This window comes from Mus caroli, unplaced genomic scaffold, assembly GCF_978045245.1.
Source record: "Mus caroli unplaced genomic scaffold, Mus_caroli_1 scaffold_17, whole genome shotgun sequence".
NCBI classification, from domain to species: Eukaryota; Metazoa; Chordata; class Mammalia; order Rodentia; family Muridae; genus Mus; species Mus caroli.
The window spans coordinates 49,252,060-49,540,417 of record NW_028227272.1 but is presented as its reverse complement, the minus strand read 5'-3'; the positions used below and the strand labels follow the sequence as shown (position 1 = coordinate 49,540,417).

General features: G+C 38.1%; 1 protein-coding gene and 1 non-coding gene across 3 annotated transcripts; one reads left to right on the top strand and one right to left on the bottom strand.

Annotated features, from left to right (window-relative positions):
* The first annotated feature begins 77,495 nt into the window (after window positions 1-77,495).
* On the top strand, window positions 77,496-278,735 carry Alcam (activated leukocyte cell adhesion molecule). 2 transcript variants are annotated; one of them, XM_021185108.3, is made up of 16 exons: window positions 77,497-78,249; window positions 219,816-219,916; window positions 223,379-223,598; window positions 231,883-231,947; window positions 233,127-233,214; window positions 233,673-233,855; window positions 237,890-238,017; window positions 239,849-239,981; window positions 247,926-248,038; window positions 250,561-250,696; window positions 250,800-250,933; window positions 254,142-254,274; window positions 256,138-256,176; window positions 256,467-256,584; window positions 274,376-274,487; window positions 275,993-278,735. In XM_021185108.3, exons 1-15 carry the CDS (start codon window positions 78,177-78,179, stop codon window positions 274,461-274,463), a joined length of 1,752 nt encoding a protein of 583 aa, XP_021040767.1. In that variant the 5' UTR covers window positions 77,497-78,176; the 3' UTR covers window positions 274,464-274,487; window positions 275,993-278,735. The 2 variants fall into 2 exon arrangements, with proteins under 2 accessions (XP_029326332.1, XP_021040767.1); XM_029470472.2 differs by lacking the exon at window positions 256,138-256,176 and having other exon boundaries at window positions 77,496-78,249.
* Window positions 246,479-246,586, bottom strand: LOC147000655 (U6 spliceosomal RNA). The gene has a single exon (XR_015045802.1). It is a non-coding gene; the product is annotated as a U6 spliceosomal RNA (small nuclear RNA).
* Window positions 278,736-288,358: the final 9,623 nt, after the last annotated feature.

Genomic DNA, 288,358 nt, shown 5'->3' with positions numbered 1-288,358 from the left:
ACACACACACACACACACACACACACACATACACACATACACAGAAGAATATTTGATCTCGTATTATGGAGTGAAGTTTGAGAAATTTAACTTTTTTTCTATTTCTACCACTGGAGCCAGATTAACTTTGTTGATGTAGATGGCCACCATTTTCTTTGAGAAAATTATGATGATGTTCATTCTTTGGTTATAAATAGTTTTAGAATGTATACTACATAGTTTAAATGTTATGGGACTATGATTGCTGTTTAAAATCCAGGGACATATTAACAATGTGTTTGTTTATATTTGTTTGTAATCAAACCGAGTTCGGTGAAGACCACAAATCCCAATTTGTCTTTAGTGGATTTGGCTCCAACATCTGTTTAATTTTCAAAGCCCACATTGCATGTGCCCACAGGAGAAAAATTTGAGGACCTGGCAATGGAGCCCACCAACATTCTGTTTTAGAGTCTTCACTACTGTGCTTTTGTTTCAATTCTTACTGATAATCTTTGGCCTACAGATTTCCTCTGAAGACTTGATTTCTCTAACTCTCTTCTTCCTATTCCATTTTCTATATTCATGGAGTTCCTTTCCAGGAACTTTGCCTATATAGACAAACATTTTCAACCTCCTTATTCCATCTATACAGTCCATAATTGGATGATCCTCTGAACAAAATATGAACCAAAAGAGAAGTAAGGTATAACCAAAAGAGAAGCTAGGTGAACAGAATGCACCCCTGTGTGACTGGCAAACTGTTCAACTTGGGAGTATTTGCTAAAGAGAGCACCATTGTTGTTATCCTTTGCCTATACTCTTAGAGAAGCCCTACATGGATTCTAGCATGAATGAGGGTGGTTTTCACTGAAACTTTTCTGTTGCGTGCAGGATTTAGGACTGGCAAGAAGTTATGGGAAAGAAGAGGGAAACAACAGAAATCACAACTGTGTTGCTCATTTTTTAAATTTGTATTTATTTTAAAGATTTGTTTGTTTGTTTGTTTGTTTAATGTGTATGAGTACACTGTAGCCATTGTCAGATACACCAGACCACTTTACAGATGGTTGTGAACCACCATGTAATTGCTGAGAATTGAACTCCCCATCTCTGGAAGAGCAGCTAGTATTCTTAACCACTGAGCCATCTCTCCAGCCCTGAAATTTGTGTTTCTGTTCTGAATCTTAGAACGCTAACTAAAAAAAAAAAAAAAAAAAAAGCAGAGCGTGGTGGTGAACACCTTTAATCCCAGCACTCTGGAGGCAGAGGCAGGCAGATTTCTGAGTTCCGGGCCAGCCCGGTCTACAAAATGAGTCCCAGGACAGCCAGGACTACACAGAGAAACCCTATCTCGAAAAACAAACAAACAAACAAACAAACAAACAAACAAACAAAAAACCAAACAAATAAACAAAAAGAACTCTAACTTATCTCAAAAGGACATTATGTAGTTATTTTTAAATATTTTCTTCAAGAGTTCTAGTTGTCAGTAGGAGAAATCAGGTAGCTATGTTTTTTTTCTTCTTAGCTGAAATGAGAAACTGCTATTTTGTGATGACTGTGTCCCAGAAATTTTCTTCTCTGTTATTAGTCTAAGTTCTTAATTATCAGTTGTATACTTTGTGTCTCACTACACTTCTCCCCAGTTAGAGAATCTATGAGAAAATATTTCACTTCAGGGATAATCTTGAGTAGATAGTAATAGATGCTCCTATGTTAAATATTTTTTTTTAAGTTCTATATTAATCCAGGTGTGGTGGCCTTTAATCCTAGAGCCAGAGGCAGGCAGATCTCTGAGTTTGATACCAGCCTGGTCTACAGAGTAAGTTTCAAGATAGAGAGGGCTACACAGAGAAACTTTGTCTTGAAAAGGGAAATGAAACAAAGCAAGAAAGGTGCTATACTAGTTAAACCTCGGTTGCTATGATAAACAGCATGAACAAAGGCAAAGTTTATTTAGGCTAAAGTGTTTCCTGGAAGAGTCCATGGTGGGGAAGACATGCCAGAAGGCACACAGAGCAGAAAGCCAGCAGATCACATCTCCAATCAAACACTCAAGTGGGGCAAGGCTTTGACATCTCAAAGCCTACACCTAATGACATGCTTTCCCTGTTAAGGTCACCTAAAGGTTTCACAACCAACTCTCTAAATACCTGAGCCCATTTTGGACAGTTCTCACTCAGGCCACCACCGGTGTTAGAGGTTCCAACCTGTCACCACTTCTGACACCATCCTATCCATTCTCATTAAAAAAAAACAAAAAAAAAAAAACAAAAAAAAAAACCCAACTACCTATTGAGATTTTAGAATTTCTCTAATTCATGAGATGTGATAAGTATATCAAGACATTCCAGTTATTGTATACTGTATCAAAAATACATGAATAATGATTATTTTAGAGATAATCATATACAGATACCTCAAACCTGGTGACTATCAGAACTAATTCTGACACTCCAAACAAAAGTCATCTCTCCTGCCTGAATCATTTAATATGCAGATATAAAGTCATAATCCATATGCTGATATTTTCCTCTTGTAAATAATTTAAAAAATAATCTAAAGCTTTTAAAAAGTCATGGAAACACATACACAAGTACTTGATCAAGTCATGCCTAACGGTTTTTTAAAAAAAATACTCTTCAGCAAGCGGTCACTACACTGGGGGACATCTTAGAAAAAAAATCACAATATGAGACATTATTTACAAAAGTCAGTTTAGGTTAGATGATTTGCTTCTTATAATGGAATCACACAATTTGGACCACACCTACATGGTCATTCTATCTTCATCTGGACAACACCTAGAGTACGATTATGCTTTTAACACATGTATCAATCAGGGTTCTGCAGAGAAAATGAGAAAACTGTAAGATTGACAGATGGGTGGAAGAATTGTTGAATTGATGGATGGATGAATGGATGAATAAACCAATACCTGCTACTGTATGTATATTGAACAGTAAAGAATACATGCAGAGGACAAAATAACAGAAAGGCAGCAAGGGTCATGCCTGAGTTCTGAATTTGAAATGTGTAGAATAGGCAAACATTTTAGATACAGAAGAGCTGATGGCATCATCACAAGCTTAAATTTTGGGACAGGCCAGGTCTGGCAGCTTGGGCAGGAGTTCCTCATTGTAGACACAAGGCATAATTCCATTTTTGGGAAACTATATATTCTCTCTAAAGGTTTGAAATTTATTAGATCTGAGTCATTCAGAGCGTCAAGTATATTCCATGTCAATGAGATATTATTCATATCTGAATCATGATATCACAGCACCATCTAACCTAGAACTATTTTTTTAATTCTGAGATTATAATATGATTGTAATATTTCTATCTTCCCTTTCCTCCCTCTGAAACCCCATATATCCTCTCCTTGATCTCTTTCAAATACATGAACTCTTTATTCATTAACTGTTATTGCTCTTATATGTAATTGTTAATAGTTCTCAAGTATATATTCCTATTACACACACACACATATACTCATATATACATATATAAACACTTTAGTGTAGAACATTATTCTACCAGGCCCAGCTTTCCTTATTCACCTGTAGTACTTTCTGTAAGTTTGAGACTTCATGGACTTTTCCACACTGACATGTCCACTGATGCATTTCTTGTTCAGTTCATATTTGGATAGTCATGTTAGTGATACTTTATAGGTATAGCTTCATACATTTCCAAAAGACACTATCTCACACCAAACTCCATGGTCCACTGTCTCTTACAGTCTTTCTGAGTCTCTTCTTTCAGAATGTAACGTGTACCTTAGGTGAAAGCATATTTGGAACGTGTATCTTTTGGGACTGAGCTTGAAAACTACATTTTGAAGTGTTATGGTTTTTAGTAATGGTCTCTGTCCATTGGAAAAAGGAATTTCCTTGACTAGGAGTAAACTCCACATATATCTATGGGTATAAGGATAAATGTTAGCAGGTTTTAAAGGGTTATGCTGGTTTAGTAAATTACTGCTTCTATATTCTTCTCCAACATACATGATTTCCCTAGCACTGAGTAGTGAGCTGTTCCTTTCTGCACCAAGTGTTGCTTCACTCTGGTTGAGTGGATCATGACTCCACTTAGAGAGCTATTGGCTAGAGCCAAGGCTGACAAGCCACAAGTACACTCTTAGATCTGTTATGCTGTGCTGCTCATTGATGTAGTATATAGGCATCATAGCCAACTAGGACTGTTGGTTGCCTCCCTCCTTTGGAAGCTTGCATGGTACCTTCTAGTGCTACAAAAGCTAGTCCTAAGGAGGAAAATTTCAAGTAAGTTCCAGCTTTGGCAGCCCAAATGTTCTTGAAGTTTTTGAGGGTTTTTTTGTTTGTTTTTTGGTTTTTTTGTTTTTGGTTTTTTTGGGGGGGTTTTGGGGTTTTTTTTGTCCTGAAAGTTTATTTTTCCTTAGCAAGTTTTACACAGTCCTGGGTATAAGTATATGTAAACTGAGTATATAAAACAATAAATCGCAAAAATGGATTAAAATTTACTTTTAGCAATTTTGACAATATACAGATGTGGACTCTGCATCCGCCGGGCTGTATTTAGAAAATAATTTTCTGGAACCGGGAGTGGTGGTGCACGCCTTTAATCCCAGCACTCGGGAGGCAGAGGCAGGCAGATTTCTGAGTTCGAGGCCAGCCTGGTCTACAGAGTGAGTTCCAGGACAGCCAGGACTATACAGAGAAACCCTGTCTCAAAAAAACAAAACAAAACAAAACAAAACAAAAAAATCAAAACAAAACGGAAAATAATTTTCCTTCTCAGATTCCCCCCGGGGGATGCAGAGTCCACATCTGTATATTGTCAAAATTGCTAAAAGTAAATTTTAATCCATTTTTGCGATTTATTGTTTTATATACTCAGTTTACATATACTTATACCCAGGACTGTGTAAAACTTGCTAAGGAAAAATAAATGTAGCCCCTCCTGCTACATAAATGTACATCCTATAACGTAGACACTGTCTTTCATTATGCCAGAGGGGCTCCACTGTCTTCGGGAATCTGCTAGAGTATGACCAGAAGAAAACACAAAAGAGGGAAATGAAATATTTACTCTTCTGATCTTTTACTGATGTTCTGCAGTGTGGTTATTTTTCCTTGAGACTTCATCATATGTGGACTTACAGAATGTCTTCCATTTTACCCCTTCATTCCACAAAACATCCCTGTGGAAAAGAAAGTTATCGTGCAAGAATTATTGCAATTGGCTCAAACTCACATCATGGTGCCTTAATTAGAAACATCTGGTATCTAAAAGTAGGGAAAGGCTTATCTGAAAGCTCACTAGTTATTCATTTGTTACTCCATCCTACATGTTTCAGTTGGATGTAGTCTGTGCATATATGGTATAAGTATTTGAACTGTGTAGTGAATATGAGATGCTAATGTAATCATAGGCCAATTTGAAAGAACACAGGCCTAGGTGACCGTCCTTTCTTGTGATTTTTATCTAGTAATTCATTTCAAGAGTATGTGCTTGTCCTGGAGATATGGAGCATGGGAAATTTAATAGTTCTCACCTGAGGAACAAATGGTTCTACCAAGGGATTGTGGATAGCATTCCATTAAGTGTTAGTAGGGGAATAAAAGATAGCTATTCTGTGCTATTCCCTGAACCACTGGGGACAGAGAGACTTCATCCTACTCAATTGGTAATTGATCTCAATTACCCAGTGGAAATGTCTTAGTTACCTGCAGTGATAGCAAAAGGGGCAGTGGCTGGAACTTGTGAGTTTGCAAAAAGCTCTGTTCTGTGTTCCTTTACACGTGGCTCTGATCAATGGAAACAATCCAGTGAAGACAAAGATCGATAGACATTTATAGTCTTGGCTGTGGGTGATATAGATCAATGGTGACAAGCATAGTATGCATGGCAAGAATCTGAGTTCAATCCTCGGTTCTGAACAATTCATGTGCTAGGGATTTAGTCCCACAGAAGGAGTAAATGTTAGTTAGGGAGTGAATGCAATGCGTAGTAAAGGATGTACAACTTCATATTAAACATATTAGCAAGGTTAGAGGTTTCCTTGTCTGCTACGTGTGTGGCTAAATTTATTCCATGGTGGCATAGTAGCTGACTAGGACATCTGTGTTCCCTGTGAAGAAGGAAATGGATTTCCCAGCAAAGGCAGTGTCAAGAATGAGTGTGCAGGTCCAAATGGCTTAGGGTGTGTCGAATATTCTGTCCATTAGATACACTCCATCACTTTTCATCTACTCTTTGTTCTGAGGTCCTCCCTTGCTTGTGGCTTCTGGTTAGTATCAGTTGATAGAAGGCTTTGTAAGGGGATCAAAGGTAGGAAGGAACACACTAGCAAATGCCATGGCCTCTACTACACATCACAGATTTTTGTGTCTTTGAGCACCAGTATAATCATTTCTTTCTTCTGTTTCTAGTCCTACAGTGCTTCATCAGCCTTCTCACTTTCCCTTAGTCCCCACCACAAATGTAAATGCTGCCTTCATTAAACTCTCTTCAGTCACCCTTTGAAGATACCATCTGTTTGTGACAGGAACATCATTCTAGAAAGTGACCTGCTACATTTTAATAAGGCTGATAATCATATTTACTCTACCAACTTATCATTTCTAAGACCTAAAGCCTCTTTATCTATTTGAACATGGTTAGCTTCTGACACAGTACTCTAGAATTTGGCTAGGTCAGGAAAGGAAAGAAGTAGTTATAGGTAATATTAGTATTTCAGAGGGTTTGGGGAGCTCTTTATACTCTCAAATTAGGCATGATTTCAAGTACCAAAAAACAAAGCCAAACATGTTGTAATTAAAATAATGGCAGAAGTTTTAAGCAAAGGGGATCTTAGGTTATCATACTAATGAAGAAATATTTGAATTTGTTACTTATAAACAGCCATGAAGTCTAAAACAATCCAGTTCTAAGAAAGTAGCAAACTAAACTGATAAGATAGATAACCCAAGAAACATTTAGCGTTCCTAAGAATTCCAGGCTAATTTAAAAATCTATTTAAGAGAAAATTAATTCCAGAGAAAGTTAATTCCAGGACTGTAGTGTGATGTTCTCAGTAAACAGCTGGGTGGAGCATGCATGCTGTGATGCAATGTGCCAAGTGGGACTTCCCAAGCCGTGCCTGCTCAGCCACTCGAACACGGTGGTATAAGTACTGAGGACACAGATGAAATCAGATAAAGATCTCTGACTGAAAACATGCTAAATATTTTAAATAATGCATCTCTTTTCTGAACACCAGAGAGCCTTGATCTTAGTGAGTGCCCAAATTTTCCCTACCTCCCACCCAAGCTAAACAGCAGGGAAAACCTGAGGGTCCTCATTAGTTTCCTCTAATCATGAATTTCTATGAAATCCAAAGCTGCAGAGGCATGAACTAAGCACCAGCATTGTGTTGGAGCATTTCTGAGACAAATCAAGCTGTAACTAGAGAGAATAATGATTCTTTCAGATAAGCAGATGGAAAAATAACTCATGATTAATTTAGAGTTTTGGGTTTTTGCATATAAATCCACACTTCAAATCTACCAGAAATGAACTTTGTCGAGAACTTACACTTGTTAAGTTTTGATAAAATGAGAATTTCTCTATACAGGTTCTTTAGTAGGGTTTCAAGTATAGAAAACACATGTGGAGAGATACATGTGCCAATGATACAAACCTTTGACACTGAAGAAGTGATTTTTAAAAATCATAACCAGGAACTGAGGAGATAGTTCAGTGATTAAAATAGCAATCATGCAACAGAGAGACCAGGAATACTGATTGTCTGAACCATAGTAAATGGCAAATGGGCAAGGGGACACTCAGGCCAGAATTTAGAACGTAGAAGCAGAGCATGCTTATAACAAGAAAGCCATACAAGTGAGCATGTTATTCTATTGAGAGACCCTGTATTAAAAGCAAGATGGAGAGTAATCAAGACTCCCAATGTCAACTTTAACACACACACACACATGCACTATGTGCTATTTTAGATAAATATAAAATAATGTGATTCTTTGAGGCTTTGTCGAACAATGTTGGTGTTATTTTCTCTCCTTCCTTCTTCAGAATTCACTTCCCTTCCCCCTCCCCAGTTAAACCTTTCCTCCTGATGTTCCACCCCACATATCCAGTCATTTGCCTCTAAAGCTTTTCCACCCTCCATTCCTGGCTTCTGCAATCCCTCCCTTTGTTCATACTTGCACCTGAGGGCTTGGGGCTAGACACTTCAGGTAGAAGATCATGTTGCATTTCTGTTTCTGGATCTGGGTTATCTCACCCAGCATAATCTTTTCTAGTTCCATCTTCTTACCTGCAATTTGCTTTATCGGTACAGATTTTCTACAATACATTCTTTGCTATTTTATGAGTATTTTATCAGTCTCAAGCATAATAATAGCGAGTATGAAAATTTGCCAAAGTTCTGTCTTGCAATTTTTATATTTGCAGAAATTAATGCTAATGTGACTAGCATCTCAGAGATTAGGAGACTCCTCAGAAGAGTGGCCCATGTAGTTTTTTGTTAGAAGAAAATTTATTAGTGTTATTCTTTGACCCTTCTTAAGAATTCAAAGATTTAAAAGTACAAAAAAAAGAGAGATAAAAGGAAGAAAACCATGAAGATGGATGATAAATTTAAGATTTTGTGGCATTGTGTCAAACTGCCTTTGGTGCCACAGCCATTTCTAAACAGAATATAAGAAGCATACAGAAAACTGGAGACTGACAGGCTGTGAGTGTGACTATGAATTAGCACTGCTAAGCTCCTCTGAATACTGGGATGTGGGATATCACATACATAGCCATTTTCTTTCTAAGAAATGACCAGAAATGGGAAGCAATTGAAGAAATTTCTTTACAATGCCAAATACAGTATAGTTATTTAAAAAATTAGACTCTAGATACTTTGAAATAACCAAACAATGACCAAACTGGTTTCTCCAGAAAGAAACCAAACCCTGAAAAATTCAAAGTCTATAATTTCCATTAAACTATAGCATTCGAAAATAGTATTTTAGCCCTTTATTCTACTGACAGGACCCTTATGTTGGGTGAAAACTTCTTGACTTAAACGTGAGAAGCATGAGAGCCAGATAGCATGATAACACAGCTAGATTTATTTTTTCTCTCCACTCAGCCAAATATCTAAATTGACTCTGGTCATCATGGTAATGTTGAGGGTAGGGAATTTGAGGACAAGCCAATCACTCCGGACTGTTTTCCCTTTTTGGCATTGGTATCAATCTCTAGTGTCACTAGACATTTTCATAGGACAGAAAGCAGTACCTAGAAGTCCGGGAAATAAGAGACTTGCACAATCTACCAGCAGATGAAATGTGTGAACACAGAATTCTTCTCCCTCTGTCAGGTTCAGTTCCTCTATTTAGCAGTTTCAGGTTTAAATTCCAAATTCTTTCAGAAAAACGGGATAAAAATTCCATAAGATGAATCAAATACTAATAGTTTCTTTTAACCTTTAAAAGGAAATATAGAGAGCCAGCAGAGCTAGTTAGTATGGTTGATGTGGTCTAATTTTAAGAAGAAAAACACCAGTATAAAATGATTTGAACAAAAGTCTCCATCAGTTGAAGTAATGGTCAAAACAATTCTGAAGTATGAAAAAAACAGAATAGTTTGAAACCTACACTCATTGAGTCCCCCTGCATTCCACATATACGCAGATCAATGGGATAAGCTTGTTAATTTTCAACTAAATGTTTAAACTCCCCAACATACAGCTTGATGTTAAATCACAGTGTGCAAGTGAGTATTATGGAACTCTATAGGTTCTATGCAAGATCCCCAGTCAGATATGCATGTCCATTCTATGCCAGGCACTGTGTTCATTGCTGCACTAAATTTAAGCTATGGCGCTACTTCTGTGTATTTGACCTGTGGTGGATCACTTTCAATGAATTTATCAGAATTCTGTGGCTAGAAAATGAAAAAAACAAATCATTCCTGACAGCAGTAAACCATGGCTGAGCCCTGATTGATTAGACTCACAGTCATCTTCAAGACAGGCTTTCCTTCAGTGTTCACTATGAGAACATTAATAAAAACATATCCCAGGAAGGGTCAACTCTAGACTACTGCCAAACCATACTGAAAAACACAGGTCATTCTTCTCCAGGTTTTTGCTAGCCACCATTAGTCATCTCTTTCTTCCTGAGCATGTAGTACATTTCTCCTACCCCCTAAGTTTGGTATTATTCTTCATAGTTGACATGTGCTCTTGGAATGACCAGGATTCAGGTTTGCTTGAACAAAACTTACACATTCTATAGTTTGAGTTTCTTATAATTCTCTTCTCCCCTGCTATGTGCCTTTGTCTACACAATACCCTCTAGTACACTACATATCGAGTCTATAGATATACATTAGAATCCATAGGAAAATTTGTCAAAGCAAGGATTTGGGAGTCTTTTTCACACACTTATTCATTAGCCAAGAACATAAATCTAGGAGAATCTTTTCTTACAATTGGTCTAGATGTTTTCAGTGTACATTGAACGTATAGTACTTGCTCTGATAGCTGGTATATCAAAGTGTACTCTCCAGATCAAGAAGAAAATCATCACTTTAATGTTCATTACCATACAGAATCTTGGGGTTCTGGAAAAATCTATAGAATGTTTATTCTCAAGCAGTGGCATAGTGCTACAGGTCCATTGGGTATAATTATGCATTACTAGAGGTCTTGTACCAAATGATCCTGAAACCTACAGAACCTACCCTGTTTACCTGCCTTTGTTTGGTCCCTCTGTTATTTCAGCTAGCACTTGGATACTTGTAATTTGCAGAATTAACAGCCACTGGTATTGCTTCTCTTATCAAAGGATGAAATCAATTTCCTCACTTCTTGAATCCAGCTTGTTTGTGTTTGCCTGGATTCCTAGAATTTAATAAATTAACATTGAAAAATACAAACCAAATCCTCACCAGTCCTAGTGACTGTTCTTGCTCTTCTAGGATCTTTTGCCACCAGTCCTGTCTGAAGGAGTTCATACTGACCTGTAGGGTGGTGAAAACATACAGCCATTGTAACTACAATGAGCAGACAGACAGCCCTCAGATACAAAGCTACCTGGATAACCAGAAATTGAGTGAATGAAAGAAAGAATAAGAGATCTGCAGAGCTGAAACTAAACCTTAGTATCTAAGCCCAGTAATTGTGGACTAAGAGACAGTGGATTTGAGTCACTAAAATTTCTACAGAGAAAAAGTATTGATCCCCCCCTTTTGTTAATAGTTTTCTTTGGGGCTTTTGAAAGAGAATTATGACAGAACAGCTCAAATATTGTTCCATTTTCAACATCTTGGCTTTAATAATGATGATAGTGGTGATGATGGTGCTAATGATGATGCTGACGATAAAGATAAAACAAATCTAATAGGTTGAGGAGGTTTGACATTTACTCTTCTTTGAAAGTCTGGTAGAAGTCTAGGCTAAAAATCATATGGCCTTGGGCATTCTTTTGTTTGTTTGTTTGTTTTGATGGTTGGCTGTTTTTGTTTTTAAATTACTGCTTCTATTTCTCTAATGATTAGGTGACTTTGAAATTGATTACTTGATTTTGGCTCTAGTTTTATGCACTTATCCATAAATATTTGCTGATAAAACATCAGACAGTCATTTCAGAAACCACCACCACCACCACATCATCATCACAGCCAATCACAGCCAATAATAGAAAGATATCCATGCTGAATATGTTCCCAAAGGATACAAACATATTAGCTCTGGTACTCTCAGATGTTCAGGTGAGTGGTCAGGAAGGACTATGGAGCTGTGTGGAGCCCTGAGAACATAGACTCCACAGCCTATCAGGCCCTTGCCTCTATGGTCTGTACCCTACCATGGCTTTCTTTATGTTTTCATGCTACATTCATATTCATTTTGGGAAGGTTAACCACAACAGCCAGATATGTTCTGTATACAACAGTAGTTTAAAAGGGTATGATTTTTTCCTTAAATAAATTTATTATATTAATAGGCTTATTACAAAATTTTATTATGATTTTACAACCACAAGAGCTCACATCTCAGCACAATTACAAAGCATATATGGCAAATGTGAACAAAATACAATGATATATGAAAACATAATATTGATTTATAAAATAAAAATATGTATGCTTTCAGGAATGAATAATTGGTTCTTGGATAACCAATTGGTGTGTTCTTCCTTGGGTAAGACTGTATATAGCAACAATTGGTGAATTTGAAAACCAGCAAGGAGACATATATAGAGTGTAACATGTGGCTGTTTAAATGAAAATGCCCACATGGGCTCTTATGCTTATGTATGTGGTCCTCACTTGGTGGAACTCTCGTAGGAAGGATTAAGAGGTGAGGCTTTGTTGGAGGAGGTATGCCACTGAAGGTGAACTTGGAGATTTCAAAAGTCCATGCCATTTCCTGTTAGCTTTGTTTGTTTGTTTGTTTGTTTTTTCCTGTGTCATGCTACTGGATCAGTTGTACACATTTCTTATCTAGGACTATAATGTCATGCCTGCCTGCCTGTTGCCATACATGACAATCATGAGCTCTGTCCTTCTGAAACAATGAATCCCCAAATGAATGTCCATGACCTCTTGGACTCTGCCTTCAACACTGAGAAAACTTCTGGTGAATAATTCCTAGGAACACTTAGAAAACCATAAACATGATGGGATTTCCAAACATGAGCTTGCAAAGAGGCCTGTGAATGGGAACAACATAATTTTGATTTATGGATGTCTGCCTTAGTGGGATAGCATGTTTTTATTATTAAGCACAGGATCATAAACAAATAAATATCTTTAAAATACCACTGTAGGACTACGTTTAAGTTCATCAATACCACTGTGGGACTAAGTCCACCCACACAGTATTTAAACAATTTGACTGCAAATAAATAATATGAATTTCCTATAGATAAATTATTACTGAGACTAAAATTAGCATTAAGACATAAAACAACCAAGGGCAGGCCAATATATCAGTCATGGGAATTTATGTCAGTATATATCATTTTGGGATCTATACCTAAAGGGATACTGCTGGAAGTGTCAACAGAATGGACTTTTGATCATAGCAATTTAAGATGGTTTCAGATAGGATGTTGGTTCTGGTACCTTCAGACAAGTGTGTACATTAAGTAAATAAATATGCTAAAATTGAACACTGTTGCTGATAGAAGAGAGCTCCAGCAGGCTTTTAAAGTCTTCCAGTACATTTTCTTGTGGGGGTGTGAGTGAACTACATATATGTATAATGTACAAGAGTTGTAGAAAATAATCTCACAGGCCTCCAGCTAGTGACCCTTTGTGGTGCATAGCTGGACTTCAGTCAGCATTCAACAGACTAACTTGTGAGATGGTTTGGTACAGGCATGTAGCAGCATAGTGAGCTAACAAGAAAATACACCCTCAAAACATATTCTAGCTGGGGTAGAATGAAGGGCGATCGAACCAAGTACTTTACAAGTTTAAACAGAGAAGGAGGTGCAGGGAAAACTTTGCAATAGTTGAAAATGAGCATAAGAGATTCCCAGTCCTTTCGACTACTCCAGTAATAAATGCTTTTCAAGTACTGACACGGAAAGAGAAATGTCACTGCTTCCTGCAGGACCACCTCATGTCCCGTCTCTTCCTAGAAAAGAAAAGTCATGTGTCAGACAAAATATATGGTCACCCTGGTGATTGAAAAAATTGCAAAAAAAAAATAAAAAAATGATTTCAAAAACAAGCAGACAGCTTGTGGCCAGAAAAATTTCTACACATAGAACACTGTTGCATGAATTCCTAACCAAGTCTTGCCTTTTATACATGATTTGAATCCAAGAAAAGAAAGCATATATCTCTAGACCTATTTTTGAATACAGTGTTTCTTAACTGGTGTTAGGCATGAGAATTACATAAACTGTCTTAAATTTGGAGGCTAATTTTAAAAGTCTAGGACAAAACACAGGCCTGCTTTTCTAGCAAATTCTTGCTCACATTGCTGCTGACCCGGAAATGTAGTTTGAAAAACCATGATGTGCTTGGCTGTCTGCATTCCATTAGAGTTAGTGGGTTATTATTTTTAGGAAAATACATTGTGCTTCCTTTTTTTCATGGAAAAGGAAACAATCAGCCTAATGAAGAGACCAACTGCAGAATATTTGCTAAGTTTACAGCAGACACCAGGGTGAACTTCAGAATATATGAGAAATAACTCAACATAAGAAAACAATTAAACAATAGGAAATGATACTAGACAATAGATAAAAATTGGGCATTTCACAAAGTCATGACCACTAATTTGGAAAAACATGAAAGTCTAAATACTGGTAAGACTTTTTTTGTTGTTGTTGGATTGGCTTGGTTTGGTTTAGGTTTTGTTTTGTTTTGTTTTGTTTTGTTTTGTTTTGTTTTGTTTTGTTTTGTTTTGTTTGAGACAGGGTTTCTCTGTATAGTCCTGGCTATCCTGGAACTCAATCTGTAGCCCAGGCTGGCCTTGAACTCAGAAATCCCTCTGCCTCTGTCTCCTCAGTGCTGGGATTAAAGGCATGCACCACCACTGTTTGGCATGATATTATTTTATACCAATGAAAATGGCAACTATCCAAAAGAATAAGGAAAACAAGTATGGGTGAAGAGGGGAAGAAAGGGTTCCCCATTCAAATTGTTGCTGGCCATATTAGTACCTGTGGTATGAAAGGCAGAGTTAAATCTCCTCCCCAAGTTATCCAGCTATCTTACTACAGCTTATATAGCCAAAGGAATTCAAAGCAGCATGTCACAGATATTTCCATTTTCCTTTTTATGACAGAAAATTCCAAAGCAGCCAAAAAGGTGAAGTGTTCATTAACTAATGAATAGACAAAGAAAATAGGACATGCATTCACGGTGCCTACATTTTTAGCCATATCAAGAAGATCCCCTCATTCTTAATAACAGGAATATCATTTATGCTAAATGAAGTAGGCCAGGTACAGAGTGATAGTCCCTGCATGATCTCCTTCACATGTGAGATATAAAAAGATCGATCTATAAACGTTAACAGTAGAATGCATCTGGTTGGGAAGGGTGTACAGAGCTCCGTTCACAGGTTAGTATCTGCTTGATAGAAGCAACATGTTCTACAATCCTCAGTAGACTGTAGGTGACTATAGCATCGTGTATAGTTGAAAAAAATACAACAAAAAATTGAAACCATTCAACATGAATAAGTAGAAAATGTTTGAATTAGCAGCCATTCTCCCCTCCAGTGCTGGGCATTTCTGACAAAAGCAGCAGCTCTGCTAACTAATGTCCGTGATGATCAGGAAAGGTTATTAGTTTTGTTGTCATCAACTTCAGGTAACTGGGTGCGTAACGTTAATCACCTTGGCATTAACACAACAGTGTTGTCACAAGGAAATTTGCTTATGAAATTGACTTCCGAGATAAACTAGTTACCTTGTTTATCAATAATTCAGTTTACTTGAAGGAAGCATAGATTTACAAATGGTAGTTATTGAGACTGGCATTTGGTAGACATAGTTTCCAAACTAAATAAAATGAGCCTGGTATCTCAATGAAACAACTGACAGTAGTTGTTGGCAAGGACACAATCCCAGCTTCCAAGCAAAAGCCAGAACTTTGGGAAATTTATATCTGTTACAATTTTGACAGCTTCTCAATACAGACTCCTCTAATGAGATTAACAAATGTTACTATTTAATAATGTATAATAAAACGTTTCAACATTTGGAGGCACTGCATAATTCAGTGGACCAACATTTTCCAAATGGCTGAGGCATGATGTTACAAAATTAAGCATCACTGGATAGACAGAGATGGTCTGAGGACTGTAATGTAGTGTTAATAGAGTGGAGTTTTCATCCATATGGTTTCAGTTTCTCCATTGTTACTGCTTTTGAGAAGTAGCTACAAGTAAGGCTCCCGAGTAGCCTGGAAGGGAATGTGTAAAGCCCGCTTGAAAGCTGCTAAAATCTGCCTCCCTTTTATTACTACTTCTGCTTGGAGCATTGCCACTTTATTGTTAGATTCAAGTGATACACCATGCACCACAAGCAGACAGAAAAACAGATTATGCACATTCAGCTGGCTTCTCCTGAGCCAGGCATTATCATTTTTTTTCTTAGATTAAAAAAATGGAAAGTACTATCATAGCTCATGACTTCTTCCTTCTTCCTTCTTCTTCTCACAAATGTATTTATATGTTAATATGCAATGTGTTAGTTATTACTGTTTTTAAATGTTAATAAGTAGTTTAAATTTCAACATTAATATCCAGTGCTGTTAGTATCAAGGATTAAAATTTAAATTTAAAGTCCTCTTTTTGACAGTCCATTTTTCCTTCAAGGGTCATGAGATCAAAATATCTAATAACAACTGCTCCAGGAGATACACAGTGTCCTCAACTGTCTATGAATTCTGCACAAGTCCTTATGTGGTCATCCATCCTTACAATGCCAGTAGACCATGCGTGAACTTCAAAGACTCCCTTCTATATTTCTTCCTCAAATGCTAAAATAGAACCTTATTCCTTTTATCCTCCAGATTAACCAGGACTTCTGCTTTCACAGGTAGCAAGAATCTCAAAGAAGAAAGCTTAATCTACTTGCCTTTTCATGGATTAGAGACTGAAAACATACAACATTTTAAACAACACCCTGAAAGCAAAGTCATAATCTGAAGACACTTTCAAACTGTTTGTCTAGTCCTATTTTGGCCATGAGTAAAATTGTTTCCTCAGCAGAAATGTAAACTCTTAGGCCCATGGTCTGAGCTACGAAGTCTGTGAACCAAAAGAGTTGTCTTCAGGTAGATACAGTATCATCAATATAATTATCATCATGCTTCCATAATTACCACCAGTATCACTGCCTAATGCTTTCATAAGTGCAGCATATATAGCACCTGAAGCTTAAGCCTTGTGTGTATAGAGGCATGTTAATATTTCCAGTAAATTACTTTATGTATAATAGGAAGATGCAAATGTGGTATTATTCCCATGTTAAATCAGAGAGAGAGAGAGAGAGAGAGAGAGAGAGAGAGAGAGAGAGAGAGAGAGAGAGAGAGACTGATTCATTTTAGGGCCCAAGTCAATACTTGATATGATGCATGGTTAATAGAATCCAAATCATCAGTTTTCAATGAGGGCATCTTTGTTCTTCACCAAGTTTATGTAAGGGGGGGGGGATTGATGGATACAAATCTGAGAGGACTTGCCATCCTTTTTGTTATCATCCACTTTCTACTTTCCTAAAGCATGGAGTAGGAGAGGGGCTTATATTCAAATCAGCATTATGACTTAAAGAACCTTACTGGTAGACATCTTGATAAGATGTGATACAGGGCCTTTCGTGGGAAATCATGCTGCTTTCTTCTCAAGCCCATTTCTTTGTATACTGTAATGTAAGTGAAATCAAAATCCTACCAAGATTTTAGAAACCAATTCATACAAGTTTGAATTGTAAGTCACTCTTATTCCCCACCCGCCAAAAACTTAAGGAGGTCTTTACTCTGTGAGTTTTGTACAGAGATTTTAGGTTGCATGACAGACTATGTCTTCAAATATTATATTTCAAGAATGAAGAAATGTTGTCCACATAGACATTTCTTTTATTGGCTCTCTATAAAGCCTCAGAGTATTAAGGTTAGATTATTTTTCTAAATACTGTTCCTGAAAGAAACTAAAGGTAATATCACTCAGGCATGTTATTCCGGCAGGTCTGGTTTGATACAGAGATTCTGTGAGTGACTTGAAGGACCCAGAGCAATGAATAGTTAATATATTCTTAGCCTCTGTTACCGGTACATCAGCAGAACTGATGGCAACTGCTGGCTCACAGTCAGCTCTTGATTAGACTTCCTGACATTGCCTGAAGAAGTGATATTATGTTTTGTTTATTAGAAAGAAATCCTAACATTGTAGATGCCAAACATGCAGGCAGCTGGCAAATCTGCTTTCAGAATTTTGAAGCCTGTCACATTCTTGGCAAAGGAAACATCCTGAACTATATCTGGGTGAATCGGAACTGTGCACACAGTCTGGACTCACTTTCCCCCTTGCTGAATCTATACAAATCCCTCAGTGGACAAGCATAAACTCTGTCTCTAAGCTGAAACTGGGTGATGGTGGTTCTGAAGAGACAGATTACAGAAGGAAAGGCTGGGCAGGTCGGTGATACCTTCGAGGAGTAAAACACAACCAAAACAAATACCATGAATAATTCAGTTCACAGTTTACACCGAGAGCAAATGGTTTCCTTATGCTGAGTACAGGGTATCTGGACCAATAGTTCATTTCGATATGCCTTCAAGCCTCTGCACCAGCACAAAGTCACTGTTACCCACAAGTCTGTTCAAAGCAAACATTGATAAAGGCCCGAGAGGAATATTTACCTAAAACTGCAACTGACATCATCAGAGCTACTCTTTTGTGCTTTCTTCTAAACTTGGGAGAGTAACAATAAATGCATCAGGGTTAGCTTTGGAGAGCTTTTATCTGAGCTTCTTTAAAATGGCGCCAGAAGCACAACTTAATGTAGACATGTGAAGAGATACAGAAAATGATTTGTTAATAATATGTTATTAATTCCTTGAGAATTTCATACAATTTATTTTAATCACATTCACCCCTCCTCTGACTTCTCCTTGTTCTACCCCACCTCCTTATGTACACAACTTCCCATCCTTTTTTCTTTTACCCAATAGAACTCAGTATATATTTTCCTTGTATTCTTAGATATGTGAACTTCCACCAAAGGTTGGTTAACTTAACAAAGTCACAGTCTTTAAAACAGTAGCCTCTCCTTCTCCAAGCAGCTATCCATTAGCAATAGCTCCTTAGCTAATTGTGGGATGTTTTGCCCAGCATCACATCCCCCAAGGCTGGTATTTTGCTTGGCTTGAGCTTGTGCGGGTCTTAATGCAGTTTTTCAACTGCTGTGGGTTCATATAAGTGTCTACTCTGTTGAGTCTGAGAAATACTGTTTTCTTATAGGCATCTACTACATCTGGCTCTTACAATCTTTCCACTTCCACTTCTGAGATCATCCCCGAGCCTTAAGAGAAAAGGGATGATATAGATGTCCCTTTATGGATGAACATTATACAATCTCATAGTCTGTGCTGGTTGACCAGATATTCCTATCTGTGTTAATCGCAATCTACTGTAAAAAGAATCTTCTCTGATGAGGACTAACAGATGCACAAATCTATGGGCATGAGGATAAATCATTAGAAGTCAGTTTAATGCTATATCCATTTATAAGGATAAATGGATATAGTTTGAGGCAATATATTTGTTATGTGAAGCATCTCTGTTTTTAGCAGCTAAACTAAAATTTTATGTTAATGTTTAAATTGGTGCTCATTCATTTTATGTGCATGGATGTTTTCTTCCCTGTGTGTGTGCATGCTGTGTGAAGGCCAGAAGAGGGAGTTAGATCCCCTAAGAGTGAAGTAACACATGATTGTGAGCTACTATGTGGGTACTGGGAATTGAACTTGGGTCTTCTGGAAGAACAGTCAATGTTTCTACCTGTTATGCCATCTCTCCAGCCCAAAATTTACATTAACTTTAAGAGCATAGATAACATATAAATTTAACTTAAAACAAACAGCTAAATCTCTGTCAAGACTGCATATACCAACTAATGGTTAGCCTAACTTTATAATGAATAAACTCTTACACTGATCAATTAATTTTAACTTTTTATAGTCCCCCATATAATTTTGAATACTTCTTGTATATATTTATGTAAAGTGTATCAAAAATTAATACTGGATTATACATCAGCACTATGGAAATGATATATTATTACTTAATTTTAAAATTTATTCACAAAGCTGTGAGCATTATATTTTGAGAAAATATCTAGAGTAAAATGCCTTCATATCTGAAAGTAGATAAAATATTTCTCAATATTACTAAGCATATTTTAGTCCGTAGGAAAGTATGTATTTGAAAAGTAAATTACAATAACAAAGATATGATCTTAAGAACATGTGTTAAGTTACAGAAATCCCTTTTTAAAATATTTATGTCTTTTTCAATTTTAATTTTATGGTTTTTTATGGCTTGAGAATTTTATCCATGCATATAATACTAGCAAAGTCCTACATTTATCTGAGAAACCACTGGCAATTGTTGAGTGCTGGGAGAGGAACAGACTGTTTTCTTGCGGGTGGTGTCCCCTGAAAAGCTATCTGTGTTCTAACTAGTAGATGGTACAACAACCATGTATATATTGGCAAAGCCAATATTATTTTTTTTAAAGTCAGTGAGATTATTTTAAAAGCAAGCAAGGAAGCCTAGAATTTAGAGAATGCAAATGAATATTTCATCAAACTTTTAAAACCTAGAGGAACAAGACGCAAGTCATCACTAGATGATTTTAATCAATCATTCATATTACATATGTACTTCCATGAGTCACAGCATTTTATATTTTGCTACTATTAATGAATTGGACCTGATGGCTAAGCCCATGCCTTTCCTTGATTAACTCAATTTATAAAGGAATATGTTATGTTTTAAAGGAATATAAACTAACATAGTTATGTGTGACTTCATCTGAGTTCCTATTAGGTGTTGTCTCCCAAGCTTTGCCAATTATTTTAATTACATTTTATACTATTTTTTTTTAGCTTCCTGTAAGTGTTGATTAAAATATGAGTCTGGGAATCCTGAGTTAGTACAGATTCATTGAATCTTCCTATCAACCTATCAACAACTATTTCTAAAAGACAGCTGAGAAGATTTCTCATAGCTGCTTGAACCTAGAACACTACTGACTGATGATATAAAAGCAAATCTGTCCATGTTTACCTTCATCCATCCTTCAGTGAGACCAAGAGAAAAATCAGAGAAAAAGTACATGTAAAGGGATTAGGATCGTTTGCAACAGTGATTACAATCATTTCTAAAATCATTGATCACATTGTAAATCAGTGATTACAATCGCATCCAAAATCATGCGATAGGTAGTTGGTACTAAGAAAAAATGTTAGGCCTTTGTTGGAGATAATCATTTAGACACATTTCCTACGTCATAAAATGGTGTTATAGCTAATCTTGCTTATCAATGTAATACAACTGCTAGAAGGAGCCTCACTCAAATGAAGAATTTCCTACATCATATTGACCTGTGGACATGTCTTTAGTTCTTTTTAAATAATTAAATTTCTTATTTACATCCCAAATTCTGCCCTATTCAAGTTGCCGCCCCCTCCCCCCCACACTCACACACATATTCTTCCTGCCCCCTCCCCTTTGCCTCTGAGAGGGTGCCCCTCCCCAGGTATCTTGCAACCCTGCCACATCAAGTTTCTGCAGGATTAGGCCCGTCCTCTCCCACTAAGGAGACAAGGCAGTTTTCTGTTACATATGTGCCAAGTGCCTAGGTCTACCCTATGTATATTCTTTTGTTGGTGACTCAGTCTCTGAGAGCTTCCAGGGGTCCAAGTTAGGTGATACTGTTGGCCTTGGTCACCCACATCTATTGGCCATTTTCTTAATTGTTAATTCACATAGGAGGGTCCAGCCCATTATAGGTGGTACCATCCCTAAGCAGGTAGGACTTGACTGTTTAGGAAAGATAGCTAAACTTGAGGATTAAATCAAGCCAGTAATCAGTGTGTCTCCATGGATTCTGTTTCAAGTTTCCGATTTGGATCCCCCTCAATGGTGGTCTGTTATTTAAAAGAAAATAAGCCACTTCCTGGTCAGCTTGTTTTCAGTCATATTGTTTTTTCACAGAAACAAATATCAAATAGACTAGATATTGATACCACTGGAGTAGATGAGGCTTTTACCGGGATGGACTTACATTTTTTTTTTTTTTTTGCAAGGATTGTGGAAACATTTGGAACTTTGGACTAGAAAACCATCCATTACTAGAACTTAATGGTCTGTTCTAGTGGGATCCTGGAGGATAAGAATGCTGAAAAGAATGAAGTGAGGCCTCTATGAGGTCTGTTTTTATGACATTTTAAATAAAGAATCTATGGAAGGAAAATCTTTGATTTCTTGGAAAATTGGAACTCAAGGCACAAATCTTGGAACAATGTTGCTGGTCAGCTGTGGTTAAAGAATAAGCCATGGGGCTGGAGAGATGGCTCAGTGGTTAAAAGTACTGACTGCATTTCCAAAGGCCCTGAGTTCAATTCCCAGCAACCACATGGTGGCTCACAACCATCTGTAAAGGGATCTGATGTCCTCTTCTGGTATGTCTGAAAATAGCTATAGTGTATTCATATAAATAAAATAAATCTTAAAAAAATTAAAAAAAGAATAAGCTGTGATTAAAGACCAGCACCACTGAGGCAATATCTGAGAACTATTTCTTCAAACCCAGCAGCTCTGTGGTCTAGGGGTCCAAGGCTGCACCTCTAACTGGCAGCTGGATATGGCGACATACAAATCTATGAAGTACATGTTTTGGAGAGAAGAAAGTTTAAGGATTTCATGGGGAACATCTGAGTTCTTACATTGTATGGCAGAACTGGAGGTCCTGAAGAGAAGATGTGGTTTCAGTTGCAATGGAGCTCCTAGCTTATTCAGGATGCCAGGGCTATGGGATGGCCATGAAGAGCAGAGGCGGTTGTGGAGTACAGACAATCTGAGCCTACTAGATAAATACTTTATGCAGCTGATAAAAGTATTAAAGGAGCTTCCCAAGCCCTGTGGAGCGGAGGAGATTTTGAGAATTTCCCAGATACAAGATACAGAAATATAGGGTTTGATTTACAGTGTTAGATTTAGGAGGTTGCATTTATCTGATTGTTTTCAGGCTCTGGCACATAATCTGATTTTTTTGTCTGTCTGTTTTGATTTGTTTTGTTTTGTTTTGTTTTGTTTTGTTTTGTTTTGTTTTGTTTTGTTTTACAAGACCACAAATATGGGACTTTAATTTTTGAACATAACTAGGACTTTTAAGTGAATGAATTTTTTTATTTTTCCTCGGATCCACCTGTCTGGTTTTAAAGCAACGCCATGGATCCATATGAGGAAGAAAGGCAGAAACGCCTTGTGTTAGATGAAGGATTGAGCCACATCAAGAATCAGCTCTCAATCCCTTGGACCAAAAATGTGCAAGTGACATTAGACTAGAAACCACAGCAGGAGGTTTGTTCTCTTTACCTTTCATTTTATTTGGTTTTTCTTCTTTAGTACACACTTCCTTATGGGAAAAATAAAGAAGAGCAAGGGTAAGCAAGACACATAAATGTGTCAGGGCACATGAGTAGTCTTCAAAATGCAGGTACAATGGTGCTAATAAAGACATTTGATTTCTTTTAAATTATTTATGTTTTGCTCATTATTTTTACATAGGCATCTAATCACCATCCCTGATTTAAAGCTGTACTACAGAGCAGTAGTAATGAAAACTACACGGTATTGGCAAAAACAAACAAACAAAAAATCAAACAGATGAATTGATGGAATCAAATTGAAGACGAAGACAAAAAATCCACACACCTATTTTTCCTGTTGACAACCTGATCATATTTGGAGGAGGAATGTGGAAGGACTTTGGAACGTTGGGCTAGATGAGCTATTGGGGGTTAAGAGCTTTGTAGGATGTTCTGTAGGAGCTTGGAAGATAATGTTAAGAATAGTAAATACCTAATAATAATAATAATAATAATAATAATAATAGTAAAGAATAGGGCAAACGATGGAGAACTGGATTGTGAAATTTCAGAGGAAAGATTAAAGACTTCTCTCAGGACCATTGCTGTTTTGATTGTGAAGATTCTGTGGTTTTCGTTAGCTGGGACTGAAGAATCAGCTGTGATTAACAAGATACCAGAACTACTAAAATGAAATCTTTGCCTTACTAGGACTATGGATGCAGGTAAGCCTGAACTAAGAAATTTGTGGTGATTAAGAAGAGACCAGCATCATTGACGTGAAATATTCTGGGAAGTGTTTTCTGATAGCACAAAAAGGCTGTGTTCCAGAGATAGCCAAGGTTGTACCTTGTGCTGTGGCTGGACTTGGTAATATGTAGGAGTCACACCAGTGGTACTGGTTTGAAGGCATAAGGGGTCATGAAAAGGAGCTGAGGTGTGGCACTGTGAGAGGCCAAGGAAGGCCATTGGCGAAGGTGCAGCCTCAGTTGCAATTGATGGCCCAGGACTGAAGGGGTCATGCAAAGGAGTTGAGGCTTGGCACCATGAAGAGAGCATATGGGAGGCTATCCTTGAAGTCTGGATACAACAGAAGACAGCGGTGTTTTGGAGATGTCAGGACCATGAAATGGCCACCGAGCAGCAGCCATGGAGTACAGGCAGCTGGAGCTTAGAAGACAAGGTATGTGCTACAAAGGGCAGAGCTAGAGAAGTGATCCAAGCTCTTGGAGGAGCCCAGAAGATCATAAGTGGATCCCAGACATTGGATGGTTAGAGTTTGATTTTGCTTTTGTGACTGTGCCCTGATATTTTTCCCTCTTGAAGGAAGAAAATATTTTAATGAAGAGTTAAGAGACTGAATTGTAAAGACTTTGAATTTAAAAAGAGATTGGACATTTTAAAGGAATTGAAATTTTAACATGTAAAAATTTTAATATGTAAAAATTGTAAAGCCTGTGGGATGAATAAGAATAAGAATGCAAGGGTTGAGGCTTATTAGTGATGTTTGTGTGTCAAGTTAACAAGGGGTCAATTGTACTGGCTGGTTTTGTGGGTCAACTTGACATGAGCTAGAGTTATCACAGAGAAAGGAGCCTCCCTTGGGGAAATGCCTCCTTGAGATCCAGCTGTAAGGCATTTTCTCAATTAGTGGTCAAGGGGGGAGGGTCCATTGTGAGTGGTGCCATTCCTGGGCTGGTAGTCCCAGAAAGGAAATAACATTTGAAATGTAAATAAAGAAATCATCCAATTTAAAAAAAAAAAAAAGCAAGCAAGCCATGGGAAGCAAGCCAGTAAAGTAACAAAGTAACATCTCTCCATGGCCTCTGCATAGGCTCCTGCTTCCTGACCTGCTTGAGTTCCAATCCTGATTTCCTTTGGTGATAAACAGCAATGTGGAAGTGTAAGCTGAATAAACCTTTCCTCCCCAACATGAGGTTTGTGTAGGAATAGAAACACTGAGTAAGGCACCTATGGATACATGATTTCTGACAAGAAAACCAAAATTATACAATGTACAAAGAAAACATGTTCAACAAATGGTGCTACTCTAACTTGATGCCGGCATGTAGAAGAATGCAAATGGATTCATATCTATCAACCCACACAAAACTCAAGTCCAAATGGATCAAAGACCTCAACATAAAAGTAGGAAAGAGCCTTGAATTCATTGGTTCAGGAGACATCTTCTTGAACAGAACACTAATAGCTTAGGCATTAAGATTGACTATTAATAATGGGATCTCATGTAACTGAAAAGCCTCTCTGAAAGTAAAGGATGCCATCAATAGGACAAAGTGGCAGCCTACAGAATAGGAGACGATCTTTCCCACATCTGGTGGAGGGCTATTTTCCAAAATATGTAAAGGACTCAAGAAACGAGATATCAACAAACCAAATGAGATGCAGATCTAAATAGAGAATTCTCAGCAAAGAAATAGCAACTGGGCAAGAAATACTTAAAGAAATGTTCAGCATCTTTAGCCATCAGGGAAATGCAAATAAAATGTTACTCTGAGATTTCATACCTGGTTAAGATCAAAAACACAAGTGAAAGCTCATGCTGATGATGTGGAGCCAGGGAAACAGCCCTCCATTGCTGGTAGGAATGCAAACATGTACAACCACTTTGGAAATCAATTTGGTGGTTTCTCAGAAAATTGACACTTTATCTTACTCAAGACCCAGTTATACCATTCCTGGTTATATACCCAAAGGACAATCCATTCTACCACAAGGGCACTTGCTCAATTATGTTCATAGCAGCTTTATTAGTAATAGCCAGAAACTGGAAACAACCTAGAAATCCCTCAAACAAAGAATGGGTAAAGAAAATGTGGTACATGTAGACAATGGAGTATTACAGAGGTGTTAAAAACAACGAAATCATGAAATTTGCAGGCAAATGGATGAAATTAGGAAAAAAAAAAAAAAGAATATCCTGAGTGAGGTAACCCAGACCCAGAAAGACACATATGGTAGAATTTTTTTTAAACCATGGAAATTTTAAAGTTTGACTGTGTCTGATAGAGTAATATTGTTATTAACATGAGATTTTTAGGGACAGGAGAAGGTAATAATTTAACAGTGATGTTTGTATGTCATCATGACAAGGGATAGACACCTATTGGCTAATCTTATTGTCATCTTTATTATCCTAGGAAGAGGGAGCCTCAAATGAAGAACTGTTTCCACTATATTGGCCTGCAACATATGACAGAGGCACTTTCTTAACTGTGAATTTTTGTAGGAGGGCTGTGGGTAATACCATCCCTAGGCAAGTAGATCTACATAAGAAAGAGAGCTGAAGCAGACAGAGCCTGAGAACAAGCCAAGAACCAAGGCCACGCACTCCATTGGTTGTTGCTTCAAACTTGCACCTTGCACTCCAGTCTTCACATTCCTTGATAATGGACTATAACCTGTAAGAATAAACCTTTTTCTCTACAAGTTGCTTTTGGTCATGTAGTTTATCACTTATCTGAGTAATACAACATTTAAGTGAACTTGAAGTACTTGCACAAATGGAAACCACAAGCAGATGTATATTCCCGACACACAATAAATCTTAACCAATGATGTCATTCCTATGTGTCACAGAAGAACCATGAAGGGCATATGCATTGAAATTGACCATAATATAAAGTGAGAATGCTGTCTCTCCATGAATCTCTCCTCGCGGATGTTTTACCAAATGTCTCTCCTATAAAGCTCTGGCGAGTGTCATTTATCTGAAAGCAAGTGCTGGCATACTCTTTACCACGTTGACTTATGCAATGAATGGGGTGAACATTAGCTACAGAATTAGAATGGAAACCATCCAGTCCAATGCCAGACGATTTCAGATAAGAGTGTTTCTGTTGCTCACAAGTTTCTCAACGTACTATGTCCTCCAGCATCTTCCCTCAAGTCCTCATGCCACTGTCAAAATAAAGTTCATTAGATTGGTCTGAATGAAATGCTTCCATTTGCATTAAACAGTTCTCATTTGTTTATTTTGGCTTGAGGTACTGTGATCATTGAAAAATGCTAATGTCACAGAGACCAGCCAAGTGCTCTCACTCATGCATATTGGATGTGCTAGAATTTTTGCTTATTTTTCACTTCTTTGGAGCTGTAACGCTTAACTGTGCATGGTATTATTTACTTATATTGTTCACTAAACCAGACACAAAGGTGAAAGGGGTGATCTTGTTACTGCCAAAGAACAATGTTATGTAGGAGTCAATAAGAAAAATATATAGTTCTCACTGTGCTCTAAGCAAGCAAGAGAGAGCTTGAAAATAAAATACATTGCACAGTGACATTTAATTTGTAAAAATGCAAGTTACTGTGCAAAGGATAGCATTGTTTACCATACTAAATATTCTCCTGTTTGTGGGACTGGAACAAGAACGTCTGGGTATTCCCTCCTTTTATAGCTTGGATTCGCTCCTTGTCTACATGGCATGTCCTTCACCCAGGTATGATATGACTAGATGCATATACTAGGCTTGGTAATCTTATGTGAATCTCCACTCATGCCAAGTGTCTCATAGAATCCTGTGTTTTCTGTTGGTGTTCCAATGTACAACTCACATTTCAAAACAAAATCTAAGCTGTGATGGTAAGACTTCACAAATATGGATTATGTTTATAATCTGACTATAACAAGTATGTTCTAGATGAATAAATGGGCATACATTACATCCTTTCATCCGGATTTCCAAACTGTTTTCCCTCTGATTCTACTTGTACATATTTTCCTTTGATTTCTGACTCACTATGAACTGAAGTCACTGCAGCGTAGTAACAGTAATGCAATGCCATATATTTGAATTCAGCCACCTGAGTCTTCATGGCAAATTATGTCACCTATATTTTTTACTTCTGGACAGCGGGGTTTTTTCAAATACTAGGGAATGCTTGGGAATGGGAAGTATATGTATTTAGCAACTGAGTGTAACTGTGAAGCTGCAGAGGGCAGTGGATCAGGATAAGTTCTAAATGCAAGTGCATGTGCTCATAGGCTCTTTTATATGTTCCATGTCTGCAAGCATATTCTGTAACCTCCCTGATAAGCAGTTTCTTCATCTCTAATAACAATAAACTAAAAAGTTAGCATATAATGAGAGCTTACTGATAAATGAAATAGAGAAATAGCCAAATCAGCAGTACAGTTTAAGGAAATGCCAGTCATTAGTAACAATGTTGTAACATTGTAACAAAATTTGGAGGTGTGTAAAGTAGTGTAAGCCATGAGTCTGAACTTCAAGTTGATAATCATCAGCTTGGAGACAGTTGACAGGTGTTTTTAAAATATGCACACATGTACTTTATTTTATGTTAAATAGACTAGTATGGTGTAGGGGGAAAGTCATTTTCAAAATCATAGGTTTGAATGCCCAATCTATCTTTTATGTTATGGTTTGGGAAAAGCAAATAGTTTCAGAAAAAATATATAATTATGAGATACTAATGGGGATGTTTGAGAACTAGAAGAATTTTTTTCTTATATGGTGAATACTACTACAAAATAGGATAAAAATGAGACAGAATAAATACATGGTGTTTGCCATGTAAGGAAGAACTACTAAAGAAAGTATCCTCCTAAAGGCAATGCCAATGCTTGATTGTGGCATAACAGGGTTTAACAAAAGGAAATGTGTGGCCAAAAAGTGGAGGACAATCAATTGAACTTAGATGTCAATGGTCCACCGAAGAAAGTGTATTCAAAGAGAAATGAATATGGTGGATAATTACTAGGAAAAGTAAGGTGAGAATTTTAGGTTAGTTGGTTTGCATGTGTGATGTGTTGTTCATTATCAGTGTACACAAAAGGAGCCTATGATGTATGTACGTGGTAACAGGGAGCAAATAGATGCAAGAAAAACTAGGAAGCAACAACAATTGCTGTTAAGGTGGAAAGATAAGTATCAGACAAGGGTAACAGCAGCATATCTGAGATACTCCTGGAAGCACATTAACCTAATGTGCTTGTTTTCTTCTCTACTTAGTTTGCAAAATTATTTTTATCTCAAAGTAGAATAAAAAGAGCTGTCAAGAGCTGACTGAGAACCTAATCAGAGACAGAGAATGATGGTAAGACTGAAGAGTGTGACATGGTCAGCATGGCTATACGTGACTTTTGAGCACATGTACATTGGTGTAATACAAGTTTAACTGGTCAATAGGATGATCATATAAGCATAGCAGTATGAACTGAAGGTACTTCATATGTATAAGTCACAGAAAGTCCACTAAAAGTGTTAGCTTAAAGGATTACTTTTGCATTGAAAAAATATACAACAAAGAATATGTTTCAGAATCATAGAGGTGATGAAACAGAAGGAGATTGAGGGAGAAAAAGAGAAGAGAGGAAAGATGGGAAGGATGAGGAGAGAAAGAAGCAAGAAGGAGAATAGAAGAAAGGAGGGGAGGGGAGGAGGGGAGTAATTGAGAGGAAGGAAGAATGGAAAGAAGGAAGAAGATAAGAAAGAGTGCTCTCACAGAAATGGAATGAAAGAAGCCCAGTTTGTGTGAGTTGAGCCTTTGTTTCCATCATTAACTTGAGTAAATGGATTAATTATCAAAAATGGATGTGGGACTGATACAATTTGCTGAGACTTACCGTCAGAAACATTACGAAGAGATCTCAGAGAAGACATACAGACACAATGAAAACAGAAAATACTTCTGGATTCTACAAGAAGGAGGCCACCACAGTCTCAGTGGATGGGGGAAGGCTGAAATCTCACTTAGAAACACTAAAGTGTAACTATATAATAAAGAGCCTGTTTCTAAGACAACCTGCCTCCATACATGAGAATGGTTCCAGATTGTCCATGAAGCAGAAAACACAACCTCAGGTAAGAACCCTACCACAGTTCTTCAGAATGCCTTACTAATATATTACTGCTACAGTCCTTACAGAATGACCAAACGTTCTTAGTATTAAAAAACAACTTTCATGCGGTTGCAGATAGTGGGAAAGATATCAATTGGTGTTGATTTTTTCCAGTTCTTCATTCAGAAGTTACTAATCACCCAGGTCTACCTTTGAAGGCTCCAGCTCTGAGCTGGTTTTACCCACCTCAGTAAGGCAGTTTCAAATGCCCTCAGGGTAAAGGCTAAAAGCCAATTGATGTCTGTACTTATACTTTCCCTAGTGAAAAAAGGTTGTATGATAATTTGGCATAATAAAATTCCACATGAAATAATATTTAGACAAAATTAATAGGTTAATTTAAAGAAAATAATTTTATGCTATGATTAAATCTTTTAGTTATAGGTGATTTCATTTATTTTGTTTAACATTAAATGAAACAGTTTTATCTTCTCCTTTTCATCTGTTTCTCCCTGTGAGGGATGATTGTTTTTGCACCTCTATGTCACAGGATTAAGTGATGGTCCCAGGCTAACCAATTAGAATATGTTCACCACATCAGAGTGAAATATCCATCAATCAACCTGTCCTTTACTGGTTCAGCACTGTAGACCCCTAGCAGAGATGGATCATTTAGAGAGCTATGAGTATTCTCCTTTTAGAGGAAAGAGATGGGCACTTTTATAACTTTTTAATATTATGTGAGCTATGTCAGCCTTATTACTGGAAGGAAATGGAAATTCAACTGTTAGTAGTGCAAAAAGTTATTTAGCAAAGTATATCATGTTTGTAACAGTCTCTGTCATCTTTGATGAGCTGGAAAGATGGCTCTGTGTTTAAGAGCTCTGGTTACTCTTGCAGAGGACCAGAGCTCTATTGCCAGCACCATATGGTGGATCACAACCGTCCACAATCCAGTTCTAGAAAATCCAACCCTCCATCCTCCACAGGCACAAGAATGCATGTGGTCCATATTCCTACTTGCAAACAAAACACATAAATAAATCTTTAAAAGTATTTAAATCATTTTACTCTCTCTGTGTTAGTCAGTGTTACTACTTCTGTGCCCAAACACCATGATCAAAAGCAACTTGGGGAAGAAAGGTTTTATTTGGCTTATACTTTGGCACCACTGTTTACCATCAAAGAAAATTCATTCAGAAATTCAAACAGGGCAGGAACCTATAGGCAAAAGCTGAGGTCATGGACAGATTGCTTACTGAATTGTTCCTCATGGATTGTCTAGCTTAATTTCTTATAAAACCCAGGACCAACAAGCCAGGAATGACACACACACAATGGGCTGGGTCCTCCCCATCAATCACTAATTAAGAAAATGGCCTACAGGCTTGCCTGCAGCCCAATCTATGGAGGCATTTTCTTAATTGAGTTCTCTCTTCTCAGATGACTTTAGCTTGTGCCCAGTTGACATGAAACTTTGTCACATTACCTAAGATTGACAAAATATTTGTACATGAAACTCATGATCTGGGCTGTTTTCCCCATTTCCAGTAACACACAGGCAACATTCTGCTTCAGAGAGCCATTAGGCTACTTGACAGTTACTACTTATGTCAAAGTCTAATGTCTTCAGTGTCAGCAAGATGTGGGATATATATATTTTTTCATTTCCAAGTCCAATCTAACAAGAGTGAACTGAATTGATATCTCTAGTGTATGATTTCTACTTTGTGAGTTTGGAAACTGCAAGGGAAAAAAATGCAAAATGCAATCCAAGAGTGTAATCCTCTTCTTCTTAGTCCTTCAGAACCTACAACATAGCTTCTAAGGTCCTTCCTCTGGGATAGCCCTTTAATTTCTTTTTTTATAAGCTGCTTAATGGTTTTGCATTAATAGTTTCTTAAGAATTGATCTTTTAAAAAGGAGTCTTTCAATGTTATGGTAAGATAACTGGGATTTAAATGAAAACGATGATGACATTTTCCTTAGTCTGAAAGTTTCTCAGACCCCATGCCATTACTGTACTGATGTTGAGAAGACTGGCCAGTGCTGTCCACAGGAGCATCATTGATCTTCTGGGTGTGTTCATCACAGACACAACTTCATTCATAGTACTGAAAATTAAGCTTAGAAGTTTTCCTGTAAATGATAGCATAGGGTGGGGCATGAAATAAATCAGAGCAGCCCAAAATATCACAATTAATTAACACTAGTTCCAATATAATTTCTATCACTAAAACATGACAGAATGTTCTGGCATAATATTACATATCCTGAGTATTTCCTTTAGAGTGTTTGAAATTAACATCAATTTCTGGTTGATGAAATTATCAATGCTTCATTCATTGTTATTTGCCATGTTATAATTGACATATGTGCTTTATTTTAAATTATAGTACAGTCTTTTAAAAAATCAAAAACTTTCAAGAGTTACAGAAACTTATTACATGAGGCATCTTTAATAGTATCAAAGATAGGATTCTAAAATCAATTAAACATCTATAGCAAAACAAAATTATAGAATTGTATCTATGGATTTCACTGAGACATTGTTTTAATGGGGAAATTTAGGATAATATATATTTTTATGTTTTGCTCTGGTTCCTAGAAATATGCATATGAAAACAGGGAATGATGTATGAGAGCTTCATTCATTTATTATGGTTAATCAAGGTAGATTATCATCAATATACAGAGAATTTTAAATAAATGAGAAAATATATGAGTGAGAGCTATACATTGTTTTGATAAAATAACTAGTGATTTATAACACAAAATAACTCATCAGAGTAAAATTAGAAAACATGAAACATACCCCGTTGTAGGAGACTGGCTATCCCAATGCCTGTCTCATCTTTCTTCTAAATGTATTTAATTCTTTCTCTCTGCAAATCGGGAAATGCCATTGCTGCTACTTTGCTGTCCCAGGTGAAGAAAACACCTATTATCTGATTTTGTTTGTGATTCAGGAAAAAAATGGACTCAATCTCTCACATCGATTATTTCATGCTTTTTTTGTTTTTTCCTAGCATAAGGAACTTGTTGGGTAGACCAGTTGGTGGTGGGCTTTCTCATTGGCTATCTTTCCAGAGCTACACATCTTTTGCTTTATTGTCTTAGAAAAAAAAAAGTGCATGGATAAATTTACTTTCTGAGTTGTGATGAATAATTAGTATCTTGGTTGATTTCCATTTGTATGATAAAGACATCATGACTGAAAGCAACTTGGGGGAGAAGAGAGTTTAGTTCACTTCACAGCATATACTCCATCCTGAAGGGAAGTTCGGGCATGGACTCGAGAGAGGAATCTTGGAGCAGGAAGTAAAGCAAAGGTCCTGAAGGAACACTGAAGACTGGTTTCTCCCCTTGGCTTCATCAGCCTACATTCTTACAAAAGCCAAGACTTCTCTCCCCAGAAGTTATATTTTCCATGGTGTGCTGAGTTCTCTGTCATTAGTCATTAATAAGGAAAATGCACTATAGGACTGTATAAAGGCCAAGCTTAGGGTTCCTCCTTTCCAGGTGTCTCTATTATATATAAAAGTGACAAAAAACTAAATAGCACCTTTGAAGATTTGGCAACTTGACTCACAAATGTAAACAGTATCAAACCAGTAACTTTTCTTTTCTGAATGATCCCCAAGATCTCATGTAATTATCAAGATCATTCCAAATTTTAAAAGTCCCATAATTTTTTAAAATGATCAATACTTTACCTGTTCATTCTCTTTAAAATATCCAAATTCTCTCTAAAAGTCCAAATCCCTCAACTATGGCTCCTTGTAAAACACAAAATAAGTTTAAATTTTCTTATTATAAATAAAGAACCAAGCATAACTTGTGAAATCAAAGCAAAGCAAAACCAAGCTCTAACTGAAATCTCACTGTCTGCCATCTTAGATTCTCCTATGATGCTCTCGGCTCCATAGGGCTTGGGAAGTTCCACCTCCTGGGCTGTGGTATTTGAAGCACACTCAGCTTGCCTCAGTTTCAAGCCAGCTCCACGCCATACCTCCTGTTGTCCTTGGTAGTCATCTCTTGGTCCTGGCATCCCCAGGATACTAGAGTCTCCACTGTACCTGGGCTGTACTTTGACCACCACCCCCTCCCGAGCTTTCCTCTAGGACTCTACCCCTGAAACATGTGCTTGCCTTCATCTCTTCAGCCCTAGAATTTTCTCCTGCAGTACAAGCTGCACCTTCACAATGAATGGCCTCTCCTGACTTCTCATAGTGCCAAATACAACTAATCCCCCATGACACCTTAAACCTACAGCTTCTTGCTGCCAAAACCAACAACATGTGAGGGATTCTGACATTACCAAGTTCAGCAACTAGCTTGAAATGCAGCCTTGTCTCAACTGTCCCATAGCTTCTGTTTGCTTACCCTGGGGAAAAACTTCCCAGAAGAATTTGCTTCAGCAATGCCAGTCTGTTCTCTACCACAGTTGGTTTTCCAACTCGAGTTAACCAGCATCAACTGTCCCAGCAAAGCAAAAGTTTCACTTCAATTGGTGCTGGACTCTTCTGAATTACATCTGATTCTTCAGCTCGAGCTGACCAGAAACCATATACTCTTAATTCAATACAAATGACTCTTATAGTACAGATTTGATTCTTCAGCTTGAGCTGACCAGAAACCGCATATCCTTAACTCAAAGTATCATAAAATAACTCTGATAGTCTTTGAGGGGCTTTCAAACTTCCCTCTGAAATATCACAAGCCAGGCCTGCATCAACTGTCCCTATCTCAGTATAATCTTTCCATGTTCCCAAGAGCTCTTGAAGCTCTGAACACTCAACCACTTTTCCAACCTAAAGTTTCAAACTTTTCTCACAATCTTCTCCCAAACATAGCCAGTTCTATCATAGCAACTCTCCACAAAACCTGTCTTGTTTTCTATTTTATTTTATTTTATTTTAATATATATATATATATTTTTTTTTTGGTTTTTTTTTTTTTTTCGAGACAGGGTTTCTCTGTATAGCTCTGGCTGTCCTGGAACTCACTTTGTAGACCAGGCTGGCCTCGAACTCAGAAATCCACCTGCCTCTGCCTCCCGAGTGCTGGGATTAAAGGCATGCGCCACCACACCCGGCTTTTATTTTAATATATTTTATTACGTATTTTCCTCAATTACATTTCCAATGCTATCCCAAAAGTCCCCCATACCCTCCCCCCTCACCCCCATTTCCCTACCCATTTTTTTTTTTTTTTGGCCCTGGCGTTCCCCTGTACTGGGGCATATAATGTTTGAGTGTCCAATGGGCCTCTCTTTCCAGTGATGGCCGACTAGGCCATCTTTTGATACATATGCAGCTAGAGTCAAGAGCTCTGGGGTACTGGTTAGTTCATATTGTTGTACCACCTATAGGGTTGCAGGTCCCTTTAGCTCCTTGGGTACTTTCTCCAGCTCCTCCATTGGGAGCCCTGTGATCCATCCACTTTATTTTTCATTAGATATTTTCTTTATTTACATTTAAAATGTTATCCCCTTTCCTAGTTTCCCCTCTGAAAGCTCCCATCACCTCCTGCCTCCTCCTGCTCATCAACCCACCCACTCCCACTTCCTGACCCTGGCCTTCCCCTATACTGAGGCATAGAACCTTCACAGGACCTAGGGCCTCTCCTCCCCTTGATAACAAACTAGGCCTTTCTCTGCTACATATGCAGCTGGAGCCATGAGTCCTACCATGTGTTTTCTTTGGTTGGTAGTTTAGTCTCAGGGAGCTCTGCAGATACTGGTTAGTTCGTATTGTTGTTCCTTGTACAGGGCTGCAAATACCTTCAGCTCCCTGGGCATCCATTGGATGGAGCACAGGGTCTCCAATTAACTTGATTTCTATTGCTGTAATAAAGACACTGAGGAGACACAATGTGGGGAAGGAAATTGATTACTTAACTTTACAGCTTAGTGCCCATCACAAGAAGTCAGAGAAGACACTCAAGTCAGGAACATGGAGACAGGAACTAAACAAGAGACCATAAGAAATTCTACTTACTGGCTTGTTGTCTGTGTTTTCCTTCTTATATAATCCAGGGCATTCTACCCAGGAAAGGTACAGTATGCCCCATCAATCATTGATCAAGAAAACTCTCAGAGGCCTGCCTGCTGGTCAATCTGATGGGCATTTTCTCAGTTGATTTCATTCGTCCAAGATAACCCTAGTTTGTGTCCATTGATAAAAAGCATAATTATCAATCATAGACATGCAGAATTATTGACTGGCCTTCAAATGTAATGAGCCAGAGACCTTAATTTACATGAGAGATTCTTTTTAATTTCATTACAATATACAGTTCATAGTTTTTTTGTTTAGACAATCTAAGGATTTTTTCTTTGGATATTTTTCAACACATCAACAATTCCAAATAATATCTACCTGCTCATGCTGAATTTCCTCTTAACATATGGTCTCAGTCACTCATTCAATTCTGCATCTGTTCTTTATCCAATATACCATGTCCTCAATACCTATACAGAACAACTGGGGCTTAGTTTTAGTAATTATGTGCTGCAGTAAAGAAGCAACTTCTGTTTCAAAATCCTTTTCTTTCTACAGAATTATAGTAATCTACTTTCTACAGTTGGGACTTAGACTTTATACAGTATTTCAACCAGCTCTGTGTAGCTGAAGGAATATTCAGAGATCATTAACCACAGGTTTTTTAGAGTATTATATCATTATCCACCTTGAAAGTAATAAATATTATATGATCATATTGTCTATGTATATGTTTTTTACATGAGGTCATGAGAAAATGTTCAATTGAAAATGAATAAATAGTTATAAATAGAAGAATGCAAGAAATAGTTAAACTAGTTTTGGCCAAACCACCCGAACACTCCTAAAATCTTTCTTTTGATCTCAGAATCTAAAAAAAATCAGCCTTGGTTAGCATATGGATGGGAGAAATACTTAAACCCTGTTGGTATGACCATCTCCCCCAATTCATGTTAAAACTTAGTTTTCACTATACTAGTATTAAGTATAAATGGCTTCAGAAGGTATACTATCTTCATGTTGAAATCTCCAACATCATGAATGGATTACTGCCCTATAAAAGAAGCTTTATATTGTGTTGGTCTGATTTTTGCCCCCTTTGCCATGTGATAACATGGTGATCAGATCCCATCCTGAACCAAAGATGATGCAATCCTCAGACTCTGGACCTGACATTGATATTGGAAGCCACAGCCTTCATACTATGAGCAATAACTATATTCTATGAGTTAAGACACAACAAAATATAATATACATTGTAAATTAAGGTCATAGCATATATAAAGATAAGTTGAAAGAGTAGCAAAAGCATCCTATTATTGTGCCTCTGAATATTGGTTTTGTTCAAAAAAATTGAAAGGTTAAGATAGAGTTTATAAATAAGACATGCCCATAGACATTGTTCTTGATATTCACCTATAAATCTGTAACTTTTGTGAAAGTAAATGACTTCTCATGGCATGTCAGCTTTCTGTTAAGTATAGTAGACATTTTTCAAATATTCTAATCACATGAAACAATACAACTCCTGGAAAAATAATTAAAAGGTATTACAGAAGATGTTTTATTATTATACCAATTTTACCCTGTTGCTTTTGGAGCCATCTGCTAAAACATTTACTGAAGCCAAGATGAGTGTTGATGGAGTGAGGGACTGGATGAATAAATGGATAAATGAAAATGGTTCAGTGTAGTAGGCTTGCTTTTCATCCTAGTGAGAGTTGATATTCTCATCAGGTGGGTGAAATGTAAATTTTCCTCTTCAAATGAGTTCTGGTACGAAGAATTCACCTGTGTGTCACTATAGACCAGCATAGCAAGTTTGGGATAGGGTAAGAAAGTAAGATCTTGTTTCAGTAACAGAACTTCTAAAATTACAAACCCTCAGTGATCACTAAAATGTACATCTTTAAAAGAATATTTTCAAAGTCCAAATTATATACTCAGTAATACAATTTAGTAAAAAAATTTAAGCAAAACATCAAAATGTTAAATAATGCTCTCTTCTACTACTTTGTGAACCAGAGGACATAGTGTACTGTGACTGGAGAAAAATCACAGGCAATGACTAAACTTAAGAAGAAGACAGAAGATTGGGAGAAACAAACTTCTGACTATTCTTATTTATATAATGACTTCTCTAAGGTGTACTTTTCCCACATAACTTTAATTTTGTGCAACTAAATTAGTTTTCTTGTGAAGCAGTAAACAATGTAGGGAAAAATACCCTTTTATGTCATTTTCCTTCTTCTCTTTCCCATTTGCCTTTCATTCAGTTCTGCCCTGCAATTATAGAAGTAAGGTTCTTAATGGATTTGGTGTGGTGGGAAATAACAACTCAGATCAAAGGTAAGAAACCAACCCTTGCCAACAGTTTAATAAGCAAGTGAAAGCTATGACACATAAGCTCAATATGTGAGTTAGGTCTGGAGAAGTCCACCCCTTGTGAGCATTCTCAGTGGAGAACTCCACACTAGGCGTGACCAACACCTTCTGAAGAAAGATATAAGGTTACGCACCATCAGCAGGTTAAACATATTTCAGAAGGAGAAATTGGGAGTAAGCTAAAGTATGGAGGCATTTGCAGGGGAAGTTAATTATCCCTTATACCTACAGTATGATGCTTGAAATATATTTTTCAGGGCCTCTGATGACTAAGTCTGTTTGTCAACTTGTTAGGATTTAGAATGATCACTGAAACAAATCTCTGAGCATTTCTATGCGGTATTATCCGGATTAGGCTAATTCAGGTTGGAAGATACATCCTAAATGAAGGCTGTATTGTCCCATGAGTTGGAGTCCTAGACTTAATAAACACAAGAGAGTTAGCTCTTCCTTACCCATGACTGGAAATATACAGTAAGACCAACTGCCTTAAGATTCTACTGCCATGACTTTCAAAGTGTGGTGAACTGTAAGTTCTAAGTCAAAACAAGCCCTTCCTTAACTTGATTTGATCTCAGCAATGAAAAAAAGTGACTAATACATGACTTTATTTTAGTTTTCTCTGAAATAAGAACACTACAGTTTCTATCCTGCAGTACCCTTAGGTGAAAGAAAGAACACATGAAGTATGCCCAGTTATGGAACTTAGTCTCAATGAATGCATCTACAAAACACCCTCACACTTAAGGCTCAGGGAATGTTGAGGAAGAGGGGGTGGAAAGATTGTAAAAGCCAGAGTATCAGTTAATTTGCTGTGAGATAGTATCTCCAATGTCAGAATTTATACCCACAAAGGTTCACCAACCAGACTGCTCAAATCGGATCTGAATAAGGATGAGACCATTGAACATGCCAAATGAGGTAGGGTAAAATGTGTGTCTTCAACCTTCCACAAGAGTTACAGGTAATTGAGTGGGTGGTAGAGGTGGCTTTCCTCAGGAAAAGCACACCAACTGGTTGTCCACTATCAGATGTTTTGTCCTGAAAACATACATGCAAGTAGCATTATATAAATTAAGTTGGTTATATTTTGGAATATATATGTATATACAAATTCATATATGCATGCAAAAAAGACTGATAAAATGGGGGCCACGAATTTTAAAGAGGACGTGTGGGAGAGTTTAAAGGGAGAAAAGGGAAGGTACAAGTGTTTTAATTAAAATACAATCTGAAAAAAAGTTAAAAGTACTTATATATCTGGCAGATAAGTAGACCTCCCTCTCAAACTTCTTGAATGCCTTAGACATTTTAACACCCTTATTTTCAAAGAAACTCACCCCATCTAGTTTTTTCCATATTCAAATAAAGTGTATTGCATATTAATAATTTAAAGTGCTTTAATATGCATCTCCATTTAAAACTGACTACTAAACATCTGTTGAACTGCTTGGGAAAGAGACTTTGAGAAATGAACTAATGACTTGATTTTTAAATGTGGAAAGTATCACACAGCTATCAAAATCATGTTTGACATATGTATTACTCCATTTTTACCTTTTAGTAAAGGGATCATTATTTGTGTTTTCTAAAATGCTAAAACAAAACAAAACAAAAAAAACAGAACAATGCAGTAAATTAGTTTGAAATTATTCTTACCATATACAATTCTTATTTATTTTATAAAATGAAAATGTCAAATTACTATCATTTTGAACTTAAATTTTCTATGTAAAATATTCTTAATGAATTATTATATGTGCATATTTTCTACTGCATTAAAATACATAGCATCAGCATGAATTAGGAAGATGCTATACTTTGTCTGTTTTTTTTAATCTTCATTACTTTATTCACCAAAATTAACTATGAAGATCAGAGAAAAATATTTTGCAAAAATATTCATTGCCCCATATAAATGTCCTGTAGTTTGAAGTATTATAGCCTTATTTAAGAATTTAAATGATATACAGTTGTCTATACAACAACGCAACTAATAATTAAGTAAAAAAAGGAATTAATTAAAGTTGATAATAAGATACAGCAATGGGATGAAGTAAAGAAAGATGAATTATATGTTACGAGCAGATAAATATAGTTATAAAATACTCTATTTGCAAATTAGAAATATGAATATCTATCAGAATTGACTCATTCGATCATATACGGATATATAGCCATGACTGAAGGTGAAACATAATGAAAATATGTACAGGCAAACTAGTAACATTATGCAATCAATCCAGCTTGCAATCCCACCAGCAATGGAGGAGTGTTCCTCTTTCTCCACATCCTAGCCAGCATCTGCTGTTACCTGAGTTTTTCATCTTAGCCATTCTGACTGGTGTGAGGTGGAATCTTAGGGTCCTTTTGATTTTCATTTTGCTGATGACTAAGGACATTGAGCATTTCTTTAGGTATTTCTGAGCCCTTCAAGTTTCCTCAGTTGAGAATTCTCTGTTTAGCTCTGTTCCCCAATTTTTAAAATTTTAAACAAAGTTTATTAGATATTTTCTTCATTTACATTTCAAATGCTATCCTGAAAGTCCCCTATACCCTCCCCGCGCCCTGCGCCCTGCTCCCCCACCCACCCACTCCCACTTCCCAGCCTTGGCATTCCCCTGTACTGTGGCATATAATCTTCACAAGACCAAGGGACTCTCCTCCCAATGATGGCCAACTAGGCCATCTTCTGCTACATATGCAGCTAGAGACATGAGCTCTGGGGGTACTGGTTAGTTCATATTGTTGTTCCTCCTCTAGGGTTACAGACCCCTTCAGCTCCTTGGCTACTTTCTCTAGCTCCTCCATTTGGGAGCCCTGTGTTCCATCCAATGGATGACTGTGAGCATCAACTTCTGTATTTGCCAGGCACTGGCATAGCCTCACAAGAGACAGCCATATCAGGGTCCTGTCAGCAAAATTTTGCTGGCATATGCAATAGTGTCTGCATTTGGTGGCTGATTATGGAATGGATCTCTGGGTGGGGCAGTACTGAGTGAGGTAACCCAATCACAAAGGAACTCATATGATATGCACTCACTGATAAGTGGATATTAGCCAAGAAACTTAGAATACCCAAGATACAATTTTCAAACCACCTGAAACTCAAGAAGAAGGAAGTCCAAAGTATGGATACTTTATTCCTCTTTAGAATGGGGAACCAAATACCCACGAAAGGAGTTACAGAGACAAAGTTTGAAGCTGAGACAGAAGGAAGGACCATCCAGAGACTGTTTTCCATTTTTAATAGGGTTATTTAGTTCTCTGGAGTCTAACTTGTTGAATCCTTTGTATAAATTGGATATTAGTCCTCTATCAGATGTAAGATTGGTAAAGATCTTTTCCCAATCTGTTGGTTGCTGTTTTGTCCTATTGACAATGTCCTTTGCCTTACAGAACCTTTACAAGTTTATGTGGTTCCATTTGTCAATTCTTGACCTTAGATCATAAGCTATTGGTGCTCCATTCAGAAACTTTTCTCCTATGCCCATGTGTTCAAGACTTTTCCCCACTTTCTCTTCTCTTAGATTCAGTGTATCTGGTTTTATATAGAGGTCCTTCATCCACTTTGACTTGAGCTTTGTACAGGGATATAAGAATGGATCAATTTGTATTCTTCTACATGTTGACCGCCTCTTGAACCAGCAGCATATGTTAAAAATGCTGTCTTTTTTCCACTGGATGGTTTTACCTCCTTTGTCAAAGATCAAGTGACTGTAGGTGTGTGGGTTCATTTCTGGGTCTTCAATTCTATTCCATTGATTTACCTGCCTGTCACCATACCAATACCATGCAGCTTTTATCACTATTGCTCTGTAGTACAGCTTGAGGTCCAAGATGCTGATTCTCCAAGAAGTTCTTTTATTGTTGAGAATATATGTGGCAGAAGATTGCCTTGTTAGACATCAGTGGGAGGGAAGACCCTGGGGCCTGCCCCAATATAGGGGAATGCCAGGGCAGGAAGATGGAAGTTGGTGGCTGGGTGGGGGAACACCCTCATAGAGGCAGGGGGAGGAGGGATGGGAAAGTGGGCTTCCTAAGGGGTGACCTGGAAAGGGGAAAACATTTGAAATGTAAATAAAGAAACTATCCAAGGATAAAAAGAAAACACTAAGCAATCCATGTCCCAAAAATACTTGAAAATCTTCTGTCTATAGACATTTTACTATTAGTATCTGAAGTTACAGAAAACGAACTAGCACCTACTTAAATAAATATCGCATTAGAGTTTGTGAGAAAGAATCTGATTTTATGAAATATGCTATGTGGTTTAGAATTCATCCTTCTTCTCTTCTTTCCCTCCTAATGATTATTTCTTATCACAATACTATAAATAAGAAAAATAAACAATCAATTCAAAATAACCTCTGCTCAATTTTTCAAAAATTAAAACACAGCAATGAATGTATGATATTTTTCTAATGTGCTTATCTTTACCAGTTATTATAATTAGTATTTCTAAACTAAGTTGCCACCCTTACTCCTAGTTCATAATAGTAGGCTTCTGTAATCATAGTTTGAAAGTTAGGAAAGGTGCTGGAGAGATGGCTTATCAGTTAAGAGCACGGGCTGCTCTTCCTAAGGTCCTGAGTTCAAAACCCAGCAACCACATGTTGGCTCACAACCATCTCTAATGAGATCTAATGTCCTCTTCTGGTGTGTCTGTAGACAGTTACAGTGTACTTAGATATAATAATAAATAAATCTCTTTTTTTAAAGGAAAGAAAGGGAAGGATTAATGGGATTTTAATTTCAATGAAAATTAATTTTAGAATATTCTAGTTATTAGCTATATTTGACTGGTCTTTATATATTTAGTTTTTGTTTCATTTTTCTTTTCTTCTTTTTTCTTTTCTTTAGATAGAATTGACTCCAATTGGTAGACTATATACAGACAGAGAAATTACTTTTTAATCAAGTAGCTCATCATTCCTGCTCCCTTACTGGCCAGCCTATCGATCAGGACTTGAAGAGTTGTTAAGAAAGATAATTAATGAAATCACGTTGGGATCCTGAATGACCTTGGTGAACTTTATTATTATTTGCTGAATGTTTACTGACTCCTTAGCCTCTTAGGTCTCATCTTCTTCATCAGCGAAATGGTCCATGAATTTATATAAAAATGCCATCACATCATGTGACACGAGGCCTAGCAAAAGTATAGCATCAATAAATTTTAAACACCATAACTTTCCCCCCAAGTATGATTATGCCAAATCTCCCTTTTATTATAGTGGTTACTTAAAGTAATAAACACCTCAAGCAATATAAAACAATTGTCTTTTATAAGATATTATGAAATATAGCTGAATACCATTAATTTAAGCCATGTTTTTAATATTAATAGAAGCACCATACATTATAAGATTGAAGCTGATATTTTTAAAACATTATTCAAGCATTACGTTCTGTTATATTGTAGTACAGAGTTGAAACCAGAGCATAGTAAACAATGTACAAAACACAGGTTGTCTACCATAATTTTTCCAGAGAGGAACAATGGGCGTATTCACATACATATTAATTTTGACACTGAAAAGGTTCCAGCTTATGGTGATTTGATTATGGTTTTACTGGCAAAAGTGAGACATATTTAGCATATCAAGATATTCATCATATTTTGAATTTTGACCTTTTTGCAGGCTAGGCAAATATACTCTTGAGACAGTATACCTAGGCAACAGCCCTGCCCTTAGTTCCCAATTGTCCATGTCCATGGGAATAAGCAAGTGGCACTCCAGAGTGCACTAGATTGCTACCGAGGGCCAATAGGTTAGAGGTAGGAAAGGCACTTTCAATTTACAATATTTGCAACTTATAGGAATTTTATTAGAAAGTAATCTCATTGTGAATAACAAAACATTTGTGGTTCCAGAAAATCTGCAAGAGGATGACCTGTCTTTCAAAATATTTTTGTTTTGTATTTTTACTAAATTATTTTATTTATTTACATTACAAAAGTTGCCTTTCTTTCTGGTTCCCCACCCCAAGTTCTTCACTCTATCCCCCTACCCCCACCCTGTCTCTGAAAGGGTGCTCCCACCTCTGTCAACCCCCCCACCTTACCCTCAGTATCATCCCTCTTCTCTAGGGCATAAGTTTCCACAGGATTAAGCAAGCTTATTCTCTCCTACTGAGGCAGTCCTCTGCTACAATGTGCCCAGTGCAAGCAAGCAGCCCATGTATGCTCCTTGGTTTTTAATTTAGTTTCTGGTAGCTCTAAGGCATCCGAGTTAGTTGACAGCCTTGTTATTCCTGTGAGGTTGCAATCCCCTTCAGCTCTTTCAGTCCTTCTTCTATTTCTTTCATATTGGTCCCTGACCTCAATCCAATGGTTGGCTGTAAGTATCTGCATTTCTCAGTCAGTTGCTGGTAGAGCCTCTCAGAGAACAGCCATGCCAGGCTCCTGTCTACACGCACAATATGGTCTGAATAATAGTGTCAGGATTTAGTGTGTGCACATGAGATGGATCCCAAGTTGGGTCAGTTATTGGGTGACCTTTCTTTCAGCCTCTGCTCCATTTTTGTCCTTGGATTTCCTTTAGACAGGAATAATTCTGGGTTAAAAATTTTGAAGATGGATGGGTGGCCACTGCCTTAACTAGGAGCCATGTCTATCTACTGGATGTGGTCTCTTCTGGTTCCATCTCCCCACAGGAGGCATTTAGGCATGTAGTGTCATCAGATTGAGTCCTGGTAGCCTCTCTGGGACTTTCTAGAGGTTCTAGAGATTCCCCCTCCCCCTTGACCCCTCTATTGAATATTCCAATTCATTCTTATGACCCTCATGGCTTCTTTTCTGTATTTCCCAATACCTGACCCTGCCCCTCTTCTCTCCCATCCTTCACCACCCAGTTTTCTCCCTCCCTCTGCCCTCCATGATTATTTTGTTCCCCTTATAAGTTGGTTTCAGGTAGTCACACTTGGGCCTTCCTTCTTGATAAGTTTCCTACAGTCTGTGAGTTGTATCATGGGTATTCTTAACTTTTGGCTAATATCTACTTATCTATGAGTACATAATATGCATGTCCTTTTGGGTCTGGGTTACCTCACTCAGGATAATATTTTCTAGTTCCATACATTTCCCTGCATATTTCATGATGTCTTCATTTATAATATCTGAATGAATAGTATTCCATTGTGTAAATGAACCACATTTTCTGTATCCATTCCTTGTTTGAGGGACATCTGGGTTGTTTCCAGTTTCTGGCTATTACAAATAAAGCTGCTATGGACATAGTGGAACATGTGTCCTTGGTTTATGGTGAAGTATCTTTTAGGTATTTTCCCAGGAATGATATAGCTGGGTCTTCCAGTAGAACTATTTACAATTTTCTGAGGTAGCACCAGATTGCTTTCCAGAGTGGTTGTAGCAATTTGCAATCCCACCAGCAATTGAGGAGTGTTGCTCCTTCTCCATAACCTCACCAACATGGACTGTCACTTGAGTTTTTTATCTTAGCCATTTGATTGATATAAGGTGGAATCCCAGGATTATTTCAATTGGCATTTCACTGATGATTAAGAATGTTGAACATTTCTTTAAGTGCTTCTCAGCCATTCGAGATTCCTCTGTTGAGAATTTACTGTTCAGTTATGTACCCCATTTTTAAAATTGGGTTATTTGGTTTTTTTACAGTCTAACTTTTTGAGCTCTTTGTATATTTTGGATATTACCCCTCTACCAGATATAGGGTTAGTGAAGATCTTGTCTTATTCCATAAGTCACCATTTTGTCTTATTGAGTCTTCTTTGCCTTACAGAAGTTTTTCAGTTTCATGAGGTCCTATTTGTCAATTGCTGATCTTAGAACATGAGCATTGCTGATCTATTTTTATAGATATTGTCAATACATGGTTTAAAAATACAGCCGCTACTTTGAGTAGTTAAACCAGTAATCAACTGTGAGTCCTCTTTCTACATATTTTCAAAGCACAAATATGACCAGTCAAAACACTACACTACACCCATTTGTGTGTAGGCACCACTGACTAGACTCTGTGGCTCATTACAAGGAAGAAGCAAAAAACAATACGGTGTGAAGTTGGGAAGAATATGTGGGGCGGGGGGAGGTTGGGGAGAGTTGGATGATAGTAGGGGATAAATATGCTCTAAATACAGTGTCAATCTGATACAAGTACAGAAGGTTAAGTGAGCACTAGGGTAGGATGAACATTTTGACTCTTTGAGCCAAACCAGATTCTGATGAGTACCTTACATGTCTACCACTCCAACCATCAGTTAGCGCAATTACACTCACTGGGCCAGGTCTGCACATCATTACAGAAGACAAGGCGGTATTTTAGGAGGCATGCATCCAAGATTTTGAAAGTAAGCATTTTTTGTAACAGAAATAGCAACTCAACACACCAAAGCTGTCATCTGAGAGATGCTCCCTAAAACCTGGCATCCATATTGATGAATGGTAGTATTACACCTTGATCACTGAAAACAAAACAGAATTTCTGCAAAGTGCATTGCCTATATCCATGGTTTCTGCTAAATTTGGTAGGCAAGCTCCCACATTACAACTAGATTCCAGTTTGTTTGAGAGGCAGCTAATCCCCTTTTATACAGTGGGATTCAAGAAGGCCTATGAGGTGAGGTTGCTGTTCAGTCAAGTCATCCTCTCCCACCTCTGCTCCTTGTCTACTGTGATGATTTGCTGTTACATATCTAACACTCCCAGTTCTCCTTGGAAGCCTAAACTGCACTATCCATTTTGAGGTTGTGCTGTGTTTCTTCCAAACTGAAGCTATAATCTACAGTGTGACTTAGAGTGATTTACCATATTTCCATTCCTATACCTGACATTAATTATAGCATAAGAGGGTGTGTTGTGAAGCTATGAAAACTTAAGCCTTGTGTCCCTCATTTGCAGAGGTCATCTCAAGACAACATTAAACATTTTATGTATAATCTTCTGTTTTATAATCTTCATAGAGCAGCCAATATTACATAAGCCTTAGGATCCACAAACTCTTCATGCACACCCTGGGAGCAAGTGACATCAGGGTGGTATCAGCCTTGACCTCTCTTCTAAACTGAAAGGAATTCTTTGCTTGGAAGAGTTATACATAGGCAAACAAAAATTAATCTTCCTGATTTCCAGACCCTGAAATGTGTTATTGCCAAATTGTTACCTCAAACAGTATAACTGACTCAATGACTTCCTATAGAGAGAGAATATTCTAGTCAGGTCAAAGCAAGAAATTAATTGGTCTCACAATTATATCTAACACATAAGCAAAGTGTCTAGAAATTGATTTTATCAATGCATTGTAAGCTTAAATAACAAATAAGTGACTTGGTGTTTAAGACCTTAAGAATTCAATCAAATTTGCAGCAAGCAAAGCCATGGCTTGATTGTTGGAAGCTATTCAAGCTCTGTGGTTAAGGGCTGGAACGTTGTCTTTGTCAGGAGCACAAAGGAGATCCATCTCGATCAGTATATTACTTATTAGAACAGATACTGTGTCTTTACCTCAAAATTTAAATAATTTTTATTACTTAAATGATAGCCAGGAGCCAATTTTCGGTGTGTGTGTGTGTGTGTGTGTGTGTGTGTGTGTGTGTGTGGTGTTTGACTGTTTCAAATGGAACCATATAGCACCAGTGGATTGAACTCCTAACTCAATGATTTCTTTATTGTGTAACCTAATCTAAATTACTTTAGTCTCTTTAAGCTTTCATTTATTTACCTACAAGTGAGAGGCATAATCTCCCAATTTTGTGGTTAGAATTAAATGTGATCCTTTTAGTAAATAAAATGAAGAGAACCTGTTTGAAAGACAAAGTGTAGTCACTGCTCTGCCCAGAAGCACGTACACTGAAGTTGTTGACATTTGTGTAGCCCACTCCCATGGTGATCTCCAAAGTATAATCGTTTCCTGATAATTCATACCTTTCTACACACATTTCTCTTCCCGACAACTGAGGCTTATCTGTCTGCCAATTCAGTGTTAAGGAAGCATTTTAATGATTTCTGCAGCTCTGTTACCAATAGCATCACAGCTACCGTCTCAAGCTCTCCAGTTTCTCACTGAGAAGACAGCCAGGTCATGAGGTTTGAGTGGCATGGAGAAAAGACCAAGAGAGGGAAGAACCCAGTGCTCCTCCCATCAACCACTGTGAAGCTGTCAATTATGTGTGTGAAGCACAGTTGAAGGGAAGCATCCAGACCTCAGAGAGAATGGGGAAACAGAAGTTGCTCACCTGTGCCACTCTAAAACCATGACCCACAAAAGTAGAGATAACAAATGTTTGCTTTCCTTTTAGGCAACAATAACAACTAGGGCAATTCTTGTGCACTGATAGGGAACTAACGCCTTTCTGCTTTGAGTTTTGTTCCACGGGATTGCTACTCCAAACCATCTGTTGACTAAGCACCAAATGTGTATCCTCAGACACAAGGTGACAACTTACACGGTCTTCTTACAACATTATCAATCTATATACAAGAGCAACACAATTGCCAAAGATAACAATTTAGTCAGCAATGAACCCTGTGATGAGAAATATGTTGGCCATGGAGCAAAGAAAGACAAAGGTCTTCCAGAGCCAGAAGAAAAGCTGTTTTGAAATAGTTACCTTTGGCTATGAGGATTGCTAACAAGTTTAATGTGAGTTAAAGGATGGATGGACTGCTGCTAGGCAGACACCTTGGCAAACATGATTTTTGTTCTGATTTTCCTAGTATTTACAGTGGCTTTTGTGACAGTTTATGGTTCTGGCAGAGCCTTCTGTGGTAATTTGTGGCACTGGGTACAGTTTCATGATATTCCTGTCCCTCAAAACCTCACACCTTTTTGCCTATGTTTGTTAGAGTCTGACAGACATCACTCTAAGTTTATTCTCACAACTTCCATAATGTCCATGCGCCATCCTCTTTAGAACAGCAAGCCAATGTTTCATCACAGTGTCATGCAAGGTTCTAATTTACTTCAATGTTGTCTATAAATGTAATATTATCTTTGTTTCCATTTCTTCCTCCTTGTCTACAATAACTTTGAAACCTAGCACTGTGGGATGTTATGGGTATGGTCTGTGGTCTCTCTGTTTTAATGTTCTCCCTCATAGCTTTATAAGGGGCTTTTTCTAGAACACGAGAAAGCTTTTAACAACAGAGCCCAGAGCTGCATATCGTTTACCATTCAGTTCTTGTAAGTTAAAAAGTGAGAATGCAGGAGAGATGGAGTCCTCCAGTCTCCAAACACCACTCTTGCCATGCTGCCATGAGGCCTCCAGCCAAGTGCTCCAAAATGGTGATGAGTACCCCAGGCCCTGAGTTCTATACTGAAACAACTCTCCCTTTATTTGTCATTGACAGGACACAATGCTGTGCCAAATCCTGTGTTAGGCTCATGAACACTGACAACACTTTGGCTTTCTTCTCCTTCCTTTTCTTTTCCTTTTTTCTCTTTCCTGAAAAGAACAAGAGATACAATTTCAGGTGTATGTAAAGAACAGATAGGGACAAGTGTCATGGCAACCACATATATACCAGTGTTTATGTTTCTGTGTGTTTTCTGACTCAACCTCAACATGTTACTACTTCACACCTATAGCTGCCCATCACACTTAGTGTGTAGCGAAACTCTAATGGGCAAGAGACACTAAGGTGGGAGTTTAGTGGCAGATATGAAACAAGCACTGCTATGTGACCAATAAAAATATCAATGAAATTAGTCTAAGTCAGAAAAGCTGAAAATTGTAAAGGTGAATGGACCATAAATACGTAAATGGATTTGAGAAGGTTTTTTTTCTTATTATTACATCTGTCGATTTGAATATTCTGTGCATTGCATCTTATAAACAGCTGGAGGTTTATTTTTCGAATTTTTATCAAACTAGGAAGACCATGTAATGTTCATTGGTGATGCTTTCATATCAATAAATGTGTTGTGATTACTCCACAATGCTTCAGGCTTTTTTCCCTCCCCATGCTGCAATAAAAAAGCATGTGGCTGTTGATAGGAGGCATATCTCAACTCTGTCCCATGGAGCATGTAAGGAGAGAAAGAGAGAGAGAAAGAGAGGGGGAGAGGGAGAGGGAGAGGGAGAGGGAGAGGGAGAGGGAGAGGGAGAGGGAGAGGGAGAGGGAGAGGGAGAGGGAGAGGGAGAGGGAGAGGGAGAGGGAGAGGGAGAGGGAGAGGGAGAGGGAGAGGGAGAGGGAGAGGGAGAGGGAGAGGGAGAGGGAGAGGGAGAGGGAGAGAGAAACTGCTGATCCTCAAAAAGCCCCTATCTATTTTAGCCATCTCAGACAGATAGACAGATATAATTGTTTATCTTGTCCAAACTACCAATGTGCTTAATGTCCAAATAAGCATTACCAGGACCATGAAATTGATTGTCATACAATATGCCAGCCTGTGAAGATGTTCAAAATAATTAACAAACTAAATGGCATTGGTATAGACAATCAGATTAGACACTAGCAATAGCACAAAGTATTACCTATGGATTAATCTGGAGCAAGTAGCTAGGTAATTTGGATGGAATTATTTAGGGGGATTGAAATGTGTGGCTATTAGTAATGGCCATGGAATTATTTCAATATTTTAGTAATTAAAATGAGTGTGCTACATAATACTGTTGTCAATAGAACTTGATGAAATGATATGAAGCTTTGGCCATTATTTCAAAGCATTTATTTTTATATATTTTTATTTTATGTTTATGAGTGTTTGCTTGAATATGTATCTGTCCACCACATATATGTAATGGCCATAAAGACCAGACAAGTGAGTCAGGTTGTCTGGCACAGGAATTATAGATAGTAATAAACTACCATATGGGTGCTGGGAATTGAACTCGATTCCTCTGGGAGAGCAGCTAGGGCTCTTAGCTGCTTTGACATCTCCTCAGCACCATCCCATTATTTAAGAGCTATCCATACTACCCCTATGATGTGTGGAACTCCGATCTGCAAATGCCTTCAGAGACACTTTACAAGCCAGGCAAGAAGTCTCATTAATTTCATCGCAATGTTTTCTTTACCAAAAATGGTCTTATGCAGCTTGCTCACATACATTATTCAACACTGTTGGCTCTGAGAGGTTTTCAGCTATTTCCAAATATCAGACTTAAGCTGCAAGACAAAGACATGTTAAGCATTTATTTTGTAGTCTGGTGCAGCATATAAACCAACTCCAAATGAAGAACAGAAAAGAAAGAGAAAAAAGATTATTGTTTCATTATACATCATTATAGTACTATAACTTTGTGTGTCCTTATTCCATGTAACTTATACTATTTTAATTTAAACCATTTACCACTTAAGAGTCTGAAATCCAGACAACATTTTCAGAAAAAAAAATATCCACAGTGCTATTGCGACTGACTATCTCTGTGAGGATAGCCCACCTCGTAATTACAAACCTCTGACTCTTAATTACTAGACTCATGGATAATAATACATCGAAAGAAAACAGGGGCAAAGTTTCCAAATACCTTAAAATAAAAGGAAGCTAAGATTTATTGCATGTCCATTGTAAGCCAAGGCCGCCACATGTTAGAACTAGCTTTTGCAAAAATGTAGCAAACTTTGAAAGACTATATTTGGACAGGCAATGTGTTACATTCCTACATATTTTACTCTTAACCAATTACTGACTGAAATTTTTCTATTAGTACATGTTTTAAGTTTTTAGAGTTTGTACTATTAAATAAGCATGTATGAAATGATTATGTATTATTTTGTTTAACTCCCACAATAACCCCATAAAGTCAATTCTGTTTAAATTTCCACTTTACAGATAAATATTTGGGGCCTCTATGGTCTTCAGAATCTTAATAATGACATGAAAGAAGTTAAGGCAGCCTTGCTATAGGGCTATACAACTATAGTATATTTAAGGGATTGATCATACTGACAAAGCTGGCATTGTTAGAGTTGCTCAATCTAAGTACACCACAGATGGGTGGTTTCAAACAATTGAAGTTTCTTATTTTCTGCAGAACTGGGAGCCTCGGTGAGGTGAACATGACCAGCCTTAGGATAAAGCTTCCTACTAGCTTCAGACAACATTATTATTATTTCCTCATATAACAAGAGACCTTTCCCATGTCCCCTCTTACAGAAACTCTAATCCCTCTTGAGATGGTTCTACCCCCATGAACTAATTAAGGCCTCTTTCTCAGATGTAATCCTATTGGGTTTAGATTTTCCTTATGTGAAATTTTGGAGAAAGAATATTTAGGCACCAAACATGCCATGCATGAATGCATAGAGATCAGAGGATATCTTGCAGGAGTCAGTTCTCTCCTTTCCTCATGTGGGTCCTGGTGATTGAACTCAGGTCATCAGGCTTGTCTACATGAACCTGTAACCACTGAGCCATCTCACCAGACCTTTCACCTAACTTTGACCCACTCAACAATAAACCAATGACAGTACAACTGAATTCTTTCCCCTGTGCCAGCCCCTCCTGTCTTCCTGAAAGTCTGCTCCTTATTATTTTGACTTGTGTGATTTTATTCCTTTATATCTCTTCAGTTTGCCATTCACACAGGTGTCTCTAAGTATTATATTTTAAGTATTACCCTTTTAAACTTTATGTAAATGGAGCCATAGGCCTGGTTTCTTTTAGAATATCTGTGCAAATTCAGCTGTGTTGATTATCATTGAGTTTTATTTTCAATTTGTAGTTATATAATACACACACATACATGCACACAAATCACTTATTCTTTTCATTTTTGATGAACTGAATTGCTTGCATTGTTCTTAGTAATTGTTGTTGTCCTAAAACCATGGTGCTATACATCACATGGTCCCCATAAGAAGCACTGGGTCCTCACTTGGAGTAAAGTCACTATGCTAGAGCTTCTGGTGGAGACTCTTCATTTCTGCTCATTCTTCTCGATAGATAGATAGATAGATAGATAGATAGATAGATAGATAGATAGATAGATAGATAGATAGATAGATAGATAGACAGACATCCCCCAGTCTTCTTGCAGCCACTTGTGACCTTATAGCTACGTCCTAGTTGATAAAGTAGAAATGCAAAGTGAATGGAAAAACATACTCTTCTAGCTCCTGATTTCCCAAACACCTGTGTTCTCTGTGTATTTGTTTGTCTTTCCATACTCTGTGACAGTGATGTGCCTACAGTTAGGCCTGAGGTTATTGTGGAATTAGAAGAATGCCTAAAATAAGAGACTGACCAAGTCATGAGACAGAACTGGTCCTTAGATGACCCTGGTGAAGAAGCCATTCACAAAACTGAAACCTTCCCACAACAGTGCATCTGTGAGGCAAATGCCACCCACCCACTGCCAGTGCGTTCAGTGTTTGGGCTTCTCTTCGGTAGTATGTTGGGCATGTGTGTGTTCCGTTTGAGTAGGTGATTCCAGAATGTACTCCAGAGGAGTTCCATCACTCTGCACTCCCACCACAAGGGCACAAAGTTACCATGACGGCACCTCTTAGCTCACTTTTGGTAATGTTAGTCATTTTATTTTTATAGCTCCTGTATGTGCCAAATGCTGTTTCAATGGGGTTCACTACTTTCCACGGCCTGGTTTCTTTTCATGTGATATTTGTTTGATCCAAGTTCTTCTGTGAAGTACATGCTTTAAGCCTTGTTGTCTAATCTTCTAATCTGATTGCTTCTTAACTCTTTCCAAGGGGTTTTTATGATTCTGGCAGGTAGACTAGCCTTTGATAAACCATATAGATTGCTAATAACTATAAATTTTCATTTTCCTCATGGCATCTTCATAAAGTTTCCATTTTAATGAAGTGCCTCTAATTCTTACTTTATTATTTGTGATTTCTTTCTTTCTGGGTACCAATAAGAAGGCCTTCTCCATCCTGATGTCATGGAGATGTTCATCCAGGCTGATATAAAAGCTTCACACTCTGTTGCCTCTTGGATTTAGTCAACCATTTACTTGCTCCCTTTTCTGATGTGCATTTTCATAGATGAGCAAAGAATAGAGGTACAACTGGCTGCTGTGACTCACAAGTCATCACAGGTGTGCCTCTGGGTAATTATACTCCAAATGCATATCATCACTCATGTGTACTGAGAGGGGAGAAAGGTTGAGACTGACTGGCTAAAGACATTGTCTCCAGAAGTTCCCTTGGCAGGATTTCAAAGAAAAAATAGTTAAACTTTGCTATTGAGTGCCCTCTTGTTTACTTATGTGCAGAACAGGTTGAACCTGATTCAAATCACTCATGAGCAAAAGACAAGGCTTTTTGATGAGTGGTTGGCAAGCTACACATAAACCCAAGTGTTTAAAAGGCTTGCTAAAGAATCTGAGATATTAGCTTCTGTTCATTTGCTAAAGATTGGAAGGGCCAGGTTTTAGGAAGCAAACCCTTTCTGGTTTGATCTCATTAAACAATAAGTGGGTTGTTGGAACTTATTTGGGAGATATCTTAAAGAGGTAATGGGTAAGGCAATGAGATGGGTGACTAGATGGGAAAATACCAAAATCCTTAAAAAACATTAAAGAATTTAAGAAACTTAGGTGGAATAGATAAGATATAGATGTTACACCAATATGTGTATTCATCAGAGACAATGACTAGATGCTGGAAAGAAGGTTTTGACTAATTACAAAGGGCCCTCCACCAGTTAGACCATATATCTTCCCAAGGAACTGTTTCACTAACAAATGCAGAAGTCTCCTTCCCCAGTATCGAGGACGCTGAGATGGAATCAGAAAGATCGTTTATCAGGGAAATTACCAGTAATGGCTAATATCTATTAATGCTACTACTGACAAGGAATTATTCAATGTGCTTTGTCTGCATTTTCCCACTTCATCCTCAAAAAGGCCCTACAAGATGGGAAAGACTTTGTCATTCTCTAATGAAAGGACTGGAGCGTGGAGAGGTTAAGTAATTTGCCCAAAGTCATACAATTTGTAAAAGGCAGAAATCACATCTGTCTTCTGTCCAAAGTCTGGATTTTCACCGGCCCAACTCCTCACTTGTCAGTGCTGTAAAAAGATTTCCTACACAAGCAAAGAAATTCTACTATGGGGCTTTCTAATTCTGAGTCTACTTGGTTCTAACAAGTTGAAAATGTATTCCCCCCAGATGCATAAACTAGTACAGGAAAGAAAAAAAAACAGAGGGAAAGCAAAAGGTGACAGGTGAAATTTCACGATGGAAGAAAATATCTGGAAAGATCTTAAATTAAGGGCAGGGCATTTATCCAGGAAAAATACATTGCTGACAGTTTGCAGGCAAAGGACACTTCCTGAAGGTTGTTCCTGTAGGAGGTGATGGGAGAGTAGGAAGTTGCAAAGACATAAAACATATAAAATGTTCCTGCCTAACAGTGGTTTCACTTGGTAATCTAAAATGAACTTCCAAGTGTCACATGTTTTGTTGCAAGAAAGAAGGAACTAGAGAAGAATACCATTTATCATCAAGTCTCAAAGGTCCTGCAATGGTTTTATCTCATGATTTCTATTTTTTTACTATTAATTAACCTGCCTTCCTTTTCGAAATTTAGTATCAAGAACATGGCAATTAAATCCAATGGAAAATTTTAGGCATTTGTTCATATGAGTGCACTCATGTAAGAAGCCATGACTGTGTTACTACGGTTTCACTTTTCTAAGAGTCAGAACTAGTAGGGTAAAGACTATTGACCCTCTTCCTCAGAAATCAGTTCTTAGAAGCATTGGTTTCTCTGCACCAGGCATTCTCTGCACCAGGAAGGCACACAGGACACATCGGTGTGTAAGATCTAAACTGTGCTAAGATAGTCACCAAAGGAGGAAACAAAGAAGAATGCCTAAGAGGTGAATGCAAATTTGAAACTGATGAACCTTCATAGAAGTTCCACTAAGCATCTGAAGAGGAAAGTAAAGAAAAAAAACCATCAAGAAAAGAGGACGTGTTCAAAGCCATGTGGGTGTACTTCATGCTCATGAGTCATAAGTCCCATGAAAGTCTCTCCACACTGTGAAGAGGATGCTGGGCGAGTCGCTGGGCGAGTCACTTCCTTTCCCTTGCCTTCATTTCCTCATCTCTGCAACATAAACCCTAATATTAGGTTAGCCCTCTTTGTCATCTGAGATAGGACTGGGTTTCAAATGAGTCACTAAACTTGAGCCTGGCCTTCAATAGGTAAAACATGGCATTTCGTTTTTACAATAAAACATGATTAATAGTCTCAAAACTCTCTCTAATTGTCTGGACCAATCATACCCATGGTCATACACACTGAAATAGACACATACACGAAAATGTAGAGAGAATTCTTCCACAGAGATAGAAGTCCACTAGGTGTAAGGACTTATATGTATTGGGTTCGATCCAACCCTCATTTTATAAAGCCCATCAAGAGAGACTATCAGGCTAAAAGAATAGTCCGTGGTTGAAATTTAAGAAGAGTGTACTTATTCAGAAGCTCCCAGGAGCCTGTGAGCAGACCTGGGCACACATTTCCTCTCCATTCAGTCTCCCTGGATTACCGAAGACAAAGGAAATTTTTCTCATTCACCTCTCCAAATGTGGGTTTTCCCTTCTATGTTCAGAAGACTCGCCAACATAGAACTTATCAACTCTACTTATGGTAATAAATCTTTTTTCCTGAAATTCTCCTGACATTCTAATGCCTTCCTGAACATAATAAAAAGGTCATTTTCTACCTGAATTCATCTCCTCCAAGCTGCCTTATATTTCTGCAAATCCAAGTTTCAACAAGTTAGATTTCATTCCTTCTCCAGTATTTTATTTGCTTTAACCAAGTCAAAATCCCAACTGCTCCCCGAAGCTCTATTCTAATAGCTGGAATGGGGATTATATTTTATTGTCTGACTGAATAATGCGGATACATTTTGAGAGCTGAACTGCTTCTTTTTTCTTGAGTGACAGAGAATTAAATGCTCCTTTTCAGAATTGCCCAAGGATTTCTTATGATTTTGTTTCCCACATCAGCTCAATAATTTTCTATGTATCAATTATGCCTCAACCCAACAGTTCTCGACTAAATATAAAACAATCCCCCAGAAGCCAGAAGACTGAACACATCTTTCACAAAGTCAGCTCAGCCATAGTGCCTTATGTTTTACAATCCCGTCTCTAGTTTCGCAGAGAGTGGATTCTTATAGCAGCCTTCCAAGAATTTCACATTTCTGCGTCATGAGAAATTCCTTCCAGTAAAAAGTAGGAATAAGTTCCTTCCTTTTTGTTTTTAAACTTCCTTTAGGTAAGTTTGGGAGTTGATTGAAATTTAATGGTCATTTCTAAAAAAGATTATTCAGATGATATGACATTTTTTTTTCTGTTTTGGTTTAGCCTTGTTTTTAATGTGAAGGGTATGACTAGCAAGGACATCTCCAGACAAAAACTTAAAATCTGGGAAAACCTTGAACTCACTGTCCATGGTGTAGGAAAGAAAAAAAGAAAGGGCCTCTACTTGCTTATTTTGATTTGTAGATATGTGAGATTGTTTAAGTAGGTAAATATTTCTACTTCCCTAAAATGATTGGTCAGAGTCCTGTGATCAGTGAAGCATGCTGTGGCCTTTTCCTTGAAAGAAGAAGTCCCAGCATAGGTTGGGTGGTTCATACTATATAACACACTGTCGTCTATACAAGGCACAAGTGATTGGCCCAGTATTCCAAGAAAAGTCATCATTGATAAAAGCAATGCTAAATGTTGCACTCCAGCAACTAGACACTGTGTGATTCAGCCCTGCCCATGACAGCAGCCAAACTCTGTGCTCTCTCTACTTCCTGGGTGAGGTTTAGTGGTCATGGTCATCAAGAAGAGGAAGAGGAAGGAGAGTTGAAGACACAGAAAACTACTCAGAAGTATTAGCTGCCTCTCCTCCTATTGTTGAGACAGCAAGTGACAGGCTGATGGAGAGGAGCCATGGGACCAAAGAAAGTCAAGAAAAGAAGAGAAGAGGAAGGCCAGTCAGTTTGTTTGCCTGTTTGTTAATCTGATCAAATATGACTCTGATCTGCTGAAGAGGAGCTAAGAGCTTCATGGTCCAGGGCTTTGGTAACAAAAGGAAATAAACATCAACAGTAACAAACTTTTGCTTGTAGACTCCCATGCTGAAAAAGGTTCCCATTAAGGGAGAGGGCTCAAGAAAGACCAGCAGGGAACTTGTTGTCATTTTGATTTTTTTGTCTGTTTGTTTTTGCTTTTGCTTTTGTTTTCTTTTTCCCTGTGCTAAGCTCCACAGGGAATCAGCCAGAACTGGACTAGAAAGCATCCAATATGTAATTTCTAAAAAGTTCTCCTTTGAAATTAATGCGACTGCTTTCTTTATCTGCCTGTTCTTGAGTCTGTTTTTCTCTATTTCCCTCTTAGTTCATTCATGGTCTCAACAGATAGAGAAAATTCACCTTAGTTGGTCTGGCTCAGTGACTCTCTTCTGCCCATTGAGTATTCATCTGCACAAATGCTTCATAGATAGGCTGGTCATGCGAACATCTATTCCCAAAGGCCCTAGTCCTTCTCTAGGCATCATGTGTGTCTCTTGTGAAGATTATGTCATTCCTCCTTCCCTCCTTCCATAGGATCACACATTGTCAAGGACCTATAGCTTCCATTCCTTGACATGACCTAGCTGCTGTTTTGCCTTCAGGCTGTGTTAGCACTTCAAAGGAGGCTAGCTTTGATTTTACTTGGACCTAAGTTATTACATATAGTGTGGCTACTCTCAAGACATGAAGCCATACACCAGGAAAAAGAATACTATGTTATTGCCTACTAATAAAAACAATAAAGAAACCCAGACGTTTATGCAAAACTGTGAAAAAGCAAATCATGGTCAGTCTTCTACAATCTAAATAACTCTTACCATTTCCCCTCCTCTTCCTGCCTTTCTTTCTCATTTACTTCCTTCTCTCAACCAGCACTTGAGATTCTGACATTCCAAAATGTAATTCAGTGCTGTTGACTTTGATATAGAAAAGGATCTAGTTTTAGTTATTTTGGCTTTGCTGTAAGGTCACTCAAGGTACTACCAAACACTCGTTCTATAAGCAACCATCAGACACTTCTTAGGTACCAGACACTGGGAATTGGTCCAGGAGCTAAAAATATAAATGAGGCTTCTTTGGCATCACCTTTCTCTTCCCACTGACCTGCTATATCTCCCACCAGTGTCATCATCATCACTTCTATTAATATTCATAAATATATGTCAGGCATTGGATGGGAGCCTTACGTGTGTGTTGCCATTTTTTGTTATTAGAAGCATCCCGTGAGAACAGTAGGATATTAGTTCCTTTTTATAGGTGAGAAAACTGGGGATTAAAGAAGCTGAGCAGCTGCCTCAAACTCATATATCTAATGTGTGTTGATGCAGGTGTTGGTAAACGAGACAGTCTGACTCCAGGCTCGCTGCACATCCCTTCTAAGGAGTCAGTGTTTCAGTGGAGGAGTCAGACATGTAAACAGATAAATATATCAAAGAGCTAAGTGCCAGAGCTGTAGAAATAAAGAGGCAGCAATGACTAACATCGCCGAAGGGAATCAGGAAGAGTTTAAAAGACAAATTGACATGGGAGGTGGGTTTTGAAATATGAGTAGGAACATTTCAAGCAAACAAAGGCATGAGAGTGGGAGGTATTTTCAGGTTGAGGGAATAATACACACAATGACACGGTTGAGAAACACCGCCATGGTATGTTTGGGAAACAGTGAGTTCATGAGAGAATGCTAAGATGCAAAAACAAATGGGGCAGAGATAAAACTATATATATACACGAATGTATGTAATGGTTATAGAGCTTGCTTGTGGGAATCCTAACAGTGAGAGCTAGGACTGCTTCTGACACTGTTGTCTACTTTGGGGAACCTTTTCTTCCAATTGGGTTGCCTCCTCCAGCTTTGCTATGAGGGGAGGTTCCTAGTTTTATTGGAACTTGTTAAGCCATGTTGGGTTAATATCCCTGGGTGGTCTGCTCTTTTCTGAAGGGAAACAGAGAAGGAGTGCATCTAGGGAAGAACATAGTTGGAAATGAGTGGCCACTAGGGGAGAGAAGAGATGGGAAAATGTGGTTGGGCAGTAGTATATGAGAGAAAAAAATTTTAAAGGATGGGGGAAAAAAACTAGATGCAGGCATCTAAAAACATTCACTATATTCACACACTTCCTTTCACTGGACTCTTTAGGGAAGGCACAGTTACTCCAGCATAGGTTTCTCCTGTTACAATGAAATGAGCATGTGTGTCTGTTTTTTGTTTTCCCTTTGTCTGCCCATCTGAAGATGAGTAGAATTCTAGAGGATGGAAAGAGCAATGCAATAGGATAATGATTCTAAGCATTTTGTACAAATGTAGGTAATGATGAAGGTCTAAGATGAAAACAAGGGAAATAAGGAGGATTTTGTTCCCTAAGAATATTGGCATTGAGGCTTCTATCTGTTTCTAAAAGAATGAAAAGCTGGAGTTAACCCCCAGAATTCCTGCAGATTAAGAAAGCATCTTAGGAACACCCAGTGATCCTCTAACTGTTGTTGCAGTGCTGGAGATCTTGCACAGGTTAACCCCTGAGCTACACCTCTAACCTGTGTCCTTTAACTTAAAAGGTATAATGTCTCTATGGGCTTTAGGCAAACTGAAGGCAGGCTCTTAACCACTGAAGAATTACTGAAGTCACCTTCTGTGCTGAGACTACTTGCCACTCATTAGCAGCTTTTAGTATTGTTTACCTTCATCATGACTTTGCAGTTGTCATACTATGTGCTATGCTTAGAACTTACACATTGGCCTGCTGGAACAACTTAGTAAGATATCTGTTTTGCAACCATAGAAGCTGGAGTTTAATTTTACCTGCATGTTGGTAAAAGTTGTAATCCCAGCAATGAGGAAGTATAGGCAGGAAGATCTAAAGGGCTCTCTGGCTAGTGAAGGAGACAATTCTCAAGCCACTGAGAGACTCTGTCTCAATAAACAAGGTAGATGGTGCATGAGAAAATTTGACACTTCATATTTTCCTCTGTCTTTACCTACACACACACACACACACACACACACACACACAATTTATTTAAAAATAAACATTTTTAAATTCCATGCCTAGACAAAGGCAGAAATTAGCATCCCTGGCTGCTATTTCAGAGGGCTCAGGTTTGATCACCAGTAACCATGTGGTGGCTTACAACCAACTGTAACGCCAGTTCAATGAGATCCAATGCCTTTTTCTGGTCTCTGAAGGCAATACATACAAAGGGTGCACAGATATACATGAAGACAAAGCATGCATATATATAAAATAAGAGTAAATAAATATATTTTTTTAAAGAAATTGAATACCTTAGGCCTTCCTATTCATTCATAGTCTAGTCTTGTCCTTACTAGCTTCTACTGTCCTTATCTTTGCTCAATACATTCCAACTACTGCTGGCCATGGATTCCTGACTGGTGGCCTACACTAATAAATGGATTTAATGTGGATCCACTAAGAAAGGTAGTATGATGATCATTTTGAAGAGCTAGAGTTTTATGAAAAAGAACAATAGAAAACATATGTGATAGCCACATGCAACAGATGGTGCAAACTTCCTCTGCAAGGTACAAAAGATCAGAAGGGGAACCTCCACTGTTGTGGGTTTTCTTGTACCATAGGATTCAAATGTTTTATATTACTGTAGAAGAGTGGCATGTGTAGGTTAAACCAGCCTCTCAGTGTTGCACAGATCCTAAATGGATAGGTGGAAATTTACCTGACACCTAACTGAGGCTCATAAGTACTGCACTACTGGTCAAAATATAGATCAGTTCCATGGGACCAGGAACAACAACAAACAAGGAACATTTTGTAATACATGGTAATTTCCATAGGAGAAATTTCCAAATTCTATAGGAGAACAAAAACACTGTACCGTGTTGGTCTCCAAGATGCCTGCATGTATGACTTGAAGCAAACCTCTAGCTCTGTGGAGCCACTATCATCTTACAAGATGGAGGAGGAAATACACGAGACTCGGATTTAGAGGCAAAGTGTCAGAGAACGGGCTTAATATTTATAGAAATAGAAGCACCAAGTGAATTCTGGACCAGGGATTCCTTTGTTATTTTAAGGAAGATAGGCAGGTAAGCCAACCAGTTGTGCTTACATGAAATAGAAAAGTGGGTTTAGAACGATCTAGCTGATACTTCCTCAAGATTACTGTTCTTGAAAGATCAACATTTCTCCAGTAAAAGAAGACAAATAATGACTTATATTAAGAAATTCTGCCAAGTTCTTCTTTTAATGACTATTAAAACTGACAGCATATGAAATTACTCTAATCACAAGTCAAAAAGCTTAGCTCAATGTGAATTTCTGTCAGGTTTTGTTTTTATTTTTCTGCTTTTCTCATCCCTTCTGGCAAGGGCAAGTACCACACTGTTGAAGGTAAAATATTGATTAAAACTGTGCCTTAAGAAAATATGAAGCAAATAAAGTTGAAAGGAGTTACTTGATTCTCAACCTTCCAAAGTTACTTTTTCTGTCAGGCTGAGTGTATTTAACATTGACCTTGCATGCAGGAGAAAGAACTAGATTTGCAAATATTTTTGTTTTGTCATTTCATTTCACACGTTGTAGAAAGAGTAACAACACATGTTTGATGCATATGACCGTGACAGGAGCAGACAATAGCTGGTACCTGCATATAATGCTTCTCCTCTGCACCATTAATTTAGTGGAAAGAATGTAAGGTAAAAGTAGATTTTCTAGTTGCATAGTGTTTCTGTTTTGTGTTTTGTATTGTGTGTGTGTGTGTGTTCTCGCTTTTTGGACTTCCTAATCAAAATGCTCTGTTGTACACAATCTGGATGAAGAGGTTTACTGAGCCTAATAATCACTGAAATATAAACAGGACATAAATTTAGTGTATATTATTTCTCCTGGCTGGCACACAGATTGCCATACACTTATTCTTGATACTGTCACATAAATTATTATGGCTTTCTTATTTAACCTGACATGCCACCTTCAGAGAACATTGAAAAAAATGGCTTTAAGTTGGAAGGAAAAAAGACAGAAGAGATGTTAATTGCTTTGAATTGAAAAGGGCAAATCAGCATAGGAATTTTTTTTTGAAATTTCATAGCAGGAATTGGTATGGATGGGAAATGATTGAATAAACTGCTAAGACTTTTCTATTCTGCTCTGAATATCCCGGAATCTACAGAACATAGGTAGTCCAGGAGAAATGAAAATATGTGGCTCAGTACTGAGTGTGGGAAGAAGATCTGAGTGACCCAAATCTATCTTCTTGTCATGCTGAATGGTATGATCTCTGCTACATACTTTTCTCAAGCTTCCCCTGGACAATTCTCTGTCATTACTGGGTGAATTGACGAAATGAATGCCTATTGAACTCAATATTTGCCTTAGCCTTAAAAATCTCAAGAAATAATAGGGACACTCATAAACACACACACACACACACACATACCTTTGAAATATCAAGTCTCAAGAATTTGAGAAGAATATTTTTGGAGATGTTCTAGTGTGTTAATTATTGGACAGAACTGTTCATTTTATTATTTGTGAGCTGTCTTTGCTTTGGTCAGAATGACACAAACAAAGACATTACTGGGAAGACAGACTCTCAGTGGGGAATTAGCTTTCTTCAAAGTATCTTCTGGATAGTCTAGTCGGCCATCATTGGGAAGAGAGGCCCCATGGTCTTGCAAACTTTATATGCCCCAGTACAGGTGAACGCCAGGGCCAAGAAGTGGGTGTGGGTGGGTAGGGGAGCAGTGCAGGGGAGGGTATAGGGGACTTTCGGGATAGCATTTGAAATGTAAATAAAGAAAATACCTAATAAAAAAGGAGTATTGGGAATGTAAATGAAGAAAATACCTAATTAGTAAAAAAAAAAGTTTTTTAAAAAAAGGAGTATCTTCTGGACATGTCTATGTAGGACATTTCTTTGGTTGATAATTGAAATAGAAGGACCCAGCCCACTGTGGGCAGTGCTATCACTGGGCATGGACCTAAGCTGTATCGGAAAGGTACCCAAGCAAATCAGAGAAGCAAGCCAGTAAGGATTATTTCTACCTGACCAGTGCTTTAAGTTTCTGAGCTCCTGCCTTGACTTTCCTTAATGGTAGACTGTAACCTTCAAGCCTATATAGTGTTTGCTCTTCAAGTGGCTTTTGTACAGTGTTTACCAAAGCATCAGAGAAGCAATGATAATAGATGCCATTTCTTATATAACAAGAGAAATCACTCTCAAGCCCAGAGATGTTTGCTATCTAATGAAAAAATAAAAAATAAAGCCATAATCATTGACCAAAGTTGCTCTATTCTGCTTTCTTTTAGTTAGGTAGACTGAGTAGCTAATTCTACTCATGTCAATGGAAATATGTTCATAATATTCACATCTTTGTCTCCACAGACCTTTTAATATTCACTACCTTTTCTCAAAGCTTCTCACCTTAAGGTACAATCATTAAGTGAATCCCCTGCCCTTACAAAGAAAAGTAAACAGATTAAGTACCTGCAAGAAATCTTGATATGCTGGACAATAAGTTAAATTAAATATTTGTCCAATAGCACTGTGAACCGAATAGGTTATGAGTCATCTATGTTTGTAGAATACATTGCTGAGAATTATAACTGTATCAAGTTTAACCCATATAAAGTAAAAAGAACACTGAGGCTTAGAATCTTTAATGCTGTACTGAGACTGTAGACCTTGCCATATTGGTACTGAATCCATAATCTTGCCTTAGTGAAATGTTATACTGAATGTTACGCAATGTTTGCTCAAAAAGAGTTTGGCTAAATGTGCTATATTTAAAATTGATAAAGCAGTCTGATATATATCCTGTTTTGTTTTGTTTTTTATTATCCCTGGAATTTTAACTTAAAAGTGACAGGGTGTCTTGTATATTTGCTGTTTCTGAAATAGTTTTACTTGCATTTAAACAGGGATACTCAAAACAATGGAATTTTTGTTATATCTTTGACTCTTGAGACATGTGTTACTTTCTCTGTCCTATGATGCAGGTAGAGCCTCTCAGTGCTTTTTCTAGCTATTCTGGAAAGCCTTGGAGTGTCTACAAAATGAAGTAAAGCTTTAGGTTGCCTATCAAAATTCAGCCAGAAGAGCCACCAGCCAACATTATCTGATTGTTAAGTACCTTGCACGATGATCTATTTGTTCATTCACATATTATTGAATTGATTAATCAAATAGTATCATTAACATACTCTATGTGATCTGTTTAAGACAATAAATGAAACAGAAGCAAACTTCTATCTTTGCTGAGCTTTTACTGCCATAGAAGAAAGGCAATAACAATGAAAATAGTGCTTAATATACAGATTATCCTGTATGATAACAGTCTGTGGGGAAACTCAAACCATGAAACACAGGAAATCAGTATAGATGGGTTGGGATTCAGTTTGGAAATGTTTATGGTTGTTGTAGGAAAGCTTAAATGAAATGGAAAAATATGAGCAAATTCCTTAAAGGTGGCAACAGAGTGATCTACATCATCATCTGGGGAAAAGATGTCCAAGGAATATAAACATTCAGTGCAAGGACCCTGGGGGATTATATGACTGGTATAATTAGGAGCAAGGAAGAAACCACTGTGGTTTGAATGGACATAAGGGGGGATAGGAATGTGGACTCCAAACAAAGTATATTAGGAAGAAAAGCTCTATTTTAAAATAACTTTAGAAGATTTAAAAATTTTTTGAATGACCCTAAACAGCATTAAAATGTCAAGGTTTTTACAAGGAACTCCATGATCAATGCTGCTGCTGACTATCAGGGAAAAAGCAGCTTATTATGCAGTGATATTGATGACTGTGGACCAAAGTAGAGAATAAGAGGCACAGAAGTCTTCTCCAACCTCTCTCCTCCAACCTCACCCTCCCCTGGACAAGGAGAAGGAGAAGGGAGAAGGGAGAAGCAAGAAGCGAGAAGCGAGAAGCGAGAATTGAGAAGAGAGAAGAAGGGAGAAGGGGAAGAAGAAAGAGGAGGAAGAGGTGAAGCAGAAGGAGAAGGAGGAGGGAATAAAGAAAGAAAGAAAGGGAAGGAAGGAAGAAAGGAAGGAAGGAAGGAAGGAAGGAAGGAAGGAAGGAAGGAAGGAAGGAAGGAAGGGGGAAGGAAGGAGAGAGAGACACACACACACACAGAGGCAGAGAGAGAGAGAGAGAGAGAGAGAGAGAGAGAGAGAGAGAGAGAGAGAGAGAGAGAGAAACCAAAGAAAGAATCTACAGTCCTGTTTGAAGAGAACTCTTCAAAATTATGATAGGAACTCTGAAGTGTAGCTCTTCACAGTTGAGGATTCTGGCTGGAGTAGGATGAGGTCAGATTCAGTTATCTTGAAGGAACTGACCACTGGAAGTATGACCATGCTCCAGTTGAGTATATGGGCAACAGAAATTGAACTTGTTTTTGTTGTTGTTGTTCAACCCCCTCCTTTTTATTTTGTTTTCGGGGAGGTCACAAAGGTGTAGGATGTACATGGGAGGACTGGGAAGTGAATGTGATCAGGAAGAATTATGTGACATTTCCAAATAATCAATGAAGATAGAATGTTAAAAATAAGAAAATATCACTTGAATTATGTGGCCACTGAGCCTTGATTCAGCATTATCAATCTTGTTTTGATACTTAAAAAGTCTTTACTATTCAGGAATTTTAAATTTTTCCAAGAATGGATTTTAATATTCGCATATAAATGCAAATATCTTACTTATTATAAGGAAAACAGAATGGATTACCAAAGCCTGGTGTTAATATGACTTTACAGAAGTCCATATGATTTGCTTGCTCTTTTAAAAAGTCCATAGGATTTGCTTGGTCTTCTAAAAAGAAATATAAATGATTATAATATACTTGTATTATCATTTGTCTAACTGATATCACCAAAGTAAGTGACTTTGTGTGATAAAGGAAGCTTTAGCATATGACAAAAATAGAGGTGACTCCAGTGAGCTTCTTGAACCGAGTTGAAATTTCTCATCAGGCTGTGGACTTCTGCACATGGGCGGAGTTACTTTCTGCAGTCTCAAGTCGAATCGCGCTGTTGATCTCAGTGGAAAGTCAAAGTCACCTAGGAACCTTTGAGGAGAAACTCTCACATTGTGTTAAAGTTTTTGAGTCAGTTCTATGCACTTCTTAAAAAACACTAATGAGTTATGAGTGTTTAACACACTGCAAGTTTCTGACATTCATTTTATATGGTGTACGTTCCATGGCCGAATGGCTCTGCAGGATTCTTTCCCCCATTCCTCATGTCTGAGGCAGGAATGAAAATGACTAAGTGGATTTGTAGTTGCACTGAAATAGCTATTCGTGTCCTTTTGTACCTAACATTGAGCACACTGCAGCCTGCAAAAAGAACTGAATGTTTACCAAAGATTTGAAAGCTTTTGCCTTCCTGTGCTGTTATGGTATCTTTATTAAGTACTGAGGCTGTGGACAGCTGTATCTTAGTTATTTAATGAACAGTGTTACTTTTAAAAAGTGAAACAAAGTAAGTAAGTCCATTAGAATATGTCACAGGAAGATAGATACCATTTAATTTCAGTACTTATCTGGAGAAATTTGAGAAACAAATTAAAATTACTTTTAAAAAACTTAGAGTCAGACCATCTAGAGACTGCCATATCCAGGGATCCACCCCATAATCAGCCTCCAAACGCTGACACCATTGCATACACTAGCAAGTGTTTGCTGAAAGGACCCTGATACAGCTATCTCTTATGAGACTAGGCCGGGGCCTAGCAAATACATAAGTGGATGCTCACAGTCAGCTATTGGATGGATCACAGGGCCCCCAATGGAGGAGCAAGAGAAAGTATCCAAGGAGCTAAAGAGATCTGCAACCCTGTAGGTGCAACAACATTATGAACTAACCAGTACCCCAGAGCTCTTGTCTCTAGCTGCATATGTATCAAAAGATGGCCTAGTTGGCCATCACTGGAAAGAGAGGCCCATTGTACATGCCAGTACAGGGGAACACCAGGGCCAAAAAGTGGGAGTGGGTGGGTAGGGGAGTTTGGGGGAGGGTATGGAGGACTTTTGGGATAGCATTGGAAATGTAATTGAGGAAAATACGTAATAACAAAAATTTAAAAAAAAAAAACCTTAGAGTCCAGAAACAAAGGAGATTTATGTTGTATGTATAGCCAGTCTTTGTGACTTTTTGAATTTTTATATCTCCTAATGGTTAATATAAACCCAACTTAGTCCTGTATTACAGTTTTTCACACAGTACATAGTAAGCTCAGTCTCTTTTCTCATCACTTAAAATAATGTACTAATCCAATATCTGGATTCTTTTGTTTTATTCTTCTGATAACAAACTTTTTTATATTATTATTGAATAGGTAAGATATCCTCATCCAAAGTGCTTAGGGCCAACAGGCTTGGATTTGGGAGCACTTTTGTTTGCTTATTTGGTTTTGGAATATTTACATATATAAAGAACTGTCCTGAAGGTCTCAACACAAAATTCATGAATTCATCAAAGTTGATTCAAACTTCACCCATAAGTTCCCACACACTTGGACCCATCCCAAATGCCCTGCACTCACAGCCTGAAAGAAAGTTTAGATAATATTTTTGGTGCTACTGTGTTTTGGCTTTGACTTGCCTTCTGAGGTAAGGTATACAATCTTCTGTATGTTGTTGCATCATTAGCACTTAATGCAGTTCAATGGTGAGGCAGGCATTTAGCATTTTAGATGTCAGGTTACGAATTATAAGCTTGTACTTCACTGGGCTTCCCTTTATGGTGAGAACTTAGAGCCATCCGTTGTCTGTATTCTGTAAAGAATTCTTCACCACCTGTCATTCATTCACAATTATTTATGGGATGTACAGTATATTTGTAAAATACAACTTGTCTTAGCTAAGGTTTCCATTGCTGTGATGAAATACCATGGCCAAAAGCTACTTGAGATGGAGGACGAATTGTTTATTTCTCTTACATTTCGATAGCACAGTTCATCAACCAAGGCAGTCAGGGCAAGAACTCAAACTGGGCAGGAGCATAAAGACAGGAACTGATGCAGAGGCCAGGGAGCAGTGCTGCCTATTGGCTTGCTCCTTGTGGCCTGCTCAATCTGATTTCTTATAACACACAGGGCCACTAGCTCAGGCAGGGGTGGCCCAACCCACAAGGGCCCTCCTACTGCAATCACTAATTAAGAAAATACCCTACAAGCTTGCATACAGCCTGGCCTTTGGGAAGCATTTTTTCTTCATTGGGTGTCTTTCTCTCAGATGATCCTAGCCTGTGTCAAGTTGACAAAAAAAAAAAAATCAGCCATCACACACATAAACACATGCATTCACAAATACGGTTTATGTGGATGAGTTTCAAATTTGTTGCCTCCTCTTGGGCTGCATACATCTTTGGTAAAAAAATAGAAAGACACCCAAACCACTCTGATATACTAGAGTAAGAAATACGTTTCTCCAGCTTTTAGATTATCTTTGGTGACATTTCATCTACAGTAAGAAGTTCTGATTAGTTCCAGAGAAAAGTCTCCTCTCTTCTTTAAATACACACATACTTATTGTGAGTGTTCTCTAATTCGCCCGCGAATAAGGACACCACACACAATAGGGTTCTTCTGCAGCAAGCTTTATGCGTCTTGAGAGGGAGAGCATAAGCTTCACAACCGGAGACCCCAGGCAATCCGAGCCCCTCCCTTTTATAAGAAATTCTCCCTGCCTCGGACGTGGCAAGCCATGATTGGCTCAACACTGATTGCCCCATCCCTGAGGCGGAGCTGCCCGGGGCGGGGATTTCCAGCACAGGATGTTTACGAGTTGTTATTGAGGAAATGACTCAGCACAGGATGTTTACGAGTTGTTATTGAGGAAATGACTCAGCACAGGATGTTTACGAGATAGTACTGAGGAAATGACTCAGCACAGGATGTTTACGAGATAGCGGCGCTCCACATCTCCCCCTTTTTTGTCTAATAAAACCAACTGGACACCCAGTATGAGAGGACGGGAACATTGGCCGAATCCTCTTACTCAGAGATGTAAGAACTATGTCCGCAAGCAACAACTAGGCTTGAGTGGGACCCGAAGTTGCTCCGACCTGTCCCTCTGCCATTTTTTCGAGGAGGGGAAGACTAGGGCAGGAAACCCCCACTAGACGGCATATTCCCCAGGTGGGACGGGGGGACCACCTGTGCGATGCATTGCTCTACAATCCTCTAGGGCTGCTGAAGCTCACCCGCTAAAGCGCGGGCAGCCAGCGACCAGTGGTGCAAATCGATTTTGTTTAAGCGCCGCCAACCATACCTGTGCAGATTGCCCCTGCTCCAAGGCAGCAAGCGCCTGGGATATCATGATTTTGTCTCTATTATTTTTCTTATATAATTTGCAAATTAACCATAAGCTAGATACCGATCCGAAGCAAAGGAGAATTCCAAACAAACCCACCCCCACCCATTCCTTAAAATAAGAAACAGCAGAAGAAATCCATGACGAAAAGCCTTCGGTCAAGGAGAGGTCAAGTCTGGTGGAATTGATTTAGACGATGGCCAATCTAAGTTTCTGGAGGGTTTGATCAAAATCAGACGTCCAATTATATAGCAGCTGTTGGGACAAACTCTTAGAAAGATTAGCGGCATATGTGAAATTATAGCATCATGTTTTTTGCCTTGTTCAACCCTTCCTCCGACACGATTTTTTCATTGGACAGGGTTAGGCCCAAATGTTGCATAATGTCTCTCCCCCAAAGGTTTACTGGGAGCGGGAGCACATAAGGTTCGAATTTACCCTTTTGTCCCTCAGGAGCCTTCCAGGTCAAACTCATTGAGCTTATGGCAGGGCATGAATGATATCCCAGACCTTGTAGAGAGTGGGACGATTTTGTAGTGGGCCAAGCTTTTGGCCACCAGTGCGTGGATATAATGCTTTTGTCTGCCCCGGTATCAAGAATACCTTCAAACGTTTTTCCATTTACTTCGAGGCAGAGTTTGGGCCTTTCATTCAGGGATACAACAAGGTAGGCTGAATCAGTTCCTGACGACCCCATCGTTTTGGGACTGGGGCCTGGGGAGCCCTCCCAGAGGGTGTCGGGGAGGAGCAGCAATTGAGCTATCCTATCTCCTGCACTGATGGAAAACACGCCCCTGGGGCTGGAACATAAGACCTGTATTTCGGGGGAGTGTAGATGGTCAACAACCCCAGGATGGACCACTAGGCCCCGTAAGGTGAGTGATCCTCGTCCGAGGATAAGGCCCATGGTCCCAGGGGGCAAAGGTGACATTGGCTCTATAGGTACTGGTTGGATACTCATTTGGGGCATTAGTAGGAGGTCGGAGGCGGCACGCAGGTCCACCCTTGTGGGTCTTCCTGGGTCGCTTCTTCCGCCATCCCGGATGTTCTGACAAACCGGTTCCCATATCTTTGAGGGCCCTGGGACCGTGGGCCCAGTGACCCGTTTTTTGACACATTGGGAGCAGGAACATTTAATGGAGGCAAAAGCCTTCCCTGTATATCTCGCACTGAGCGACATTGATCTGCTCTGTGGTACCCTTTACCACACCTCGTGCAGAGGGTCAAGACCCCCCCTTTCTTGTCTGGGGCTTTGCAATCTCTTTTGAAATGTCCAGGCTTACCACAATTAAAACAGGTCCGTTCACCGGTCTTCTTTTGTGGAGGATGCTTTTGTGCTAACATGATGGCGGCCGCGAGGCCAGTATTGCTAAGTGGACCTCCAAGCTCTCTACACACTCTTAGCCATTCTTGCAGCCCTTTTGATTTTCTAGGAGCAATGGCATTCCTGCATTCCTGGGTGGCTTGTTCAAAGATCAGCTGTTCAATAAAGGGTCCTATCCCCTCTGGGTCCCCAAAGATTTTTCCTGCCGCCTCCACCATGCGTGCGACGAAGTCGGCAAAGGGCTCCTGGGGCCCTTGAACAATTTTTGTAAGCTGATTGGTGGTTTCTCCCTTGTGATTAAGTGACTTCCAGGCCCGTATGGCTGTGCTGGAAATCTGGGCGTACGCCCCCCAATGGTAATTAATTTGATCTGCGGCCCACGGGCCTTGGCCTGTTAAAAGGTCAAATGTCCAATCCCGCTGCTCTTGCGTAAGGGCTATTGCGTTGGCCCTGGCCTGGGACTGGGCTGCCTCATGCCACAAGGCTTTCCATTCTATGTATTGTCCCATGGTAGGCAAGGCGGCCTTAACCACCATTTGCCAATCACTAGGTGTCATGGCAGTTTGTGCCATTCTTTCAAGAATCATAATAGTAAAATTAGCATTGGGACCATATTTTCTTACTGATTCTGCAAGATCTTTTATCTGACTATAGTCTACAGGAGCGTAGATTCTCCCCCCTTCCTGTTCATAAACAGGAAACGCTAAGTGTAGCTTGCGGAGGATCCTTTGGGGAAAAAAGGAAGTTGTGGATGACCGGGCCTCATAAGGTGGGGGAGCGGAGGGAATGGCGGCAGCCAACAATCTCCTATCCTTAGAGAAGACACCGGACGCGGGCTTACTTGACTCAGGTCGCCCGCCTTCATCTGGGTGATACCTTTCTCCTTTATATCTAACTGCTTCTTCTTCTAACTCGCCCTCTTCCTCCGAGGTCAGCTTACTATCCTCGGTTTCAGAAGAATCCGAGGTATCTCTTAGGTGGAGGGCAGCCAGTTCTCGGGTCGGATATAACCCGGGCCTGCTGCTCCCCTTCTCTCCCTTTCTATTTCTCCCGGGAGGTCCTTTTTCACTTCCCTCTTTTGCCTTTTTTACGGTTTTTGTGCGCACACCCATCCTCTCACTACGCTCGGATTCTGACATACCTTCCTGCATAGCTTCTAAAACCTTTTGCCCTTTCTTTCGGGCTAGGAACCATACAACCAAAGCCACGAAGACGATAATTAAAGCCTCGGGCAATCCCTCCCACGGCCCAGTTAGTTGAAGGGAGTGCGAAAGGGTCAGGTAAAATTCAGGCATACCTTTCCGAGACGTAGTTCCTGCAGTTCTGGACCCTCCCCATCACCGAGGGATCTCCGACGGTGCTCACGATGTTCTTTGTTTTCCCGGGTTTTCGGCACCAGATGTGAGTGTTCTCTAATTCGCCCGCGAATAAGGACACCACACACAATAGGGTTCTTCTGCAGCAAGCTTTATGCGTCTTGAGAGGGAGAGCATAAGCTTCACAACCGGAGACCCCAGGCAATCCGAGCCCCTCCCTTTTATAAGAAATTCTCCCTGCCTCGGACGTGGCAAGCCATGATTGGCTCAACACTGATTGCCCCATCCCTGAGGCGGAGCTGCCCGGGGCGGGGATTTCCAGCACAGGATGTTTACGAGTTGTTATTGAGGAAATGACTCAGCACAGGATGTTTACGAGATAGTACTGAGGAAATGACTCAGCACAGGATGTTTACGAGATAGCGGCGCTCCACAACTTATCAGAGAGTGTTGCCACATAGTGATGGGGTAGGTGGTTTTATAAAGGGAAAAGAGTCTTGGAAGTGGAATGCTGAGCTCTGATCTCAGTAGACCTTAAATAGGGAATGTCCTATTATCAGATCACTTCTTCGAACATACTATCCTGACTGGTGATAAATTATTTTATACCTTAAAATGGAAATTTCTTATGTTTTTTGGGCAATGTAAACTGTTTAGATCCTGGATAAGTATTATTCATTTTTACCTCATCCAATAAGGAATATCAATCAGGATACCCTGAGCCAAGACTAAACTCACAATTATCATTGGAATGTTATATATTTTTTGATCTTCACTAAAACATCCTTGATATTTAATCAGGTAACAGCTTCCCTCCTTTTAAGAACCAAGAAAACTGTGTATGTTCAGCCCCTGTTTTCTAGATTCTGAAAAACAAATTATCTCCTGTGATAGTACTAAATTTAATAAAATAATCTTAAAAGAATGTTAAAGAGGGATTTCAGGTAGGGTGGGATTGTCTAGATTAGGTTGCCCTGTGGGCTGTCTATGAGGGAAATGTTATCTTTGTTAATTGGTGTGGGAAAACCCAGGTTACTGTGGCCAGCCCTAATTCTTAGGCAGTGTTTCTGAATTATATAAAAAGAGAAGTCTAGCTGAGAAATTTTACTAGAGAAAACTAGTAAATATGGGTGCATTTATTTTTCTCTCTTCTTGACTATAGTTATGATATAGTTGGCTTGTACTTGCTTCAAAGTTCTGTTTTGACTTCTAGGCAATCAGGGATCATAATCTGAAATTTTCAGTTGAACCCCTATTCCCTGTTCTGTGTCTGGTGTTTTACCACTACAACATAAATGAAGCTAGAACACCAACCTACTGAACCTACTTTGTGGACTTCACATTCCCCTTTTCACTTCTGACTCTCAGTCCTTATTCATAAATGAACATACTGTTCCTTAGACAAGGTTTCCCTCCCGCACTTCTCACGAAGGCCTCCCCAGCACAATCACATACTGTTTGATGCCTTATTAATTTCCCCAAAACTGTGTTTGACTGTAGCAGACTTTATTAAAATTTTTAGAAGATCTAACAATTTATGTTTAAGTGGAGACTCCATATTCCCAAAGGCATAAAGTTACTGTAGCCCAAATGCAATGAGCAAGGTGGGCTGCAATTCAATACTAGAGTCAGAGGTTTAGATCTAAAAATCTAGCTTTTTTGTTTGTTTGTTTTGTTTTGTTTATGCTATGAATCTGTGTGTAGCCTTGAGAAAGGTACTTCTTACTCTGACCTTGACTTCTTTATAAGTAAAATACTAATAGGATATTATTGAGGACAAATTCATATAATTCATATAAATTTCATGTAATTGTCTAACATGAGTGGTCAGTAAAGGTTGCTAATTAATTGAAATCATTTTAAAAGACTCGGATCATTTCCAAATTCCAGCTAATATAACATGACTATGTCTCTTCCTATTTTTATTCTCCTACCACATTCTTCTGCAATATTTCTATCTTGATTATATATAGTTTTATTTAATATAGAACAGTGCCCCTATTGCTTTTTGTGGTAGTAGCTATATATGAACCATTTGCCTTTGGAGTTATTATTATTCAATTCCAAGCAGTTTACCAAGACATTTTCCTAAAGTAGAGCATATTCCTCTCTAATGGAAATTCTGAAGATAATTGACTATATATTCAAATATCTATGCATAGAATTGTGCTTAGGATGATGTGCATGCTAACATCTGTAATTTTTCTTTTATTTTGAAGTACCTTGAACAGTGGTTTGCTAACGCGCCATCACAGTTTAATTGTGAGAGGTTGACTTTTGAGCAAGGTCACTCACTGAGTGCAAATCAGTGTTTTCTTTAGGTTCCATTTCCCAAAAGGCCAGCACCTGCTACTGTGGCTGGCCAGTGACCTAGGAGATCTCATTTACTCAGAATAATCAATCCAATGAGTCTTCAACAACTGTATCCCCTTTCAAAAGTGAAGATAGTGGGGCTTAGAGAGGCTTAGACTTTGCTCATCAGACACTGTAAAAGCCAGGATCTGACATTCCATCTTTGCCATTTTTTTTTTTTGCAACGATATGCTATGTTAGGTTTCACCTCAAAATAGTCAGATAATCTGAAGATTCAGAAGAAAAACAATTAAAGTGATTTGTTTCCAAACACTCTATTTTAGGCTGGCTGCAGTTAGAAGAAAAATTCTCTAAAGGAATCTTGCAGGTTCCCACGAGCGTGCCAGCAGTTTAGCTCTGTGCACCGAATGCAGAGCTAACAGGCATTTGCCCCTAGCATTTAGACTTCCTGTTGATTCATAAGATGCAAATGAAATGTAAATGTTAAAACCATGTGGGAAAAAGGATTTTCAGAGGAAAAATATAAGAGATCTATCCTACAATACTGTAAACGCGAGGAGAACAAGACAGAGAGGCGCTGGGGGGAAAAATCACAGCTGAAGACAGTGCTTAATAATTTCAAGCACGAAAGGAAAAGGGATTCAAAGATCGGTGTCTGTGTTTGTCTGTGCGCTTGCGCATTCGTGTGTGTGTGTGTGTGTGTGTGTGTGTGTGTGTGTGTGTGTACGAAGCTTCTGCCTGCACACTTAGGCACCCCCCATATCCACTTGCAAGAAGCTGGTGGTTCCTAATCTTTTGAAGACAAAGTCCCGTGAGGCTAGTTAGCATTCCCTGCTGGAGACTGGCTTCACACAGGGGGTGACCCTGTGATGCACCAAAGACTATTTAATGCCCTTGCGAGGTGGTTCAGGGACCAGGATTTTATTATGCTGAGGGCATTAAGAGTTGTGATCCTGCAATCTTGAGTTAGAGCCACTTAGGGTCCCAACAGCTCCACCCTGGTGTTTTAGAGGAAAATATTCCTTCATGCTTTCTGCATGAACTGAAAGCGACACGGCTTCCCGATGCTACGCCTAGGAGGTGGTGGTTCAAGCTTTAGAAATTGCCTGAGAAGCCCCGTCCAACTCCTGGATGCCTGGCTTTCTGGAAAGGACCAGGAGGCGTAGGCTTTTAATCTGAGTAACTCTGGATTTTGTTTTGTAACTTCAAATCGTCGCCTAATTAAAAGTAAACGTGACCTTTTTTTTTTTCCTTTAACGTTTTGAAAATCAGTGTGGCGACGTGTGTTATGGTCTAGAGTCCTAATTCTCACGGGGAAGGAGATGGGGGCGAAGGGGGAGCACAAAAATCTCTTCTGCTTTTCGGTACTGGATATTTGATTAAATGATTTGCTTTGATAAAGTGTACGCCAGCCAGGACTAGGGGAACAGAAGAACGGCGAATTCGAGAAGGAGTAACCTTCTTTTCAAAGTGGGGAAAATTACCCTCAACCACCAATAGCTGTTTCCGTGAGCCTCCGGGTGGAGGATCTCCATCTTTTCCACCTCCTCAGTCCTAGTCCAAGAGGACCCAAGGTGAGCTCTTCGCCTACCAGTAAGCTGCCCCAACAACTCTACAGAAGGTGAAGGCGGTACCGTCGTCGAGAAGAAAAATCCCTAAGGAGTGAGCCAGTGTACGGACTGGGCTTCGGAGTGCAAGAAGACAGCTATGTGGCCAGGCTGGGAGGACAGCAAAAGATCTCAGATCCTATGTCTTTGGGGCGCTGAGAACCCCCTGGTAAGAGCCAGTCACTGGCGAATCCAACCCGTCACGCCCCTTGCTCTCGATCCCGCTCCTCATTGGCGAGCGTGTCCGGTGGGAGGCGGGGTCAATGTCAGCCCCGCCCACCAGAGCGCGGGGGGGCTGGGGCATCAGGCTCTTCTCCCACCAGGGGCCGCCAGCTCAGCTCAGTCTCCGACTTGGTCCTGCAGCGCCTCTAGGCTGCGGATCGGCGCTCCAACCACCTGCTCCGCGCTGCCGCCGAGGAAGCTGGGCGGGAGAGAGGAGCGGGAGGAGCAGGAGGAGCGGGAGGAGGAGACAGGCAGCTTACACACGCCTTCCCGTCCTCCACTCAGAGCAGCCCGAGCCCGCGGCCGCCGCCACTGCTCCAGCTGCCGCCGCTACAGCCTCTGCCTCGGCTGCCACCTGAGGAGACCCACGGTCGGGACCCCGCGACGCTCCCCGCCGACCCTTCTCTGCTCCCGGTGATCCGTGCACCGTGCAACTCTCATCACTCTTCTTATCCTCTCCTTTGCAAGAAGAGAAACTACTAGAAGATAGCAGCCAAAAAGAAACCGCGTCTACCTTGACTGACTACTGAAGCGTCTCCTGGAATAAGAGGGTCGCCCGTCCTGGGAGTAGCAGCCAGAGACGCTGAGGAAGGGTGTGGAGGGGGGAGGGAGGAGTTGCGGGTTCCGCGTGGAGGAAAGTTGCGTGTGGCACAGACCCGACGGCGCAGCACCACAGTCCCCGGGGGACTGTGTGTCTTGGAAAAAAGTCGCTGTCCCCCTAAGGCGAGACCCACAAGCGAGCGGGCCCCGTGGGCCCGGGGACGACGCCCCCTCCTGCGGCGTGGACTTTGTCGGTGGCCTTCTAGGAGGAGGAATATGGCATCTAAGGTGTCCCCTTCTTGCCGTCTGGTTTTCTGCCTCTTGATCTCCGCCGCGGTCCTCAGACCAGGTAAGCTTTTGGCCTCTGAGCAGCACCTCTGTAGTGGTTGTTGCAGACCGGGGGCGGTTCCCTGGGAGGCCTGGGGCTGTGCGCTCTAGCGTGTGCTTAGCAAAGTATGGGAGCCATAAAGGCGCGCGGGGGACACAGATCTGTCCCTGGGAACAGTCACCTGTGTCACACGTTTTAGGCTTGACTGGTCTGCTCAAGTTTGGGCAGCGAGATTGAACACTGAGCACATCTCCAGGAACTTTGGGTGAGGTTTAGCTTGAGGGTGCAGGAGCCCCTCAGGCAAGATCTGTTGAACTCTCTCCCCCACACCGTCCCTCCAGTCTCTTGGTATCAAAGTACAATTCACTGCACGCAGAGCAGTTTCCTTTCGCTGGGCTTTGAGGTGAAATAACTGCTGGCACTTTGTCATGATAAATCCCCTAAGTAACTTCCTCTTGGTCATAATGTGAAGACCTGGGAGGGATGGCAGGGGATAAGGAGGGCTTTGACCATCTGTTTTTTAAAAAAAATAATAATAACACTGAAATAGAAGCTGCATTGTCTAGTGGGTAGCTAGTGTAGGGTTGATGGCAGCCGAGTCACGCAGCGTGGACTGGGTTAGCAGCCAGGTTTGGGAGCCTTGAAGCGAGGGATTTCTTGGTTTCCACACCCAGTGGTAGCGCCTCAGTTCTCACTTCTACAGAGAGTCCTCAAAGAAAAACGACAAAATTCCCACCAACCAGAATATCTTGTGGGGAACCCCTTTTCTCACCCCCAGGGGACATCCCTGGCCCGTGGTCCACCAGCTGGCCTGCTGGCTGACATGCCTTGGTCCTGCCCAGCCCGATATGCGCTCCCACTCATTCATTCAAGCGGCAGGCACTTTACCCTGCGGAGCCTGAGGATCTAATCCTTTGAAGTTTTGATTTCCCACTGTGTCCTGGATAGTTGGGGGTTAAACTACTCCTTGTTATTTTGGCTTCTGCCTGTTTTGATTTTTGTTTTTGTTTTTGTTTTTCTTCTTCTTCTCTCTCTTTTTAAGTTTTACATTAAGGAGGGGTTAAAACAGGTCTCACTTTCTTTTCCCATCTTTTATTTCTGTACACCCCTTCAGTTGTTGGCGAGCTGAAGCCACAGAGGAGTATTCAAAGGCTCGGAATCCTTCCCGGGAAGAGCAGAGTAAGGAAGGGCAATAGGAGCCTGAGATCCTCAGGGCTTGGGAGCTGCTGCTTTGTGTGTGTTGGGGAGAGGGGTGGGTGTCAGAGTGGGAGAAGGTTGTTTCTCCATATCTCTATATCAAAGTTACATTTCTGGGTGAGGTAATGAACTCACTGTTTCAGAGGCTGAGAAAAAATATCAGTGACCAATCTCAGGCTCTGGGGGCGGGGACCCTAAAGCCTGAGTAGAGCTGGATTTTAAGGCAGGTGGGGCAGGGCGAAAACACTCGGGATGGGAGCACCAGGCACCTCTACTCTTGCACAGTTATGTAGTCTCACTTTTTCTGGAATCCCAGTATAGGATGGGGGAAGGGCACTTTAGAACCCATGGGAAGAGGGCCAGTTTGTGAAATGTGGGAATCCGCACGCCCATCTCTGGTGTTGGCTTTAACCCTCTCACACCTGCCTCTGAGGTTGTCATCTACACTTCCACCCCCGGACTCCAGCACATAGCTGTTACCCTTTTCATGCGGTTGCGCTGGAATTTATTTTCAGTTGGCCCCGTCGAAAAACAGGTTTTGCTTCACTCGGAACTGCCAAGAGGGGAGAGAGGTTCCGCTTTCAGACCTGATGGCGGTTCTTTCAGCACCCCGCAGGCTCTGGTCCAAGCCACCAGCTGGGCGCTTTCCTGCAGGAGCGTGCCTGCTGCTGCAGGGTCTCGCAAGTCACAAACCCTCACATTCGCTTCTCCCCGGAATGATTGCGCTGATGTGCAAACTTCTCCGTGGAATGTCAGTGTGCTTTTAAGGAAAAGATTGTAGTTCTAAAGGCACGGCGACTGAAGACTCAGCGAATCCTAGGTTGGAAGTGCGCCTCCTGCAGTGCCCTCTCCACTGCAGAGCAGAGCTCTGGGAGTGAAGGATTACCTAGCTCTATCCATTGGGGCCCATTTCCAGGCCGCCTTCCTTCGTTCCTAGAACAGTTTTAACAGACTGTCTCAGTTGCCAGAGGACAGAAGCCGCTCCTCCAGGTCTTTTGACTTGTCGCCCCCACAGCAGTCATTCATGGTTTGGGGCCTCTTGTATAACCTGTTTTGAAAGGAGAGGGAGTCAAGACTTCAACAAAAATCTGAGTATGATAAAGGCAATGAAGTGTGTGCTCAGCATCCTAGGTGGCAAAAATCTTATTCTTCTCGTAGAAAGAGCGTCAGCCTGTGGTGACATTTTGTACTGCTTTAAAGAAAGCTTTCCTTGGTTATTTGCAAGGAGGAGTGGCATGGTTGGTTAACTGCTTCTTCCCCTGAGCCCTCTAAGCACTGCCTCCCTGAGAATCTTCCCCCCACCCCTATTTCTCAGAATACAAGGTTCACCCTGAGACTTGATACATAACGCTATTCTCAGTGGAGTACCATGTTTCTCAACTCATCTTTACAGGGCTGGGGAAAAGGCAGTCACTCAAATCAAGTCCTTTTAGGTTACTCACCCAGGATTAATAAAGTTTATTAATTCCCAACTACAGAAGGCTTCATGGCCGCTCTAGGTTGTTGTTGTTGCTGTTGGCTTGATTGATTTGATCTGAGAGCAGTTTATAACATAATGGAGAACTGTTTGCAGCAAATGGCTTTTCTAGGCTTGGCTCAGGACCTGGGTCTACATTCAGGCACTGGAACAAGACAAGAAACCTTTTGGGGTTTCAGCTTTCTTTAAACAAACAAACAAACAAACAAACAGAAAACAAAAATAAGGGGGGACTGGTGAATCTCTTTCTTGAGATTCCCTCCAATTCAGACACTGCTTCTAGTATTAAGGTAAAAATATTTGCCCTGGCAGATTCAATTTCCAAACATTTGTTTCTTATGCTTGCCTTCTGGGCAAAATTCCTTTGAGTTGTATTGCTAGAAAGGTCTCAGTGTGTGTCTCAATTGATAACTTTCTGTCTTTCGACTTTTATAAGAGAATTCATGTCAATGTGTTGGTCTTATTTTTCCAGCTCCAATTAGAACAATATTTTTTTAAAAAAAATGTGACAAAAGGAAATTAGTCTTGCATTCATCTAGGAATGGAAAGGTTTTAGATCTTAGAAAACCTAGTAGTGTAGCCATGGGCCTCACTGTTTACAGCATGTGTAATTCTAGCATTAGGGATAAATGCTGGCTGTTGCTCCAATGCTCTTGGAACAAAGCTTGCTCTACTCACCCTAATGATGATACTCATATGATACAGAGACTGGAACACACCACCATCGTTCATGTCATTTTTTTTAATAGCTATAGAAATCTAAACTTATTTTGCATTGCTAATGTTTCCAACATTTCTGACATTTTAGGAGATCCAAGCTCACTGTTTTTGTGATGGCAATTCCTGTGTGAAGGCACATTTATCGTCAGCTTGTTAAGAAGTAGGCAGTGAACCGGAACCCACTCAGTAGTCTTAAGTACTCTTTATGTGGAAGCTGGTATTCCAGAGTTCCATGCTTACCTGTGCCGTCTAAGACGGCTGTGACCTTGAGAGCTAGTGTGCTGACCCTGTTTGTTTCCCATCTGCAAAACTCTCCTTTTATGCAAGGCATGGTTCAGGTTGTAGTGAGATCAATCATTCCCTAGAGCTGCATTTTGGAAATTTTTATGTACTCTATTAAAACTTTAACATATTGTTAACAAGACATTTTAATCTATTCCATTTATCACTTTATCACTGTATTAAAAGGGGCCAAATATGTATCTTTCCATTCTTTTTCCTTAGGCCTTTTTCCCCCCTGAATACCACCAATTCCCATTGCATTAAACCCAGATCTTACAGAAAGCAAGAGTGATCTGAGTTGCTGGCGTGATTTTGGTGTGCAATAGCAGTATTTTTATTGTAGTATTTTGAATGCTTTATGAGCATAGTCCAGACACACCTCTTTCTGTTCTGACCATTTGTTTTGCATCAAACAGGATCAAAGAGGTTCTATAAATCAAGTAGACACATGCCATGAATATCCGGAAAGCATGAAAGAGAGCCACATAGGTACCCCATGATAAAAGTCAAAGTGCATGTGTGCTTTTGTATGGGCAAGTAGACACCCTTCAAAGTGTTCATTTCCTTCTTTGTAAGTTTTCACACAGCTCCATGCCACTGCTGGCACAAGAGTTTTGTGACGTACAAAGCATTACATCATTTATTGAAATAGCAAAAGCTACCAAGAATAGTTTCTTGGGAATGATGATAAATTCATGGTTGTTTGATTATTACTATCAAATTTAGATCATTTTTTTCTCAACAATGACTAAAAAGACTGGCAATGTGTCTATTTCTTCTTTTACTTATCTTTTTACTTACTTAATTGAGCAGAAATTTCATTTCCCTGTGGATAGCTATGTGTGTGTGTGTGTGTGTGTGACATGCTATTTGACAACGTTGTAGTCTACACTTATTCAACTATTCTTACTATATATAAAAGGTTACCTATTTTTAGAGTTATAAATATTTTCATTCAGCTAATTATCTGTTTAAATGGCAAAACTGGCATTCTTTATATTCTTTGTTGTTGAAGAGAACAACATATATTTCATGAAAAAAAATGGCACCAAAATGCTGTGATTTTCAGTAATTGTTTTACGGTAACCTATTATCATTGCCCATTATTGTAGTGTATGTTCCAAGAATGAAATTAGCTTTTAATGCTTCTTCTTCTTCATCTAGTCAGTTCTCAATTACCCATCGCATCGAAGGGGAAATCAGAGTTTCAGGCAGTGGATAACAGTCCTAATGAAAGGATTATTTAATATGACTTTAAGTTGAGGTACTTAATGAGCATGCCAGTATCTGGTCTTCTAAGAACTGATTGTGTTGAAAAATAATGAAACCAAAGTCTGCGGTGAATTGATAATTCAGAAATTAGATGTCAACTTCTGCCACTGGAGTCTCCTCTTTCCTCTCTGTTGTCTATGTCCCTTCAGAAAGTAAAGTGAAATCTTGATCAAAGTAAGATATAAGACTAAATATATCATTAGATCTAATTAAGTTTTATGGTCAACTTCATATGGTAGAAATACCATGGATTTTTGCCAGATACAAGGAAATCATCCTCTGGCCACATTATTTCATTGAATCTTCAACTGTCCAATCACGTGTCACTCACTTAAATGGACAAAGTCATACCTTCCGGATTGGGTAAGATTTTGCCTTCAGAAACTGACCACTTTTTAGCAAGTTTGTTCTGTTATGTTTTATGAGCTTCTATGAATAAATAAAAAGGAAATTCCTTTTTCTTGATCTAAGTTGGCTTGGCAACTTGGTAGATTGATACTTTAAAGGCTATGCGTGTACCTGCTTTTAGTAAAAACAGTACTACATGTAGGAGATGTCAAGGTCATTGCAAACAGTGGCCACCAGTAATGTAAAGACATATAAATAGCAGAAGAAATTGAATTAAAGGAGCTTTATAATTACTTCATTGTGATGATTTCAAAAGAGAAGTTGTCTAAATTTGCTTTTTAAGATATCAACTGGCATTCCAATTCAATATTTTAGGGGCATCCATCCAAAGACAGTCTCACTACTTCACATTGGTATAAAGAGACTTTTCTTTGGTTCTAAGACTCAACCAGGGCTTTTCTTGTTGTGTGCAAGCACTGTACCACTGGACTGTGCCTAGTCTGATAGAGATTTCTATCCTGTTCAGTAGGAGTGGCTTTCAGGCCACTGGGTTCTCCCGCTAGAACTGCAATTACTTCCATGTAATTTCTGCCTTTCTATGAAACCAGGATTGTCATGACCAAACCCTGTCTTGACATTTCCCTTTTCTAGGACTTGTCTTAAGCCTTTGCCCCATTGTAATAAAATATGTATTTATTACTTGTCTCTTATTTGATCAGGAACTTTTACAATATCACACATTATCCTCTTCTGTGGGTTGTTAGTGCTACAACAAGGGAGACGGACACCTGCAAGCTTCTGAGCTGCTTTTTCCTTCTTTACATAAAAGCCATATACAGAGATTTTTTTTTTTATGGGGCATCACCACCCACTCACAAGTTGAAAATTTTCTTTTCCTGAAGAACTTAGAATTAGAGGTATAGTGTAGCTCCCTGAGTATTAAACTAGAAAATATAACCATATTGAAAGAGATGTGGGAGTAGGAGGAAACCATGAAAGCACACAGATTCTTGAAACACAGTCAACTGGCATTCTCCAGATAGTTCCTGCTACACCTCTAGATCACACTTTGTGGTCTTTTGTGCTTCCTGTAGTTAAATTTTATTTACCTTTCAGTGTTATTGAAACTGAGGCATTTATTACTAATAAGATGTTCATGACGCCTGGAATAACCAAGGCAGGATGTACATAGAGTATAGGTGATGCTATACTGGGTACAGTTTTGATCGGCCAAGTGATTGATTGACTGACTGATTTTAATATCAGGGTCTCAGATTTTATCTCACTTGTTTTTACCATTGTCCATAAGTATGTGCACCGTTAAAGTTAAAAAAGTCATTAGGATTTTGCATCTTTTTTTTTTCTTTACTTATGCTGCTGGGAGTGAAACCTTGGGCCCTGCGCTTACCAGGCAAGTGCTGTAACACTCAGTTGCCACTTTTGACTTCAGGAGTGAAGTTTGGCTAACAAGTCATATGGGCCATATGCTCCATTTTGGATGTTGAATACCCTCCAGAAGACTGTGCATAAAAGGGTTTGTTCCTTGGGTGACAATACTGATAAGTGATGGTGTTTTATAAAAGGAACCCTAATGGAGGCCCTTAAAAATTACTCAAAGCACAAGTATTGAGCAGCTTTCTGGCCTAAGCCCTTTCCCTCCCTGTTAGTTCATTTTTCTCCCTGCCTTATAAGGTTTGTCCTGTAGTGTCCTCTTGCCACAAAAGTACTGTGTCACCACAGGTCCAGAATAAAGATGTCAGTTGAATTCCAACTAGATCCTCCAGAACCCTGACCGGAAACCTTTTCTCTTTAGAAGTTAATTACCTCAGGTATTTCATTATAGTAACACAGAACTAAGGAAGAAAGCCTAATTATTACTAACTCCTCTGCCTATGCATTTACTCTATGGTACTCAACTGCATATATATATATATATATATATATATATATATATATATATATATATATCCACTCTGAAAAAGTTCACATTCTTAACCTTTTAAAGTTTAAATGCCAGATATAGTGAAATAGAACCAAAGGATATGAGCTTGCTTCTTGTAAATTCCAGGAAAGGCAGAGTTGTAGCCTGCTGTTGTAGTAAGCTTGTTCACCTAGAGACATGGTCAAAGGTACAAAATGTAACTCTGTGTGTGTGTGTGTGTGTGTGTGTGTGTGACACACAGAGATTTACCAGTGTTTTTCATAAAAACTAATCTCTTATTTTAAAACTCTTAATCTGAAGAATAAGAATATTGAACTTTCATATGGGTGAACATGAAGAGACAGAGATCAAGGATGTCATGTCAAAGGACTGGCATAGGTTAGTTTGGGATCTGGAAATAAAGAATCCGTTGTTGGTCAAAGATCACATTGTTGGTCAATCCTAATTTAAAATTCACGTGACTACAGAACAGGTATAATCTCCAATAATTTCGGAGTCTTTGGAGTGTGCAGAGCTAAGCAGCAATGCTTTGGCATTGAGGAAGTAAACTAACTACTCAAGAGGCCCCATGCCTGCAAACAGAAGCTTGAGAAATGCTTGTAACTGGAGCTAGAGGGGTTGCTAGGTGCTACAAACAGTCAAAACGGTAGAGAGCAGTTTACATAACAACAGCTGGGTCTGCTTGGGGTCCGGATAAACTTGGCAAAGATTCTAAAGAGATCTCTAAAGCAGTGCTGAGGAGGAACCTAGCAAAACTAGTACAGTAAGAGAGTGGCTGGAACAGGAGACTTGGGGGAGCAGGGAGGCAGGCAGCTCTCACTCCCAGAGGGAAGTGATACCTGTCTCTTTTCAGTAAAGCTAAACAAGCTTTCAGAGTCCACATGGACACTGAAGTGTTCTTGGGGTTGTTTAATACTTCCCCCAAACCTGCTAATTTGCTTGCCAGTGTGAGGCTCAGGAAGTCTGCTGTGTGAGGCTCAGAAATTGAGTACTCACATAGTGGCAGAGATTTGTATATACACCCCCCTCCTTTAGGAGTAGCGAGGACTCATTATATCTAAACATTTGCACATGTCTCTTTTCTTTATCAACACAGTCTAAAGATTAAGAACCTATGCTTGGGTCTGCAAGTTTGCTCCACCTCACCTGAAACTGAAACAATATGCATTTAGTTATGACCATCCTACCAGATGCTGTTTTCCATATGAGCAAGTATGTTAGAACTGGAATTGCTGAGTTAAATAATATATTTATTATTTGAAGAGATATTTTAAAATCATACTTAAAAAGATCATGCTCCTTCTATAATTGTGTTGTTGCCATTTTTTTTTTTTAGCAAAAGTAAGTAATTCCATAAATTCAAAACGTATTGGGAAAATAAGGTTGTAAGAGTAATGGACATATAGAAACTATGTACATATAGAGAAGTTACAAATTCTTGCCTAACTTCATTTTACATAGCCAAAACTGATGAAGGGAAACCCGCTTTGTATGCTTGTTTTAATCATTGTTCTTTACATACAATTTGGTACATAACTCCTAGAACACCTAGCTTCTACAATTTAAACTGTAGTTGGCAGCCATGTTTTCTTCCATTCATAACTGTAGAATCAGTTTGACTGGCCAACGGGTAGATTCAGAAGAAGCTACACGTGTGCTTTTTGAGTATTTGTCACTGTTTTTCCACATGCAAATGGTTTCCAGATATTTGTGTCGATTCATTCTAGATACAACACACTATGGGAGGCCTAATTGATGCCATGTGAGGGACAGAGACTGAGAGACAGAGACAGACAGAGACACAGAGACAGAGTCAGAAGGAGGGGTTTGAAAGGGAGTGTGTTGAGTTTCATAGGATGGTTTTGGAGGTGAGCATGTTCTAAAACTAATCCAAAATTTCAGAGGGAAAGCATTAGAAGTCCTTGCACTCTAATGTCCCAGTGTAGGCGATATGATACACACTTGTGTTCTTACCCATTATGCTTGTTACAGCCAGTGCTGTGCCTTCCACACTGGGTGTCCCTTAAGAGCTGGCTGGAGCCCTGGTCAGGCTTTCAGATGGTTTTCTAGTTTTCTGGCATTTGTTGGTCTTCTCATTTATAAGTTGAGGATGTGGATATTCAAAAAGGTAGTGAGTTAGGCTGGCATTTCCTCATGCCTGACACATATTGGCCTCTCAGTTGCTACAAATGGTCTGTATTCCATTTACAGGAAGACTCTTAAAGCTATAATAAAAATTGAGCATTCGTCTCCTGTAGTACTGGGACTTAACAACCACTTCTAATATTAATAAGGCTTTAATACTCAATTAGTTAACAGGTTTTGTTGTGCATAGCAGATTATTGGAGAAAACTACCACAGGTAGACGATAGGAAGGATACAGTGATGCATAAAGAAGGAGTTGTTTGCTATTGACAAAACTATTGCAGGTCTCACTAATTATCTATGATAAATATTAAATTAGAATATATTTAACTGACTAGTAGGAAATACATTTTTCCTAATTTTCTAGATTTCCACAAGGGAATGGTCTATCCTCACTTTGTACTCTTATTATTTTATTACTCTTATCTACTCTTTCTTATTTTCTTTAACACTCCCTTAATGTACACACGTAGAGCTTTATTTTTGCTCTGTGGATAGACATCATTCTATCTGTTTATTTACTTTGTAACTGGATTGCAATTGGGGCATGAAACTGTAGATTCTTATTGTCACCTCTAAAATTCAAACATGTACTGGACTTCAGTAAGGCAAGTGCTTATATCATTGTGTTTTCCATTATAGGGTAGACTTTCAGAAAGTGGCTTCTGTCAAAAACTGTGCTCTGAAACTTTTCTCTTCCCAACTGAGTAATTGGGCGAGTTGCTTCACCCCATCCCTAACACAGGCTGCTACCCTCTGAGGATGATGTGCATCCTGAAGTGACTGGACACAATAGAGTAGTCGGAATTGATGATAAAATATTCCTGCATATAAAGCTTATTCAATCCTGCTCCTGTCAAAGTGTAAGTTCTTAAGAAATGTGGATATTGTTCATATATTTCATATTTAAACTTTTCTGTCCAAATATAATTGATGTGCTCACATTGGTACAGAGAAGAGAGGGCACAGATTATTCAAAATTGTGAAACTGCCGGCTATAGTGTCTCTCCTCTTCACCTTTTTTTCAATACAGGAAATGGAATATGAATGTAGGTTCCTTGTTATCATTTATTTGGCAGAACCATGAGTCTATTCACTGTAGACAAGTCATGTACAAACTCCAAGACTATGCTTTAATTACAATATCATATTCATTATGATAGAGTTCTTATCTGATAATGAAAAAAAACAGTTGTATTGAAAACCTGGAGCAACATTTAAATTTGAATGTAAAATGAAAGCAACAAATAAGACACATTCTAGCCTATTGTTCACAGTGTCTGAGAGCAACCGGTTAGGTCATGGGTGTGTAAGTAGGAGTGCTAATCTGTGGATGCACAAAGAATGACTTGGGTAGCTCCAGTAGATTAAAGTGGAGTACAGCGACAGCAATATAAAAGAAACGAAAGAAAACAAACATGGTGTGACTTCAGAGGGATACCAGATTTGAGGGATGTCATATTGTGTAACTGCCTGCTTACAACACATCCCTGGCTTTTCTGTATATTTAGGGTAAAGATGAGCTTTTAGCCTAGCACTTAAGGTTCTTAAGACTTTCTTAAACAGTTTTCTTGGAGTCCATGTTGGAACAAAACATCTAAGTGTATTATGCCCTTTCCATTCTCTGGGTTGCCTACACCCATCTCCGGCCTCTTATGCTGCGACACTCTTCCCATGCTCCTATACACCAGCCTTTAACTGACTGAGTTGTGTTTCCAGCTTCAAGAAGGCTGCTGAGGCCTTTCTTCCTCCAAAGAGTCTCCCTGAGCCTCCTGTTCTTGGAAACAGCTCTGAAGTTCATTGCATTGTTGCCTGTTGCCTATTTATTCTTGTTTCTCTTTGTTCAAGAGTCTCCATATTCCTGGAGAGAGGGACAATGATCTCATAATCTTTCTCTATTCAATGTATCCTGGTATGTATTTCCCCAGTACCTGTACCACTGAATAATCAAATAAGAAAAAATAAAACACAGGGTTTTTTTGTAATAAAGAAGACATAGTTTTATGTTTATAGTTATTTATCTAGAGGAGAAATCTTGTATCATGGCACACATGGAGTCCAGAGAACAACAGAAAGGAATCAGTTTTCTCTTCATATCATGTAGGTCTTCAATATGGAGTTTTGGTCATCAGACTCGGTGGTGCATTCCCTTACTACCTTATCCATCTTACTGTTCCACAAGCATATTTTAAATAACAGTATATATTCTCATATGAATCAAAGTAACTTTAAATTAAACATAGTTTCTTTGAGAAATTTAGGAAAATTAAAAAAAAAATTAAAAACTTATGTACACTTGGGAAACAGAGATAGTGAGGGCTCTAATACTTTGCAGCCAGCCTGGTTGACATACACATTTATGGGACAGCCAGTGCTACATAGGGAGACCCTGTCTCAAACAAATAATAAGGTAAAATAAAAGCAAAAATCATTGTCCCATTGTAAAATGTGTTAATGACGAGTAAAAACAAATGGCACCTCATTTGTCTGTTTTCAAATATCAATCCAGATTAACCGAGAATAAACAGCTTAGATAAATAGGCAAATGCTCTTGCAAAAACATTCTTCTGTTTTGCATGGTCTGTTTATTAATGTCAGGTTATTTGTGTCTGTAGGTTTCTGAAAAGTCAAACTAAGTATATTTCTATTTCTGATTAGCAGCACATACCTAGAATTGGCAAAGAATGCCTGAAATTCATTTTTTTCTATTTTTTAAGTTTTAGTTTATATTTTCTTTGTGTGTGTGTGTGTGTGTGTGTGTGCATCTAAAGACAAGTGTAGTTGCCTATGACAACTTGCTGGAGTCAGAGATTTCATGAGCAAATTAATCAGTCATGTGGGCACATAAACACATCTACCCCTAATACCTATCAAATATAGAACAATAAAATATGAGTTGGGAAAAAATCTGATGTTACAATTTGCAAATAAATTGTAATGAAGACTCAAAAACAAACCTTCAGAAAATACACAAGACTGGACATGTTGGGTAAGGCCTATGGTCCTAACACTGGAGATGCTGAGAAAGGAACAGGTTTATCTCTGTCTGAGATAGACAGTGAGGTCTTGTCTCTGCAGAAAGATGATATTTGGTATTTACTGCAAAATAAAAGGTAGGCTATCTCAGTGCACAGAGGCTGCTGCCACCAAGCCTGTCTGGTTAGGAAAGTTGCTTTTTTCTGTTCTGAGTTAGCTTCACAGAGGCTCAGGTAGTCCTCAATGCTTAAACAGAGGCTAGAGTCTGGATTTATTCATAAGTAGAACTTAATTAAATCCATTTTCAGGAGCTAAGAGCATTACTCCTCGCACTGAGTTTTTGTATAGCTTTCTATTTTCTGCACACTTTATTCTTATCTCTTTCTCTGTTTCCCATGATTCCCCTCGCTAGCCTTTAGACCTTGATTCCTCATCCCAGAGCAAACATCTGTTTGTGTTTCCTTGAGAATGGTGGAGTTTTCTTTTAAAACGCCAGAGTTTCATGTAAACTTAAGTTATATTCCCTATTACCAAGCTAGAGACATTTGTAGGCACACTTGTGGGCACAGTTATGCAGACAAGATAGGTAAGAAATGGCACCTTTCTTCTCTTTGTCAAGCTCAGTGGCTACGGTTCCAAATGCTTTCGTTCCAAACTTCATACTTTGACCCCGAAGCAATCAAAGGTAGTCTGAGCAAATTAACCAGTGAACGTTATCTTTTCCAAGTTTCAATCTGCCTGTACTTAAAATCGTATTAATTGATGAAAGTTCAAGCTGATAAAGTGTTGGTTGTCCTCTTATTTTTACCATGGCTCACTTCCTGAGATAGAAGTGTGGTGATTTCTCCACGAGTGGCTAGGATAACTTGGGAGTAATTGTGTTTTCCACAGTGGTAGGCAGTAGTAGTCACTCTGGATGCTTCCAAATGAGGTTATTACAGGAATGTCAGGAGGAAATAAAAATATAGTAAAGAATTCCTTTTTCCTACAAAAAGAAAAAAGGTAGAGAAAAGAGAGAAAGAAAGAAAAAGAAAGAGAGAGAGAGAAACTTGAAACAGCTCAAGCACTTGAAATGTCAAACACTTGAAATGTAAACTTTTTCTTGTTTATTTTGTCCTCTGAAAATATTGCCCAATCTGTTAGCTTTTCCTCTTTAGATGTTTCAGGACACTGAGTGTACCAGTGACTTAACTGCAGACTTAGTGTGCATATTCATGAACCCCAAATCTGAATTATTAAAGGGTTTTTTTTCACACATAATAAAATGAAAAGAAACTTAGAAAACTGACCTTATGCAAACATTCCATGTACCTCATTACTCAGTGGCTTAACTAGGAAACACGGAAAGTGAATGTTGATTTATCGCTGTTGTGTCTATAATGAGTCTGAATCATAGACGCTTCCTGGCTCCTCAGTGATTGATGATATGGTGACAGGAAAGATTGGAGAAGGAACAAAAGACTCGGCTTAGTTCTTGTACTTAGTTGGGTTAGTCACTGTGGTGTTTTTTTTTTTTTTTTTTTTTTTCTTCTCAAAGTATTGTTCAACGGTGATATTAGACTGTAGCCTAGTTGGCTCTCTTCCATGGTAATTGTGTGATTTTCTTCCTCTGCCATATAAACATAATCACTTCATCATCTCGGTTCCGTATTATTTGCACTTTATTTGTCCTCATAACTATGTATTATTAAGACCTAACCATGGAAAGCTTTAAAGATTGAGACACCGAGTGAGAGTGGACCATAAATAAAATAATTGAAATATTGAAATAAAAAAATGTTACAAGCAGAGTGTGAAATTAGATTAGACCAGGAGCGGAGTAAGCTCTTCTTTATACCATGCTAAAGCTACATATTTTTAAATGATTTGCCATTTTTCTCTTTAAGACAGGGGCTTGCTATGTAGCCCAGGCTGGCCTGGGCAATGCTGTTGCATAATCGCCTTAGAGTTGCAATTACTAGCACGTGCCTGTATATCTAGCGAAATAATTTTTTCATCATGCTTTATTGCATTTTTCACAAGTTAAATAAAGCTGTAGAGAAGTTGGAGTTGGCTTGCAGAGAAATACTACAACTAATTAAACGTAATACCTGTCTGTAAGGAAGAAAGGCTGGAGAAGGGAGGGAAGGAGAATAACTGGCTGATAGCAGCTAAAAATCCATTTGGCAGATGAAAGCAAAAGCTAGTCCTTTGACGTAGTTTGACACTTTTCAAAGAAAGATCAGGCACCACTATTTTTTTTTATAACACTGCCAAATATGATAGTCACTTTTCTACCTGAAATATTTTCTATTGGAGCATACTCTGAGTAGAAATTTTTATAATTATTTTTCAACTTAGGAATTCATATGAAAGAAGAATATCATTGATAAATTTAGTGAGCGTGCCCTTGAATTCCTTAACTATAAAGTAGTTAGAATGGAAGGTTACAATTTTTAGTTCTGTGGATTTGCCTTGATGTTTGAGTCGATGAACCTAAAGGTTCATGACTACAGAAATACTTAAGAAAACATACCAGCTCCTGATCAATACAGATGCAGATACTCACAGACAACCATCAGACTGAGCTTGGGAAACCTCAATGGAAAAGCAAGGAGAAGGACTGAAGGAGCTGAAGGGGATTGCAACCTCACAGGAAGAACAATATCACCTAACGGGACCAGAGATCCCAGAGACTGAACTACCAACCAAGGAGTATACATGGAGGGATTCATGGCTGCAGATACATATGTAGCAGAGGATGGCCTTATCTAGCATCAATGGGAGTAAAGGCCCTTGGTCCTGTGGAGGTTTGGTGCTGCAGTGTAGAGGGATACTAGAGTGGCGAGGCGGAAGTGGGTGGGAGGGTGGGTGGAGGAACACCCTCATAGAGGCATAGGGAAAGGGGAGAGGGGAGATGGGATGGAGAAGTTGTGGAGGAGTAACATGGAAAGGGGGATACCATTTGAAATGTAAACAAATAAAATGATTACTAAAAACATTAAAAATTATTTTGAATAAGAAACCATGTATTTCTTATTTGTTCTTTTTGGCTGTAGAGTGGGTTCATTTCCAACTTTATACTAGATTCTAAATGGTTTACACAAGACCCTGTGGCTCTTGACTCTTAACAGATTTAAACTCAAGAGGCTTCATTGGGAAATGTTTTCAAAAGAAAGAAATAAAGAAGGTGTGGAGTTGAGTGGATGGGGGCAATGCAGAGGTTCTAGGGGAAAAAGGGGAAGCAGAAGTGATCAGAGTATACTGTATGAAAAATTATTTTCAATAAAAATAGAATTTACATAGTATGAATGAAATGACTCTATTAAGAGAAAAAGAAAGAAAGAAAGAAAAAAACATCTAAAACAAGTTACATAACTGGGCAGGCCCCATGCTGTCTCTAAGTCTATTTTTTTTATCTGCCAAGAGAAAAGAATAATAGTAATTACTGGAGATGTTTGTTGAAAGACCAGGGTGAGATAATGTTTAGAAAGTGATTAGCAAAGTGAAGGCAAGTAAGACTTCAGGATGCTGTCTATTGTTGTTTTTATTTCCATTGTTATTAACATCTGAAGGAGAATGTTGTAGTATAATAGGCCTTCTAACGAGAGGTTAGATATCCAATGTACTCAACCATAATAGGAAAGAAGGGAGCTGGTGCAAAGTAGAAATTTGTACTGTTATAATTATGTTTGTCCTTATTTACTAAACTATAAAAAGAAAGAAAAACAGAGTGGCAGAATTACGTGCATTTCTTTGATGATACCAAACAAAGAGTGGAGGACATTCAAAAACAAACTCATTACATATTTGCCTATACCAACCTCCCCCTCCGCCCCCCCCCCCCCCACCCCCACCACCAACACACAAAACAGGTATGTATGCTCTGCAAAGGATGCCTGGGAATAAGTATTTCTTAACTCTAAAATATTTCATATCATTGTGATATTTAAAATTTTAATCCTGTGTCTAACTTAATATGTTCTGAGAGCCAGTGTTTGAGAAACACTGTTTGCAGTGAACTATGTTATACAAGAAGATATAGTGAACAGGTTTAGGGTTAGTTGGTGTTTAGTGTTTGAAGAGTTGTATTTCTATATTATCAATAAAAAATAGAAAATCATATCAGCTAAATATACAAGAAACCTATCCTTCATTTCCATAAGAAGCATCTAAAGATTGTTGCATGACTTTTAATTAAGATTATCAAAGTCCTAATCATAGGCTCATTCAATCATTCATTTGGGGAAATATTGCTATTATTGTTATTATCACTATTATGGTAATTGTCTGTTGAGTTAAATACTTTGCCCAACCTAAGTGAAGCCTAGGGTTTTCAAGAATATACCTCACCACACAGCATACAGAGATATTTTATTGCTAAGCCATTTTTCTCAATCATACACCATTTCAAACCATAGCTATCTGTATTATAAAATATTTGTCTTATTCTAACCTACTGTTTAAAGATATGGAAGAGTGTTGTCTCACTTCTTTGTTGGAGATTCACTGGAGAAGTATTGCTGAGCTAAATACCATGACATCTAAAAACTCTTTTTTAAAAATCATTTTATTTGTTTACATTTCAAATGATCCTCCTTCTCAGTTACCCCTCCACAACTCTGGGAGCTCTGGGTGGTCCTGTTAGTTGATATTGTTCTTTCTATGGGTCTGCAATCCCCTTCAGCTCCTTCAGTCCTTCCCCTCGCTCTTCCATTGGGGTCCCTGGGCTCAGTCCAATGGTTGGGTATGTGTATCTGTATCTGTACTGGTCAGGAACTGGTAGAATCTCTCAGGGAATAGCCATAACAACAATGTTTTTTGTTTGTTTGTTGTTTGTTTATTTTTAAATTCATATGGAATATAGGCATAACTCATCAGATGAAGAGAGACTCCATCTCTAGAACCTTTTAGAAACATCACTTACTAAATGGCTCTTGGATGATAGACAGTCTAAGGAGTCACTTCGTTCTTTTTAGAATTTGCTTTAACATTGAGAGATCCAAATTCCCCTGGTTTCCAGGCCTTCTTTTGTGTCTGACATTTCGTTCACAGGTAAGGAAAATGCTAATCTGAAAGATATTAGACTTTAAAATATATGTCATCGTGTTTATTAAGAAACAACCAAGAAACGGGATAAATATACATCTATACCTGAAAGAAGGACAGTAAAATTAAGACAAGGTGTAAACCTGTACTTTTTAAAATTTAAAAAATACAGCAAGCACCTGCCTGGAGGTCATCAGCAATCCCAGCGTGCTTTAAGTGACATCACTCATTAAGTCTTGAAACTGGGCCGATTCAAGTAAAAAGGTGCTTCCAAGTTATGAGCTGGGGTGAGTGTGTTCCAAAGCACTGTGGGTCTGTTCAAATCACAAAACAAGTCTAACCGCTCCTAAGCAAAACAAAATGCCTGTGTTTTTTACAGAACAGGTCAGTGTATTTTCTCAGCAGTACTGTGCCAGTGGCCAGCTGTTGTACTCTCAATGAATGGGCTAAGAGGTTGCCTGTAAAACATACACAGGTGGGAAAAGTCAGATTTATTTCTTAGATAATTGAAGAAACTTAAAAGTAGGGTACTGGGGGGCAGTTGGTTGCTTGTGTGCGTTCCACTATTTCTCCATGGCTGCCCACTACGCGTGTCTCATTACCTGTGAGTTTATACCTCAGATACTAATTCATAAAATGGATGTGGGCGAGCTAAGGTCAGCTTGGGTGTCCTAAGACTTGAGTCAGCTGCAGAACACACAGTCTCAGCCTGTGAAAACATTGCCCACAGTTCTGGATAAATATCTACTCCCCACGCTTCTCTGAATTCCTCATTCCCCCTTCAGCAGACACATGGGCAGGTCTCTGCTTTGCATTACAGTTTACATTTACTGAGGTGTCAGAGAGTTCCTGAGATTCCTTCATCCCGTGCTGATTTATAAACCTGAACTGAAGAGGACATTTTAGAGCTTGTCAGTATTCAGAGGGAGGAGAGGCCCTTGGTCTTGTGAAGATCATATGCCCCAGTACAGGGGAATGCCAGAGCCAGGAAGAGAGAGTGGGTGGGTTGGGGAGCAGGGCAGGGGGAGGCTTTGGGGATAGCATTTGAAATGTAAATGAAGAAAATATCTAATTAAAAAAACAAGCAAGTGAACAAACAGCACAAAGGAAACATTAAGCAAATTTTTCACAATGTACCCATAGATATATTGTTCATACATCACCGTTATAGGGTGTGCAAAAAGAACCACACTTGTAGAGCTTCCTACGCATGGATTCATTATCAAAGCAGCACTGGTCTTTCCTTTCCCACCTTAATGTCAGTTGTGGCCCTATAAAATCTGCACCAAGCCATTGTCTATCATCTGGAGAATCACCGCGTGCACTCTGCAGTTTACAGTCGTTGTTTCGCCTAGACCCAACACAATGGCCTTGTCAGAAGCAGTGGTCATTTCATAACTGCTGAGGAAAATACAAATTTGATATGACTGACCATATTCCACGGATTTTGTTTTTGTTATTTCTCACTGTAATTATGATAATGAGAGTGGAAGAAACATACAAGCAAGGGACGCCATGGAAGCTAGAAGTGAGGTCTGGGGACCAAATTAGACCCCGGGGCAGTAGCAGCATCCACTTCCTTGTAACCTCTGATCGCTTTATTTATCTGTCTTCACTCTTCCTGTGTGCGATCCCACCTGATCATATGGGAAAATGAGCTATTCACTTCTAAATTTAGCTCTTTTCTTCTTCTTCTTCTTTCTTTCCACTCAGAAAAGTAACCCATACATTTTGTCTGATTCCAAAGGCACAGGGGAAAGATTCTGATTGGCTCAGCTTGAGTCGGGTGCTAGGAAAGACCAAACAATTGTAAGAAAGCAGGGAGAGCAGGCAGGTTGCTATGCAAGTTCAAGAAAACCTGGAGAAAGGACAGCTGGGAAGACAAAATGATTTAACAGAGAGTTATGAGGCAGCTACTGCCTGTAACTGCTGTGCTGGATAAAATGAGTGGGACATAGGGTCTGCTTCAAAATACTCAAGAGAACAACAGCCGAAGAAGAAGCCACTGAAGCACAATGCAAATAGAGTACTGGGTGTGGCAGCGTTTAGATTGAGAAGCTAGGCGATTTTATACTTCTGGAATATTTGAGCGACATCAGTAACAACAAAAACCATGTGTGGGGTGAAAAAGAATGAAGAGGCAAGCTAAAGGGGAAGGGCTGCACTTGGAAATAATTAAAGTCTGACTAAGTTAACGCATGGTTGAAATTGTATCATAGGCTTAGTTGTCAGCAATAAAACCAAATGACACAGAGCACAGTTCAATAGCAGGCAAAGTCAAGTTAAATTCCCTTGTGGCAGACATGAGGAAGTTTTGGGTATTCACCATCAGCAGCAAGTAAGAGTGAAAATGAGATCGGACCACAACTTCTCCAAGCACTAAGCTTATGTGTCTGTTTCTTTTCCACCGTCATTCATAAGCATGGTATCATTCATTATTGACATGGCCTACTCCACAGAGAACATTCAAAGAGAAGAGATTGTACTAATGTCTTAATAGTTTTAGAGTTCCTTTAATAATATGTGAAGTGGTTATATATACATATATATATATGCATATACAATATACATATAATATAAAATATTATATGCCTTGAGAGACTATTAAAGAGTTTGTATGTTTTCTGTTTGTGGAGTTTAATCTTACTTTTAATTTATGTCATCAAGTCCCCCATTGTAAATGAATTTTCTTATAATAATATTTTTGTTAGGTTATATCAAGTGGTGTGCTAGAGAGGAAATGTAATACTTTGCCCCGCCCATTTTCTTCAGAAGATTATAATGCAAGCAGAACTAAAGTGTGTCTCCCAAAATTGTGCTTTGGGAAACGAGGCTAGCCATCGCATCACCCCTCATGCATTCTAAAGGTTGCTCTTGCTTTTCTTCCAGCATTTAGCTGGAATGTAAATAGAGACTTCATAAAGGCACATCCTCGTTCTTCCACTCTCTTGTTTTTGCTCATTCTTTATAAACATTGCTTTGGGAAAGTAAACCACAAATTTTGCAGGTTATATCTGTGACATATAAACTGAGCCTATCAAGGTTCTAGAGCCTTTGGTGTAATAAAAATGCATAATATGTTATGTTTGTTGTATTGAGTTATTAACGAGGAATATCAGCTGTAATATTAAGTGACTAACTAACTTTCAAAAGTTAGGCCAATCATAGAGCATAACAGGGCAATAAAAGATCATCACAGGGCCCTGAATTCATGCTTCGTGACTTCTACCTTATCAAATTTTCCAATAATGTCAAAGAGGCCAAAAACACCCATATACAAATTCAATACTATTTATCAAGTTAATTTCTCATAAATAATAATTTTGATAAATTAATTTTTACTCTAGTTGTAAACAAAAATTCATTCATATTAATGATTCTAAGATAGCTGAAAAAATATATAAGTTAAATGAGTGATCTATCAGTAGCTGAAAATACCCACAACAATGATTGGAATTATCTATTGAAATTGACATGAGGTCAATAGTTTATATATTTTTATTTTTTTATTTTTTTAGTAATTGTTAAGAGTCAGCCAACGTACTGGGGTAGGTGTTAGCAAGAAAAGAATGAAAAACACCACCTACAAACCTCAAAGGGGGAAAAAAAAGAATGAAGACTATGTCTTTCTAGGCACCTTATGTTTTGGTAGTCTGGGAGTTCTCAAACTTGGCCATGCATTAGAATGACCACAAAGCTTACTCAAATTAGCTTTTAAGCCCAACTCCTAGAGTTCCAGATTCCCTATTTCTGGCATGGGGGTGTGAAATTTGCATTTCTAGCATTGTCCATATGCTGCAGAGAAGGCTTGTCCTGGACCCACACTGTGTGAGCAGCTGTGTGAGGAGGGGCACTCTTCTTTATATGCTGAGACTCTCTACTAGCCCAAGCCTTCAACAACCACTTCTGTTTAGTTATTGCCAATCAGAGAAATCTAACGTCTACATGTCGTTCAAACTGTATAACTTAGACAAAATTACTGCTAAATTTACAAGGTCAAGTAAATAAAATTTTCAATGACAAAGGTTCCTTGTTTACTCTGTGAAAATATTTCCTCAGATTTATGTCCTAATTTCCAATTTTATCATTGCTTTATTTTAACATAAAGCTTTTCTTTCCAATCTTTGGTGAACATCCAGTTTTCCATAGTCTTTTAACTGTGATGGCCAGTGGTTCATTTATTGCAATAATTAAGATGGATAACAGCATGCCAGCTGGAATGACTGCACTTGTGTTTAGTGTGTAAATTATTTCCCTGGGATGAAAGCCTCTTTTACAACTACTGCTCTGGTCCTGTCTCTTGCATCCTAAGTCATTAGCCACAGCATGTTTCAGAACACTCCTTATAAAGAAGTTGGTCATACTTACCAATTTTTGATAACTATTAGTTCATGTCTACATGAATTAATTCTTAGTACTTGGGATTTCCTCTTACATTACCTCTGCCAAGGAACAGGGTAGAAAAAGAAAATAAAAGCCTTCTAAGATCTGTAAACCTAATTTCTTGCTATTTATTTATTTACATTAATATTTTATTTAGTCCCAGTTCTCAACTCTCTGGTTTATGACTCTAACAAAACCAAGGGCAGTTTACTCTCAATGGGGAAGAGAATGCCAAATGTGAATTTCTTTTAAGATTCATTGGAAAGCCCATTAAAGTAGAGATTAAAAAAAGACTTGTAAAAATATACTACTTATGGTTGGCTACTTTTTTTAATTATTTCAAAAAATAAATGTACTTCAAGTTCTAGAAAAGAGATTTATTTAATTATTTAAGTATTTATTAATTTCAGTTTAGCTTCAAAGGAAATTGAATGCCTGTTGCCTTTCTGGGTTAGTTAGTCTATGGTTGCTATGTTTACAACATTCATCTTTCCTTTTAAACATTACAGATCTTTAAAAAGCTAAATTATACTATAGAATTTGTCAGAGTGTTATTAGTACCCATGTCAATAGCTAGCTAAAATAATTTAGTGACTTAATAAGGAATTTCCACAGGCACTACATACACATACATACTGTCACATGTACATGCTCTGATTAGTCTACTCACATTCATGGTCTGCAATCCTTTCCATTTCTTATTGGGTTTCTCTGAGGCAAACAAACAAATAAGCAATAAACCTAATGAAAGAAGCCAACAGCTGTACTGAGATAGTGTCTGTAGTATTTCTTTTTCAGCGTTTTGAGATTTAAGAGTAAATCTTGATAGTGGTATGATTTTTGGACTAATGTTTTCGATTGTCTTGTCCCGTTCACCCAAACAGTGCAAAACCTGTCTTCCCTGGAAAATCTAAACGAACTGTTCACACAAAGACAACAAGACTCACTCTGTTTGCAAAACTTTGGCTCCTTTTCAGCATTTGCCTTGGGCTGGAGAACACAGAGCACTCTCACTTACTGGCTAAAATTAACTTGCTTATCAGACAGCCTGCATCCCTTTGTATGAAACTGTTCTGAGAGCAGCTAGACTTGTCCTAGATCTCCACACTCTCGTCCTCACAGCCACTACTTCTCTGTCAATGACTTGTTACTATCTTTATTTTTATTTATCTCCTACTATTGCAGGGCTAGGAATAGAAGCCAAGGCCTGGCCCATTCAAAAATCACTCTGGCAATTAGTAGATCCTCCAACCCATGTTTGTCTATATTTTTATGATGAATTTACACGTTACTCCTCTTCTTAAATCATAGCAGCTGACTGAAGTAACTACATTGTGTTGTATAAGATAATAAAATACTGTAAGCAAATTTAAATAACCTAAGGAAGAATGAGAAACTAAATATTGTTATTTTGGATCCTCACCACTATGATGTACTGTGTTTCTTAGAGTATATTGGAAGTATTTGAGGCTTTTTATTCTGCCAATATAAAATAGATGTAGGGTTTTCCTTTTGTTGTTTTGTTGTTTGTTCATTTTTAAAATTAGGTTTTAAAACTTATCTTTGAAAGCCAAATGTCTAAACGTTCTAGGTGTCATTTCATTTCTGAGTAGCAAATTAAAGGATTGTCATTCAAATATTTTAACTGAATTTTAAATTTTATTGCTTAGGGTGTTAAGGAAGTCCAGAGAAATGGACTAATCCCACATAATGTATCATTTACACTTATATACTGAGTTTACTAATGCCATTTTGAAACAGACATTTGAAGCTATGATACAGATAAAGGAAGAATGTTAAAAGACCTTAACCATGTTAGCAGAGTTGGCAAAAGGCTCGGAATGCATAGAGATGCATAGAACGTGTCTATGTGGAGGGGTTGAGGTGTCCATAGTTAAGCAGAGATATTAACTTATTCATTTTAGATACTTTACATAGACTAATGACCAATTTCTGCTCTCACTATCTTTGCCATATATATTTGAGACATTTGATTGTTGTTGTTGCTCGTTTGGTTGGTTGGTTTCTATCTGTAAAATAGGGAAAGTAATATCTGTCTCACAATGGAGATATTGCCTATTCAGAATGTGTGCTATGAAAAGGAAAAGAAAATGACTGAGAGGGTGGTTGAATTTGGGTGATGGTTGAGAAGTTAAGGTGTAGGAGGTGTGGAAAAGGGAAAACTAACACTAGAGATGAACGCACCATATGGAAGCACACTATAAACTTTCTAAATACAAACACACACATACAAACACATACATTTATTCATGGACATACATATATATATATATGTGTGTGTGTGTGTGTGTGTGTGTGTGTATACACACAAACGCATACATATATTATAAACATATATACATGTATATGATAAAAACACATCCATACATGCATAGTCATAATACATATATATGACACACACACATCAAAATTATTCAGAATACAGAGAACTGTGCATGAGTATTTGGGCAGCACAATTTGTACTTGCTGGGTTATAAAACATTAGGTAAAGTATAGAGGTGTTAGTATCTGAGTTAGTCAGAGAAAGGGAGGAGTTAGGTTACATATGACCAAAATAAATTGTATGTAGGTATGAAATTCTACAAGAATCAATAACATCATATTTGAAAACATACTATTTCACAAAGTAGGCAAGAGCTATTATTAAAATTTATTTTTAAAGTTTTTCTCAACATCTATTAATCATAAATAATGATGGGCTTCCTTATGACATATTCACAATGTTTTTTTTTTACCATATTCACCTGTCATTACCCTGTCTTGTCTTCTTCCCAAGCCTGCTGAACTCATCGTTCTTCTGAAATTATGTTTTACTTTCTTTCTTCTTCTGTGTGTAAAGAAATTAGTTCAACTATGATTATTTCCAGGAACATGGATGATGGGTAATTTACAGAATCATGGGAAACTTACAAATGTGTTGTGTGCCAGTAAAGAAAATGTGAAGAAGTTTCACGCTGATGGCATACTGAACACATTATAAAATATCTACTGGTATGAGCTGGTGATATGACACAGTAGGGAAAGGTGATTACTGCTTAGCCTAACAACTCCATAACTCCATGGAAGTGTGTATGTGTGTATGTGTGTGTGTGTGTGTGTGTGTCTGTGTCTGTGTGTGTGTGAATGTGTATGTGTACATATGAGTGTGTGTGTGAGTGTGAGTATGTATGTGTGAGTGTGTATGTGCCATGGGGCACATATGAAGGTCCAGAGGACAACATTAGACTTGGCTCTCTCCTTTTACTTTGTGGATTCCAGGAAGTATGCCTAGAATTAGAAGATCCTAGTCACTGACTTCACAGGCCTGGGACTGCCATCTATATTTTTTAGAAGCTTTGGACCCGACTCTGTAGTGTAGCTATGACTGAGAAACACTACTTACATGAGAGAAATAGAGACATAGTAATGACCATGTGATTCTGTAATGACAAATGTCATGAAAAGCAAGTGACTAAATAGAACTCGGGAAATTTACCAGATTTCCCCATCTCAAGTACAAGATTTACACAGAAGGTGATTAAGAACCTTCACTTAGCTTTTCCAGTGTCTTCCTTCAGACTCAATGGGAATTTTTCTGTTGAGAAGTATGTCAGGCACTTTGTCACACTGATAAGAATTCCCTGTCCTTACCACAAACGACAATTATGTCATGCATTGTCAGTAGGAACCGTATGAATACAATAACTTTAGATCAGATCGATCTGTACTTTTAGTAATTTTTTGTTTTGAGGGAAGTTTTAAGTTCCCAGAAAGTTGTAATGAGTGGTTCAGGGAGTCATCATAGAGCGTTTTCTCTGCCACACATCTGGGACCCTCCCCTGCCACTTTCCCTCACCAGAATGATGTGGATGCTACAACTCAGGAACCTACATGGAAACATCCATCGCTATCTCCCAGAACTGAGAGAACAGATTGGGTTTCATTCCTGGAGGACATATTTTGGGTGTAAGGAAGGCATATTCACATCCATATGTATTTATAAAATAGAGGAAGCCACATGATTTTTAATTTGATGTTTGTAATCTTAAAATGCTGGTATCTTAATAGTCACCTTTGGATATTATGGGGATGCCTGAGTAGCTGTACTACAGGCAAGGTCAGTCTCCAAGACTGCAGATCTGGGTCACCCAGAATTTGTACAAGGGGGAAAGCTGATCGGGCAGGCTGAGACAGAAACCACAAAGACATGCAGTCCTTAGTTGAGGAAAGAGAAAAAAGTGTGATGTGACATTTACTATAAAATCCATCAGAGGACTAGGTGGTTCAAAATTAATCAAGGCAGAGAGTTTATGTCAATTTTGAGTGTGTTGTATGTATGTGCAGGGGAGGAGGGAACATGTATGTTTGCCTGCCCACAGAATTGATAACAGACTCAGAGCATGATCCACTACTGAGTCACTAATAAATCTAAATGTTAACTCTTGTATTCTGTTTGCCTGTCAGAGACAGACAGGCTTCACTTGGCTTAACAGCATGCTACCAACTCCTAGACAGAGAAATCTAATTACATTTTGAGCACTGTTAAACTGCCTTATCGCCATGCTTTAGGTTCTTCCCATGTGAAAAACACTAGATGAAGACTCTCTTCACCATGAGGGCTTTCCATGAGGATTAAATCCTGAAAATGATTGTGGGCCACTTTGAAAGTTCAAATTATTATGAAAAAAAGTTAATTATTTTTCATGCTGTCTATTGACATTTGTACAAAAAATACAGTATTTCTCATTATAGAATTATAAATGGAATTTAACCTTTAATTTAATATTTATCATTACAATTCCCAATATTCAGGTGCCCTTCTTTTTCTAACTGAATAATGGGGTTGGTTATCATCATACAATATTGAATGATGTTTCTGTTATATAAGCTTTCAATTATTCATGTTAGTGGAAAACTTTAATGCATAGCATCTAATATGACAGCCTGTCAGAAAATGATCTCAAGAAAAAGGAAGGGCCAGAGACCTGAAGCCTCTAGTCTGAATAAATTTGTTGAAGTATCTTTGTCAAGTGGTTGTCTTAAAGTTGTGAGAACAAGAAGAACCCAGGTGAACTATACAATTAAGAGGAATTGGGAGTCCTGAGGTGGCATCTCACAATTCCACAAGGTATTCAAAATTCCAGTTCAGTTGGGTGTCTTGCTTGGTGGAAGAAAGTACACTATCTAGAGAATAAATAGAGGCATGTACAGAAGAAGAAGCAGAAATCATAGTACTAATGCTCATAGCAAATTAGTACCAGAGGCAGAGACATCAGTCGCAACTACATACCATAGCAGCAGTCTATGACTTTAACTGGATGAGGAGAAATAACAGCACTATCAGAAGCAATGGATATTACCGATTAACTGTGTGCCAGGCATCATTCAAACATGTTTGCTTGATAGAATTCTTTTAATTTCCACAATGGTTTCTTTATCATGACACTCTTTATTTTAGGGAATATTATCATTAAGAACATAGTTCATCAACATCCACCAACAGGCCAATGGGTAGATGTATGGTGTTTACAGTTTAGAGGTGCTGGCTGGGGCTGGTCACGCTCTTCTTAGCAGTCTTCAAAGGCTCTTTTGACATCTTCCAGCAGAGACAGCTTCTGTGGTACAGAAGAGAATATAGAGATCACTATGTAGTGTGGGTTTCACAAACAGAGGCTAGAAGTAGAAGGTAAAAGAAGAGGACAGTATTTTTCACAGAAAGGTGGAAAGAATAAAAATGGACTGATTCACATACCAACACCTATATGACGAAACACGACAAAGGGAAAGTCTACTCGCAGTGAGAATATCTTTATAAACTCAAACAGGTTGCTAAAAAGAAAATGGAATCTTTTTCCCTGGAGAAATTTAATGGCAGAACTAATAGCTTCCACAGCGAATAATAAAGGTAAAGCCTGAAGAATTCGAATAAGCCTCCTGAGTCTTTTTTCACTAAAATCTTATAAAGTAATTTAATTTTTTAATATCTCAGAACTGTGTTCAGGAAGAGATGGAAGAATCTTCGTATCCAAATAATTGGAACCTGTGTCCTTGAAGATATATGCCTTAGCGACCTTGAAGACTGTAACAAAAGAACATGAAGGTCAGGAAGTATTAGAAGCCAATGCACTTCTCCTTGTTAATGGATATGGTAGATAAGGCTTGAACTGAATCATTTATAATTAAGCGGAAATGCACGGTTCAACATTGATGCAAATATGTTGCTTCTAGGGTTATAGGTAAAATAAAATAGAATATGTTTTTTAATTCAACAAGTAAACTTAGTGACTCATAGACATCTGATTTAACATATGTAAATGTTAAGTCTCTGGTATAGCTTGTATTTAAGAAAGATACAATCTGTAATTCAGAATCGGACTTTTGCAAACCCCGAATTGTTTCTTGTCTGAGATGACTGACAATCTTAAGTGCTGTTCTCTTCGGGGCAATGTGACTTACATATACTGTTGAGGTCATTGTGAGCACAAAGCAAATGGTGCTTGTGGTGTCATTTGAAAAAACTCCTCTACTTCAACATGTTGGTAAAATGCTATGAGAACCTGGTAATAAAATTATGAAATCTATATTCATGTATGTCTGCTATGCTTAAGTTTGCATATTGGGTGTCTATCAGTACGTATGTTAATGAGGTTAATAGTTCAAGTTTCTCCAAAAATATATTCCATAGTAAAGGATCATAAATCTCATACTCCTTATCATATGCTAAGAAGTGATAAAGCAGTTTGGTAAATTTAGTGTTTCAAATATTTACATTTTGTTGAAGTCTATGAGTTTATGCACACAGTTAAGAAATCTATCTTGTCTTGAACAAACTTTGTAAATCGCAGTACTGCTGTTACTTAACCTGGTGACGTGGTTACCTTAGATATGATACCTCTGTTTTGTTTTTTTACTTGTAAAATATGTAAAAGGTATCTCAGTACACTTGTGAGGATGAAATCAATTTATGTATTAAGTGCTTCATAGGGTGAACAACATATGATATGCATCAATGAAGATCATCTTTTAAATGAATATTTGACAGCAGTGCCCTGGAATTTAGGCTAAGAAAGGCTGCACAGTTATAAAGGAACAACTATTTCTTTCTAGCATTAATTTCTGTCTGGGTTGACTGTTGAATACAGATATGAAATTGTCTATTCATTTGCTTTATATACATTTTCATGTCAGTCCAATCTTGCAGACCTGGGATGTTCTGCCATAGTTTAAATTCTTTCAATTCTATAATCAACCATATAATTTTATTTTCTCCTCTGGTACCTAATAGGAGGTTGAATATGTTACTTAATCCACTTCTACCCTTCCCAGTCATCTGTAAGATAAGAAAACTGGTCTGTAATATAAGAAAACTAATGCAGTGCATGGAATTGTGGATAAAGCCAAGTTAGTGGTTGCTATGATTAACACAGAAGAGGCTTGCTATTCACTAAGTAATGTGTTCACAGTTCCCCTTTATTGCAACATGTATTTGATCATCATAGGACTCCCTGTAATTACAATCCTTTGTCAAAGGAAAGCAAAAGAAACATGAATTGAACTTAATACACACATTATTTTTTATTGAAAATTTGCACTGATTAAAAAATGAAATGGCTTTATAAATCAGTCATGTACTTATGCCCAAGATGGTATTTCATGCCCTCCAATGTCACTTATCAAATATTATTTAGTTCAATTTAGAAGATGTAATGCCTTCCTTATGCAAAGCACCATGCCCAATATAAGCTAGGGAGAAGAAAAGTGTAAATAAATTAGATACAGTTCTGGTATTTTGTAGCTTAAAATTCTCTTTTAACAGAAACAGAGCAATGGAAGCCTTTGAAGAGGTGTACATCCAAAGTATTATGAGATTAGAAGAGAAAGATTACTCTAAGTGGGATGAACTAGAGAGGTCCCCGATACAGCTTGAAGCTCTGCTGTTTAGAAAACAGTTTAGATTTGAGGACGCTTAGAATGCTCTTTACAAACATGAAATTCAGAAAGTTGTTTTCTTACACAATAAAGCTGTTTTTAAAATGTCCGTTACCTATGTCAGAACTAGTCCCAAGAAACTTGCTATCAGTGTTTCTTGCTTACCTTTAACTACAGAGAGTTTCTCGTTTTCGTTTAATCACTCCACAAGCATAGACTGGGTTATGTGTGTAGGAATTACAGATCTCAAGACAAGATATACTTGATACTTCGTTTTTTAGAAGTATGAATCCTTAATTGCTGACTGCAGTGATGAAAATGCATGACTCAGTGAAAATGAGCATGGCTGGTTTTGTTATTTTGTTGGTTGCTTTTAGCTGTGTTCATTGTATCCCTGGCCTAGGGCATCATGGTTAAAATTCCTCTCAACATTATAAGAATCACATTTCTGTGTGTTTACTATTAAGCTATATTGATATATTTATATATTGATATAAATTGAGCTATAATCATTTATGCATTATCACACATATATGTATATACATACATATACATACATACATACATATATATATATATATATGTCAGTTTCTGACATAGATTAATAGTAATTAGTTATTTATTGAAGTGGAATCACTCACAGGTCATTTGTACCTTGTCTAGCTAGCCATTTTGCTCTCAAGATCCCTCGTCTCTGCCTCCACGTACTGGAGCCACAGGTGGCTATGACATATGTCTTACTTTTTATGTGGGTGATGGGAATCCAAACTTCAGTTTTTATGTTTGCCCAGCAAGTGCTTTATCCACTGAACTACCTCGCCAGTCATAGGCCACTCTTTTTATAGTGTACTTGTTTGTTTGTTTGTTTGTTTGTTTGTTTAATTTGGAATTATAATTTAATTATCTTTTGTCCTTCCCTTTCCTCCCTTCAAACCCTCCTATAAACAAACCCCTTCTAGTTCTCTTTCAAATACAAATCCCCCTTTTTCATTAATTATTATTGCACGCTTATATATTCCTACATTTAACCTGCTGAGGTCATGTAACACTAATTGTCTGTATTCTATCAGTGGTGAGCATTTGGCTCTGGACAATTAACCAACTGGTTAATTGGTCTGCTCCTCTCTCTTGAGGATCCTTGTCCCACTCCTGCATTTACTCAGTTGCCTGTGGTTCTTTGGGTGGAGTTGATACCTCATGGACTCCTTGCTGTCCAATTTGGCTTGCTCATTTTTTAAAATAACAGACTCTCTAGTGTTGTTGTTGTTGTTGTTGTTGTTGTTGTTACTTATCTGGATGCCATAGAATCAGCCTTTAGGTTAGGGTTTTAATATGTATTGGAGATTGATTTCACTTTGAACTCTCATTCTTCTCACCTAACCTTCCAAGAGCTGAGAAAAGTATAGACCAGTAGTGTACCTGGCCTTAGACCATCCTCTTACATTATTTTCTTCTTGCTTCCGTCCATTATGTCCTATGTACACTCATTCAGGAAATTCTGTTTATTTATTTTTTCTTGCTAACACTTGCATCTCAATCTATTTGCTTTGTTTATTTGTGTTGCTATCACTCCCTGACCACCCGCCATCATTTCTCTAGTTTACTTTTCTGCTCTTCTCTCCACTTTTCTCTTCCATCATTTGTAGTTGATAAATGATATTTCTGGAATTCTAGAAAATTCAAGTCTAATGGTATTACTTCTTGCTTAAAATGATTCAGCTGCCTCTTACCTCTACTCTAAAGTATAGAATTATTAAAACCATCGTATTAGAACTCCTGGCACTTCTTTCTGCTGAATTTCTTCTTGTTCATCTGTTCTGCGCCATCTTTGTCCTCAAGGCTCAGCTTTCCCCCCCACTGTCACCCAGCCTACTCTCTGAATGCCTCTGTCCACCTCACTTCAGCCTGGAAGACATCTTTGAGCTCCTAGATGCTCTTCACAAGGTCTAATAACCTTCTCTGAATGTTTTTCTGATACTCCTAGGCTCCTCATCCAATCCTATGATCCCATGGTTAAACCCTGTGGCTATAGTCTAACCACCACCATACACACACCGTGTTGTATTTTCTACATCAATGGAGGATTCTTTGAAAACTAACTCTTAAGATCTCTGAAGACAGAGACAACTTTATTTTTTCTACCAGTTTGGACCAAACATAAAGTATGGCTAAAAATTAGTATAAAATAATTATACTCAAAACAGTGTAATTGTTGGATGAACAGAGTGGACTTTAATGAGAAATACTGAATTCTCCCTTCAGACACCATTTCTCTTTCCAGCCTGACTTCTTCATCACTCTGCTACCTTAAGCTGACCAGTCTCTCTATTTTTCCTAGGTCAGGAAATAGTGAGATAATTATAGTCCGTTCACCTATGTTGTGAGAGTTAAATGGGTAAACATGCAAAGCAGTGAACTTTTTCAGAATGTGTTTTCTATAAATGTCACTTCCTCTATTTCCCATCTATATGCAGTTATTCTGTTGAGAAACCTCCATTCTGCCTGGGTGAAAACTTCATGCTACCTCACTGCATATTCTCTTTGGACATACAGATTGTCATTTCTCCCCCCTTTTAATCAGTATTCTATGAAAGGCTGTTGATGAGTCATTTTAATATTGGAGAGATTGTTATCATGCTTTTCTTCATGGATTTGTTGCTGCTGCTGATGTTTGAAATGGTTTAGGGAAATAGTTAACCTACTGGTACCAAGAGACTGCCGTTTTCCTGCTTGTGAGGCCAGAGCTGTGTACTGTGTTTGTGCTGACTCATCCTGACATCCTATTACTGTGTGGCTGTGTACATTCTTCCACACACAGTTCAGTAAATTCATCACATGTGACCGCCGATGTAAATCCTGTTTTTAAAGTGTCTCTAACTTGTCTTCTAAAAGGAAAGCACCAGAATAGTGAGGTTAAAGGTGTGACACTTGCTTTTAATACTAAAATACAACCATTACCGGGGATCTATTTTTAAATGAGATTTCATTTTCGTGCATGGGGTGTTTTGCGTATTAGCTACCAGCAGTGGAAGAATTTACATGTCCAAAAAGCCTTTGAAGTTAATTCTCTGTTTAGAATCAGCTGAGAGGTTGCCTACAGTACAATGCACTTCTTGAATCTGCAGTCAGGCAAATGTGCTTCTTTCTGTCAGCCTGCACACGATACTATAGATGAAAACAAAACAAAAACATCATCAAGAGCAAAAACTAGTTAAAGACAGATTACACTAATTCCATGAAGCCAAGTGTCCTGAGGCAGCACACCATGGTGGTGAGGAACTGAATTGTGTTTCGCAAGTCTGTGGTTCTATTTGGTTTGCTTTTTTAAGTGAATTTAGTGCCTCACAGCTCATCCTCTTCACAATGTGACAGGGAGCTGACATTAGAAGGCTAGCATCAGAATACAAATGAGGCGCTGAAAGTTGTGATTTTAACAAATAAACTCATGACAAAACCCAATAATATTCCCTATTCCAACTAAAGTAATGTCGGCTTCCTTAGTTACCTAGGTGTTCATACTAGGAAGCAAGAGCTGCTTGCCACAAATGGCACTTTCCCTGGTTCTGTGTTTTGAACAGCAAAGGATAGAACAGTTTTTGTTTTTTCATTTCTCAGTTACCATTTATCTATCTATTCGGAATATTCTTCTTACTAATAAATATCTCCTTTATTGATTTCCCTACCTTGGTTTCCTTGGACAATTGATACTTCCTACCTTTTATTCAGATCAAATTCCAGAGCATGCAGTGGGTCTCTGAGTTTTATAATTATTAGAGAGATTATTATAATGTATTTTATATACGAAACAAATTCTTCATTTTTCTCTGAAAGGGGGCACAATGTGACCTTACAGTTTAAAGTTGGTATTCCTTATTGAACTCCTGGAAACTGCAGTGATATCAAAGCCACTGAGCTAAAAAAACAACAACAGCCACAACAACAACAAACCACCCACAACATCTGTAAACTTCCCAGCTATGACTTCTGAGTCCCATTCAAGTTGATGCTGTGTATTTTCATGGAGGTACTTGAGTAATTTGATTACTAAGACTAGACTCGATGAGGGATGGCCAGAAGTCATGAAGACAAAGAGCAAGGACCAGAGAGACACTCATGAGTCTAGAAGACTAACAGAAAAAAAAAAGAGGAAGTGAATCCAGCGAGAACATCACTGCGTTCACCTTGATTCCATTATCCAAACCACAATAAGTCAATGATCTTTCAAGGTTCATTTTCACAACCAAAGTCCAGAGGCAAAAAAAGGAAATGAATAAAAAGTGCCAGACTTTCTTAAGCCTTAAAGTATGTAATAATAAAATTTCCTATAGAATTAAAAAAAAAGTTAACAAACTAGAAATAAGTCCCAAGGAAATCTTTTTTCCCAGTTGAAGTGGCTGCTACTAATTTGATTTAGCAGAATATTGCAGCAAAGACAAACAAGTAGTTATAAGAAATTAAATTTCCCTGGTCTCTACAAAACTAATAATGATAGTGCTAAGCATTCCTAAAGTCACACAGCGATGTCCTCAACATGCTCCAAGAGTGAACACAGGAGCCAAGGCCATTGTTCCAAGGGAACTTTGACTTTCAAATGTAGCCGGATGCCTGACACAGCTCATCAACTCACTGCCCTAGACATGAATATTAAAGATAGGTATGTCTAAAATGGAGATAAGGTCTCTGACTCTGTATAGGCACAAATATAACTGCCATTCTGGAATTGTTAGAGAACTGTAGACAGAAAGATTAGCAGCCATTAAACTCTTACATGTATTTTACTAAAAGGGTAAGCATTCCCAGTTTATCATAGAGTTTTCTTGTCTTACATCTAAGAAGGAATTTCCCTGGGCTTTTTTTCATTTCTCTCCCTTCTTCTCTGTCTCTCCCATCTTTCATGTTCACTTTTATTTTCATTTATATAAGGACGTTGAAATTACAAAGTTGAGACATATGTATAAAGAATATTTTGAATATAAGGTAAAAGAAAATTGGTTAGAAAAGAAAGTGGACACTATTAACAAGGACTATGCATGAGACAGTGACTGTCATCGTTCACAAAATATATTAAAATAGATATAATATAATTTACAGACCACTGAGCCTTTTAGTAAAGTAAAGCAGGGCCAATCTAATGTCCTTTAGATTGTTTTTGCTATAATATACTGCGAAATCAGATTAGTAGAAGCCATTTCAACTTAAAAATAAGATTTCCTTGGGACTTACATTTTCTAGTGTGTTAATTGTTTTAATCCTACAGGAAATTTTATTATTATCCATTTGAATATACTAGTAGAGTATGCTCTACTCCATTATAATAGAATATTATATATATTAAACTATAATAGTATACTGTTATACTAGAGAAGCATTTGATGGCATCCTAGGATGAATACAAGCTGCTTAGCCACCAGATCTTTCAATAAAGTCATGTCTAAAGCATGGTTAATACAACATACTTTAGCATTAGAATAATAGTTTCATAAAGCAAACATGTACCACACCCTATATAGGCTCCTAACATTCAAGGCATTTACAATGTTCCCGTTCACTATTCTGAACCGAAAAGAAAGAGAATAGCAAGCTGTTTGTACAGCTTCTATCTTTAAAATGTAAATAAAAGAGAATTCAATGTGAAGTTTCTCTTGTTTACAATACTTTGAGGAAATGTACTGAACATAGATAGACTTATCTGCAGCTGGACACAGAGGTAGCTTCTTTAGGTAATCATGCTTATTTAAAGTCTCACAACTACAGAACAGTCTATTGGCATGGGACTGATTTTGAGACATCTATAAATAGTTGAAATGCAGTTCCTACATGATTTTGGTGGTCTGTCTTAATGGAAGTAGAGGGGTATGCTGTGGACTCCACAGACAGGCTGAAGCATCTGTTAATTCTTTGACAAAAAATTGGGGCACCTGCTCATCTTTCATTTCTGAGGAAAATTTTATTTCTCTATGGCTGAGATGACTCAGTCAAAGGATTTGCAGCAGTCACCAGGCCTGAGTTCTATCCTAGCAACCATAGATAAATTGACCATAGCAGCACACACTTGCAAATTTAGCACTAGGGAGGCAGAGATAGGAGAATCCCTGGGGATTTCTGAATATCTAGCTCAGCACAATTGATAAGCCTTTTATATAGATTTTTGTCTCAAAATTTAAAAATGGTGTTTGTGTGATGTTTAGGGGTGACTAATGATTGACCAAGACACTAGATCTTTACTTCTGGCCTCTATGTCCATGAACACACGTTGCATATTCATATACCTATACTACCATATGTATGGACACACACACACACTCATGAATGCATAGACAAAGTCACTCAAGAATGCATGTACACACACAGCCAATTAGAAAGATTAGTAGACTAGAAAGAAATCAAGTCAAATTAGTCAATATAATGGAGAGTTAAAAGCTGAAGAACCAGAAGGGAGAGTTCATAGATTTCTGTGGCTGTCTGTCAAATGTCATGATCTTTGAGAGGACATGGATAGGAATGGTTTGGATGTCATGCTTCCTAAGAGATGTAGATATTCTCTCATTGCACAAATCATATGAAACAAATGCAAGGGGGGAAAGACTGCCCTAATGTGGAGTGAATGTTTGCCATCTGTGTGTGTGTCTGTGTGTTTTCTACGCGCGCATGCATAGAAAACCTATCATTTTTTCTTTCAAAAATATTTATCAAACTGTCAATGTTTAAAAGTTCTCAGTGTGTATATAAATAGTGTTATTTATTTCATTCTTATATTTTGATGATGATAACTTGTTTAGAAAAATTATATTTCAATAAAAGAATTTCAAGGACATATTTTGTTCTGGCTTCCACTATTTAAAATTTTACTCTCAGTTTACTTCTGGGGATGTTTTTTTCTCTATATGTATCAGCCATAGGCATCTAACTACAGAGGCTGCAGAGTTGGGTAAGAGCACTGGCTGCTCTTGAGGGGGATCTGGATTTGCTTCCCAGCACCCACATGGTGGTTCACAACCACCTGTAATTCTATTTCTAGAGGATCTGATGCCCACTCCTGGCCTCTGCTGGCATCTATGCAGGCAAATGCTCAAATATATAAAACAAAAAGCAATAAATAAATCTTTTTAAAAAGAAGAGCTAACTATACAAGGAGGTGAATAAATAAATTTACTGGATGTACTATAAGAATTAAATATTTGAATTTTGGAAAATACCTGTCCCATAAGACAACAACTATCTTTTAATGCAATCTATTTATTAAAGTAGGTGTCACTCTGAGAGATCCTACCATATTCCACACAAGTACCAGATTATCAAGAGGCTGGGAGAAAGCAAAGCAAATGGTTACAAGTGATTGATGGCAGAACGGGCTTGTTCTGAACTAGTTCTGATGTTCTCTGAGCCTGAGACCCATTGTGGACATACTGATATCGGAACTGAAACAAGGAAGCAATACATTTACGAAGAGAGACAGACACTACATTTATTTGTTCAAAAGAGGAAGGAAAAGCAAAGAATTTATCATCTCTGAAGGTAGATGAAGGACGGAGAATAGAAGTTTTAGCCACTCTTTGGTTTCATTTTAAGCTGTGAAGTCAATGATGGATTATAGTGACGAATAATAGAGAAATCTCTTTCTAAGATTGATAACTATGAGTAAGTGATCTAAAATATATACATGAGCCTGTTCCTTAGACTCTATGCAAAGCAATGATTCCTAGAACTAGAAGTTTTAATTCCATCAGTCATAAAGCTGAGTCCTCTAGGGTGAGAGTTGTTTAATTATAGATGAGGAAATCCTTTCAGAGAGCCTGAGTGTGGGGTTCAGCCTTCAATTATTGCCATCAGCTTTGCTGTGTGAATTAAATCGAGGAAAGTGACATATAGAAATAAGGAGAAAGTTGGTGGTATTGATAAAAATGAGAATAGTACCTGTTATGATTTGAAGTCTGCAATGTATCAGCTTCATCCTTGTATTGAGCATAGCATTTACAACACCAGATTTCAAAGACACATACTTTTTTCAAAAATGAGGTTCATTGAAAAGTACCAACAATAAGATCAATGCATGCTTACTTCTATTTTGGGGGGTGATCTCAGTTTTGAACAACTTTAGTTTCTCTAAGATAAACGTACTTTAAAGCAATTACTGATTCCTACATTACTTCTAGTGGTCGTGGCAATTTGTTCAAGCAGGAAGATTGCTTGTTTTTTCTCAGTTTACCTGAGTCAGTGCACCTTTGGGGTAGCAATGAATGAATCTGCTACTTATGGATGCTTTCTTTTCCAGAAGATATTTTGTAGTCTTGGACTAAAAAAAAAATATCCTCTTCCAGGTCACAAATGATAAATAGAGAAAGTGGTATTTTCCCTCTGTTGTGTGGGCTATAACTGTTATCCTAACATGTTCACTGTGGCAAGTGTTCTCACACTAGTATTATACTGAACATCCTTGGTGCATTACGGAAGAGAATATTGAACAATGATGAAATAGAACAATCTTTTAAATAACTTGTGTTCAAATTACTGTTAATTATGAAATTATGACAGATGTACTTGATTTGTACTGAAGCCATTTAAAGAGTTTTTGGGACATAAAATATTCAAAGAAGAAAAGCATAAATGACAGAAAGGGTGAGCATAGGCCATACACGAGGGAATGACAGCTCAACAGCTGAATATTCCTTTTCAAAATGATTAAATTCATAACTAACAGTTGTACAAGTTATGCTCTGAAAATGTAGTAGCTATTTCTTTTTACAGCATGGTATATAGTTAAGTCGTATAATTTTACTGAAATCTTCTGGTGTACATTCTTACTGTTAGCACTGAAAGAAGCAACTGGCCACAAGGGCATTTTCTGAAACAGCAGGATGAGATAGAAATTTGGTAGAAAATGTGCATTTCTATATTAGAGGATGTAATTTAAGTCTTTAGAGTGAGAGTTTTATTGTTATAATTTAGTGAAAACATATAAAAATAACCTTTGTTCTTACTATAATATTTGTGGGGGTGAATATTGTATTTCCCTTGCCATTGCTGAATAAAAAGTAAGTTAAACCATTTGTGAGGAGATGGCCCAGCAGGTGAAATGATTGCTGCACAAGAAATGAGATTCCCAGAGCTCACAAAAAATCTGGGAGTGCGTGGAACCCACCCTGAGATCTCAATTGATAGGAAGGCAAAAGCTGGGACTGATATCTCCAGCTTCAGTGAGAAAGTCTTCCCTCCAGGAATGAAGTGGAGAATTATTAAGAGATTTCTCATGTCAATTTCATCTCCACACCCCTGCACACATGAACGCAACATGTTATGTGTGAACACATGGGCATATATCTGCACCACAAACATAATAAATTAATCGTGTGTGTGTGTGTGTGTGTGTGTGTGTGTGTGTGTGTGAATGTTATACATAGCATACAGCCATGATAGAGGAAATTAGTTATTTGAGACAACATAGATGTAACTGGAAGACATTTTATTAAATACAATAATCCAGTCAGAGAATGATAAATATTAACACATTTATATGTCTTAAAAAGATGATCTCATTAAAAGAGAGATAAGGTACCAAAGGCTGCAGTTGGGAAAAGGACAAGAAATCATGAGGAGGTGTTGATTAAGAACTGAACGATGCAGTCAGAGTAGAGGCAAACCTTTCAGTAATTAACTGCACTGTCCAGTGACCACAGTTAAGGATAATCAATTTTATGTTTCAGAATTGCTAAAAGAATGAACTTTAAAACACTCTAACGTCAAAAATGGTAACTTTGAGATGTAGTAGCTATACTAATTATCTGATGGAGATTTTCCACAATGTATATACTGAACAAAATTTCGCAGTCAACTGTAAGAATATATACTTATATGTCAATTAAAAATTAAGACTTTCAGAAGACATTTTTAATGCTTAGTCATTTTATTGGATATTTTATTTATTTACATTTCAAATTTTATCCCCTTTCCCGATCTCCCCCCCACACACAGAAATCTCCTATTCCCATCCTCCCTCCTCCTTGTTCTATGAGGGTGTGCCCTTACCCACCCACCCACTCCCACATCCCTGCCCTCCTCATTTTCCTACACTGGGGCATCAAGCTTTACGGGACCAAGGGCGTCTTCTCTAATTAATGCCCAACAAGGCCATAATCTGCTACATATATCACTGGAGCCATGGGTCCCCTCATGTGTACTCCTTGGTTGGTGGTTTAAACCATGGGAGCTCTGGTTGGTTGATATTGTTGTTCTTTTCTTTATTTATTTTGTTTTTATTCTTCCTATGGGGTTGCAAACCCCTTCAGCTCCTTCAGTCTAACCCATCCATTGGGGACCCAGTGATCAGTTCAATGGTTGGCTGCAAGCATCTGCCTCTGTATTATGTCAGGCTCTAGCAGAGCCTCTCAGGAGACAGCTATATCAGGGTCCTGTCAGCAAGCACTTCTTGGGATCCACAATAGTGTTTGCGTTTGGTGACTGTGTATGGGATGGGTCCTTAGTGGGGCAGTCTCTGGATGGCCTGTCCTTCAGTCTCTGCTCCACACCTTGTCTCCTTATTTGCTCCTGTGAATATTTTGTTACACCTACTAAGAATGGCCAAAGCACCCACACTTTGGTCTTCCTTCTTCTTGAGCTTCATGTGGCCTTTGAATTGTATCTTGGGTATTCTGAGATTTTAGGCTAATATCCACTTATGAGTGAGTACATGCTATGTATGTTCTTTTGAGATTGAGTTAACTCACTCAGAATGATATTTTCTATTATCATTACTTGCATATTTTATTGCCAGAAACTAATAGTTGTCATTGAGAAAGATGGAAAGAAAGAGGAACCTGGGGATAGAGAAGTCCAGGTTTTCCTCAGAATCCATGGCCCTGTACATGTGCCCCTTGGCTTGTCTGACAGTTGCCCGAGGCATAGTCTCTAAGCTCCTGGCCATCCTTGTAGGAATAGCATGCCCTTTTTCTCTAGGATGTTGAAGGCAAGGCCTTGTCTTTTTAGATTCCATGGTTTTCTCATAGTCTTGGATTATGGACTATTGCCTTTGTGTCAACATTCCCTACTTAGAGTCCTTTAAGAAGCTTCTTGCTTGGCTTTTCCCCTATAAATCTTCACCGAACTTGACCCTGACCGTACAAGCTCTTCTGAATAACCTCATAACTATATCCACAAGGCATTATGGGAAATGAGTAAAAAAGATATTCAAAGTAGTTTCCAGACAAATACTGTCAAGAAAATCTATACCTTTAAAATAAGAGAGTGCGGAAATCAAATACTCAACTAAAATACATATGTTCCCCACACAGGTGACCAGAAAAATTGTTGAAGAAGAAAGTAAATTATTTCAGCTACTTCATTTGTTATCAAGGCACTTGAATTAAATATCAAAGTGCTAAAAGTTGCCTGGAATAGCTGTGTGAACTTGGGACACTCCTCATCTATGTTAGCTCCCAGAACTTATTATATATGATCACAAAGTCTTCTAATTACATTATTAGTCGTTTGCCTAAAGGTTTTAAAGATCTAAGAAGTCATGTTAAAGGGACAGAAAATGTTTCACATAAATTTTAGAGCATCAAAGAAATACACTCTAAAAGAAAACCATGCAGGTATGAAATTCATGATTCTTAACTTTGTTTTTACCTGTTCTTAATTGAAACACTATCTAAAAACATCTTTTGAGCAATTCTACTTTACAAAGCAATGGGTTATTACTGGGAGAAGTGTTTGGTGTATTCTATAAATATTTTAAATGCATAACACATAATACACACATTATAAGACATATATTGTTTAATTTTATGTTGATATCATTAGTGGGAGAATTAAAAATTTAAAACTGTGCAAAGATAGACGTGGTAGTCCCAAATATCAAGTGTCTCCAAACTGTCACTATGAAAGGTAAATCAAATAGTACCTTCCTACATCTTTTCCTAAATTTAGTGTGTGAAAGTTTATTAGATGTTGATGTAAGGGCCATTCTGAAAAACCAAGGTTATCTAATATGAATATCGCTAGTTGAAAAAAAAAACTAGAACATGTTAGAAAGGCCATCAGAGAAAACAATATAGTGTTCTACTGCACTAGAGTTTGCCTGTAGCCTAGAGCTGACATATGCATTAGCCCTTAAAAGAAGAAAAAAACACTCTTATTTTTATAACTCATTCACATTTCTTCATTTCTGTTACACACACACACACACACACACACCATTGTTGGTAAACTGATGTTGGCATTTATATGATTTAGATAAAATCCCAAAGTAAATGTGACCCACTACATCCTATGGTTAGACTTTGGAAACAGAAATCGTCTGAGCTCACGTAATCCACATAAGTCTCAAGGTTTAGTTGTTGATAATCCTAATTCTGCCATGAAAAATGCTATTTATCCTCTTAGAAATTAATATTAGGTTTTAGCCAGAGTTTCTGTGATCCATCTTTGGGTTGCCATGTCAGTAGACTCTGATAATCTAAGAATTTCCCCGGAGCAAATACACTATCGTTCACTGCCAAACAGAGTCCTAGGAAACCAAACAGAGAGTGAGCAAAAAAATGAGAGATTTGTTTTATTAAATGTCACCAACACCTGTTTCAGTTATCATTCAGATACGTGTGCCAATGCTTTCTTGATGTCCCAGATTGTCTAAAAGCTACTGAAATAATGAGCAGACTGTTGTTGGGTGGCAATGGTGAAATTTTTCCTTATAATATTAAATGCTAGAAATAATGGCTTAGTATTAAAATAATAATCCACACACAAATATATGCATGAAACATTTCTAGCTAAAAGAGGTTATAGCTGCTAAGAGAATCTGTAGTTTATTAAGCTAACACAGTAAATACAAAACAGTATTGAAACAGCTGGTGTCTCTGTGATCATACCATTAATCTTCTCCAGAGAGAGTGTGACAAGAAGTGATATTCAATAATAATTTTAGAAACGGTTAGCAAAAGGCAGTTGATGCTGCAATTTGCATATTATTTTAAAAAAAACTGAATGGATTCTACTCATTTAAGTGCATCATGGAATTAAACTGATTTTACCTATGAAATTTCTATTATGTTTTAAACTGGAATTTTATTTTATTTACATATAATAATTAGTAGTTCACTAGATTTATTTTTGCATGCTACAGTTACATAAAATCAAATTTTGGAAATTTTTAAATGACTCTTGAAAGTATAAATAACCCTCTGTAGACACTGAGATTGGCAATAAAGAAATCCAGAGTGAGTAGGAAATTCAGTGAGAGAAATCAGTTTTTTCAAACCTTGAATCCATAGATGTTAGTCACTATAAAAATGTATACACTTATTGGTGTATATTGTCATGAACACTATGGTTTCCTTTCAGTTTTGTGTATGTGTGTATGCATGTGTGTACACAAATATGTGTATGCACAACTGTGAGTGTTTGTGGGAAAAGAGCCAGAGATAAAAATCAGAGGTTTTTTTGTTTTGTTTTGTTTTTCTACCACTCCCTACCTTAGTATTTGGGGCAGAATTTCTCACTCTGCCTGTAACTCTATGGCTTGGTTAGACTCGTGGGCCAATGAACTTTGGGGATCTGACTTGTCTCTATCATCCTCTGACTTCTTCAAACAGGTGAAAGTACAAATGTGTCCTACCATGCTTCGCTTTTACTTGAATCCTGGGTATACAAATTTAAGTTCTTGTGTGCAAGCATCTTACTCACTGAGCCCCACACATTTTAGACACTGTATTTTTTTTTTTAATTTCTAAGGCCTTTTCATTCTTTTTTTATTTTTTAATTATTATTCTTTAATCTTTTTTTACAGTCCAGTCATTATCCCATTTCTGGTCCCTCTGACTGTTCCGCATCCCATACCTCCTCCCCCATCTCCAAGAGGATGTCCCCACCCCTAATCCCCACCCCACCAGACCTCCCCACTCCCTGGGACCTCAAGTCTCTCAATGGTTAGATCATCTTCTCTCATTGAAGTCAGACCAGGCAGTCCTCTGCTATGTATGTGCCAGGGGCCTTAGATCAGCTAGTGTATGCTGCCTGGTTGGTGGTTCAGTGTCTGAGAGCTCTCAGAGGTCCAGGTTAGTTGAAACTGTTGCTCTTCCTATAGGGTCTTCCTCCTCTTCAGCTTCTTCCAGTTTTTCCCCAATTCAACCACAGGAGTCTTCGGCTTTTGTCCATTGGTCTGGTATATCTGCATCTGACTCTTTCAGCTGCTTGTTGGGCCTCTCAGAGGACATCCATGCTGGGTTTCTGTCTGTAAGCACACCATAGCATCAATAAGGAGGTCCAGTGACAGGCCCAAATTAGGATCCAGCTCAAGCAGAAGCTCCAAGGCCTGACACTATTACTGATGGACACTGTACTTTTAAACAAAAATTTAACTTGAGAATATCTTGTGAATTTCTAGAGTAAGAGCATAGTTCATTATGCATATCAAGTTTCCATCATTAACAGCATCATTTGCTTGTGGTATGTTTGTTACATTTTATGTATCATAGTAATACACTATATTAATGAATTAGTATTTTTATTTATTAATTAGCATTAATAAAATCATATTTATTCACTTTTTATTAATTACAATAAAGATATTTTCCCCAGGGGACATCTAATTCTTTGTTCCATTTACTAATCTTGTCACACTAGTTTCTCTTAAGATATAAGACTTACTCAAATGGGGTTTTTTTGTTTTTTGTTGTTTGTTTGTTTTTTTTTTTAAGCATCTGTGTCATTTTGAGGGTTACTGGACAAGTGGTTGGTATAATATTCATTTATTGGAAATTTGTCTAGTGATGATATTGACCCTAGAGTAATGCTATTTGGTGAAGAAAACCACATAGGCTAAAATATTATTCTTGTCACATAATACCCAATGTAGCTACTCTTCCTGTCACTGGGTCCCTCACTGTCATTAATGCTAACTTAGATCACCTGGAAAATTAGTGGTTGTCAAAATGCTCCAGTTACTCTTCTGTCTCATGATGTTCTTGCACTTTTTGGGAATGAAATCACCACAAAATGCTAAATATATGGTGGCTGTATTCCAAGCCCACACCTCCTGTCTCAAAAGCTGTTCTGGAGGTCTGCTGCCTTCTGAAGGAAAATGGAAGTGAAGTAGGTGTGGGAGAAAATGAATGTGTGTGGAAGGTTACAGGACAAGTAGAGGGAAGGGAAGCTGCAGTAGGGATGAATTGTGTGAGAGAAGAACTTTTTTTTAAAAAGTTGTTCTTCCCAAATGGGAGAATATTCAATATTCATAACCTGCCTCTTTGATGATAGGCCATCTATTATAATTATTTTGTGTGAAAGGTCTATCTGTTCTCCACCTTAAGTTTTAATCATTTATAATGTCGGAGGATATTTAGTTACAGTTAGGATTTCAGTTCACAACTACTATGTTATTTGCTTTCTCAAACATCCAAGTTATTGTTGGGAGGGCTTATTCATATGTAAAATTTCTGGCAGAAATTTACAAAAGCATCGTTGATATCCAGTCAATTATCATTTAAAGTCAATCTCAATGGAGAAATGGGCTTGTGGACTACTTATTAGTTTTAGAAGGAAATCACTCTTTATCAAGATTCACTTGATCTTGATAAAATAAATTGCTTTATTTGGAGAGTGCCACTTACACTTGTCATGGGAGTAGGGAGAGCTGTGGGACACACAGTGAGGGAGTATAAAGCATAGAGACTGCCACAGTCATGTGGGATTACTCACAGCCATCAACCTTGGTGGCAAACCTGAGGATCAACTAATCTGTGCTACATCTGGTTGACCTTGGCTCTTCTAACTCATCTATGAGTAGCAGGCACAAGATGGAGGCTTCACAGTCAGCTTTGACCAGCTGTTGCTGATTATGCCTTTGGTGACTCAGCTGGGTGGGATGTAGTCAGGACCAGGCTGCCTCTCATCAGGAAGTGCACAGCATGAGCACAGTCTTATAGAGATAGCCACGGGTTGGAGTGAGCAGAGGAAAAGAAAGTGCTATGATAATAGTCATGGTTATCATCAATCCATCAATCTGGTGGGCTAAGCAAGGCAGAGATGATCCCAGATTCAGGACTGCAGTATGACTTCTGCCACATGTCTTAGAGGGTAAGAAGAAACACCAAGTCTCATGTCCCATGTAGCATATAGGAAAGGAGATCGACGAAGGAAAGTCGATCTACCAAACATAGTCACACTGGGGAAATGGCTAACCTCTCACGTGCATGTTTACAATTTCTGGGATCGCTGGTCACTCTGTTATGTTACTTATTACAACAGTAAGTAGAAAAGCCAGAGTTCTCATTAAACAGTAGTTCAGGAGCAGTTTCATCCCAACTGATGACCAAGTCTCTTAAAAATATAAACCAGTAATTTACTTTTCAATTCTGCACACATCTTATAATATGATGGAATATTACCGAAAGGATACTTAGAATAGGCATCTGTTCCCGATATGAGTGAGTTCAAACAACAACACTTAAAATATAATAATGAACAGGTCTGTAACAGGACTCAACCCAGCCATATGAATCTTCTCATGTACTTTTAGACTAAAACAAGACACGGGAGCAATCTATTAATATTCAGAACCGGGTAGACTCTGGCACATAGGAAGCTCTCCAGGGAAATGCTTTTCCAAATAGAATTATGAGCGATTGCAGAGAATACAGCTTGCAAAACAGATGTTTTAGAGTTTGAGTGATGCCTCTAAGAATTCAGAATTTGGGTTTATACGAATCTACTTTTTTTAGTAAAATAACTCAAACTGAAATGTTTTTCTGAAAATAATGTATAAGGTATAATTAAGCATTGCTTAATGTTGATGTTTTATATTCTAAATGCAGTCCCAAACGAAGTGGTGTCTGCTAGAAGGCTCTTAGAAAGCTGCTCAGGACTGAGGTGGTGGTTGGTAGTGAGAGACTCTGCAGCTATAGATTCAGGAAACATTGGTAGAGATGCCAATTCTCCATCTTATAGAGAGTAAGTTTAGATTCTTTTCCCTCATAAACATTCCACGCCCGTGTCGTTCCTTTATCTGTACTTTAGAAATAATATGTCTATCTCCTAAAATTTTAATGAGAATTAAAAGATGAATGTAATGCTAAACAGCACAGTGGTTAGCATACAACAAACTCCTTACTAATATTTTGACTCCCAGAATACCCACTTTTATTGCCTTATTCAACTTTTCCCCATTTTCTGCCCTTTGCCTTGTAGAATGAAATTAGTCTTTGCATACTAGGAGCACAGCAAGTGATAACCAACAAATTGATTGGCCATCACAAGGATTAACACACCTAGGTTTTTGTTTCGTGTTGTGTTGTTTTAGTTTCTGGTTTACTTTTTGAGACAGGAAGTCTCTGAGTAGCTCTGGCTGATCTGGAGGTTATGCTATCCTCAAGCATCAAGAGATCTGCCTGCCTCTGGCTTCCAAGGGCTGGGATTAAAGCCATGTGCCACTGTGCCTGGCCAATGCACCTAGATGTTAACTAGTTTGATATACACAAATTTTTCAACTAATGTCATCATTAAAAATATCTTCAAGTATACTATTCGGAAGAACACTGTTCACAGTATTTCAAGGCAGGCTCACACAGGAGAGTGGACATTCAAGGCAGGCTCACTCAGGCATCTTTTCATCTTGCAAAGACAGTGGAAGCTTGTCCTTGTAGCTTATAATGACCATGCCAAAGTGTAAGATAAATTTCTACCACTGCTACAAGTTTAATTCTTCTGCAAACTCAAGATGCTTGTCTGTCACAAATATTATGAACAATGACTTAGTCCCCAATGGCAAACTTAAAGATGAAATGTGCTAAATTGATCAATCGATGCTCACTACGCTGTTTTTCCATCAAAACATTCCCTGGTTCAAACACTCTAATAATTCAGAATTTGCCTGTCATAAGAGCTTAAAAAGATCACTACACAGAGTGTATTCATACGAACCATGTCCACCAAGTAAAGTCCTCCTTTATCTCTAGCATTGGGTCTAAGGACAAGTCTCAACTTTTAAACAGAATTCAGCTTTTCCTTCATCAACTCAAAAAAAAAATGTTATGTATAACATGCAAAAACTGGATGATAGACAATGTCTTTAAGTTGTGTGGTGGACATCTAATGATCCAGTTGCTGACCTTTTCATCCTAGAACAAAAATGGTCTCTCTATAATATGAGTAAAACAAATCCCACAAATCGGTATTATTATAATGATTAATATACACATAAACACACACACACACATTTGGTTTTTTTGTGACAGGATTTCTCTGTTGGAGTGGGTCTAGAATTAAGCCTTGATCCTGTTTACTGTTTTTGCATCTACTGCTAGGGAAGAGCTTGAGTAGGAACAATAGAGGTAGCTGGTACTCCATTTCCATCCACCCAATATCAGTTACTCACTCATCTACTAAGTACTGCTCAGGACTTCCTTTTCTAAAGGAAGTACACAGGGAGCTCTTAATTGTAAGGCTTACTGCCCTTAAATATGAGACTAAGGTTACATTCACATGGGGAATTCCTTATAATTCATATCCACTTTTAAATCCTGTCTAGTTTCTCCATGAAGTGAGCTTCTCTTTAAATTATATGAAGCTCATGGAATTAATAATATGTTGTATTAACATTGAGTCTTTCATCCAGGAAATTTCAAAAGGCTTTTTTTTTTGACACACACTATGGTTATGCAGTATAGCTGCCAATTGTTTTTATGTTTTTATGTTTTTATGATTAATACCAAACTGAGGAAACATTGAGAAAAACAAAGTGTAATTTGGGGGAAATTTTCAAACACACAGCGTTTCATCTTATTTAATTCTCTTATCTCTTTAGAGTTTGTGATAAATTAGAAGGAATTTCTAATTTATCTAATTTCTAATACTTGCATTTAAAAGCGAGCTGGCTTTGTAACATCTGCTTCTTTCAAAGTGGACTTTAACGCAAAATAGCTTGTCTTTATTTTTAAAATATATTGTTGTAGAGAATATTCTGCCTCAGACTTTAGGTTCCCTCAGTAAAAATTTCATACATTAATATATGCAAATATATTCTACATTGGCCTTTTAATCCTCTTGGGCAATTACTAAAGTAATTCATAGACCTGTTCTTACCAGTGAGGAGGGATAAATTAAATTTGTCAGGACACCAAAGCATTAGATAAATTATGTTCCATCAACCTAAAAGATAACTAATTCTATAGAAATGAAGCTGTTTATGACTTAACTCTTGGATTAAGTTTATATTGGATTTTGAGGGTGCTAATGAATCCACTGTTTAGCCAGCTCTTATTTAGTGCAGCACACTTTAAAATTCCTCGCCACTCTGCTCACGCATTATCACAGGGATGGAGAAACTAAATTGGTTTTCCACATGTGACTAGAAATCTAAGATCCGATTGTGTTTTAAAATTCTTTTGTGATTTAAAAACACCCCTGCAAGAAGCAGCATATAGGAACTAATAAAAGTTACAATGTGCCTGGTCATATCAGTGTTTCTCTTTGCCACTTATCTTGACTGTATCAACCTGTCCCTTCACCGTCTTTAGTTTTAAAATGCAGGCATGAATGAGTACATTCCAACTCTTCATGAAATTCATTGTTCTTTCCGTTCCTGAAGCATGTCCCTGGTTGTCTTCTACTGGTCAAACAAACTAAGACTTGACCGGAACGTACCTCACTGCCACAGTCAGCAACACTGAATTGACTCTTGGAACGTTACACAGAGATGAAAATATCATCCAAGGCAGTGGGCAAGAAAATGAGTGTTCTTCCTTCTTCTGAAATTTAACCTGAGTAAATGAGAATGACAGAAATGATGCAGGTCATTTCATAGAGAAAGCTATGCCTACTGTTATTTCCTTCCAGTTATTATTGCAGGACTCAACATTAGCCTGCTGTTGATTATTGTATAGAGGGCCAAAATTATTAGATAAAGTATTAGAAGATTACTGTGTAGGTGGGTTGTTAAATTGGGGGACTCTATTTCAAACCCTAGTATATATTATTACTACTAGTAGTACTAATAACTAGTACTACTAGTACTACTTCTACTTTAATAAGTATAAAAGGAGGTCAACTAGTTAATCTTTTTTTTTCTTTTTTTTAATATAAAGCAAATCAATCAAATATTTGTTTGGTTTGGTTTCTGTGCATCTATGTGGGGTGTGTGTGTGTGTTTGTCTATCCACGCACACATTGAAAGGTGAAATTATTGGGTCATGTAACTTCAAAGTAATGATGAGAAAGGCTTTACCCTAGAATAGAGCTTATAAGAGGACAAAATGCACTGCTTGCCACCATCTGGCTAGATTTTCCATTACCTGGACAATGAATCTTTCCACGATGTTTTAGAGGGTCAAGCAGAACAAAAATCCCACTGGGCAACTTTATGTAAGCAACTTTATATAAGCAACTTTATGTAAGCCTCTTTCTTAACAGTATGCTAAGAAGTTCTTCACCCATCTACTAGGTACGGAATAGGCAACATAACCACATGGATAGCGACATGGGTCATTTTGCATGATGGACTTTACTCTGGAGTTAGCAGAGCTAGAGGGTACCAATATTCCATCTACCCTGAACTGCACAGGGTGAGTATTAGGAAGAAATTATACTAGACTTCTGATCCCAGCGGTAACTTCCTAGGAGGAAGAAGAAAAGAACATCAAAAAATGAAGAACTATTCTTTTTCCTTTTTTCCCTTAATTTTTTGAGAATTCAAACATAAGTTCTTTATTGTATACTATTTAACCCTTTCCTCTCCACCTTTAACTCCTGCTATGCCCCCAAATAATTTCCTCTCAAATTATTCACTTCTTCTTAAGTATTGTTCTCTCTCTCTCTCTCTCTCTCTCTCTCTCTCTCTCTTTCTCTCTCTCTCCCCTCCCTCCCTCCGTCTCTCCTTCCCTCCCCATATAGACCTACTAAGTCCATTTAGTGTTGCTCATATGTATACATATTTAGATGCACTATGCTCTTAACATTTTAGTACATCTATTGTCCAATGTACTAAGGACATAAATGTCCTACATAGGCAAAACTCTTGTCCTAACATAGTTTACTGGGCTGGGAAAAGCAGAATTCTGGCTGAATTCTGTGAATCCATGTGAATTATCAGACCTACATTCACCTGGAGACTGGCTTTGCTAGATTATTTTATTTTTGTCTTGTAGCAAAAATACTTTTCAGCATTGCTATGGTTTAAATATGCTTGGTCCAGGGAATGACACTATTTGGAGGTGTGGCCTTGTTGGAATAAGTGTATCACTGTGGGCGTGGGCTTTAAGACCCAAAAACTAGCTGCCTGGAGGCCTGAATTTTATTAGCAACCTTTAGATGAAGATGTAGAACTCTCAGCTCCTCCTGCACCATACCTGCCTGGATGCTGTCATGTTCCCACCTTGAGGTTAGTGGACTGAACTTCTGAACCTATAAGCCAGCCCCAACTAAATATTGTCCCTATAAGAGCTGCCTTGGTTATGTTGTCTGTTCACAGAGAAAAACCTCATAAAATTCTTCTCACAACTGGATATTTATAGCTAAATATTGTCTCTATTAGACACCAAATCTCTAAAGGTGGAGTTATAGACTTTTCAAACGCTTACGCTATAGATTATCAGTCTTTGAATCTCCTCAGGAGCGTGGTGATTTCTGTATACCTTCTGAAGATATCTTCAGCTGCTCTTTAGAAACCCTTTCTCACTTTCTTGAATACTAAATGCTTCTATGAGAATAATATGACTTTGTGGCAAAGATAAAATTAGTTTTTATTCTCTTTATCCTCCTACTCCTCCACCACCTCACAGTACTCCACAGTCCCCACAGCCACAACACTTGAAAAAGAGGATTCCTTGGTGATCTTGTTTGTATCTAGACGGATACATATTTCTGCTTCTCTGAGTGAATAAAAATAAAACAATTTTTTTTAAAAAGTCTTTGAGTCCTTTGTGAAAGAAGTTATAGCTGTTTCTTAAATGTTAAGTCATCAGGACAATTCATCCACAGTGGTTAACAAGAAATAAAGTTTTCATGGACAAAGACATTTTCATTAACTCACCTATAGTTGATGAGCCTTGTACTACGGTTGGGTTGTACTACCATTGGTAGACTCTCTGATTAGCTATAAAACTTTAGGAACTAATCTCTTAATAGGTTTCCCACCTTCCTAAGATAATAAGCTCTTCTAAAATCTCATTTTGCATTTTCTACTTAGGGGACAAAAAAGGTATATAAATTAACATAAAAAAGATGGTTTCTGCATATGCCCTAAAAATCCATTACAATGCTGGGAGAACATTTTCAAATTGCAGACAGATGTAAAATAGAATTCTTTAAGTATACTCTGCACAGCCAAAGCAGCTTCATTTTACAGATATGTATCTGAATCAACTCTTAAATGCTCAGCTATTATAGTAGGAAACCACATCTTTAAAACAATTATTGTTAAATCCAGGTAACATATAATTTTAAAAGAAAAGGTATGGTCTAAACGTAAAGCCAGTTAGTAAATAAAGATTCCATCCATTCTTTCATACAGTGTGAAGTCAGCTGTATGCCCTGGTTTAAAGTATACTTGCCATTTTAAAAAAATAAGCAGTCTTCCCCCTAAGGCAATGGTTCTCAACCTATTGGTCACAAACCCTCTTGGGGGAGTGGGGGATAAGAACACTGTTTTATAGGCGTTGCCCAAGATCAGCAGAAAACACAGATATTTATATTATGCTCCATAACAGTAGCAAAATTATAGGTATGATGGAGCAAAGGAAATAATTTTATGTCACCACAACATGAGGAACTGCATTAAAAGACCACAGCACTAGGAAGGGTTGCAACCCCTGGCCTGAAGGTGTGCCCTTCATGTTGCCACTAAGTGTCTTTTGCTTTAGAACCTGGTAATCTTTCATGGTTATAGTCTTACCATGGTTTATGATCAATTTAACACATTTGAGATTTGATGACTTCCACTACTTCTGATATAATTAGTTTTCAACATTATAATGTCTTGGCGTTTTTACTTATCTTTGTATCAAAGAGACATGCAGCATCTTGCTTTACTGTTAATGACACTTTAAAAAGGGCTCAGAAATGTGCAGCAAATCTCTGCAAACTCAATAGCATGTGCATGCCGTTTCTATGAGGGAAATTTTAATGTGTAAATGCTAGAAAGAAGATGTCTTCCTTAGGGATTGGTATCATGACAGTTGAGGGTAAAAAGATGGCTCAGTGGTTAATAGCACTTACTCCTCTTAAGATGCAAGTTCAGTGTCCACCACCCACATCAGGCAGCCCAAAGGGTCTTTGATACCTCTGCCCTTCATAGCTTTCTGCACTGTGCACACATAGCCATACCCATAGACAGAAGTAGAAAATAAAATCAATTATTAGCTCTCACATGACTCTGGATTTTAGTATTAAACAAATATAATCTTTATGAGATATAAAGTGTTATTTTCTTTGAAATTCTTACTACTTGAGTATTATCTCAGATACTACAGGTTAGTGTTGAAAAAAAAGAAGTTCATATACTTATTCCTTTGATGAATGATTCAAGTGAGCAAAGATATAGTAGGTGATGACAATGTATAAAATCTTACTGAAATAATCTTATATTATGGTGGAGCAAGGAATGAGAACTGAATATATAATAATTGCAAAGTGGCCATTAACTTTGCTCTCATTGCCTATGTGAAGTAGTTGGAGAGCCACCCACAGTGACCAGCTGAAGGTTAAAAGAAGAACAAATGGCTTTTCACTCACTGGTATCTAAGGCCATGACTGGCATTAGGATAAATGGCAGCAATTTCAATTTCATGGTTATTTGGAACAAATAATTTTATAGTCATTATTTTAACCTAGGACCATATGTAGACTTCATATTTTATTTGAATTATAGACATATATTATAGGCTTGTTGTAATTATTACTTGTAATGGTTCAGTTTGGACTGAAATCTCTGTTGAGACCATTAAATTTTTGATGGCTTATGGAATTAAAATACACATTAGTTTGTTATCAATAATATAAAATGTAAATAAAAGCCGGGCGTGGTGGCACATGCCTTTAATCCCAGCACTCGGGGGGCAGAGGCAGGCGGATTTCTGAGTTCGAGGCCAGCCTGGTCTACAGAGTGAGTTCCAGGACAGCCAGGGCTACACAGAGAAACCCTGTCTCAAAAAAGAAACCAAAAAAAAAAAAAACAGTAAATAAAATAAGACATACAACAAACACTTTATAAGAGATGTCTTTTTTCCATATATATAGAAAACCATATGGAATGTTCATGCTGTATAAGTGCTCAATAAATTATAATTACCACTATGGAGATAAAACATAGTTCAATTCTAAAACAGTTTCTGATTCCAATAGGAAGAAAGCAATACCAAGGAGTGGAACCTGAGTATGCGAAGAATTTAGACTTAGGGCGGAATTCTGAGGTCCCTGTGTTCTAAAGAGGGAAAGTGGAGCAATTTTGTTCTAGACTTGCAGAGGTCAGGCATAGTGAGATCGGGAAGCAAGTGTTCAGGACAGAAGAAACTCAACACCAGGCAGAGGGAATCATTTCTGTGGCCCATTTTCAATTTCTGAAGGAGTCTTCTCAGCTAAACCTCATGAAAAGAAAGTTGTTTCAGGAGAACAGACTTCTGTGTCTACAGAATTTCCTATAGTTCTTCTTGACTTTATTGATCTTTGATCAAAATTTTGTGGAAATGTGTGTCTTAGTTAGGGTTTTACTGCTGTGATCAGACACCATGACCAAGGCAAATCTTATAAAAACAACATTTAATTGGGGCTGGCTTACAGGTTCAGAGGTTCAGTCCATTATCATCAAGGTGGGAGCATGGCAGTATCCAGGCAGGCATGGTACAGGCAGAGCTAAGAGTTCTATGTCTTCATCCAAAGGCTGCTAGTAGAAGACTGACTTCCAGGCAACTAGGGTGAGGATCTTATACCCACACCCACAGTGACACACCCATTCCAACCAGGTCACACCTATTCCAACAAGGCCACACCTTCAGATGGTGCCACTCCCTGGTCCAAGGATATACAAACCATCACATTCCACTCCCTGGTCCCCATAGACTTGTTCAAAAACATGAGTCTATGGGGGCCACACTTAAACATAGCATAATGCAAAATGCATTTAGTCCAACTTTCAAAGTCCTCATAGTCTATAGCAGTCACAACAATGTTAAAAGTCCAAAGTTCAAGGTCTCTTCTGAGATTCATCCAACTTAATTAACTGTAATCTCAAAGCAAGGCAGGAAACCAGCTGGGCAAACTCCAAACTCTGCATCTCCATGGCTGATGTCAAAGCGGTCTTCAGATATCCACTCCTTTTTCATCTTTGTTGACTGCAACAAACTGCTTTCTCCTGGGCTGGTTCCACTCCCTGTTAGCAGCTTTCCTCAGCATGTGTCCCATGGCTCTGGCATCTTTAACATCTTTGAGTCTCCAAGGTAATTTCAATGTTACAGCTTCTTGTTTCAGTGTCTGGGATTCCACTTGATCTTTTGGACTCCTCCTAAGGGCTGGCATCACTTTTCCAGCTCTGCCCTCTGTAGCACTCTAAGCTCAGGTTGATCCACTCCACTATTTCTGCAGTTCTTGGTGATCACTCCATGGTACTGACATCTCTAATACACTGGGGTGTTCCACTCTAACTAGGCTTCACCAATAGCCTCTCATAGGCTCTCTTCAGGGTGCCAAGCCTCAAATCCTTTGCATGACCCCTTCAGTCCTGGGCCATCAACTACAGCTGAGGCTTCACCTTCTCCAATGGCCTTCCCTGGCCTCTCACAGTGCTAAGCCTCAGCTTCTCTCCATGATCCCTTCATTCCTTCACAAGCAGTACCACCTGAGTGACTCTTACACATTACCAAGTCCAGCCGAAGCATGAGGTGCAACCTTGGCTATCTCTGGAACACAGCTTCTTTGTGCTCCCAGCAAACAATTTCCAGAAGATTTCACCTCAACGATGCTGGCCTCTTCTTAATCACCGCTAATTCCTTAGCTCCAGCTAACCAGCATCAATTTTCCCAGTAGTTCCTTCCATTCTTAACTCTAGAGCCAGAGCCACATGGCTGAAGCTGCCTAGTTCTGCTGCTTACAGGAACTAGAACATGATCCCCTTGTCTATTACATTATCACCAGCTTTATGTTTTCTAAATCCTTCACTGCCTAAGCTTGGCTATCCTGGTTCTTGCTCTGTAGATTGACCTTGAATGCAGAGATCAGCATGCCTGTCTCCTGAGATTAAAGGTGTGTACCACTATGCCTGGATTTAATTTAGCTGGGTAGGATCTTGCCCCAAGGTCCCACTCCCTTAATCTTTATCTCCTAGAACACAAGATTTTGCTCCATTTCACTTCCTGGTACTCCTTTAATACTCAAACCATATATTTTATATTTTTCCTTTCTAAGCTTGCTATGCTTGTTCAAACTTCTCTTCATAAGACTTAACCAGAGAACAAAGTCTCTGCTGGGCTTTTTTGAAACTTCTTTTGTCAATGCAATTAATCCAAGTCTCTTCACCTTAGCCTCAGGCAAACTTTTCAGACAAGGGCAAAAAGTAGCCACATTCTTCACCAAAATACCACAAAACCAGTCTTTATGCCACATTCTGAAATTCTTCTCCTTTGAAATCTCTTGGGCCAGGTCAACACAGTTCAAATTACTCCCAGCAACAAAGTCTTCCATATTCCTACTAGGATGACCCATTAAGCCCCATTTAAAGCATTCCACTGCTTTCCAAATCCAAAGTCCCAAAATCCACATTATTTCAAATAAAAGCATGGTCAGGCCTATCACAGCAATACCCCACTCCCAGTACCAACTTATGTCTTAGTTAGGGTTTTACTGCTGTGATCAGACACCATGACCAAGGCAAATCTTATAAAAACAACATTTAATTGGGGCTGGCTTACAGGTTCAGAGGTTCAGTCCATTATCATCAAGGTGGGAGCATGGCAGTATCCAGGCAGGCATGGTACAGGCAGAGCTAAGAGTTCTATGTCTTCATCCAAAGGCTGCTAGTAGAAGACTGACTTCCAGGCAACTAGGGTGAGGATCTTATACCCACACCCACAGTGACACACCCATTCCAACCAGGTCACACCTATTCCAACAAGGCCACACCTTCAGATGGTGCCACTCCCTGGTCCAAGGATATACAAACCATCACAATGTGGAAATATCCCAATGTTAATATATGAGAATCCTCAAAAGTCCGGCTACTACATATTAAAACCATTCTGATGCTATAATTTATTTTTCTCAAGTAATATGTAGAGTCATTTCTCAGTATTTCAAGGGAGTTTGTTCTAAAAGGCTTTCAACTTGAATACCAAAATCCATGGATGGTTAAGTCCCTTATGAAAAATGACATGGTATTTGCAAGACCCGTATCAATCCTCCTGTCCAGGAAAAATAATCCCTGGCTTACTTATAGTAGTAAATACAATGAAATGCTATGTAAATGCATTGTTTACTGCTTAGGGAATAATGACAATAACACAGGTCATTCATGTTCAATGTTTTTTCTAAAATGTCTCAGATTCCACACAATCCACAAGTGCAAAACTTCACATACAATAGCTGTGTCTCTTCTGTGTTTGTTAGGCACAGCCTAGCACAAATAGTCCATATGTTTGTGTCTACCAATAATTCTTCTTGATTTTGAGATTGCGTTAAATAAATATAAGTGAAAATCCCTAGCAATTGTTGTAGACTCCAACCTGCTCTCCTTTTGTCAATTTTGTTTTTTACTTTTTCTGTTTTGGCTAATCATCATCACAGAATGCATATCAGGAATTATGACTTCATAAGTTAAAGATGTAAATTGAAGTCTAAATTTCTGTGGCTAAAAGCTAATGAGTGCCAGATAATTAAAAAATAAGATTAATTTATCTTTTCTACATTACTTTTTTCTAATTAATTTTAAAAAAATAAATATATGGGTGAAAGTCAATCTCATTTTACTCTTTTAAACCTGAAAGCTTAACATGAAAATTCAATATTTGTTTTTAAGTAACCTTTAAACATCATTTTGACTGACCCACAGTAATCATATGTATTTGTAAGGTACAATGTGATGTGTAGATTTATACATCTAAACATTTATATCTGTTGCATAATGAAAAGAGCCTAGTAGCCAGCATATTACCTTAATATTTATTTGTTCTATAGAAAATTATACATCTAAACATTTATATCTGTTGCATAATGAAAAGAGCCTAGTAGCCAGCATATTACCTTAATATTTATTTGTTCTATAGAAAACATTCAGATCCTCTCTCTGCTATTTGAAAATGCAATGATTGTTATCCTTCTCACCCTACTGTGCAACATAATGTCTAAATTTATGGCTGGTATTTTGCTGTTAACATTGTATCTCTTGATAGACCTCTCTGGTCTCTCCTGCCATCAACTTTCCCAGTCATCTGGTCACCTGAGTTCTACCTTCAACTTCTTTGAGGTGAGCATTGTGTAGATTGTTCAGGAAAGTGCCTGGCTCCCTTTCTGAACCTGCATTGTTTCACTTAACACAGCAATGCCTATGCATATCCATTTGTGCTGGATAAAAGGATTTTAACCCTTTATAGGCTATGGCGCTTTCCTTTGCTACACATTCACTGTTGAACCTTTAGGGAATGCTACAGCTTATATGTTACTAACAGTGCTGTGACAAATTTGGTAGCCACATTGTTTCTGTTTGTTTTGAATAAGTACCCACTAATAAGATTGCTGATCACACATTAGTTTGTGTGTTTGTTTATTTGTTTAATTATTTAGAGAAACCTTCATGCTATCAACAGGTATAGGGATACACCAATATATTTTTGAAATTTTCTAAAAACATGCCTCTGTGGTTTTTAGTACTTGGAAAAGATTTTTATTTCATTACCTCAAATCTTTATTATAAAAGAATCTAATGAATAATCTTTAAATATGTATGTTATTTCTTTCCTGTTATGACACTACAGATTTAATTCAGAACATAAATCAATACCTTTAGTGAAAATGTCCAACTTGTAGCATTGACAATTATAATAATGATAGTAATTTTCTCTGTTTAGCTGTAGAGTTCAATATAACAAATGAAGCAAACTACTGGGTTTAAAATGTTGATAAATTCTGTCATAAAGTAAAAATATAGAAATAATTTCTTAATTATGTGCTTACTGACACTTTAAACATAGGAGACAATGTTGAATGAATGAAATTCATGAATGACTGAAGACGGCCTATTGGTTTTATTTGTACATATGAAGAAATTTACAAAGATGTTTTTGTTACAGTATTTGTGAACATAAAATTAATGCATCAGAAATGATTTTCAGCATTTTGTTGAGTTGAAGTTTCAGTAAAATTTGAGAATTTTTTACTATGTAGTACATTAAGTTTTTGGTTTTATATATTTGATTATGGCTTTCTGACTGGTCATCTTGTATCCAAAGTCATCTAAAGGTATGACCGAGTGTTAGGTATTTTTTATCTCAAAATACTGTAATTTCTGACCTGTAGGAAATCGTCAGTGATTCATTATCTACTTAGCAGTATGTAAAGGCGGCTTGATATATAGGAGAGCTGCATTAGTCAATAAAGATAAAGTTGATGAGAATAATAATACCCTTCAGGGAATACAAAGTAAACAAACACGAAAGTAGAGAAGCTCAACAGGATGAGTGAGAGGGGGAAATAAAATCCATAACCATTGTGTGAGATGAGGGACCAACATATCAAGAAAAAAAAAAAAACAATCAAGAGTGGAGTCCCCTTCTACATGCCCCAATAAGAATACCTGAGACGGGGAAATAAACAAACCTTGATCAGCCTGAAGTTGAAGAACAAGTTGCCTACTGTCCGTTCGAGAGTTGCACAGCTTTCGAGGCTTGTTTTGAATGTTGCTAGAGTGGGTTGGAAGATGCATTCTGAGAAAATAAACCCAAGTTGTGGATTCTCAAAGGCTGAAAAGAAATGCCCCGGATAGAGGCTGTATCTCAGGAGCAGCAGGTTGGAAACTTTCCGTTAAAAGCAAAAGTTAGTATCTTTCCTGGCAACCTTCAAAGGGTAGAGCTTCTGCCTGTTATCTCCAGAATGCCCTGGGGAAGATGTTAGCAAAAAGTACAAGCCCTGCCATCTCCAGTTACTAATCAAGGTCTGTTCATGCTAATAAGCTTCACTTAAAAGCAGAGAGAGTTAAGTAAATTCACTCTTGCAGTAAATCACCTCCATCAGACAATCAAATTGGTTTTCTTCTTAATTACCTATGCCCTTTTTGTGGTGTAGTATGGGGGTAGTATGTGTGTGTGTGTGTGTGTGTGTGTGTGTGTGTGTGTGTGTGTGTGTGTGTGAAAGAGAGACAGAGACAGAGAGGTAACTGTTTTCATATTGTGAAGGTTGGATGGGGATTCTCTGCGGTGTCCTAGTCCTGTAGAACTAGTGAATCTGTTTGGTTGAGAGAATAGAAATGGTTGAGAGCATGCAAACAAGAAAGGAAGAGGAAGGTAGAGGAGAGAGAAGCCAAGGGGAAAGACATCTCTCTCTTGCTTCCTATGGTATTTTTAACCTTTTCAAGAGTATGCACTATAAATTGTTTTGTGTGAGTTAATGTGAAATAACAAGATCTGGATTTTTGACTCAGCTCTGTGCCTCAATCATATTCATTACAGTATGAACGGAGGTGCGAAATATCATTGAAACATTTGCAAAAGGTTCATGGCACTGACCAGACACAGTAGGAAAGAATGTTTACATTCCCCTATCACAGTCTTTTGTAAGGTTTTAAAGTTTTCCCTTAACTCTGAGCTGGGTAATCAATTGGTTTTCTGTTTTTACGCATCTTAGCAAACGCAGTTAACTAAAAGATCCCAGAGTATTGCTACTATGGCTGAAGTTTCCCATAGACTAAACCATGAGGAGGTACTGAGGTTCTTGCTCTCCTTCTTATAAGAGAGAAGACTGGCTGGAAGAAAGCAAGGCCACCCAATTCATTATGTATACCTCATCAGTTCCTTGTCAACTTCCCCTTGCCTTTAATCCATTGAAGGAAAAGGGCCTTACAGATATTTAGGAAGAAACACATGGGCAGGCAGTAGTTCTTCAACACTGTTTGAAGATGCTTTTAAAAAAGTACAGCTGACCTCAACTCTGCATTTTCACCTTGGTGCCTCCCATGCATCCTGTAATCAATAAGAGGAATGGTATTCCACCCCCTCACAGCTCACCCCCTCCTGTCTGTTTTTCCCAAACAACGGTTAGTCATCTCTCAAACATGTTCCCTTCTCAATACACTCCAATCCTTTCTATACATTTCATAGAAGAAAGACTTAGCACATCTCATTAGTGAAATATGCCTGTAAAATAATGAACTAATCAAATTAGTCATTTTAAAGGTCTACGTGAATGCTCTATTGTTTCCAAGGGATTGCCCTGAGGGAGGATGTGTTTATTCCGTGGGTGTTGACTTTCAGGGAGGTTGTTTCTGCTATTGCCTTTGGATTAATACAGCTTAGTATTTATTTTCAAGAATTAAAACAAAATTAACAAACCATGTTTGACAGCACTGTTATATTTTTTTTCTGTGTGTGTTTGTGAATATCTTGGGAAGGATGATAAAAATATTGCTAATTAGGTTGGTGCTGAATTTAATACTGTTTATGATTTTATACTATTATATGAGGTTAGAATCCAGCTTGTACTGATCTCTCTTGGGGTTTGTACATCGTTCTATTTCATAGATACAGATGCGAACCATCAGGGAATTTTCCTTTTAGAGATATTTTGTTTTAAGTAGAATAAGCTTAAATGTTTGTTTTTTATTTTTTTAAATAATGAAGTGTTGCAAGATGCTAGGCAACTACATTTTTATACATTAATGAAAATATTTTCTCTCTATTGCTTAGCATAGTTAAGGAGGGTAGGGAGAAGAAAAAATATTTGAAATAAACAGATTGTTTTTTAAATCAGTAGTTCTCGGGGGGAGGGGATGAACAAATCATGTCTTCATATTGGAAGAGACCTCCAATGCATCACGACATTGTTAAACCAGACTTAGTATCTCGCACCTGTGGCTACCACTTGGGAGGCCACAGCAGAATTGCTGGGAATTCCAGAGCAGCCTGATCTCTATTGTGAGGCCCTGTTTGAAAACACACAAAACCCTCAAATATATCATTATGTAAAGGAGACATTGTAGCCTAATACAAGTGGATTCTCTCCACTTTAAAATAATTTTTATTCCTTTTCTCTGTGTAACATCCTCCAATATCACACATTAAATTAGGATGTTTTATGTACTGTTTAGAAAGTGAAATTAAAATATATCCATTTATTTACCAGCTTACACATGAGAACAAGCACATACGGAAAGTATTTTTTTACAACTGTGTTTCTGCCTCAGCCAGTTTTCAAATCCCAGAAGGCTTTTTTTCTTGGCTCTTCATTTCTACTGTATGAAAAACAAAGTTTCCAGTGGACGGGGTCTGAATGGAGTGGGTTGTTCAAGTGAGTTTCCTCAAAGCTGAAAAATATTGAGAATCATTGACTTCAAATGTAGCTATTTGAAAGCTATTGAGAAACAATAACAAGTCTACAATAGGATCTAATGATTCATTAATAAAAATATCTATCTGGAGTTTTAAAAGTATATGTTTTAAAGAATGAAAGCTGTACCTAATGTGTACAGCTGCTTTTGAAATGATTATAACACAAGGGTAAACACACTTCTGTCTTAAGCACTGGGCCACTCCGTTACAAAAGCTCTTTGCTGTTTCAAAGGCAGAGGCAGGCTTCCAATGGGTTTGTTCATATACTTGCTGACAAGCTTACTCTCAAATCAGGCCAGTAATAGTTTTCATTCTTTGAACTAAATTCAAAACTGTTACTTTCATGGTATTGAAGAGATAAATCAAATATTCCTGTGATGCCAGCTTTCTTTCAATCCATGTTGAGGTTTAACGACTGCCAGCACAATGCCAACAGATGTAGACCATAAAGAAAACGTAGATAATTTTCATAACACCATCTCAGTGCAATGCCCATGTGATACCTTCCAAACAAAACAAAATCATCTTTAGTTTCTGTGAGGACCTCTTAAAGATTTGACAGAATAGCATGAAACATCTGCCATAGAGCATGAAGCTTCGCTTTTTTTAGGTTCAAAATAGAGGAGGTTGTGTTTTCTTTTGCATTTCATTCACTGTATTTGTTATGAAACCCAGTGATTACTTCTATAAATGTGCAAAATATTGAACAAATATAGAAGTGATGGATGAAGAGCTCAAAAATCATCCTGTCCCTTCCCAAATCCTCCCATTCTGAAAAAAAAAAATGTCCGCAGTTAAACCAAAACACCTGATAATTGATTTAAGTTTTAGACCTGTAAAAAGCACCTGTATTCTGGGTTCTTTATCTCCTAACTCTGGTATCTGGTTAAAGAGAAGAAACCTCCCTCCTAGCTAAGCAATCTCTTGTGCAGATTTAAGTCATCATAAATTATAATGCCAACATGCATTCCCTCAACAAATATGAAGTTACTTTGGAAATACTCAAAGTGTCCCTTGAAAGGAATCCTATACATGTCTGTCTATGATCATAGAAATGTGTATTGAGTTTCTATGCACCATGTACATAGAGGAGACAATCGCCAATTTAAATTATATCTAAAGTATGTGCTATTGATTTAAATGAATGTCTTTTACTAATGTAGCCTGTAGGCTCTAAGATTAAGTCTCAAATATTCTCAGTCTGATTGTATCATAATGTGCTCAGAGAGTAATAACTATGAAAGAAATAGAAGAAATCGCACTGAGATCATCAATGGAATCCAGCCATCATGTATTTTCTGATTATTCGGGTCCTGTGAACGTTGATGAACTAACATGCACAAGGTATTTTCTCTTTTAAATCTATGAAGGTTATCTAATACGGCAATGCTTTAAAAAAATACTTTCAATGAGAAAGAGTGTTTCAGAATTCTAAGGAGACTATACTTTTTGAAGACAAGTTACCAGCTGTAAGGACAGTTACATTCATGCTTGTGCTGTTTGTTAGTATAATTGTGAAAACTTTAGCATGGTTTTGAAAACTTCTTCATTTTTTGCTAACAAATGATGCTGGTGTTTGCTAATAGATGGTTCAGTACTCCTTCTGGCTATCTTTACATTAAAAAAAAAAGGAGGCCAAAAGAATGCAAGGCTGCAATCTCTCTTCTCTTTTCAATGTCCTAAGAAATGTGTCAAATATATGGGAAAGAAGACACTAGATGTTTGGTACTTCTGTCCATTTTATGTTTTAAATTCAACTTCTTTATTTGAATGCTTATCTCTAATTCTCCACAACTGTAGTTGTAAGCCATGAAGTCTTTTAATAAAAAAACACTGCTCCAAACAAACAAAAAATCACAATAATTAAAGAAAAAGTAGATATGAATTTGAACAAGAATGGCTGTATCTGAGAGAATTTTGGGAGAGAATGGGAAGAGTAAATTTATGCAATTATATTGTAATCACAAAACCTTAAAAACAAACAAAGAAATGAAGTTATGATTGTATTATAAGAGTATGTTATCTAGCTGGAGAGATGGCTCTGTGGTTAAGAGAACTGGAGCGCTCTTCCAGAGGTCCTGAGTTCAATCCCCAGCAACCATATGGTGGCTCACAACCATCTGTAATGGGATCCAATGCTCTTTTCTGGTGTGTCTGAAGACAGCTACAGTGTACTCATAAACTAAATAAAATCTTTTTTTAAAAAAATAAAGAGTATGTTATCCTGAATTTAAAAAAAAATAGTTCTTAGTTATAAAATGTTTATTGGAAGCTAACCTGATTATGACCATAAAAGTCATAAAATCATTTCATTTCCATTTAGTGTGTTCCCTTGATCAATTTAGTGTAATTTTCACGTATAGATTTTACCATATTTACACCATTTATAAAGCCCAAAAGATAAACTTTTCTATAAAGACAAGAAAGGGTAAAGAGGATGTAAAAAGAAGCAAAGCCCGTAATGTACATATGTGAATGTGTCACAGTGAAGCCCGTTGTTTGAATTTTTAAAGTGATAGCACCAGTTAAGTGTGTAATGGAGCAGAGTACCATTGGCTCCTTAGTGCCTTTGTGGAATAGCTTTAAACTAACAAAAATAATACAACCTCCTATATAAATAAAAAGGTCCCTAGTATTTTTTCATATCTAGCAAAGTCCTTAATCTTCTAAATCCTTCCCCACTGACAGCACTATAATATCTTGTTTCTTCACGCCATGTGGCCCTTTAGTCAATTCCAACTTAGAATGATGCGTAGCCATGGCTTCATCCTGTTTTCCACATGAGATCAATGGCTGAGAGGCATTCACAGACCCCATCTCCTAGAGAGCTCTCCCATAGGTAATACTGGAGTTTCTAGAATAGAGTTAATGACAGGGAATCCAGTATAGACTCTACATTAAGGCTAGAAGCTGCCAGGACTATGGATGGGGTGGACAAGACAAGATATCTTATCTTTGGGATTTTACGCCCTTCCCCCCAGAAGTTATGCTTCTGCAAGCTGGCAGGGAATTCAGCTCTGGAGAAGAGGGTGACAGTCCCCCTTTGATGATGAGCACCCACAGACACAGCAGGCAGGCTCTTGCTATTCATCCTGCTCCACAGCTGTGCCAATGGCCTTGTGTTAAAGATGGGGGAGGGCTACAGTGTAGGTGAAAGGGAAGACAGTTCCAGATAGAGAGAACGGCTTTAGATTCTGGATTTCTCTCTTCTTGGAAGCCCTGAGATTTAAGATCTAACCTCTGTGTTACTGAAATTTTTATACTTATGTTGTTTCTTCTCTCTCTGCAAGCTCACATTGAACAAACTTCCAAAGGCCATGGTTCATGCTACAAAACATATATTTGTACATATGACTATCTTCATGTTTCCTTTGTGTTGGTAGGTTCATCAAAAGCTGATCTGCCTCTATCTATCCATCCATCTATCTATCTATCTATCTATGTCCCCCCCCTCTCTCATTATATTCAATGTATATAAAATAGCCTCTTGACCCATTTTTATTATTAGTCTTCCATGCTCTGCTTGACTTTAGGAGCATCAATTTGAAAGATTTCTTCAACTGTTTGAGAACTTGGGAATAGAATGTTTACCCGTGTAAGAAATGTTCTGTTCAAATCTTGAAAACCATGCAGGCATGTTTTCCAGACATGTTTCGAATGTCTTAAAAGATAATCTATAGCTGGTGGCTATTTTCAGCCAGGCAGAACTAAAAGCACACAAGGAGTTAACTCAAGTGTATAAATGAATATGCTAATCAGTGCATAATTTATCTCCGAAGAAACATATTTATTGTGTCCGCTATTTGATTAGATGGCTTCAATGTTCAATTAATCAGTTGCCTTTCAATATCCTCCCTATGCTGTTTAATTAATCTGTTGCTCGGCTGCCCTATTCATCCTCACAGCAGTTTCTCGCCGGGCTTCAAATGACAAAACCCAGGAACTGTGCCACAAAAAAGACTTTATGTCAATGTCAGGTGAAGGTTGATAAGTAGTTGGCATCCTTTCTCTTCATCAGGTTAATCAAACCAATCAGCCTTATAGGATTTACATTTGTCAGAAAATTGTAATGGGTGGAAACTAAAGAGAAGTAGAAGAGACAAAGCAACAAGAGAACATTGGCCCTGCTTGGATCCCTCAAGGCAGTGTACAACTTTTTATTAAGCAGGGTGTTTTCTCCTGATTTTCCAGATGAGGAATTTAAAACATACCACTGATTGAAGGGAGACCAATTTGTGACCCTGCACTCATTAGCGAGTGAAGGGTGATACAAACCCCGGTCTCTGAAGAAACCTGTGATCTATGCCTTTCCTGCCCTCTGGGAAGCACGTAATCCTCCCCTAATGCCATCAGTAGTTGCAGAACAAGTTCTATGAATGCCTAGCTCCTTGTAGGTTATCTGAATATGAAATCGCCATCTATGATACCTGGGATTTAAATCACAGCTTTATTCCCTCCTGATATCCTGGTTTGATGCTGTTACATTTAGCTATTAAAATAAAGGCCAAAGTCCACAACAATAACAACAACAACAGAAAGGGATGATTATATGTATGTACATTAACTTAGTGTAAAGCGCTTATATGAGACTTATAATAGGCATATTGAGATTTTTCCAAAGTTTCATCTATATAAAGAAATAACTATTAGAGATAATAGTTTAAAATATGAAAATCCAATGCAGAAATTGTCAAATTACAAACAAGCATATATCCATGCAGTGGAATGGCTTTCCGTGTTACAAACTGTCAACAAGATGCAAACTGTCACTATGATGTCATTTACTAAATTGAACTTTAAAAATAATGTCAGTGTGTTAGGTACAATCTTCCTTTCATAACATATTCTATGCATTTCTGAAAAAAAGCATTATCACACATTTGTCATGATTGTTTATTCAAACCTGAATAAGCACTGCCAAGCTATCAAACTCATATGCACAAGTTTCCTGGACTTCTTTCTCTATTTTCCCTGTGGTTCTACAGGAAACTAGGACATATATTAAGTAAAATTGATGAGATACATGTGGGATAAAATGACATGGTGGGATAGGATATATGATGTGATATGTGATATGATATGTTGGGAAAAGGCACATATGACCAGTAGCCCAGTAAGTAGGATAGTGTAGTGGGCTGCAAATGTTTTATTTAAAGGTGCAGAAATCAGAACTGGTGCTCTTCCTGCGCCCTCACATCTTCTCCCACTTGCACACTCTATTCCTCCTGGATTGCACACCCCCCATTCCTACCACTCAGAAATTCCTTAGGCATTCCTGAAAGATGTCAGGAATTTTTTCTCTGTCACAGGACCAACTGAGTCAAGTCAGAATCACCATACATCTCATGCCAGGAACCTTTGTTGAGTTATTTGGAAATGTTGATGACAGCAGCTGTATGGCATCTACTTATAGATCTCCAAAACCTAGTAGAATTTTAGGAAAAAATCACATTTAAACAATACATATAACTTGAATGAGTGAAAGGATACTAGTAAAATGTAGAAGAAACCTGCTAGACATACTTATTATAAACATATAAACAAATATTGTAGAGGTAACTTATAAACTTTTTGTACACTGAATTTTCCCATGTATGTACTTGCATGCACACACATAAGCAAGCACATGTGCACACAAATTTATTTGAACTCACACAGTGTCTTTTTCCAAAATCTCCAACTTAAAGACTTTAATCCTTTTGGAGGGATTGCAGATCATCACTAAGTCTAAGAAGGTATTTCAACACAACACAGAATCTATGTTAGGCCATAAGAAACTTAAGATTTCTATAAACTCTAATAATTGTATGTTCCTCCCTAAGTACAAAACAAGAATTTTACCTGTGAGACTGGTTAAATCACTGACTTTTGTCACTGACTTAAAAAAAAAAAAAGCCAGCCAAGTCTGTACCCTTATGTGGGCCAAGGTTAGATGCTATTCCAGTAAGTACATATATAAAAATGCCGCTAAGCATGCCAAAAATAAGGATTGCCTTAGATGGTTGTTTTGGTGTTGTATTTTGGGATCAGGTTTTGCTTTGGGGGATAAATCCATCATCCTTCATATGTGTTTTCTAGATAACTATGTACTCAGCATTTTAGTTTCCAATGCGGATTGGATGTGCAAAGTATAACTTACTTTAAAATTAACCTAAACTAAAATAAGCACTATCTGCCTTTGGTCCCTGAGGTTCTTCTAATGAATACATGATAAAGTGAATACTGGACATGATTTTTTCCCTCTGCATCCATGAAAGTCAGCACTACCTGTTCACAGGCCTCAGAAATTCTTTAATTTTGAGTCTTCTCATGTCTTCTCATTCAGCTATCCAACAAGCTACACTTTACTGCTGAAATGGCACTGCTGTGGTATATTCAACTGTCTCTTTATCTGGAGATCATATCACCTCTCTGAGAATATTGCTCATATAGACATGCCTTCTCTACGTACCTACTATTAAACCATGGTGCTTGCAAGTTACCTAGGAAACTGGTCAGAATGGATATCATCTCGCTTATCTCATGTCAGTGATGAACAGCAGATATAAAATTAATGATGTCCACTGAAGAGATGACTGAATGACTCGCTGCTTGCTTTACATCAGTAACTTAGACGATGATCCAAGCCACAATGTTGGTTAGTGGTTAAATGTTTTTTAGTTTACCTAACAATTCTATCATTAGCTACAGGAGAGATGGTTACCTACCCTGTGCTATATTTTACTTTGTAAGTGTTCTATGCACAACAAGGACTCAGTTTGTAATTATTGAGTATTAAAAAACACATCAGAAATTTTCCTGTACTGTGTTCGAAAGTAAAAAAAAAAAAAAAAAAGGTGTCTGACTGTTGTATTATTATTAAGAGCTATGCAGAAAGAATAGTTTAACTTCATAGGAAAGTTTCTCCTCTCTGGCTTATGCAGCATTCTAATTGATCACTGGGCTTGGACAAAAAGGAACAGCAACCTGCAGGGGTAAAAGCTTGCCAGGAAGAAATGCCATTGGCATATTTTAATGGGTTTTCTGATAGAGGGAAGGTTCACAAGAAATGCTTCAGCATGCAACTCAAGAAGCATCCTGGGTAAGAGGAGACAGACTCAGGACAACGTGGGAGGAGAGCAGTCAATTGAGATAGCTTTGACAGACAGTGGTGGGCTCTCTCTATGCCGTGACTAATTGAGAATTGATTGGGCATGCAGAAAGGTTATGTTTTATTAAGGGAAACCTTTTTCCCTTTTGTCGTTATGAAATCCGCTCCTCCACAGATGCTATACCCTTCACATACCAAACCCTCATTAATTTATAATTTACCACATTGCTTTAAAAGTGCTGCACAGATTTCCTGTTTCTCTCACATGTCCTGCCTCTAATAGAGAAAGTCAAGTAGGATACAGGTCAAAATGCTTCTTGTCTTGAGGGCTGCCTGCCAGACATGCTGGTGCCAAAACTCTTCCCCAACTGTCTTTAGATGTTGTAAATGTTTTGAAATGCCATTCTGCAGGCTCCGTGGATGTGAGTTGGGCTGTACAGTTCTTTCCCTATTGACTGCAGATTGACAACAGTTCCCAGCATCTGGAGTCAAAGAGAAACAGCTTCATAGGGAATCTGTGTTAAATTTAAGGACAATAATCCTCATCGTAGGAGGTGGGGCCCAGTGTCACAAATTTATCAAGTACAGATTCTGGGGTCAGAGGCAATAGAAAGGGAGTACAGGAAACAAGCACCCTTTCCCTTCATGGCTCTTCACACTGGCAGTAGACTTGCCAGAACCTGAGAAATGATCAATTATCAACATGTAGCAATAGGAGTCAGATGGCTCTCTAGTTACTGCTTGTCCAAACAAAGGGAAAGAAACTCAAGAATCAGGTTTAACATCCATGTGCTTTGAATTCTATTTTGATTATATATAGGAAATGGGAGTAAAAAATGTAAAATATTTTATTATTCTCAAAGACAAAATGCCTAGAAGTATAGACATAGTTCTAAGATCTTTTGAGGGATCTATAATATATTTGGAATATGTATGCATTCATGCTTGTACATATGTTGGTGTGTGAGCATGTGTTTTAGTTTATATGTTGTGTGTATACATACATGTGCATTATTTTATTAAAAATAGATTCCTTTTTTATACATTATATTCTGATTATAGTTAGCTCTCCCTCTACTCCATCCAGTTCCTCCTTACCTCCCCTTCCCTGCAGGTTCACTTTCTTTCTGTCTTATTAGAAAAGACCAGGTTTCTAAGAGACAGTAACCAGACATGACAATATAGTAAGATGAAGCAAAAAATTTCCTCTCAAAGTTGAACACAGCAAACAAAGAGGAGGAAAAGTGTTCTAAGAGCAGAGAAAAGAGTCAGAGGCTCACTTGTTCTCATAGTCAGGAGTCACGAAAAATACTGAATTGATACCTGTAATACATATGCAGAGGACCTGGTGTGGACCCATATCTGCCCTACGCTTGCTTCTTCAGTCTCTGTGAGCCGGTATGCACCCTGCTTAGTTGATGCAGAGGGCCATGTTTTTCTGGTGTCCTCCATACTCTCTGACACTAGCAACCGTTTTCCTCTTCTTCTACAGGATTTCATGAGTACTGAGGGGATGAATTTGAGGGGAGAGATTTGATAGAGTCTTTGATGTGCTCTCTCTCTCTCTCTCTCTCTCTCTCTCTCTGTGTGTGTGTGTGTGTGTGTGTGTGTGTGTGTGTGTGTGTGTTTAATTTCTGGCTATGGGTCTCTGGTACTGGTTCTATATGCCAACACAGGAATTCTCTGTAATAATGACTGAATAAGGTACTGTGAGTGCAGCACAATATCATTAGGAATCATTTTATTCGTTTTTATTGATTTAAAAAAAAAACACTAGTATTGTTTGGTTTTACCCTGGGTCTCTGGGCTATCTAGTCTCTTGCTCCTGGCTACGTAAACAGTGTCAGTTGTGGGTTCCTTCATGTGGAATGGACTTTAAGTCAATTAAAACATTGGTTGGCTACTTCCACAAGTTCTGTGCCACCATTGCCCTAGCTTACTGTTAAGGCAGGGGAAATTGCAAGTCAAGGTTTTCCAGCTAGGTTGGGTTCATGTTTCTCTTTTGGTGGCCTGCAGCGTACTTTCCTGCAACAAAGAGACTAGAACTTAGAGGAGAAGATTCCATGCAGGCACCAGCTTGACCTCCTCATGTTCAGTGAGTTGTATGGATCTTGTCCTAGGGAATTTAGCCTCATTGTCAGTTTATGTAGACCAACCTTGGTCTTAGGCTCAGGTCTTGGGTTGTTTGGGGAATTCCATGGGACCTGCTTGGAACTTAATTAAGTGCAACCCAGTCCATTCACTAAAAGCCTTGCCTGGCCATGAGATTGACAGTTGATATTCTGTATTCCTTGTTACTAGGACTCCTTATTAAAATCACCTTCATAGACTCCAGGATATTTCCATGCCATGAGCTTTACACACTACAAACCAATGTTGCTCCACGCCCACCCCCACTTCCATCTGTCTCTGGACACTCACTCTCCATCCATATCCCCCTACCTGTTCCCTCTCACTCCCATCCCCAGCCATCCCAGTCTTTTCCCTATCAGCTTCCCAGAGAGATTCATAGATGATCCCTACCTCATCTCTGTGGATCTAAGTATTTTAGCTTGGTTATCATTCACTAAACAGCTAATATCCACTCATACATGAATACATGCCACATTTGTCTTTCTGGGTCTGTGTTACCTTACTCAGGGTGATTTTTTTTTTACTTCTATCCATTTAACTGAACATTTAATGATGTTATTTTTTTAACAGCCTGACACAATACTCCATTGTGTAAGTGTACTACATTTTCTTTATCCATTCTTCTGCTAGAGATGTCTAGGATTTTTCCAGTTTCTGGTTATTATTAATAAAGCCTCACTGAACATGACTGTGCAAGTGTTCTTGTGGTACAGTGGACTGCCCTGTGGGTATATGGACAAGAATGGTATAGCTGAGTCTTGAGATATGTACATGTATATGTCGATATTGGTACATTTGTATGATATATTATGGACAATTAAGTCTCACATCTATACAGAGTGCAAAAGGATAACATAAATAAGTGAAGCCAGATGTTGAAAGATAGGAAAATTTTCAGATAAATACTACAGCAACTATTCAATTCAGATTCATAAATGGGTGGTGGTGGTAGTGTTTTCAAGGAAAACCTACAAGAATACTGTTTCCAAAAAAAATCTCATGGGAATATTTCAATTGATTAAGAGTTATGATTGCATGATTATCGAATAAAATATACATTTAATATAAATTTATTTTTGCAGGCTGATAAAACCACTGGGTTGTAGTGTGTAAAAGATTTATAATATGCTAAGCAATTCAGTATATGAGCCATCATGTCATTTGATGCCAAGTGAAATGAAAATGAAAGTCAATAGATGAATTTGTATGTGTGCATGACTAGAGAGGCAGGCAACGTGGGCAAAGGTTTAGCCCAAGTACCATGGAAAAGTGGGCACGTCCTTGAAACCTGTTATTCCAGGTTTTTATCAGCTGGAATAAACAAAGAAGAAATAATAGCAATGATAATATAAACAGAGCACATATGGATTACTCTGAGCAGAAGAGTAGCCTGGAAACTTTCTCCTTCACAGCAGGGCATTGTTTAGCCCCCTCCAGTCTCCCATCTGACTCCAATCAAAAGGATATACTGCATGCTTACTTAGAAAATATGTACTAAACACACGTCAGGTGCCCAGCATGGATTCAAACCTCGAGATAGACATCAGATTGATTTAATGTGCAAGCTTTCTCTTACATGCAGACATTGATTGGATCTCACTTTATTCCACCTTGAGGACATGATCAGCCATACTCCCCATGCTTAACATGCTCTAGATGGAGATTAAGTTATGTGAGAATGGCTGGAGTCCTGAAGAAATGAGCGATTAAAGGGTACTCTGTGCCATGTGAAATATTTGTGTCCAACACTCTGAAAGCAGAAGAGAATAAGTCAATGTCATGTTTTACATAAATTATGTCAAAGTAGGAGCAGCCAAATGTATATTCTATCTTCTTCTACTGTCATTGAATAGATACTAATCAGAACATACTAAAATCAGCCTGGTAATATGTTAATAATTCACATTCTTGGGTCTTATATACATTTGTATAGGGGAGCACATGGATATTTGGAAAGATAAGTAAGTAGAAAAAAATCTGATTTCAGAAACACAATATTAGCATACATCAAGAAACACCCTTGAATCTCTATTTGATTTTATAGCGAAATAAATAGCAGCCATGTACACATGTTTTGATTGGCCTTTCAGCTATATCAAAGGCTTGTAACATCTTTTTTAAAACCTAGCAGTCTGGTTTACAGTCAAGTATATTATTTAGTTAAAGGACAATTGATCCACGATCCAGACTGTGCATCATAATTTGTTTAAATGGTGATTACTAAGCTAATGAATGAATGGAGAAATTTGCTTCAAACATTCACTGATATAGCACAGTAGTCTGCACAATATGAAGTTAGCAAAACATCTATGCTGATATCTCAACTCTAGTATTATTTTTAAAATATGATCAAACAGTTGAAAGCCATGCCAAGAGCTGGAAAGTTTAAGCAACTTAGTATAAAATATGGACTTGCATAGCTTCCAGTGCATAACATTCCATTCAAAAACTGCTGCTGCCAGCTTGGGCTTCCTCTCTATTTCTCAGAGCCCTGCGATCCAGGCATGCTTCCAAGACACACAGAATATAAGCTGCACACTCTCTCAATTTAACTTGAAAATCAAGAAGGATCAGATCCATATGTACAAGAAAAATAAGGTGTCAGTGTGATCGTCCCGAATATTATTTTTCAAAACGGCCTCTTCATAACTGACGTACTACATAACAAATAGAATACAATTTAGAGGTATTTTCTCGCCGACCTTTTGAAAACCATACTTCAATCATGAAAAGGGGTAAAAAAAATCAATATTCACTTAATACTTTGATTTAAAAATGTATACCCATAAGGAATTCCAGCCTCTGGATTCCAGTCATATTTCACCTCCTGCAGCCCTGTTTCTACTGTGTCAGCACAACATTATCTCAGGCCACAGCCATTAGCGTGGTTTTCTCTCTGTTGCTGACTCTCTTGCGTTTATTTTACAGCCTGCTCTGATGGAATTTTTATCTTCATGAATTTGCTACCTAATTTGTCTATTTCTGTGCCCTGTAAGCTTTAGTCTATATGCTAAAAACGTAAAGTTACAGACTCTTCGGATTCTAAAACATTATATAGATAGAGAGATAGATAGATAGATAGATAGATAGATAGATAGATAGATAGATAGATAGATAGATAATAAGAAACTTAAAGAACTTTCATGAAGGTACTTTTATGAAATATAAAACATTATTGTTAATTAGTTTACAATATCTAAAAATGTGGATTTGAGACTTGTGGGGTAAAAGAGGATTTTTCACGACAAGGGTCAGCTAATAGATTCTTCTTAGAAGTTGAAATGTGTTTGCTTTTGTTGACTTCTGGTAATAATGCATATGTCTCCTCCATTTTCACAGTGCATGTGACATAGCCTTTCCCCTAGAGAAAGAGGCTGAGGATTCAAAGAAAGCAGTGCTATCCAGAAGTTTTTTGTTTGTTTTGTTTTTGTTTTTTTTATTACTACGTTGTTTCCCCAGGGGCCTTTTAGTCATCAGTGAAAACATAGGTTCTCAGAGGCTGCAAATGACATTACTTTGATGAGTGACAACTTATAAATTTGTATCCTTTATGAGAAAAGCCTTTTTAATGAAAAGATATTTTCATTCTCCATAAGCACAGGAATTTATCTACAAAATACCTGCTCCTCTCCCCATGTGTTGCCTGTGAACTATGTTGCTCTCCATAGGGATGTTTGTCTATGGAAGACAGTATAGTGGAGCAATGTTGAGAATATTAATGTTTGTGTTTTAGTATTATTATGATCTCGATTTCAGAACAGATACACTCCATATGTACAGATTTTATTTGTAGGAGGAAATTTGTGAGAAATTTCAGAAAGCTGAAATTTCTACAGATACAGAAAAGACCTTTGTTATCCTAAGAGAGGACAATTTCAGTCATAAAAACTTGGTAAGTTTTTTGTCTTTGAATGAGGAGACACACAGTTTCTTGATATTTTCTTTTTTTAACTGTAGACACATTAGAAACTAACATGACCTTTTGATATGTATATGTCTTAAGAAAAATATGAAATATTTTATTCTTTGGGGGGGAGTCTGTATGTTACCGATAAAAATATCTGATCATTTATGGAGTAGCTCACTAAGTGCTGACTTCACTTTCTAATAGAATGGGATTTTTAATGTAAGGATTCTTTTTATATTCACAAGCATATGCCTGAGAAGATGGTAGTTAAAACCCTAACACTGGAAGATTTTAAAAGCTAATTGGTTGGGAGAGGAAACCATGTTGCCATCAAAGAATACTGTCTGGTAAATAGTTTGCAGTCTTTGAGGAATAGTTGTTTCTGTCACCAAAGGATGGGTTGCTATGAGCTTATAGATGAAATAATTTCACATATGTTGAGAGTCATTGATTGTGAATGAAATGAAAACATGTAGAGTCACCTAGTAGGAGAGGTAAGGATGACTTTCCCAGAGTAAAGGAGGCTGGTCCAAACTGCTAATGAGCACAGTTCAAAGAGGCTGTGGCAAAGAAAGATGTAGAAGGCTCAAAACATGGCACAGACACTTGGTATGGTTTCAAAGACGAGAAGCATTTCTGAATTGTCAGAAGTGTTCTGAGTGGAAATGTACTTTCACAGAAGTATCAGGCAAAACTGTTACATGACTTTCTTCTCCCGAAGATTCCAAGGAGCAAGGGGCTGGATGCAGGGAAATCTGAAGACATAAAGGGGCTGAGATGACTCATGAGCGAATGGGTACAGGAAATGACCAAAGTGCAGTGCTAGTTAGGACCGAGGAAGCTGTGGGAAGGGGAGCGCAGACGGGTGAGGACCAAAGGAATGGTAATCTCTGACTCACACACTGGGTGGTTTTGGATCCATGTGTCTGAATTTATCATTCTTCAGTTCTTGATTTGCCTGCAAAGAAAGACTATACTTTTATTAGTTATTGTTCCTACTTCTGGGATAAAAAGCCCTAACAAAAAGCAATTGAAGAGACAAGGGGTTTGTTTTAGCTCACAGCATGCTGAGCACATCATGATTGCAGGTACTTGAGGAAGCTCATCACATCCACAGAGTGGAAGAATAGACTGACCAATGCTAGTTTTTAATTCACTGTCTCCTTCATCTTCACTCCAGGACTCTCAGTCTGAAAGTGATGGAAAGACATTGGAGGGGTTCAAGGAAGGATAATTGGGTGGAATGTGAGAGAAGGAAGAGAAGAGCATGATGCAATTGTATTTCAGCTAGAACCATTAAAATAAATATATTAACGAGATGGTTCTTAACTCCTTAATTAACCCAGTCTTAGATAGTCCTTCACAGGTATCACTAGAGGCTGACCTCGCCCAAACTGAACCCTTACAGTTTTGCCTGGAGGCTTGTCTGTCTAGGCTATGTATGATAGATCCTGTAAATCAACATTACTCATCATATTTTTCATCTGGACACATGGGTGATAATCTTCAATGTGTTCAGGAAATGGTTCAATATAATTTTTACCCCCAACACTTTTTCTTTTATTATTTCTTTAACTTTTGAGGTTATAATCTAATGACAGCTGCTCTCCCTTCTCTTTCCTCCTTCCAAACCGTCTCATACCTACCTCCTTACTACCTTTCAAACTCATGACTTCTTTACTCATTAATTGTCGCAAACACAAATATGCATATATTTCTAAATATAGCCTATTCAATCTGTGTGTGTGTGTGTGTGTGTGTGTGTGTGTGTGTGTGTGTGTGTGCGCGCGCGCTCCTGCGTTTTCAGGACTGAGCATTTGGTGTTGGATAATCAGTTGCTATGCTTGTCCCTGGGATAGACTATGTCTCTTGAGTATTTCAGCCTTCCTTGGCTGCTTGCAGTTCTATGGGTGGTGCAGAGGCCTCGTGGTTTTTCCTCTGTCTACTTGGTATGTCCATTGTTGCTTTTCAGCTCATGTTTAGGCTATTCCAACTGTTTTATAGGTAAGCATTTATACACAGTTGTTAATGAAGTACTTCTGGACATGTGAGATATTTCTGTAGCTTTTTGTTCTGTATAAAAACTCACAGATCTCTGAGAAGACCAGACCAGAATCTTGACTATTGCACATCAACTGAAGTAGATTCTGAGTTTAAATACAAGAGATCAGTGTTTCTTAGAAACTCAGCCTCACAGTGCCTTCACTAACCAAGTAATGCTAGCTAGAAACTGTCATACATTCTGAAAATTTAGGGTTTGCTTTTTCTCATCAATTCAAAGCAGTTCGTGTACAGTTTCGAACATTTTCTTATTAATTTTTCCTTTACAATTTATTTCTTGGCAGTGAAGTCCCTGCTCAGAGAATGTGGCAACAGCTGCCTTTTTATTCCTGATCTGGTATTATGCTCTCTTAACTCTTCAACATTTGGAGGGAACTCTTGTCCTTGTAGGTCAAGATTCCCCTCATTTACAGTACTCTCTCTATCTAATAAGGGCATTTCTGGTCAACTTGAACACTTTCCAAGGAAGCATGGATAAATAGGCCTGGGTGGCTATGTTGCTAAGTACAAAGAGCAGACATTTCAGCAATCAGGGGGCCATAGACCTGGTCAAAGGATTCGTTATCATTGCCCATCTTCACATTTTAATTTAATGATTATTCAATTCTTATGGCTTCACTATATTCTGAAGGTGCACAAGAAGTCCTTAAGCACCACCACCCTCTAAAAAATTGCCTTCTCTCCGCAGTTCCTTTAGTTATCAAAGCCATTCTTTTTATTATACCACATGAAGGTCAAAGGTGAGCTTGTCCATAGAATTTAATCAAGGGTGGCTGTAATCTCGTGTCCTTAGACATGTGGAATGAAAAGGTTGTGAACTCAGGGTGTTTAGAACATGGTTTCAGCACATATTAATTAGTGGCAAATGACCTGAATTGATTCTGTCTACATCTGGTCAAATGAACAAGTAGATATTTGACTTGCAGTCTCAGATGATAGAAGCCTAGCTGTTGGGTTGCCTATCAGAAATCCTGGTGCGGACTCTAAACAGTTTCAAGGAGTTAGAGTTTGTATTTAGCAGGAAAGAGTAAATCTCACATAGGGAGCCGCCTTCTGAGGAGTGAGTAAAACCAACAAGCTCATCAGAAACCGCCTTGTTGAGATAACTGCAATTATATCAGTTTTCAGGTAAAACTCTCTAGGGAGAGTTTCCAGGGATTAGCTTGAGAAGTTCTTAAGAAATTCCAGGAAATACAGCATGTGAGTAACTTCTTTCTCTGGAACCCTGTGTTTAGAACAAAAACATTTCTATAGTAAGCATGGGATGCACTTGTGGTTAGAATCCTTTAGAACGTCAGGCTACCGTTTAAATGCTAAATCCTTCTATTGCTGTGAAGAGACTCCATGGTCACAGCAACTCATAAATGGAAATGTTTATTTCATTTGGGTGTGGCTTTCAGTTTCAGGAGTTTAGTGCATTATTGTCATGGTGGCAAACATTGTGACATTCAGGTAGATATGGTGCCAGAGAAGGAGCTGAGAGTTATAGATCCATATAGGCATGCAGCAGAAAGTAACAGACCTCCACTTAGGGTGTGACTTGAGATCTAAATTCTCAAAGGCCACTTCCTCCAACAAGGTCACACCTACTCCAACAAGGCCACACACCTTAATAATGCTACTCCCTGTGGGGATATGGGACAATTTTTATTCAAATCACCACAGGTGACAAACATGGAATTGCACTATATTATTATCCAGAATACATTTAACTAATAGTAGTTAATCTACCTAGGCATGTATCTTTGTAGCTAACTAGTCTTGAACATTTTATCTCTTATAGAAATGTGCAAAATGTACAAGCTTTATCCCATAGTTCCTTGTATATATTTGTCTAACAATATTCTAACTTCTCATATTATGATCAGACTTAGAAGGTGACATTCTTAGTTAATTTGATTCCTACACTTTTGTGACACATCTCCTCCTCCCCCTCCCCCTTCTCCCCCTTCCTCCTCCTCTTTTTGACAGTTTTATCATGGCAGTATTGACTCACTTTGAATTCTGTTATCACCTTTTCTTTCCCATCAATGCCCTTCTTGTACACGATTGAGGAAAATGACATCTCCACAATAACAATCATTAACAATCAACAGCTCCTTAGTAGAGATCTGGGTCAGCGTGGTGAGCAGGCATCAGCTACTATTGCGTGTCCATAATTTCAACAGACATGTAACAAATATCTACACAACACTGCTTCATGGCTCTCCTCCCCCATCCTTAGATTTAAATTTGTCAGGAGTAATTAGATGTGGTTTCTATAACTTTAGTCTCACTTGACTCTTCAAACACTCTGAAGAGAAAGTACGTATTTTGGTGTGGCAAGAGCAATTAAAATTGATGTCATAAACTATTGAAATGAAGTTTCTCACTTTTCCAAGTATCATTGCAACACCTATTGCTACACATCATTGGCATTACTACCCTGGAGATCCTAGACAAGTTCTTTCTTTGTGTTTCATCATTCCCGTTCAGTATTGCTGGGATGATGGGGGTTTAGCAAACACATTTAAGGGATCTCTTTCATGCTTACTGACTGAAAAAAAAATAGTGGTAATGTGTAATCTTAGATCACAAGTAGTTTACCTATGGTAGGAGATTCAGACTTGAGCAACAGTGGTGGACACACTAATTTTATCACTGAATTATGTACACAGTGTGTGAGAACAAATGGAAAAAGAGAAGGTCTGATTCAAACCGAGCATGGGCCTGAAGTTTGGTCAGAAAGTTTGGCCAGATTTTTTTTTGTCTTTTTCTACCATCCTTTCCTGGCACTAAACTATGTTATAAAGTGTTTGAAATGATACTAAAAATGCCTTCCAATTTTCCATTTAATACAGATAAGCTAGAAAGGAGTTCAGCTGGTCAGCCACTGGTTCATTGGTTGAGTTCAGAGTCACGCTTTGATCCAATGAATGGTTTTTATTGCTTCATACCTTTCCAGAGAATTATAGTCAGCCTTATGTTTTATTTTCTTGAACTCAGATTGCATCTGAAACTTTGGCTATCATCCATCATCTTAGATGTCATGGAAAAATTCGAAAATAAGCACCATTTTTCAGCCTTCCGGCATAAAACAATAAATAAATAAAATAAAACACCTCACCAATACATGTATGATTTACCAGGTCATCTCTCTTACCTTTCTAAGAAAAAAAAATTCCTTATCACTCTACTTGAAAGGGTCCATAAATAATGACAAATCTAAAGTATGTAAAAACAATGGTCAGTTTAATTTTATGACACATTTGTATTTAAAATGTGAAGCTGCTTTATCTAGATATATTAATGTTTACTGGGACAAATGTTACTGAAAACCATTAAACATTTGACATTGTATTTTCAGTGTTAGGATTCTATTTGTGTTTTGTTTTTTTTAAATTTTCCGACATCATCTTTTCATTCATTTTGAATATAAACTATCTTGTCCTAAGTGTCATTATGGAAGTGCTTTAAACCCTTTGCTTGCTTTGCACATCTGGATCCCAGGAAAGATGGTCTCCTTAGGTCATTTTTCTCACTACAGATTTGGGTAGCAATACTTCCCTTCTATTACTCGTGGAGCAATTGTGAATTATATACTAGATTTTGTGAATCACTAAACAAACATTGGATTGTATTATTTTCATTCAAACAATGTGTGTGTGTGTGTGTGTGTGTGTGTGGTGTGCATGCTTTGTCACAATTCCAAAGTTACCCCTACCATTGTGGGTCACAACTGAATTTTGTGTGCTGAGCTGAATTTTTTTTTTCTGGATAGTTCAGAATCCTATAGATTGGCATCACTCACATTTAGCATTTACCCCACCTCTTCCCAGACTCCCCTTCTCAGGGCTTTAGGTCTTTCTCTGCACCTGCACAGGATTCCCTATTCTGTTTTGTAAACCATTAGCACTAGGGCATTACTTTTATTTACACAACTTGAATGCACTAGAAAGAAAGCAAAGCAAATAGTTGACAGTCATCAGAAAGCGCAGTGCTTTAACATGAAGGTGTGCAGATTTCCCAACACAGTGGCTTCCTTCTTCTGCATGTAGGTATCCAAGTTTCCCAGCACCACTTTATAAAGAGGCCGTCTCTTTTCCAAAATGTATTTTGGCATTATTGTCAAAGCACTCACCTAATTGGAACTGTGTGAGTTTATGTGGGTGTCTTGTGTTCGATGGTTCTACATACCTGTGTTTGTTTCAGTCCTGTGTTTGGTTTTTTTTTTCTAATTAATACTATATCTCTGTTGTCTAACTAACTTGAAATGTGTTTGGTGGTAGCTTCACCATTTTCTTCTTTCAATTTTAAATTTTATTTATTGTCACTTTGAGCAAGAAGCATATGCATGCCCTTGGGAGAGTGTACATCAGTACACAACTTATGGGAATTCCAGGCCTAGAAGTTTAGTCCTCCGTCTCTCGGGCAAGTGCTATTACCAACTGAGTCAACTTTTCAGCTCCCCACCAACATGGTTCTTTCCCTCCCTCAGGATTGCATTGACTATCCATGACCTTGTGTGCTTCCAAATGAATATTAGGATTCTCCTTTTCTAATCCTGTGAAGAAAGGCATTGGAAACTTGGTGGGAATCATGTTGAATCTGTAGATAGCTTTTGGGTCCCATGGCCATGTTCTCAGTATTCTTTGTTTCACTACCTGAAGAGAGGCCTTTGGTCTTCGCACCTTTGTTAGCTCCTTGAGTGTATTATAGGTTTCATAGTTAAAGATCTTGTAACTTCCCTAGTTAGATTTATTCCCATGGTTTTGCTCCTTCTCAAAAGTGAAAGAGGTTGTTTCCTTATTTCTTTCTCATCATGCTTGTTGGTGGTGGATTACAAGGCTATTGATGTGCGAATATTTATTTTGCATCCCAACACTTTGCTGAAAGTGTTTATCAGTTCTGAGAGTTTCTAGTGACATCTGTGTAGGGTCTAATGTGGATAAATCATATCATCTGTACATAGATATTGGACTCCTTCCTGATAGATCTATATCTCCTTTATTGTCATCTCAATGTTTTAGTTAGTACTTCCATTACTATATTGAATGAACAAATGTTGCCAGATGGTTAAAAGAAAAATGGAAGCAACCATTTAGTTGATTTTCTGAGTGATCTTCATCTCATATTATAACAAACTCTCTACCAAGCTTGTCCTTTCTGAACGCATTTTTATATACATATGAAAAATAATGATTCTTATTTCTTAAGGGACAATGAGTAACAATAATAACGTGGACATGATATGTCATACATGCATGTAGTAAGTCACACATATTTTACTGTTGCTGTGTGACAAATGCTCAGAGAGTGATTTTAAAACTGTTCTGCAGTTTTTATTTAAATTGTAAATTTCACTTTTCAGTTACCGTCTAAAGTTTTAGAACTATTATCAGAAATTCAATTGTTTTTACACAGTGGGTCACAAATATTACTACCAAAAACCCCTGAAAAATCTCTATGAGTATGCAGCTTCCCTTCCCTCTCCTTGGAGTTAGAGATTCATCTTTCATGCATTCTAGATTGAGAAACAGGGTAAGTCCTCTTACTGTAAAAATGTCCTCTGAATTTCTCATTCCTGCTCTTGTGTATGAGCCCATTTTTCATCACTTCAGTGGAAGCCTTGAAGCAGGCTACTTTATAAAGAAAGGACTTTCATTTAGCTTATGATTGTGGGAATTCAAGGGCATGGAACTGGTGTTGTCTTAACTGTAACAAGTATATTACAAAAAATAGCACCACACTGGTGGAAGCATTTGTGGGAATGCAGACCACACTGCAGAGTAGGAAGTGTAAGAATAACTCAGCACTCAAGCTGAGGATATCATTCACAGTAGTTCTCACGGGGGCTAACACAGGATCCCAGAAGAAGGCATTCTCCATAACTCAAAGGCCTCCCACTAGGCTCTTAAAAGTCCAGTTACATCACCACCACTCTGCAAACTAAGCCTTCCACACAGAAGCCCTTAAAAGACAACTCAAACCTGAACCATAGCAGCTTTGAGATTAATGAATTGATAGCTCAAAAGGTTGCTCATGGTAAATAGAATTTTTTTCATAAACAATTTTTTATTAGATATTCTCTTCATTTATATTTCAAATGCTATCCCAAAAGTCCCCTATACCCTCCCCCTGCCCTGCTCCCCAACCCACCCACTCCTGCTTCCTGGCCCTGGCATTCCCCTGTACTGGGGCATATAATCTTCGCAAGACCAAGGGTCTCTCCTCCAATTAATGGCCTACTAGGCCATCCTTTGCTACATATACAACTAGAGACACAAGCTCTGGGGGGTACTGGTTAGTTCATATTGTTGTTCCTCCTATAGGATTGCAGACCCCTTTAGCTCCTTGGGTACTTTCTCTAACTCCTTCATTGGGGGCCCTGTGTTCCATCCAATAGATGACTGTGAGCATCCACTTCTGTATTTGCCAGACAGTAAATGAATTTTTTTGTGTGTGCAGTTTGTTCTACCTATGTATCAAGAAATGGCTTAATTAATACAGAAAGAGTCTCTCACTGTAAGTTAGAAAATAAATGATTAGTGTTTATGATCAAAATAATTCCTCTCTTGCTAACTGGAAGTTATTTGTTGCCTATAAGGTTAGTATGCAGACTTTATGAGTACACTTGCTGTCATTTCCTTTCATCAGATTTTAAGCCAAGAGAGAAATTACACAAGAAATCAAGTAATAAATAGACTTTATATAGAGGGTTGAATATATAACTACAAATGCATCCCAACCCCCAAACCCTACAGTAAATGTCTTGCTAATAATGATGATTCTGACTCAGACCGTTTTCTCTTCAGGAATAGTTGCTCTCTTTTATAGATTCTGCTTCATATACCAAGAAAGAGACTAAATTATTTTCAAAAGATTTTTTTTAAAGAATTAAATTGAAACTATGCTATTTGTTTTTCTTTCGTGTGCCTTAAGCTCATGAGAAAATTCGACGGCCAGAACATCCCAATCTCTGAAAATTTTAGAATGTGCTATTGTACGGAGATTTTTTTTCAACAAAAAAGTTGCTGTTTGAAAGGTTTCATTTAATTTTATGCTATATTACTTTCCTGGCAAGAAACTTTTCATTGTCTAACAGAGAATGTAAGGGGAAAGAACCACAGGCACATATATGAGCTGTTCATTTTCCCACATGTAAGCAGTTTATTGATTTGTGATTTTTTTTAAAATTAGAATATTGCTTGAATAGACTTGTTCTTTAGAAAGAGATGAATTTGATAGTGCAAGGAATAAGATTCTTTATGGTACAGTATGGAAGGCTGAGGTTAAATCTAATTTTGATAATTAGGTTTGCTAACAGAACAGGAAAAAAAATCAAAGAAAAATTAAATTTATAGACAGGAAAACCAGCCTTTTTAAAGGACCTCTTGGCTGTAAAAATCCTGATTACTCTCTTGTGACAAGATCAGCCAATAGAGAGGAGGTCAAAGTGAAGGGAATCAACCCTAGGAAGGAAAGCATAGTGACGTGTAGAACTTCTGCATGCAGGCTACTTCAGTGTAGAGTCATCATATCTGGCATGTTAGGTTGAGCTGATCGCCTGAGAGCTGACGTGAGGCATTTCTCCATGGTTAACAGAATGATTCACTTTGTGCTCTTTTGTAAAATAACTGTATTCGTGAAGAAAAACAACTTCTGGAGAACACAAGCGTGAATTTTTCTTTCCACTCCCTTTAGGTTTTTGAAGCTATTTTATTTTATTTTTTCTTTCTCATGAAATTACTAACTCAGAAAATAAGGCAGGTTTATCTGCAAAGGTAAAAATAGACTTTTTATTTTTATTTTTAAAATTATTTTATTTATTTATATTTCAAATGCTATCCCCCATCCTGGTCCCCCATCCACCAGTCCATTCCCACCTCCCTCCCCTTTGCCTCTAGGAGGATGCTCCCCCCAGTCCCCCCGCTAAATCCCACCTCACCCCTCTAAAATCCTCTTCTCTGGGGCATCAAGCATCCACAGGACCAAAAATATCCCCTCCCACTGAGTCCAGACAAGGCAGTCCTCTGCTACATATGTAACAGGGGCCACAGATCAGCCTATGTATGCTTTTTGGTTTGTGGCTTAGTCTCTGGGTGCTCTGAGATGTCCAGTTATTTGATACTAGTTACTATGATTATTTAAAATCATGTAGTATATATGGAAGTGAATATTACTAATACGTGTTGCAAAACCAGATGTTTAGGATAGTTTTAATATTTATTTTTATTTTACTCTTAAGCCTAAATCTATTTTAATGGCTACATATACGTGAAGATTAGATTATGTTTTGTCATAAATATAAGTTATTTGTACGGTTCTCTTAGCCCTCATCCAGAAAGAGCTGGTGTGTATCTGACTCATCATCTGGGAAAGTTCTAGTACCATATGCAGGCAACATTCTCTAGACATTGCTGAATTATGAGAATCAGAATGAACAGACATGTTTGGCCAGCAGGCCTCACACCCACTTCATGTTCTCCATGGCAACTAGATCATCACCCTTTTGTAGGCCTAATCTTTCCCAGGTGGTCCTACTGTGGCTCATTCTCTTATGAATTAATTTCTTCGAGTTAATTGTTCTGGCTTGGAAAGGAAATATGTAGATGGTTTCCTTGACTAAGAATTCATTTCCTAATTTCTATTATATTCCTTTGGAAGAAGATAGATTGGAAGGAGCTCCAATGCTCAATTTAAATCTTTCAGAATCTGACTTAATATCATACAGTCCTTGGCACTAGTTAAAGGGCAAGTTGCTTTGATCTTCCTTCAAGTGGCTTAGCTTTCCCATGAAGCAGTACATTAGCTAGCATCCTCTTGGTTGTATTGACCTGTTAGTTGCCTTTAATGTATTGATTCTTATATTATGTGGACTACAAAGTATGACATATCTATCATGAATTGAGAAATGAGAAGCAAATGTTGTAAAATATTAACAGATCTGTCCATTTAGCTTGTTGTTCTGGACAGAAACGATTCTTGCTGACCAAAGAGTTAACATACTAAGTAATTTGCCACATACTGTTTTTCTAATTCTAAGAAGTAAAACATGAAATCTCAAGTATTATTTTGTTTTATTGTCCCCAACAGTATCTACTATACTTGTGAGTCCTAAACTTTCTAATCCACGATGAAAATTAGAATATTTAAAAAATAACTAGGGTAACTAAGTGGGACAACTTATGAAAAATGATTAATAAAATATAGGGCTCTATATAAATAAAAATACATAGTTATCCTAAACATGTGTTTCATGACAAAGTATATTAAATTATAGAGTTGTTAATAGAGCTGGAGCTTGATACATTAACACACTAATCATTTCTATTTGAGTCAATACTGGCTTATATATCCCAGGGTTTTTTTTGTTTTTTTTTTTTTTACTAAAATAGCATATGTTTATAGGTTACTTTCTTGAGTTAGATTAGACCCAAATAATTTGACATAGTAATACTAAAGTACTTTGCCTTTCCCCAGCTTGTTCCAACTTCCTGATTGCTAACATGTATTTCAGGAGCCTTCATTGTTGTTACAACCTTATAAACTCTAATTCCTTAGTCCCTTTCATTTCCCATGTTTCTGTAATTAGTAAGGGTCAAACTTTTATTATTTAAACCCAGCTATTGATCTCTTCAAACTTATACACAGACTGATAACCATAGCTGAGTGAAAACATGCAATTATTATGACTTGTCCTAGGTAAAGTACATGACCTCAAATGTCAGAAGAATTATGTTTCCAAGTGCCCATGTATTTCACTACATATATCATGACAAGGGTGCACATAAGACGTCTACCACGAGGTTTTCTTGTATATTTCATTTAAATGGAATATACAATTTTACCTCAAACAGTGGTTCTGGATTGTTTGTTTGCTGCTTTGCATTTGAAGATAGGGTTTCTCTGTGTAGCCCTGGCTGTCCAGGGATTTGCTTCATAGATCAGGGTGATCTTAAACTGTGAGATTTGCCTGCCTCTGCCTCTGCCTCTGCCTCTGCCTCTGCCTCTGCCTCTGCCTCTGCCTCTGCCTCTGCCTCTGCCTCTGCCTCTGCCTCTGCCTCTGCCTCTGCCTCTGCCTCTGCCTCTGCCTCTGCCTCTGCCTCTGCCTCTGCCTCTGCCTCTGCCTCTGCCTCTGCCTCTGCCTCTGCCTCTGCCTCCTCTGCCTCTGCCTCTGCCTCTGCCTCTGCCTCTGCCTCTGCCTCTGCCTCTGCCTCTGCCTCTGCCTCTGCCTCTGCCTCTGCCTCTGCCTCTGCCTCTGCCTCTGCCTCTGCCTCTGCCTCTGCCTCTGCCTCTGCCTCGAGTGCTAGAACTAAAGTCATGTACCACCAAGCTGGCTTTAAATAGGAGTTCTAGAAAGACATTTAATGCAGCTAAGCCACTAAATGTAAGGTTTTTGTAATGAGACATAACAAGATTTTCTAAGCTATGTTGATTGTGATGGTTTGAATAAGAATGGCCTCATAGGCTCATAGACAGGAATAAATGGTCACCAGGGAGTAACACTGTTTGAAAGGAATAGGAGGAAGTGTGTCACTGGGTGTGGACTTTGAGGTTTTTAAAAACCCATTCCAAGCCCAGAGTCTTTCTCTTCATGTTGCCTATGGATCCAGATATAGAATTCTCAGCTACTTCGGTAGCACCATGTCTGTCTGTATACTACCAGGTTCTCGCCATGATAACAATGGGCTAAATTTCTGAAACTGTAAACAGGCCCCAGATAAATGCTTTCTTCTATAAGAATTGCTGTGGTCATGGTGTCTTTCCAGAGCAATAGAACACTAAGACATTTGCCATCATAAATCTCTACTGCATTCAATTATTCCAAATATTTTGGTCAAGTTTAAAATGACACTTTTAAAGGACAATGGCTAGATAACTAATAACTCCATCCTCATGACTATATACCTGTGGTCCTATCAGTACCTATAGGTTTGGGAGCATTTAGTTACACTGTCAGTAATTGGGAAACTATCCTTTGGGGTTTTGGCAATTACCCTGGGCATGTGCTGTTTTCCCAACAACATCAAATAGATTATGTAGACTTTGTTGCAAGAATCTTGATGCTTTTCTGTTACCAACCACCACCCCCATACATTTGAATTAAAGATGTAATTAGGCACTGAACAGACTGGCTGGCATGCACTGTGCATGCCAACTCCTCTCTGTGGTATGCGTGAGACAGCTTCCTGCATTTGTGCATGGGCTCGTTGAACAAAACCATTCTTGCACTGGATGGAGGTATTATGTGGAAAATCTTCTACTAATGTATTTCTCTGGTTACATGGGAGGATGTTAAGGCTGATTTAACTGTTCCTGGAACAAGTGGATAATACTGAAGAGATTTACAGCTACCGTATGTAACTTCATTTATAATTGGCTTAATTTGCTAAGAAACCCTGCTTTCAATGACAAATGAATATTTGCAAATGTCATACTTTTCTTGTGAAGAGGAGGGGAGGAAAGAGAAGAATAGAGAAGCAGCGTTAACCATCTCACATCCATAAGAGATTCATATTTATGAACATATGGTGTACATCAACTACATTGATAAGAATTTTGAAAGCATTGACAATGGATAAACAGGCATTTAAATTATTATTTTTAGAACCCCTCACTATAATTTAGCTATAAGAATTACTGTTTTAAATCAGGGGAAATGGCTTAGTGGTCCATTGTTGTATAAGTGCAAGGACTTGAGTTTGGATATCCAGAACCCTCATAAAGCTAGGTCCAGCAACATGCATCTGTAGACCCAGGCATTTTACAGCAAGATGGAATTAGCAGGCAGAAGAATTCCTACAGAAGCTCATGCAGCAGCCAGTATTTCAAGCAAAGAACAACAAAGAGTCCCCTTCTAAAATAAGGTAGGCAGGCAAGATGCACACCAGAAGCTGTCTGCTGACCTGCACAAGTGTGCTGTGACATTTTTTTTGTGTGTACCCAGTCACACATAAGCATGCAGGTATGCACACACACACACTCACTTATACACATACAAATATTTTTAAAATGTGCTATTTTATAGCAATAAAATGACTCCTAATGACTCCTCAGCATTATCAGAGAAGCTTCCTCCTGCAGCAGATGGGAACAGATACAGAGACCCACAGGCAATGTGCAGAGACTGAGGGAGCTTGGAACATTCAGCCCTAAATGGGATGCATCCATCAAATCTCTCCCCTCAGGATTCTGAGAACTCCACTGAAGAGAAGGCAGAAAGAAAATAAAAGCCATAGGGGCTCAAGGAGACCTTCTCACTCAATGTGTTCAAAGCTCATATTGATTCCCAGAGGCTGAGACAACATACACAAGGCCTTGCACAGGTCTGCATGGGTCTGGACTATGGGTTTCATCATTCTATCATATTAATTATATTATATTATATCATATTAATTATATCATATCATGATCCCTTAGAAGCCTGTTTGTTTTGCAACAGAAGACAGAAAGGGATTAGACCCAGTGGAATGGGAGGTAGGAAGAAATGGGAAGAATAAAGAAGCTTGGAAACTGAAATCAGTATACATTTTGTCTGGGAAAAGCTTTATTTTCAGTAAAAGAAAAAAATAGGGCAAAAGGTCTCTCACTTTAAAAAAATATTACTGTTTTTGAGTCGCATTAGGCTTCCCAGGTTTAGTTAGTTAGTTAGTGAGTTAGTTAGTTACATGTTAAATGCTTTAGTGGTTCCAGCCAGTTCATGTATCCATCTGTCAACATAAAGAACATCCCCACAGCAAATGAATTGTACACAATGATATATGACTTTCTAGCCATTCAATGGCTAAGATGCAGTTGGTGAATTCATCTCATCTCAGAGAGTTCTGTGATGTTCTTACAAGCTTAGCCACCATCTCCTCCCTAGTTCTTGCTGTGGCTGTCAGCCCACAAGGTACAGCATCACCTACCTGCCTCCTTGAAGGCATTTGCTTACGTGGGCAGGGTGGTTGTTTTGAAGCCTGGGCTTTCATTTCAACCATCAAACAATGTCTTTTAGTGTTTGTCTTTATAGTTTACTGAAATAGTACATTTGAAATGTTACAGATAACCAAATAACACCCTTCAGGTGTTATATACTTTATATACTGGCAAAGTTTAAAATGAGATTTACAACAACAACAAAAAAAATCTGCCTTTTCTGAGATGAAATCGTTCAGGTAAATTTGCAAAAATAAACAGTAAATTGCAATATGTTTTCTGTTCACCCATTTCTGTCGGGTACTTGCTGTAAATGACTTTCAAGCTAAGTTTAGATTATTTTTGTGAAGGCCTTTGCTGAGTTGGATAAAAATATATCCATAACTTGTCGCTAACTGAGGCATAAGTTGTAAATACGGAAGACTTCATCATACACATAATTTGGTAATACAGTTCTCCAGGATTAAGGATAGCTACTTTTAAATGTCCTGCTCAGCACAACATTTGTTCATGTAGATTTAAGGGGAAAGTACTTTTGCTAAAAATGTTTTTCTTATTGGATGAACTTAAAGGTGAAATAAGTCAAACTTTCCACAGTCCTTGTTTCTCTGCACCCTCACTCTCTAAACAAGATCCTGGCTGCGTCATTCTTCTTGGAGGTAACTGCCATGAAACTGGTCCCACAGCCTTCCTTCACATCACACTCCTCACATCTACCTTTTCTTCAGGTCAGACACCATGTCGTCAGCCATCTAGAATCATGGCTTCCATATCTTTAGTTTCCATGCATACGTCATCTTGATGGGATTTTGTTCATTTGCATGTTTCTGTTTCTGTTTGTGCTCAGAGGTGAACTCAATTTACTAAGCATGAAGTCTATCATGATTGCACCCCCTACTACTAGAATCTGCTTTTGTCAACTTTTAGCCTTTCCCAAGACCATCAGCACTGGTCTTTTCAAGCCATTGACACTTTTCCTCCATCTTTGCTTTTCATGATTTCTCTGTGGATTACAAATGACTGATTGTTCAGCTTTTCCACTGAAGCCTGTATTTTTGCCTGCAACAAATATGGGGTCATTTCTTATCCTTGGCTTCCTTTGCCAGTCACCCTTAAATATCTAATTTTGAAACAGCCGCATTCTTTGTATCAGTAGAGTTAAAAGTCCTGTATATCATGTACCCACATTGGAAGCAGGCCTAGATATCATGTACCCAAATGGAAATGTAGTAACTGCATGGGAAGCAATTCTGGATATCATGGACCTTCTTGGGAAACTGTCCTTTAGAGGTCCTGAATATTATGTATCACATGACATATTTTGATACTGTTCTTTTCTAGGCATTTACATTCACAAACTTGGCTTCTGTAGATTTTTTCCAATTATTTCCAAACATATACCTCTGTATCAAAGAATCTCTCTAACGCCCACATCTGTATATTGAGTTGTACACCTAGTCTGTTCCTATGAATGTCTCACACACTCAGATAAGCCTTCTTCCCCCTTCTGCAAGTCTTTACTTGTCAACTCTGTAAGTGACATCACTGTCCCTTGAGTTGACCAAGTAGGATCCTGGGAGCGCTTTTACTTACATCCATTTATTTGTTAGTGTCTAAATTAAAGAAAATTACATGAATATTGAATGTCTATTAAGTTTTATGCCCCACATCTAAAAGGTTTCAATTTCATATATAGGCATCAAAAAGAAGTACCTTTTATAGTCAACCTCTTAACTACCTTTTCTAATGCCTGCCATTGTCTTCTGAAGTTGGAACTTATGTGCTAACAGTTCTCCTCAGAAAGGAGAACAACTGGTAGCCTTCCATTCTATAGAATATTTTTGCTCTCTATTTAATTCGGTCTGAAATGACTTTCTTCCTTTCAATATTTTAAGGATGCTGATTGTCTGTCTTCTTGCACCAGTTGTTTCTAATTAGAAAACAGAAGTCATATGACTCACTCTTCTCTTTCAAGCAACAAATCAATTGCCTCTTGCTTAGTTCAAGATTTTTTTCTCCTTGTGTTTAAAATGTTTGATAATGAAGTTTCTAGTTCTCACATTGTATGTTAAATGCCTGGGTTTTCTGGATTTCAGGTTGTCCAGGGCTGAACTCACTCCGTACACCAGACTGGCCTTAAACTCAAAGATCTGCATGCCTCTGCCTCTCAAGTGTTGGAATGAAAACACGAGCCACAATACCTGGCATGGGTTGGTTATATTTCTTAAGGCAGCAAAATTATGTCCTTCTCCCAGTTGAGGAAATGTTCAGGCGTTATTCTGTCTATGCATTCCTCTCTACCATCACTTTCAGATTCCAAAACATTCAAGTTAGAACGTTTTATGCTATGTTCAGCCTCTTAAAATGCTTTCAGGTCAATTTTTCTCTCTGTTTTTAAAATAAAATGAATTGAGGTGTGTGTGTGTGTGTGTGTGTGTGTACACATGTGTGCGTGCGCGTGAGAGAGAGAGAGAGAATGTGTGTATGCTGTGAAATCAGAAATGGGTCTGAAGATATGGTTTGGAAAAGAGTAGGATTATGAGCCTTTGACCTAACAGAAAATCACAGCGCTCAGACCCAAATCCTCCCTGAGCCTGGCTTCAGCAGACAGTCATCTGAGATTCTTCAAGGCCATGCTAGGCTAATATATAATATAAAAAAACCTTGTCAGGGTAAGAACTGTTGCCTGTGCACAGCATAAAGCTTGACTTTAGGTGTTTTCTTCATTTTCTTGTTTCACTTTTATATGCTGGTATTTAAACCCCTTGTGTGTGAAATAAAATTTCACATAAAATGTATTTCCTAGGCACGATGTATTCGTGTGGGAAAGTGCTGACTAGAGAGACAAGCTATGCCATTTATTACCTCAGTTTTACAAAGTAATTCAACAGAATTGCTTTTTGGGTGTTCTTTCCCTTGTTTCCACTCTAGTGCAAAGAAGGCACAGGAGAGCAAAGCCCAGTGGTCTGATGGATGAGTCTGTGCTCAGACCATGGCAATGCATCGCTCCTCTTCTGCCCTCTCTCGACCCTCCAGGGAGCCCGAAGCAGCACAACCTTGAGGCATGAGAGATTCGGGATGTTTTCTTTCTTCTTCTGCTAAGACTATTTATAACTGTAGGAAGCATCAGCAGCTGTGAGAGAGAACAGTGGTATGTGTCTTTCATCCAAAAAGTGAAGGCAAAATTGCCGAATTCTGTTTGCTGGACAAGACCAGAAATGCAAATGTTACTAGTTTTTAGAATTTACATACAACACTAAAAACTGTTGATTTCCAACCCCCAAAACTAAATCTATGACAGTAGCCTATGATCTATAATTAGATGTTACCATCTTAGCACAAAGAGGATGATGCCAGATTTAGATTGCCTATAGCTTACCTTTACTCATTTTCCCATATAAGAAATAACTATAATTTCATCTTTCACTAATGGAAGCAGTAGTTTACACTCTCTTTGTGTGAGCGTGGAATGTTTACAGTGTGGGTTAGAGGTTACCATGTTAGAGATACAATAACAAGCATTAGGATACTTAAAGATAAGTGGATTGAAGTGGCATTTAGTACTGAATTAGTGGGTTTTCTTTATCTCTTTTGCGAAGAATAATGCTATAAAAACCTCCAGAACCCAGACAGAGTTTACATTGTATCTTTGCAAAAAGAATATTCTGAATCAGGGAGTGCTCTCATTTTACAGAATTTCTGCTTGGATTGCATCAGATAAATTAAGACAAAGGGTGAGACATGCATGTGTAAAAATATAATGAAACCCATTACCTTGTAGAACAACTTAAAAATTAATAATTAGATGAAGAGAACAGTATATCTTAATATAGTGAATGCAGAAATGCATACACCAACTCATTTAATAGGAAAGAAATTGGTATTTCCTCATTTAAATTAATGAAAGAGGAGGCCATGAATTTGAAAAGAGCAAGACTGGTATATAGGAGGTTTTGAGACCAGGTCAGAGGAAAGGGACTTGAAAAGTGATTTAATTATATGATAACCTCAAAAATAGAAAAAAAAGAAAGTTCCATGTAACTACACATGAAAGGTGGTTTTTTTCATATTTTATGTTTTGTTTTTTTCCAATGCAAGGGATCAATCTCATGACCTCTAGCAAGCTGGTTACTGACCTATGTCTCCAGACAACAGAGGTTGTTTTCTTGATGGAACAAATATAAAGCTATGTTTTTTTTTGTCCTGGTTATTTCTTATTCTTTATAAAATCTTAAAGGTAGTATTGAACCAATTGTCAATATGTGAAAGATCAACTGGATCTTTAGATCCTATAGAAGACTTGCCTTAGCTTCTTCAGTAAATTGTGAATTATACCTGAGATTTCTGGTTTAAATGAAGTTCTCAAATTATTTTTCATGACTATAAACTAATTCTGAAAAGAAGTTTTAATAAAACTTAAGAAAATCTTGCTGAAAGCTTGGTTGCTTTTTTTCCCAGCATTAATTAACATTATAAAGGAATGTGTTTATGGATTCTCAAGTAAGCACTAATGGAACACAGAGAAGGTGTTTTAGTCATAGCTGAGCCATTATTATTGTCAGTATATGATTTGTGCCTTTCAGGATAAATATGTAACATTAAGATCATCAAAGGAGCTTGCCCATTTTGAATATAACCACATGGTTGAGACCAGGCCAAAATGGGAGCATAACTCACAATAAATCTGAGATTAAAGTTAATCTGTAGCTTTAGTGTTATATTTGTACAGCCTATATTTCATTTTAAAATATGTGACTCATTTTAATTATATTGTTCCTGCTATGACTTTTCATTTAAAATTGATAGAACAGTGTTATTTGAATTTTTCATGAATTATAGCAAAAGTATGTGGTCAGATTATTTTTCTGTAAGTCATTATTCACAACAAAGCATTGAAGTCCCTGAGGGAAAAATCTGAGCTTCAAGAGATGCTAGCTATATATGTTGCAGAGAATAACCTAGTCGATCATCAATGGAAGGAGAGGCCCTTGGTCCTGTATGCCAGGGCCAGGAATGGGAGTGGGTGGGTTGGGGAGCAGGCAGGTAGGGGAGGGGATAAGGGATTTTCAGAGGGGAAATTAGGAAAGGGGATAACATTTGAAATGTAAATAAAGAAAATATCTATAAATAAATAAATAAATATTAAAAACAGAACAACTTTTTTTTTTTTTTTTTTTAGATTTTATTTATTTATTATATGTAAGTACACTGTAGCTATCTTCAGACACTCCAGAAGAGGGTGCCAGGTCTCATTTCGGATGGTTGTGAGCCACCATGTGGTTGCTGGGATTTGAACTCTGGACCTTTGGAAGAGCAGTCGGGTGCTCTTACCCACTGAGCCATCTCACCAGCCCCAACTTTTTTTTTTTTTAAAGAGAGATGCTAGCTAACTGGATGAAGAAAAACTAGATTGATCATTTTGGAAATCATTACATTTCTATTGTTTGGGTAGTAAATCTAAAGGTATTCATAGAAAATTAGTTAGAGTATAAATTAAATCGTTCATCTTAAGATTTTATCCTTAGATAAAAACCTATAGGAAACTTTAGCTTGAATGAAGACACGCCATTTGTAGACAGGCAGGCACCACAGTGGAGCCAGCACACATCATGTGATATGTGTTACAGTGAACAGGGTGAAGATGGGACTAACACTTTAATCATTTAGTCATTTTTTATTTAATTTATTCATCAATAAACTATTTGCTTAGCACCTACTATATGTTAGACATTACAGAGTCTTGTGGGATCATAGGAGAATGACAGAGCACACGATAGGCATCCGTTAAGGATAGTAGAAGTACATTGAACTTACCACTACTAGAGCTGTTGAGGATGGGCAAATCTATGGATATTCCAACATCCCCTGTTTGCTCGGCCCTATAGATAGATACATTTAGAAAATCTAAAAAGAAAAACCCACTGATGACAGGAGAAGGAAACTATAAAAGAACATGAAATGTTAGTTCATTTGGGATGCTAGGTTGAGCTTAAGAAGCCCAGGAACACCCAAGTGAGAGGATGTATAATAAGGGCACATGTGGTTCTAGAGTCCATGAGTACGTTTGGCAATGCGTGTGCAGATGGAGAGAGAACCCTGCAGGAAATGATAAAGTCAATGGCATCCCAGGCAAGGTACTTAGAAAGGGCAGGTGGGGCGGGCCTGAGGATATGGCACAGTCAGTGAAGTACTTGCCTTGAGAGCATGAGAACCTGAATTTAATCTCCACTACCCATGTGAAAAGGAGAAGTGAAGTGTGAGAGTACACATTAAACCCCATCTCGGGGGAGAAAGAGAGCGCTGGGATCCAGAGGATGCTGGGCTGCTACTCTAGCTTACTTGACAAGTTCCAGACTCAATGAGAGACCTTAGTTCAAAATATTCCCAGAATCTGAGTCCTGGTACCTGAGGTCATCCAATGGCCTACACACACACACACACACACACACACACACACACACATGTACATGTGCCCAGTGCCACAAAGACACATGAACATACACAACTACACCCACAAATGTACATGCTCCCACCACCAACCCCACAAAGATACATGAACAAGTGCACACAGACCCACACACACACACACAGAGACACACACTCACACAGCAAGAACAGAAGCAAAAAGGTGAACATAATTCATGAAGGACAAGCGGGACGTGTGAAAGGAGAACACTTGTAAACAAAGGTTAAATAAAGCCAAAAGAAGATGAGATGGATGGCATACAAAATGAAATAATTTTATTCACTTTATAATTTTCCACATGCTGAATGCTGGATTGTAGCCTGACTGCTGTTTGACAAAACTCTGCATTAAGAAGACTATTTTAAGTGATGAATTGTTAAGTCTCTCAGTGACACCCTTTGTTCTTTTCTCCTTACTTCAAGATAAGACTGAGGCGACTTGACGAAATAATGTGAAAGTTCCCTCCACATTCCAATACATTACATGTGATATTGGAAACAGCAAGGAAGACAGCTCTGATCAGATGCAATCTCAGGAAATAAACAGCCATCCAATATCAAATTCACATTTTGTATAAGAAAAGCAGCCATATAAAAACATGCTCAAACAGCACTATCAGGAAAGTTGAACAAGTACATGTCTTTCTACTATATGCATGCACTTTGTTCTATAGAAATTGGGAAAATAAATGGAAAAGATCCATAATTGGCACATTGGTACAATTAGTTGCCACACTTGGATTGGAACAAAAAAAAAGATTAGTCTAATTTGGGATGACAAAATGGTCAATGGATCATGTAACTTGTCAATATTAAAACACAATCTCCTGAAGCAAAATAGTCTTTATATTTTCTTTGGACACAAAGATTGAAAAGTACATATCCAAGCAAAATTCATAAGCAAAATCTATGTAGGTGACTTTCAGATAGCTATTCTTACCGTGAAGACCTGAAGATGATGTACCTATTAATATCAGGTGAAGGCAATGATGAGAGATGGCAGGAGATGGCGGAGCATTAGACTCTGAGACACTTGTACATGGAAGCAATTATCCCTGGGCGCTCAGGCTAATCTGATTTCAATGGAAGCATGTGAACTAAACAGATGTTGTGGCTATGGCCCCCATAAAGAAGGCTTTGTTCAGCCAGAAAACAATTGGCAGGTTAGTGAACTGGCACCTGCTCATACCTTAGGAAAACAAATATTTTTAACTGAGCCCACAGACAAACATTAAAACCAGAAATGACTGTTTAAAGGGGGGTGGGAATCTTGAAAAGATTCTGAAATTGTCTAAAATTAAAATACAATTACCTGCTTTGTTTTCAATGGTTCGGTTTTGACCTAGTAAATCTCGAGTTATTGAAATTAGCTAGATGCTGCTTCACATATGGGGATAGAAGTAAAAACAGATGCATTTTGACAACACCAAGTTTTGTATTTCTAGTGCTATACGGAGCACAGCTAGGATGGTGTGTACAAACACTACCATCCATGTTTAGGCACACACTGATCCTGGTAGGAAAAGCCCTTGTGGTATGCATTGAGGGTGCTGTTAATAAGTGTTTCAAAGGAATTGTAGATTAAAGTTGAGAAAAGAATCTCAGAAGACAATCCTTACTTTTTAGGTGACAATCAAGATGACAACTTATGTGTGTGTTTGGGACTCAGGGGTGTTATTTGGCATCATAGGAGGCAGAGAGGGTGTGCGAGAGAGAGTGAGAGTAGAAGAAGATATTACATATAATAAGAAAATTAAAGTGATCAAGTCAAGTCAAGCAAGAAAAAAGGCAGGGATGTGAAAGAATGTATGCCAAGCATAGAATGGATTGGGTTTGAGCCAAAGCAACACACACTCACACACACACACACACACACACGAGTGTGCACACACACATGCACGCACACACACATGCTAATCAGAAAAAAAGATGGGTAGGTAAAGTGTCATGTCATTTTCCTAGATGTTGTGGTCCACCTACCTATGCTGTTGAAGGATTATGATATTAATGGAATTAGTGGATTTACTAACCTTAATTTTAGGTAAAGCAGTGTGAAGCTACCCACACATGATTATTTTTAAGTGAAAGAGCTACTTGATATTTTTTTTAAATAACATTGATTTATCTCTAAGCACGCTAATGATAAATGTTAATTTAATAGCCTAGAAGGGCAACTTAAAGAAAGCAAAAAATTATAATGAACCAAAATAACGCCATGCCGTGTTAAACTGGGGCTTGACTGCATAGATTAGCACAAATTATATCAATTTGCCTAAAAGAATCCTTTCTAAAATGAGACAAGTAAGGGCTTCTCTCCTGAATTTTACCTACTGCTAGACTGATACCAAGGTCAAACTTATATTAGAAAATTATTATGTACAAAACTGGGGAGATTTGGAGAACTTTTAACAAGTCCTTAAAATTAAGGGTTTATCTATTTTTAGTAACTTTGAAGCTGTCTAAATTTAAAGTCTTTAGATGAAAGCTTTGATCTTCTCATGCCTCATAAGCCAGCATCCCATGGAGCTGTCATGCCAGTGATAGTCCTACTGAGAGAGACATCAGTCCACTATATTGAATAGGGAGCTTAACGGCGTCATGGATACTTCTAAAGCTCGGCTTGATTTATAAAAAGCATTTTCTGCATAGCACATGCTTACTGCACTCAGCTTTTTGAGGTGCTGTAGCACTTACCAAATTTTCACATGAATTGCTGTTCGGTGAATAAAACTATTGTACTGGTTGATAAAAGCCCTGTATATTTTTACCTTCCAAATGGACATTCGACAAGCTTCAATTGTATCTTCGTGTTAGTCTTAAGTGACTCAATCACTCTCCTTAAAGAATGACAGTAAAAAGGGAACAGGTTGCATGACAAACTTCATATTAAGGGGAATTGATCTTGCTTTTTTTTTTTTTAATAAGGAAAGGGTGTGTTCTACATCATTGTGTGTGATGTGTGTCTACCTTCATATGCCTGTGTGTACACATATGTGCACCATGTTCATGGGCTCAGAAATCAGTATCACCAGTCTTCTCAATCGCTTCTCATCTTACTTTAAGATCCTCAACTGTACCTAGGAATAAGGTTTATGTTGGTCTAGGTTGGCGGGCCAGGAAGCCTCAGGAATATTCCAGTCTCCAGAGCTGAGATTGAAGTTGTGCCCTGCTACCCTTGACTTTTTACTTGGGTGCTGCAGGTCTGAACCCGGGCCCTTCATGTTTCACAGAAAGCACTTCACCTTTTCTTATGTGTCACTCTGCATCATTGTAAAATCTCATCTTGTGCAGCGTAGAGAGTGCACATCTGTTGTAATTGCATTGTTTTGTAGAATGTGATTTACAGTGGAGCAGGATACATATACCGACAGCTAAATTAATTTTCAGTATAAGGGGTATTTAGGAAGGTCAGCTTCTGACAGTGAACTAGTCCAAAAGAATTTCTAAAAGTATAGGTGAAAAGCTTGCTTCAGGAAATAACTTCCATGTATCTTTTAATACTTATTTTTTATTAAAATTAGGAGCATAAAATTTAACTTTAAAATGTATAGGTTATATTTTTAAAACTACTTGAATTAAAATTGGGTTATTTTAAATAGGGAATTGCTCATATACTATCTCTCTGAACACAGCATACAACATGCTTACTTATTTATTTATTCAGTTATTATTCTGCGAGGCTAAGATTCAAAGTAGGTTACCAGTGAAGCAAGAGAATTTCTGCCTAGTCTTGCAAGAGTTTTATCTATATGCTCTAAAAATAGGGAAAGCTTTCAATTGGGAGACTAGCTAAGATTCAGGAGTCATGAATTTCAAAGACAAAATAACTAGTTGTGTTTTTAATTATGATTATTTAAATCAATCCATGTGAAATGTCCTTGAGTCCATTGCTGCTTTTCTCCCCCAGATCTCCCTCCATCCTCTTTCACCTTTGAAAGTTTGAAAGTCACTTCCAACCTGAGTATCCTGAGGATCCTCTCAGATCCTCAGGGAGAATTCTTCCTCATGGGGCTAGAGGTGGCTCAGCAGTTAAGAGCACTGACAGCTATTCCAGAGGTTCTGAGTTCAATTTCCAACAACCTCATGGTTGCTTATAAGCATCTGTAATGGGATACAGTGCCCTATTCTGAGGTTTCTGAAGACAGCAACAGTGTAATTTCACATATAAGATAATTAAGGGAAAGGAAAGGAAAGGAAAGGAAAGGAAAGGAAAGGAAAGGAAAGGAAAGGAAAGGAAAGGAAAGGAAAGGAAAGGAAAGATCAAAGAATTCTTGCCAAATGAGATCCCAGATAAATTAATTTTCTTTGTTACAGATGATTTTAGGTTTAACCTTAATTCTTATGCAGCCTCTACCCGAGACAAGCACTGAACCTGCACCAGAGTATATGTCTAGGAGAAGCCTTAGACTGAATTTCAGTTCAGCAGTGCCAGCTTCTGATTTATGGGATAGATATGATTAGGGAATGAAGAATTCCTCTCCTATGTTCCTCTATCTTCTAAACATGAGTTTCAAGAAAAACAATGCGAAGAGATTAATAATCTACAAGCAGGAAGAGACCTCATGAAATACATACTGAGAAAAGGGATCCGAAGCATGTTTCTTTCACTAGAAGCTATGGCGTCATAACAATTCTACCTCTGCAATAACTAACATTAGGACTTTTTAACAGTAGTATGGGACAGGGAGGGTATACAGTGAACTTTTGTTATTGGTGGTGGTAGTTGTTTGTTTGTTTATTTGGCTGTTTCCTCTTAACCCCAAAGATGTGACTATAAAGATCCAGTTGGAAAACAAAATCTACTCAGGAGAGCTAGTGATAGAGGTAGAAAAGATTGAGTTGAAAGGTTAACAGAGCTCCTAGTTTAATCCAACAGTGATCAAGGAGTTTGAAAGTCACTTCCAACCTGAGTATAAAAGTCAATGGAGGCAGAAATGGAACCCAGAAAAATGCAGGGGGAAAACAAACTCTGGTTTACACACTGCTCCTACATCAAAGACAACTAAATATAAGCCAATAATAAATCAGAACTTTAATAAAGGTGTTGGCAGTGAAAACATGTTGGAAGGAACTTAGACTTAATCCATTAAGCACCATTTACATAGAAGGGAGAAGATAGGATGCAGGAAAAGGGAAGAAGGAATTGAATAACACAATGAATATATAGATCTATAGGAAGAGAACCTAAAACCCCGGAGTATGTATTATTAATGTGATGAATGAGAGACTTGACTTCTCTGGATTTGTTTCCTATTTGGAGAAAGAAGGAATTGGATTAAAACAGTATGGTATATAATGCTACTTTATGTCTTGAAAACATCTGATTCAAGACAGAAGCAAGCCTAGTAGCAGATGCATTTGGAAACAATTAAAATAGTAGCTTGTTTAAACCACACTTAGCAGCAGAGTATTTTTATGGGGGTAGGATGCAGGGGCTCTCAGATTCTGAACCACCAACCAAAGAACATACACAGGCTGGACCTAGGCTTCCTCACACATATGTAACAGATGTGCAGCTTGATCTTCATGTGGGTCCCGAACAACTAGGACATGGACTACCCCAAAAAATGTTTCCTATAGATGGGATAGACTTTGGGAGGGAGAAATCCAAAGGGGGGCGGGCAATGAGCAGGATATAAACTGAATAAGTAAAAGAAATAAAATTGAATTAAAAAAAAAACTCTATGAAAGTGTACTGAAGACGATCCAAAGGAGAAAATGAGATGCAATAAAACAAAACCATGATGTGTCGGGTAAAGACAGTCCATCACAGGCAAGCCTTCAGCTTCTGCTTCTGCTGTGTTCTAGTTCACTCTTGACTTGCATACAAAGCATCTGTGATATTGCCAACATTCTGATTCAGGAGGACCTAGTGGCAAGAAGTGCTGACGGTTTCATTTCTGACGTGCACCCCTGTGATGTCAATAAGCACCACTGTGCTTTCTTACCGCAGTGCACATTACATTTTGATGACTTAAGGTGAAAAGCAAATCTGTGTGTGTGTGTGTGTGTGTGTACTATATTGATTGACATTCCAGACATTTGGCATTGGTGAAGATAGTCATCCAGAACTAGCTGTGAATCAAGACACTTGTTCTCAAAAATACAGGACAACAGCGGTTATCTCTCTCATGAAAAACAGGATACAGTAGGCTCACCACATTGCCAAGACTGGTGAAGTCATTGGAGTGTTCAATGACTTAAGAAAAATTGTCACCCAGTGAATGGATGTATGTTAGTTATTTTGAAAATTTACTCCTCCAGAACATTTCATCACCCAGAAAAAATTATAGATAGATAGATAGATAGATAGATAGATAGATAGATAGATAGATACATAGATACATAGATACATAGATACAGAGAGATAGAGATAGATACATGCATACATAGATGCATAGATAGATAGATAGATAGATAGATAGATAGATAGATAGATAGATAGATAGATAGATAAATAGATAGATAGATTTGTTATGCCTTTAGGCATGATTTTATCTGATTTATTGAGATGATGTGAACTTGTTTCTCTTAATGCTGTGCAGAAATAGAGGATACAAAAGTCTTACTATTGTAAAAAGTGGGAGGGTTGGGGAGCAGGGGGAGAGGGGGGGCATAGGAGAGCTTTGGAGGGGAAACTAGGAAAGGGGATAACATTTGAAATGTAAATAAAGAAAATATCTAATAAAAAAGAATAACATAACAGAAAATTCAATGGGGGGGGGGGGAAATGTCCTTTGTCTGCACTCTCTGTGTATCACTTGAATGCACAACTGGGTCACTCCTGGTTTTCACCTGTGTTGCTTATCACATTCCAGCCATGTCAGTGACACTTTAGAAAGTGACTGAAGTGCTGTTGCCATCATTTGCTGCCAGTCTGATTGACCAGTGGTGTCTATTTTAGGTATTTTGTTCCTCTACCAAAGCCTTCTAGAGAAATGAGATTTGAAATGGTCCTTTCATTCCCCTTTTCCTTTTTGGAGAGGTTCTTGGTTCCCCACTACTTCCTTACTTAGGCACTGTTGACAAGATTTCATTATCACACATTTCCTAGATGCCAAAGCTTTTGAGTTCCTGCGTCTCAAACGTTTCTCAAACATTCAACAGACACCTTGTACCAGAAGAATGATGTCAAGTGACCATGGTAGATCAAGTTGTTTTAACACCACAAAATAAAGTGTATGCAAGAGCCAGTTCTGGTTAGTATTGTGACACAGCACCCTCTTGACCTTAGTTATCCTTAAAATAGAGCCAAAATGTGATTGTTGAGATACAACTGTGTGTGTGTGTGTGTGTGTGTGTGTGTGTGTATGTGTGTGTGTGTGTGTGTGGTGTGTGTGTAGAATAGGTGAGAAGAGAGTTAGAGATAGATTGGAAGTAAGCACTGTGGTTTATGGATAGACATTATCAAAGTGTTATTCAGAAAAGTCACAAAATATTCCAACGGTTCATTTGAACCAATATAAATTCTTTCTAAAGAAATATTATAGTATTGTATTATCAATATGGCACTGTGATAAATTAGAAAAGAGATTAAGTGTTCACACCTCGGAGTGCTATTTTTTCTCACTAAGCAATTATATTAATTCAGGACTATGAAAACCAAGGAGGAAAGAAAATAAGAAGCGACAGAAAAAAAAACAAGTATAAAAATTTAGTGTTGGGGCTCTAGAATTTTACTTTTCCCTAAGTTAAATTCTGACTTTATTTCAAGGATTCTAACAATTAGAAACATTTACCTTAATATGTTTTAGGATAACTTCTATGTACCGTAAAATTTGGGTTTGATTTTTTTCATTGATTATGCAAATTTAATAATCTATCTTGATGTTTTTATATTATTTTTAATTGAGCTTTAAACTCTGTAAATATTGGCTATAAATTTTATATCACTTTTGTCAGCACTTCAATAAGGAAAACACTACACTTTAACAGGAGCTATGAACTGTGCAAAATCAACATCAACTGGCTGAAAGACCTTCTCTAAAGGGCTTCAAATAGCTTGCTATTTGACTATTTATCAGAGAAATGTATAGATGTAAAGTCATTAAATAACACCTATTCTATAAGAAAATCAAGATGTATGTTCACACTTATGCCAATGAAGTAGTAAAAATGATTGTGATACTAACAAGTCACAATTATTTAGCACTCCATGATGATGTTCTAAGAAGCATAATAAAGATTCTCCAATCATGTCTATGCTTTAGCTTCAAATTTTATAAGATATAACTTTACGTACTCAAGAAATGTTGTCATGTGGTTATTGCTAAGGACATTGAGGTAGAGTAATTGTCATGGAATATTAGAATGGCTCAACATTACCACCACTTAATAACAGGGAAACATTCTGGCCTCAGTTGAAGAGATAGAGACACAAACTTATTCTTAGATTAAAGGATGGAGGAATGGGATTAAAAACAACAGATGCAGACAACTTTAAAATGTGGGGTAGAATTAGGGAACAATCTCCACGAGCCTCAAGAACTAAGGATGAACCACCTGACACCCTGGGCTCACCTAATGAAACCCATGTCAGATTTTTGACCCCCATACGCTTCAGGACTGTTACATTACTGTTTTTGCGTTTCTGTGTATTTTGTCATTTGTTATAGCAGTGATAACAACTCATATACAATAGACTTTGTGCCAAGTTCTTTATATTCACTCATCTAAGGCTCACAACAACCCTAAGAAACAAATAGCAACATTTCCCACCATTTATATGGAATTAACATTTCAAACTCACAGCTCATAAGTAACAAACCTAGTATTTAATACCTGGACATTTTTCCTAAGGACCATGTGCTTAAAATCTTCCAATATTTCTATGACACTTAAAATTTCCAGGTTCATTTGATTCATTGCAGATAAAAAGGAACTTCTTCTCTAAAAATTGATACCAGAAAGTGAGCAAATTGAAAATAATCCAAAAGGAGGAGGAGGTTATAGGTATTTTTCAAACTAGTCTTATTTTTAAAACTAAAATCACAACCTTTCAATTTTCTCAGGAACTCAATGATATACAAGTATTTCATGAGGAAAGAGTAAAAGTGATGTCACCAGTCTCTCATTCTCTACACTATAGAAACTATACTCTATTTCATCAGAATATATTCACCTTTTACCTTCCCTTTTTTGCCTGTCACCTCCCTTCTCCCTTCCCTTTCCCCCTTTCTTCTTTTCATCATGTTTTCATACAACGTATTTTATTATAGTATTTCCTATCTTCTAATTTTTCCTAGATCCTCCCCAACTCTCTTACTAAGTTCATACAATCTTTCTCAAAAAACAAAAATCAAACCAACCAACCAAAACCCCAACAACACAAAAATTACCTGCTGCCTCTCCCCCCCAAAAGAAAAATCCTCCAGAAACAAAACAAAACAAAACCAACATGCAATTTGTGTTGTGCTGGCTAAACACTGGGCATGGGTCCTGCCCTGAAGGGTCACTCCATTGAAGAAAAGTGATTGACTTTTCTATCCCCAGTATCAATTCCAGAAACAAAACCTTGGGTAGGAGTGGGTCTTTGTGTTTTCTTTCCTTTTACTTTCCCTTTCTATTTTGAGATTTCTCTGGTTTGGACTTGTGCAGATCTTGTGTATGCTGTCACTCTTTGTGAGGTCACATGTGCATCAATCCTCATGTCTGAATAGCACTATGTTCTTGGAGTCATTCACCATCTCTTTCTTACAGTCTTCCCACTTCCTCTTCCATGTAGGTCCTTCCACTGATCACTGAAGGATGAGTTTTTAAAAAGTCATCCAATTTAGGCCTAGTCCTCTGAAGTCTCTCGTGCTTTGTGCACTGACAAGTTGTGGATCCCTATGTTAATCACCATCTACTGAAAGAAATTTCTCTGATGAGAATTAGTAAAAGCACTGATCCATGGATATAGACGTATGTCATTAAAAGCCCCATCTATTCTCTTTTTCAGTCTATCATCAATTCATTCCTCAAAGGACAGAAGAAGCAGGATTTGTGCCCTCCTGAGAAAGACATGCATTACTGATTTTCGAGACTACTGTGCCTCAAATTTTTATCATTCTCTACCCTCTTTCATGCATTTCCTTCCCATTTACTCACTCAAAATGAGAATGACATGTTCCTTAGGATCTCTGAACATCTTATATATAACCTTGACACAAAAATAACACCACTCCATCTGTACCATCGGATGTGAAGAGCTGGTGAAAGATACCTGGTCTGTTCCTCACAACATTCCGCATCAGGAAGCTGGAACAGCCAAAGAGTGGCCTGGCTCATTGTATTCAGCTTTGATGCGAAAACACTTGAAAACACTTGAGGCTACCAGTGTCTTGCATTCTTTGTGAGCAGGATAACCTTTGATAAGTACTGAAGAGCAAAATCATTTTTGCTTGATTACTTGGAGAAAGACCAGGATGAAAGCTGGGTTTTCAGAGTAGAGAAGATAAGAATGTTTAGAAAAGAGGAATGTTTAAGTTGAATCCTGGTTGAAAAATGGCAGTATCAAGCCCGAGGAATAGAAATGTCGAACTCCAACTTTTAGTTTTTATTTACTTATTTTTCTTTTATCAAAAATATATGTTTTCTCATATAACATGTCCTGATTATAGGTTCCCCTTCCTCTACCCCTCCCAGTTCCTCCCCCACTTCCCTGCCTTTCCTGATTCCTTCTCTTTCTGTCTCTCATTAGAAAACAAGACTTCTACAGGACATTAATTAAATAAACCAAAACATATCACAGAAGGAAAAGAGCCCAAGACAAGGCACAGAAAATGGATACAGATGCAGAAACACATTTATTTGCACACTCAGGAACCCCATAAATACACTAGATTAGAAGCCATAATATATATGCAAAGGACCAAAGGACCTGTAGGAAAAGATATATATATATTTGTATAATAAATTTTTAAAAGGAAATAAATAATCCCGACACAACATTACAAGACATGAAGCATCAAAAGATGCCATTGAGTTCATTTTAGGTTGGTCATCTACTTCTACTGCTGGGCATGTGCCTACCCTTAAGAGTAACTTGGTTCCCTAATGACAATCCCTTGGAGAATAACTAAATTTAATTTGCAAGTGGTTATCAATTGGAGGGAGCTTCTAGGTTAGAAGAGGATACATGTATCTTCTTACCTTTCACATCTTAGCACCCTATCTGGTACAGACCTGTGATGGCTCCGTGCATGCTGCCTCCGTCTCTGTGAGTTCATAGGTGATTTGAGCCTGTTGATTTGGAGGGCCTAGTTTCCTTGGTTTCCTCCATCTCCTCTGGCTCTTACAATATTTCTACCTCCTTTCCTACAGGGTTCTCTGAACCATAACTGATAGGATTTGATGAAAACCTCCCACTTAGGACTGAGTGTCCCAAGCTCTCTCTCTTTCCATAATATCTGGTTGTGGGTCTCTGTATTTGTGAATACCAATTTTTAAAAGAGAAAAATTATTAGGATGTAAGTAACAATTATTTTTGTATGAAGAAACTGAGATTGTAATTAACGTTCTTAAGACAAAGTAGAAGATATATTATACCATAAGCATTCAAAACTGGTTTATATCTAAAATTACCAAATATTAAATTACCATTATGATTGGAAACAAATAATGGCTTGAGAGTAGATTTTTGGGTATCTAATCAAAATAAGTGTTGAAGGCATTCAAAATTGAAGTATTGTCTTAAGTTAAATAACACATAACTTTTTACAGAAGTAAAAGTAGGGCTGCTTTTCCTTTCATGTTCTCTCCTAACTTTTAGCGACAGATTGTTGTCAAAGCATAAACACCTTTGTTAATTATAAACTTCAAGTAGTTAGCAGAAGTGATGATAGCTTCCCTTCAAATCTCTTTAGAAATCCATATTTTAAAAATAGTCCTTCTTCTCATGTGGGCACTTTCAAGAAGATATATTGAGAAGTGTGATTAGTAAATGGTTTTCTACACATGTAGAGCACTTCACAAGTCAATGCTCGAGTACATAATGCACTGTGACTCCATTTATCTCATAATATTTATCAAGTAAACTATATGGTAAGTTTACAAGTTAAATAAACAAGGTCATGCCCAAGAGTTTCAGTTTATAGATAAACTAAAACTCTAGAGTTTCTCCTTGTTATATAATATCACTTTATGTTATTATTTCCAAGTCATTCTAAGTGGAAAGGCAGAGCTGGGTATACAGCTTAAAAGTGAAACAGTTGCAACACACATAGTAGACTGAGGTTTTGACCTTTATTATCACAGAGAGAAAGACAGCAAGAAAGCAAGAGAGAGAGAGAGGGTAAAAGAGGGAGGGAGGGAGGGAGGGAGGGAGAGAAAGACAGACAGAGAGAGAGAGAGAGGGAGAGAGAGAGAGAGAGAGAGAGAGAGAGAGAGAGAGAGAGAGAGAGAGAGAGAGAGAGAGAGAGAGGAAAAAAGGTTCAGACCATACTCAGGAAGAGTCAACTCTATTCCCGGAATTTGCAATGAGCTTTGTGTCTTATTCGGTGTATACAAGAAAATGCAAGACATGAAAGGGATGGAAGGAAATGAAGAGGGAATTTGGTACTATAAACACTAGCACTGAACAGACTTTTCTAAAATCTGTGCAGGTCCACACTGCAGCAGCGTAAATGTTGGTTTCCTATCTCCTCCAGCATCTACAGCTCTATTAGAAGTGGTGTGACACTCACCACAAGCATCATTTAGTGTGCCTGCTCTGGCTTGCCACTCTCCAAAAGGCCTCTTGACATTCTTGGTATTCAACCCATTATCAGAACAGAGTGACTGAGGTTGATAAAGATTATCTTTAAGTACAATTGTGAGGTTCTTTGTTATCAGAAAAGTTCCATCCAGACAAGATTGCTGCTCACTCTGCTCAGAGAAGTTAGATATCCTTGTCGTTCATTTAAAACACATCTGCATGACTAGAGAGATAGAGCAGGCAGGGGACTGTGCAACATATGACAGAACTTACAGAAATGAAACCACAAGGAATAATCCAGGAAAGATAAGATTGGCCACAAACAAGGAAAGGGTTGAACAGGATTTTCACCTCCCTACTGTTCCCCTTACACTTTCAAGCTGTTCTTAGTGGATAAAACTTTAAAGAGAAGAATCAGATGAAGTGCACTTCTCACCCAGACTGAAGAACACATGAGAGGGTTCTCTCCAAACAACAATGACTCATTCTTGTGAAGAAAGGAAGACTTAGAAACCTCACTGAATATTTTGAGGACAAGAAACGGTTTCTATCTAGACACTCCATGGAAGAGAAACATTCTCCAGATATTCAAGATACTATGGCATATCCACTAAGTATTTCTGCGTTTACAGGAGAATCTGTATGTATTTCTAAATTTTCCACCCTTTTAATTTGTAATAGTTTGAGAAAAGGAATGCACATGTTTCCAAAGAAAATATTTTCCATACCGGTATTATAGTTTGGAGAGCCTGGTTTTTGTTTTTTGGGAGAAAACTACAGGGATCAGTAGCAAATAAAATCCCATTAAAAACAAAGAATCTCGGCTATCAACCTGTTGTCTACATTTTTTATAACATGGGCAATGTTTATCCAAATTACCCAGTCAAAATTGCACTCATATATCTGTCTGCCTGTTGTCATGAGTGTTCTAACATTTCAGTACAAGATTTAATGACTGAACACATGTGGTTGGCCAGCAGAATTTTTTGAGTCTTTTTGTTTAAAAAGAAGATAGTGTTATCCCTTGTAAAACAGCTATTGTGTGTAAAAGAGACTAAATTCTTACATTCATCATCTACTTACTGATAAAATATAGGTATAGTTACTCTTGTTTTGTACTTTGTGAAGGAGAGAAACGGTGCATAATCTATGATTGAGATTATAGAGCTGGAAAGTCAAAAGTATCAGAGTTGTAAGCCAGACGTTTTTTAATGAAGCATTAGGTTGGGATCATACTATCTAGATAACAATCAACTTCACCATCTGTATCTTCTGGCCATAAAAATTAAAGTATATAAAATATTAGGTAGTTGTCCAAAGATTAATATGTAGTAGAGTAGTAGTAGTAGTAGTAGTAGTAGTCACATGTAGGGAACACAGGAGTCACATGGTAGAGAAGAGTCACACAGTGCTGCTTCTCAAAGTTGATAAGCTGGTTGCTATCATGCTATCTATAGCTGCATACTTACCAAACGTGTGTTTTTGTTCTCTCTTCATTATCATAATACATCTTCATTAGTCTTGCCATAATATAGGTCAGTATTATTACCCTTTCATAAGTCCTTATTGTGTGGTGAGACAGGAAGAAATCTCATGGGAACCAGTAAAAGAGGAATGGCACTTGCCGCCAAGGCTGACAATCTGAGTTTAATTCTCAGATCCTACATGGAGGGAAGAGACCACTAACTCTTGGAAGTTGTTACCTGATCTTTGCAACTGTGTTATTCATGCTTGCACAGACTCACAGACAGAATAAATAAATAAATAAATAAATAAATAAATAAATAAATAAGATGTAGCTTATAAAGTTATAGGATACCATATATTAGCTTTATCATTTCCCTTTCCCATTTTTCCAACATATTAGACAAATGTTAATACCCGCAAGGATTTCTTGACCTTATGAATCATGCGTTGAGATAGTAATAGAAAACTCATAATTCTCGCTTTTCTTCAGGCAAACGAATGTTTGCAGAAATTCCAACAACACACTAACATTGCACTACTTCTGAGTTAGTGAAAGTAATTAAAATTCCCCAGGCAAATATAGAGTGTAAATAACCATAAAACTGTAGTGTGCGCTGGGGGTGTAGTTCAGGGCTAAAGTGCTTTCTAGCATGTGGTAGGTCCTGGGCTCTATTGTCCTGCAAAGGAAACAACAACAAAAGCAAATTTGTTTTTCCAAGTTACATAGAGTCAAAGGTGCCTTGTCTAACATCTAAGAGATAATAGAAAATCATTTTAAATGTACATATATTGCATATAATTTTCAAGTATTTTAAGTAAAAAGAAAAAAATGATATACAAGGTACCAGTAAGATAATTAAAGCATGTTTCAAAGTCAAATTATAATGTCAAATTATAGCTACCAGAGAATATTAAAAGTCTAAGAGAAGAAAGCATCTACAGAATTTTTCCTACCATAGAGTTGATTGATTTGGTAAATGAGTCTAAAATTTTCATTGATTTCTTTGGAGGGAGTGTTTTCTTAGTTTGTGTTTTTGTTGTTTGCTTATTTTGGGATATGGTTTTATTATGTAGCACTGACTGGCCTGGAACTCTCTGTGTAGACCAGGCTGGCTATGAACTCACAGAGCTGTATCTGCCTCTGACTTCCCAGTACTAGAATTATTTGGTTTTGTTTGTTTGTTTGTTTCTATGCATCACAAGTCAGGTATGGTGGTGCTTGCTGCTTTTTTCTCAGCACTCAAGGGCGAAGGCAGGCAAGTCTCCATGGATTTCAGGCTAATATGATCGACAAAGTCAATTCCAGAAGAGTCAGGGTTGTAATCAGAGAAACCTGCTCATTGCCTCGAAAAAAAAAGTATGCATGATTAACCTGGTGATATATTATTCTTTTATTGATTATTTCCAAACTCCTGGTTTAAAAAAAAAATCTCAGGTAAGTTTAATATAGTATTTATTTCTAAACATATATTGATTTCTATAGAGTAAAACATTTATTTGGTCCTTTACAAAGGGTCTAAAATATAAGTCATGCCCATCCTACATACATGTTAATTCCTATTCATTGATTAAATCTACACGGAAGATGCTGCAGGTACTCCATACTATTGGGTTTTGTTTTTGTTTTTGTTTTTGTTTTAACGATTTTTTAAACTCTTTTGTTAAAGATGTATTTATTTTTCCTATGTAAGACATATCAGAAGGGGGTGTCAGATTCCATTACAGAGGGTTGTGAGCCACCATGTGGTTGCTGGGAATTGAATTTGGAATCACTGGAAGAGCAGCCAGTGCTATTAAACCATGGAGCTATCTCTCCAGCCCCAATACTATTGTTTACTCAGGTATAAATGCAAATGCTTAAGGAGGATGAGCATGAGCAAGAATGGCAAATAAAAGCAAGTGCATCCTCTCATGGTCCTTCTGGCAGAGAGCTGATGTGACTCTAGAAGGCATAGACAGCTTGCCTGGAAGTGCACACATCCCAACAAGACCCACTCTTTCTTCCATGTTCTCCCTCATTCTACATCCAAGCACTTACAAAATCGTCAGGGAAAACAGATTTTACCATGACAGTTTTAGAACTGTTGTAGTCTTAATAGGTTTCGGGCTCTGTAAATTAATACACTTCCTATCAAAAAAAAATCCCAATTGCTTTATCTTTAACAGCTGCTTTGTTTCCAAACGTATTTGCTGAAGGTCAGGGACCTGGGAGCTGCCTTCCTTTGTAGATTCTGTGTAAGGTCTTCATTAATGGCTGTCTGTCCTAGGATTCACTGCAACTGAAATTTTCTAATTTTCTTTCTAAACATTGTGTGTGGTTTATCACCATGATCTTCACACTATTTCCTGATAGAATTTCATCCTTGTGATTGCCCTCCCAGTAACAAACCATCATGAGCACGGCATGCATAGGTATATGCATTTTTGTCAAGCCAAGTTTTTCGACCCAAGATGAAAGTAGTTTACTTTTTTTTTTATTACATATTTTCCTCAATTACATTTCCAACGCTATCCCAAAAGTCCCCCATACCCCCTCCCCACTTCCCTACCCACCCATTCCCATTCTTTTGGCCCTGGCATTCCCCTGTATTGGGGCATATAAAGTTTGCAAGTCCAATGGGCCTCTTTCCAGTGATGGCCGACTAGGCCATCTTTCGATACATATGCAGCTAGAGACAAGAGCTCCGGGGTACTGGTTAGTTCATCATGTTGTTCCAAATATAGGGTTGCAGATCCCTTTAGCTCCTTGGGTACTTTCTCTAGCTTCTCCATTGGGAGCCCTGTGATCCATCCAATAGCTGACAGTGAGCATCCACTTCTGTGTTTGTTTGGCCCCGGCATAGTTTCACAAGAGACAGCCATATCTGGGTCCTTTCAGCAAAATCTTGCTAGTGTATGCAATGGTGTCAGCGTTTAGAAGCTGATTATGGGATGGATCCCTGGATATGGCAGTCTCTAGATGGTCCATCCTTTCATCACAGCTCCAAACTTTGTCTCTGTAACTCCTTCCATGGGTTTTTTGTTCCCACTTCTAAGAAGGGGCACAGTGTCCACACTTTGGTCTTCATTCTTCTTGAGTTTCATGCGTTTAGCAAATTGTATCTTATATCTTGGGTATCCTAAGTTTTGGGCTTATATCCAAAAAGTAGTTTACTTTTTTTTAAAGTTTATTTTGTATGCATGGTATGCATGTAATTACATGTTCATATTTGTGTGTCTAGTGTGGCATACACAGATATCAATGTCAAATTGCTTCCTAAAGTTGTTCCACCTTCTATTTTGAGACAGGGTCTCACTCAATTTACCCATTTGGCAAAATTTGCTGGCTGCCCATTAAAAACCCAAGGATTCAGTTCTTCCCCAGGGCTGCAATTATAGAAATGGAGTACCAAGGGAATTTTTTTCACTTAAAAAAAATAAAAATAAAAACATTTAAACATATAAAGTTGTTTAGATAATAAAGCAAAGTTGTTAGATAATAAAATACTAAGTTTATATGAACTAAACTTTTTTAAAAGTAGATATTTTCTTTATTTACATTTCAAAGGTTATCCCCTTTCTTGGTAGCCCCTCTGAAACCCCCTATCCCCTCCCCCTGCTCACTAACCCACCCACTCCCACTTCCTCACCCAGGCATTCCCCTTTACTGGGGCATAGAACCTTCACAAGACCAAGGGCCTCTCCTCCCATTGATGATCAACTAGGCCATCTTCTGCTACATATGCAGCTAAAGCCATGGTCACACCTTGTATTTTCTTTGGTTGGTGGTTTAGTCCCTGGAAGCTCTGGAGTTATTAGTTGGTTCACATTGATGTTCCTCCTCTGGGGCTGCAAACCCCTTCAGCTCCTTTCTCTAGCTCCTTCATTGGGGACCCTGTGCTCCATCCAGTGGATGACTGTGAGCATCCACTTCTGTATTTGTCAGGCAGTTAAATAACTAAACTTATTTCAAAAAGTTTCCTCAAGCATAATTTCAAGCTAGCTGCTCAGATTTTCTTTTGCACTCATGGTTGGAATAGACGATAATTCTCAGCCTGTTCTCGGCTCCAATAAATAAATTGCACGTGAAATAAGAACAGACCCTCATCTCGACACTGAAATGCCTGCGGATTCTGTTGGTGAATGAAAAGAGAAGTGTTAGGAGGAAGGGGCATCAGCTTTGCCATCAAATCACCACTATACAGCAGATGTAACGTATCTCACTACCCTTTCCTTCCCAGCCAGAAAAGCCACAGAAGCTTCAACCGCAAACGAAGTCTAGTGTATGGTATGATGGGAGAAGATCTTCACCATTGTATGCACATGATGTCTGGGCTCCTTTCCTGTTGTCTTCTTTGTATTCTTGCTCATCTTCTTTTTTCCCCTTTTAGGCTTTGATATTTCCAAGATCTACACTTTGTGTGCGGTGGATGGTTAGATGAAATTTTTTTCAACTCAATGTTTTTCTTATTGCTTCTCTAATTTTAAGATATATGAAGAAAATCCTGAGGTGATGTTAACAATTCAGTTGTAAGAAAGGTGATTTTTTTTTTCCTATACATGCCTCCTTGTGTGTTGTAACGACTGTACTTGAAATGTATTGCTGTCATTACGACATTTTTTTTGCCAAAGATTCAGGACAGTACTCTTTCTTATTCATGGTTTTCAATGTTAGAGTTATTCATGGTCCATGAAAGTTAAACTGCAGCAAATGAAAAATTTCAGGAACAAACAATTCACAATCTTTTCATTGTATTTGTGGTAAAATCTTGAGCCACCTTGCTCCTTGTGTTTCTTGTGCCCAGATGCCCAAGCTGTGCATGGTATCCATACTGCCTAGTGTAGCAATAGCCGTCTGAGTCAAAAGAATGTCATTCTACAGATGTCCTAGTATTTCTGTTCAGTAACACTTAATTTTAACTATACAAGGGTAGTGATGAAGGTTTTATGACAGCATATTGTTATAATTGTTCAAGCAATGCTGTCTTTAGATGCTATTGTTAATCTCTTATAGTGCTTGATTTATAATGTAAATTTTATCACCATTACCTGTGTGTGGATGTGTACATGGGTGCATGTTTGTGTGTGTGTGTGTGTGTGTGTGTGTGTGTGTGTGTAAGTGATTTGGTATCATCTGAAGATCTATGCATCTCGTAAGAAGTATTAAATACACCTCCAGTTGAGGAGTACTTTTAAAATATCAAGGCAATATAGAGCATGGCAAGCAGGAAATATTAATGAAAAGAATATAAGACTAAGAGCTGAAAGATTCATTTTCTTGACTGTGCTCTGACTTCAACACTTAAGATTTTCTAGTCTTCTACATCTTTAATTATACAGTGAGCAACTTACATTAAATAGACTCTAAGTCATGTCTCACTTGAATGTACAATGATTAATTTCCAAACCCTTATGAAAGCACAATAATAAAAATATTTAATAAAGCCAGCATTTTCTTATCTACCAACCTCACCCATTCCAGGCACAGCCAAGAGTCCTTGGGAAACACAAATGTCTGAGTAGCCAAAATAAATGCTAATGTTCATGAACTAAGCCTTGTTCTAAGGAAGCTCCAGGGGCCTCTCACTAGGCGCCTGTTTACTCTTTAAATAGCCTCTCTTTTATGTTTGATTATATTGTTTTCAAAGGCCTGGCACTTTAGTGGCAAATTGGAAAGGGACTATGAAGGAACAGACTGGAGAGATATATGGAAACGTGCTTTGTAGGCTCGGAACTGCTGTGCAGATGTTTGTGGATGTCATTAGCTGGAGTGACTGACACCTGGCAGGAACTATGAGAGAAAAGATTAGCCAATTGGGTCAGAAACAGCACAGGAATTCTAAACTCCTGTTTGGGTGGGCTGCCCAGAACATCAGTGAATAGGTTTACTCACTTTGATCATCTCCAAGGTAGTCCCAGATCTGTAGCCCAGTACACGCTGGTGGAAATGATTGAGTTGTCATGGTAAAGCTCCTTCCCAGCCCACATAATATTGGTTGAAGAGATGATGCACTTGGAAATATTCTCATCGTCATGCAGTTTGTCTTGATGTCAGGAAAGCATGAAACCAGGAGCCTGTCCGAACTCAACCTTAAAGAACTAAAGTGCGGGGACACAAAAGGTCATAAAGATTTGGGTGATTATATCCACATAGTCCTGAATACTTAAATATTCCAGGTAGTTTTGAAGTGTGAAGTGAATTTTCCATTATCTCCGGTGAAAGCTATTAAGATAATCATTCATCTTATTACATTTGAGACCTCATGGCCTTCTACTTGTGACAGGGTTGTCTCCAATGTGGTTTTGCCCTCACAAGCCAATCCATGGGGCTTGCTTCACATCCAAACCATGTGCTGTGCTTCAGCAATGGAATAACATGTTTAATAATTTGTAAGAGAGGGTAATAATCAGTCTGAAGGAAGCAAAATTCATAGCTACAAATGCTTGTCAACAGATGCACAGTCAGGGCCAGTGAGCTGTCTCAGCAGATAAGTGTTCTTGCTGACAAGCATGATGACCTAAGTTTGTCCCGTAAGACCCGTATGGTAGAAGAATAGAACTGAACTCTGCTAGTTGAACTATCACACAATAGTACTCAACACACACACACACACACACACACACACACACACGTATATATTAAATATAGCCAGTCAGAAATTCAAGCCAAAGTGATTTCAGCGGCATTACTAAGCTGTAACTAGGAAACTCCTATGGTAAATTAAGAAGTCTGACATACTGTACTCTTTAAGCATTTGTCCACTGAGTTAAGAAAACAAAGAAGTTGCAGATCTCAACAAAATTGACCCTTTACTTTCTTCATAGTGGAGAGTGTGAATCTGAGAACATTTATGCTTTCTGTTCTGTTAGTCAAAAGTTAGCTGTGTTGCAAGAAAGCAAGTATTTAATAATAAACCCTTGATTGTTTGATCTCTTATGCTGGTATTCTTTCAACTGTAGGCTGACGAGTGATACTTCTTGTTGTGTTGCTTAAAAGATTTATTTATTTCTGTTTTTGGTGTGTTCAGGTTTTGTCTGCATGTATGTATGTGTTTTGTGTGTGTGTGTGTGTGTGTGTGTGTATGTGTGTGTGTGTGTGTTCAGGCTTGTGCCTGCCTGCCACCTATTGAAGCCAGCAGAGGGTATTGGATCCCAGGAACTAAAGTTCTGGACAGTTGGGAGCCACCATGAAAGCACTGAGACTGGAACCCTGGTCCACTGAAAGGGCAGCACGTGCTTCTAACCGCTGAACCATCATTAAAACATCTATGGTTGATTTTCAATAAAGATATTTTATCTGTTATTCAACCTCAATGGCAGACATTTCAAAAAGGAATATCCACACATGATTGTCAGAGGCGGCCATTCTGGACGCTTGATGCTATGCTTTGAAAAAAATCACTTCTCAAAGACAGGGCATCTGAGGAGAGAATACAAAAGTGACTGAGGGGTGAATAGAAGAAAGGCCATCAGTCAGGCAGCTGCAGGTTAGACAGATGGATTGACTTCCAGGCAGACTAGAGCTCAGTTTGCTCAATTACCCTTTTGTTCAGCTTGGACAGAGACACCAGAACAGACTAGACTGCTAAGCCTCAGTTACCAGGAACATTCCAAAGACGTCGTTAAAGATATAAAAGTAAAGCTTTCTATGCTCTCCATACAGGAAATGCACTCTGTGTCGTGTTATGCTTGAAGATTTCTAGCAAGTGAAGCTGGCAACAGTTGTCATTGGCAACTATCTTGGTCATATGTCACCTTGAACTGGTACAGACGCCACACCACTGCAAGGTCTTTATACTTGACACCAGAGACTTGCCGTGTCCTCCGTTGAAACAGAAGTGTTTTCAAAACACTCTGGAGGCTCTAAATTCAGAATTTTCTAGAAAGGAAGAAAAATAACTATAAATTAAAGGTATAAAATTCTAAGGCTTTTGGTCCATTTCAATTTTGGCCCCTTGGTCAAAAGCTCCAACTAGTAAACACAAAACTCAAATAAAACAGGGAGGGAATTATTTAAGTTCATCCTTTTAGTTTTTCTCTTTCCATAATCTGAAGCACACAATCAACAGGGCTGGAAGGTGTTAAAGCACTCTACATTAACAATTTTCATTTAGAAACCCAGGCACCTAACATTGCCTGTGTTAATATTTGCTTTGGACTGTTCTGCGTATTTAGTCTCAAGCTTCTCCAAAGAGCTAACACAAAAGTCCGCATTCCGATTTGCCTAGCTAGTGTGTGATTTCACACACTGTGTATGATACACTCCCACAGAGGCTGTGCCTTAGCCGTTCTTCAAGTGAGCAATGTACTTAGCTACGTTGCGAAATGTGAAGTTTGGAGCTTGAGGAGTCAGCAAACGTACTGAAACTCTTATCGATTTGACTTTGGAAACATTCATCCTGTCTCTTTATTTACTATGTCTACCTTTATTTATCCCAACTGCCCTGTTTCCTCACAATTGTATAAGAAGTTGGAGTTCCGGGCAGGGTTCTCTCACTCTTGGGCTCTCTAACTCTAGCTGTGTTTGGTCCCCATTGCTAGTAACAATAATTATCAACAGCAAAAGCATTCGAACATAACTCCCATCCTCAAAATCACTCACACTTCCCTTCCTTGCCTCCACATTCACTGTGGGATAAAAAGCTAAATTCTTTAAGCTTTGCTTTAACCACTTTCTAGATATCTTTCCCTGATTTCTCTCAGCTGTGTTTTCCTCCATTGCTTCTACCTGGACCCAACTCGCAGGCAGCACTGGCTGCACACATGAGAACGTGTGCTCCCAGTTCATTGAGTTTCATCCAGATTTCTTCCACCCGACTGAGTTTTCATCTGTGAGGACTCAATACAAATGTCCTTTCAGGGCAATGCCTTCTGCTTCCTATCCATCAACCCCTCATCTGCCCCTACAATGCTGGATGCACTGCTTCTATTACCCTAATAAGTACAAGGCAGGCAGGTGCGGTGGCTAGCATGAGTGAGGACATGGTACCTGACAATTACTTCTTAGCAAAACTTAATGCGCAGTTATTTGTTACATTAGTGACAACACTGTGGGATTGATACCATCATTGCCCTTAATTTCATAGCCAGACAATATAAGTACACATTGGTTAAGCAACTTCTAGAAATTGTCTGACTTGTGAGGAGGGAAGCTTGGTACAAGCCCACACCATTCAGAACACATGGACCATGCTTCAGCTGCTAGTGCGGTCGACTTGTGTTGCCATAGAGAGTGTGTTCGGCAACTTTCTTTCAGATCCTCTCCACCTCTCTACCCACCCAACTTTTATCTTTTATGAGACCCCTCCTCATCCTTTCTCTTTCAAACACATATGTGCGCACACACACAATAATAATAATAATAATAATAATAATAAATAATAATAGTGCAAAATGCCCAAATAAGACAAAACAAAAACCTAACTAAATATGGAAGTTGGGTGTTTTGTTTGTTTGTTTGTTTTCTGTCTGTGTGTACTGGCCCAATACTTCTGGGTATAGATCCTGATCTAGAGTGTGGCTGATATATCTAGTGACACCCCATTGAAGAACTGAAGAAAAATGGTTTTCCCTTTGCCTGAAGGTATCAATTTAGGTTAGGGGTGGGACCCTGTGCTCACACCTCTCCTTGTGTCTCTGTCTTTGTCTCCGTTTCTGGGTCTCTTCCTCTCTCTCTGTTTCTATGTGTCACTCTGTCTCTGTCTTCCCTCCCTCCCTCCCTCCCTCCCTCCCTCCCTCCCTCCCTCCCTCTCTCCCTCCGTCCTTCCCTCCTTCCCTCCTTTCCTCCTCACCCCTCTCTGCCTCTCTCAGGACTGAAACCTCCTCAGGCCTGAACCTGTGAACCAGTGAAAGTCTTGTTTGTGCATGCTGCCACACTCTCTGTGAGTTCATCAGCTTGTTGTGTTACCTTGAGTCATCTTTTACCTCTGGCTCTTAAAATCTTTCCGCCTCTTCTTCCACAGATATCATTGAGCTTTGAGTGCAAGACTTTGAGTATAACATCCCATTTAGTACTGAATGCTTCACTTGTTGCATAGTGTCCAGTTGTAGGGCTTTGTGTTAATGTCCATCTACTCTGAGAAGGAGCTTCTCCGATGAAAGTCAAGTATGGTCCTGATCTATGGGAAAAGCAGAGTGTCATTAGTAATCATTCCATTCCTTTGTTCCTTTAGTTTAATGGTAGCAATGGGGTTTTCCCTAGTCTCCTGACCTATATAATTCCCAGTTCTTGGACACTTTAGCGGTATCAGATATGAGTCCAGTTTCCTTTACTGGTCCTTAAATCCAATCAAAACAAAGTTGGTCACTCCCACACCATCTGTGCCCTATTACACCAGCATATCTCTCAAGCAGGTCTCTGTTCTAGGTCTCATGATTTGTATCTGGGTAATATTATTACGTTTCACCTCCGGTAGCATGACTAGTACTTCCCATCACTTGGATGTTCATCAAGAGGAATGAAGCTTCTAGTTGTGCCCCAGAGGGACTTCATCATGTTTAATGACTTATGTAAGTGATGTCTTTAGGAAAAGAGCTTTATTGTCAGGTTATCTAAAGCATCCGATAGCCTTGGCAACCACCTATGATGTTTGACAATTCCATGGGACACCTCCTTGGCCAATGACTCAACAGGACATAACGCATCTTGGTACTAGAGGTTTTACTTGGTAGCATAATATATCTAATTGGAATAGTGCCTCCCCTATTATATTGTAGCTCTATTTAGTTTTTTGTCATGTATGAATATGTTCTAGGAAATATAATAGGTTTCCATATGTTTTTCAAAAAGCCTTTAGTCTTTTTGTCCATCCCCCATATTCCCCTCTTTATCCCTCTCTTCCTCATCCCTTCTCATTCAATCTTTCTTGAACACTATATTCTATTTCTCTTTCCTGGGGAGATCTCTCCCTCGGGTGCCTCACTAGATATTTAACATCTAGAGTTGTTTAGATTGTAGTTCACACATCTAAAAGTTAAAAGTTAACATCCATATTTAAAAGAAACCGTATAGTATTTGTCTTTTGGGTCTGGGTTACCTCGTTTGAGATGACTTTTTTTCTAGCTCTATCCATAGAACTGCAAATTTCACAATGTCATTTTTCTCAACAGCTGAATAATATTCCACTGTACAGATGTACCCCATTTTCATTATCCATTCACCAGTTGATGGACATCTAGGTTGTTTCCAATTGCTTGCTATTATAAATGAAGCAGCGATTAACATGGATGAAAAGCATCTCTGTAGTAGTGTATGCATTAAATTCTGAGAATGAAGGACTATTCACCATGACCAATAATAAAGATGTCTTTCATTTCAATGATATATACTGCAGTATTTTTATAATTTCAACAAATGCCATTAAATTTAAAATACACTTACTGTGTTTTCTTTTTTAGACATTTTGTGTGTGTATGTATGTGTATGTCAGAAATTATTTAATGTTACAAAGGTTTAGAAGAAAATTGCAAACTTCTGCAATTATATGTTTCAGAAATTCAAGTCTATCTGTTATTTTCATAGAACATATTTTCAAACTGACAGCTGTTAGTAGAGATATCGTGCTAGGCATTTTCTTCATGGAACATCTCCCAAGCATTCAATTTAGCCCACATACAAGGAGGCAGAAAGGGTTTAAGAATCTGAGGGGCTGGGGAACACCAAGAAAACAATCTCCAAGAGTAAAACTCATGTGAACTCACAGAGACTACAGCAGCATGCCCAGGCCTGTGAGATTCTGCCTTAGGTCCTCTTTGTATATAATATAGCTTCCAGTTTAGTGTTTTTATGGGATTTCTGCGAATGCATACCAGTGGTCTCTGAGTCTGTGCCTTGTCTTAGGCTCTTTTTCTTCATGTGCTTTGTCTTGTCAAACTCAGATGTGTTAGTTTCATTTTATATTATTGTCACATAGAAGTCTGTTAACTAATGAGACACAGAGAGAAAATGGATTGGGATGGGAGGGGAGGTGGAGAGAAACTGGGAAGAGTAGACGAAAAGGAAGTCTGGAATTTGGATATATTATGTGAGGAGGGGAAATCTATTTTCAATAAAAGGAAAAATAAAATTAGAGGCAAAACAGATTTCTACACAAACAAATCTCTGAATACATATTAATGACCTGGAAGACATTTCCTATCTTATGTATGGACAGACATATACCAATTATCAGATTTATATGTTAAGAATTTGCTTATTTCAGAAAATATTTTAAACTATATGAGGGGTGTTCTTATCTGTTCTGAATATAGGAGACAATGAGACAGAATGAAATTTTTGTAGAGTGTAAATGACAGATAGATAGATAGATAGATAGATAGATAGATAGATAGATAGATAGATAGATAGATAATAAATAGATTTTTTAGGACTCTTATGAGAACACTAACCTGAAAAGCACCATTGGATATTTTGCAGAGTGGCAGAGTTCAAGCATTTTCATCTTCTGTGTGTGGTTTGTTTGGTTTGCAGTGAATCATTTCCTGGGGAAAGTTTTAGTTCTTTCCAGATGAGATTTGTAAACAAAACATGCTATTACCTGCAGTCCTTCCTGGAACTCTTAATAGGTCATATCTATAATCTGGCATGCTTTGAATATGTAAGAAACAGTGAACTTTTATTTAACCTAAATGACACCATTGCCTTTAAAAGCTGTTAAAAATAGCAGTGCCAAAGAGGCAATATTATAATATCCAGTTAGGGGAATTTCAAGTGTCATTATCTCCCTAAGCAGTAACCATGAGTAAATTTGCAAAGACATTGTCTCTTTTAAGTGGAAATCTAAAGTGCATCTATTATCACCTCAGTGGGGTAGGTAATATGTAGGAAACCGCCTCATAGAACAGCAGTGGAGAAAGCTGCACTGCCAGGAGGACCCTCCCATCAGAAAGGTGTGGATGCTGTTGGATGTCAACACTCATTGCCTGAAAATTCAGCTGCTAGAACTAGGCTCACCTATGATGAGGGCTCCCTCCCCAGGGTAAAAGAATTGAAGTGAGATTCTCCAAATATACTCTGTCTGAAAAGATAAAGGAATTATGTCCATCATCACTTTTCAACCTGATCAAATATTTTATATAGAAACAGAATGGAAGTGAAGGTTCTCATAAACTTCTTTTAGCCACCCTGCCACTGCCCTCTTTCCTCTCTCATGGTCAGCTTTGTGTGGCACATTTCATAAAATCTATGACCCAAAGTCCATAACTAAAGTCCATAGTTGATCCCAGGTTTTCCTCGTTTTGGACCATTTTGGACCTTTACGTATATTTAGTAACATGTATGCATTTTACAGTGTCAGAAGAATTTTCAGGGTCCTAAAAATAATTTTCCTGTGCTTGATCCAGGCATTGCTTTCATCCTTCCAGGAACCTACTGATCAACTACCAATCTACTCTTTACTTTCTCCTTAGCTTTGTCTTATCTACGGTGTCACATGGCAGAATTGTGCAGTAAATAGACAGTCTCTCCAGGTGGCCTCTTTCATTTACCCATGTACATTTCAGGTTGCTCTATGTCTTTTCATAGCATGGCTATCTCTTTTCAGTACTAAAAAATGTACCTCTGGGTAGATGTCACACAGATTGTTTAGCACTTCCCTGGTAGAAGGAGACTTGGTTGCTTCCCATTGTCGGAAACTAAAACAAAAGTTTCTATCAAAGGTTTGTGCATGTTCATGTGAGCACATATAATCTCAAGATCCAGCTCAAGGGAAGGTCTGAAGGTCTGACAATATTACTGAGGCTATGGAGAGCTCACAAAAAGGGACCTATCACGACTGCCCTCCGAAAGGCCCAACAAGCAACTGAAAGAGTCAGATGCAGGTCCTTGTACCCAGCAGCTGACCCCTGTTGTTGAATTACGGAAGGTTGAAAGAAGCTGAGGAGAAGGGAGATCCTGTAGGAGGACCAGTAGTCTCAATCTGGACCTCCAAGTTCTCTCAAACACTGGACCACCAAACAGCATACACCAGCTGATATAAGGCCCCCCAAAACACACACAGTAGAGAACTTCTGGATCTGTGTTCATTCAGAAATGATGCACCTAACCCTCAAGAGACTTGAGGCCCCAGGGAGTTTAGAGGTTAGGTGGAGTAGGGGATGGGGGTGGGGTGGGGAGGAGGTGTGGGATGTGGAGCAGACAGAAGGTGGATGGCGGGGGCTCGGGAAATAGGATATGGAGTGTAAAAAATAAATTAAAAATAAAAGAATTTTTTTTTAAAAAAAAGGCAAAATCATGAACAGTATTTTAGATGCACAGGAAGAGCAGTAGACTTTGGAACTGGAAACTCCTATTTCCAATTCTAAGATGGGTCCTTCAGCATTTTTCCTGGTGATCAGCCATTCCCTCTCTGCTGCTGTAGGTGTTACAAATGCATACATGGAACTTCTGTCCACTGACCCCATTATCCACATTCCTATGCCTTATCAGTTCTCTGATTCCTGTTAGGAAGATGTCTAAAGCTTGATCACGTAAGGGTTCTGTCTTGTCTTCTAATTAGATGACCTGCTTGTGGCATATATACTCATCCCATTGAGAAATGTGATCACATGAAATAGCTAAATCCCTTTCTAATCTCTCGCATCCCTAGTTTTCAAAGATATTTGGGCATAAGTATGTAAAGTTTTTAAATACCCTTTAAGTGTATGAATGAATTATCCATAATCAAAAATGAATCAATAACATTGAATTATTCTCTGGTAAATATGAGACTTCAATTTTTATTTTGAACCCTAGATATATCATGCCCTGGTTTGATGTAGTTGGTGTAATCTTTGGGCTTTGTGTGGTAGATGTTATGCATATTTGTTAATTATGCAAGCAATTTTGCACAACTCACAGGATTTTTGTAAAGATCAACTCCCCACCCCCTCTAAAATTACAATGTATGAAAACACCCACAGAGAAACAGTGGATGGAGCTTAGGGACTCATATGAAAGAACAAGGAGAAAGTTTACAGAACCAAGGATAGGAACTCCACAGAGTCAACTAGCCTGGGCCCTTGGGAATCTCAGAAACTGAACCACAAACCAAAGAGCATATGCAGGCTAGGCCTAGACCTCCCTGCACATATGTACTAGGTGTGCACCTTGGTCTTCATGTGGGTCCTGAACAAGTAGAGTGGGGGCTGTCCTAAAAGTTGTTACCTGTTCTTGGGCTGCTTTTTCTGGCCTCAGTGGAAGAGGATGTGTTTAGCCCTGCAGGGACTTGATGTGCAAGTGTGGGGGGATACCCAGGTCGTAACCCACCTTCTTAGACGAGAAGGGAAGGCAGGATGAAGAAAGGATTGTAGGAGGGGATGACTGGGAAGGGGGCAATGCACTGGATACAAAGTGAATAAATGAAAATAAATTAATTAATTTATTAAAAAGAGGATACTTCAGGTCTGAGTTCACTAAAGCAACTTAATTATCTCAATAATAAATCATAAAATAAATAAAATTACAATGCAAAAGAATATTACAACTTAAAAAATCTTATAAATTACATATTACTGTGTAGTTATTATCTTAAGTACCTTAGGATTACTTAATATGTATGTTCTTTCTTGTACATCTTGATACAGCACAATGTTGATACACACACACATATATATATATATGTATACATATATATATATATATATATATATATATATATTTATGAACAGTTTTTCAAACCAATGAACATTTGCATCACCTCACATTGTTACTGTTTTGATATGTGATGAAAATAGAATGATATCTCCTCTATAAATTTTCTCTCTATAAAATACAATTTTAAAAAATAATGTTACGAAGTATAGTTATCAGTATACTTCATACAGATATGAGTTAATATTTTTTCTAGCAGCTTTATTTTTTAATCTCTCTTCTTTGACACATTAAATACTTTTTCATATACCTGAAGGCCATTTATAAGGCTTCTTGGGTGAAAATGCCTATTTATAGCCTCTTTGCCCTTTTTTATTTACCAGTTCCTCTAATATTATGTACAATGAATGTCTTCTGAATTTTGTTAGGGGATTGTTGGGGTTTTGAGAGGAGCAGTTCTTTTTTAGTTTTGGATATTAATCTTGTACCAAATAACAGTGTTTGGAATATCACCTCCTAAATCTTAGAATTATTTTTTATTACAAAGGTTGTCTCTCTACTGTTTGATTTTTGATAGAAACTTTATAGTTTGATGTAATCCTGTCTGCTTGTTTACCTGGTGTCAAATCCAAAAGGAGTTTGCCAAAACCAACATGAAGGATGTCTCATCTCTGTTTTCTTTATGGGTATTATGGCTTTGGGTATTAAATTCAAGCCTTCAATCTATTTTGAACTACTTTTGTGAGTGTATTATTTAATTTGAAATTCCACTGATGCATTTTACCCTCACTTCTTTTATACTAAAACTATAATTTTCTAGGTTCTGTTAACATCCCTTCCTAACTTCAGCAAAACAACATCATCATCACCATCCTGGTTTCTCCCATGTGCTAGTTGAGATGCTTTCCATGGCAGATACCAAATATTGATAACACCTGTGAGAGAATCAAGGAGGAGGGAGTTGATGGCCATAGAGGAATCATCAGACTACAGTATAAATATAACCCTAGATGGAAAATGAGGAGAAGGCTGCGGGGAAGCGCTCGAAAGTGCTCTGACTGAGGTGTCTCGGGACATTAAAGAGTGAGCTAATGAGTCATGACCATAGGAGAAACCCCCATCTCATGAACTTGCCATCTTAGCATCCTTGTTCTATCCAGCCTTCTGCTGGGAAGAGCTAGATGAAAACGTCGCGTTAGCATACATATTCTGTATAGAGCCATAGCAACTTGGTAAGTTAGCATTTCGTAGTGGTAGAAATTGGAGGTGTATATTTTTATATCAACTGAACCCCACAAGTGTACTCTAAATAACAGAAGAAAATATGAATTCTTCATCTAGCCATGTCTTTGACTTGGCTATGTGGCATCAAGACAGATGACAAGTAATCCATGCCACCCTATACAAAAATCTAACTAGAGGCAGGCATGCCCTGGTAAACAGAGAGGAATTCATGGATAGGGCTTGATAGCACTGTCCACATGCACAGACTGCAACCACAGTGTGCAGGCTGTTTACTTTCCACATTTCTTCCTTTCTCTACTTTTGCTTTTGTATTTGTGCCTTGTCTGATTTTTTTCTGGGAGAGAATATTAAGTCAGTCTGAGATCATAGTATAGATACGTGTGATTTATGAACAAGACCTGGATTCTGGGGCTGGAAGATGAAGTTTGAAAAGAGTTAAAACTTTGGAGAATAAGAAAAAGTTTCAAAACTGGAGGCAACTCCGGGGGCAAATTTTACCCATCTTACAGCATTTCTCTCTTCTGACACCTTTACAAATGATAAAATTACTTTTCAATAGAACTTCGTATATTTCCTATTCTACTCTTCACCTTCCTAAATTATCTTGTTCTTTCCCACTTTTCCTCCCACTCATCAATTAAGAATAATGAGTGTCAGAGAAAATGGAATATATGAAAAGTGATTGCTCAAATATTAATAGATGTCAGCATTATATCTCTAAGTTCACGCATCCTACTATTATCCGATTGAGCTTTGTAGGAAAGCTACAATGGACATTCTCTCTGCCCTGATTCAGTCCTTGAAGTTACACAAGATCTCCTAAGACAAAAAAACAAAACAAAACAAAACTAAACTTTCAACCACATATAAACTGTCATAATGCATAATCCTGGGATCCTGGGATTCTTTTTTGTCCTTTTTGTGTTTTTAATCTTTCTCAAAAACATATATTGGACACACTTTTACACTTAGCGTTCATGCTTTAAGCTGGAAATAATTTGAGTTTAGTTTATCAGGAATAGAAAAAAAAGTCCCAGAAATGTGATTTCTTCCTAAGACTTTAACTTATATGGAAAATGTCCTGATACATATTGATTAAAAGCATGTAATTTACACAAATCTTAGTTTTGGAAAACATCCAGCAGGTTCCACCAGCTGTGTTGATCAACTAAATAAATAGCTTTTAACCTTTATGATTTATCGTGTTTGATTACACAGCTCTATAGCCAAGAAAGATATAGGAAATGTGAATTAGGATGCATGAGGAGAAAGCAAGAAAGAGCAATTTTAACCAATGTAGACATTCCTCAAACCAACTCAGATGCTTAATGTGAAATATGCAAAATGCACTATCCCAAACAAGATCATTCAACCAACCCAGAGCAGATATCTACTGAGTTTATTTGGAACCCCATCAATCCACTTGTTAACCTTGCTACTTCATTAATTGAATAATAAAATAAAATCCTTTATGTCTCTTATTCCAATGGCGTTGAACCTTTCTAAAAATGCTAATGCAATACCACAAAACAAGCTCTTACTAGTGAATGCTGTCTGCAAACAGTGGTGATCTTATTGCTTTAAACTCTTTGGGATATATTTTTCTAAGGCACATTAAGGACTATTACAGTTAATAGAAGTTTGTTGTTTGGGAATTTGACTTAGCTATCAAGGAGACCTTTGACTTTCTCCTATCAAGATGTCCTTTGTTGTCATGGTATTAGAATATTTGAAGAAAACAACGTTAATAATGTCATAATAGATGTGAACGCTTTCTGAAGACAGACTCGCCTAGATTTCAGAAGTTTCCATTACCTCACACGATGCACTTAAAGTCCTTTGTGAAGCCTTGGGGCTGCTTTCTGCTGGTGATAGTTATGTGAGTACAGTACCGCTATTCTTCTTGCTAAAGTAATTCAACTGTACCCACAATTTCAAACTACTTACATGGTAAACTCTACAGGGTTTCTATCCATTGACATAGCAATGATACTCCTAACTAGTTAAACCTGGAGTTTCCTGCTGAGAAGATGCCTAAATAATTGCATTATTTAAACCCTGGAAGTGTTCAAAAATAGGGTTTTTTTTCCCACTTCTTCTTTAGTACAAGTAGTTCAAAAAAAGTCCCCAGGAAAGGAACAATCTAATGTGAAAAAAATGAATTGAGAAAATGGACAAATGTAAAGTAACATCTTGTTCATTGTTTTCATTATATTGGCCAAGTTTCTAACTAGAGAATTCTATTTATGCAGCATCTTAAAGACGTAGCATCGAGTCTAGATAATTAGAAGGATGATAAAATAAATAGCCAGTAACCAGTTCACATAAGTTTCTAAATCACATACATAATTTTTACTTTTATCATGAGTAACATGCAAAATAAAAGAAAATAGACTTAATCATTTCTCCTATTTGTCTTCATTCATCATGGGAATTTAAATAAAATTTAGATTTCATACATATAATCTAAATATTTGGGTTCACTGTATACCTATTCCCACAAAGAAACCGAGCAAGAAGCATTTTTAAGTGTTTAAGCTGGTCAATTATTTAAGAACCTGTGCCTTGGTACACTGGCATGGCTTTTATTGCTTATTCAAAATCTCATCGCTTAGGAATGAGTGATAACTTGTAACACAAGGATACCATTGTGATACAAACATCTCAATTCCATTCTCAGAATAAAGCAATGTGTGGGGTTTCTGGAGAAAAAAACAAAACAAAGGTCAAAATATTAGAGACATTAGTAAATTGCAAAAAGTTCACATCTGTTAGGGTTTTTTGTGTGTACATTTTAGTCCATTAAATAATATCAAGCTAAATTAATTTTATTTGATGTAAGAATTTTACAACAATCCTTTCATATCCACACTCTTCTCTCCTTTTAAATCATCACAGTCCACCCCTTAATCAGCACAGTGCTCCCATCTCCACACTCCAGAACCAGATTCTCCTTCCAGAGAACAGTATATGGACTTCTGGAAGGTTCAACACAGAAAAAAGATGTGGGGTAATTGATGTTACAGACTCTCTCTCAGTTTTGCATAGATGGACTTCAACTTGTACATTATTTGGGGATAGGGTTGAGACTGGGTGTCCTATAGCCCAGGCTGTCCTAAAACTTGCAGTGTAGCTAGTTTCCTCCTAGATACATTTCCCAAGTTCTTGGATTATACATGTTCAACACCCTGTTGGGATGCCTTAAGCATTATGGCTGTGTTTCTCCAAACTTTAGAGTGTTTCAGAAAATTTCAAAATAAAACACTGGGAATTGCCATCAAATAGCTGGCAGGTTACAGAAAGAACTAAAATGAAAATTTCTCCCTTTCTTAAAATCCTTTAAAAACATAACTCAAACTTTACCTACAGGGCCCTTGGCACCAAGTGACTGCCCCTTGCTCAATAAATTAATGATTGATTACTATAAATTTTTAAACCAAAATATTTTCATAATAAAGAAAAATAGTATATTTGGTATCATTTCTTCCCAAGGTGTTTCATAGAGATAATTGTGTAAATAGATGCTCTTTTATATTAATATACATTTATGTTCTTTCATTGTTCAGCATTTGCAGTAATGCTGCTATATATGATCGTATATACATGTGCACACTATTGTAGATTTCCAGTAATGGAAATGCTAGGCATTTGTATGCTTGATATTAGCAAATTATGCTTCTTTAAGTTCTGCTCAGCTTAGAGTGAACTTCAAGTTTCTGCTCTTCACCTGAGTTACTTTTAGCTATTCGATTTATTCTCTTCTTTAAATATATATATTTTGCTAATACATTCTCTGAGCTTTCTTTAGTTGCCTGTATTTCTTGCTGTGTGGTTGAGGCTTTGAGGTCTTTTCTGAGTTCAATTTGTCTTGCCTATTGTTATCTGCTCATACTCAGGCAGTCACATTGATGAAACTTCATGGGTATAGCTCCTGAAATTCCTAGAAAACATAATTTTACAACAAACTTCCTGAACCTTTGGCACTTTTTTTCCATCTTCCACAATGATCCTTCACCTAAGGGTGAAGGAATTGCTTTGTGGGTGTATTCATTGAGACTGGGCTCCCCAAATCTGCATTTTGATTGGTTGTGGCTTTCTGTAATTGTCTTTGTTAGTTGCAATAAGACATTTCCTCTCAGCTGGGTGATGACTACTTATTTGTGAGTATAATGTCAAAAAATGAGAGAGTAGTTAAGGATTATGCTGGTTTAGTAAGGTGGTAGCTCTAGGTTCTCCAAGATCCATGACTTCACTTCCCCAGGGAAGAGCATATCCCTCAGTTATCCAATATCAAATGGTTAGCTCTGAAAAAATACATACAAATAACATTATGAGAATGAGAAGGTCATATTTTGGAGTGTCTGTGTGTGTGTGTGTGTGTGTGTATGTGTGTGTGTGTTATCACATGTAACACCAATTAGTGAAAAGGAGACCATAAATTTGAACGAGGGCAAGCGAGGATATGTAGAAGGGTTTGGAGAAAGGAAAGGCAAGAAGAAATTATGTAATTATATTATAATCACAAAAATGATTTTTAAAATGTTGCTTCTGGATTTTTTTCCTAAATAAAATTCTTAACCTGCTCTGAATAAAATGTCAGTGCATATGCTGATGACAAAAGAAAGAAGAAAGTAGTGATCTCTACAATCTTGTGTCATTATATTAGAGAAGCCTATGTGATTGTGAATCTGGAAAAGTGCCTGTGTTAGGACATGTTCTTTGTGAAAACTGAATGTCTGCTCTTTGGCAATTAGTAAAAATATTAAGTCTACCTTAAGAGATGAAGGTGTGTCACCAGCACTTCTAGATTCCCTGCCTCATGCACCTCTAGGCAGTCTGTTATCTGCCACTTATGAAAACCTTCTTTCAGTATTCCAGTCCAATGGAATTTCCTCTAAGGAGCTTCAAACAATATCCCCAGGCTCATAGCTGGGATTCCTTTCTCACATTCCTACAGTGCATGCTTTAGTTGTTCTACACCTACTATTAAGGGAACAACCCCTTTATTTCCTTTATATATTTCCTTCCCAAAGCAAACCTAACACTTTGTCTGAAGCAGATGCTTAACAAACACTTGATTCATGACTTAGTAGATGAGTAGACAGACCTCTTAAAGGATGCATGGAAAATCCGACAGAATGGATGGGGTCAAAGAATGCTAGAAAAAAATGAAAAAATAAAAAGAGGAAGTGATAGGCCAATACCCTTAATAGTGAAAGAATCCCAACTTAACTAGCACTACAGGCCACTCCATGTTGGCTTATGATATACATGTATAGGCATATGTAAAAAGTAATGTCAGCACAGCAGTGCAAGTCCCAATATAATTTTTTGAACTTCACTATGTGGTCCTGTCACATAACAAGGATTATTATGTTGACCTATAATCTGATGAAATGATGACTACTTAGAGTGCTATAAACTGCCAATTTTGCAAGTAAAAGGAAGAGTACACATCTTAAAATACAATCTCAGGAACTAATGCTAATTTATAGTTTAATGGGATAGTCATTTCCTTCCAAGTATTATTCCACAGTGACCTGATCATTACTCTAAAATGTCTACCATGACACATTTTTAATTACAGGAAGTAGAGAGGGAAGGGAGGAAAAAATTGCTACTTTTCTTATTCATGGGCATAACTCAGTTGTATATGAGTGATAAGACATAACCCCTGTGATAGGCAACACAGAAGGTGAATTTTGAACAAGGGTTCCTGATATCCAAAGACCAGTTCAATATCTAAGTAGCCAAGTTAGTTGAAGGAAAATTGACAAAAACAATGGAGAAGGGAGGAAAAGTTCTTCAGTCTGATTGTCAAAATTACATTAGATTTTATCAAATGTTCTGCACCATCCATCATCCATTGTAAATATACACACATGAACACAAATATATGAGCACATGTGAATACATACACATATATATTTGCCTGTATATGTATATAGTGACAATTAATGAATATGCGACTGTGTGGAAAATCTTATACTCTATTCCAATGTGACAAGTTATCAGAGCAGTTCTAAGATGAAAAACTACCAATGACTGAATCATAAAAATGTAGGGTTGACCAACAAATTCAAAATGTGAACTTTACTCTACCATTAGAACTATGATATTTTGTTATATTAAATAAAAAATATATGCAATGCATGGTTTTATAACTCATTCATGGTATGATCCATACTGTCTATGATTTGTGAATTTAAAAATTTTTTCATTTCTATAAAGAGTTTAGAAATCAAATCCTGAAGTCTGCAATCCACCGTAATGTAATATGAAACATTTAAGTAGGGCCTTCAGATTTGGTGGAAAGTAAGTGTTTCTGTATGCAGCTTCTATCTCCATCCCTGTACCTGAATTCAATCATTATTTTGTCCTAAAGTAAGATTTTATTTTAATTAAAAAAATTCTTTCCTGGAAACCAGTTTCATTGGAACTAGTTTTGATGGGTGGAGATAGCACATGTCTGTTTTTTCTTTATTAATTAAGGTATTTATTTACTTTATATCTCTTCTCCCTTCTCTTCAGAAGGGGGGAGGCCTCCCATGGATATCAACCAGCATTGGCATATCAAGTTGCAGTAAGACTAGGAGTACCATCTTTTGTTGAGGGGAGACAAGGCAGCCCAAGGGAAAGGGATCCAAAGGCCAACAACTGAGTTAGAGACAGCCTTTGTTCCTGCTTTAGGAATCCCACATGAAGACCCAGATGCACAACTGTTACATATGTGCAGAGGGCCTAGTTCTGACCCATGCATGCTCCCTCTTAGACAGTTTAATCCCTATGAGTATCTATGTGCCCAAGTTAATTGAATCTGTAGGTTTTTTTTGTGGTGTTCTTTACCCTTCTAGCTCCTTGCATCCTTCCTCCTCCTCCTCCTCCTCCTCCTCCTCCTCCTCCTCCTCCTCCTCCTCCACATGATTCCACAAGCTCCACTTAATGTTTAGCTGTGGGCCTTTGAATATGATTCCATCTGCTGCTGCATGACACCTCTCAGATGACAGCTCTGCCAGACTGCACTCACAGAATACCATTAATGGTGTCAGGGTGCGTTTTCTCATGGCATGGTTCTCAAGTTGGGTCACTCATTGGTTGGGCAGTCCCTCAATTTATGCTTCATTTTTATTCCTGCATGGATTGTAGCCAGGAAAAATTGTAGGTCTAAGGGTTCATGACAGGGTTGGTGTCCCAGTCATTAGAAATTTTGCCTGGTTACAGGAGATGGTCAGTTCAGGCTCTTTATTCCCCATTGCTAGGAGTATTAGCTAGGGTCACTCTCATAGATGTCTGGGATTTTCCATTGTCCTAGATTTTTAGCTCATCTCAGACATGCCCACACAATCCAGTTTTCTCTCCAAGTACTCTATCTCCATCCTCCCCAGGCCTCACCCCTCCTGTACCCATCTCAACCCCTTCCCCATCCAGTCATCTCCCTCCATCCACCCACAGTGTCTAATCTATTTCCCCTGCTTAGTGAGTTGCAAGTATCTCCCTCATTGGTTCCTCACTGCTATTTAGTTTCTTTGGATCTATGAATTATAGCATGGTTATCCTGTACTCTATGACTAATAGCCACATATAAGTGAGTACATACCATGTTTGTCTTTCTCGGTCTGGCTTACCCCACAAGAGGAAGATATGCTCAAGTTATATCTATTTCACTGCAAATTTCATGATGTCATTGTTTTTAATGACTGATTAATACTCAATCCTATAAATGTACTATATTTTCTTTATGCATTCTTCAATTAAGGGTCATCTAGGTTGCTTCCAGTTTCTGGCTATTACTAATAAAGCTGCTAGGAACATAGTTGTGCAAGTGTCCGTGTGGTATAGTGAAGCATCTTTTGGGTATACGCCTAGGAGTGGTATAGCTGGGACTTGAGGAAGATCTATTCCCAATTTTCTGCGAACCCCTAAATTTTCAAAGTTGTGTAAGTTTGCACTCCTACCAACAATGGAAGGATGTTCCCTTGCTCCTCATCCTCTCCAGCATGAACTATCTGTTGAATTTTTTTATCTTATCTATTCTGAGGCATGTAAGATGGAATCTCAAAGCCTCTTTGATTTACATTTTCCTGATGACTAAGGATGTTGAACATCTCTTAATTGATTTGTGGCCATTAGAGATTTCTCTGTCAAGAATTCTCTGTTTAGATCTGTACCCCATTTTTAAAAATTGGATTATTTGGGTTTTTATGTCAAGAATCTTGAATTCTTTATATACTTTGTATATCGGCCCTTTATCAGATGTGGACTTAGTCAAAATCTTTTCCATTCTGCAGGCTTCCATTTTGCCCTATTTATGACAGCCTTTGCCTTACAAAACTTTGTCTTTAATCCCAGCACTTGGGAGGCAGAGGCAGGTGGATTGCTGAGTTTTAGGCCATCCTGGTCTACAGAGCAAGTTTCAGGACAACCAAGGCTATATAGAGAGAGCCTTTCTCGAACAAACAAACAAACAAACAAACAGAAGACAAAACAACAGTTTCGTGGAATGTAAGAAAACAATAGTTACAGCTTAACCCACTTTCTGAGTGGATAGGGCTTGAGGTAATTTTGCATATGAAATGACAATTATCTCTTCTGAAAGCTTTGAATTTTCATAGAGGGGGAAAGAGGAGGACTGTCAGAGATGCCCTAAGAACCTCAGAAGACAGAATCCAGTCCTCTTACAATGAAGATAGCTCCAACCTAAAATGTCAGATGTAACCAACACTGCTATAAATTGATATTACAAAGTATCGACATGTCAAATTGAGCTGCTCCCATCCTGTTATTAATATGGTAAGGAAGAGCATCAGCTCGGTTTGAGTATCAAAATCAACCAACTAAGCACAAGGGTAGTTCTCAATCACGAACATCTTTCTACCTGACCTCTACACCAGCAATTTGTCCACCTAAATGTGACATTTCAGTGAAACTGTAATTTAGTTCTTACACCACATGCTCTGAGCCCATTATAATTCAGCTTAACCCTTTCATGGCACCAAAGAGAGCTACAAAGCTCAGTGAGTGCTTCTAAGGACAAAGATGCTATTAAAATAGCAGAGCAATAAATAATAATTATACATACTAAATTACAGCATGCAGAAGTATACTGGGTCTGCGGCTCATTCTGTCTTCTCTACTATTCTGTTTCTGCTTGGAATGTGTGAGAGGAGTCTGAAGTCCATCAATAATATAAAGAGAATCATTACTCTGACCTTTAGAATTCATTTATATAGAAAAGTCATTTGCCACCAATGTGATAAAAATCATTACATTCTTAATTATTTTTGATGGAAGTCAAAAGTATTCACTTACCTTACAATTTAGTATTTCCCTTTTGATATCTGCTCTAAATTATTTGCTTCAAAAATATACAATTATAGTTAGTGGGCACTTTATGCTCAGGTTTTTGTTTTGTTTTGTTTGTTTGTTTTTTGAGCTGCTATGTATCAGAATTATCTGGTTAGAAGTGGGATGCTGTTGTTACAGTGCTTGTCCAGCATGCATGAGAGCCTGAGTTAAGAAGAAACCGGGTACCATGGCTCATATGAGTGCTTGTAGAATCAGCACCAGGAAGGTAAGAATAGATATATCTCTTGTGCTTCCTGACCATACCTGTTTAGTTTTAGTCCCCTGTGAGATAGTGGCATCGTAAAATGATAGGTGGCACCTGAAGAAAGACACTTGAAATTGTCCTTTATTCTCCAGATATGCACATCCATTCACACAGAGATACACCTGCAGGCACAAATAACATATACACTTGTGGATATGGATGCTCATATACATATTGTGCACATCCACAGTCTACTATGTTATGTTGTAAGTTCAGCATCTTAATGAAATATCTGACAGACAGTTTGTATTTCTAATAGTGCCAAATAATCTGTAGAGCACAAAATTCAATAATTTAGTTAATGACTATTACAGGAAGGAAACTGCGGGAGAATTCTAGTAAGCCAAACTCAATTTTCAGATCTGGTAGTTTAAAGATAAAAGGCTTTTTCTTCTACGAAAGGTGCAAACAGAGTCACTCAGGGTGACAGGTTTTTCTGGGTCTTGCTGCCCCTTCTAGACATCTCTAGGAGTTAGAGACGCTAATTCATTACCAAATCACCATGGTCTTTGTAGTTACTGTATCTCTAGGAGGTTAAACACCTTAGCTCTCCCACAGAGGCACACCCTGCATCTTTCACCCAGATGAACCAGGAAGTCATACGACCTTACTAGAAGCAAGTTGATGGCTGTAGCCAACTAGAAAATTGATCCCAACATAAGCATTATTTTGGCTCCTCACATGATCCAATGTACTGATCCTTTGCTGAGTCTGTGGAACAGATATTCTGTCTCTGACTGTTTGTCTTTTGCTGTTGTCCCTGTTTCTGTCATGTGTCTTATTTCCTTTGAATTTCTTCTCTCATTAGAGTCCTGTCATAGCTGAATTCAATTTGGCATTGTCACTCTAAGATGTGACCCCTGAGTTGTCAAAACAGTTGAAGTGTCAACACTTTGCTTTGTGGTCTCACGAGATGCATCATCTGTAAATCAGAGAGCAGAAATGGTTCTTAATCTCGTGAGAGATGGAAGAGAGGCTTCCATGAACTACCATGAAATGTATTTGTTTTCATGTTTAGGTTTTTTCTCTTCATCACAATAGATAACAACAACAACAACAACAAAACAAAAAATCCATGTTCTCAGCCCATGCAAAATATAATGCTTTTAGAATATGATGAAGCAATAAGAATACCTCAAAGTTCCATTGCTATAAGTTATTTCTGATTTCCAAATATATTAGATAAGTAAAATGAAAAGGATGTCACCACATGCAAATGATAAATCATTTTACTAAATTTTTTAAATGTCATAATATGGAGTTTAAGAATGCTTCTTGTTTTCTCTACCACTATTGTGCTCTGATCATGGTAATAACTTCAGATTCATGCAACTTTAAAATCTGTCATAAAATCTGGCATATGTATAGAACATTAATCTTCCATGAGGGTAGAAGAGAAGAATAGTATCTGGGAAGATCAGTGATCAACATTTGGGAAAGGCCTTTGCTTGCTTCCCTTTGCCTTATGAAGGATTGACATCAAGGGATCCTGAGCTCTCTGCAAACTGCATTGCTTGGTCTACCTCGGAATCACCACCAATTGTCAAAAGAAGGTGTTCTATAAAAACGTGAGCCAATTATCCGGGTGCAACCTGACACAGATGAAGGTGAAATGTCAATCCACCATCACATGCAAGTGCTTTACTGTAGAAGGTGAGATCACACGTCACCTGTGGCTTTGTTGATCTGCATTATCTATGCTTAGCCTCAAATTAAAATACATGCTAAAATTACCACATGCAAGAACCTGATAGAGAAAACCAGAGCTGTATCTTATTAGAACAGCCTATTCAAGGTTAATATGCCTGTTAGGGATCACACATATAAAAGTCCAGTATTTAGGAGTCAAAGGTGTTGGAAGACACCAAGAGACCAAGGCTCACTGAATCAACTAAGCAGGGGTCACATGGGCCCATAGAGATGAAGCAGCAGGTACAGGGCCTGTGTGAGTTTGCACCAGGTCTGCTGCATGCATGTTATGGGTGTTTGCTTGGTGTTTTTTTGTGGGACCTCTAACAGTGGGAGCCAGCATACCTCTTTTGCATGCTGTTTGGACTCTTCTGCTCCTATTGGCCTTCCTTGTTCAGCCTTGAGAAGAGGGCGCTCATCTTGTCTTATTGTATCTTATTTTGTCCAGTTTGGCTGTCGTTTTGGAGGTTTGTTCTTTTCTGAAAAATAAAAGGAAGGAGAGTGGATCTGGGGGAGGTTGGGGAGGTAGGAGGAATGGAGGGATGGGTAACTGTACTTGGGATGTATTGTATGAAAGAAAAATCTATTTTCAATTTTTTAAAAAAATTATAAAATAACAAAGAAAGTCCAGTATTAGAGTTGGTGTGCTCACTTGCCTGCATGCCTGAAGCCCTGGGTTTAATCCTTAGCATTGCAAAATATATGAAATAAAAACTAGAGCAAAATACTATTTATTCTTTTATGATCCTCTGATATCCGATGGTTTAATGTCAAAGGGAGTAATAATCTGAGCATGAGGATAACAAAATTATGGGAAAGTTTTAAGGTTATTTTAACAGATCCTGGGTATATGGTGAACAATTGTATGTATTCTTTCATTTTCAAATACAAAATGGAAATACAGTCTCGTTGCTTCTGCATACTATCCTGTATCTTTACAGTGGTAAAAAAAAGTGCTCGAACAGTTTGTGCTACACAGTGGCTCCTTCTATTCTTGTTCACAGAGACATGTTTAGAGAGGAAGTAGCCTCTTGACCAGTTGAATTTTAGAATAGGAATTGTGTCACCTCCCTTCCTTAATAACATTAGTGATTTCTATCCCAGTGTAAAGCTCTTATGTATACCGTACAGTTGATGGGTGGGAAAAGTACCATCCATCCACCCACGGGTGCTCCTGTTCAGAAAGTCCCAAGATGGTTTTATTTATTGTGTGTTGCTGATTGCCTTAGCTTTGCCCTTGAGCACCACCTGCTGGACGAAATAACCTCTGCTTATGCTTTTCCCCTGCAGATTAGAATAGCCCCTTCATGCTCTATACCACCTAGGGTCTTCCTTAATGGATATCCACCCACGAGCTTCTTAAACCTTAAAGAGCTCTGTAAACCTGATAAGTTGAGGTGTCTGACATGTTTCCTTGCTATTATTGGCAATGCAAGTATCAAAGTGGGGTTTTTTTTTCTTTTTAGTTAGCACATATAAGTTTTATGTATTTAGAGAGTAGGATGTGATGTGTGTCTACATGTATACATACTATATTCTGATAGAATCAGGATAAAGGGCAGTTCTGTTTCTTCATATGGATTCATATGTGTAAGCGGCTCTCATCCAGTTCCTTATAAAGCATATGGCACGCTGCTGGGCTCCTCAGGACCGGATGTTACCCCTTTTATCTGTTGCTTGGTTGTTTTGATTTGTTTTGTTTTAATCATCCTTCTCCCCTTCCCTCTTCCTCTTTCTAGGTTATGTAATTACTAATGTATTTTCACACTGCCCTTGAAGAAAGACCGTAAAGAGTTTGTTTTTCTGTCCGTAAAGCCTTAAGGTTTTTCAAAACTCCAGGATTATAAATAGATACAAAAAATATTTTTATGTTCCTAATCAAAATTATTCTTTTCACATTGTAATTTTTTATTACTTAGCTCATTAAAGAATGAAATGACCCGTTTCTTTTTTTGTGTACCAGACTAACAAACAACATTTTAAATTAGATTGATTCCCTAATGCAGCAGCTAACCACTTTGTGAATAACTCCTTGTGAAGACAGAATTTTTGTGCTATAATTTTAGCATATTAATATTTTATGAAAAGTTAAAATTTAGTAGGGTTTTTTGTCTATAAAATCAGCTACTTGAGCCTGATGTGGTGGCGCACGCCTTTAATCCCAGCACTCAGGAGGCAGAGGCAGGCAGATTTCTGAGTTCGAGGCCAGCCTGGTCTACAAAGTGAGTTCCAGGGCAGCCAGGGCTATACAGAGAAAATCCAAAAGACAAAAGAAAAAAAAAATCAGCTACTTGAATACTAGCATTTCTCCATCCAGATAAAGTTGAAATTTGTTCTAACTTGAGCTATTTTTTTAAATCTTGTCACTTAATATTAATTTTCTAAGAGGTAAATTTGATAACCCGTTCCATGAAAATGTATTTCAAGCTATTTTGAGATCTTTGAACATGTTATTTCTGGCACAGCTTCATGTTTCTGTGAAATATATTCCTAGTAAGTACAGTGAAGAAGATAATCAGCTTGTAAATTTTCCTGTGTTCCTCTGCTATTGCTTCAGGACAATACTCAGCATCTCTTTTCCCTTTTGCCCAAAGGCCTTGGATGGTACACTGTCAACTCAGCATATGGAGACACCATTGTCATGCCTTGCCGTCTCGACGTACCTCAGAACCTCATGTTTGGTAAATGGAAATATGTAAGTGTGAGCCTTCTGGGACTTGGTGAATTGCCTCCAGCTTTTAAAATAAAAATTCTCTCTCTCTCTCTCTCTCTCTCTCTCTCTCTCTCTCTCTCTCTCTCTCTGTATATAACACTGACATAATAGTAATATTTATCTGTGCATACTTATATAGAAAAATGTAATATGTTGAATATGTCAATAAAATTCATGCTTATATAACTAATGCTATTTTAAATGCATCTAATAATTCCACAGTTATAGAAGGATCATCTTTGTCTGAACGATCTGTCCGTAAGTGTTAGAGGCACAGGGAAAGGCAAGGTTCTGGAATCCTATCAAGGGAGTGTAGAGCACAGTTCTACAGAGATCACTTTCTCTTTACTGGTTTCTGAGTGATGCAGTTACTGCAAAGCCTAGGTAGATCTAGCTATCTAGAGAGGGTAGAGAACTTGGATTTCCATGGGAGCTGGCAATCAGCCTTGTTTCTGTTGCTGGGTCTTCTGTGTGTTGATATTACAGAACAACTGTACATTTAACTGCTGATTTGAGCCATTGCTTACACTTGAGTCCATCATAGTATGTCAGGTAAAACAATGCAGATAGGTCTGGAAATGGAGAGTAGGGATCCCAGCAGGTGGATATGGGAGTTGACTTATCAAAGATTGATGCCTCCGTTGAACACCGATCAACAAAAGGTGTCTTTGTGGTACAGTTTCCCAAGGCAAGGCCACAAAAGACTTGCACCAGTGAGCAAGGTTCAAGTACATAGATACTTCCTGGAATACAATAGCATATTTCCCTAGTCCCTGAATACTTGCAGACATTTGCATAAGAAGAACATTGTTGGTTTCCAGATGGTTTATTAACTGTTTACTTGCGACAACATTTCTCAAAGTAGTAGTTATGTTTAAATGCATTGTGAATTGTGTGAGACCTTGGTTATATCAACTTGTTAGGTTTATTTGACCACAAACTTTTTATGTAAAATATCTCCTATAAAAAATACGTTATACTAAATACACTTTGGCAAAAGTGCCTAAGCTTGCACTCAAGGGATAAACAGGCATAGCTATTTCTAATATCAGCTCTGAAATTAGACCAATGGAGTCTCAAGTCTTCCATTAACAGGTGAATTAAGCCTATTTTCTTACTATGAAAATGAGATATCTCCCTCACAGTGTTGCTATGAGGGTTAAGTGATTAATTCATAGCAATATACTTAGCAGTAGCAGTCCTTGACTTAAGAAGTACAGACTTAAGAAGTCAGCTACTATAACTGTGAGGTTCATCTCCCCAGTCACACTGTGCACATGTGTCAAAAAAAAGAGAATGAAATTAGAAAGGTAGGTAATACATCACACTTGTCATTAGTACGAACTTGTTATCGGGTCACTCCAGGTCATTTCTTGTTCTCTGTAAATGCAGAGGATTGCTGCTGAGAAAAGAGTCTATTTGAAGTCCTCAAGTTCCAAGTCTTGGAGTCTACCATGTAATGTACTCATGGAACAAAATGTCCACCAAAATTAATGGAATCAACTGAAAGAATAATAAACTCGTGTGATAATAACGCATCTTAAGAAAAACATAGGGGGCCAGATTCCACACCAGCTGAATTGACACAATAGTGCTGGAAGCCAATCAATAAGGGCTATTTTCAAATTGTTAGCTAAGCAAAAAAGCTCCAGGAATAAATTAATGAGATGCATTTGAGTGACTCTCAAGTCAGTGTTGATTTGCAGAAACACTGTGCATGCTCTAATTTAATGTAATCAGCTGGAAGAAGAGCAGAAGGTTTGGAAAAATTGAAAGTGAGCATAGATAAAGAGAAGAAAGCTAGATTTCCCCCATCTCTGTAGACTCCCCATGGGTGGAGACAAGAGTTGTCACCCCTCCTAAGCCTACCCTTCTTCATAAGCATCTGCCACAGTGACTGATACAGAAGAGGCATCTCACCACTGTCAGGATTCCTCAAGTGTACTCTACAGGTACCCATGCTGCTCTCCAATCTCTGCTCTTTCCTGGTGGGGACCTTCGGAAGTCATCCTCCAAAATGCTACCTTCATTGGAAAACCTACTAGTGACACTAATACTGTAAATCTAATTTACAGTAATTTGTTATGAAAGCTATACCCACTAATCACTTCACAGATAACCTAGAAAAAGCACCTGCCATGTGATTAAGTACTAAAACATTAATGATTATTATCTATTGCAAAGAGAATGAGTATGGAAACCTCAGGTATCCTGATAACATATATCCATACCCGACAGTAAAGAAATAACTTAAGTCAAGGATTTGTAGCTGTAAAACTGGGATAAGACTAAAAATTTAAGACAAATGGTCTTGATATATTTACATATGTGCATACATACATAAGAAACGAAACCTTTTGAATTCCTAAATAAGCTTTGCAATCACAACTAATAGTTACTTAAAAACGAAACCAATCAAACTAATAAGCTTCTATGGAATCTTGATATTTGCTTAGATCTTAACCATGTTCCTTCATACATTAGGTTCTCAAAACCCTTGTTAGGTAAATAACGGGGGATAGTTGGCCCCTATCTTAGTCTAACTTGTTTTCTAGGTAAGGCAATTTCTTTTTTTTTTTTTTTTCTTTTTTGGTTTGGTTTTTTCGAGACAGGGTTTCTCTGTAGAGCCCTGGCTGTCCTGGAACTCACTTTGTAGACCAGGCTGGCCTCAAATTCAGAAATCCGCCTGCCTCTGCCTCCCGAGGGAAAAGTCACCATATGGACCAGTGCCCTTGCCACTATTTCCCATGACAGATTCTATCTTACATTGATAACATTTTCATGATACCGTTCAAAGTAAGTTTTAAACCTTAGGTGCAACACTCAAGGTTTCAGTGCTTAATCTCAGTCTTGTTTAGTGAAAAGGATGGTTTGCCAGGGGGAATTGTTCTCCTTCATGAAAATTGAGTACATGGTATATGGGGCAACCACATCAATGCTAGTTGTCAGATATGAACACTTAAATTGTGGGGATTAAACAATAAATGTTTCCAATATTGCTACTTGACATTCCTAAGGTCAGATAGCAAGCTCAACTCTGTGACCGACCACTTCAGTGGTTTTTTTTTTTCCTGAACATTTTCTTTGCATCCTATGTTTGTTTTTTATCTACTTTTTAGATGTATATTAAAGACTACATCACCCCCAACAAAACAGCCATTCATGTCCCACAGATGTGAGTTAAACTCAACCTCAGAGAGCTTGGTCTTTTCATTTCACCCCTTTGTATGAACCTGTGAGAGAACCAACAGTTTCATTCCATGTGATTTTTCTTTCTGTAAGCAAAGCGAAGCTTTAAGTGATGCTGGTGCCTAAAAACCAACATGCTTCAATACCACCATCAACAAAATTCTATATAAAATAGCATGACAAAGGGTCAGCATATGATGCTGAAACACATGAATTATGTGTATTTTCAACGTGTCTTGTTATTTTGACTTTCAGGAAAAGCCTGATGGTTCCCCAGTATTTATTGCATTCCGATCTTCTACGAAGAAAAGTGTGCAGTATGATGATGTCCCAGAGTACAAGGACAGACTGAGCCTCTCAGAAAACTACACTTTGTCTATCGCCAATGCTAAGATCAGTGATGAGAAGAGATTTGTGTGCATGCTAGTGACCGAGGACAATGTGTTTGAAGCACCTACCCTAGTCAAGGTGTTCAGTAAGTAGACTGCAGTAGATCCGGGAAGTGGGGTTGTTGGCTGGTGGTAGGAGGTGTTCTCCAGGTGGATGCTTGAGTCTCTGCAATGCCTCTTCACAGGCACTTTCTAGAGCTCTTAATCTACTTGTGCATGCTGCTAGCGAGGAAGATACGTGCAGCATTGATGGGAGATGTGCAGTGAAAAGTTAGAACAATACTCTGTTTTGTTTGCCCTGTAACTTTCCCTCGCTACCAGTGACAACTGGCATATGCCCTCTAACTTCCATTGACTTGTCAAAATAAAGAGTAATCTTTATGAGGATAATAGGACACATACCTACTCATGCATATCATACAAATGTATACAGGGTAGAGTGAATCAAATGAAATTGTCATTTTAATATGTAAAAGGAAAAATACAAATTGAAGCTATTCTATGTACGAGAGATCTAAGAAACTCTATTTGTAATATACATATATGTAACGTGTTTGTGTGTTTGTGTGTGTGTGTGTGTGCGTGAGCATTTTCTGACTTTCAACGTTTATTGATTCTGTCTTTAACCTGTTCAAATGGTTAATAAATTTTCCCTAAAATAATAATGTGCCCAGCACATTGAGAATGTGAATCAGAATACACCAAAAAAGATAAAGTAGGGTTAGAAGAAAAGAGACTAGTAGAAGAGACTCAACATAATTACTATAGTTACCATGACACAGTAACTTCACCTAATTATATATAGTTAATGTTACTGTGCAAATAGCAAATGAATGCCTTCCAATGTATAATTAAGGGAGATCTTCTTTTAAGATTCAAATAAAAGGTCCCACCTCAGTTACATCATACTGTTTTAGAAATTACAGGAAGAAAAAGCAGGTCTCAAATATTTCAGAATATCAATATTGCTTAATTAGGAAAGAAAAGTTTTACTTTCCCACTTTCCCAATCTTGTTTCTGATGGTTTGACAGTTCCTAGTAATGATTCCAATAAATAGTAAAGAAAGAAACCCTGGAGGCCTCCAACTTGAGCAAGCCACCATGGATTTTTCGTGTTTCTCTTTAATAACCTATGCAGCTAAGTAGGGCTATCCCTTAAGTATTTATGTAGACATCAAAGCTCCAATGGGTTCACGATGTGGATTCAAAGAGTACTAACACTGTCAGAGGAAACCTTTGTTCTCCAGAAAAGCCTTGTAAATGTATATTACATGTTTCAGTTGATTACCTTTTAGCTTAGAAGGCACTTTCTAGAGGCCATCTACACTTCTCTATTATAATTTTATTCAAGTTCAGTCCCAACTGTTTACCAGCCTAGCCTGCTTCCATGGGATAGATGAAGAACTGGTGTTCTGAATTTGCCATTGGCCCTGTTGGCTTTTTAGTTTTCTTTTTTCTCTCTCTCTCTTTTTTAGTTTTCTTCTATTTTGCTTTTATTAGAGAGATGGACAGTAGATTTGCTAATGGCATTTCCCCCTAAAACCAGAATAACAACAATAAAAACAACAAAATTACCAATAGGCTTTGATATCATAAATATCAAGAATGTAGGTAGTCTAACTCACAATGCTAATCATTATGTAAATGAATTTGCCATTTCAATTTTCTGTAAATTGGCTTGAAATTATCGAACATCGCTATAGCACACAGTCAAGCATATTCTGATTTCTACTTCGAAGAATCATTTGAGACATTTTCCAAGTTTTCTTCTAAAAAAAAAACATGCTATGTAAATATCTAAGAGTACAAATTAATGTAATAAAACTTGTAAGCTAATTTAGAGTGCAGAGGCTTTCGGTGATGCTTAAAACAGAGTCACATGCCACACACCTCCAGTACCCCCTGCCTCCTGCTCTTTTGAGGAAGCAATTCTAAGAAACAGAATTTGCATTCTAGGATGTGGGCCAGAGAGAATTTACATAGCAAGTTACACACTCTTGAAAGTGGCATTGCATCAGAGAAGCCACAAAAGCCCCTCGAAATCTAAGAAAATTAATGACAACCCTGATGATCATGGCAGTCCGACCAGGTCGTGTAGGAACCTCTCTTCTCTTCATTGAATCCTGAACTTAACTCAGGCCACCTTTTTGTGAATCCAGCAGCAGCTGTGGCAGGGAGACTTTCATCCTATGCGTGTATATATTTCAGTCACTTAGGAGTTACTGTGCTCATCAATCAGTCCTCTGTTTCTGTTGAATTACCTAGCAACATGAACCATGTACCACTGCATCAAGTGTGGCTCATGTAAGCCAATCTCAGATCAGCGTCTGTGTACTGCCAGCCCCAGGAGCAAAATCTTTTTATTCAGCTTGCTTTTATTCAAGCCAGAGGGCCTGACTGATGATTTTACCTTCAATGTAGGTTTGTGTATTTTGTTTTAACCTACATCTCTGATGTAAGAAATTATATCTACATGCCAACCCCAGTCCAAGCAAATAATGTGCCTTGTCACCGCTAACCGGCTCGTGAATGGCATCAAAATCAAACTGCCTTCGAATTTAGTGCACATTTGAGAGCAATAAAACTGTTTGGAAGCAAGATTAGACCTTTGAAAGTTCCCAGACATCCATTCAAATGACTGTGCAAAAGGCTCAGAGGTCAAACAGGTGCCAAGAGCACCAAATGGCTGTCATTGATGTGATGGAAAAAAATCTGTGAGCTAGTCACCAGAAGACCTTGCTCTGTCAGGGCTGCCACTAAGCTCTGACCTTGGCAAGTCTCTTCACCTGCCTGGGGTTGAAATGACCTCTTGAGTAAAATGAATGCTTTAGATTACATGGAAGGATTCTCCTCTACTGCTGTTAGAGCCCTGTCCAGGAACCATGGGGTCTAGCTTGCTAAGGAGCTGCTTCTATTCAAGTGGTTAGAATCCTATTCACTGTTTCAGTTATTTGCAATAACTACTTGAGGAAAAGAAAAAGAAAAGGCAGCCTCAGACACTTAGGAGGTCAGATCCAAATTCAGAGTCAGCATGGGAAATATAAAAAGACCCATCTTGATTTTTTTTTAAAACATCTAAAGTGAAACTTTGGTCTTAATTTTCCAGTTCTCTGTGCTCTGCAGTGAGTTGTGGTATTAGAAGAAAGCCAGTTTCCAGGACTTGGTCCATGTACAGTGGGCCAGATTTCAAAGAGTTGGCCAATGCTGGCTCCACACATAATTTCAAAGGTCCTACTTGGATATGATTCTTAATGCTTCATCGAATTGGAAAATTGAGAATCTCTCCTCCCTCCAGTAGAAATTGTTAAACCAGAAAATAGTAAAGAAATATGTTCAAGGAGAGAGAAATAGAAAATGATGCATTTAACAAATAAGACCTAAACTGTGTGTTACAATTCCATTCTTCCATTTCGCAGGGGAGATTAATGAGGGTAGTAGAAACATGGTCACACACAGCTTAGGCTGTTCCACAAACATGTTCTATAGCTAAGGCTGCCCTTGAACTCTTCTTCCTCCTTTCATCTTCCAAGTATTGAAATTACATGTGTATCACTATACTCAAGTCACTTTGATTCTTTCAATACTAAAAAAAAAAAAAGAAGAAGAATGATAATAACATTTCCCAACATAGTTAGAAAAATCAAACATTGTTTCATAGATGCACTAGCTTCCGTGTTCGGTAACTTATTAGGAATCTGATTGAAAACAGGAACTTAGAGTCTTGCCCCTGCACAAACCTGCCAGGGCACTTGTTTCTTCTTGCTCTCTGACTGAGCTGATCCACGTGTGGTCTATAGACTAAGGCAAGGATATCATGTGTGATAAAGTGCAATTTTCTACCCAGAACTACATCTTAATCTGTCTAGTAGAGGGCTGGGCGCCTAAACTATAACTTTTAGTAAGGTATTGATTTCTACTTTTTTCTGAAAATCAATATTCATAGAATTCCCTAACTTTGTAGCCTGAGAGTGAGAGCTAGGAATTCGGGTATGTATTTTAGTACATTTATTCTTGATCAGTCCTGATCTCTGGACCAGTGACTACTTCTCCAGAAAAACCTGTTACATAACAAAAAGAAGTGACTGGAAAAGCAAAGCTTCTGTTGCCAAAACCGGTGGAATTCTATCATTTCAGGCTTAGAATTATATTCCATTGTTATAGATACTGCTATATGGCACATGAAGCCAAAACCTACACAGAGAGAGAGAGAGAGAGAGAGAGAGAGAGAGAGAGAGAGAGAGAGAGAGAGAGAGAGAGAGAGAGAGAGAGAGAATCACACACATATACACACTTACACACAGATATACACAGGCACACACAAACTGACGCACACACAGGTACACACAGGCACACACACACACACACAAACATACACATGCAACAAATTGCTGCCCTGTCTAGGACTTACTATATGATTTGCTTTTAAAAATCTCCCTGTCCTCTAATTTTTAATGTACCACCACATTTGTCCCTATATTATACTCGTCACTACTTCAGTTGAGACAGACAGGCCAGCAAGGAAGAAAAATATGAACTATGATATAATTCTATAATTGATACATGGTCCAGTAAAATATTTCAGAGAGATTAACTCCGGAATGTTCTGAAGCAAACATTGGCTTAATTTTAAATAATTCAACTTGATTATATTAATGCTATAAACAAATTTGTGGTGTTGCTTTTTCTTTTGATTTTATACTTGGTTATGGATCCTTGAATCATATTAAGACATAATTCACATGAAGTATTCGTTTTACAAAAACACTTCTTGGGAATCGATATGCAATTTTGCTAAAATAGTATGTGTCCTTTTAATGGTCCTCCAACTAATATTCATTGATTGTTACAAACTAATATAAAAGAAAATTACATACAAAAAAATGTAGTTAATGCAAAGGATTTGAAGCAAGAATCTATGAGAAAATAACTCAAGGAAATAGAATAGCTACTATTATTAAATTGTCATTAAATCACAAAATTCACAGTGACTCTTCCAAACAAAAGATGAATAAATTTAAGGACTAAAATTAAGCATCTTTTCACCAGGTCTTCTTTTTCTTCATTTGTTTTCTACAGCTTACATTTGTTAAAACATTGATAAATTTTAGAAATAATTAATGCAAACAAAGCATTTTATAAATTTGGCATGCATACAGTGTTTGTGATAATGTGCTTATTGATAAAGTATTACCAGGTTTAATTAACCTGGACCACCGCCCCCCGAGAGCTCTCAGACACTGGACCACCAACCAGTCAGGATACACCAGCTGATATGAGGCCCCCAACACATATACAGCAGAGAACTGCTGAGTCTGGGTTCAGTCAGAGAAGATGCGCTTACCTCTCAAGATAGTAGAGGTCCCAGGGAGTTTAGAAGTCTGGTGGGGTAGAGGTGAGTGGTGGGGACATCAGAGGGAGGACTGGGAGGGTAGTAGAATCTGGAGTGTAAATAGATAGATAGATAGATAGATAGATAGATAGATAGATAGATAGATAGATAATAATAAAAAGAAATATGAGGTAAACTTGCTACGTAGTAAGAGGAAGCAAATATGAACTTATTTTTGTTTGTTTTACTTAGCGGATTGAAAAATAGTAAAACCTGGCAAAATTACCCAGTAAGTTTTATTCAAAGCCTATATTTAAATTTGCAAAGCACTCCATATTTTCCAAACATAGTACTGATGAAGAAATTAAATGTCCATTTTCTTTTCATTCCTCTTAATTTTGACACATTTTCTTTTTTAAAAAATCAAGTAAATTAATTAATATGTTCTGTCTCTTAAATTTTAAAGGTTGGTATTGCTTAAGAACTGGCTTGTTGGTCATGGGAACTTTGGTTTATTTCATTAAGACCCAACAAGACTTTTCATTTGTTTAAGTATTCTGGGTGCATTCATCTCTCAAATATATTAAATGTTTGTCTTTGATAGCATGGGTTCTAAACAAAAGTCAATGTTTGATCAATAATTCAGTTTTAATTTGGAATGTTCCATTAAAATGCTGACAGCCTCAACTTGTACTACCATGCAAAAGGATTTAACTTCATACCATGTTTCCCCCATAAACTAGTCACTATTTTGAGGGGAAATTTTGTGAAATTTTTTCTAATTTTTAGTCACTTAAACTGTGGAATGTAACTTTTTTATATACATTCTAGTGATAACTATGTTGTAACTCAAAAGGTTTGTAATTCAAAATGTTTTTATCTTCTATCCCTGTATGGTCTGGTTAGGTAAGTCTTTCAGCTGAAATCCAAACTGAGTAGTAGGTATACAAATATCAATTTAGTTTAGTGTAGCAATCAAAAATATTTGAAAATATAAACATTAAAACCATGAAAGAAAAAGTAATTAGTTTCTTATGTATATAAAATAAAAATAGTTCTACTCTGAAGGAGATTGAGTCGATTTATATTTTCTTGAAACTACTTGTGAATTAAAAAGTAGTCAAATTTGACAAAATTACCCAATAAGTTTTATTCAGATTAATGTTGTTTCTTGTTTGTTTGCTTTCTTGCTTGCTTGATTTTGAGACAGGGTTTCTCTGTGTAGCCCTACTATCCTGGAACATACATTGCAAACCAGAATAGCCTTGAACTCAGAGATCTACTACTACTACCTTCAGAGTAATGGGAATAAAGGCATGCGCCACCATGCCCAGCTTAGTTTATCTGACTGTAAAGTATAAAAATCATCATTTATAGAAAACTAGAAGAATATAAATCCTATATTGAGACTATATAAAAAGTTCAAGAACTAAGCATACACACATACACAAACAAACATACAACTTTAATAATCTAATCGATAACATGTGCAAACAGAATAAACAGTTCTGAGGAGTACAAACTGACAATAAATATTAGATTAAAAGGTTTTACATTCTTGGCCATGAGGGTATTCAAAGCCAAAACAACATTAAGATTCTCTCCTATCGTGGTGAGAATGGCTGTTTTAAAGAAATCAAACGATAAATTCTCATGACTAAAATGAAAGGAAATTTTAAACAAAGCTGGTGGGAATACAAATTAGTACAGTCACTATGACAAATAGAATGATGCTTTCTCAAAGAACTGAAAGCAGAACCACTATAGGATGCAACTGTACCATCCTTAGATGTGAACTCTATGGAAAATTAGAATGCAACAGAGATACCTAAACAGCCATTTTTATCACCTCACTATACCCAACACTTAAATTGTAGATTCAACTCAGATTTACATCAATGCATGAGCAGACATAGAAAATATAGTGTGAGACTAAATGACAATGTCACTACTCTGCCAATTAAAAAAGATTTGTTTTTGCAGAAATTATGTTTGCAGAAAACTTAAAAAGCTTATGGTCCTTGAAATAAGGTAGGCTCAGAAAGATGGGTGCTGTTTTCTCAGATATATGAAATCCACACTTAAAAGTATAAGATTTTAAGATGCAGAAGGTACTATTCATTTAGAAAAGGGAAAAGAACCTGTGGGGGCCAGTACAGAGGACGAAATGAGGATGAACAAGATCGAATTCCGAATTAAAGCTGTGTGCGAATGTCACAAAGTTTCTATCATATTGACCAATGCTAATCAAAGTAAGATTCATTAAATTGGTTTGAGAAATCATTGTTGAAATGTTAATCAATCTCATCTGAAGCTACGTCTAGATTTTTATTTTTTATAGAACTTTTATAAACTCTTCCAACTCACGTTCCAAATTGGAAAGTTTTTCTCCTCTTTTCATAATTTCCCAAGATGAGATAAGAGCTATGCATTGGTTTGTTTGGGAAATTGAGGCATGGACATCACTACATGGCTTTCTCAATCTTTTATAGTCTGGTTTCTTACACTTCAGTGTGCTTAAGAGTCCCCTCAGACAGAGCTTGTTAAAAAATATAGACCAATGGGATTTTCCCTGGAGATCCTAGAGGCTGCTTTAAGCCTCAGAAATGTGGGCTTCCAAAAAAAGAAATCATTGTGATTTGGATTCATGCGCCATAACATCCCCAGCTAATAAGTTGGAGGCTTTCTTCCTAAATAAGCAGAAAGTACCCATGCTTACCAACTAGAAATAATATACCACAAGTAGAACACTGGCCTGTGCTTATCATCCAAACTATATTCATCTCATAAGACATTTAGAAAACACTGGAGATATTTTATTCAAAGGAGTTACAAGCTCTTAAAACAATATTTAAAGTCATAAAGCAAATAGTTTACTTCACAGGTTATATGTACTGTGTTGCATAAATCTAGAATACTTGGGAATAATCCGTTCTTTATTGTTCACGATTTTGTCTTGAGTATATGGATTCTTTTTTTCATACTCATGCATGTCCTTTATCTCTTCCAGTATACTTAACCCTTTTTCTACTTAACTTTAGAGCAACCATCTAAACCTGAAATTGTAAACAAAGCACCCTTTCTTGAAACAGATCAGCTGAAAAAGGTGAGAAGTTGTTTGACTAACTGCTTTACTCCATCTAGGTGCCCCTAGCTGTCCAGACAAACAAGATGAGCTTGCTCTTATGGAGGTTACAATGTTTCATGTGCAATCAGAGAGGGCACAAAGTGTGAATAATGTGACCACTCATTTTGATCTTGACAATGGATATGTGGAAGGAATGCACAGTCATTCCTCAAGAGGAGAATCTTTATGATGTAAATGAACCAAATGCTTGCTAGAATTAGTGAAGAATAAGTGGATTCCCTACAATCCAAACAAGGGGAGGCTTTCTAACTAAATAAAGTCATCTGATGAGAAGGAGAGTGGTGTGTCTGGTGGACATTAACCTGCGGTATTTCAGAAGCTTTAGTCATTAAAATTCAAGGCAAGAGAGAGCCCTGGGAGATGAACATGGAGACATAAAAAGTTCTCAGATTAATCAAGATTTGTGTAACATTTAAACTTTATTCTGTTAAAGTGGATCACGGTAAGTTTGAAGTACACAGTGAGAGAAAGCAGATACAATCACATTATCACAGGTGTGAGAAGAAGTAGGGATAATAGGCAGGCAGAGATGGAGTTCCACAGGTGAGCACATCAATTGGGTAATAATTTCATCTTCATTAACTAAAATACCTCAATATTCCTTTGTGTTTGTGTAGGGGCATAAGATCAAATATTTTGAATACCATTTATTTTTATTACCCAGTATTTGATAAATGTTAAATAATGTAGTTAAAAACTCACTTGAAGACTGAACTGAGGATTATCGAATGTGGCAAGTATTTATACTGTGAAATGAAAATGGAATTGGAGAGGTGCCACATTTTAACACTAAATGATTCTTGCATTTGAAGATCTATGAACCACAGCAATAATCAATATTAATATAGTTATAATGTCATTTAGTTAATATTAAAAATGGATAGCATCAAAATGAATTTGGTAATGCCTTTAAGGGGATGTGATTTTATGCATAGTGGAAAGTTTTATTGTATATTTCAAAATGGGTAAGACTGTAATATCTAAGCATTTATTTTTATGTAAGATTCATAGTGTGATTCTTAGAGTTGGGAAATAAATGGTTGAAGACACTCCATTTGCTAAAGTTTTGTGGGTTCCATGTTGAAATAAGGATTTGAAACTATTTGAAGTGAGGAAATTTTCCTTTACATTTTTCAGTTAGGTGACTGCATTTCAAGAGACAGTTACCCAGATGGCAACATCACGTGGTACAGGAACGGCAAAGTGCTGCAACCTGTGGAAGGAGGTAAGTCTGAGGCAGGCAGTGACTTCCTGTAGCATCTATGATATTATATAGGCTAGTCATCCTATCATTTGTCCAGAATCAAACCAGCTGCCCCCTTCTCTATTTAAAAGTCTGTGTTTCAGTTAAATTAAGGGCCCTTTAACTTATTGGACAATTTTTTGACACCATTTTATTCCTTGTGTAGAAGAGTCAAAAGCAGAATAGAATATTTCTATATATGGCATGTTCTGGAAGTTAATTCAATTGAGTGGGCGATGGGATTCCAGGATTCTATTTCTGCCTATGTCTCTGATTCTCCATCTTGAATGACATCTTACCTCACTGAGTTTCAACTTTCTCTCCTGCTAAATTCAATTAATTAGAAGGACAAACTCATATCTCAAGGGTGTTGATATTCAATTATGGATTGTGATTTTCCAGTGAAAGATATTATCATTGATGTTCTTTACTTTCTTTAGAGGTGGCCATACTTTTTAAAAAGGAGATTGATCCAGGAACTCAGCTGTCTACCGTGACTTCCTCCTTGGAGTACAAGACAACCAGGTCTGACATACAAATGCCATTCACCTGTTCTGTGACATATTATGGACCCTCCGGCCAGAAAACAATTTATTCCGAACAAGAAATCTTTGATATTTACTGTAAGTACCCAAATGATAATTGTATAGATTTAATGTGTTAGAAATAATATTCAAATACTTTAAACCTCCACAAGCCTGATTCAGTTTCTCTTAATATTCTGCTGCCCGTCCTTATCACAAAACTCTGATACACAAATAATCTTTTCTTCCTTGGAAAACCTATAGAAAAAACTGCTCACCACTTAAGAATAGACTCTGTTTCCTGCTATCTCATTTACCAATATGTGTTTGGTTCTCTATGCTGTGCTATCTTTCTTATAGATTTGACCTGTAACTTAAACAATTCCTTCTGACACTCTCCACCCATAGCTTATTGCCATGTGTTTTATAGGAATTCCTAATGCCTCCTGACCATTTCCTAAAACAAAATTTTAAAAAGGTGAACATTGTCTTATGCCTGGCTAACTTCCTAAGTTTAGCATTACCAAGGCGAATAAGACTTGTGAAGTCAGCTTCAGAAGGAACTGGTATGCATGTGATTGGCAGGAAGACAGATGGATTGGTGGATGAATCCTTGGATCCATGAGATTGACACAGCAATGCCACAGGCATGTGGGGAGAGTGTTTGGCAATTAGAAGACAACAAAAGCACTATTGAACCTCTTGATGATGGTACGACATTGCTCATTCAAAGAGGTTATTATTCCAGCTGAGAATCAAGACACTTACATCAGAAGGAATTTGTCAGTGTGGTGTTGCAAGTGATAAATGTCACGGGAACAGATGGGCTGTTCCTGAAAGGTCAGGTGCCCAAGGACAGTGATTCTGAGACTCTTGAAGACATTAGTGAAATATGAAGGATTTGCTAGAACACAGATTACTGGACTTTCCTCAAGTAGAACAATCCAGAGGAGGTAAAGAGATGCTGCATAGTGAATTTACTATTAAAAAAGTAACATAGTAATATTACTGATGATAAAAGGAGCCGATGTGGAAAACCACTGCTGTAGGGAGACTTCAGAGGAAAGATCTAAATGATAGAAGAGGACATTCAAGGAAGATGGATGGAAGAATTCAAGCTGAGAGAACCTTAGAGGGACACACTAGTCTTCCCCAGCCTCAATCTTTATGTTCATCTGATTTCTGGCCCTGGTACTGACTTCACCCCACCATCATTGCTCCCAGTGTTTTTGGCAACAATTGGCAAAATGGAATTCGCTACTGCTTACCTCTCTCTGCTCTCCCTAAACAAACTGCTCCTGAAGCTGCCACCGGAAGTCTCTCTCTACACCCATAGCTTCAGCATTCCTGCAGTGACTGACCTTCTTCACTGACACCTCAGAGTGCTTAGATTCATCTTCCTGTTCCTGCTTGATGTATTCTCAGAGTCTGTTTCAGTCACCACCATGCACTGCACCCACTTCATCACCACATCTTACACACTTCATCCCTATCTGTTGTTCACATTCCTCTGGGAGAATACAATTCCCATACCTTCCTGTGAGTTCTCTATGCCTTGCCCTTATCATGGAGTCAGCTCCTTCTTCGTCTTTAAAACACAGCTCTTTCAAACAAAGGAATTCATTCCTTTGGACGCTTCTTAGACTCACACATCTGTTTTACTTTTCCTGCAGTATGTAATATAACAGTATGAATTGTTACAATTGTTTTTCCCATAAATAGAGAGAAATCACTGGAGAGCACAGTATTTCAACTGTATGATCTTTGTACGTTACATTTGTAACATTGATCCTAAACTATCAAGTCTTTAACTGGGTAGAAGGATAAGTAGGGGAATAGGAAGAGGAAAAATATGAATAGAGCATATTGGTAGGCATTCATGTAAAGTGGGAAGATACAACAACCTCACTTGATGTACATTCTAGATAACCATGTATACTAAAGGAGTATCCATTTCAAATGCTTATGTGTAGGAAAAGTGTGAAGGATTCTGAATAGCATTATAATAGTCAAATAATTGTTTCAGAAAACTAATTTAGAGGAAATAGTTATAGAAGAATAAAAAGCAAAAGAAAGGCACAGGGTGAAGGAGCAAATGAAACTGATGGCAGTGTCTAGGGTATAATAGGTTAATCGAGTCATAGTGAAGGAAAATGCTAAGTGTGACTCAATGGGGAGAATCAAATATAAAACATACTAAAGGACAAACCACTGAGTCCTGGTGCTAGAGCAGGCTAGAAACCAGAAAGTCAGAGCAATGGAAAGAATGATGACTCATCATGAATAAAAGGAGTAAAATCCAAAGTCCAGAACAAAGGATCGAAAAGTGATCATCAGTTTTGTTAAGAGTGTGACTACCCAGAATGCTACCATAAAAATGCAAATATGTTACAAGAATTCTGTGACCACATCTTAGTTCCTCACCTCTCTAGTAAAGAACAGATTGAAAAGCAGTGCAGAGATGAAAAGTTGGAGTAGAAGAGGAAGTGAGGCATGTGGTTCTGGCTGTCCTAGTATCAGCCTTGATCAGAGATGTATAGGTGTCACAGTCTGAGAAAGGGCCACATTAAATCTTAAACCTAACACACAACAGAAAGTCTTAGGATGGATCCTACTACATCATACAATGAAAGCAGACAAACAAATAATGGGAAGGAAGAAAGAAAGAGAAGAAAGAAGTGTGGGGAGAAAACCCAGAAATGGCAGCTTTCTGGACTTGCCAAAAGCAAGCTTTACTCACTTCTTCGATTCCACTGGAGCCTGCTGGTTGGAGGGCTATCTAATAAACACATGTAAAAAAAAAAAAAAAAACCCTGATCAGTGTGGGACCCTCACTGATTAGTCTTAGAACTGACAATGCCTAGATAGCCACAAAAGGATTAGTGTCAAAGAGGCAGTCTACAACAATCCTTCTAAATTTTCCTCTGCCATTTAATTGTAGAAGGTAGAGAAATTATTTTTCTCTGCAATTTAATTGTTGGAGGTGCATAGATGACGGCAAGAAATGAAGGGAGCTTCTGAAGCCACAACTCATCAGCTTCACCTTCTTAGCTAATAATAGGTCTTCCTAGGTAGAGTGTTTTGTTCACAAATTTGAAAAGAGGTGGATAAGTCAATCATTATTCATTTTTGTCTTTCCTTCTAAATCAGACATTTTCCAAGTTCCCTCTTCATGGCAGTAGCCAGCAGTGTAAAGCATGGACGTTAGAAAGTCAAACATTTATAAAGTCATTGCTACCTTCTTTCACGTCCTGTTTACTTGATAATGTCCCACTGTGTGGAACGTTTAATTCATTTGGCACTTGACTGTTGAGTAGTAAAGTACATTTTAAAAATGCTCAATATCTCTATTTACTCTGCAAAAAAAAAAAATTAACTAGAGTGTAATGGAAGTTATATCCTGCTTTGTTTAAAAATGCAGGATAAAATTACAACATATTTGTGGTGCTGATGACTATATAGCAATTTCAGTCTCAATCTCTGTCCTTCTTTGTCTTTCTGCCTCACTGTCTCTTTGTCTCTCTGTCTCTGTCTTTCTGTCTTCCTCTCTCTCTCTCTCTCTCTCTCTCTCTCTCTCTCTCTCTCTCTCTCTCTCTGCATGTGTATGTGTTCATAGAGTTATTTTTATCAAATAGATTTATTCTTCGGCATGCCGAAAACACATCTGGTATTGTTTAGCTCATGTCTCTTCATTTTATTTTTATTACTGTATAGTAAGAGCACGATTCTATCCAGTAGCTTTAGGGGCTTGGCTACCTGATTTAGACTTTCGAAGCTATAAGATTCATATAACACCATTCAATTTCCTTATAATGAAGTCACACAGCGAGATTGTTCTACTGGTCTTTTACACATAAAATAATTACAGTCATTGCCACCTCAGTTAAAGACATTTTGCTAAGAAGAAATTGATTTTTATGTAACACAGTTCTTTGTAGTTTGCTCTAACCAAGATTAGTACTTGGTGTAGCAAGTGGCTATTAACTTCAATCCCTCCATAAAAAGATACATTTAAGTAATTACCATTACTAGCTTCTTGAGAAAATTGTGTATAATTTAGTCATTTACATTGTATGCACAGAGTAATTTGGTACTTGACAAAAATGGTTAACTTCTGCTCATGACTCTTGCAGATCCTACAGAGCAGGTGACAATACAAGTGCTGCCACCAAAAAATGCCATCAAAGAAGGGGACAACATCACCCTTCAGTGCTTGGGGAATGGCAACCCACCTCCTGAGGAGTTCATGTTTTACTTACCAGTAAGTGCTTAAGCATTAGTGGAACCTGACTACTATCATTTTGTCCTATTGTCTGGCTTCTAACTGACATTAACAATTGTGCGCACTTGGGAAGCTTAAGTGAGGAAGAAGAAAAAGTGCTATTCTTGGGAACAGCAAAAGAAAGAAAACACCACCTGGAGAAATGTCCATTGAAAGCTTCTGTGGCACCAGACCCCTGGGTTTTTTATTTTTATTTTTATTTTTCATCAGTGGTTAGAGAATTCAGAGACAAAGAGGAAAAAGAGGCAACCACAGGAAACCATAATTGCAGAAGCTCAGGGTATAATCATCCAAATAAGACATAAAATCTGCTGTGCAGAAGTTGATCACGGTACAAGTCAAAAGGGATGCTTGAAAAGGGACTGATGTGGATGAGAATCTGTCCACAGGGGTCTCTGAACATGCTAAGATGGTTTAAAGCCAAGACAGTTCTGCTGGATGAAATAATCATGTGGGCTCTTTATCACTGTACTTTTATCATCCTTGAAAGAAATGGTCCACGTGCAGGAGACTTTGGGAAATTCCTCTAAATATTTGCATTCCTAGTGATGGGAGGGTGGTCTAACTGGTAGAGCAGTGTTTTCACGGTCCTCTTGCTGAAAAACAAGATATAATGCTACTAAATAGTGCATTTCCTGCAATCGTGGGATTACTGGAGAATTACTCCTAGCATGACGCTAATATTTCACGGTATCACCCAAGGCATTACTCAGAAGACATGTATAAGAAACAACTTACAAACATAAATGTTGGCAGACAACATTGCTCCCCCTGTCGAATGTACATACTAACATTGTCTGATTTACAATGAAGATTTTTGAAATGGAGGTTTCACTTTGGCCATCCAGGATAACAGAGCCAAGCTTGTGTTCTGGCTTTAGAGATACCTTCTGCTGGTTTTCTTTGTTGTTCTGCATGTCTGTATTTGCCTTGCTTGCTTTCCTTTCCTTTCTTTAAATCACTTTCTTCCTTCCTGCTTTTCCTGCTTTGCCTTCTTCTCCACACTTCCTTCATTTCTGTCTAGTATTGCTATTTGGATATATAACTTAATTTCTCATCAGCTTGATTGTTTTTCTCTGTCCTCTCTTCTCTCCCTTCCTGTCCCCTTTTTCTCCTCTCCTGTCTTCTCCACCCCCTCTCTTGTTCTCTCTGTCTCTTTCTGTCTCCCTGTCTGTGACTCTCTCTGACTCTATCTCTATCTCTGTCTCTTCTTTGACCTGTCTCTGTCTTCCCCCTCCATCCCTCTCTTTACCTCATACTTGGGATGACACCAAGGACCTTGCACATGCTAGGCAGCTCTCTGCCATTAAACTACACTCCTGTTCCATGGTTCACTATATAGCCTCAATATACAGCTTAGGCTGACCTTAAACTCAATATGCCACCAAGCCGATCCTAAAACAAGCAGTCCTCCTGCTTTCAAATCCTGAGTGCTGCAAGTAAGGGGATGTATCCCAAGACTGAGTACATGTTTTCTTTTATGTCTCAAGTCTTTTAGTCAATGTAGAGAAGACGACAAAAAAAAATGATAATGGATATTTTAAATACCTGCTTTAAAAATCAAACTCTATACTCTCAGAAAACAGATTTCATTACTACAATATGAATTATCTCTTCAAAATTTAGTTCCAAACTATGAATTATTTCTCAAATATTTGCAGAACAGATTTTAATCATTCGTGTATATTTGAAAAGTATGGTTCCTTTTTTTTTAAATAGCTGAGAAAAATGGCATCTTTCCCCAAGAATTATAAACATTCTCATTGTAGCTACCAAGTGTAACCATCTGACACTTTTCCTCTGTCTAAAGGGACAGCCTGAAGGCATAAGAAGCTCAAATACTTACACACTGACAGATGTGAGACGCAATGCCACAGGGGACTACAAATGCTCACTCATTGACAAAAGGAACATGGCGGCTTCAACGACCATCACAGTTCACTGTAAGTCACCTCCTCCATGGCTTCAACAGCCATCATGGTTAGTGTAAGTCACCTCCTGGAGACCTGCTTTACCTCAATGTCCTCTAATAATATAACCTGGCTAACCTTTCTAAGCACTGCCCTATCTTTAATAAATAACTTTGTATGGTTTCACTCTATTAAAATCATTGGAAAAAGTTCTGAGCTTTCATGCAGGTAACCATTGAGGTACCGAATCCTTTAAGTGTGCAAGCAACAAACTTGTCATTGGTAAAAACCTTCTCTTCTAAATGTCTTCAGTCAACAGTAACACTAAGTAATTTTCATATGAACCTTAAATAACTCATTATATATTTAAATATATGTATACAGAATATATAAATATATATGTATAATATACATAATTTATTTTATGCAGTTCTGGAGATGGAGCCCAGGGCTTTGTACATGCTAAGCAGGCCTTCTGCCACTGAGCTGTACCCCCAAGCTCATTTTATATACTGTTGCTATTAACAGGATTTGCATTCTACCAAGAAGTTAGGTTCTATATCTCATTTGTGAATTACAGAATAATATTAGCAGCCATTTCAGGCAACACAGAGCTACTACAGATTCAGCACTGGAAGACGAAGTAGAGGTGACTAAAAGCCATTTATTAGCTGAGTTTACCCTTTGTAAAGGTATAATGAATTGAAGGAAAGAGAGGCTCTTCAAAATCACCTTGAGTGACAACTTTTGTTACAGTTTAATCTGCTTGGAGGACTCCCAGGACTCCAAAATTAATTTTACCCTCCAAGAATATGATGGGGGAGCAGGGATGATGCATAAGTACAGCCAGGTAGGGAGCTAGAGAGATGGCTTATTGATTAACAGAACTTGTTCTTGTAGATGATGCAGGTTCAATTCCCAGCACCCATATAGTGGTTCACAACTATCTATAACTCTAGTCCCAGAGGATCCAACACTCTTCGGACCTCAGAGGGCACCAAGCACACATTCCATACACATACTTGTAGGCAAAACTCTCATCTACACAAAACAATAAAATAAAGCCATCTACCAAAAGGAACAAGAACAGCCAGGAACCTTAAGTTCTCTATGTTGCAAATCATGAAAGCACATATTATTAACCTATCAGATGCTTTTTAAAAGTAATGATTTATTTTTTTATTGACATGACCTCCTGGGAAGAATGGAACTCATACGTTGTTTTAGGTAACTGTGAGTCTTATTTGGGGCTGTAGGCTGAATTAACCTTTTATGCAACAATGCAATCAGAAAGATTTCTCCTAGAAGTGATCAGTTGTAACACAGCAAAAGGTGAGGTGGTTGTGTTGTTTTCTTTCTTTTCTTTTCTTTTCTTTTCTTTTCTTTTCTTTTCTTTTCTTTTCTTTTCTTTTCTTTTCTTATAAATGGGATTAAGCAGTAGTGAAGCAAAGGCCTTGAAAGTCATCAGAGAGAATGACCTGCGTGGTTTAGTAAAGGATTCTCTGCAGCACAGGGGCTCTGATGAACTGGAACATCCACAAGCTCTAAGCATGGGAACTGGACTATCCATCTTGACCACATCCCCTGAAGACAAACACTGAGCAGTTGTCCAAAAATATCACTAGAGAGCAATACTGGGGACACGGAGCTTCCATACAATCAGAGTAAAATTTGATAAGACCAAAGAGAGGAAAGAAACAAGGTCAAAAAGCATTCAAGGAAACCGATTCAAGCACACAGTGCTATGTTGTCTATCTCAATGCTTGGGAAACATGTAGGCAAGAAAGCAAAATTTGGAAGGAGACACAGGAGGGCACAGTGGGCAATAATACAACCAGATGGTTGCTTTTGATTGATGTTCAACATGTACCCTGGGGAGCCCTGTGGAAACAGTGAAGTGTTGAAAACTGTTAACAGCCAAGCCCGTTTTCTGTCTCTTCTGCCCTCATGCTCATGGGTTTGAGTGTGTCTGCCATCAGGCGCTCATTAGGGGGAAAACAGTGATGTCTACATAGAACAATAGTGCTATTTTTCTCTTCTGGGGACCAGTTAGTCATGGGACCATTTATCTAACCCTGTTCTAAGAAGGAAAGCAAGGGAATACACCCAATAAATTCATATGTCTGTGAGTAGTCCTCTGATACCCTTGTCTATTGTATTTTGAGGTTAATTACCAATATCCCAGCTCCTTAGACATGTTTTATGTTTAAAAGATGTTAACTACGCGGGGGCTAAAGAGGGGAGAGCTATTCTGCGTATGGTGTGTAGAACATACAGGGATGGCTAGACCACACACTACAAGGAAGAAGACTTGGTGGCAACTACATCATACCTCAATGAGAAGATGTAACAGACAGAAAAATCAAACAAAATAATGGGGAAAGTACCTGAGTTCTGGTTCATTTTAAGTTCCAATGTATTCTGGTTTTGAAAGATTGACTATAACAATGAGTTCTAAAGCCTGCATGTCTCCTTAAGAGATAGTGAATTATAATATTCATCATCATTTTATTCTACGCTAAATACAAACATGAAAATTACATTTTGCCCACTTTCTTTGGCTCCTTGTTTTCCAAAAGCAGAATTTATTGCTGTCTCATAAAAAATTAAGTAAAGTGTAGGTAGAAAAGCCACATCAGTACACACACAGGGATGCAGATCAGAGCTCACAATGTGACCATATTCCTAGAGATTCTGAGTTACTGTTGAAACATCTATTATTCTTCTGCCACATCTTACAGACAGATTCTTCACCACAGCCTTCAAAGTCCATCTTTATCCTTTAAAATCTTGTGTCTTTCCACTGACAGGGTCTTGAATCCATGAATAAAGGCTTCCAAGTTTCCCTTTTTATAATTTTCATACAAATGTAGTTCACATACATGTTCTATCAAAACCTCTTTCTCTACAAGTTGGCACAGCTGCTAATATTAGTGTAAACCATAAAGTATAATTCCTTAATCACCCTTTTAATAACCATGACTCCTCTAACCCTTGATATGCCAGGTATTGGGGCTATATCGGAAAAATCAAGGCGTGGTTATTACTCCCATGACAGTTACTGCTTAACAGTGAAGACAACCACTGAGGAAAACACTGATGGGGTCGGAGATGCCTCAGTCAGTCCTTAGCCTGCTTCACAATTGTGAGAACTTAAATTCTAATCCCCAGTGACCAAGAAAAAAAAGCCTGCATAGGTAGAATTCTGTAACCACAGAGCTAGAGAGGGCAGAGAGGGAAAACGACACAGAGCCAGATATGCAAGGCTCACTGACCAACCAGTACAGCCAAAGTGATAAGTTTCTGCTACATAATTTTAGGAGGCTTGATACCCCAGAGTAGGGGGATGCTAGAGCAGTGAGTCGAGAGTGGGTAAGTGGGCAGAGGAGCTCCCTCACATCCATATATCACACATATATAAGATATATATTTTTTTTAATTTTTATTTTTTGTTCTCACACACCTTTAGTTCCCTGGATAGGATTTATATACAGTTTTGGGGTGATTCAGGGTTCTACAGCAGGTACCTCTCATTGGCTTTGACTGAGAGCTTGGAGGAAAACTTATTTGTGTGTAGGAAGGCTTGGTGCTACTCCTACATGACATGATTGAACACCTTCTGTCCCATGTACGTGAAAATAACCACCCATCAAGTTCCCAGGGTTCCAGACCTTTGCTCGACTGGAGAAGAGGCTGTCTGGGTGCAGCCCACTGCCCTACATCCGATGCCCTCTGCTGGTGTGTCTGAAGACAGCAGTAGTGTACTCATATAAATAAAATAAATAAATCTTTAAAAATATTTTAAAAAGAAATGCCTAAATGTGCAACAATGTCATTGATAGCATGACAATAATCAACAGCTTTTATATTCTACTTATCACATGCGCAACAGTATGAATAGCATGACTAATCAAACTTAATCAAACAGCCAAAGGTAGTGATTTTATTGATCTTAGGGGAAAATCTATCATCATCTATTTATTACACCATTATGATTTCTAACTGGGTACTAAGTTCTTTTTATTAGATTTTTTTTTAGCATGTCCTTAGCATTTATTTGACAATGACTTGTTATTTCACAAGCACTGTCAATGGTTGAACCAATCAAAATTTGTTCCATGGGTGAGAGAATACAGCCATAAACTAAGTGAGCAATTTACTTAGAAGAATTGGACCTACCAAAATCAGGAGAAAGCAAAGCATGTTGGGAAGGGGTATATACCTGAAGGCGATCAGGAGAGGCTAACGCTGGATCAGTATTTAACATGAGGGGCCAGAGTAGACCTTTCCCAGCAGGAATGACATTTTTTTCTCTCTCTTTTTTTTTTATTAGGTATTTTCCTCATTTACATTTCCAGTGCTATCCCAAAAGTCCCCCATACTCTCCCACCCACTCCCCTACCCACCCACTCCCACTTTTTGGCCCTGGAATTCCCCTGTACTGGGGCATATAAAGTTTGCATGTCCAATGGGCCTCTCTTTCCAGTGATGGCCGACTAGGCCATCTTTCGATACATATGCAGCTGGAGTCAAGAGCTCCGGGGTTCTGGTTAGTACATCATGTTGTTCCAACAATAGGGTTGCAGATCCCTTTAGCTCCTTGGATACTTTCTCTAGCTCCTCTATTGGGGGCCCTATGATCCATCCAATAGCTGACTGTGAGCATCCACTCATGTGTTTGCTAGGCCCCGGCCTAGTCTCACAAGAGACAGCTATATCAGGGTCCTTTCAGCCAAAGCTTGCTAGTGTATGCAATGGTGTCATCGTTTGGAGGCTAATTTTGGGATGGATCCCTGGATATGGCAGTCTCTAGATGGTCCATCCTTTTGTCTCAGCTCCAAACTTTGTCTCTGTAACTCCTTCCATGGGTAGTTGTTTCCAATTCTAAGAAGGGGCAAAGTGTCCACACTTTGGTCTTCGTTCTTCTTCAGTTTCATGTGTTTTACAAATTGTATCTTATATCTCGCTATACTAAGTTTCTGGGCTAATATCCACTTATCAGTGAATACATATCATTTGAGTTCTTTTGTGATTGTGTTACCTTACTCAGGATGATGCCCTCCAGGTCCAACCATTTGCCTAGGAATTTCATAAATTCATTCTTTTTAATAGCTGAGTAGTACTCCATTGTGTAAATGTACCACATTTTTTGTATCCATTCCTCTGTTGAGGGGCATCTGGGTTCTTTCCAGCTTCTGGCTATTATAAATAAGGCTGCTATGAACATAGTGGAGCATGTGTCCTTCTTACCGTTTGGGACATCTTCTGGATATATGCTCAGGAGAGGTATTGCGGGATCCTCCGGTAGTACTATGTCCAATTTTCTGAGGAACCACCAGACTGATTTCCAGAGTGGTTGTACAAGCTTGCAATCCCACCAACAATGGAGGAGTGTTCCTCTTTCTCCACATCCTCTCCAGCATCTGCTGTCACCTGAATTTTTGATCTTAGCCATTCTGACTGGTGTGAGATGAAATCTCAGGGTTGTTTTGATTTGCACTTCTCTGATAATTAAGGATGTTGAATATTTTTTCAGGTGCTTCTCAGCCATTCAGTATTCCTCAGGTGAGAATTCTTTGTTTAGCTCTGAGCCCCATTTTTTCATGGGGTTATTTGATTTTCTGGAGTCCACCCTCTTGAGTTCTTTATATATATTGGATATTAGTCCCCTATCTGATTTAAGACAGGTAAAGATCCTTTCCCAATTTGTTGGTGGCCTTTTTGTCTTATTGACGATGTCTTTTCCCTTGCAGGAGCTTTGCAGTTTCATGAGGTCCCATTTGTCAATCCTCAATCTTACAGCACAAGCCATTGCTGTTCAATTCAGGAATTTTTCCCCTGTACCCATATCTTCCAGGCTCTTCCCCACTATCTCCTCTATAAGTTTCAGTGTCTCTGGTTTTATGTGGAGTTCCTTGATCCACTTAGATTTGACCTTAGTACAAGGAGATAGGAATGGATCGATTCGAATTCTTTATCAGGTTTAGGAGTTCTCTGGTGGAATTTTTAGGGTCACTTATATATACTATCATATCATCTGCAAAAAGTAATATTTTGACTTCTTCTTTTCCATTTTGTATCCCCTTGATCTCCTTTTGTTGTCGAATTGCTCTGGCTAGGACTTCAAGTACTATGTTGAACAGGTAGGGAGAAAGTGGGCAGCCTTGTTTAGTCCCTGATTTTAGTGGGATTGCTTCCAGCTTTTCACCATTTACTTTGATGTTGGCTACTGGTTTGCTGTAGATTGATTTTATCATGTTTAGGTATGGGCCTTGAATTCCTGATCTTTCCAAGACTTTTATCATGAATGGGTGTTGGATCTTGTCAAATGCTTTTTCCGCATCTATGATGATCATGTGGTTTTTGTCTTTGAGTTCGTTTATATAATGGATTACGTTGATGGATTTCAGTATATTAAACCATCCCTGCATCCCTGAAATAAAACCTACTTGGTCAGGATGGATGATTGCTTTAATGTGTTCTTGGATTCGGTTAGCAAGAATTTTATTGAGCATTTTTGCATCTATATTAAAAATATGGAACGCTTCATGAATTTGCGTGTCATCCTTGCGCAGGGGCCATGCTAATCTTCTCTGTATCGTTTCCAATTTTAGTATATGTGCTGCTGAAGCGAGCACTAGATATTTTCTTTAATTGTTTTTATATTTTCTTTATTTACATTTCAAATGCAATCCCAAAAGTTCCCTATACCCTCCCTGCGCCCTGCTCCCTATCCACCCACTCCCACTTCTTGGCCCTGGCATTAAAATGACACAGAAAATCATGGGTAAGTTGCAACCAAATCATGAAAGAGACAAAAAAAAAAACTGAAAACCTGTGGTCTTGACTTAATTCTATAGCTAGATATACATTCTCTGAGTTTTGACTAGCAGTACTGGATGATGCAACGCTGAACAACCTGATGATGAGCACTCTCATTTTTTTTTATTTTGACCGGGTGGAAAAGTTGACCCTAGATTCCCCACCTACCAAAGCACTTAGTTGTCAAGAGGCTCTAACAGTATAGTATCTCTTATACAAAGCCTTTTTGCTTTGAAACTCAGTTTGATTGTGTTCTCTCTACTCCTTTAGTCATTGCTTATGCCACTGCTTAGTATTTCAGCAAGTAATTAGTGATCTCGGAGTGTATAATAGTTTTGTTACCAAGTTCTGAATTCACAGGTGATAGACTGCTGTGGAGTGCGCGGTACCCCCACACTATCATGTCAGGTCAGCACTCATATACAGATCTTCCTTTAGTGCCCAGAACATAGTTGCTGCATGGCAGTATTTGTTCCATTGAGTTGCATTTTCTTCCTCCAAATCATACTATAAGTTTTTATTTTAAAAATCAATTTTTACCTGAAAGGCTCTGCATCCTTAGACATATTTATCCTATGTATTTTTTTAAATTATCTGTTGAATGTGTATCCAATAATAGGTCTTATTCAAAATTTCAACCGCATAGAAAATGGAATAGCATTTCAGAAATAATTCAACTATTTGTCAATTTTCTCTGAAGAAACATCTACACTATCTGATACTTTTTTCCATTTATCACCTGCTGTCTAAATATATGTGATTTTTCTACTGCTATGTCTTATCAACTCTTTTTTTTTATAATATTTATCTACTCATTTTTATTTCCTTCCTGAAGTGAGCTGGTTTGTTTTGCTTAAGGTAATAGTTCCCAAAGAAGTACTTATATGTACCACAAACATCATTATGTTAACAGAAAATCAAGGCAAAATCAATTAGATCGACCACATATTTGTCCAAGCTCACTTCAATGCTAAGTTGTAAGGCTAAGCTGAATCTTCTCCAATCTAGTTGCTTCCCTCACTTAGTCAATCCAGATATTTCAAGTACAGATGAAAAAGGTGCTTTTGTTTTTATTTCATATTTTTATGTGCAAAATATTTTTACTATCTTGCTTTCTTGTAGTTTTCATTTTAATCATGCTTTTCTGTCTCACAGACTTGGATTTATCCTTAAACCCAAGTGGGGAAGTGACCAAGCAGATTGGCGATACCCTGCCTGTGTCATGCACAATATCTGCAAGTAGGAACGCGACTGTGGTGTGGATGAAGGTAAGTCCAGGTCTTTTGCTGCTGTCCCCGTTCCTTAGCATGCGTTCTCTGAGCATTCTTGTGTATTTTGTTTTACAACCCAATATGTATATCCAGACATGGCATGTATGATCAAATCCATGTGCCCTTTCACTCCTCCAATCTAGCGTTTGTCAGATCACAGTAATTTGTGGCAGCACTCAGCCACACCATGGCATCGTTAATAGATGGGTGGCAGCATAGCTTGGTGAATTGCTTTACCATTATATAATGAAGAGTGATCCACAAGTGCATGCGCACACACGAGCATATGCAACTAAGTGCTTTAAGGACAAACCTTACAGAGTTGATTTTATCTGACATCCTGGCTGTAGCATCTCTGCGAAAATGTAGCTGGTGATTATTTTTCCCATCATTTATAATAAAATCAAGGCAGATGGATCAGAAAAGTAAGACAGAGAGGCTCAACCCCATGCTGTCTGGAGTATGAATGTTGTTCTGGGGCCATACGCCTTTTTTTCCTATTTGGTGTCCGGACAACTTTTTAGTCTGTAAAAGCTGGTTCTTTGTAATTGTGAGCTCTTTGATGCTAGGGAGATCTGTTCACGTCTAGCCCTGGAACATTCTAAAGTCTTGTTTGGAATCCCCTGTGTAAGCTGACATAGTCATAGAACTCTAAAATAAAGGGAACTTGGGGCCCGATATTTCTACCTTTTTAGAAGGAGGAAGGAGGGTACATAATTGGTGTTTTGAGTCCAGCTTGTCCTTGAAGCAGAAGTCCGTGACCATGAAGTCACCATTTATGTCGTGGCTAGTGTTTTCTAACACACAGTGTGTAGCATGGACAGGAGCAGCAAAATGGGAAAATAATATCCATGCATCATTTCAAACAGGAGGTCAAATTATCTGTATGATAATCATTCAGAAATTTCTAAGACTTCTTCTAGACAAAAATCATTGTATAATGCAATAATACTACAAATAAAACTATGAACACTCTCTTAATCTCTGTCTTTGTCTCTGTTTTTGTCTCTCTGCCTCTTCTCCATCCTTCCCCTCCCCTCCTGTCCACTCTTCTCCTCTCTGAAACAGGGCTTCACTACATAGCACTCACTAACCTCAGACTAGCTTTGTAGACCAGGCTGGCCTCCTGCTTCAAGGTTCTGATGATAAAGTTGTGCAGTATCACATGCAGCATCCTCTCAACCTTCGAGCACTTTTCTTTCACTTTCTCTGGTACACACTCTTGCCACAAATGTTCTTCTCCCAAATGATTACAACATCGCTCTTCCTTGCCCTTAGTTTGTACTATTTCTATACCTAACAGTCAAATAACTAGACGATCTATAAGCAAGGAGAACAGTTAATGATGGTACAAACACACAGAGGTGTTTTAATTGATATGTAAGTCTGCTACAGTAAACATGAAGTGCATTCTCCTTTATTGGTTGAACCCTAATGTCAGGACTGCTAAACAATATTCCTACTCATCATTTGTTGATGGGAAAGTAGACAAAAGAGAATCCTAGTATACAAAGGCCTATGATCATAGAATTCTCTTATTAACTGCTTTTTAACTTAATGCCCTGAAAATATGATCATCCTCTAGAGTCAAGTAACTTTCTAACATACACATATTTGCCCTTTCATTTTTGAAATTCGACCAGTAAGACTTTCTGACTGGTAGTGTTTTTTCATACTTTTCTTGTGATTTTATAATGAAACTCCAGTGGTGATACTCAGTCAGCTAAAGTCAATCTTGAGCATTTTGCCCAGCACTGTTTATGTTCCATGGGCGTCTTACAGAACAATGTTAACACAGTAGTCAGACTTGACAATTAAGACTTTCACTCAACCTAAAATCATTGCACTACTCATATAGTTAATCCTCAAAATGATTAGATACAGTAAGAAGATCCTACTTCCCAAACAAAGGAAACTCAGTTTGAGGAAACCATGGACTTGTTCCTAATTACCAACACTAGAATAGGGGACTCTGAACTATAGCTCTACTTTGCCTGACTCCAAAGTATCATAAGGAGAATATTCAGACCCATGTAATAACCTTGGGCTTAATTATTATAGAACACATACATCTGAAGTCACAGTTGTGAGGCTGTATATAATATAGTTCATGAAGAACACATGTTCTTGACTGAAGATGTGAGGACCTTGTATAAATTCCCAGCACCCATCAGATATTACATGGAATGTCTGAAACCCCAATATTGGGATCTAGAAACAGCTTGATTCCAAGAGCTTCTTAGCCAGCCAGCCCAGTCAAAATGCAAGCTTCTGGTTCACTGAAAGATCCTATCTCAAGACGATAATGGTGCAGATAATAGAGGAAGACACTAGATGACAGGCACTAGTCTCCACACCACACTCATACACAGGTATAGGCATCCAGACATGTAGGCGCATGTACCACACACATATACTATACACACACACACACACACACACCGCCATGCATAGTCATTAATATATAATAAATATGATATTGTTGTACCCCTGAAGTAACTGTGCTCTGCATTTACCAGGATAACATCCGGCTCCGGTCCAGCCCTTCATTTTCCAGTCTTCATTATCAGGATGCTGGGAACTATGTCTGTGAAACTGCTCTTCAGGAGGTTGAGGGACTGAAGAAAAGGGAGTCGCTGACACTCATTGTAGAAGGTAGCAAAATGCTTTAGCAGCCATTATCTTGTTCTTCAAGAATTTGATATCAGGCTTCTTTTAATGTTTCAACAATGATATTCTAATCATATTAATATTTCAGGGAAACCTCAAATCAAAATGACTAAGAAAACTGACCCCAGTGGACTGTCTAAAACTATAATCTGCCATGTGGAAGGGTTTCCAAAGCCAGCTATACATTGGACCATTACCGGCAGTGGGAGCGTCATAAACCAAGCAAGTATTTTAATTCTTGTTCGGGGTTAGGGTTAGGGTTAGGGTTAGGGTTAGGGTTAGGGTTAGGGTTAGGGTTTGCTCCCAAGTTGAGTTTTATTTAGATTCCAGAAGTGGAGGTTGGTTTTGTTGGAATATAGAATATGAAACATAGAATATGCAGTAAAAGTTCGGAGAAAGTGCTTGCTGACATAATTTTCTCTGAAGGAGATTAAAACATTTAAATCCAAGACCCATGGAAAATATTTTTAAAACACTGTGTTGTGGTATCTGCTTTTGAAAGAATTAAAATTGAGTGTCTCTCCATGGTCATTAATTCCTGAGACACAAGTAATTAAATCATTAATGGATATACTTTTCTGAACCACAAACTTATACATCAAAGTATAAGTAGCTGTCATTACTTTGCCTTTTACTGTTTAAAAGATATTCCTTATTTAACCTGGGCCCTTTGAGTAACCAGCCTAGTTACTGCTTGGAAACACATGCTCCAGTTTGCTTGTTACAGGGCTAGGGCCAGAACAAGGCCGCCCAAATGTAGTATCTACTTTATTCCCTTCTGGACAGTAGAGGACATCAATCTAAACTTAATATCTGTAATCTTGGTAAGTTACTTCAGTTGCCACAAAGGATTGCAACTTGCAAATGCTATGAATATTTTGTTCTTAATACAAAGTCAGACGCAGAAAGAGAGAGGAAGACAAATGCATAAAGAAAGAGAAAAATCAGCCGCTTGCTAAGATTTCAGAACTTTACTCCCTCTAATCAGTGTTTAGTGTACTAATATGACTTTACATTTTTTTCGGTAGTGGTCCTCGTGTCTCCTTAGATCACTAGAACCAGTTAAAGAGTCATAGACATAGAACCAGTAAAGGACATAGCCTCCCTCTTCCCCCCCACCTCCATTTAAGGTTTTAGCCGGCACATTTAAAGCAAAAAGGTTGCAACTTAATTTTACGATGAAAATTCCATGTTCCTCTGTGAAGACATGAACCACTAGCTCAGCTCCTATAATGTCATTTGCTAAGCACGGTGAATCTGCGCTCTTGCCTGGGATTCATACAAATACATATGCATATGTTCAAGCAAGGAGAGCGCTCAGAGTGGGCCCTCTTGAAGCCAATGACTTGTGACTGGGTTAACTGTATTAGAGACACACTGATAAAAAGCCCAAGCTTGGAAAGGCAGAGAGGCAAGAAGACAATCAAACCTGAGAAGATGCATGCTTCTTTATTCGGAATAAAGTCCTGAATTGTTGAAAATGTGCAGAAATACTTTTTAGCACCAAATGCTAAATGATTATAAATGTTTCTTTCCTACACTACTTTTTCTGTCTCTCTAGTTAGGGGATAAGTGCCATTGAAAAGAACCTGTAGTTTCTGGAAAGTAAAAAATAAAAAAGTACACATGTTTCAAATGAATGAATGAATGAATGAATGAATAAATAAATAAAAATGTAAATCAGATGAACGAATGAATGAATATAAAAATGTAAAAGACCATGCTAGAAATAAGCAAGTATACTTTGAAAAGACTGAAGTAGCAAGCACAAAGATTCAGGGAACATAGCAGTACACTTACCACAAGGATAGAAATAATAATGCTATTCTTCATTGTCACAGAGAAGGTTTGAGTCTGACCTGAGGGACGATATGTTATTTTTCTTGTTCTAGGTTTGAGGTGGTCCATCCATAATGTTTTATTTGTTCCCCCTCCAAGGTATGATGAACCTAGTAGTTTACAGCCATGAGGTAGCGCTCAGGGAATAGAGGCTAATGCACACCTAGCTTCAGGATACATACAGTACAGTTAAATACAAAGCCAAGATAGAAAAGGCAGAGGATATACCCAAAATAAGTGACCAAGAAAGAGTACGAAGGCATACTTGCTTGAGCTGTGTTGCATTTCTGTCTAAACCTAACAATGACTGAACTACATTGTTTCTTTTATATTTTTTAAATTATTTTTAGAAAATTTTCAAGTGATATGTGTACTCCTCTATTTTTTATTTTCATTTACTTTATTGAAAAACTATTTTCATGCAATATGTTCTGATTACAGTTCTACAGTTTATTTACCTCCATCCCCACTGTAATTCACACTCTTTCTTTCTTGCAATGGAAAACTAACAAGCATTTTTTTAAAATTAAAATGAAATAAGATAAGAAACAAACTGGAATATTGCAAATCAGGGGAAAGAAAAGGCATAAGAAACACATAGACACATATGTTCTCACCTCAGAGATCTTGTAAAAACACAAAAGTAAAAACTATTATATATATATATATATATATATATATTTGCTTTTTACTTTATAGATTTTTGCATATATATACATATATACAATATATATACACATATATACATATACATGTATATATATATGCAAAAAATCTATAAAGTAAAAAGCAAAAGAACCTCAAAAAATGGGATACAAATCTAGACAGAGAATTCTCAAAAGATTGCAAAGAAATAGATATAGCCGAGAAGCGCTTAAAGAAATATTCCTTGTAGGGAATATAGATCAAAACTATTTGCATTGCTTCTTATGTTTGAGTATATCACATCCAGAGATCCTCCAATTTGTACCTCAGAAAATCCAAAACCCATCATTGAAAGATCCACCTTTTTTATTGACAAAGAAAAAGTTGAGAGAAGCAAATGGTTTTATTTACCCATGAACAAATTATATATGCATTGGACTTTTATATAACATTTTATGATAAGAGATAGGAGATAGGAGAACAGATACCCACCGCAAAGAATTGATATAAGAGAATAGCTGCCTACAGCAAAAAAACAACAAACAAAAAAAAAACCACCTCATTCACAAATAAGTTCTAATGTTCACTAAAAGGAAACTGGTGGTTAAAGATGAATAACATACTTTGAAACAAGTATCATGAAAAAAAGTTTAACAGACACTGAGGATCTATGGGGAGAGGGGGTGGATGGGAGGGAAAAGCCTCATTGATGTGTTAAAATTCCCCAAAGAATCATAGACACAGAAATGCCATTATTGCTTTATTAATCTCATTTCTGCCCACTGTAAAGCTGTAGATGACCTGGACAGTCCTTATCTATGGTTTCCACACATCCTTAAAACCAGACTGTAGGACATCACACTTGCCCTGTGTCATCTACCAGTATGCTTTCCCAGACTTGTAAAGTGCACCTCCGTCTCTAAACTCTTCTTCCTTCTCCTTCCAGACAGAGGAGTCTCCTTATATTAATGGCAGGTATTATAGTAAAATTATCATTTCCCCTGAGGAGAATGTTACATTAACTTGCACAGCAGAAAACCAACTGGAGAGAACAGTAAACTCCCTGAATGTCTCTGCGAGTGAGTATTTCATTTCTGGCATTAAAACCGTAAGAAAATTTGAAGTTATTCTTCATTAGCTTAACATCTTCAGTTCCATCTCCCTGTACTGCATCATGGTAAGTTTCACGCTTTTGTTTGGCATTTTGATATCATCGCCATGAGGTTCCGTTTTCTTTTTTACCTGGTTTCCATTCTTCTACTACCCTTGTCTTCACAGTTTAAGTCACTTCATATATTTATTAGCACTCAGACACTTTTCCCAGGAGAGGAAACCTCACAGGAGCAAGAGAGGATAAGAAACCAATTGATCTTACTTAATTCATACTATGGATCTAGAGTCAGATAATTCAATGATTATTTTAAAACACTTTTGTAAAAGGTATATACATCTGATAAATTTTTAGTGTGACCAAACCACATTGTAATTGTGGGCCTGTCAGTTTGCGTTACAACTTCATTATATTTTTATCCTACCCCTATTTTATACAGAAATGCCATAAATTTGGCCAATTAACAAATTTGTACTAAAAATGTGAGAATTAATAAAATCAGGTTGCAAAAGTTTTCTATCTCTCATTGATTTTGAATCATAATGGAAATAGATAAAATCATCTTAGAGAAAATTAAAGTAACTATTAATATTGAAATCCTACCTCATATATTTTTGAGAGAGAGAAAACATTTTGAAAACCATGATTTATTGGAAAATTAGACACCATTTTCAGTCCTGTTACTATGCCCATTGCTGTTACCATGGCAACCTTAAATCAGGACTGACCTTGAGTAAGGTTCACTTTTAGACAGGATGTTAGCTGACCTGCTGCCAATTGTCTATTTCTTCACCGGTTGGAATCCTTACATTAGTATGTTTTGAATATAATAGCTGGAAATTTATAGGACAAAACAATTTTCAAAAGATAATGGTCTCTAACTTAAAGGCCCAGTGGATTAGCTAGAGAGAAGAACTAAACAAAATTAACTTAAAAATACAATCACTGACTTCTCACAATGCAATTCAGTGAGTATTGATTTGGAGAGAGAACCTAGAGAGAACCCATCCTTATTCTTTTATTTTAACTGAAGAGATGTTTTTTTTTGTTTTTTTTTTTTTTTTTAACGCTAACCTGTGGCATGAGATAGTTCGGCTATCTCAGTATTAAGCAGTCATTTTCAAACTTTGTCCTATCTGAGCACTGGGACTGATTTATAATCTAACACCATGGAGAATTCTGATGCACTCTCGTGCATGCTGAAGAATGTTTTCTGTAAATATAGTGATGATCCACAAGAGCACTGAGTTTTAAGTAGCCTAAAACCATAGCAGAGTCAGCAACCTGGAACATCACATAGGGTCCCATGTAATCTCCTGAGCACCCTGTTTATAACCTCAATCCCAACTCCTGCCTTGAGGCCATCATTAGTAGCTCTTGACACTAACAAATGGAAATGAATTCTTCTAGAGGCAGAAAAAGTTGAGCACAGATGAGAAACAGTATTGTAGATTTAATAGGGGCCACTTGTTCCTCCTAAAAAGACATTCTAGTGAAAGATACAGACAGTCGGAAATTAATTAATTAATTACATTAATTAATATAATTAATATAGATCTTAGATAAATACTGCAGCTCGTTGGTTATAAATTTTCTCTAATACATTAAAACATTAATATTTTTCACTCCTCTCCTTAAAATAACATTAGTTCCTCTGTACAAACCTTGTAGGGAAGTTTTTGCTCTATAAAGTGTTATTTTTCTTTACCCTTACAGCTTTAGAATAGCTGTCTTATCTAGGTATTTATTACATCATACTATAATGGGAAAGGTGACTTTCATTTATCAACAGATTTTGTTTTTAATTTCATATTAACATTTTTCATTTCAGTAAGTATTCCAGAGAACGATGAGGCAGACGATATAAGTGGTAGGTACTACGCTGCAGACCCTTCTTCCTTGCCTATCAGCTCAAGATTTATCAAGTGTCCTTGTCTGAGTGACTTTCTTAGCTGTCCAAAATTTGACTTAAATTTCAATACCAAATGAGACAAGATAGTCAAAATTCTAAAAACTTTCCCCTTCAAAAATCACATGTGCATGTAACCCACAGTAGTGATCTCTTAGCCATCATTAACAATATGTCATAACAACGCCACCTTCCTTTTCAACGCTTTAGCACTGGCTATAGCCGCATGGTCTTTTTCTTCTTTGTTGTAGATGAAAACAGAGAAAAGGTGAATGACCAGGCAAAACTGATTGTGGGAATTGTCGTTGGTCTCCTCCTCGCTGCCCTCGTTGCTGGCGTCGTCTACTGGCTGTACATGAAGAAGTCCAAGTGAGTTGTACAGAAAGGTTCTCGCTCCTCACAGCCTCCGCCTTGAATCAATCCAGCACGCGGAGTGTGCTTATTCCTGCTAGGGATGTCATTTCCAGAATAATACAAACACATCACCAAATCGAGCACACGGAGCTTTGTCTCACTTCATAGTGAGGACGGGACCAACGTCAAGAATGTGGCCCTGGGTGTGCTCATGTCTCTTAATCATTGTTAGTCAACGTTCCAAGGCCAGTTATTTTTGTTGTTGTTGCTTTCTACCTAGGTAGATTTTTCTAAAGCACACATGGCCTAGATATAAAATATTTTAAAGTTTTTGTTTGAAGTTGATGAAGATTAATTCACAGAAGGTTCGTACTCCAGGGCCTATGGATGACTGAGCAGTGCCTGATCTGGCCAGAAATAAAATTGCCACTGAACTGAGGATATTTTCTATGTTCTCCTTAAATGGCTTTATTCCGTGTGGGAACCTAATTAAGAGGTGGAAAAAATCATTACTTTGGCCTTAATGAAAACATTGATTAGATAAAATACTACAAATGCATTTAAAATGCTTTAGATAAGGGTAGATTAAAAATGATTAGAATCATAAAGCACAGCATGCAGGATGGGCCTTTAAGATCTAACAGGGCTTATACTATGTCTCTGGTGAAGCTGATGATGATTAGCAGTAAGTACAGATCAAGATTTAGATGTCCAGGATTTCTGTAAGACAGATGGCTCCCCCACATTAGGCTAGTGACATTTTGTGCGAGTTCATGGTGACTACATTACCAGCAGAAGGGGAAATGGAATGTGGAATTTTGCAGGAGTATTTATTTTGGTTTGGTTTGGTTTGGTTTGGTTTGGTTTGGTTTGGTTTGGTTTGGTTTGGTTTGGTTTGGTTTGTTTGGTTTGGTTTGGTTTATTTGTGTGTTTGGTTTGATTTTGAACATTGGAAGTCCCATTGGTGTCTCTGGGGCACATTCCTGGTTTCAAACAAGGACTTTAAAATTTACCTCTTCTAAGTGAATAAACTGTTTTCACAACAGAGTGTCTGTAGCTAGTACCAATCTGGAACATAATTTTATGCTTTCATTATGTCTGAATTAATCAGTCTAAAAATATCGAGAAACATATCTTATTAAAAGAGATAAAGTGAGTACAAACCTACACAATCTTAAGCTCACCCTATAAGTGTGTCAGCTGCAGATCGGAGTGAAGCTTCATGGCAGGGAGACACAGCTGGGAAAGGTGGAAGTCACAAGGCATGATAACCATACACTGATCTTTTGTTCTTGACACATCTGTAGACACCAATGATATTCATTATTTTACCTGTGAAAAAAGAATTGTTTCTCATGCTGACACTATTACTAGGCCTTACCCTATCTCAGGATGGTTTGCTATTCTTTTTCCATACAAAGTTTTCTGTTGTAATTATGATTGATATACATGATGTCCATTCCCATTTGGAGAGCACAGTCACCCCTCTTTATATGGTACCTCATTCCTTCTAGATCCATGCTTCTCAACCATTCTAATGCTGCAGTCCCTTCATATAGTTTTCCTCGTGTTGCGGTGACCCCAACCATACATTTATTTTTATAGCTACTGTATAACTGTAATTTTGCTACTGTTATGAGTTGTAATGTAAATATGAAGATGGTCACAGTTGACCCCTGTCGTATAAAGGTGTCATTTGACTCCCAAGGGGATCACAACCCATAGGTTGAAAACCACGGCTTTAGTGCATTTCTCCCAAACAGCTGGTATATTGCTTAGACTATTTTCAGGGAATTGAATGTGTGTGTTGGCACACGTTGGGCAGGAGGCAGGGAATGAAGGAGAAAAAGTGGAGAGGCAGGGGTAGAGAATTACCTTACATCGTCATTGAAGCTGCAGTCTCCAGGTCTTGTAAGCAGGAATCCAGAGAGGTGCATGAGAACAGGTGTCCAGCTCGAGCCTGTGTCCAAAAGTCTGAGGACCAGGAGAACTGATTGGCTAAGTTTTAATCTAGACTCAATGGGATGGAGAGTGTGAAGGGTCAGAGTATCAGCCTGAGCCTAGAGAGTAGGACATGTTCCAGAGTAAGTTCTGGGGCTGGAGGTAGTCTTTCTTCCCTGCTAAACCTTTCCATTCTCCTGGTACCTTTAAGGATCAGATGACAAACACACATAAGAGAAAAAAAGCTGCTTTATCAGGTCTGATAGCTATGTTCATCGCATTTAGAAATACCCCATGACACAATAGAATACTGTTTGATAAATGTCTGAACATGATATAGCCCAATCAAGTTAATATATAAAATTAACCATTACAGTTGACAATGAATATTATATATGAACATTTAACCTACAAACATACCAATACAGTTACGGGACCTATGTAAAATCTAAAGAGGACTGCTTATATCATGTGAGAAGAAATGCAAAATTGCCAAGAAGTAGGCATTCTAATACAGTAATATTGTAATCTTATACAAATTCTCCCTGGGTTTGCAAAAGTTTCTTTATGATCAAAAATACACTTTAATTCGTAAATGCATGGCGATAAACACATCTGTAAACTTAGCATCTAGGATCCATTCACTCTACTTGGACTTCTTTTTTAAGAAATGACATTAAAATTTCTCTGTGGAAAGAAAGAAAGAAAGAAAGAAAGAAAGAAAGAAAGAAAGAAAGAAAGAAAGAAAGAGAGAGAGAGAGAGAGAGAGAGAGAGAGAGAGAGAGAGAGAGAGAGAGAGAAAGAAAGAAAGAAAGAAAGAAAGAAAGAAAGAAAGAAAGAAAGAAAGAAAGAAAGAAGGAAGGAAGGAAGGAAGGAAGGAAGGAAGGAAGGAAGGAAGGAAGGAAGGAAGGAAGGAAGAAAGAAAACAAAACAAGCTGAGACATAGATGTCGGTCCTCTGTATTATGGTTAAATGAATTTTAAGTCCTAAGAGAACCTTCAACATCTTAACCATTCTCTGTTAATGTCACATCAGACATTGAATATTCTATGAATATAAGAAATGTGTCCTGTGTTACATAAGACAACCGAAACTCCAAATCACAGATAAATAAATGCTGCACACTTTGTTTACTAATGTCATAAGGTTAGGCCTCCAGTATTCCCTTTAAATTAAGGGCCAGTCTTAACATGTGACTACTACTTAACTGAAAAGTGTACCAAATGTGATGGGCTTAATATAATTGGTAACCAGTGAAATAAAATTCAGCTGTCGTTTTAAGTATCAGGGAGACTTTTATGAAGAATGTGTGGGATGCTTCAGATTTCTAAATGCTTTTAATCCCTTGCCTGAGCCTCGGGAATAAGCTGACATTTGTGCAATATAAGTGAGTGTTTAACCCCTTCAGATACTGGCACAGGAAGTGCTGACTCATTCTTACAGATTTCAGTTCGGAATCTTTAAGACCAGGTTTTGCAATGCACTCAGCAAAGCAATGGAGTTGTCTCAACATTAGAGGGATGTTCTTTGAATTATTTACAGTAAACATCATTGGAAAGATATGAGAAAAAAAATATTGCCAAGTAAAATTGACGAATACATTCATTTGTATATTTAGTGGGTTTTGCATCCCATATAAATTCATATGCATTCTGTTATCTCAATAGTACTGCTTTTCAATTAAGATTCCTCATCAAATTAAAATTTGCCTCTGAACATTTAGAATCTTGTCATGGGAGAACATGCCACAAGGTTAGGGATGGTATGGACTCTCCATTTGAATTAAAATAAGGGGTTGTCCAAGTTGGTCCCCTGCCTTTTTTCTTCTTCTTATAATTTGGCAAGCATCCAAAAGGGGGTAAAATGTTCCATTATTCCCTCAAACCAAAAATTATAAATAATAAAGTAAGAGGTAAATAGAATAAAGAGGATATGCTGGCATGTCTTAATTACAGTGCCATTGACACTAAGTGCAGACCCAGGGCTCCGCTCTTCATACTGTTCTGACCTGAAAGACCTCAGAGGAAAGGGCTCATATCAAAATAGAGCATTTATATATTTAAAAGACCATGGTTTGCTTTCTGACGAAAACTATAACTACCTGACCTTGTCATGAGTAACCTTGGATCTGTGTGTGTATAAGAGAAATTGAAGTTATTAATATCTCACAAACTCAATTTTTACCTCTGTAGCAAGTAAGAAATATGTGCCTTTTAAGTATTTGTATTGTGTGAACTTCTAAATGAAACCCTCAAAAAGGGAAAATTATTGTTGTTTTTGTTATCTTTTCCAAGGTAAGGGAAACATCTCTCTCCTTGCCCTGAGCCAGGTTATTCTCTGTATCAGGATTATAATGGTAACAGACACAGAGCCATGCTGTGGAATGCAATAGCATCTTGTTTTCATGGAGACTCGGGGTTTTTATCTTCATATTCATCCTTCAATATTCTGTTTCCTGTAAGGTGCAAATAGTCACTCTTAGCTAAACTGGAAAGGCTATCTCCTGATTTTTTTTTCTCTCTTTCTTTTTTTTAAGCAGAAGACATAAGCATTCCTTATTTTAGTGAGGAATTTCTCAGACCAGTCTCAAAGTCTAAGGACTGCAAATGGAAAGTGGTAGCAATACACCTAACTATTTGTTCTCCAAGTCAAGAAATTGCTGCCCCCACTCAGCTGGTATTAGAGCTCTCTCCTCCACCTCTGGTTTTTCATTAAGGTTGGCACAAGAGCAGACTCATTCTGCTGACAGCTGTGACCAGGGAAAAGGGGAAAATAAGTATTATCTTGGCTATGCCCTTAATCACCTGCCCAGGATTCAATGGTCAGTCTGCTGGCAGTGTCAATTTTCCACTGCCAAGGTAGCTGTCCTGAAACTCATAGTCCTGACACCTTTATGTAGTATTATTTAGGCACACTATAAAATATAAATCACAGAATTTAACCCTGCAGTCAGGAAGAGTTAACACATGCCTGGTTTTGAAAACTATAAAATTTATTAAATAGTTGCAATATAAAGGATTTTGTTTTTCAAATATAAAATTCTGGGGTTATTTATTTATTTATTATTTATTTATTTCAGTGATACCTTGCAGCATTGAGCTATATTTTTTGAATTTACATGCTCAAGAACCTTTTTCAGTTTCCCACTGCCCCACCGCCATTAAAATGTTGCTAAAATAAAGCCATCTATAGAGAGAAGCACAGATGACTTCTCTACCTTCTTTCCTAGAGAAGTAAAAGCAAGCATATAATCACTCAATGATATCATTCGACAGAGCTACTTGAGAAGTAATACATTCTTGAGAAGTTATTAAAAAACAACTTTAGATCCTTCACAGCACTGCATTTTCAGATGCATAGCTGAGATGTAGATTTAGACTGGTCTGCCTAGTACTCATGTGGCCTTTGGCAACAACTCTGTGACCTCAGGTTGCTGGGATCTGTTCCTTACCTACAGATTTCTTCCGAACGCTCATGTTGAGCCGCACAACAGCCCTGTGTGCTGTTCTTTCCTCTGTTTATAGAGAAGAACATCATTTAGGAGGGAGGGTATGAGCAGGATCTTATAGCTCAAAACTGACATCAATGTTCACTGTCTTTGTTAGGGTTACTATTGCTACAACAGACCACCATGACAAAAGCTACTTGGGTAGGAAGGCATTTATGTGGCTTACATTTACAAGTCACTGCTTTTCATGGAGAGAAGTCAGGACAGGAACCAAACAGGGCAGGAACCTGGAGGTAGGAGCTGATACAGAGTCCATAAAGGGGAACCTCCTTACTGGCTTACTTGCCATGACTCGTTCAGCCTGCTGTTTTACAGAACCCAAGACCCACAGCCCTGGAATGGCACCACCCACAATGGGCTTTGTCCCCCCCCCCCCCATCAATCACTAATTAAGAAAATAGCATCAAATACCAGCTCCAACAATGTGTTCAGTGATCCAAGGAAGGGATGTGGGGTCAGCTATGGTTTAAAGCAGGCACACAGCCACACTCACTTGGTGGATGAAGCATGCTCCAATGGTCAAGTTCCAACCACTTTACATATATACATACATACAGATACTCATATTTCATGGTTTGAGCAAAATTCTAACCACTTTACATACATGCATTTGGTGGATAGAGCAAAGTTTCAATGAACAGGGTCCAACTACTTTATTTTTCCTTAACCTTTTTTTTAAATATTTTTTATTGCGTATTTTCCTCAATTACATTTCCAATACTATCCCAAAAGTCCCCCATACCCTCCCCCCACACTCCCCTACCCTCTCATTCCCACTTTTAGGCCCTGGCTTTCCCCTGTACTGGGGCATATAAAGTTTGCAAGTCCAATGGGCCTCTCTTTCCAGTGATGGCTGACTAGGCCATCTTTCGATACATATGCAGCTAGAGACAAGAGCTCCGGGGTACTGGTTAGTTCATCATGTTGTTCCAACTATAGGGTTGCAGATCCCTTTAGCTCCTTGGGTACTTTCTCTAGCTCCTCCATTGGGGGCCCTGTGATCCATCCAATAGCTGACTGTGAGCATCCACTTCTGTGTTTGCCAGGCCCCAGCATAGTCTCACAAGAGACGCATCCACAACAATGTTCTCTATGGAAGAAAACAGTTACTTCATAGCCACATGTTACGCATTCTCTAAAAACAATCACAAAAGCATACACTTCAAAAAAGATTAACATCATTACACAAAAGGAAATTACAACAGGATTATTGATTATGTATTCCTCTTTTGAAACTCATACCTAACTAAACATTTCATCTACCTTGTTCTCCACAAGTTCATCATAACCCCTGAGCAACAATCCTTTGGCCATTGATTAACAAAGTATAAGTAAGCCAAGTCTATAGTAGCAAGTATTTTCCTATGCTTAGCTGACAACAGTTTGTAGTTACTAAGAAATGGATAATCTATCTGACAACAGTTTGTAGTTACTAAGAAATGGATAATCTATCTTACCTCATCTTATTTTTGAAGTCTAGTTCAGCTAGACTAATCATCTATTCTCTATGCTGTGCTCAGAATGATTTATTCTTTGTTCATAACTGGGCCAATGGTGCACACCAAAACCTGTGGCCACATGCTGAGATCACAAAATCCAGGAACTCAGACAGAACCTAGAATGAAATTTTTGTCTTTGATCATTAACTTGTCCCAAGCCTATTTCCCTCTTCCTAGTAGAGTTATGTGATTGCAAGGCATGAATGCTCCTGTGCTCCTTTCCTAACCTATACAACCCTCACTATTCTGCAAGGCAGGGAGCACTTTTTGCTCTTAATTCTAACTTTATTATATGTTTCTGGCAAAACAACTTCAACCATCTCCTTAAATTTTCTATCAGTTACCCTAACTTCCTAAAAACCAAATCAAATCAAGAGTTCTGTAAAATCATTAATTCATCTAAACAATATTATTTTATGAAAGTTTGTCTTCATATTCATGTGCAGGAAAATTGTCCAAGAGTGGGCTATCGCTAGGAAGCTCACCTACCCACTGCAGTTCCTTCTGCATGGCACCTGCCACTACAGGCTTCCTTACAGCCCGTCTTTCTCAGTTGTGGTTTTCTTCATTAGATGACTTTATCTGTGTCAAGATGGCATAAAACTAGCCAGGACATCCACGAAGCTCAAGCCTCCCCTCTCTACCTCACAAGTTACACTTTATGGTTTAACCTAGAGTCTCATTCCACTCCCATCTTCATTTATTAAGATTTTATTATTTCGATTTTCTCTTACAACCTAAGTTATGGAAAACTTACGGATGAAAAAAAAATATTTAATAAAGCAGTGATCATAATTTATAGTTTAATCCATATATAAAGGACAAATGCTTTATAAGTGCTTTGTCCTTCTAATCAGTTAATATATACTTTGCTAAAGAGAGTGACTTAAAGAAAATCTTATCTCTTTTAGTTGCAAATGGAGTTCTAACCTATGCAATTCTTTCAAATCTCTGGAAACTTTCTGAGATTAAAAGATACATATTCCATAAAATTCTATCTAATGAAAAAAAAAAAAGAGGTCATTCGGAGGAGTCAGGGGAAAGACTGAAGGAGCTGAAGGGGTTTGCAATCCCATAGGAAGAATAACAATATCAACCAACCAGACCCCCCAGAGCTCCCAGGGACTAAACCATCAAAAGGACCCTAGGTGGCGCTCGCCTTTAATCCCAGCACTTGGGAGGCAGAGGCAGGCAGATTTCTGAGTTCGAGACCAGCCAGGTCTACTGAGTGACTCCCAGGGCAGCCAGAGCTACACAGAGAAACCCTGTCTCGAACCCCCCCCCGCCCCCGCAAAAAAAAAAAAGGACCCATGGCTACAGCCACATATGCACAGAGGATGGCCTTTTCAGGGCATCAATGGGAGGAGAGGCCCTTGGTCCTGTGAAGGCTTGATGTCCCAGCGTAGGGAAATGCAAGGGCAGTGAAGCGGGAGTGGGTGTGTGGGTGGGAGGCAGATCATCGAAGCAGGGGAAGAGTGGATAGATTAGGGGGTTTTCGAAGGGGAAACTGAGAAGGGGGATAACATTTGAAATGTAAATAAATAAAATGACCAATTAAAAATTAAAAAAAAAAGAGGCCATGAATTTGAAAAAGAACAAGGAGAGACATTCAGAAATTTTGTAGGGAGGAAAGAGAAAAAGGAAATGATGTAATTATATTATAAACTCAAAAACAAAAAAAAAAAAACTGTTAAAGCGAAAGTAAGAGACGAGAGAGAAGTTCTCAATAAAGTATGTGTGAATCTTACCTGTCCATAAACTCCTCCCAGCTCACTATCAGCCTACCTGACTGTGGTACAGCTTAGCGGAGTTGCACAACTGTGCAGAGCTGTGTATTGAACCTAGATTCAACGATGCTGGAGTCGGACTCCTGCCCTTGCTACTTGCCAGCCACGTGACTGCAAACAGGCTTAGTGATTTCCTTGTAAAAATGAAATGTGCTAAGAATAAACAGCGCCGTGCACGTAACACTTGGCCTTCTAAGTGTTAGCGGTGACAGTGTCAGAAAGTGGCATTAAGACAAGAAGGGAGAAAGTCCTTGTTAACTCTTCCTCTCTTTGCTATTCTTTATTGGTTTGTTTCCTATCCATTTATAAACTTTAAAAGACATTGGTCCCAAGCTGTCCAACATATGTGCCATAAATACAATGCAAGTTTCATGCTATATGTAACAAACCCTTTTCCCATACTGCAAGCAAGGATGGTCCCACCTCTTTTGCCTGGATAGATACACTGAAGGATGCAGGCATTTGTCCTGAGGATTATAATTTCCCTCCAGAAAATTCATTCACCACTCTCATCTTGGCACCTTCCTTTCTTTTGTATTTTGTGGAATCACATAAATTGCAATGAATTTTCTGGCCACTGTAATGACCTATAAAGTAAGTAGGTTGGAAATTAAAATCCTATGGGCTTTGTTGTTGTACCTGCCCCGTTCCTTCAATTTCGTTCTTCTCAAGCATAGATATTTTTTCACTCACTATTGCTTTTATTTGAAATAAAAATAGAGAACATGGATTTTTAAGCTTTTGTGTTTTATACCACAACATTTAAACCACCAATATCACACAGAGTAATGTATCACTTGTTGTTTAAGTGTTTTGTTTTTAATTTTTTATTTACTTATTTTAAGTATGCAGATATTTTGTTTATGGGTATGTATGTGTACCATGTGCGTGCCTGGTGCTCACACAGATCAGAAGATGATGTGAGACTGGAGTTATGGATGGCTGTGAGTGACCATGTGGGTACTAGAAAATAAATCCAGGTCCTCTGCAAGAGCTGGCAGTGGTCCTAACTACCCAGCCTAGCCATTGCTCCTGCTCACTACCATGCTACTTATATTCCATAAATAGCAATATGCTGTGTTTTTCTATTTATTAGGTTCAAAATACTTTTTTAAATTCCTCAGTGTGTTCTTTGTAATCACATGACTAGTGGTCTATTAAATCCCAGATATTTGTCATTTAACTTTAGTTCCTGCTGTTAACACTGTCTGCTCCAGTAAGCATTTTATTCATGAGATACATCAGGATTTGTTGGATTCCAAGTGATTCCTAAGAGCACTTGAAACAAAAGAGCATTTGTGATGCATGGGTGAAGTCTTCTGGAATGATCAGGGTCAAGTGAAAAATAACCATTTAAATCCTCTTAGTCCTTTATGTATCTTCAAATATATGAAATTATATGCCGTATAATGTGAGAAATTTGCAGCATGTACTTTCATGTTTCCAGTACATATTTTTTCCACTTAGGATATTTCTTTTTTTAAAAATATTTTTTATTACGTATTTTCCTCAATTACATTTCCAACGCTATCCCAAAAGTCCCCCATACCCCCTCCCCACTTCCCTACCCACCCATTCCCATTCTTTTGGCCCTGGCATTCCCCTGTATTGGGGCATATAAAGTTTGCAAGTCCAATGGGCCTCTCTTTCCAGTGATGGCCGATTAGGCCATCTTTTGATACATATGCAGCTAGAGTCAAGAGCTCCGGGGTACTGGTTAGTTCATAATGTTGTTCCACCTATAGGGTTGCAGATCCCTTTAGCTTCTTGGATATTTTCTCTAGCTCCTCCATTGGGGGCCCAGTGATCCATCCAATAGCTGACTGTGAGCTTCCATTTATGTGTTTGCTAGGCCCCGGAGTAGTCTCACTAGAGACTGCTATATCAGGGTCCCATCAGCACAATCTTGCTAGTGTGTGCAATGGTGTCAGTGTTTGGAGGCTGATTATGGGATGGATCCCTGGATATGGCAGTCTCTAGATGGTCCATCCTTTTGGACCTGGAGGGCATTATCCTGAGTGAGGTAACCCAATCACAAAAGAACTCAAATTATATGTACTCACTGATAAGTAGATATTAGCCCAGAAACTTAGGATACCCAATGTACTGGCTATTTTTGTGTCAACTTGACACAGCTGGAGTTATCACAGAGAAAGGAGCTTCAGTTGAGGAAATGCCTCCATGAGATCCAACTGTAAGGCATTTTCTCAATTAGTGATCAAGGGGGAAAGGCCCCTTGTGGGTGGGACCATCCCTGGGCTGGTAGTCTTGGGTTCTATAAGAGAGCAGGCTGAGCAAGCCAGGGGAGGCAAGCCAGTAAAGAACATCCCTCCATGGCCTCTGCATCAGCTCCTGCTCCCTGACCTGCTTGAGTTCCAGTCCTGACTTCCTTTGGTGATGAACAGCAGCATGCAAGTGTAAGCTGAATAAACCCTTTCCTCCCCAACTTGCTTCTTGGTCATGATGTTTGTGCAGGAATAGAAACCCTGACTAAGACAAATTGGTACCAGGAGTGGGGTATTCCTGTGACAACCTGACCATGTTTTGGGGAGGACTGTGGAAGGACTTTGGAGCTTTGGGCTTGAAGATCCATTCGTTGTTAAGAGCTCTGTCAGATGTTGTGTAGGAGCTTGGAAGATAATGCTTAGAACAGTGCAGAAGATGGAGGCCTGGTTTGTGAAATTTCAGAGGGAAAATTAAAGACTCTCTTCAGGGCCATTGCTGTTTTTATTGTGAAGATTTTGTAGTTCTGGTTAGCTGGGGCTGAAGAATCAGCTGTGATTAACAAGATACCAGAACTACTAAAGCAAAAACTTTGCATTACTGGGACTATTGATGCTGGTTAGCTGGAGCTAAGAAATTAGCGGTGATTAAGAAGAGACCAGCATCGTTGAGGTGACATCTTCTGGGAAGTGTTTTCTGAAAGCACAAAGAGGCTGTGTTCCAGAGATAGGCAAGGTTGTACTCCTTCTGCAGTGGGACTTGGTAATGTGTAAGGGTCACCCAGGTGGTACTGGTTTTGAAGGCATGAAGGGGCCATGCAGAGGAGCTGAGGCTCGGCACTGTGAGAGGCCATGGAAGGCCATTGGTGAAGGTGCAGCCTCAGTTGCAATTGAAGGCCCAGGACTGAAGGGGTCATGCAGTGTTTTGGAGATGCCAGTACCACGAGATGACCACCAAGAGCAGCAGCAGCAGTGGAGTACAGGCATCTGGAGCCCAGAGGACGACGTGTGTGCTACAAAGGGCATGGCTGGAGAAGTGACCCAAGCCCTTGGAGGAGCCCAGAAGATCGTGAGTTGGATCCCAGACGTTGGACGGTTAGAGATTGATTTTTGCTTTGATTGTGACTGTGCCCTGATATTTTCCCCCTTGAAGGAAGAAACTGTTTTAGTGGAACCCACAGTTAAGAGACTTTTAATTGTAAAAAGACTTTGGATTTTAAAAGAGATGTATATTTTAAAGAGATTGAAATTTTAAGAATATGTAAAGACTGTGGGACTTTTAAAGTTATTTAGATCTTGGGGATGAGTAAGAATGTAAGGGTTGAGGCTTACTAGTGATGTGTTTGTGTGTCAAGTTGACAAGGGGTCAATTGTACTGGCTATTTTTGTGTCAACTTGACACAGCTGGAGTTATCACAGAGAAAGGAGCTTCAGTTGAGGAAATGCCTCCATGAGATCCAACTGTAAGGCATTTTCTCAATTAGTGATCAAGGGGGAAAGGCCCCTTGTGGGTGGGACCATCCCTGGGCTGGTAGTCTTGGGTTCTATAAGAGAGCAGGCTGAGCAAGCCAGGGGAGGCAAGCCAGTAAAGAACATCCCTCCATGGCCTCTGCATCAGCTCCTGCTCCCTGACCTGCTTGAGTTCCAGTCCTGACTTCCTTTGGTGATGAACAGCAGCATGCAAGTGTAAGCTGAATAAACCCTTTCCTCCCCAACTTGCTTCTTGGTCATGATGTTTGTGCAGGAATAGAAACCCTGACTAAGACACCCAAGATATAAGTTACAATTTGCAAAACACATGAAACTCAAGAAGAACAAAGACCAAAGTGTGGACACTTTGCCCCTTCATAGAATTGGGAACAAAACACCCATGGAAGGAGTTACAGAGACAAAGTTTGGAGCTGAGACAAAAGGATATTTCTTATATTGACATACTTATAATCCTCACAATCTTATGATTTTTTTTTGCTCTAACATTTTTTCCCTTTGATTGTCATTAAAGTAGGATGTCACTGTGTAGCACACACTGGTCTCAGACTAGTCCACTTCTGCCTCAGCATCTCTATTACTGAGATCAAAGCTGTTTACCACCATGCCCAGTTTAGTGTTTCTTAGATCAAGGAAGAGTATACTTTTCAATACACTTGGCTGTTCCTCCTTCTAGAGCTGCAATTTGTTTTAATGGATCTAAGACGTTTATGACATCACGTCTATGACATTACTTTTCTCTAGTCCATTTGTACTCAAGCTCCTGGCCACAGCACCTCGAATGACATTTCCATAGGGGCCACATATCACATACTCAGTATATCAGATATTTACATTATGGCTCATAACAGTAACAAAATTACAGTTATGAGGTAGAAGGAAAATAACTTCATGGATGGGGTCACCACGACCTGAAGAACTATATTAAAGAGTCATAGCATTAGGAAGGTTGAGAACCACTGCTGTAGTCTAAAACCTTTACCTCACTGGTGTGCATGTCTACTGACAGGAAGTTACATAAGATTGTTTTACAGTCATGATATTCTCCCACTTTCAGTTATCTTGGATATATTCTCTTTTGTATAGATTTTCATGTCTTCAATCTTTGGAATCTTGAGCAATTTAAAGATGTCTCAAGTTCCAGACCAGTGAGAGGCTTAGACAGACAACAGACAGACAGACAGACAGACAGAGGTGGGTGAAACTCCTGTAGAAACATCCAGGTTTTTCTCTAGGCTCCACATGCACTCACACACACACACACACCTGTGAATGCTGAATGCACACACACATGTGTACACATGCATTCACGCACACACATATACATACACATACACACATGTGCATGCATGCACACACAAACATACACACACACACACACATGTGCACAGAGGCACGCCCATACACATCCACAAAACTTTGCTTTTTTCCTTTTAGAATTAAAATTGAACTATTTTTATAGTTATATCATTTTTAAGTATCTTTCTATCTTACTGAGGTTTTAATAAACTCATCTGATGAATTACAATGATTTTGCAATTTCTAATTTGTAGTTCTAGGTTCAAGGTATTTGATTTAGTTTTAGAATTTCCTTGTTTCCATACATCTTTTTCTTTATAATTTTGCAAACATTTTACTTCCCCTTTTATAAGGCTCGACTGCCGATTTAATTACTTAAGTCTGTATTCACCCAGTTTTCAGGCAGTTAGAATGACATTTGTTCTACTTATTTTCAGTAATATTTTTATTTATTAGTCACTGGGCATTTTGGCATTATGTTGTTACACACTGATTTCTGTTTCGAGTCACACTTAAACTGCTTATGAATCAGCCTAATACCTTTGAAGGTTCACTTTAAATTTCATTAGGATAGGCATATGCAATGTCATATACAGGCAAAGAATCAAGGAAAGCCTCCTGTGAATTTCCCGTGTTCATCTATCTCTGCACAGTTTCATGTGTCTGCAGTAATTCCCCTGACTTCCTTCTGGAACCAAATTGTACTTTTCCTGAGAGTCTGTGCTTTGCTTGCACGGTAATTTTTGAAGCAAACTCCAGAAAGTGCCTCCTGGCATGTAGTCTGCATGATCAGAGAGGACAGCTCATCTGATTTTCTTCTCTTAGAAATCACAGACATGTTTTATTCCTGTTTCCCACACCTCAACAGAAAGTGGAAGTGTTCATTTTTTAAAAAATATTTTAACATATCTGTGAGCAGAGAGGTAGCCTGGTACATATTATTTCTGCATGCTCTCACACACTAATTATTCATCGAATGTGTCTGTTCAGTTATTGCGAAAGGTATATTGAATTCTACTCTGTATCTATTCACCCTGTAGTTCTGTTAACTTTACTTTATATTCTTATTAGGTAAATATTCTTTTAATTGGTATGACTTCTTGATGTATCAAAATTTATTATTGCAGATAAAATGTAACCTACCAATGTGCCTCATTATGAGTTTCAGATTGTCAGACATTAACACAGCTATACTAAGCACAAGTATGCAGTTTTCATTTTTTTATTTAACTCCATTCAATTATTTAACTCCATGTTTAAGAAGCATCTCATATAGCGTAGAACAGAAATGCAGTGGGAAAATGATATAATTACATCATGATCCCAAAATATAAAAGCAATCAATTTTATAAGTGATGATGCTGAGATAGAATGTGTTTTCTTGATTGCCATGATTTCTTGGGTGTATAAAAACTATAGTTATTAAAGTATATGATTAGCATCTGATAGGATATCCAGGGTACCCTCCCTGTCTGTGTGATCGCAGCACCCCCTGAAATCGTGGAGTATGGTATCATTCTAGTTATGTCATTGAAGTCTAGGAGTTTTAACTTCCCCTACATGTGACAGGAGCAGGATTTGACAGTAGTGTCATAAGGATTAGAAGGTGAAAATTGAGATATAATGTGTTGGGTTGGTCAATGCAGTAGAATAAATGGCTCTGTGCTCCACCCATATTCTATCCAATATGTTATGCATTGTGGATAAAATATAAGTTAAACATGTCCCTTATTGTCAAGGATCTTTTGTTTTATCAAAAACAAAATCTAAGGAGTTTATTCACATGTGATACTATGCATGGCAGATGACTGGAGAGCTCAGGTCAGATGCTGAAGGGAAACATGTCTTTATATTGCAGGGCAAAAGGAAGGGGTATATGCAGGGTCTTGGGATGCCTGAGTGTGCTGTTGCTTAGGAAAGGGACAGACCACAGGTTGAATGAGCCGTATTAAGCTTGCACACTAGCCGGATCCCTGGTAGAAATACAGTGGTTACTCTCTCATCATCTGTATTTAACAACAGAAAGGCTGGGTATTCCCTTGGGAAAACTGCATGTGTGGAGTCAGTACAGGTTGTTTTGTTTTTATACAGTGTTAGCATTAAAAAAAAAAAAAAGTACTGGATAAGCATGAAGTAAATACATACAATAAATAATCAACAGAAAAATTAGAGCAAGGAAACAAATAACTAGATAATGGACCCGCTACAGCTAGTAAGTAAGAAAGGTAAAATATCTATGAATGTTGTATTAAATATCCAGTAATCAAATGAGGAGAAGCAAGTATGAACATAAGAAACATACCAGTCCCACATGAACCGCCTCAATTACGTCTCTGAAGGCCTAGAAAGACTAAGCAGCAAGCAGCCCATACAGGTTCAACCCATATTTCTATTAGGTGCATATACTTTTAATGGGTACTATTTTTACCCATGACTACTGTGGTTCTGCATTCTGCCTCATCTCCGGGGCGTGTGAACTCTGCTTGGGCAGACAAAATGCAGAACACTAGACTGTATTTTCCCTACGCCACCTTCGGGTGATGGGCTTGAAGGAAATTCCATGTACCACTCAGGGGGTGGGAGAATGCAGCCTAGGATGTGGACCTCAGCCAGGATGAGAAACAAGGTAGGCAGAGGCCAAAGAGTCAGGGATTCCCAAACTCCCGGACATCCAGAAGCTGCCGCTGGAAATCCCATGGAGTTGGAAACAGAGGGTGTCCACAGGCTGAGGATGATGAGCCCTGGGTAAGGTAAGGGAGAGCTCCAGCTTAGCGCAGGGGCTGAATTCCAGGAACGTGGAGGGGCCTGTGTGGGAGACTTAGGCAGTGCAACTCTGTAGATGAAGGCTTCCTCCAGACTCTCAACTGTGATTCCCCACGGACAGTCCTGGCTTGTCCATGCTATATATTTACTGTTCATCGTGGTAAACGGATACATACAACTTCCTCGGATACACCAGAGACGGCATACCTTTTGCAGGAAGGAATGTCCAGGAAGGGAAGCTCATTGGCTAAACCCTCAGGGCTCACCTAGATACCTCATTAGCATGGAGAACTCTGTTCCTGGCTACATGACCAGTGCTCATGTTCTTATGTGGAAGTGTGGTCGTGTGTTCCAGGCCAGGAATCTGGTCAGAAGTTGGGAAACTCCTACCGTCCTCAGGTGGGTGCCAGAGCTTCTGAACCCACTCAAATTCACCAAGTTCTCTGGCACAGTCCACTACCCCCACAGACTTCTTTGACTTTCACTAAGAAGTCAAATACCAATGAACCGTTGTACTACGATTCTATTAGTCAATGAGTTACATGAACAGCTAAAACTATCCCGTGGAAGCTGAGTGTGGGTTACTTTGGGGAGGAAGCAGTAACAGGGGAAATGTAAAGGTCTGTCACTGCTTTAATTCTTTACATTTGTGTAGATAATTTTTCCAAATTCACCAATTTTTTCTCAGATAGCTGCACTAGCTTGAGTGGATATTATTGTTCAATACAGCACTTTTCCAAGGATTCACAGATGTACTGAAAGCCTGAGAAATCATCCAAACTCACCTCCCCACCCTTATATCTATAATTTATAGCAGTCAGACTTGGCTTGGCGGAGGAATGGAAAAAGTTGAGATAAATGAGAAAAGAAGGAAAAGAATCTACTTTGACCCTATAGTTACAGTTTTCATCCATCATTACCTCTATTCACTGGTTTGGGGTTGTTGAAATTAATGGCAATGCATGTCTATTGAAATAATGAAGAGCCATCAAAATATTTTTTTACACCAAGAATAAAAATCTTATTAGAAATGATAACAATTACTTCTCTGGAAACATGAGGAAAATTAGTTCAACTTATGCCAGAGTGCAACAAAGTTGTACAATCTGGTTTCAAGGTTGGTTAATACATACAGCTTAAAGACTCATTTATTTTTTTCTTTCCACTGTGTTGTTCTCAGCCAATCTTTACAGATCTGTAATTTCCCATTCCTAACCCTTACTTTTCAGAAGTATTTTCAAACTAGAACATTATTTTTATTAGAGTGACTATGTGATATTTATTTTCTTTCTCTTATAGAACTGCATCAAAACATGTAAACAAGGACCTTGGTAATATGGAGGAAAATAAAAAGCTGGAGGAAAACAATCACAAAACAGAAGCCTAAGCGAGGAGTGGATTGGATAGCCTGGTAAGTGGAATGGGCGGGTGGCTGATTGTAGCAGTCACTCCTAAGAAATGGGGAAGCCCCGTGGGGATAAAACCCAAGCTTGACCTGTAGAAACTTCTTAATTACAGCTCCCCAATGGGCTCTTCCCAGCCTCCTTAACCTGCTCAATGTGGTTATTATCCATTGAATAATACAACCCACTCCTGAGATTCTTAGCATCTCATTTGCATATTGTTTTCTAATGCCAAAAATTTTGCTGGAAGAAGCATTATTTTCTAAGATGGTATTTGGGTTCAGTAAGCGCAAACTCTAAATTCATTTTTAAAACCCATTAGAATAAATTTTAATATATAAATACTTTAAAGATATGGCATAATTGTCAGTATATTTATACAGCCATCCCAAGCCATTTTAATGAAAAGACTGACAAGCTAGTATACATACATACATACATACATACACACACACACACACACACATACACACACAGACTATCTTCTCGAGAGTACATGTATATTATGTTAGTGTATGTATGCATACAAGTACCTACATGTGCACATATGTGCACATAATGTATGTGGTGTCAGTGCTATGAAAGTTGCATATATTCACATTTATTAGCTGTACCTATATGATTAAGGCAGCCTCAGAACGATGTATGACTCAACGGTATTAACAATTATAACCTAACCATTCTTCTTGTGTGCCTCTTGACACCAGCAAAGGCATCCTTTGGATCAACTAGCCTGTGTGTCATGGAGGTCACTGCTACCTCTACCACCTTGTGAAAAGCCCAACTGCTGTAAACTTTAGGTTTAGTATAGATTAACCACAAGTGACAGTCTGAATGAATCCTTTGAGTTAATTCCATGCCAAAGATGGAGGGCATGGGAAAGAATTGCCTTTGGAAGGCTGTACTTAGGAGAGAAATGTCGGATAATTGAAGTAAGATCAATTTGTAGACTCTGGCAGATCCATTTCATTCTTCTGTTTTGCTCACTGAGCTCCAAATACCTAGCAGCAATTTTACGCTTCCTTCTCCACCACTCTACTCTCTTTTCCTCAATTCCTTCTTAACAATCTATTCATTCTCAACTCTGTTTCCTTCAAAATTGGATTAAGTTTCATCTCCGTGTAAAACTGAAGACAAGTCCTCAAATTAGACTGTGATTTATAGGGTTGGATGAATTTTAAATTTGAAGGGAAATGTAATGAAATGTTGTCGTGAAACATCTTTATTCCCCTCTCTTTATATGAATTAACCATGTCTTATAGAAGGAGGGAGGGGGCAAGGGAGGAAGAATGGAAGGAGGATAAAAGAAATGAAGGAGTCATGAATTCCAAAACTCTATTGTAAAATGAAAAGGGCAGTGTTTACAGGTGAACCCAGGACATGAGGTTTCTTTAAACAATCCCTTCTATGATGTAATTATTGTCACTTTAGTACAAATGATCTGTTGTTGATGAAAAAAAACTGATTGTTATGGTAACTTACGTTTCTACTTTATGTCTTTTCATCATTTCAGAGGAAAAAACATATAAACAAATTGAAGCATGAACGTGGATTGTATTTAAGACATATACAAAGACAAATGACAGCAATTCATGGTTCAAGTATTAAGCAGTTCATTCTACCAAGCTGTCACAGGATCTTAGAGAATTATCTCAAGTAAAACAATGAAATAAAGTTATAAAATAAAATTACAAGATTTGGCAGCCATGATAATAGGTCATATGTTGTATTTCGTTTGATTTTTTTTTTCTGTAAATGTCTGCACTAAGGGTTTCTTTCAGTTTGCCTTTTCTGTAAATTTTTTACGTAGCTATTTTTATACACTGTAAGCTTTGTTCTGGGAGTGGCTGTTAATTGGATGTATAATGTAATGTTTTATTTCAATTGTTTATATGGATAGTCTGAGCAGGTACGGTTCTGATTCTGATTGCTATCAATAACACCCCATACTTTCTTTGAACATACTTTGACCTGAACCTCAAAGGTGGCAGTTGTGAGATTGGGACACATATCTTGCCCAATCAGAAGCTGTTTCTTATCTTGAGAATAGGGAGCACCATAGGATATGATGGTCTATGTGCTGCCAACAGGCTCCCCAAAGCGAGTCACAAACACATACAGCAACACCACTCGAGAATGGTACTCTCAAACTGACAATGTTTTCTTCTCTGAAAAAGACATACACAGAGTGTGTATCACATTTACTTACCGACACTTGCTAGGAAATGACATTCTGTTTAAAGAAAAAAATTAGAAAAAAAAATATGGAAAAAAAATATCAGAGAAAAGTGTCAGAGAAAGTTGGAAGCTCGTATCCCCATAGTCGCAGATCACGATGTAAATCACTGTAATTAAAATTGGTGTTAAATCCTTTGGGTTTTCCACTGCCTTAAAATGATACTTATTTCCTTAAAAAAGAAAATAAAATAAGAGATATCAGTCAGAATTGCAGATTTTTAACAGTGGTCATTATTAAAGCTGTGTTATTTTCCACAGAATATAGAATATATATTTTTTTCGTGTGTGTTTTTGTTAACTACGCTACAGATATTGAATGCACCTTGAGATAATTTAGTGTTTTTAACTGGTACATAATTTATCAAGCAGTACATGAAAGTGTAATAATAAGATGTCTATGTATCTTTAGTTACATTCAGATTTGTAACTTTATAAACATGTTTTCTGCCTGAGGTACTTTTTAAGAAGGTAGTGTACATGGGACCTTTTTGAAGTAGACTGGATAAGGGCCAGTAGCGACTTGCGACTAGACTTTAAACTTTGCTCTTTCAGGTGGAGGCTTCGTTTCTGGGATCACACTGCACCGCCATTTTGACCCAGATTTATGTGTATAACTTTAACTGAAAAAAAAAATATGACTATTAGATTTCCAGGTATAGAACTGTGTTCTTTGAGAGGGAAAAGAAATATGGTGTTTCCTTTTAGACACAAACAATAAAATTATTTTGAAGGCAATGAGAAACTAATCAAAGATTAATCTCTGTTGGAGGTTGGGGATAATTTTTTGCCACTTCTGCAGACTGAGAGATGTGTCATTGGACACGTGTAACCATTTGATATCTGAGCAATAGTGTCTCAGTTTAATAAAAGCTTCCTATAGTACATTGGTATGGATTAAATACATAAAATATTCTATTAGATTTCATGCTGTAAAGAGAACATGTTATTTTGCCTCTAAACTTTGATTTATTGAAGTTTTATTTGGCAAGAAAAAAGAAATTGAATCTTGATCAATATTTAAACCAAAGGGAAAAGGGAAAACCAAAACCAAACCAAAGTTCTTTGTTTTGCCTGGTTACGACATTCAGTTTATCTCTGTAAATATTATGATTTTTTTTTTGTTTAGAATTTTGTTAAAGAAATTCTAAAAGTTTTAAACACCTGCTTTCCACAATAAGCCATGAACACTACAGTGAGATTAGTTCCCTATTAATACTTCTCTCTCTCTCTCTCTCTCTCTCTTTCTCTTCCTCTCCTCTCCTCTCCTCTGCTCTCCTCTCCTCTCCTCTGCTCTGCTCTCCTCTCCTCTCCTCTCCTCTCCTCTCCTCTCCTCTCCTCTCCTCTCCTCTCCTCTCCTCTCCTCTCCTCTCCTCTCCTCTCCTCTCCCTCTCTTCTTTTTCTTTTTTTCTTTTTCTTTTTCTTTTTTTTTTTTTTTGTGGGAGATCAAAGGTTTAAAGTCTTATTCCTAAGATGTGTTTGCAGAAAGAAGGAACAGGGCATTGGGAGAGCGAGGAGAGCGTTTACTCCTAGTCCTACCAGTAAGGCGTCCACTTGCAATGGTAACTGAGTCCACAAACAGCTGTTAGAACCTAGACAGCAGCATGACTGGCTCAGAGCTCTCGCCCATGAGCAGATGTTTACAAGAGAAGAAAAGATTGCTAGCTACGGACTGCATCAGCGTCTGCGCCTGCGTAAGGAGGAAGCTCACTCACTCAAGAGCACCTCCATGTACCGCGTCACACTGGAAGGAAGCTAATTCTCAGTCTTCAACTTCTGGACTTTCTTCTCTCCAGTGGCACTTGTTGGCAACTAGATACAGCTTTCTAACCGGTTCACGGTTCACCCCCTATATGTAATTATAGGAATTGTATGTGGAAATGGATTAACATACCCCTTTATGCCTAAAAAAAAATTAAAACAATATGTCTTCACATATCCCTCATAGCTGTCTGCCTCTTGTCTGCAATAGGATGTTCATGTACAAAAAGTGGTTTTCTTTAATAAAAGGTGGAAACATTGATGTGATTGTCCATCCCTCTGAAAATGGATGATAAAAGAATAAAACTAGCAGTACTTCTTCCTGTGCTAAGGTACCTTGGGGTTTTACCCAGGAGTTTCTAACGGTGCCTGTCTTCACTCTTAGGGTTGCAGGACCAGGGTTACATACAGTACCATTTTACTATCCCTAGCTTTTGATTAAGAGGATACTTTTTTTTTTCATTTCTCTTTTACCTTACTTTGTATCACCATTTGGAATTGCACATGATCGTTCACAGAAATGTGCTGTCTTTCATATAAAAGAAGCTAGTTATATACATCAGAGGTGAAAACGAATGCTTTGGGAATAGCCAGCTGGCCATGGTGGCTCAAGCATGGAATCCCAGCATTTGGGAGGCTAAGATGGGTGCGTGAGGAGTTTCATACTAGTCTGTGCTACATCGTGAGTTCCTAGCCAGCCTGCACTACAGAGTAAAATCATATCGCAAAAAAAAAAAAAAAAAAAAAAAAAAAGTTAAAAAAAAAAGTTTGGACTATCTTCTTTCAGGCCATTCATTAATCCTTTATTCACCAATCATGGATCATATTACAAGTCTCACTTCCCAGCTGGATGCTCAGGGTCGAGTTCCATGGCTCCCAGGAGCACATTTCTGAAAAACTGATGCCTGATGCCTTGGTCTAGGCTACTATAGATCTCCGAGTTTCTGGAAACATACTCCTTCAAGATAATGAAATGGGAGGATAGTGATTGAAACATCAGTTGATAGGACCCAAAAGATTGTTTTAAGATGGTTCCATATTGTCAGTATCATGTAATTCTTCACATGTCTATAAGAGAAATGCACTGGAATGTTTTTTCTCTTTTATATTATAATATTTCTCCCTTCCCTTTTTCCCTATAAATCCCTCTGCATTCTCCTTCAAACTCATGGCCTCTTCTTTTTCACTAATCATTACATATGCATATATGAATATGTATTTACATATATAATCTTAAATATAACTGGTTCAATTTGTATAATGTCACTAGTATGTATGTTTATAGGCTCAATCTTTCAACACTCTCTTTTCTGGAGAAGACTATCTCTTCAGCTCCCCATTCAACAGTGCATTTTAAGCACACACATTGCTGTCCTGTTTAAGTATCTATAAGACAGACATGAAGTAGATGTATTATTTTATTATTTATTGGTCTTTTCTCTCACGATCATAATACACATGATGCTATCCTAAACCCACAGATAGAGAGAAACTGAATAAGTTTGCTTACAGTCACAAATGGGTTGGGGCGGGGTTGACCTACTACTTATGGCCAAGATTCCAAAAGACAGGTTGTACCCATCATATATTTATTATCTCTCTTATGAAAGTATACATCTCTCAATACTTCTGAAGACTTCCAAAAGGATAGACTAACATTCAATACCCACTGTTTCCTCTATTAAATATCTGGTCCTCATTGAAAGTAAGACAATAAATAAAAGCTATGCCATTTTCTTCAGAAAGCATAAATTTTTATGTAAAAGATAGTTGCTTATAAGTCCCAAGTCCAAGAATCTGATACTAATGGTGTCTTTACTTTTGAAATGAGTGCAGTACTTGGAATTATGCACATCCCTCTTTCGTAAAAGAACACAATTCAGTTAAGAGTAGGCTGGCTGGCTTATGTGAGCATCCTTATATAAACTATTCCTTAAAATGCACTTTATTAGGAAAACATGAAGGCAGAAACCTGGAGCTCATTTTCTCTTGGTTCTCTGTCTTCACCAATTCATCATCCTCATTCAAATCCAATTCATTTTCCCCCAAATTGCCTTCCTCATTTTTCCTTCCAAATGCCTTTTACATGCAAAAATATTCTTTAGAAAATGAATGGATGGGCACAAAACTTCAAAAGCACATCGCGTGCTGAGGTTATTCATCTTGTCTCTTTTTGGTAGCGCTCTCTTGGGAAGGTTTTCCTTTGCAACAGAAGGTCAGCAGAATGGGAAAATGGCTTCAATTACCTATATAGACGCATGAGCATGTATGTGAACACACACAGAGAGAAAAGAAGAGAGAGAGGGAGAGGGAACATTTTAATACTATTGTATAGATGAGAAATCAAGATTTGCTTATTTAAAAAGAGGACTTTTAATTGAAAGATTAAAACATAGGAATCAGAAAAGGAGTAGAGATAATCATACTACTGTTTTTAAAATAAATATATATATATATATACGTGTGTGTGTGTGTGTGTGTGTGTGTGTGTGTGTGTACACTGTAGGTGTCTTCAGACACCAGAAGAGGGCATCAGATCCCATTACTGATCGCATGTGGTTGCTGGGAATTGAACTCAGGACTCCTGGAAGAGCCCTCAGTGCTCTTAACTGTTGAGCTATCTCTCCAGCCCATCATAATTCTTTAATGGTTGGCATTCCACAATGGCTCAAGGCCACTTGAAGACCAGCAGTTGCAATGAAGTATACATAAGTAAACATACATGAGTAAGCTCTATACAATTGGTAGGCATTGAGGACTCAGTATCATTGAGGCCTCACAATAAGGTGTTTCAATCTTTAAAAGTCTTATACTCTTGTCAGCAGGTGTTATGGTGCCCTGAAAGCAAAACTTCTGATAAAAGTATACCCTTGGTGGGTCTTCCCTCTTGCTCTGATGATCTTTGTTCACTGTCAGCTTTAAAATAGTGTTTTAGGGCTGGAGAGATGGCTCTGCCATTAAAGATTAGGCTCACAACCAAAAATAAAATAGTGTTTTATAGGGGAAAAGGGGCATCATTTATTGATACTGATTTCAAGGGAAATAGATATTATTTTGAATATTTTTGGGTTCACTTGTACAATAATCTCACTCCAGTTTTCTTTATCTAGGGGCCCTTGTTTTCATATTTAATCATTATATACACACCATTTACACAATAATGGGCTTTTCTTTACATTTACAATAGCTTCAGATAAACAACAAATTCATCTTCCCACATGCCCCTGGTTGCAGAGTCTGTTTTCGAAAAAGGTAACTTAAAGGTTTCCGCAGAGGCTTTGCTACTCTTCCATTCGTTTGGGTTTAACTTGAATAAACTGCCTGTATTTTCAAAACACCTATTCCAAAATTGTCACCACCACAGTATTATATTCTTGTTGTCCTACAGACAACAATAATAAATATGATTGGTACACAAAGAATTCCACTGATTAAGAAATGTTCAGTACCCAAGGAGCTAAAGGGTCTGCAACCCTATAGGAGGAACAACAATATGAGCTAACCAGTAACCCCCAGATCTTGTGTCTCTAGCTGCATATGTAGCAGAGGATGGCCTAGTCGGGGTATAGGGAACTTATGGGATAACATATGAAATATAAATGAAGAAGATATCTAATAAAAAATAAATAAAAATATAATGAACATTGAAAAAAATGTTCTTATTTTGTTAGGTTCCTGAAACACAGAAGGTGTGATGCTTATATTAGTACCCTCTGGGTGCTTGTCCAGTGTCTCCTAACACCCAGATAGAGAGTAGTGTATGTGGCATCAGTCTCATTACAGCAGGATAGATCAGGGTACAGATGTGTGTGTGTGTGTGGAGGCAGGATATCTGATTTTCAATTCATAGAGCTTCACTCTTCAACAAAAACTACAGGGACTAAGGAATGCTCAAATCAGAAGAAATGGTCTTCCCCAGAGATGACCCTTTAATTGATTATTCAATACCAATGGTCAGTCCTAAAATCATATACATACAAGTAACAGTTAGTAAACTGAGCAGGTTGAATTTGTGTGTGTGTGTGTGTGTGTGTGTGTGTGTAAAACACAGAAAAAAAGGGCATGATTTCTGGGATCAATAGGAGATGCATGGAAGGGGTTGATGGGAAAAGGGGGAAGAGATAAATGACATAATTATTTTTTAATTGTAATTTTTTTTACTAAAAAAAAAAAAAACTTTTGTTGATTCTTTGTGATTTCACATTATGCACCCCAGACCCATTCATGTTGGGGTGGGCCAACTCAAGAGTCCTGGAGGATGGAAGGGCTCTGAGTTGATCAGCCCACTAGCTCTTCTGTAACCACACCACCAGAGAGAGCTCTCCTGTACTGCTCCAGGTAACTTATCCAGTGTCACAGACACCAAGAGGGAGGAGCAGCTCTCCTGCTCTCAAATACTCAGAGCCACTTTGCCACTAAGGACAGCCCTACTGTGCTGCCCAGGTGAGGCTCAGGGCCCATTTTTCTGAGAGCTACAGCCAGTGGAAGGCAGAGCTAACTCTCCTGCTCTCATGAACTTAGGAACAGCTCACCTGCCTGTCCCAGTGTGTGAACGGTGTTGGAGGGCATCTTTCCCTTGCCCATGCCACCCTATGGTGTATGAGGAGTAGGGCCAGAACTTTAGCTTCCCTGCTGTCAAGGTCAGTTCTATGGTGCTACCCAAGATAGAGACAAGACCAGCTTTACAGATAGTGGTGGCCAGTGAGGGGCAGGGACAGTTCAACACAATGCCTGAGGCAGCAGTCCAGGCCAGGGTTATCCACAGAGCCTTTGGTGGTAATGCAGGCCTTGGGACATCAAGCTAGAGCCCAGCTGACATAATTCCATGGACCTAGATATAGCTCTCAGCAGCAGCATGGCCCTGGAATTATGGGATATTATCCCATGTCCTCATGTGGCAGTTCAGACTACTCGGATCACCATTGCCTCCTGGGCAGCAAACTCTCAGATATCCACTTGGTCTCTATTCAGGCCAGACAACAGATAGCTGCTTGGCCCTTGGTGGTAATGCAGGTGTTGGGACATCAACCTAGACCCCAGCTAACATAATTCCATGGACATACACATGGCCCTCAGCAGCAGCATGGGCCTGGATATATATGTGGCCTTCTGTGTTCAGGCCTTTCAGATCAGCATTGCCTCCTGGGCAGCAGACCCTCACATATCCACTTGGTGGCAGGCCAGACCACAGATATCTGCTTGGCCCTTGTTGGTAATTTGAGCCACAGACATCTCTGCAGACCCCAACTGCAGCAAGACCGAGGTCCCCAGACATGTCTCTTGGTAGCAACCCAGGCCAGGAACTCGCCATGGCCTCCTCATATCTGCCTGCACCTCACCACCATTGAGTCTCCAGTTCCACCTTTCTCCAAGTGTATGGACTCCACCCCCACCCCCACTTCTTTCTCTTTCATCTCTCCAACTTGTACTCCATCTTCCCCACCTCTTCATCATACATATATCCATCCATCATAGTGGTACCTGCAACAGGTGCTTCAGTGTCTTTCTTCCTGCCTACCTACTTGGGTTGGTATGGCCAGGGTGGGTGCTTGGGTGTCTTTCTTCTAGCTGCCATCTTAACTTTACATTTTTAATTAAAAGATTCCAATTTTTCATCCAGTGGGGAAATCATATTAGTGCAAATGAAACAAAATGGGCTTTATCAATATACTTTGTTTTGTACCTTATAAATAAAAGACTGGAATGGAGCAACTGAGGTTTAAAGAAATTGAGACTGTTAGGTTATGATTTGAGCCTCACCATCAGCCAGGGATTTTTAGCTATAAATCATGTGAATTTATAACCACAAGTAGTTGAGATATTATAAAGGCTGGCCTTCAGGGATGAAGCACACAATTCCAGTGTCATTCCTAGCCTACACAGTCTTTCATGTTTGCGCCTGGTTCACAATATTTTTTTAGAAAACACTACCACAGTATTGCTCTTTCTCAGCTATACCACTCTGTACAGAATGCATAAGACCCCTTTCCAATTTCAATACTTTTACAAGAAATTCTACTCTGGGTTTGCATGTCCTGTGTGGTACACTAGATGCCCAAACTCGTCACACTACAGTGTACATACCCATTTTTGTTGACTGTATAGTTCCAATTCAGAAGGACTTGAGTCTGTGCTTTTAACCTTGACCAGAGTTATTTGCCTCAGCGACTAAAATCATGTGAAAGGATGGTTTGCTAGCTGAGTCTAAGTGGTCCACCAAGTCTCCTTTTGTTGCTTTGTGCTTTGGTCACTATGAGAAAGGCCAGCTGAGTCCTTGGGGGTGGAAGAGGCCCAACCAAGGTCTATACCAGGTTACACCCTAACCTACAGCCCCAAGAGAGTTGCACACAAGACCGTCTGAGCCAAGTCCAGATAACCTGACTCACAAATGGCCTACAGATGTGTGTGGTATGTTAATTATTGATTAGTGTTCTGGGTCACTGAGATCTGTGTGTATTGTTACTCAGTAATAGCTAACTCAAATCTACTTTCAGGGTCAACTGAGTTTCTGGTTTGCTTATTAGGTCAGGAAACTACCAACACGATATGTTTTACAAACCCGATGTATGTTTAATTGACTCCATATGTTTGAGTCTTTTTGTACTTTGAAAATATTCTCCTCTTCTCTGAACATTCTGAAACCAATACTTACTACCATGGCCCTTACCTCCAGTATATTACCCTTTTGAATTAACACTTAAAATCAGTTTTAGTCCTACCAGTTAACTATCTAGAGATCTGTCTACATATACAAGTCTATGATAGTAGGGTTTATGTCTTGCCTTTGTCCTTTTCCATTGTTCCAAAGTTCATCACTCAAGATAGTTTTGTGTAATTGCTCTCTCTATCTGCCTGCATAATTGCATGGCAATACCTTTCCTCAAATTAGAAATTATACTCAGCTTGGATATTCTGCTGACACCACACTCCTCACTAAATGTCAGTGTCTGGAAAAATATTCTCAGCTCAAAAGGCCTAATTAGGTTTCCAGTAATTCATGCCATTGGTCATTAGGACAATCACACAAGTCAGCAAGCACTCAGATCCCCAACCACTAAATTCAAACGTGAAGCAAAAAAGACCCTGCAAGAAAATTCCTAATTTCATCCTTGCTTTCATTGACTTTTTCCTTAGGTTTGCCCACATCAGGTACCTCTCTCTAGTCTTATAAACAGTGCAGTGGTAGGTTTGGGAAATGGGTGGAAATAAATTACGGTTTCACCATTTAAAGGCAAACAGCTGTAAAGGAGCTACAAAAAAAAAAAAAAAAACCAGACATGGGTAAGCTCTCACCAAATGCTTACCAAAGTTCCCAAATGTTCTGCCTTCTTACCCCATCCTAGATATCATAATGGTGGTGATGATGTGGGGGAAAAGGAGAGTGGGATTTGTCAGTCCTAATTGGTGAGTCTTCATCAAACCCCTTCACTCATGGATCAGGGAGCTATGCTGAATGAAGAGGAGGCAAATAGAGTCAGTGGGGATGGATGACATCAAGGGGACAATCTCTTCCAGACACAAAAGAGCTGATACACATATGCACGGGACCTGCACAGAACCAAGCCAGATGGGGTCCCAGCACTAAGAGACTGAAGGAGACAAGATATCCCACCCATAATAAAGAAGCTATTTCAAATTGACAACTACTAGCAAAGGAAAAGTTAGTTTTCTCCAATAGAGTCTCACTTAAGGGTAGGCCCTATGCCCAGAAGTAGATGGTCAACCCACAACAAACTCTAAGGTACCTTTGGAGTTTTTTGTTTCATATGCTTTGTTTGGACATGTTTTACATTACTAGTCTTTTGTTTGTAAATAATAGTTTCTATTTTATGTTTCTATAGGAGTTTTTGTTTTGCTTTTATTTTTGCTTGTTTGGGTTTGGGGGACTGTATGTGTGTTTCTTGTGCCGTTTTTCTTTTTTAAAGTCCTGGTTTGTTTTCTTTTCTTCCGGAGAGAGGGAAAAAAGGTGTTAGATAGGTGAGGAGTAGGGTGTGAGAGGAGATGAGAAAGGGGAACTGTGATCAGAATATAAGCTTGAAAAAACATTTTCAATAAAAAATATATATAATTATTGAAAAAGAAACAGGTTCTCTGATGATGGCCAAACAAGATGCTGATCTATGGGTACAGAAAAGTGGCTTTGGGAACTCTTTATTGCTATGCTTATTTCTCACTGAGAATGTTAATCACATTTCCAGGTAGGCTGTGAGCTCAACAGTTGGTTGATACCTAACGCAAAATAAATTCAGTGGTATTTTGGTAGATGTTTCATTTCAAATTGCTTTGTTTATACATTTTTTTGTCTTATTGGTCTTTTGCTTATATATTTTTGGACTCTCTCTTTGTGGCTGTGTAAGGGGGTGGGTGGCTGGGTGTAGAGCTGTGTGTGTGTGGATGTTGGCTCTGTTCATGAAAGAGAGAAAGAAAGGGCATGGAGTTGGCTGGGTAGGAAAGAAGGAAGCATATGTGGGGAGATGAGGAGGGGTAATCAATGATCAGGATGTGGTTCCTGAAAAGAATCAATAAAAAATAATGCATATGCACACATTGAAGACAAAGTAGCTCTGGAATTGTCTATGAAGCACAAATTAGGTAACTATGGAAAAAAAAATCCCACTTCTAGAAAGAATAAGTTCAAAGCCTCTTTCCCATAGTGAGAGGCAGTGTCAGGGAACTGCTAATTTGATGGTAGTAACTATTCCAGTGGATTAATTCTTGTGCTAATGTAAGCCTAGCTCTTCAAAGATATTCCTGGGAATGATTTCAATATACAGACAACCTTGATTTTAGCTAAAGGCATGCCCAAGGTGCTGTTGGCCAGTAATGTCAAAGTTTGTCATGGGCAAAGATTCCAAAGCATGTTCTTCACCAGAGGTATCAACATATCTCAGCTCTTCTTTCTGCTGCAGTTAACAATCATGTGGCTAGACAAGGTTCAAAGCAGCTAAAATTCATGGGGGGACATGAACGTGACGTTTTGATTTGGTTCTTTCAGTACTCCCTTGTGTACTAAATTCTAGGGAAATGTGATTAATTGAATGAAGTAGCTTTAACATTACAGGGCAGCAACCGTGAAGGCATCAGTAAATAGGAATCTCTCTAGCTTTCTTCTCTTTTCCTTCCTCATTCCCCAGGCTCCCATCAAAGAAGACTCAAGCTTCAGACACAAAGGAAGGGTGAAATGGGATAGAGAGAACAGAGTCAAGCTTCCTATCTGTGCCAGACCAGACACCTAGACCAGAACAGACAAAGCAAAGTCTTCCCTTACGTTTAAGGTGATGCTGCTGACTAGCACCTGGCCTGGGACTCTTACTGAAGCAAGCAAAAGCTTCAGGATTTCCTGAGACTATAGAGTTTGTACTATCTGTGAGAGATTCAGATGTATGTGTCCAGCCTAGGTTTCCACCCAGAGCAGGAATTCAAAATTAGCCCATCTTCTGTTTAATTGTCTGTTTCTTTGAAATAAAAGTCCAGATATAGACAGTAACAAGTAAGACAGTTGCTATTTTTATCACATTATTATATTTACAGCTAGCGGTAAAAAAAGAAAAAGTGGGTGGTTGAGGTATGTCATCCATAAGAGACAGCAGATGATTTTTTTTTAAGTCATCATAGAAAAGTGCTGTGCAAAAGATAATCTTTTTCTGGCTTTCTTCTTATTTTTCAGCACATATACCAGCTAGTCAATGACACAAATAATCCAATTAACCTTATAACCTATGAGATAATCTTCGTATTGTGGATGTTACAAATTCTAGTTTGTAAGGGACTCCATCTTCTCTTGTGACTTGATATGTAACTTAGTAACAGCCTTATAAAAATCCTGGTGCTTAAAGCTACTGATAGTAGATTTAAAGGATTTGTTGTCTCAGTCAATCTGAGT

Bases quoted from the DNA above. Each gene is read 5' to 3' on its own strand.
- Alcam (XM_021185108.3), top strand. From the start codon at position 78,177: ATGGCATCTAAGGTGTCCCCTTCTTGCCGTCTGGTTTTCTGCCTCTTG. The intron at 78,250-219,815 runs GTAAGCTTTTGG...TTTTGCCCAAAG, and splicing joins CGCCGCGGTCCTCAGACCAG to GCCTTGGATGGTACACTGTC. The intron at 248,039-250,560 runs GTAAGTCCAGGT...TGCATTTACCAG, and splicing joins CGACTGTGGTGTGGATGAAG to GATAACATCCGGCTCCGGTC.